Genomic DNA, 203,023 nt, shown 5'->3' with positions numbered 1-203,023 from the left:
TTCCCGGAACGTTCGGTTTATTGAATTATTAATAACGACGCGTCATAATATGTAGTACAGGCTTCGCGGAACGAGTTATATAACGTGACGATTGTTCTTCCCGATGCATGCAATTCAAATTTCGTTAGTACTGCTGGAAAATTATTTTCAGTTATATCGAAAACAATTATGATTCTCTTTGTATCTCGCGACCGAATAACCACCGAAACTCGGTCGGATTTTGTTCAATAGCTCGACAAAAGGATCGATCCAAAAGCGACTAATCGAAAACAAACGAAACTCGAATATTGTGTCGTATACGAAACAATAAAAAGGTGACGTTATTGCAAATTGCGACCACGATCTCATCATGCGTTGCTTTGATCTATTATTCATCGATTCAGAAGATTGATAAATAATTCGATTCGTAATTTAACACTTAGGAACTGAGTCTATTCAAACCCACGTTTCCAAAAAAAAGACCCTACATCTAAGCTAAATTAATTATAAAATAATCTTGCTTCAATTACCCATTCTTCTCACAGAATAAGATCTAACGAAGCTAATAACGTATCCTTTTTGTATCGGAAGAAATCAGAGAAACTTAATCTTTGTCTTCCCTTTGTTACCTTTCCTCTTCTATCGGGCCAATGAAGCACTGAAAAAGTCCTGTCACGTAACTAATTTGGCCCAAGTGCTCCTCAGTGTACTCGTTAATTCAAATCGAACCTTTAATTAACCAGCTATTCGTCTCACGCTACTGATAACTCTGCTATACCAACAAAGTTATCGTTAATTTCTCAATTATGACTCACAATTTGGATTAATAATTACAGTCATAACTCTACCATTTGTAAAAATATTTTAATTTTGAGTTGGTTTTACACGGTATCTCTGAAGTTGATAAATTTTTCACATTATTTACTGGAATAATATAGCACAGCTGTTATAGCAGACAAATTATGGATAACAGTCATCCATAATAAAGAGGAGACCAATGGTGACGAAGAATAATGAGAGTATTAGAGACACAGGGAGCCGGTTCGATAAAATTATTGTCCCGTGTTTAACGAAGGAAATCAGAGGGAAGAAACGATTCTCCGGGCGGATGCTTCCTCTTGCACCCATTCGAATGGATATCATTTCCGTTTTCTCATCCGTTTTTCCCCGGCTGCACGCGACGAGTGTCGCAGCTTCGCTTGAAAGGCAACTTTGCACCCTGTTCCGCGTTTATTTAATCGAGACTCGACGTTTAAATCCTTCTAAAACGTCTCGTTCGCTCTCGTGTTCCATACGTGTCTCACGTCGAGTTTCGTAAATTCGATCTGCGTAAGATTTATGTAAACGAAAGGAAAAAAAGAAACGCGATTGAACTCGTTCGATGAATTTACCGGATTCGTTTGCTTCTCTTTCCGAAGCGATTGCCATTTCGGAACAAACACGAGAGATTTTTTCTGTAACTTACCTTTGATATAATTTAAGGCGTTACCTGGTACAGTAAATATAGGCACTTGATAATTAACACGTTGATAATCACAGTGAAAACGGTCGTAAATGGTATGGCATACTTTTGATCAAAATCATGAAGGATTCGATTATTTCTTTTTTTCACTTCTGCTGTTAATCAAATGTTAACACGTTAGCTACATGGTTGCCATCGATGGTTACTTACTATTAATATAAAATAAGGAGTCATGATTTTCTAGTATTCCTTTGGAACATCAACATTTCATTAATATTCGAGTTAGCCTCGTGTCATTGATGTCAGTGAGTCATTTAACCCTGGAAAAGCTGACAACAATTTTATCAAAACATGTATAGTTAAAAAACCATGAATTAGTAAACAAGGTCATGAATTAGAATTTAGAACAATTTAAGTTGCTCGACTTACGGTTGCGACGTTCTAGCAAGAATCGTGGGTCGATGACGATATCTACGCTGGATGAATTACGTGTCTGATACGGGACTGATAAGGATGCGTAATCATGAGCGGAGAATTTCGTTTCGACCCGGTGTATCAACCGGCAGCGTTCTCGCGAATACCGGATTTTACTGGTGCAATCGCTAAATAAATAATATTCGAACGTGCGTAAGCATTAGAATTTCACATACAGTTTGCGATAGTTTCACCTGTAGGTAATATCGATTCGCATCGTGTGTTTCCTTGACAATTTACTAAATACACACATTACAGATACACTTTTAGTTTATCTGTAAAAAGTTGAAATGCACCATTTTATTTTCAGATAAACTGCAATAATGTTTTATCGTTTTAATAAAAATTTCGGTTTATAAATGTACCCTTCTATGACAAATTTATTTCTTAAAATCATTACGTTCGTTTTCTTTTTTTTAAGGAACTCTATATTAATACATCGTTGATTATTCAGTTACAGAGCGAATTTTTCTTTTGTTCCTTAAAGTGCTGTATTTAATGATAACGTGTTGAAGAGGTAATGATAGATACCTACAATTAATCAATATATCAACGTTGAATGAAGAAAAGAACAGATAAATATTATGTAATATATCGCGCGTATATATGAGGCAGCGTGGAAAATTTTTGAATAGTTGACCCTATTTCTTCACTTTTATGTAACCGACCTTATCACAAATATATATATATATACTTATATGAACTCTTATCAGTGACGCCCGTATATTTAAACGAGAAAAACGAGCAATCGCGTTCTAGAATTAAAGCTACGACTATCGTATACAATTCGCGATGTTTAATTAAAAATTCTACGAGAAATAATACTAATCGCGCGACAATAAAACCGGCTAATAAATTTACGAATAAAAAGTTTTCATAAAAACGTCGAATACGTACAAAAAATATAATTCACATAATCGTGATCGTAAATTATAAAAGATAGCATCTTTTTTTTTTTATTTGACTAATAAGCAGTAGCAAACTCTTATCATTCGTAGCATTAAAGAACGAAAGTAAAGCTATCACAGAAGTCTCCCAGGATCTATGTATGTGTGAGCAATTGATAGATTTGTAAATTATATAGAACTTCCAAACAAAACGTATCGATGAATAATTAGACTAATTTCGAAAATTATTTAAAACGTGTCCATGTATATGGTGTCCCTGCTGGAATAAACATTTGACACATTGTTGCTGCTACCCTGTGTGTTAATTGACCCATCGCTCTCGTTGTCTATCTCCTCTGAGAAATTAACGAGTACCTGCAAAATTGAACACAGAGGACAAATTTTATAATTTTACCAGAAATTTGGTTAATCTGAAAAAATTGTACGAATCATCGCAGAAGTCTTTTGATTTTTGTTGAAAATTTATCGCCGATCCGTTGCCAGCAGCCAACCAAATAAATTGACAATTATTGCAAATAAGGGGGGCATAAAAATTGCACGAAATTCGTTCGAGCAAAGGCGCGTAAACTTTGGGTCGTTGCATCGGATACGATGGTCGTTTATCGCGTCCATCGCGATGGAATACGCTCCTCAGGGTGAAGAGGAATAAAGCAGGAAGAGGGAACCACTTTTCCAACGAGGAGGAACCATAAAAATCTGGCAACTTGCAACGGGAAGAATTTACGAGCTCGAAAACCACGTTTCGACGAACTTGATTTAAGGCAATTTCGAGGGTAACCGATTATTTTTCCGAAATCAAACGTGAAAAATTGGAAGACCATCCCGCAGAATAACTAAATTTGTCGACTGTTTTGAAAACGCAACAATCACCAACGATGCTTACCCTTAATTAATGAACACCTCTGAAGACACATGGTTTGAATCATCACGAAGTGCCAAGTTACGTACCCCGACCTGAATTCAGTTAGTTTCGCGAAGACACCGACCGTATTAAAGGGCGTTCGCTCTCCGTGACAATGGCGCGAACAATTTCGCGAATGAAATTATGCGGGTGGTGCACAGGATCGAAACAATCATGGTTCCTGATCTTGGCACACAATGAACACATTCGACGGTTAGTTCCCTCGCTGTCAGTAATTAAATTAGTTTCGATCGCTTTTGATTGCGCGACTCTTTGACAAATGAATTTGCTCTTCTCCAAAGGACATGTAAGGACTGTTCTATTACAGAGAATGTGTGAAAAAAATAGAATGTTCATGAGTTAATTAATCAGTTCAAGAATTTTCCAATCGACAAAGATTTTTTTGATGAAAACTGCTTTCATACGTTAATCTAGAACCGACTGATTGTTTAAATAACCCATAAGCAACAACGAAACTGTACAAAAGAATAGCCAATTTGAAATTATACAGTGAATAGCAGATGAATGAATAACAGAGTATCCGCGTGGAACAGGGTAGAGAATAATGCACAAGCTGCCTGATTATTCAGCTGTTTTCATAATTTTCCAACGATACCGAATTATTATTCGGCCAATCGTATCGTAGCCCGGTTAATTAACATTCCCGCGTCGCCGCGGTTAAATTGTTCTCCGGTTAATGCTCGATCAACTTCGACGAAACTCTTCATTTCTATTTTCCTTTAATTATCTCGTCCATCATCGACGCGTTATCTCTCGCCTACCATCGAGAAAGGACCAAAGCATTCGGCCTTTTCCTCTTCGCAATTACAACAGTTAATTAAGTCTATCTAATTGGAAGGAAAAATTGAAAGAAATCGATCGAGCTAAATGTTCGCGCGAATCGATGATAATCAATTAAGCAGCAAGGTGTTTGAAATTAATTATTAAGGGTGAAACGTGACAGGACTGGAGAGTCGGTGCGAAGAAACGGCATCCCTCGTAACGGAGTCTAATCTCCGAGGATGAGCTTTGTGTACAGGCAAACATAATTGGATCAAGAAAATCCTAAGACAGTGCCGTATATATACGGTCTGGAATCTTATCTCCATTAAAGAGACGGGACAAGCTTCGCACGAGACGCGAACAAACGATGCGAACGTGATTCCATTGAATCCCAAGCTCGGTCCAATGCCAGACTCGTAATCGCTCAGCTATAAATTATTTAGTTGTCCGACCGGCAATCGTTCAAGAAAAATTCAGCGGATCGCTTATTTAGGGAAATTACGAAACGAGAAAATTTCGCTATACTACTTGGTTCCTAATGGGTTAGGTACTGCTTACAAGAATACCTAATTTACTAGCTTGTCAAGTACCTTGCCAAACCTGTCAAGTAATAAACTTTCGAGATGTAACTTTGTTAATTAGCGCTCGAATCGTGATCTCTTTATTAACAATTTCGTGCAAATTCTGGTTGGCGCCTTGCGCGCATCTGCTAGAGTTTCGCGTGCAATCACCGTCAGGCGTGGAAAATTCGACGAGAAGAAGATACATGACTGGCATGCAAATCTCCTTTTTTTTCTTCTCGAAGACACGCGTTCCAACGGCTTAATTACGTTTCACGTGACACACTATTCAACTTACGTAATCTCCTGGAAGATAGAGGATCTTCGAAGGACGAAACATCTTTTTTCGCAACGACAATGGAAAGCGTCTATCGACAGATAGCAACGTTGCCTGCTTACCATCTCGACCATAAATTTCATTTGAAATTCATTTCCACGATGAATTGAGAATCTCTTATTTGAAAATTTAAGTGCAAGACTAGCTCACGAATGACCCAATCATCGTTATTTAAATATTTAATGAAAAAATTCTTCCAACAGCGAGTTATGCTCGCAACGAGAACAGAGGGTCGTGAGCGAATAAAGGGCTCGGTAAAAGCTGCATCAGCTTGCCAGCATTAGGAATTCTTCCGGCTCGCGAAGAAGATTAAACGGCTGGAAAGTTACTTCGTTACGTGAAAATTAAATTGTTCCCGGGAAGTAATTAATTACGAACGATTTTCCAGCTGCAACAGGATTTCGGTCGCCTAATACGGCGAATCAGAAAAGCGTTTAGACCAGCTTAGAAGCAGACGGTACGCTGGATTTCGTTTCCCCTCGCTACGTTGCGCCGGGTTGTAAACCATGCAGAGAATAATACAGAAGTGCGAACCGTAAGACGACAGATTCATTAATATTCCTCAGACTAGGTGAGACGTAAACGAGGATCGTCTTTGGTTGTGCATCATCCGCCGGAGACAGGACCGGTGGTCTATTCGCCTAGAATTTCATCGATTCGGTTAGAATCGACAATTTTCTATTAAGAATATCGACGGGGCATTTATGTAGTAATCTTCGTCAATTTCTAAGCTTTAAATTGTTATACCATAGGTGCCACTTTGCGACAATTTTATGTCATGAAATCCTAACAGAATCCGACAGAGGTAGCACGGGTTCGTAATAGGATTTTGTATACCGAACTTTCTACCGGTATTCATTTACTCGGGGTATCGTTTCGCGACAAATCAGACAACTTTGTCGGAGGGAAATTGATCGGATTTTCAGCGTTTCGTGCGAAACGATAAAGTAGAAAATTCGTGTCGATGCGAGCACGGTTGAAACTCTTACGATACGAACCTGATCCAACGAACTTTGAGTCAACGTGTAATCCGTGGCTTTCAGTTCTTCGGCTAGAAGCTTTAGTTTATTAAAGCTGCTGCTCACTACCATGTTCTGGCTTCGTGGTATCAACAGACGAGCAGCGTTCGCTTGTCTCGACGAGACCGTTGCCTGAGGAAAGTATTTCACCAAAACTTTCCTTAGATCTGCGGATGTAATTGGTTGCCTGAATCTCAAGAACGCCACGTAACCCTCTCCAAATCTGCGAAGAAAAATATAAACAAATTGAACGATATTCGTTTATCCTTTTTATAAAGGCGCAACGAAGATACTTTTAATAAGAGATATTTATCGCGAGTCGCACGTTTAAAAACGGATTCTTCTATTTATATTCATTTACACCGGGATACGCGTGTCAGCGTCGATAAATTATTCCGTGGGAAAAAGAACAGCTTGCGTTGCTAACAACTGCACCGTAAATTTACATGAATGTTTATGGGAAAGAGAGAATGATAGCGAATACCGCCGAGTTTGCTCTAACAGAATATCAATTGGCTGCGAGCCGCAAGACGTTTCGTAAAAGGATATTTTATATATAAAAAACACGTAACTATAGATGAGAGAGATAAGGAAGTGTAATGAAAAGTTGTTCCATTAAATGGAAAAATATCGCGATTAAACGGCAATTGGAGGAGGAAAAATTTCTGTGGAAACAAATATCGAATTTCAGCAACTGTAATTCGTGTTGAGTTATGAAGGGATGTTTACGAGGTCCTTTGGTAGCTGGATATTACGCTCGGTATTTCATACGTGAAAATATCGTACTGTTTATCCTTCGACTAAAGAAAATCCAACGAGACAGGCCGGTTTCTTGCCGAGCCACCATACTCTCGAGGATGTGGATGGATTACAGGATGGTATCCTGGTTTGCACGTGCTCGAGATATCGTAAATTTTCTCCTGCTCGATGGCCAGGCGCGAAGGGAACAGGCTAAGAGGATGGGGACAAGAACATTTTATCCAAGTTACTTTCAGAGACAAAAGGTATGCACCGGCTAAATATTTATGGCCAGGAGCGGTTCTAGAAGCCTTGCTTTAAAAGGGGATGAAATACATAAAAGTGCAATAGACCTTCGATTATTCGAGGTAATATTGAAGTTACTTTAAAAAATATATATGTATATAAAAGATATTAAAATTTAATAAAATTTTTAATTAACACACTCACCGTATTCATGGCTCGTTCTATTATTCCGAAGAGAAGGCTTTAAACGTTACGATATTAAAAAGATCCGAACACAGTAGGTATCGTTGTAATCTTCTACCCGTTGATCGAATATATCCGGTTGAAATTTGATGAAATTCCCGGTGGATGATAGGGAACGATAGCCAGGAGAATGATGGACGAAATTAAAAATCAATCGGGAACACGAGTGAATCCGGGAGGAGAGCGATGGTGAACGGCAAATAAATTGTCGTGTTACGAATTTTGTCAGAAAGCCGTTCGAGAGATCAAACCGACACGAACGATCCATCAGTTGAAACAACATCATTAAAATGCACCGGGTGAAAATTAATCCTGGTCGGATATATCGGCGCCTGCATATTCGTCCGGAATAATTGAACGTTTTTGTTGCGATCGTTAATGGTTATATTTAGTATCAAATGAAATTTCTGAAGCTTACCAATAGAAATTCATACATTTCTAGATTATTTTCCGATAATTTGCAATTATTTTATATTACAAAATATTAATACCAAGTTAAGCAAGTCATTGGCATTCAATATTTCCATCGGGTTAAATATTATCTCGTGCAAATTTCTGAAAGAAGCGAAACTTACTTGTGTTTTAGATGATGCGGTGTTCCTATACACCTGAGACCAGCTTTGGCAAGAATACCAACCCTGTTGCACAAGTTCTCGCACTCTGCGACGCTGTGCGAGGTCAGAATTACGCAACTCTGATTCTTCGTCATTCGTGTTATCGTTTTGGCGACCAACTCCTTCGTGGCAGGATCCATACCACTGCAGAGGAAAAATGAATCTCATGAAATGAAAACATGAATCTCATATTTGGAAAGAGTGAACGTTTCATCGAAATACCTCGTTGGTTCGTCCATGAGAATCACAGGCAGTGGTGACATCACGCTCAAAGCAGTGCATAGTTTCCTTTTATTACCTCCACTTAGATTATTTACCCTTTTATGAGCGTACTTTAAGAGATCTAGTCTCTTCAGGGTTGATTCGACCACCTGGAAGAAAATTATTTTACTAAATATTATTGGAATTTTTATTTTAATTTAAAAAAGAAATAGGAAAATTGTGTAATAAAATTTTTAAAGTGTTAATATGAAATTCACCTTGGGAACGTTACTCAAACCGCAAACTTCCCCATGAATGGTGAGACACTGATGGGGGCTAAGGAAACCGTCCAGAGCATCGCTCTGAGGGCAATAACCCACTTCGCCATTGCAAAGTGGCCCGGAATCGATCTCTTTACCCTTCAGAATGATCCTGCCAGCCGTCGGTATGATCTCGGTAGTCAACATCCGGAAGGTGGTACTCTTTCCGGCTCCGTTCGTTCCCAAAAGCCCGAAACACTTTCCGGCTTGTACTCCGATGCTTAAATTTTGCACGGCTACATTCGTACCGTAAACGCTTCTGTATTCCTTCCTCAACTTCACCGTTTGCAAGATATCATCTGACATACCACCTTCCACCCTCATTCTCTCCTTTGATACGTCGTCGTCCTCTTGGGCGACTTCGTAAGGGCATCTTTGTGTGTTCCACGTTGGAAGAAGTTGACATTCTATCATCAGATTTAAGGAAAATAGAATGGTACCAATTATTGCTAGATACACGTAATGGAGACCTAGAAGTTCCCAGCCTAAGGGTGACTGATAGGTGTCCATATGGAATTTTTCTAATAATTGAGCTGTGATATCGTTCCTGGATATCTGTACCAAGGCATCGCCTAGAGCGTATTGAGGAAATATAAGGAGAATATTGTGGAGAATGTTTCTAGTATTCTCTGCTGTCTTTGTTTTGCCCAAAATGTCGAGGACCAAGATGGTGGCTAAAGAAGCTACCCCTATGAAGGTGTTCACACAAAAGAGAACCATGTTCGACATGCTCGAATCGTCGAATACCTTTTCTGTTAGGTGTGAAAACGGTATCGCTGCCCATCTATGGAAATGATTAATATTTCAATTGTAATTAACAGAATGGTCTAACGATCAAAAATAATTAGTAGAATAATTGAAACTCACGCGAAGAGGAATAGTAAGAGACAGATACCAGGTAGATTATCTCTCGCTATGTAAGCAGAAAGGCCGAATATCTCAAAAACTATCACAGCCAAAACAATAGAGCAACCAAATATCTGAAATTCAAGTCAAAGTTGATCTTCCTTAACGTTATTCTCCTTTCAACTTCACTACTCACGAAGAAATCCCAGATTAACATGGTCGTCCAGTAGGTGACAGGATGGACCCCTGCCAAGTAGAGTATCCTCTTTTCCTCTGACAGTCTCTCACGTACCAATTCCTTGGAACCTTGTGCGGCCACCAAATTGAACGCGATCAGAAGAACCAATGCCACACCGACGTCCGCCACGTGTTGCAATCTAAATCGAGCGAAATTTCGCATTAATATTTAAAGGGTGAAACGGTAAATGGACACGAAACCGTCGAGCAGATTAACTGAGAAATAGGATTCGAATAATGAAATTCCGGAAATCCGGCTGAAGTTCATACAAGCATAGCGAGTTAATTAAAAGTAAATTTTATTATGCACATTTTCCGCTGCATTTGCCTTCAGCTGATAAGATCAACTCGAAATGATAATTGGATTTACGAAAATCTATATTTCTGCTGCAAAATATTAACCAATTTAGGATTATCATTTATCGTTGCTGATACATTGTTTCTTTGTGAAAATTGTAACCTACAGTGTGGTTCGGTTTAGTTGATCGCTGGATAATCTCAGGGGATGATTTAGGGTAATTAAGTGACCATGAACACCGGATGCCCTCATAATTGCCTCGTTCAGAGCGTTCAAGTAAGACGGCAATGCGTGATGACCCTTGTTGTTGAACCAGACAACAAATAGCGGCTCGTTGTTCGCGTGAGACAGTGACCATCCCCCGTACCTATAAATTCATAGTAACTCCAATTATTCAAGATACCAAGATTTTCTTTTTTAATCCAACTCTTTCCACTTGTTATCCTACAAAATTTTTCCAATGGATTATATTAAACAGAAGGTGACTGGTGACTCTCGCAACAATTAAGGTGTAAATATTTTCCTCTTTTAAAGGGTACCTTTTTTCTATGTATTCTTGATGAGTGGATACTATCCAGTCGAGTGTTGGTCTCGCAGGTAGAACCTGTAAGAGACCCTCGACAGCTTGAGAAACACCATGGCAAACTTGTTGACCGTCCAAACACCCGCACGTTCCAGTGTCCTAATAAAATAATAACGATCGCGTTAAAGAAACCATAAAACATTCTTCAAACTTAACTCTCAATTACAATAATCGTACATTGGGTAAGGTTTGCCATGCACCCGCATAGTCATCCCCAAATCTATCGTGAAGTTGAACTGACACGTGCTGTAGAAACGAATCTTCGCTACCATCGATGCTATGAAAAATAATAAATATTAGTAATTGCAGTTATTTGTTTGATAGATCGATATACCTGTAGAAATATGTTGGATGGGTATCGTATAACTTCGGAGTGAGTACCAGTGCGGGTTCATCTGCGGATGGTGGTCTGATCAAAGAGAATCCCATAGCAACCGCGACGAATATCGTCGGCAAGAAAAGACTGATTAAAAGTGTCAGCCAATCTTTCCTAAAATGCCAGACTCTTTTCTTCAGTAAGGCTTTCGCCTGTCTAACAGGGGAAGGATTTAAAGTAGATTCAACGTCGATCAGATCGACGTCGTCTTTGGGCATCGTTAGACCTGTGGTATATTAAATTCCATGCATTAAACTGATATCAAAATTTTTCATAGAATATCTCATAGAACATTAATTGACGTACCAACGTGATCCACGGTGGCTACGCTATCCTGACTGGCTCTGATAATAGATGATCCATTTTCTGCTCGGGAACAAAGGTCCAAGAAGACTCTTTCCAATGTATCGCATTCCAGGGAGAAATGGGAATAGCCCAGAATTTTTCGACTGTCTTCTAAGACTTTAGCAGCTAACGCAATGCTGGAATATTTATTTTATTATGCCAGCTTTCGAGAGAAAAATAAGACTTAATTTTGAAATAAAATTTGGGGAATAAAATCCCACTATTTCAAAATAATAGATGCCAAAAATCTAAATCAACATAATTAATAAGAAATCTAAATTAACCTACTTGTTATTCATCCCATTCTTCCCCTGGAAAGGCAACGTAACTACAACCTCGGTGCTGGAGACCTCATTGGTCGCCACATTGGGCACCACCTCTTCGATCACGTTCTTCAGGGTCTCCAGCCTCTTTCTATCGATAGAATCCTTGCTCGTCTCATGATCGCTGGGAAACGATACCAGAAGTCTGTAACCGCGACCGTGCATCATCTTCAAGGACAAAGGCGAACCGGTGCACAATATTTTCCCTTTGTGCATCACTACCACCGTGTCGCTCAACATGTCAGCCTCGTCCAGATGATGAGTGGACAGAATGACAGTCCTGCCGATTCTGTGCTGATCGATCAAACGCCATATCCTTCTTCTCGCGGCCGGATCGACACCTGCGCCTGGTTCGTCAAGGATCACCAGCTTTGGGGATCCTAGAAACGCTAGAGCCACGCAAAGCCTTCTCTTTGTACCACCCGACAGACGGTACACTGGCTCGTGTTCCTGTTTGCCTAGTTCAAGGGACGTTAACATCCTGCCAAAAGGATTTTACAGGAAAATGTTAAGCTTCCTCATATTTGGAATTAGAAGGTTTCTTATTGGAAGAATAATTTCTTCGTAGGCTTACTCGTTCACGTTTCGTTCCATGCTGACGTTCTCCTTAGGACGTTTCAGTTTCGCGTAAAATAACAGATGTTCCCTGGGCGTCAAAGAAGCGATGAGCACGTTTTCCTGAGGGCAGACCCCTATGTCGGGTTTGCAGCCCTCTTCGCCGTTCAAACAAATCTCACCACTGGTCGGAGCCTGCATCCCTGTCAGCATCTTGCTGAAACGAAAGTACATACTCGAAAAGATGAAAATGAATCCTGATTTCCTCCCCTTATTGATGGAAATCAGAGATCTTTTGACCGACGTTAAAAGGAATAACTTACAACGATCAGCAAAATGAATCTAATTTTAGAATACCACCTGCTAATTTAATATCTCGTGCTTTAATTAATTTTTAACCAGACACGTACATGATGGTCGTTTTTCCAGCTCCGTTTCTCCCAAGAAGGCTGGTCACTTCACCCTCGCATAATTTCAAGGTAAAATCATCCACAGCTACAACTTCTCCTTGATCGGTGTTGTAAACCTTTCTGACACCTTCGAATCTGACTCCTGCCTGTTTCTCGCTGACCGTCAAGTTGCTGATATCACTGTCTTCGTCTGTACTCGTTAATTAAAAAAAGGAAAACATGCATCTTTAACTAAGAATAATAATTGCATCGAAAGAAGCAAGCTCTTACCCTTTGTACACCTTTATCAAATCCTCGAGTAAGCGTGTTAAAAAAAAAATAATTTTCAGATAAAGAAAGCGGATGCTCCGAATGAAATTTTCTACCTTACTCGAATCCTTCCTATTGTAGGGAAAATGGAATTTCGTAATTCATGCGAAGCATGCAATGTCAGAGACTGCATTCGTTCGTAAAACATAAGGGAGCTGTAATGAGTGCACGATATAAATATCTAAAACAACCCAACACCTTTCCCGGATTCACGTCGAATTCGAACAAACAGTAGCGCGAAGAATTTTCCTCGAGAGCAGCCATTTCGTAATGCATTCGGACTGCAACATTGAATAAATTAAGCGTCCCCCTCACGAAGTAGCAACAGACATTTGCATATTCGGTGCAATTCAAATATTCGAATAGCTTCCGCTCTGGAAACATTTATGAAACAAACGAACGAATCACGTTCATGCAGATCGAACTATGTTTCGATCCTCTGTTGGCTCTACGTTATTTTAGGAGCACTTTTGGACGCGAATTCTTGCAATACAAATTTTCAGTTTAGAATTTTGGAATTTTTGCGATCTCAAGTTACTGATACTTTGGGATTTTGGAATCCTTAGGACTATGGAGTCTAGAATTTGAAAATTTGGGAATTTTTCAGTTCCCAGGACTATGGAGCTTTGAAGTGTTTGGAATATTAGGATTCTGGTATTTAAATTTTCATTGATCTATAGATTAAAATATCTGAATATTTAAATAGCAAGCAAACAACACTCATGAAAGATACCAAAAGCAGAAGAAAGGAAAGAATTAAAAACAACGTGCAATAGCGGAAGAGATGGCAAGTGCGATACCTTGGTAAGTGGCTGAAGGGTGGAGAACGTCGTTAGTGAAATAGAGGTTGTTGACGAAGGCGAGGTAGCTCGGCCTGCCATAGAGAGAACGTGTGTCGGCCCACCATAAGCTACGGGACCTCAAATCGTGAAAGCCCCTGCCTGGAAAATTATTGGCCAATGCTCGTCCATTTTTCCATTAACTCACCGGGTTCATCGAACTTCTGTCGTTTCACGGTCTAAGATTTCCTGCTGATTTCTCCTTACGTTTCAAGGCTTTCGTGGAAATTTGTGCACACATTTGCCACCAGGTGCTCGTGAACATTTAAATAACCTTTTCCTTCACGGTTATCAACAAGAACGACAATAGAAAAAGTACACAAACACTTAATTAATCCCTGATTATCACCTGCACCAAAGAGCACACATGTAGGCTCTTACGATCTCAAAAAAGCAAAACACTATTTGTTAAAAGATAATCATAAAAAATACTGTCCTGTGAGTATTTGTAAATAACAGATACCCTTGCAGGAATCTTTGTTTTTGATTAAAACGTAGAAACATAAAATTTGAAGAAAAAAAACGTGAGAGAATAGAAGAAATTCTGCGGCCTCCACCAAACGTTGAAAGATTGATTCTACAGAGTTCTAAGTGTTTAGTCGAAGTTTCTGTTGACAAGCGGTAATAGTTCAGCAAGTTTCTACCTGAATTCGTGTATCTGGCGACCAGATAACCAATAACAGCGTAAAGGCAACCATCGAAGGCAATCATTAGAAGCACCAGACCCAAAGACATCGAATCACCGGGACTGGATTCCTGCCATATCTCGTTCCACGTCAGTCCCACACCTTGAACTTCCTTTCTGGCAGCGTACAAACAACCGTAACAGAAACTTGTCGACATGCTAAGACACTGGAAGTTTCAACCATAGAAATTTCATTACATATAAATTGTGTTAATGCTGTTGCCAAGTTAGATAACGATAACTTACTATTAGAAGCTTATAGCCGAGACCTATAACAGCCTCCATAGCAATGACAATGACGTACGGCATGAATGTCAACAAGAACATTACCACTGTACTGATAGCAGCCAAACTTGCCGAGCTACACAAGGTCGAGATCATGTAACTGGAAATTAATTCATGAATTCTTCGTTAACGCAACATTTTTTAGAAACGAAAATGATTTGATCAGGACATCTTACCAGAAGGTTACTATAGAAAATGAATAATCAATCATCATGATTAAGATCAACGTAGGATCGGATCTTGGTAGAATTTTTCCAGCCAGAAGCACCAGACTGATGGAGAACATTATGATTAATAATTCTATGAAGGTTGCGATGAACCAAGCCATGGTATTTCTCCATGGTTTCAAACCCATCACGCTCATCACCTGGAAATCGAAGTTAGGTGGTGTTAGCCTTGGATAGTGGACCATTGAAACAGTAATAATTTAAATTTTATTTTAATAAAATTAAATGAAAAATATTTTACCATAGCATTGTGAGATTCCCTCTCCCAAACAATGTGTCTGACAGCAGCTCCAACGCACATAATCAAAGCGAAGAAGAAACAGACTTGAATACCCTGAGACTCGTACAACGTAGTTTGAAATCTAAAATTTTTCATTTTTTAAAATCATTCAAATAACAGGAGATTGAAATGAAGAATACTCACGGAACGTCCTTCCAGCAAGGATAAGGCATCTGTTGAGTCATCGTCCTCCAATCCTGATCTCTCTGACTCTTTGTTTTAATAATCGCTCGATCGATAGAGTCCTGCAGTTGTACAAAACCCCGAAGGTATCTCAGGTGTTCTATGAAACTGCTCTCCGGACCAGGTGTCCAAAATTGATTCTTCAATCTCTTCGTGGATTGAACGTAATCAACGTCCATTCGAATTTTGTATATTACGTTCTCGGGTAATTCGTGTTCCAACGATCTCTTCGACCTCGTCGAGCTTTTATCCAAAAAGACAACACCAGCTAAAAACTGTCGCGTCTCCATCAGTAACCGTGCCTCTGCCTCCATTTCTTCCTCGCTCCGGAATCCTTTTATTCGATCAACGAGCACGCACTCCAATAAATCATTCAACATACCGACCATCGTGATCAAACGCTTCGATCTCTTAAGTCGCCAGGAAATCTCACTGAGATTCATATCCGTGAAATCTCCTGAAACGAATGAAGCCGTTATAAAAGAAAAAGAAAACAGAATAATATCTTTGGTCCTTTTTCGAAAGTTTTTTAAATCGACTTACCACCCTCGAAATTTCCACTCCCGTAAGATTTGATGGCGATTTTTATTACATCCGAAGACATTATATCCTGCAGCTCTCTTAGACTATCACTCATTTCGGATAGGTTCGCCAACGAGGTCAAAGTTTTCTCCAAACTATCCATCAATATCCCGAAATGTTCCATTTCTACGAACGTTCTATTCGCCAGTGTCATCACTTTGTTCACTATAGTAGTATTAGGAGCGTAGAGAATGTAACCTCGTAGCAAGGGTTTAACGTAAGACCATATGATCTTCCCACCGCCCATCGCGACTACGCCCTTGTAAGTGTTTCTGCAGAAATCAGCTGAAAAATAAGAAGAATCATATTGAATTCAATATATATAAAAAAAAAATAAAGAATTACTAAATAATTGTTTATACAAACTGGGTAAAGAATCCAGTTCTCCTTTGTCGAACTCTTTGCTGTTATCCTCGATTTTAGAAATAAGTTTATACAAATCCCCGTTGTCAGAAACCATCGGTTGTCCGCACAGCATTTCGCTGGAATCCTGAAGGAACTTGGAGGCTGCAAAGGAGTTTGAATATTTATCGAGTTCTTAAAGCATTCTAATTTAATTTCTGAATTTTGCATATCTCACTCGAGACTGTTTGATCTCCTGTTTCCTCCACGTTCGATTCTAAAGCTTTCGCCAGCGGCATTTTAGAGGAAAGTTTGTCCCGGAAAAATGGTAATAACTCGGCAGCCACTCCGAGATTATTCAGCACCATCTTTCCTTCAGTTTCTGTTAAGTTCGCGTTTGATAAAATACTTTTCACGTTGGCGTTCTTCAGCTACGATAATGAATTTTATTTATGATTAAAAAATAAACTACTTTCCTTCGGATAATTATTATTACACTCACTGTGTTAAAAATATAATCGAAATTTAAATTTTTTATCAACGTTATCGTCACGTTTTGAGTCTGCGAATCTTCGAATTGACAAATCGCAGAGCTGACTTCCTCGGCAGTGATACGACCGCTGTTGAAATTTAACATATCATTGAGTTTCTTCGGCGAGCAAATGATCTCCTTCAAACTGAGCGCTCTTCTTTCTTTCATGAAAACGGAAATCATATCTATCTTCGCCTGGCTCAGCATCAGCGCGACATCATTTGAAATTCCCATCCTGTCCACCAAATACGATCTCACCACGTCCCAGTTGTCGAACATGTCCCTGATAACGTCTGAAAAATACGAATCGTTTCTCTCGTACAAGAGCAAAGAGGAGATGTAGAAGTAACTATAGCTGCGAATATCATTCTCTCTTACATTTCATGTCTAGGAGACCCAAATTCTTGAAAATGTCCATGGATTCCAGTGCCACGATTATACTGTAAATGTCGTCCAGCACCTTTTGGTCGGTGACGAAAGGTTTCACGTCCTCCACTATTTCTCTCATTCTATAAAATTTTCAAAAATCAACAAATTTCAGAATTCCACAATCTTAAAATCCTCCTAAATGGAGGACCATCGAACGGTTAACAGAGGAATATTATTCGTAGATCGAAGGAATCATCCTTACCCGTCGAAAAGCTTGTCCACGGTTTTATCCTTCAGGATATTAACCACACCATCGACCACATCCGGAACCCCGAGGACGTTCGAGACGTCCTCAAAGTCTATTTTACTAGCGACATCGAGGAGATTGCCGCTCTCCTCGATAACGACGGACAAGTGGCCGAGGATCTCTTTCAGCCACGTTAAATCCCACGTGGCATCCATGCGCCATTGCTTCCGTTCGCGATCTATACGATCCAGATCCAAACTTTGCGACAACCGATCGGAGATTTCCACGATGGAATGATATCCCGAAGCTTTCGGGTCGTAACGGAACACCTTCCCAGCCTTCTTGGAGCTCAGATAATTATACAGAACCGTCGAGTTACGACACTCCGCTTTCGTTCGACACAGAGTGCCATTTCGCTCGTTCATGATCGCGTTAACGTTGATCGTCGCGCCAGGTAGATACGCGTCGATGTCGGCCACGTCTGACGTCTTCGCCACGTCGCGGACTGGTTTCCAGATCGGTACATATTTCTCCGCTAATTTTGATAAATTCTCGATGTTCTCGTGATTTCTGGCAGTGTCCAGGATAATTACGTTCTTCTGGAGAGACTCCAGGATAGCCAGAGCCAAGGACACGTACCTTGAAATTAAATTTTCCTTTGAAATTGATTCCACTACGCGTATCATTGAAAAATTTTAATTAAAACGCTTACAATCCTGGTCTGGAATAAGCAGGTTGTCCAACAAATTTATGATAACACTGGTCGATTTTGTCTCTATAAGTTTCATTTTGAAAATTCACTATGATGTCGGCCACAGAATGCATAGTGCTCTCTAAAGTAGTCACAAATTCATTCCTGCTTCGTTTCACGCTCAGGTACTTGTAATTCTTTACCTGAAATGGGTTCAAAATTGTATAGAGAGAGAGGAAATGGTTTGTAGATCACGAGGGTAACTAATTCTCACCATGCTGGCGGTTTTGTTCCAGTAGAAATCGCGCATCAAAATGTCATGAATCTCCGACACCTTCGATCGATTCAACTGACACAGCAGCTTCGAGTACAGTTGATGGTTCACTAGCTGAGAATTTAAAATCTCGAGCGGTAACGTAACGCACCAGGAGCACTCTCTGAAAGGAAATCTCTCTCGATAAATAAATCTATCATATATTGAATTGTTCAGAAATATTTTATAAACAAAATAACACGAGTTTACTTGGTACTCTCAGCAGAATTCAGGATATTCCTTAGAATCGTGAAGACCTTTTTAACCACCAGATGGGCCAGTGCTCTAGGATCCTAAATTAATTTTTAATTAATCATTGAATCGTATTTTCTATAGCGAACTCTCGCTATATTGCAACTCGAGCGTGTTTCTCTTTCGAAGCTCACCTCCTTTTTATAATGGGACAAGAAATCTTCAAAAGTACCCTCTTTGAAGGACGACCACCATAAGGGTACCTTTACATCTTTGAAACCTTCTGTTGCCACTCGAATGACGGTCGATTGAACATGGTCCCATTTCTCCAACAGATACGTTTCGTTGAGTTCTCCTCCGGTACCTGACACTCGACTTTCCTACAAGATCCGTGCAAATGTTGTAAAAATAATTCGAAGCCCTTTCTGTAAGTTGCAATAAGGGAAAGGTACCTCGTACTTCCCGTCAACGGGCAGTAGATCGATCAATGTCAACTGTCTATCGGCGTAAACGATCTTCTGGCAGAAGTTGGTGACGCTCGACAAGAGAACTTTCTTCCTGACGAAACTGGGTACGATCAAATATTTGTCGATGTCGCAGGGGTGTAGCTTGCCAAACGCGAGCTTCTCCACGAAATCGTTCAATCTCTCCGACTTCACGAAAGTGTCAACACAGCTCACGACGAGATTCGGTATGTCCTCTATCAGAGTCAAGATTGCTTTCACCCTCGAGTTCTCGTAGATGACTCGTAGCTTTTGCCAAACATCACCGCCAGCCAACAACTCGACCGTCGCGTCAAGAATCTGATACATTCTAAACACTTTCGAGAGAGGATCGGACGACGAACCGATCAGCTCGTTCACTTTTGGATATACTTTGCTTTTTGATTCGCCTATGTACTTGCGCGACCAACTTTGACCCATTTCACGAATAAGCGACAAGGTTTCGTTCGACAGACCTTTCCAGGTTGCCGAACTGAAGACTCTTGATTCCACCTTCAAATTCGGCTCTCTTGAGTGTAGATTTAAAACCTCGTCTAAGAGTTTCGTTAGAGACACGCTTAGAGGTGTTAATCTCGTCATGGTAGGCCTTTGTCCAATCAGTAGGAGCTGTTTAATTAAGAAATTAAAATTATCAAAGTATTTAATACCGAATTATCCGATTTCTTTTTTACTTACATAATATTCTTCACTGGTGACTGTCTTCAGCAATTGATAAGGATCAAAGGAACATATCTCTTTTATGAATCTTGTCCTGTTTGGAGCGGACCAGTAACTCGAATTGAAGTGGAAATTGCAGATGATCTTTCTTACATCTTCGTAATCCATCAATCCATGTAAGTTTAAACCGGTTGTGCCGAGACTGGCTATCAAAGCTATCGTTTCTTCAGGGTGTGTATCAAGGATCTTCAACAATCGTCTGACATCATTATTTTCAACAAAGTCCCAAATATTCACGCGATCATTTTCTACATTCATATTCTTCATCGCGTTAGATATATGAATTAGTGCCTCAGAAACTCCTTCAACGAAGAGTCTGTACTTCACCCATTCGTAATGACCCTCCATTTTCTGAAAAACAATTGTTGCAATGATAATGCATTCTTTGGGTCCTAAATTAATGATCATTTTACCTTAGGTGTTTCTCCATTATAATTCTTCAAAGAATCCCTCAATTTTTGGAAGGTGGATATCAGATAAGATTTTGAAAATGGTACATCGACTATGACACTTTTGTTCTGTATTTCCTTCGTGATTTTCCGCACTTGCGAAGCGAAATCGTACACGTCTCCTATAGCGTTCATAGGATAAGCTCTGTATTTGCTAGTTGGCTTTGTCCAAACATCAGACTCGGCCAAATATAAATCAGTGTAACCGTTGAAATTTTCAGGATCGAGATCGCAAGTGAAATTCTTCAGGATTCTGTAGTCGTCTGAAGGGAGACCAATTATCGAAGTTGACCACCATTCGAATAATTGTGAACAGGTGATATCGTTGCTGGTCATCAGTGATTGGACAATGCGATTGTCAACCTCTGGGTCTGATAATCCGTTCACCACGGTGGCCAAAATGTAGGGTAACTGGTTATAATAAATTCCAATAGGTGTTCTTTTATTGAATCCCAAAAGTGATAACAAATTTAGTTTCACAGATGTTTGAGAAGAACTTGATCCAATTGCTGAGAACAGAAAAATAGATTCTCATCATTTCTCTCTGTTTATGCGAACAAATGTTGATTAATATTTTAACACTCACCGTCGTGTAGAATTTCAGACACAGTCTTCGTGGTCTTGTGAACAAGATGGGAAAGGAATTTTGTTAGAACGAGAATGCGATCCTCGACGGCGATCGCTGGCTTCCAGATTCCATCTGCAGAGAGGTTGCTTTGGAAAGCTGATACCGTCTTGTCGAGCTCCATGTCGATGTAATCTAACGTATTCCTAAATTACAAACACGTTAATCATTAATTTAATTTGCGGTATTCTTGCGTCAGGAAATTGAACACCGGTGCTCCCACCTGGCATCGTTCTTCACGTCGGGCCATCTATCGTTCAATATACTTTTCACTTCCGGTATCAGCGATTCCAAATGCTCCCACAAATGCGGTTGTTCAGCCAAAATAACTTCTTTCGTGCTATCTCCCAAATCGTCCATTTTTTTGACCAGTCGACGGAACTTCCCGTAGCCCAAGGTCCAATTGAAAGGCGGCAATTGCACCGTGTCAACCCGTTGAAACTGATATTCATTTCCAATATTGAACACCAGCGGCAAATTTCTAATAGAGAATTTCTTTTTACGCTACTTACGATCTTACGCGATCTTGATAATATCGGTTGTTCCTTCCATTCTTGAATGAACAAAGCCGGATTGCAAGATATCCTCTCGATCTCGCGCACTATTTCGCGAGTGCCGTTTCGCAGCTCCATGGCGGATCCGACGCTCTCGTTTTGTATGCACGGCCATTGTTCTTCGCGGGATTTGTAATCGTCCAGAACGGATATCTGGCAAACAGGAAGGAAAATGATTTCATCAAATGTTTCGAGGTGATTTCACAGATCTGAGAGAAAAATTGGATAAGCGCTCGTTTTGTAATTTAATTACATCTACAGATCGAGAGGAGAAAATCTTGTGAAGATTTTTAAAATTAATTTTCAGTGGATCGACGCGTTAGGATCACTTACAAGGTGAATGGGCTTCATAGTGATAATGTCGACCACGTCAAGAATCAGAGGAGACAAATTTCGCAGGATAGCACTCAATAGAATTTCCGTTTGAGACATGTCCTGCAGTAGCTCGGACAGCTTTGCCACGTGATCGTTCCTTTGAATTTGATCGACGATCCTCTCCACGTGGTCGAAGATCACCGATGCCGCCCAACCCATCGCGTGCATCTCTTTCCATCCGTTTTTCGTCCGGAATAGAGGACTCTCCATCACGCTCAAGAACTTGCAGATCAAACCTACGCTGCAGAAAGATGTTACGTGTCAACGAAGGTAAACGTCTGCCCTTTAAAAAACTCCGACGAATGAATTATTTTCATTATTTGCGTACCTCAGTTCGAAAACATCCTTCACCGAGAGATCAACGCTCCAGGATCTTCGAAAGTCCTCCTTCAATTTCTCTAAATTAGCCTTGTCGTAATCGGAATCCTTCTGATGAATCAATGTATCGATGTACCGGTAAATCTCGATCGTTTTCGCATTGAAATCGGTGAAATTAAAGGATCCTTTCTTCCAGTAACGAGCATCCTCTCTCAAATCTATTTCCGTCATATTTAATTCCAGATCGGTTTGCACGGATTTCGATAAACGACAGACCAATGATTTTAATACCGTCTCGTTTGATCCCTTTGGAAAATTTAATAGACCAGGAGGATTCGGGTCTGTGCAGTAGGTCCTGGTGAAATTGTCGTATTCTAAAATTTTCAGAGCCTGTTGAAATTGGAAAATTTGAAAGGAAAATCACTTTGATCCTGTGAAGATTGCGAAATGTTTTCTAGAAGATCCTCGCTGTAGAAAGGAATTCAGATAACGAGTTAAGAAAAGAATTTAATTCGCAATTGTTCACCTTATCCTTATCGGTTACGGTTAAATAGAACGACTCGATTAGCTGTGCTTTGCGACGCCTGACTTCTCCGATCCAGCTCGTTGGATTCTCTCTTACATCCTGCAAAATGATCTCAGCGAGTATGTCCATGTTCTCTAAATCAGGACGAATGGTCGCGTAAGTCAAGCTACGCGAGCCGATCATTTTTGCGATGCTCAAGTGAATTCCCAAGCTGAAAGAAGACGATTGTTAGAAAATTTTTATCATAAATCGACGATCGTTCTAGACGCTCACAGGTCCAATCTTCCTTGGGCTTGAGTTTCTTCAAAGATTTCTGTCCAGCTTTGGTTGAATTTAAAAACAGACCAGTCAGGCTCTGCTGGCACTGGTGATTCCAAATACGACACTAATCCTTTTATGCTTTTCACGACAGACGTCAGGTTTGATTTTTCAATATCGATTACTTGCTTCAGCACCATGCTGACGACAGCCGATAAAGAGTCGCTCATCTGTATTATATTTCAATCATACGTTACGCTGCTTCTGTTCGCGGGAATTGAAAATAAAATGCTTACAATATTTTCGAACTTCTTCAACTCGAAAGCTTCGTACACATCGGCGATCAACTTTTTCCCTGAATCGCTGCACAATAGCTCCTTGATGTAACCCGACTCGTCTCTGGTGTCTTTGAAGTTCTCGAAAATCTCGTTCAGCGTTTCCTCCTGGCAGAAGAAATCCTCGGCTCTCGCGCGTCTCACTTTGTCTACGAATTTCTGAATGGACAGGTTTAAAATTATTTTAATACCTTCGCGATTCTAAAATCAACAAAAGGTGTGATATACCAGTAAAGAAAATGATATCAACCTCTACGAAATTCAATCTGGAGAACGATCGCACGAATGTTCGATAGACCTTTGGATCAACGTTGGTCAACAATTTCTGTACTGTATCCTTGTGGTTCAAAGATATATTGTAAATCCTGTATGGAACATCCTCGTGGATAATAGCTGCATGGTGTATCATCTCAACAATAGACTGGGTGAAAGATAAAATGTAACTCAGTGTGGCTAAAATATGTTCCGACAGAAAATCCCTCAATCCGTCCAAAATCTCAGCTGATCTGTAAAGAAAGAATTGCTTTATCGCTTTGATATTTACACTTCAAAGAAATAGGAAAACTCACAATTGAATTTGATCCACGTGACGTTCGAAAATCCTGTTGGTCAGCTTCGCTCCATCATGGAGAATTGCTATACTCAGATCCAAAATTTGTGTGAGATTTTCATTATTCCCGATATTTAATGACATAGCTTTCATGGAACCTTTCAATCGTTCTACGATCACGAAGAAATCATCCGAGGTTGGATCACTGCTTTGATCACCTTTCATCTTTTTCGCTAATACCAACAATTTTTGTAGCCTGAGGAAAATTCTTCGTGCGATTGGCCAATCGTGTTCCATTTCGAACACCGGTTCCAAAATTGCCAAGGATTTGTTCACACTAAAAATACATTACAAAGAATCTTTTTTTAATTCAATAGATTCAAGAAGAACTCTGTGGCGATTTGTTCACACTAAAAATACATTACAAAGAATCTTTTTGTAATTCAATAGATTCAAGAAGAACTCTGTTACTCACAAAGTAAGATCAATCTTCTTGAATGTGACGTTCTTGAAGACCATTATCATCTTTGGTAACCATTCGCGCAACCTTAAATACTGCGGAACGTTTGTCTTCACGGTTTGGAGATCTAAGATCGTTTCGACGGCTCGTTTCAAGTCATCGAAGAAATCGTAATCATGAAACTTCGCCATCACGCGATCCACCATTTCCATGAGACCAGAAAAATCCAAGTGTTTGGACAAATTTTCCAACATTTTCGGTATCATCTCCGAGTCAATGTCGCAGAGGACCTTCGATATTTCTGTGTAATCTTCCGGTTTTGGTAGGATCAGGTATTTCTTCAGATTCTCCGGAGAACAAATCACTCCGTCGATATTGGACGAACCGAACGCCTCGATGAGCTAAGAATTGGATGAATGAAATTATTTTATCCCTCGTCGGTGGATTTGAAAATTGATCAACTTTCCAAGGGTTAATTTATGATACCAACGTATAACAATTTTATGGAGGATTCGAATAGTTCATCGATCAATCCTTGGCGAGCGTAGGGCATCTGAAGCCTGAGGAGGTTCTTGATTTCCTCGTGGTTGTTGAACAGATCTCCCAATCGGATGCCACGATCTAGTCGACAAATTTGATAGCCGGTGTGAGTTCGCGTATAGCCAGGATAGTAAATGAGGTAGATCGTGCATGCGTACCGAACAACGCCTTGATTTCCGGTCTGGTGAGTATTTGCGCCATTGATTTTAGCAGCTGAATACTGTTCGGCAGTGTCCTAACCGCGGTAAGCACCGTCTCGTTACCGAGCATCGGTTGTAAATCTACCACCAATGAACCTAGACTACGATGAAAATATATTTTACAATAAGGTGGAATAATAATGAAATTCGCGATCTCGCAAATTTGATCGGAGAGCGTTAAAGTAAAAAAATGAACAGCTCCTGGACAATAACCATAAAAGTATGACATAACTATAAAAAATAAAGTTCGAGCTTCTGGCCTTTCGAATGGATTAACATTATTTCTATCGTTATTGCTTCTCCATTCACGGTCTCGCTTAAGAAACTTTAATCCGAACGCGATAAATCAGATGGTTCCACTTCGACGCAAGACCGTGAACGTATTAGAGGATAGAATTTTTCCATGGAAAAATCGTTCAAACTTTCCATACTAACGTGGCGTTTCTGTAAGAAGGAACTTCTTCGTATTCCGTGAGAGGATCACAAGGGTTGCCGAGACCGCAAATGAAACTCTGAACGAACGGGAGTAGCCCATTCTGCGGCATCGACCTCGCTGGGAATTGGCAAGTCGGATGGTACTTTGGATCCACGTTGTCGCGGATCGTGTAAAGGATCATGAAGACGACAACCGGCCATACGAATACCAGCGCCAATATACCCTAAACATCCAAGTTTATGCAACAGGCTTTAAACAATTGTCGCGATGGCTTTGAGACTTGTTTCGACAGGGCTATAATTACCGGTTGACGTTTTCGAACGATGTAATTTTTCCATAAGAGAAGTCCGATCTGGTCGACCCTCATTGTGAATGCACTCTAAATCTGTAAAATTAATCATTTTACTCGCAACGAGTTCCATTTAGAAAATGTTTAATGTGGAATTTTTTTTTTACTAAGAATTGCAACAATTGACCTCTGATACTAATAAATTTCTTTTTATCTTCGCGAAAAAGAAGATACACGTCTATTTTCGTTTTGAATCAGTATGCAATTTTTGCGCTGCATTGTTCTTTGTGAGATTAAAAAGGTGGAGCTTGGTAAAAGGATTTTTTGAAAAAATGACGAGACCGCAGGGAAAGCAAGCAGAGCGATCTATAAATCAAGATCGAACGATGAAAACCGCTGGCTGATACATCACGCAGGGCAGAACAAATATTTGAAGAGCGTAACAAGCGTGTCTGTCGATACACCGGCAACCGGAAATGCGCTTCGCTCTGTCGCGTGCTGCAGCAGGTTTCATTGCGAGGAAACAAAACAATGAACCGAACGGATTGCTTTCGTACAAGAACGAAGCCGATAGTTTGTACACATCAACGCGTATCCACTCGTTTCACGACGTATTTCCGGTTCAAGCAACGAGTTTCCAAGTGAACCGAAAGTGTACAGTTCAATTTAAAGGCGAGTTTAATTCGTACACCGGCGAAGACGAGTTAACTGCTCGTTGAAATATATCTGTTCGTGAAATTCAATTATTACATAAGTATTCAATTTCAGTACTTATCCTAAATTGGTATCTATTTTAAAATTGAATTTCTGCTATTATTTTTTAAAGTTAACTAAATTTCCGTTTTTTATTTTTATTAATGTTCCTAGTTTGCAACGTTAATCAATACCAAAGCTTCCAAAATTGATTTCTAATTATCTAAATTTTACAAACTACCATCGTAACTGATTTATTTGTTAATTTACTCGTGGTTTCCGTTTCCCGAGTTATTTCAATTACGAAATTGAAGCACGGATCGTCGGACACGCGTACACCATGTCCCATCAATTTCCCTCGGTTATGAATTATGAAATTAAAATGCAGTTCGAAGGTCGTTTATTACAAATCTACGATGGATCCTAAAATAGTTAAAATGATGGATAAAACATCTGGGACTGACTGTATATTTGCATTCTCAATGATCGACCTCCAAATTGAGTGGCATGTAGAAACACACACATTTGTCGATGTGCCTATTATTATTCGAATTCAAGATTACGGGAAGATGAGAAGTAATTATTGATTTCGAAAATCTACGCTCTGTCATTTGTATAATCGTAGACTTCGAAAGGTTGCAAAAACGTTTATCTACTGCAAAGAAACGAAGAATACATTATTTTATGTGGATAATAAAACGATGAAGAATACAATGAATAAGATATGAAAGCTTCTGGTTTGATTTTCGATGCAGAATTATCGGTGAACCTGTTTTCCCTACCGCCGAGGAATGCATAAAATTAATAAAACAGTGAATAAGTCGAAAGAAAAATCTTCATTATTATCAGTAAAATTGATGGATTTAGGCATTATCGGTTGTGTAGAAACCTATTTGAAGATGAAGAGTAATTAGCAGGATAGTCATTCATTAACGCGTCACAGATTATGGTGCACTTTCACTGCACTCGTAAACTATGCCAGTTATGCTGAAACTAAATAGGATTTCTACGGGGTGTTTCATTCGTCAGAAAAATGTTTCATTTATTTTTATTGCAAATTGCAACAACTGGTCGAGCAAGTTCCAATATACCAGAGCTTGCCGATCGACAAAAGAAGAGAAGTGTTTGCTTTTATCTAAAATTTCCTACAAATCAGAAGTTTAAAATTCCATCTTTATGCATATCGAACATCAGCAACAGACAGCGATTGAATTGCAAACTGGAAACCGCACGAATATACAAGGACGCGGTGAATTTCCATTTGGGAAATGCTTGCAAAAGGAGTAAACGTGTTTGAAACAAATTGCTGGACGAACGCCTCCTCGTTAAATGTCCTTCCGGTATTTTGCATTTTCGCCTTACCATTTAACACTAGAACAAGAATATAAAATTTACTTAAACTAAGGTAGGTTGTTGGGGATACAATTTCAAGTTCAAATTAAAATTCAAATAAAAACATTTGAAATCCGTCGTATCGATGGGTTTGATTCTCCTAGAATTAATTTTCTTATTACAGGTAGAGATTAAAATGAATCCTTACAATGATCGAGGGAAACGAATAAATAAATTGCAAGTAACAACCCTCTGGCATGCAACACGATGTCAACTTACGTCTGCTAGCTCAGTGAATTCCTTCAAACGAAGCGGATCGATGGATCAGCTTTCGCTTAGATCGGCGCACAAAGCCCAGCACCGGCTGTAATATCACTCGAATCTCATCGATCCGACGATTCGCGAACTCGTGAAATCGCGGTTGCTAAACCGCGAAAATAAAAATTGTCGAAAAAAACTTTTGCACCTATCACTGATCCCGTGATTGCTCAACAATGAACGAGCATCGAGAGGAGCAGATAGTCGCGAAGATGAGAGGACGAATTCGCGATATCCCGATTGCTCATCACGATCGAATTCACGCGAACTTGAACAAGTCTCTCTGATTTCGATCGATAATATTGCAAAATCAGACACGATCACTTCCTTCGGGCACGTTCTCCAGCGGAAAGGAAATTAAAAGAAAAAAGCAGCCGAAAGGGAACTCGTCCCGGCCTGTTCGTTCCAGACCTTGCTGGTTTCTTGCTTTTTCGCTTGGTAGACAAGAAACGCACCAGGTTCGAGTTTATGCACACTTGGACGACGGTCGGAGGCCGACTGTTGCCACCACCGTGATCCACGAGCACGTGGACCTTAGCAATGCCTCAACATCCGTTCGTGAATATGTATTTATAGGCCCGTACACAACCAAGAGTCAGCGGGCGCGTATTCGATGCTCCAACGATCCCTACGGACCGATTAATTGAACTTCTTTCGTTGTTTCGCTCGGCCTTCAGGAACGAAAGCGAGAACGATGTTCGGGCAATGGGAAATAAATCTCACGAGCGGAGGTGCGTGACTTGAAACTCCTTCTACACGATGTTTCCTGTTTCTCTAGTTTTCGGTTCCAACCCTGACCTTCGAATACGGTAAGCGGACCTGAAGAGGCAACGTAATCACTGAAATTATTATTCCGAGATTTTTTCATTTCAATCATCCTATCATGAATTTTTGCAAAATACTATTGAAGCAAATACCGTGCCCCCCTTCTCTCTCAGTTATTGACGTCAAGCATTTAATATAGGCACATAATTAAATAACCAAATGGTATAATTACTGTATCAATTTTGTAAGATGAGAAGTGGAGAAGCTTAAATAAAAAAATCGAGTGATTCTACCACGCACGGCTGTTTTCAATGTGTCAAACGAATAATCCCACACAATGTTCGAATATTAATTAACACACGTTGCCTACCGCACCTTGTAATAATATTAAAAGAAAGAATGTAAATGATGATCTTTTTACCTATTCAAGCAAACGGATTAACGCAATCGATTATCGTCGTTACTGTATCGAACTCGATGAAATACGTTTCACGGTTACGTACCAGATAACTGGTTATATTTGTACACAGGAAGAACGTTAACAGCGTCGAGCAGCTCGATTTGTTTAGCAAATAGAAGCGATCATGACTTGAGACAAGCAGGTCGATCGGCTGACCCCGTCGTAGTATCGAAACGTTCAACTGAAACTGATCACGTGTACAACATAGCCGTTCCGGCTCTATTCCTCTCCCATACGACTATTCGAAATATCAATTAACGCTGATTAACATGATACACGAATAAAACAAATAATCACATTATTCCGGTAATTGTTAGCTAAAAGTATGAGACGTGGTTGAAGATTTTTGCATTGTCACCGAACGAAGTAAACATGTTTTGCATTTTGCAACGTAGAAAATTACACATTTCTCCCTCCCTGAATGAAGACTCGATTTTTATTTACATTTAAACGGGATAACGAATCGAAGCAATTGGGATTGCACAAACGCCAAAGTATAATTTTAATAAACGATAAGCAAAGATTGGCAAGTATAAATTAGATTGTGGATTACTTCGAAATCGCTAGAATTTATCGCACGAAAATCCTGGTAAAAGAAAAAAGAATTAATTCTCCAAGGATATTTCATTTTCGAATGATTTAAATACCTGGTCTCCTTAAACTCCAAAGTATAATTTTAATAAACGATAAGCAAAGATTGGCAAGTAGAAATTAGATTGTGGATTACTTCGAAATCGCTAGAATTTTTCGCACGAAAATCCTGGTAAAAGAAAAAAGAATTAATTCTCCAAGGATATTTCATTTTCGAGTGATTTAAATGCCTGGTCTCCTTAATAACTCGCTAGGCTGGTGCATCATAAATATTTCCGCAGAAGATTGCTAATCCTTTCTTCAGCTAGTAACACCATCCTTCGCATAAAAATAGAATAACGTTCTTTTTACTTCGTTCGGCTGTTCATCAGCCGCAGGAGGTAATCCTATTAAATCCACTGCAGGACCAACCACTTGACAGAATTCCTCGTAACCGAATGGAGAAGAAATTGCTATCCGAGTAATTTTCTGCTACCCTCGTGGTCGGATCTAAAAAATACAAAGCCACGTGGTTAGATTCAAAAAACGAGCCAAAAAGCGAGAACCTGTCTGACCGGAGGTTAGCCTGCGAGCCTAGCCACCGCGTCTTGGTTCGTGGAAATCGAGAATGGCCGCTCTTTTGCCGCGCGTTGTATTACGCTGATCCGTCGCGTCGATCGTGAACGCGTCAGAAAAGAAAGAAATCATTGCGTCAAGAGATGGGAATCGAACGGATGCTGAAAGAAGGAGAGACCTGTTTTTCGTCGTCGCCAGTTACCTAACAGAAAATACAACACATCCACGGAGAGAGGAGAGAAACCGGAAAAGCGACTCCCGGTACGAGTGATACAACATACGAGTAAAGAGCTCGCTAATTAACCGACTTCTCGTGGCAACCAGCTCGTTTCCCATAATCATCTTGTTTTCCATACAATGTACACGTTGAACAATAACGTACACGCGCGGCAACCGCTTAAACGAATCGTCGATATTGCGAAATTCGCGTTCGTTTAGCGCCATTCGATACACCGCTTATGCTGAAGAGATCAATTTAGGTATGAAAGATAATTAAGACGGCGTAGCCATTAAAGAATTGAAGAATTAAAGAAAAAAAATCGAATAGCATTCTCCAAGATAGAAAATCGAGAGCTTGAATTTGAAATTAATAATCTAATTTAAAGAAGAACCATCTTGGTTATTTCGCATACGAAGCAAGTCTCGAATCAGTGAAAACGTATTAAGTAGCGCTAATCAAGAAAATCGCCGGAAGATAGAAGGTATTAATTTTTGTAAATTACGGTCAAATGACACGGTGACCAGGACACGAACCAGAGACGAAAGCAGTTATCGAGGAACGCGAAGGAAGAGGTGTTTCGACTGCTGCATCAGGTTCAATGCCAACGATTACGTACAGATTATGTACAGATTACGTCAACTCTTTCGAACTGTTCCGAACACCGTTTTAAACCGTTAACAATTACCACAAACTATAAATTTTCTCGATTAAACCGGTCTTCGGTATCTTCGGTCTGACAACTTGTATGTTGCAACGGAAGACATCTCTGAGATCTCTACGAAACTTGACAAAAATTCAATTCTAAAGAGCGTCCAGAACAAGGGCAATTTCCGTTCTCGTTTCATAATGATTCTGAAAGGACATCGCGTCCTCGATAATATTATCTGAGAACATAGAGAAAAAATGAACTATCTCTCGCGATCGTAAGTTCGTAGAAGCATGGATGCCAATCACGAGACTAGGTATCCACGATAACACGGCCGGACGAAACGCAAGAGAAACAAAAGAGAAGATGACACTAGAGAAAGCATATTAATCAGTCCACCAAGTTATCTGACCCTTCCGGGAAGCTTCGTGTCCGGCCAATGATATGCACAACTTTTGTTGACAAAAGGGCAACCGGAGTTGCGCACAACCATTGTGCATCAGAATAATATGTTTCTAAATATAGGATTTTTTCCGATTATTGCAATTGAAGTATACATAACAAATTCCGCGTATATTCCAAGAGAAATTATGATTATAAACAGACAGACGCGACTCGCGCGTCGATCCCACAATCTTAAAATTATAAACAATAAGGAAACAATACAAAACGAAGTAGTAATTTATTTTTTCGCAAGACAGACGCGAAGAGTCGCTTGCAATACGTTATTTCCCGGCGCATTGCACTCTTTGTAGCCCGGAAGTTCCTCCTCGCATCTCTCCATCCAAGCCTTCACGTTTGGATAGTTGTCCATGTTGACGACTACCTGCGGAAAGCATCGGAAAAATGATCATCAAAATTCTTGATGATTCAGTTTATCTTTCAATGGAAACTTACAGTAGCGGATGACGCTGTGGATACGCAGTTTATATCCGCAAGGGTGTAAGAATCCCCTGCAAGCCATTTCTTACCCTCCAGTAATTTGTTCAACTGTTCGTACGCTTCGTTCAGAAGCTTCATTTTCTCCTCGGGAATCTCTTTCGCCGCTTGCATGAATATGGGTTTCTGAAAACGTTTCGAAAGCGAAATTAAAAATGGATAACGAAAGATGTTACGTTCGTCCCTCTTTGCGTATAATCCCCTTGATGCTGGGAAATAAAAAAAAATCTTCTTCATAAAATTACTTCAAAGCGGCTTTTCAGTTTACAAGCGTACGACGCGTACGGGTTGAGGAACGAGTCTATCCTAGTTGGCCCATCACCGACAAAAATGTGCAGTTAGCCGAGTTTATTAGGTGCTATAAAAGGTGCATAGGATACTCAGGAACTTGGTGGCGGTATCGCATAATGCTTCTACGCGCAGAAAGGCGAATCGCATTAACCTCCTTTCGCGCGACTTAATCTGCCTACCCCGTGAACGTGCCTTAGCCCGTGGTAACTCCATCAACAACGGTATACCAACCGAGTACCGTGTAAATGCATAATAAGCGTTGCGTTGTTTTTTCACTGAATGAAGAAAAAATCTTACACCTCTCACAAAGAGGAATCGAACGTTTACATAGATCTCGATATAAAATCTTCAGTGATAAGTGGTGTATACTTAAATTGCTGCTAAAAGAGTAAACTGTGAAATGGAAAACTTTGATACGTGTATCCTCGATCCTCCTGATTAACAGTCACTTACAAATGCATTTTTCGCGGTGGCAAAGAGCACTCCTGTGTCATAGTAGAGGAACTGATTGATCAGGGCGCGTTTTTGTAGATCCGTTGGATACAAGGCATGATCCTTGGCGTATTTGTCTACCAGGTAGCAATTGATAGCGTGGCTGCAACGAAATTTATATTAATTAGTATGGAAAAAACGAAGTTCGTACGGACGCTCTTTATGTAAGAATACCTGTCTGTAAGAAAGAAGCCATCATCGTCCATCGCCGGAATGCTTTGTTGAGGGTTGATCTATTAAGATAACAGAAATGTTAGAAACCAGTTAGAACTTAATCCTAGGATTAACTATAGAGATCCGGCATTTTCCTACTTTCGCATACTCCTCCGACAAGTGATCCTTGTGCATCAAGTTAATCTCGTGGATGTTCAGCTTCAAACCTATCGCGTGTGCTGTCATCAGAACAGCGCGACATGGCGGGCTGAGATCATAAGAGTATAGAGTAATGTTCGACATCCTTCCGTGAATGAGTCTCTGCAAAAATCATCAAAATTGGACGATTAATAAAAATAATTATGACGAGGGTTTAAATGCAGAGGATGCACCTTCAACACGGTTGTTGCACCTCTGTTCTTAAGATACATTCTTTATTGTTATAATGTATAATTTTCTAAGAAAATATATTGTAAGAGCTGCTGTTTCTATTAAATATGCGTCTGTCAAAGTATTAATATTATTATGTCAGAACGGATGCTGATTAATCCGTCGCTTTAATGCGAAACAACAGTATGCAAATTAGCGAAATGCAGATGTTCATAATCTCTTAGATAGTCGTCCCTGTTTCTATGGTGTAACGTAATATACGTATATCTCGTGCAGCAAGTGCATATAGCCAACCCAGATAAAATCTCCCCACCTACACTATATTCTATAGTAAGCGACAAAAATCATTTAACCGCAGTAACCATAGTTGTGCAGTTGTTAAATAGAAGAAAATCAATATTGATTTCACTTGATTTTTTTCCTTCGCTCTCCTATCTTTCACAATTCCTATGAAATAATTGCACAGAAATTTTAATACTTCACTTTCAACGATAACATTGCTCTCTTTCTCTTCTGACTAAGACGTGGTAAAACAATCTACGCTTCTAACGATTTTAATTGTTGACAGCTGAATCATCTTATTGCAAACCTGTTTGAAAACTATAACTGACCAAGAGCGTCATCTAGTGATATCAAGTAAAGTGACTGCTAAATAATTATGTACTGCAGAAAATAGAATTTTTTAATAAAAGAAAAAAATACTGTGCACATTTCCCGCCATATTGTCTCTGTCGTTGTGAGCCAATTCTTATAGACGTTTGTGTTTATTATATTATTTGACCTACTCTTCAAGTACACATTTCTTTTATATTTGAAATAAGAAACAAAACAAAAGGAATATATAAATTAACAAATATATTGTTTATTACAAATAATAATATTTTGTCCATTAAAGTTTCCTACCGGAAGATACATTATTAAGTACTTAAATCAAACAATGATCTATAGGAAATATCTTTCATATGTAAAAATAAATCATGCGATAAAAATTGTTTAATTTTTACACTTTGAAACGTAAGTTACAGAATATTGCTAATAAGAAAGGCAATGATTACTGAAATATGACAAATTTGTATCCTTCGACGGATCGCCACTTACCAGAAATATATATTGTAAGAAGCTATTAACACTTTGCACTTCTTGTAACAAGCAACAGCTAAGAAAAGAAACAACCTCGATAGAACAGACTTGATCACCGGACAGACAGATCTGATTGCTTGTATGTAAAGTGAACAGCCGTTATACCGGTTGATTTGTATAGTGTTGGAGACACCGACATTGACTCAACGTATTCACATAATGTACTTACGTACATACACATACACCAGTAGCGTACTTCATTGTTCCTGTGTAATCGAACATCATTTGTCAGAGATATTGTATCAGTGCTTTGATACTGACGGTACTTCTCCTCGTTCGATTCAATATTAACAAAACTAAATAATAAATATATATATAATGAACACCAGTTTGGTAGTAATTACAAGGACATTAAAGGAATTACACAAAATATGATTCGCAGGTTCGAACGATCGTTTAGAAAGCCATTAAAAAGTTTGCCGATGAAAATTTCGCGGCCAGTCGTAACATAAATTTTACGTGAAAAACATATAGGGTGGAATACGCCAATGTGCACACCTGTTGCATTATTCTTGCTACGGCACTGTGTTGTGGTATCAGTGATAGATATAATCGAATGTAACTTTAGAAAAAGTTTACTAATCTCACGAAATAGCCTCTTCACTTATATGAGAGACATTCTTATATAATACGTATATATTTTTGTAGGTCCTAGAATCTTACAAGGTCACATATTGGAGATATTGGAGAGCAGCTCCATTTTATGGAACTCGGTTGTTCTGTAATCTATTCCCTCCTGTGTCTACCATTTTTGGAGCTCTTATCATTTTTAATAACGCGTCACGACGTGTGTTATTGATAAACAGATTATAAAAAAATCAGTTTCGTAAGTTCAATTGTTTGAACGTACCCTTTACGACATCTGTCACCTCGATCACGCAACTACGATAACCCGAAAGATATCAGTCGCGGCATCTATTGCAGATATAAAAAACTAATGATTTTAATACATAATATTGAAAGTCTATGACAGAGAATGATTTAAGTTCCCACAATTTTTGTTTTTGACATTGATACGATTAAATTTTTAATCAATCAATTCGAAGATGATCTAAAGATAAATTTTACAATTTATGCAGTCATTTATAATGATTCTAATTAATTTCAATTAATCGAAAGGAAACATCCATATCTGGAAAATAAAAATTTGTACTTCGATTGTACTTGATCGCACGACAATCGAGGAATTTTTATTTGAAATTTATACTATATAAGAATAAAATAATTGATTGGAAAACTCCATTGCTCTCGGTGTACACGATGCGATCGCGCGTCATTAGGAAAATTAAACATCAGTCAGCGGTTAAGCAAGATTGTTGAATAAAAAAAGTCTCCACAGATATTAGATATTTATAGATTGCTTTTGGCTTACAAAAACATTTAAAGAAGCCATGATCAGCAGTGGTACATTAGTATTCTGTCGCTGTTGGAAATATAAGAGGGATTGTTTCGCGTGCCGATGGCCATTCAGTTTTTAGTCGCGGCTCAACCACCTCGTCGGCAACATGTATTATCATCCTCCAAGTCCAAGTGGTGATCGCTGAAACTCAAAGAAATGTCAAGTTAAAGGAATTTCGTTCAAGTGAACCGTGATATCAATTTTAAATAATTAACCAATCTGCGAACAATAATTAATTTTTGTGAAGTGAAAAATTTCTCGCATATGTAATTGAAAGAAACTTCAATTACCCTTTGAAATTACGATTATCATTGTTAACAGCAGGAATACACATACGTAGCTGTTTGAAAAATGGCTTGTCCCTTATCGGACGGTCTTGCGTAAGTAATCGCTCGAAAATATCTTTTTATACAACCGAATCTATGTAATTTCCCGTTTAAATGCGACTTTTTTATTTAAATTATGAAATTTTCAATTCGAACGATTCGATGTTAAAAATTCATGACTTTCGTTATTAGAGGCATAAAGAAGAATTATAATAAAATAAATGACATTGATAAAATGAAATTGACTGATAATTTGTTTTCAGCGAAGATCAAGAACAAGATAACGATCAGTTGACCGAAGGACCGGGTATGCTTTATGGTGAATACTTGCGACTAGATAAAATCTTAACCGCACAAAGATTATTAAGCGCAGAGTACAACAAGGAAGTGCACGATGAGCATCTTTTTATCGTCACTCATCAAGGTAAATAATCTGTATAGAATCGCGATGACAAATTACAGATGTCCCAGGATCTCCTCTTATCACGGTTAACCTTTTACTTTACGATTTTTCAAACAATTGCATCAACTATAAATGTCATCCAAATTTTTCCTATCTAAACTGTAATTTGCGTCACGAATGCAATTAGATAAGACGAGGGGTTAAACGGAAAAATTATCTGAAAGAAAAAAATAATAATGATGTAATCTTAAATCTGAACATAACATCAGCAAATAACGCAGTTAATAAAAATCTGTCCAAGTACCAAGACGGCGACTGCGATCTGTAATAAGTACGATCGTTAAAACGAGCATGTTCTCTTTTTTTCTGTTTTCACTGCAGCGTACGAACTTTGGTTCAAGCAGATTATCTACGAATTGGACTCGGTCAGAGCACTCTTTAACTCGGAATCAAACGGCTACGACTTCTTGAATGGTACCTCCAACAATCGTCCGGCTATTCAGAAGAACCGGGTCCCGCAGATACTGAACGAGTCGAGGACCCTGGAAATCTTGAAGAGATTAAACCGCATCGTCCTCATTCTGAAAGTAAGCGATAGATAAAAAGATTTCCCGGTGATCCTGCCTTTAGAACGCTCCCGATCGTCCCGGTCGAGCGTAAAAGAGAAAAGGGAAATAATGGTAAATAGATTTCGTTCAACGTGTCGCGGAGTTAATCCTGTAGGTAAAAAAGAAGGCCAGTGGCCATACGTTGACAATGACAGTGATGGAAGGAATGTGAACGACCCTTAATCGCAAGCCAATTAGGCCAGCGAGATTTATGACAGGAGTGATGCTCCTCCACCGCAGGCACCCTCTAATCAGATTGTAAACTCACCCTTCAAGACTATTTCACTTAAACGCAACTGCTCGAATACCGGACACGATAGTTGTAAAAACATGGATCGTTGCATTTCTCACGGGTCATCAAGACGATCAAAATAAAGTAATATTAGTTTCATTGATTCTTCATGGAGGATTGATAAACGGGTCAAGGTTTCTTAGCAATGCGACACTTTTTCGTTAACGTTGCTTTCCTCTTCTGTTGCGTTGCAATAAGAACGATTGTGAGAACCGTAGAAATAACAGTGGGATCTAAGTAAAGTAATACCAGTAGATGACATGCGACACCCCACGCTAACACGCATAGATGCATTAGGTAACCAACTCGTTGACGCTCTTTCGATACCACAGAATGCAGGTGTGGTCGTCGCATTTTTCCTTCTGGTTCTACTGAAAAATCATAGGGTTAACTCGATAAAAATTCGAACGAAACATATTTATCAATTCCTGGAAGGATCGTTCCAAAAATTACATTCTACAATTATTTCGTCAAACATTGTAATTAACGTATAACGTTCGTTATCTTTTTTATTTTCATGACTTTGAGTTTTGTAATTTAATATCATATAAGGAAAAATTGTAAAGGTAATTTATTGTAACATTACACGTGTTGGTGATCGCTTCTTGAAGTAGAAGCATAAGCCTGGCAACCGTACAAATGCGGATGCGGTTATCTTAGACGTAGACTCGGTGAAATCGATTGGTCTGCGTGAAAAAAAAAAAAAAAACGCGAATACATTACAGAATTTGTTGAATGATAAAATTAGTAGAATATTTCACTGATGTTTATCGATGATCTTAACGTTCTGTTTTCTATGTTGTCCAGCTTCTGGTAGATCAAGTGACAATTTTAGAAACTATGACACCATTGGATTTCATGGCGTTTAGAGATTACCTGTGTCCAGCTTCCGGCTTCCAATCGCTGCAGTTTCGTTTATTGGAGAATAAGCTGGGCGTGAAACAAGAACACCGAGTCAAGTACAATCAGAGTTACACCAGAGTGTTTGGAAGGGATCCGAAAGCTATCGAGGCGATTAAACGTTCCGAGGAAGAACCTAGTCTCAGCTGTCTCGTTCAGAGATGGCTTGCGAGGACGCCAGGTCTCGAGACGCACGACTTTGATTTTTGGGGGAAATACAAAAGATCCGTGGAGAAATTGCTCGCCGAGCAGGAACAATTCGCTCGAGTAAATCATTTCTTTAATTACGCATATAGTACACTCTCGTTATATTGCCCTTCCATCATTATTAGCCTCCCTCTAAATGAGAGCTTGGAAGCTTCAAAAGTTTTCCACGGCGATATAACCAGAGTTCACTGTATTCTTCAATTTAGAATGATCTTAAATGCGTTATCGTTTCCACAGAAGCACGCGAAAGAACAGATTAGAAATTATCATCTGGCGAATGTGCATTCCCGAAAGGCGGTGTTCGAGTCAATTTTCAACGAATCCCTTCACAATGCGCTTGTGTCACGGGGAGAAAGAAAATTCGCTTACGCGGCTCTTCAAGGAGCAGTGATGATCACACTGTACCGCGACGAACCGAGATTTAGTCAGCCTCATCAAATTCTGACTGCATTGATGGACATCGATTCTCTTATCACTAAATGGAGGTGTAAGGCGAAACATTTACCGTTTAATTTAAATAATCCTCGAGTATATAAGATCATCGGTAAAATGTATTTTTCGTCCTTTAGATAATCACGTTTTGATGGTTCAAAGAATGATTGGATCTCAGCAACTTGGTACGGGAGGATCTTCAGGGTACCAGTACTTAAAATCTACTCTCAGGTAATGTATCAACACCTTTCTATTTAATTTTTTAATTATCTATCGCCATTGATAATTTTTATCTTTCGATAATAGCGACAGGTATAAGGTATTTCTGGACTTGTTCAATTTGTCCACGTTTTTAATACCTCGTCATATGATTCCACCGCTGACCAAACAGATGAAGACGAAATTGTCCATTGCGTGCAAAGGATGGAATCCAGATGATAATCAAAACAATTCTGAACGCACACTAGACGATACGTAAACTGTTACGCAATCCCTGGATAATGTATCGATAAGACGGAACCGATAAATGTTCAGAAAATATTTTTGCTAGAGTAACATTAGAAAGGGTAACGGAATTTCGGATTCATCATTTCGAGGTTGGAGAATCATTTTAATCTGCCGTTTAGAATATATTCTATCTGTAAAAAGTATACAAATGGTCGCGTAGGTAATCGTACAATATAATACTAACGTAAAAATTGTGTCAATTGTATAACAGGTATCGAAAATACAATCTAATTGACGTTATTGTTAATCTTATTGTCGTTGAATTTTATGTACAAACGTAGGATTAATATAAATATTTTATTTTATAAATCATCTTAAAGAACGTCCAACGACGAGACCTGATTCGCTATACCTATTAATAGAAAGATTATTTCTAAATTGAAGTTAGAAGAATAAATATGAAGAAGATAAATTCATACCGCATAAATTATTTCCTATGGCTATGTACATGAAGCCTTTGTCTCCGAAGCTTGTACCCCATGAATTTTTAATAATATAATGCGGTATGTTGCCGGACTTGTCGTATCCTATTATCTGCACTGCATGATTCAAGTTATCAAAGGAACCATCGCAGTGATACTGTATAACTCCACCTAAATAATTTTGCCAAGACAAAGCGTTCACCGCGGCCGCAACCGGACCATGAGTAGCCAGTGTCGTTAGCAGTTCATCCTCCGCATCTACGAAACTAAAGTCCATTAAACCTTTAATCGTCTTAACGCGCAAATACTGCATTGATGAATATTATTCCGTAGGCGAAATAAACGAGAGAACGAAAAGTCTTCGGACGAATCGCGATTCGATGACCAACAATACCAACCGGTCAGCTTATGTAAGAAAACTTTTTACAGTTAATTACACGCGAAGAAGTACGTGTTGATGCGACGATACGTTAGATTGAATGTCCGATACTTAAATATAATCCCTCGTTCGAAACTATTAATTGTAAATAGAAACACGTTTCCCTTGGAATTACGTGTTATGTAAACAGTCCTGGTTTCACCTGTACATTTTCTTACCTATCGCACGTAAAATCCTTTATCTTAACGCCAGATTTACCCTGTGCTCTGCAGAAATACAATTCAACGTTAATCACTGTCCATCGTCAGCGACGTATACGCGGGCCACTTACTTTTCGAGCTTACAACTGTCCGTCTTCCGCGTTAACGGGTAAGTGGGCTCTTGAAATATTTGAACCTTCGACACCAACAACCACGAGAGAAGACTGCATATGTCCCCTCCTTCGCATCCGAAGTTACTGTTTTTAGCGCAATCGATCATCTGTTAAAAGAAAGGAAATTCTTCTTCCAGATGAAAAAAAGAAAATATTGAAAATGACCTACTTCTTGCACGCTTAACGGATACAGAGTGCCATTTTTAATGGCAAACATCGATTCGGCGACTTCGACGGTGCTGAAGGCCCAACAAGCTCCGCATGTTCCCTGACTTCGGACAGGAGAAATTACCCCTTTGTCCCTCCAGTCGAATATTAAGGGTAAACCGGTCGCTCTTTTCACCCGATTATCCGAATGTCGCGAATGGTGCATCCGGTGATAGGGCGCAGTCACGTGTTTCCCGCCTAATATATTAAATTTTTTTTTTTTAAAGAAAGATTCTTCCCTTCCGTTAATTGCATTTCTTACCTCTGACGGGTAAATCGGGTAAAAGGGTTTGCGTCCGGAATTCATCCTCCGTCATGTCGGAGTATTCGGTGAGACCGTAATACGCGCTCTCCGGTGACGATCGAAGGCCGTTCATTTTTTCTATGTGCCGCAACGATCTCTGTAATAAGGACAGTCTTTACGTGCACAATACTGTTATGTAAAAGACTAATAGAATATTCTGCGTTCTCTAAAATGATCCATCTTTGTAGCTTTCAATTTTATTTAAATTGAAATTTATCGAATTTCATTTATTGATTACGCTAACCAGTTTCATATTACATTATCAAAATAATCTATTTGCACCTGAGCGAATAACATACTTATCGTCAGATAAAGAAACAATAAAGTACGCTCGAACGCGGGAAAAGTTTCAAAACTATCACTTGTTAGGAATGCTGATAAGTTTATCGCACGAAACGTTTGCATATAGTTATCTATTGTTTTCACGAGTAGCGATTTATTCCTTCACCTACCTGAAATCGCTGAAATCTTTCCTCATATTCCGTCGGTTTGTTTCTATAAGTTTTATTATAACGCGAGACATAATTCTTAAAAAGTTTGATGTCCTCGTTATTAGTATCAGGATCCACTCTGATCGGTATTGCGAAAAAACATAAACTCACTACCAACACTGTCAGCGCTACTGTTCTCCACTCCATGTCGTGGGTGAAACCCAAGAGGAAATGAGAGCGCTCTCGTTTGGGAATTCCCTGAGCAAGTGCTGCACCAAGCGGTCGATTCCTTCGAAGTTAGGGTTAGGGATCTACCATTTTCAATTCGATCACAGACAAAGCAGTGATTATAGATCCAACGAGACTGAATATGATTTCCGCCTCGAGAACGAGTGTCGTCTGCTCTATCCTAGTGTAAAAATGTCAAATACTTCGCACTGTAAGATTTTAACGCATGTTGATTGGATTTGTAGCTGCTGATTCGAATAAAGGTAGGCGGCTGAAGCTGTCCGGCGGTGAAGCGGGAATTCGCATCTATAAAGTAGTCGCCTCCGCGCTGAAGCGCATCAGTCTGTCCTCAGACGTCAAAAAAGAAGAAAGGTGTAATTTTTTTCTCGACCGTAGCACCATCTATACAAAAGTGTCGCAAACTATTCAACGACTTACCGATTGATTGTTTAAATGGTAGAACACCAGTGTCGTCTATCGAAAACCAGCGGAAGCTGCGCGGCGATTACCAACTCACCGACGAGATACTGTCGTCGGTGCCAACTTCCTGGAGAGTGATCGATAAGTCGACAACATATCGACTACTAAAGGATCGATCTTCATTTCCCAAATTTCTTTTCTCAATTATAGTTACAGAAATACAGGGATATAAAGGATACATGGATGCATAAAAAGGGATAATATAGTAATAAATAACTGGGTTAAATTATCCTCGACTCTTATAGGTAAAATAATAATCAATCGGTAAGTCGTTGAGTTGTTTGCGCTACATTTTTATAGATGGCGATATAATTAAACAATACTGACCATGCATTCATTATTATTAATTTTCTTTCCGTAACATTGCATTTGCAATGTGGTACACTTCCTGAAAAAAATATAACAGAGATTAAATAGAAAAAAAAGCATAAATTTCGCAGCCAATTCGCTCGTATTATTTGCTGCACAATTAATGAATGTACCATAGAAATAATGATACAGTTATTAATTAGTCATCAAATAATAACGATTGCCCAGGTCTCACCACGGGGAGGTTGCTGCGGGTGGAGACCCGCCCTACCTCATCCCATCCACCCTCCATTTATGCAAATTTTTATTTTTATTCAATACCATCATCCTCTTGATGCACATTTGCAAAACGTTTTTGACTGTAGTGCAAACGAACAACAAAAGGAGCATTATTTTTATTCACTACCTACCTATCTACTTATCTATACATATGTTTACGTAGATTTTTGCCTTTTATTCCTATCGCAACATTTTTTAATTTTGATTTTGATTACAGATCTGTAATTAATAAATATGCAATTGCATATTTATCCTACATACTTATACTACTAAGAATAGCTACCTATACCTGCGCTCGTAATTATATTAAAAATTCGCTTAAATCTAACGCTTCCTAATTAAACACTGCAGTGTTTGACGATTATATCTTAATGACCATATACATAAATAAGTCCAATGAATTTGTTGATTTTGTTGTCCTCACTAGAATACTTCCTGAAATAAAACTGAAAAGGATTAAACATAATTTAAGAAAATAATGAGGCTTATGTAGCCTTAATCATAAATTTACAACCTGCCTGAAACAAACAGAAAAGGATTAAATACAATTTTTGAAAATAGTACGGTTCAAATATTACCACTTATAAAAATCAGTTTTCCTTTTCAATCATTTTCACCTTGTTTTACTTAATTGGATACATTGAATTCCATTTATGGACGCTAGATTTTATATTACATTTCTTCCAGTCGATTATCCGATATTATTATTTCATACTTCCTATAAAGATATTTCTCTGTAACAGAAACTGATTAATTGAATCCAGATAACGACAAAGAAAAATTAATAGCTGGAAAGAAGATACATTAGTAACAATAAAATTTTATAAAAGTCAGAGTGGTTGTTAATAACTCAAAATCAATTTGATACGAAATATGAATTTAAAGCAAACTTCAGTACCAAAATAAAGAGAAAAAAATTCAGAAAAATATATATTTGAGTTAAGTGATTTGAGTTAAGAACATTAATTATTTCATTTTATTGTATTTAATATTCGTTCATTTCGCGACAAATAGCACACAATATTTAAATTAAACAACTGCCTTTTACTGCAATATATAGTACGTACAACCACGACTCTACTCGACTTTATTGCATCATATTATTCAATACACCTTTCAATGCAAATTTATTGTAAATGGAAAAACTGGAAAGAAAATCACGAGTGGACTTTGCTTTTGAGGAAAACAATTTAAAATTTATAAAAGTAATTTAATTAGCTTCTCCGTAAGCTTGAAACAAAACATCGCGTTTAAAAATTAAAACTGAACAACCTTAACAACGATCATCCACTACTTTTGTTTAAACAAAGTACAATTAAAATTAAGTAAGCAATTTCAAATGAACAAATATTGCTTGAAATAATTTATCACCAATCATCACAAAATAAAATGAACTTTCATTTTAAATAAAACTTCGAATAAAGTTCTCTTTAAAACTTTATCGTATCTAATAATATCCTGAAAACACTAAATTCATATATTATTTAACAGTATTTCCAATAACCGAATGCTCAAAATTTTCAAAATTAAAAAATGGGAAGAAAAAAGAATAGGGGCATGGCAGTGGGAGGGAGGGTACAGGGGAACTTGAAAAGAAAAGTTTGACTGCCCATAAGAGCAATCCCTAAGCAAACCCTATAAAACAAACCGAAATCACACGCAACACTAATTTTAAAATTGCAAACATTCTGAACTATGACAAAACATCGGCTGGCAACGAAGGGTCTCACGCCCCCTAGACTTACGCCAGACGCTACATACCACCCACCCCGCCTGGACGTCGTAACGCCAGGACAGAGTGCACCCCTTCGCTAAGAGCGCTACCCGCCCGTCCAACACGTTGCATCCAACGGTGTCAGATTGACGGACGCCCATAGTATAGACAAAAGGACTACAGTTTAGAATATGGTAACATATTTTCATATGTTCCGTATTCTAAAGCTGCGCCTGCAAAGGCCTAGTAATGCATGGGTATATCTCCCAGAGATGGTGTTCACGGTCTTAGGCCGCGGAATCCTTGACTAGCAATGGATTCCCACCGAATGTGAGTCATAGTTACTTCCACTAATTTAATAAATGCAAAAAAGTAAAAAATTTAATAACAATCGCGAATTCATTCACAACACTAATTTCATTAATTATATAATATGTACAAAAGCGTACGCGTGAAGGCTGCTCCATTATGCGCAACGTTAAGCTGAAAAAAAGAAAAAAAGAAAAAACGCGAACTGGAACGCAACACTACTCAAATCTACCGAATTTTGTAAGACGCAACACTAATCTAAAAAAGGGGTACAGCCAATCCAAGGCTGTATCACGGCAGCTGGTCCATAGCTGCCTTATGGACCATGGCAACTCCACTGGATCGTTTCTGGGCATTTCATCATATATCGCAACTCTAATGCAAAACGCGAATATTCATTAACGCAACACTAATTAGCAGGGAACTCTATAAACTAAGGCAAAGCAATCGCGTATTTATAAGTCGCAACACTGGGAAACAATCGCGCTAATGTCATTCGCAACACTATCTTTAACAGACATGCAATTAAAATGCAAAAAACGGGGATTCTCAAACCGTGAACCTTTTACTCGCAACACTAAAGCAATGAACATTAAAAAGCAAAACTTTATCTTAAAGCAATCAATATTACAAAGCAAAACTCAAATAATCTTAAAGCAATGTAAAAAGGAAACGCGATATTTAAAATTCGCAACACTAATATATGTATAAATGAAAATCGCGATAATCATGCACACGCAACACTAAATTGAACCGTAATAAATATTCATTCGCAACACTTAATTGAACCGTGGTCAATATTCGCAACACTAAATCGAAAACGCGATTTGCCCAAAATCATGGGGGTCACGGGCCCCCTCTTGTCCTGAAATTACAAAACTACAACTACAGGCGAGCACAGTGACAAAGTAGTAACGATAATGATTTCCCATCCTTTTTAGCAAAAGGATGCAAAATCATTAGTAGTTCCCCTCTTGAAAGACAGTTTGTCGGGGCGCTTCGGCATATAGCCTTTTCTTTCTTCGGGCGGTCCACCCACCTGAAACTTATATCTAAAGCTCGAGACTTGCAAATTCGCAAAACCAAAAAAAAAATAATCAACAAAAAAGAAGAATCGCGAAACTCTAATTGACACGTGGACGAAAAAGGACTTTATATAAGTCGTTGTTCGTGCACACGTGCCGTGCTCGAGCAGAACTTGTGCGTTTCGTGCCATCGCGATCGCGTATGACGACTTATGAAGTCGCCAAAAATTTGAAAAATTGTACAGACAGAATCGAAAGCGAACGGCATACTCCGTTCGTCGATTGTATCGTCAATTCTTCAAATATATTCCAGGTACAGGTTGATCACGCGAAATCGCGCCTACCCGACCAAGAGACTGTGACAACCTGCCCCGGTCCTACCTACTTACAATCTATCACACACACCAGAAGGTATACTACCTACCTACCTAACGCTATATTTAAAAAAGGCAAAATCACATTCTCACAAAAATTCATTCCACGACCCCCATACACTCCACCCGGGCGCAAGAGCCTAAACTAGGGAGAACGTCCCGGGACGCCTCCGTCACCCGAGTTTCATCTCACATCACACTCTACGGTACGTACCATTTTTCACTGAAATCGTCTGGCAAGGCTAGCAATCATTGCGTATAATGATAATTACAAAATTTAATTAACTACTTTGATATAGAATATTTCATAATAATGGTAATAATCATGGTAATAATAATGGCAATACATATAGTAATAGTAATGGTAATAATACTATTTGGTTTGTACGTTTGTTGTACATCTTGTTGAATAAAATATTATTTCAAATTAAAAGTTAAATGAAAAAGTTATTAAACCGACGCAATCCCACAGCCTAAAAACACACACACCATATGTGGAGGTTACGTCGTGCACGATATACTAACACAATGCCAGCCGCTAATAATTTTTATTCTTATGAACTACGTCATCGTGCCCATTGTCTCTACCCATCCAAGTAGCACCTGGGCACGTGAATGGGCTTTGACAATAAACACGGAAGGGGTTAAACCTGAAAATCCTGTTCTAGAAACATGATTAGTACACAAACATCTAACGGGCTAATATTTCACTATTTTAATAAAAGTGACTCGACTTTGTAAATATAAAGCTTTAATAACAAATACTGAAAAGCATAATAGAGCAACTATGACGCAAACATGGTGCACTGCTAATACCAGCTGGCAACGAAGGGTCTCACGCCCCCTAGACTTACGCCAGACGCTACATACCACCCACCCCGCCTGGACGTCGTAACGCCAGGACAGAGTGCACCCCTTCGCTAAGAGCGCTACCCGCCCGTCCAACACGTTGCATCCAACGGTGTCAGATTTGCGGACGCCCATAGTATAGACAAAAGGACTACAGTTTAGAATATGGTAACATATTTTCATATGTTCCGTATTCTAAAGCTGCGCCTGCAAAGGCCTAGTAATGCATGGGTGTATCTCCCAGAGGTGATGTTCACGGTCTTATGCCGCGGAATCCTTGTAACTAATTTGATTAATTAAATAATAAAAAGGATTGAGTTTAAAAACCAAAAGGATTCCCACCGAATACTAGTCAGTGCATCGTCATATTTACTCTCGCGCTGGAAATTTTTCGCAACACTAATCTAAGAAATGCAAAATTTTAATAAATAAAAAAGAATTGAATGTCTCTAATTAAGAATTCTTTGCAATGAAACAAGAATTTATTGTGAAAATTAATATAACATCCTCGGGCGACTTCCTCCTCAGAGTAAATTTTCAAGAATACGCAAAATGTGTTGAAATATATCACTCTGGCTTGGAAATCTACCCGTCACGAATTGTCTTCTTGCACATAAATTGTTCAATTTTGCATGAACGTGTAAATAAGTTAAAGTTTGCTATAGAAGGAATTGAACTTTACTACTCGGAAAAAATCCTCAAATTATATTTGAATTTACAATGTATAAAATGTAATTAAATTAATGTAAAAGCATAATTAATATGTATATCTAGTATACATATTATAAAACCAATATTATATCGATTTGAATCTTTATGATAACTAAATCAGATGGTATCTGACTTCTCCGTTAAAGAAAAACTAAATAAAATTGTTTCTGTATTTACTTAATTTGAAAATATTTCATATTCCACGTTTTATTATAAAATTGTATCATGAATATTTAAAAGCATTCAAATATTTCATAAATATTTATCGGAATATGTGGAATAGAAATAATATTTAAACGCGAAGTGCAAGAAGACCTAGCCTGAAATAAATGAAATGAAACACAATAAAAATGTCACTACACATGAGTATAATCATACCCATGGTCACTATGCTCACCAACCACGTATACAACTAGTAACCCGTGTCGATTCGGACCATTCGTCCTACGACATGATTGGGCACCAGAGGAATCATAAAACATGCGACTCACCGTTCGCAGATATACTCTTCTTCCGACAGTCAAACACCAGGTAGGAGGCTGCCTTGTAGGAGAAGACGGACGTCGTGAAGAAAGCCATCATCAGGATATCCAGGGACTCGGCAAAATCAAAAAATTCATCTGTAACAAAACAAAAAAGAATTACGGTTAATTTTGCAAATTATCAATTTTTATTCTAATAAAATTATATATGAAATTGAATTTTATAAAATATTAGCAATTAGCAATAGCAATTAAGAAGAACTCTCAATTATCAAGTATTGAAATTGTAAATTATTCTATTTTAATTAAAATTAATTATATAAAGTAATACGATACTTACACTCTTTCCTTGTGGAGCATCGCCCAAGACTCCTCTTCAGTGGTGCCGTGACTCTAATACCGGATATATTGAGCAAATAAAACAAAAAAAATTAAAAATAAAATTAAAGATATAAAGTACTGGTAACGCGCCCGTGAATAAATTCCGGCGAACAATTATAGAGACTCTACTTTCGCGATGGAAAAAGAAAAATCAGAGCCGCGATGCTCTAGAAAATATTTTATAATACGAAGCAAACACTGACTCTACTTTCGCGTGATTCCTATTTGTACAAACGCAACTCTATTCAGGGCCAGTTCACCCTTGACAAAATCAAAACATTAGAAGTATGTACGTGCAAACACTGACTCTACCGACCGCCTTGCGCGCGGCCACAACAATTCCTGGAAGAAAAGATTAATGAGGAGGGAGGTATGGGATGGATGGATACACACAAAGAAAAATAAACATTCTTCTTATTGAGCGTTCGTTAAGGAAATATTGTTAATATGTGTAAATGGAAATATCAGTGTTCATGAAATATTTTCAACGAACACGAATATTTCTGAAATTGAATATTGATCCTATATGATACCGTAATAATGAAACATTTTAAATAATTGTTGATAATTATTTCAATAAATATTACAACAATAGAAAATCATTGTTAAATAAATATAATAGACTATTTTATTAAAGTAGAGGATTTCTGTTGTTAAAATTGTAAGCATACTAAACATTGTTGTAAATGTTATTACGTCGTGATTTATAAATTGTCTAAATTCTTTTCAATAAACAAAGTTCAATAATTAATCATGCTTAAACAGCATGTAATTTAATAACGTGATTCTATTTTTATTTAAACTTGTACTGAAAGCTGTATATTATAATACATTTACTACGATTTAAGGAAAACAGATTGTTTAAAATAATCAAAATATAATTAAATAATTGCAGAAGAGAAGCAATTATCTGCAGTAAAATACAAACTGTTTCAATTTTTTTCTAATTTACAACAGATGCATGAAACTACTAGTTAAAATTATTCAATAAAATAAAAAATTAATTTTTCTTTTTCTATAAATTGATCAAAGAAAAAAACATTCTTCTTATCTTTCCTTCCTTGATTTTGGTACCAATAATTAATTATCAGAAATGCTTATAATTAACAACGACTCAACAAAAAAAGTAATGAATATTACTAATTGATTACAATAAATCAAAACGTTACCAATTCTTTACGAAATTGTGTTTGAAACCAATATCAAATGCCATGGTATCGTATCGCATGGCATCTTCTCAGTATCAAGGAGATATCTGTAACAAATAAGAAGTACAAATTTATGTAACTAAAATTTCACCTACAGCAATAAAATTATGATTAACGAATGATCGAGCTTTATAATTTATGCAAAATATTTGAATAGGTAAACTGCGCATACCTATGAACTACCCGTACAGGACGCCCTCGACACGTCTTATTACTTCGGCATTCGCGAAACAAATGGCTTGAGCTTCCATGCCGACGAAAACCTGTCGTCTCTATTCGGTACTATTCGGTTCCGCTGTCGCCCGGTACCGAAGCACGTACGCGAAGTCTCATAATACATATTACGATGCTCAAGAAGAAAGGTTATTAAATTAAAAACAACAAATTGTGTGAAACAGTACTAAAAACATTCAATAATATTTAGGAACTTAACGATATAAAAGAGAAAATAATTCAGATTCTACTATTCCACTCTTATTGGCGATAATAAATTGGTTATAAACATTCATGACGAGAGCAAAAATTGTCAACTCACGTATTTTTGAAGAGAACGCCGAATTAATATCAAAGATCAAGAATTCAGACTTCTCTTCGATGCTTCTTTCTGTTTTTTGTACTTTTAACACACGATCGGCAATTTAATTTAATATTTGAAGATAATTTAACCTTACCTGTTGCAGACACGTGAAAAACGGATGAAGCTTCGGAGAGGACTAATGCACTACGCCACACTCCGCACACCTCACCTTTCAACGATGAATCTGATTGGTCGGAATGGAAGGACGCCATAATAGAATGACCAATCACAGATATTGGTAGAAACTTCGAATTGCTTAGAAACTTTAACATTAAAAGAACGAAAAGATTCGTTGAAAATTATCAACGCCATATTGAAATAAGGTTAAGATTACTTATTTCAATTTATAGCACCGAAATATAGGAAAGAAGATCGAGAAAAACATAAAATATTAATGGTATTTAATAAATTATCGTTATAAAAGCAGAATAAATAAGGAATATATTATTTTAATTCGTATCTATATCGTCAGCATAGTCAAAAACGAGGAAATCAATTATCGCAATTTATATCAATAAATTATTCGCGAATACTCGAATTCTGTATTGTTCTATTCAAATTAGTTTATTTTGATATAGTTATTTTGCTATTATATAATAACTAAATTATTGTTGTTGTAACTATCGAAATTTGTATAATTTTGTTTAATTATTTAATTGCACTTTTTAAATTACAATAATTTATTGGGACATCTATTAAACTTCATTATTTTAGAACTTTTATGCGTAAATACCCTGCAAATTTGTATTAATTAATTATCCTTTGTACGATACTGAGAAATAATTACTGTGTTTTAATTTAAGTATGACTTTCACGATTTGTAAGTTTATAAAATAAATAATTTTTCATAAGACAGCCGTTTCCCAGGCTGGTCCTTGTTTCTTTTTCTGATGAATTCTCGCTTTCAGAATTGCTTCACCTAGCCTACCGATATTATCTTGATACTCTGATCGCCAAGGTGGTAATCGCGTTTCTTGAGAATCTTCTTCCTCTTTCTTTACTGTTTTTTTCTTCGCAGCTTTCTGACCTTTATCTATATCATGCTTACGTTGATCAGCAGATCGCTGAAGATCTTGTTTGTCAGGTCGTTCGATAGCAGCACAATGTCCGGTGGGTGTATCAGTCATACTTTTAGCTCCTACAAGTATACGAATCTGGATTTACTACACTATACTAAAACCTTTCAGAAGAGCCATCCCACGATGCTGAAGGGTTGAAATGTCTCGAACAATGTTATGGTCGTCAAAACTGTACCTGACTCCGAATAATCCACCTGATAGGTCGTCTTCAGTCGATCCTCATCCACGCGTTTAATTATCTCCTCCACGGGGGCTTTCTGTAGAATTCCATATAGATTAGGATATTTCTCTTCCAACTGAAAGGAACGTTTCCACGTAACAAAATTGATGTGTTTCGATCACGAACGATATACCTTCTTCATATAGGCGCTCGGTTGGTCAAATTTCGTCGCCTCGGATTCCGCAGACGGCCCAGTTTTCGCAGGATACAATTTCGCATCCAAAAGACGTCCCATGGGACCGATTCTACTCCAATCTTGAGCATCTCCGCAAAGATTAATCACTTTTAATTCACGGGAACTCGATTTACAGAGACAAGAGGAGTCGGCTTCGCGAAGCGAAGATGGGGCGTGCCTCAATCTGGTGGAAGGCCAGACGTAATCTTTTTTATACGTTGAAAGATATTGGTCCATCCTGGTGCCTTTTATTTTTAACTGCATGAAACGTGGTTTTGCAGTTACAGAATTTTTACACCGGTAATTTTTATTTCATTGATCTGGAATTTATTCAAGTTTCTGCACTTGCATTGCTGTGTACAATCCATTTTTAGTCTTCTGTGCTAATTGTAAGATTTATCTCGGAAAAATCAGAATATCGAAGAGTAAATTGGTGAACTACGTCATGTTTTCCTGTTTTTCTTTTTCCTTAATTTGTACTATTTTGTAAAAGACATTTTGATGGATCTTAATGACTGAAGGTTACAGAACACCACGGAATTTCGTCGATTAAACGAAAGAATCCAAATTGCTAAGAGTGCGGCCACGTTCAGGCGTTTCATGTCTTTTCAAATTATTCAGCGCGCTTGTTTCTTTCATATTCCATATAATGTACTATTTTGCTTCGAATATATAATTACTCTGGTATAACAAATGGTTGTAACAGCAACCCGTCAGTTTAGTAATTTCGTCAGCTGAAACAAGCTATAGGACGGTTTTACAAGTTCTGCCTGGAGAATGGTCAAAAGGTAGAACGATTTTAAGTTGCAACGTCGACTGTGCAAGCAAACATTGTCCAATAAATAGTCATAGACCGATACTGTTCACGCGTTTACAATTGCAAACAAAGATGCCACGTATTAACACAAGATGGCACCGTCCGCTTGAGATTATTGCTTTTGGCTCGCTGCCACTGTCAATAAAAGCTATCCATTTTCCAGGTCAATATTTCAGTTTGACGTAGTCAATCGTCCGGTTGAGAAAGAAAAATGTATCACTTTCTACTAATTATCATTTCCTCTATACGTAACCCTTCACTTTTATTCAAAAATATTGCTCCTCCGAGAACGTAAAGTATATATAAAATGTTTGCAGCTACGTTGTAAGATATTTGTACGAATTTTTCCTTCTTCTTTTTTCATTTTTGCGTTTTGCATATTAGCGGCGATTCGTGTCTAATGGTTTTCACGGCATCAATCTTATTCTCATTCCTACTTTTTCATCGGCGATTGGCCGTGTTCCAACACCAACAGATAGTTCAATGTAGGGACTAGACATCGGCTGCAATTTACAGCGAATTCGCGCTCGCTTTATTTTCAGATTGTACATCAATTCCAAAGTTCGGTCACTCTCTTTCCGGAATCCGTGCTGTCTTCGATCAGGGGACACGATCGAGCGAATTCCATTCAGATTTCGTGTTCGCTTTATAAATCGTCAGACAAAGATATTCGACGTTCTTTATACAAGTATCTTCGATGCTTTTTATTATATTCCGAATATTCCAAATTAAAAATCACGATGGAAATAGATAGGAACGTCTACGCTTCCTCGTAAAACTGTTTCGATACATCGATGGTGAGATATATCACATTTGTAAGCTTACGCTTCACTTTATAATTAATAGGAGCTAATAGAATTACGTTTAAGTTTCTGTAATAAATTGTGCCAAATTAACAGCTACAAAATTGTGATTAATATACGAAGCAGTAGATCAAATAGGGAGAAGGATGGCGAAGAGCCACGTATTACACTATTAACCTTTCCTCTTCTCATTCATTTCATTCAAATTATCTTTCCATAATCTCTAGATTAAAAATTAACATAAAATTTTATTTATTCAGCCTCGTGTTTGAAACTGAACAATGGACGAATATTGTACGGTATCGAGTATGAGTTATCCCTTAAGAAAATAGCGATCCGAGGGAAAAAGACTCCAGTAATCAATGAAACACCGGGTTTAACGATACGATAATCGATGAAAATGCATCATTTTTCTTGTCTTCCTTCAATCTCTGGCAAAGCTTCCGTCCTGTAGGATGGAAAGCTCGAAAACGGACTGTACCGATGGTTGCTCTAAAGATATCGCTGCGTCCACGTCGCCAGGAATAGAACCGTGACGTTGTTCGTCGACGAGCGAACACCAACTCTCTGCTTCGCTGTACATCGACAGACAGCCAATGGGATACGCTTCGAGGTCGATGCCGAAGACGATCCTGGTGACTGGCAGCCTGTGAATCTCCTTTTCTCGTTGCCACTTCCTCGTTTTTCCCTCCGATCAAACAAGGTGACTCGAACGTTTTTTTACGAAACACTCCGCTCGTTATCTCATCTTTGATTTTCGAGAAACTGAATTTTTTCGAGAGCCACGATGAACCACCATGATTTATTACTGGGCTTTATGGGTATTATTAGAAATTTTGTCTGAACCATTAAATCTAGAATTATATTTTTTCAGGATTCTTTGAACAAACTTATGACTTGGAAACGATGAAAAATTCTGCAGTATCAAATTCGTTTTCTTAAAAAATTGAACGTTAACTCGATGTTAACAAAATTATTCTATTTATAGTAAATGAAGAATTATACTTTCCAAAAATCAAGTTACAAAATTTCAGGATAACAAAGTGTATTCCTCAGAGGAAGGAAAATTTTTGTAATTTGGAACAATGGATCAAATTCACGAGACGGTCGTGAACGGTGACAATAATTTATCGCCGAACTGTATTTCTTCGTCGTTCGTGCCACGTTTCTATGGCTGCAAGCTCGAAAGACGAACTCGAAAAGGGAACGAAAGAAAAAAGCAGGGAGGAACAACTGTGACCCCGTACAGAGTCGATAAAAATCGTTGACAAGATGTGCACCGTAAATTTCGTCCGGGAAAGAATTATTGTTCCCGGTTAAAGACAAGACAACAACGGATCTGACCAAAAGCAGCACGTGTACCCACGGGGTTGCAGAGAAACGTGGCGTTACTGACATTAAGTTACTTGTCTTTGCCTCTTCTTTTTTTCGAACTTCTGCATTCTTCGCGCGTATGACTCAACCAGAAGAGAAAAAGGATTGAATGAACTTGCGCGAAAACGTCGACTGATAAAAGAACCCGCTGACAAAGAAAGTGCCGCAGCATGTTGCAAATTAATCCGTGTATTATTTTCTACTTACCGAGAGGCTTTTAACCCCGAGACCCATCTGCTTGCCGCTGAAACGTTTGATCGTGTTGCTGGTACTTTAGAAATGAATGCAGTAAACGCAATTACCAAATGTTATTCGCCCTGTTCATTTTAAATACATATATATTTAATTTTCTACCAGAGGGAGTTGATTTAATATTTCAGACGAACAAGATGATTCAAGAAAATCGACAGACTGCTCCACTTCGATCCACTTCTTAATAGAAATCGTATTCCGAGTATGAGAACATCGTTAATCAGGCATGACGCATCTTCCAGAAGTCTGTGCAATTGGAAAACTAAAATCGTATAGGTAGAAGACAGATAGTGTCGGTCGACTGTCGCCTACTCATTTCTTGAACAGGAAGCAGACAAGCTTCATCGAAATAGCAGCAGGCCCATTAGCATTCGTTAGTGCGAAATCCTAGAACGTCACCGAAAAGTGACTACACGGTGCATGTGTATAGAACTAGTTCTAAGTTTATTAGAAAAAGAAAATAATTTTTTCCTCCATGATTATATTATTTAAAAAAATGAAAAGATCATTAACAGAAAAAATGAATGCAATCGTAAAATTACCTTTTCACAGTTCTTGTACTCATAATCACCCTGCGCAGAGTAGTTTGTCGATTAAAAACGTCGGCGAATCAGTTTCTCAGGAGACAAATTGTTCGGTCCTGGCATTAAATTAAAAATCATTCGTTTCATGGCGAGATAATGTGCGCCCGAGAACTGAATGTCTTATTAAATTTATACCGGCATTCACATTCCCGTCGGACGACGTAGCACCCAATTAAACGTTTGATATAGGGTGCCAGCCCCACCCCTCCGTGTTTTGACTTTACAACGGCACACGTCCACGATCCGCATACCCGCCACCGCGAACGGCAAAAATAATCCTCTTCTCGAGGGGGGGTGGAAATGAGAATTCGCGGAACTAACACGGTTTCTTCGCTCAAGCTGCCGTACAAAGCGTAAAATTACTGGCGCGAGTTAAGCCGGATCGTCGAGGCCGCCCTTTTTTCTTCGCCATTTTAACGTCATCGAGAGTCGTCCTTCCTTCTGAACGCTTTATCGTCCTCCCGCGGACCTGCTACCCTCATTCGTTTTCACGGCAACTTTATGCTTGCTTTGCTTTACAAATTCTGGGTGAATTTTTAAAAAGAAAAATACCCCTATTAGATACTTGAAAAATAAGAAAAATACTTAATATTTTTAAATATAAATTCCTCTGTTTATTTCAATGAAATATTTATATTATTCGTGTTTTCGAATTTACGGTAGAATTTAAATACGTAACAAGAAAAGTTGATTTAAAGAAACGAGGGAGAATCAGGGATTTCAGCATAAAGTACAGAGGATCGTGGAGGTCTTTTCGCGGGACGTAAAGTGACTGTTCTGTATCGTTACGGACGTTTGTACCGTCAAATTAATTCCTCGTGATTCTTGTTTTTCCTTTCTCTTTCTTTCGTGTTTTTTACTGTCACGCGTGATTTTCCAGGGATTCATGTTTACGTATAAACATTAGCTAAACATTGCTCACCATTTATTTAATTTTTCCTATATATGATAATTATTAATGTTAACGATAAATCTACCAAGGGGATCAAAATAAAACATCAATACTGTTATTAATAGCGTTATTAATCAGCGTTAGTCATCGATGATTCCCACGTCAGCGAACGCATTATTTCTGAATTTATCTATGAATTATGGTACATCCTGACGTACACATGTATACTTATTTGCGCGAACATCAAAACATTGCCCAGAAACTACTTAATCGTTGTCAAAATATTTCCAGACTTCAAAGACGATTTTAGAACGTCCACCGTTTCACAAAACCTTTCGGTTTCCCACAACTACCGATTCATTCCATGGGACGAACTGATTCAGCAATCCTTTGTTCACCGAAAACTCTTTGGTAGATGTTAGGGCTACGGTTCAAAATCCCGAGAACACGAGTTTCGAAGTGGCTGTCACACCTCCGTTTTCGGATTTCCTCGAACTTCCAGCACTTTGAATAGGCGCGACGTTTATTAGCCTCCTTTCAAAATCTTCTCGCCTAACAGCGAAAAATATATGTATATATATTCGAAGAATAATAAATTCTTGCAAAACTAGGGTTATTGTCTGAACAACGATCAAAGTCACGGGCGAAGAAGAAACGCGTTTAGAGGAAACGAAGCTTTTCATTTTCGAACAGAGTTTCGAGGTAATTCGTAGATAATTATTTTCACGGGTAAATCAGATTAAGCAAACCGCTGGAAATTGTGACTCTGAAAACAAGATTTCGTCAATGTTAAAACTACAACTTGGCAGTGAACTTAACTAATCTAATGAAAAATTAATACAACCGAGCGTTCGCCTAATTAACGCGACCGCCGCGCGGCGCTCTGCACGATTTTTCAATTCAATTAGCCGTGAGTTGGTCGACAAACGAACCAAGATCCCGTTACACCGTACGAAAGCTGCCAAAATCCTCGTTAGTAATCTGCTAGTTAAAGCGAACGCGTTGACGAACGTTGAACGCGCGTCGATTTCACGCTTGCACCCTTGAGGGAGAGGCTCACCTGTAACCGCGGACCGGCTCATAATACCGGTGTTCGTTATTTATACAGTCGTGACATTTTCCGATCTCGAGAGCAGTCTCGAATTTGCCGACAAGTTGACGGTTCTCGTGTTATGTCGCGCGCCTCATCTGCCAAGAAGTCCGCAAACGCGGTGCCAGTTTGCACGAGATAACGCGTAGCGGGCGTACCAACCGACTGCTCGCTTATAGAACACTATTTCTATATTCCCATTATAATTAGACTGCCTCTAAATATGGACGTTCAAAAGCGAGTACCACGCGCGTAACACAGGTATTCGCGTGACTAGTGAAATTCGTTGGTTAAAACGTGCTCGTTAGGGCGACTGAACTTGATCATCGCTAGTACACGCGAATATTATCGTCTTTATCTTTTCATCGTATCTTATCTAGATATAATCGGGAACAAAAATAAGTGGACACTGTTTAAAACAGAATATCTCAATTAAAATTGGACCAAATAAAATTAATAGAAATTAATTTATCAAAATTATGCGCTTCTATCGTTTTAAAAAATTGCAATTTGTTGAAATCCTGAAAAAAAGTAGTGAAAGGTAATTTTTATGCGAGTCTATAATGAAAATTTAAAATATGTCTTTCGTAGATTCAAATATGTTATGTGTATGCTGAAAATTAAATCGCGACTTTTCACCAAAAATCATAACTAATCACGTTCTTAAATGAAAAGTCGCGATTTTTAATCCCCGACTGTATTTCTTATCCGATGGATTTCTATCGGTGTGTTTTGACGTGTACAATAGTTAGTAATTTTTCGAGTGTCCTTGTTAGAGTTCGTGGATCGAAGTTCTACTTTCACCTTTCTATTACGTTGCGGGCAAACGATCCTAAAAATTAGCCGCAATTTGTAGAATCACGCGGCCATCGTCAACTTGACACTCGTCACGTTTCGTCGCGTGAATCTGAGTGAGACCTGCCAAGAAACCCGATGACACAGTACCTATCGGTACAGCGTTCGACTAGCGAGACTCGTTGGTACGTAGCTACCATGTGGGTCATTATTTTTACCTTCGATCCACTACCGTGTCGATGAAACAACAGATGATTCTTTTAAAATTTTCTAACAAGAAATCCACCTACGTCCAGTTGTTCTACTATAATAAATCAAATTGTTCGAGCTCGAGAAAGCCCTTTCTCAACCGCATCACCCTTTCCCCGAGCGCGTAAATAGGGAAAAAATAAAGGTTCTGGGTAACCCTTGCTCCGGTGTTTCCATGGAAGCAAGGGGACGGTGTTCGGTTGACACTTGCCGTGGTTTGCCAAGAAGCCCGATTACACGGTACCGACTCTCGGCGTTAAACAACGAGCGTGTCGCAGGATGGTCGTACGTGTTGGAAGGACAGCGGTTTTAAAATAAACTCGCGAGAGTCCCAGCGCTCTGGCAATGGCTATCGGTCGCGAGCAGTCGGTGCGCGCTCTCCCTTTCAGCAGTCGTTGATCGTGCACCGTCCTCGCAACATAGCCGTTCTCCTGCTCGTGTGCTGGTGATGCTGGTGGTCGCGGTTCGCTGCCAGTAGACGGACGCATTAACGGAGGAGGCGTCGTAGTTACGATACGCGTCGCGGGGCCGTCCGCTGGTGCACCGATTGCAACCATCGTTCTCCGTTCTCCAATTCGCACCGGTCTAACGCGAACCGTGTGTTTGTGCCAGGTGACACGTGGGTGCCGGTCTTAAGGTCGCGCGTTATGCCCGCCGCCAGGACACCGATTGGATCCCCCCGTTGGATGATTTATTAAGCCAGTTCTGGAATAAGGTACGGCCACGGTGTGTCGCGTTTGACATAGCGTCGCGTTACGCGGCTTACTCGCTGTGCGTGCGATATACGGTTACAGAAGGTGATTTCCTTGAAAGGATACTCGTATCAGGTGTGGCCACGCGTGCGACACTAGTGTTCGCGTAAAAATAGAGGTAATCAGCGCCGGCTCGAACGGAACGCTAGGTCTCGAGCTTTTCCGATCCATGTCCCACCGTTCGATCTAGACAGTATGTCGCCGAACGGCGACTGTATTTCGTGCGAAATTCACTGGTACAACGGGGTAACCTGAGAACCAGACCCCCGATGTTTAGACTTTCACGATATTTCGATGCTGGTAGGGAAACGAGCGGCGCGAAAGACGAGAAGCTTGTAACGCAAGAGTAACAATGCATCGCCGTTATTATGCATCCTGTGTATTAATGCAGTATGATATTAGGGAGGCGTGAGTTTGTACACAAAGGCAGGGCTGGTAGAAACGTCCGATCAAAAGGGGCAATGTTTCCAGTAGCACTTCATTAAACGGTGCGCGCAAGCGTGTTTTTCTGTCGAAAACCATCCCTTCGCGTTTGCTTTGTCTCGACGTTATATTAACTCGTCCGAACAGCGGAATTCCCGCGTGTTTTCGCGTTAATGGGAACGCAGCAGGAGCATCGGCCAGAAAGATTTCGCGTAGTTTAAAGGATTCATTAATCGTTAGCCGACTGTTAGCCTTGATAAATTTCATGGAACTTCGCCGTGCGTGTTCCGACAATTGTATATTGTTCTATTCTCACCGTCTTCCTGCGCTCCGCTATTACTTTACCACTCTCTTATGCACTTTGTTTTTCTAATTTATATCGAACGGACCAACTTTAAACGCTGCCCTGCAAGAAAGTTGCAACAAATTGAATCGCGCATGGAGTATCCTGTTACACACGGTGTCTGACCGCAAATATTTAAATTACAGGAAACGGTGGTGAACGATAGTCGCTTTTCAGCGGCGGTACCGATCGACAGAGAAGTTGTGACTCGTGTCGAGAGTATCGACAAGTGCTTCGTTTCCGATACGGCGAGGCGCGGGATCGAAAGTGGTCGAGGTGATCTTTCATCAGTGAATCCCTGAAGCGAATGTAGTGGAGAAAGTGGTTGAAGCCAGTGCATGGTCAGACGGGGAGTGATCGATCGTCCAAGCGGTTTTAACTTTCCCTTAGACGGATAAAAGTGTATTCAAGTGGTTGAAAAAGAAAATTATTCGAGCCGATTGAAATAATGTGAGGATCGGTGCAGATGTCTGGTGTTAGCTGGATGGAAACGGAGCCACGATATTCCACAACCTGGTATTCGAACATCGACGTGGCACTAATGGGAATTCAAAGCACCGCTCAGTTCGTCGAGAAGTACCACCATATTATCGGTGAGATAGTACTTCTAATTTCTTCTTTGGATACAGTTCCGTGTTTCATCGCCTCCAAAATAGGACAATATTTGCATCTGAGCCTAGTCTCAGGTTGCGCAAATGGAAAAGGTCGAGAGAGGAAATGCGATTATGCCTTAACCTATACGCTACTGAACCGCTATTATAAATAGGAACTTTAAACTTCCTTTTAAGTAAAAAATACAAAAATTCAACCGATTATAACTTTCTCATTATTCGTTTGCGCAACCTGGGACTAGGCTCATTCGATAGGACTCGTCGAGATCTATCAGAGGACATAACTTAATTTTTGTTCTACGGCCGGTGAAACATGGAACTGCAGCCTCTTTTTTTTAATTATAATATCATTCACGAGGAGAAGGAGAAACTGTAAAAAAAAATATATATGTACATATATTATCGTGGTGTGCACGTGTTGTATCGTTACATATTTTCCAAGTGCAGAGGTTGCAAGATCTTGGTATAATTTCCACGGGCGCGATAAATCTGCCAAGTTGAATGTAGTTCCGCGTTGAAAACTTCGGTCACCGGCGCGCATGTACCAGTGAAATAAAACCGATCGTCTTGCATACGCAAGCGAGGCCCGTTTACACCAACAACGCGGATTTATTTATGAAAATGTTATAATTTCGTGCACTTTTCACCGGGCCGTTTTACACGCGTTTTACGCGTCGTCGTAAAGTTATATACGGAGCGGGGGTAATAAGAAAACTCCACTTAATTATTGCAACGCGATCATCGTTTTGCTCCTCCATGCTTCTTCGTGTTTAATTTTTATCTACATCGTTATTTATGTATTTTGACGTTTAACGCGTTGTACGACGCATGAGTTATTGATCGTTTACTCTGTTTATTGGCATCAGAATCGTAACGCGTCGACTGCCGCGAGTTTTAAAAAATCATAATCGGTTTTATATCACTATTATCGATATTACTTAAATAGCGATTTTAATTAAAAATCATTTGTAAAATCCTGTAGATGTTACATAGCAGCACAAATTTTTTTAAGAATTCTTTAAATCACTCGATGATTTGCCGTGAACGATTGAACTTTGAATTGTAATTATCTATAATTAGGCGTTGCCATGAAATTACATTAGTCATGTACCGTAAGTTTCACGCAGCATAAAACGTGTTAACGCTGGAACTACCGGATCTCGGCGTATACTTACTTTCAACTTAAAAATAAAGTAGACAAATAAATAAATAAAGAATGAAGCATATACTAGTATATACAATTCTTTATCTCAACAAAAGTGAACATACGTTTCAACAAAGCATCTCAATAAATTCAGCAATTTAAAATAAGAATTCTAAAGCCAGTCATTTTGGTGATATGCTAATTATAATGTCAAAGTATTTCACAGTTTCTTCTTCTTCATCTAAGTTTAATAATTATTATTAGGTTATCCTAAAAGTTCATGTCTTTTACATAACGAACTTTTAGAATGATCTAATAGTAGGTATCGTATGTTAGAAAGTAATTTTTATCGTAGAACTTATAGACTTGTATAATCTTGTATGCGCCCGGTTGTTGACCGGCGTTTGGAACCGTGTTACCATTTATCCCGAGACGATCTTTGATCATCCCTCTTTCCTTCTACAGAGTCATTTAGAAATGATGCGTAGCGATGAATGTAAGCACAAAGAGAGGATGTTCGCCAACGCGAGTTGTCCTTTTCCTTCTTACACTCTCTGTCTTTCAATTTCTCAAGCAGCTCGCCACTTTGACAGTGGTGAATCGTCGTTTTTGTAGTAGCCTCTTGTAAATTCGTAAATCAAACGTCAGCCCGATAAAAGCTCATTTTCGGTGGAACCGTTGAAACTAAAGCAATGTACTGCTTTTCGGATAAATGTTGAGACTCTGATCACCGAAGGTCTAATTGCGTCTTGAAAAAAAAATAATTAACACTTTATCTACCGGAAGCCTATTAATAAGCTTTTTGACGGTATCGGCTGTTGAAGAAAATGGTTTGATTATTATAAATTCATATATAACTCAGTTAGATATATACTTTAATTAAGAGGAAATTGAAAAGAAAGGTTACACCTTTTAATCTTTAGTTATTGTTAATTATAAAGTGGCAGCGCATATCTATTTTATTTATAGCCGCTGGGATAATGCGTTAATAATCTTTCATTGGAAATTGGCGAAAGATACAAATTTTCATCCCTGCTGAACAATTCAGAAGATTAGAAATCCCACGCTTTGTTAGTTAGCGGTTTCTGTAACCATTGACGAAAGGTGATCGACAGTTGGACAGCGATCGGGGTGGGGTCTCTCTGTATATATTTAAAACCGTTTCGTCAGTGATTTTCCCGGGCTGTCTGAAATACGTCGGCGGGAACTTACTCGCCGTTCGATAATTCATCGACCGTACGAATGGTCGTTTCCTTGGTGTAGATACTAGTTTGCTGTCGCTTCGCGTGCCACGCGATTTCGTCCTTGCCTTTTTCACGATGATGCACCGTGGCTAATGAGAAAAATCGATCGCGCTCGTAATTCGCCTGTTTATTGATAGCGTGAGGCTTCGTCCAACCAGCCACGACGTTATTTTTAGGAGAGCCTTTTTCAAATATACCTTTCGCTTCGTTTCGCGTGTTACGGAAACACACCCTTTCGTCTTGATACGCTTTACTTACGATCAAAACAATAGGGAGGGAACCGATTGAAGTCGAGCAAACAGGCGGCTATTACTTTCCAGGGATCGTTTGATAGTTGAGCTGATTTTAATTAAAAATAAGCAGGGGTCGTCAGTGTTTTCTTGTTAAATATTGAAACCTGATTCTTTTTCCTTTTTTTCTTCAGCTTTCCTGGCATCTTTCTATGGATAATAAGAATTTTATTAAAAAAAGAAATTTAGTTAGAAAAAGAGCCGAAGACCACAGCAAGGTTAATAGATAGTACACCGGTTTCGTGCATAGACCCTGAGCAATCGTTTTCATGGATTTTTGCCAGCTAACGTGGATTGAGCCCGTGTCTGTTCGTATATGTATTCATGCTCGCATGAAATGTCCGCGCGTGTATGAGCGGGTTACTCGTACGATACGTCAAGGAAAATTTCGTAGTTGACAGTTGCTTGCCTACGTCACTACTTTGAAATAATACGGCTGAGAAACGAGGGCCACCGCGAATAACTCGTTTCCGTGAATTTTCTTCGTTAATGCTTCAAACGATTGTCGGCTCGTATTCAGATGTTGGATTATCACGATAGACGATTCGACGAGAAGAAAGGGTTCTAACAGAGAAATAAGATTTACATTTCATAGCATGAAACAGACGTATAGCATAACGATTATACTACCTAATTAATTAAGTAAAAAATGAAAAAAGTTTCTAATGATTTGGGTGATGAATTTCTGTGGTCACCCACATATGGATGACGCGGCAGTCAAAGTATTAATTAAAATTTTATTCTATGTACATTCGCATGACTCACGAGTATTATTTGATTAATTTTCATTGTTAATTTTAGAAGATATTTAAAAATAAAAAGTAAAAGATTATTAGTAGGATCTAAAGAGAAGGCATCCATTTGTAGATGAAAGTAACTTTAATTTATCTTTTTCTCAATGATTGACATTACGAACCTAAATCACTTTCAAAAAATGACTCATACAGAACAAAATTCACCGAATCTACACGACGGTTCTTGAAAAAATCCTACACGTAACTCGGATGAAAAAGCACTCGGGGCGCAGAGCACGTGCAGCCTAAATTCAACAGCCTCTGAGCTGTTCGATTTGCGGACGAAAAGCAGATTTATCATCTCAGCGAGAGTTCGAACAGCTTTGGATTCGATCAGCGATGCACGCGGCAACGATAATGCTTAATAAAACCGGCCTTGACTATTTTCGAACGATCTAAATATTTTTCTGTCGTTATCCGTCATTTCTTCAACGCGCTAGCTCTTCGCGATCCATCCTTCTCTTAGCGCGTCTAGTAATTAGTTAACCGTATCGCGATACTCGATGAAATACAACGAGACCCGACGACCAGTTATTACAACTCCTTTTCGTCGTTTCCTGAACTTCTGCCAAATAATCGTAAATCGTAAATGCAACGACGGTACACGTGTCACAAGAATGCAGATCGCGTACGCGCAAACACGAATTCATCATATTCGTGTTTTCTTTTCTTTTCTCCAGACTCTTCGTCGATGTTTCAGTAGGATGAAAATATTTTTCTGATATTCGAAAGTGATATGATTTTTATTTGAAATATCAGAAAATATTTTTCTGATATCCGAAAGTGATATGATCTTTATTTGAAATATCAGAAAATATTTTTCAATCGTTGAATAAGTCCTGTTTTTATCGCTCCTCGAAGAGCTCGTATATGCATAATTACAGCATCCGTAATGATACAGCAATAATACAGCGTGTATCGTGAATTGAAAACATATTGCGTGACGGGGGACAAGGTAACACAGGTAAAAAAGCGAGTATCCGTCGACGGGTAGATTAGTTCGAGCGAATTATTGGCATCGTATCGGTGTCAATGAGTAACACGTTCGCGACGATGCTTCTCGTGATAAATCGAACAGGCTTTCTCATAATCCCGCGACAAACATGAGATCGATATACATATACTTGTAGCACGTAGTATTTGGCGCGGATCCTCGTTCCGCTTGCGTGTACCAACCAACTGGTTGGCATACGCCGAAACCACGCCGCATTATCCATAAATAAGTGGTATCCGCTTCGAATGAAGCGCGTAAACGCGACCACAGGTAGACGGGATTATTGCTTCAATGGTATCTGTTTCTCGTACGTTCGAGAAACGTATGCACTCGAGGAAAGGCTAAAGGCCTACCCGAGTCTTTAGGATCTCTTTCCACGTATTACATACCAAGTTGCGGAACGTGGGGAACAGAAGGAAGAACGGGGTCACGCACACGTGTCGTGACACGAACGTCGTTTCTTGAACGGCTTCATGGCTAGACGCGCGAACGAGACGGCCCGTAGCAACTATTAACGCGTACGGGGTCACCGATGACCGGTACCATCAGTTTCAATTATTTAATCAAGTGAAAAATGGAAAAAGCGATTTTTACAACAGCAATCAAAGTATCAACGTTCTGACTGCCGCGGGTATAAGCACTGACGAGTTTTACGGATTTAATGTGCCTAATTGAATAATTAACACGTTGAACGCCACAGTGAAATTGGGTATTTTTTGTGGGACGTATTAAAGCTCTAATTACTAAGAATAGTAATAATTAATTTTCAAATTTCAAGCTTTCTATTTGGCATTTCACATTATTTGTACCATAGCAATAGTACTTAAAATAATGTTTTTCTATTGTTTTCTTTTAATTATCCAGGCGTGTATAAGTGACTCCCATGGCGTTCAACGTGTTAACGCGTTAATTGCTGTAGATTTTTTATGGACTTTTCTAATTGAATATGCTTATTTGTTACAATGGGGGTTGAAATTAAAATTGTTGGTTATTTAATATTGCAAATGAGTCCACGTGTTATTTGATATAATAGAAGAAAAATTCCGGCTATTATCTCGGTCTCGAATGGGTTAATCTTGCACGAGACACCATGCATTTAATGGGACAGAACCTTGAGGCTTAATTAGCCGCGTGCTCGTTGCTTGGTATTAATCATTCGTTCGGTAAATCACTCGTATCAATGTTGGAAATGGCCAGTGTTTCGGCTATTTTCGACGGACAGTCTGCCGGATCGGTTTTATTTCACCTTCTCGGAAGAAATTTTCATCGTAATCCCGAGCTTTTCCCCGTCAATCTAGCCTGGTAAAACCGCGCTGCCATGATCGAAGAGTTTCACAGGTTTCCTAGAAGGAGACGCGTGTTTCTACTCGGTTTTGTTAGGATAGAGATTCCGTGAATTTCACGGGCAATTTTTATTTATGACAAAGAAGAAAGGTAGCAATCGTGACAAGTGAAATAAGCCGTTACTTATTGTTAGTCTAGATCTGACTGCGCTTTGATCGACGAGAATAAAGATCCTTTCAAATTTATCAAACGGTATACATATAACGCATATCACACTTTTCTGAACATTAAAATTTGATTGATTCAATTTATAAGAAATAACGTTAGAAAATGAATGTTAATGCAGTCGGTACAGTTCCTATTCTAAATTCGTGCATGACATAGCACCGATGTTACTGCATGACATAATACCGAAGCTAATGGCACGAAACGTTACCATTGCTTGCAGCGCTCTTTAAGATCTAGCTCAGGATGTAGTTGATTGAACAAGTATATGTTAGATGATCATAGATTCTTGTTTTTTTTCTAAATTATAATTTTTCTTAATTTTTCAAAATATACCATCGATAAATCGGCGATGATTGATCAAGTCTTCTTTTAAATTTAAATCTCCATTCGGTAAATGAGAAAACTTTTCTATCGGTACAAAGAAAATTCCTTTATACAATTACTCGTATATTTTCTCTAATTATGCAATTAAATTACCCCCGTGGAAGTACGACCCGTTAGTCACCGATGACCGATACGGCAGCAGCCCGGTAAAGGGTTAACATCTCGCGGACGAGGAGCAGTATCGATGCCGGGAAAACTAGTGATTTCCCTTAGCTTGCAAGCATAGCTGCCACCTGACGAGCTTTCGGTAAAATAGACCGTTGTCCGTATAGTGGCGACTCCCGTCGGTTTCGTTCGAAACGATGAAAAGCTCGAAGCTTTTCAGCCAGCAAAGCTCCGCGAAGTCGCACGCGACGAACGAACGGGCAAAATTACCGGCGCGGCGCGTGCGACGACCTTGCGATATTCTTGCGTACCGCTAAAAATAATTTGCACATTTTATAATACGACCGGCAAGGACTGACCGACCAGCCGATCGTCGATCGTTTTCTCCACGGCATATTTCGAAAAATTCGTACCACCCGATCGCTCGTTAAACAACGACGAGACTTTTCGTCGTCGATCCGACGGGGATTTTCACGATTAATCGCGATCGATCCTTGTTGAAATAAGAAATAAATAATCGAGAGTACAAATAAGCAGGAACCGATCGTTGGGTCTGCAGAGATTCTAAATATTGACGGAGGAGATGAATCGCTATACTGGCAAACGATTGTTCGACGATGTTATATAATATCGATATATTGCCGTATTTTGGGGGAAAATTGATTTTCATTGGTATTCGAAAACGGGATAATTATCGATACGATCGCCAGGTGACATTCGAAGTTGCGACTAAATATCTCGCGCAGCTACTCGACTCCCATCTAATTGTATTGCCATTAATCTAAGAGACGTTTTATTTTTGGCTTATGCTCTCATCCAGACGATTCGATATACGATCCCCGCTGTTGCAAAGCATTAATTTAATTATTTTATTTCGCAGTCACGCTTATTTTAGCCGTCGATTTCGCTTGTCTAAATTTCAATCTTATATAGACACTTTCATATACATTTATATCATTCCCTATCGAAGGTTCGATACCTTTGAAAATGTCATCTTCCATTTTTCAGAACTCGAAATTACTCGATTTGATAGAGATTCAATGTTACAACAATTTTCAATAATTTCAATGATTTGAAATAACGAAATTGCTCTTCTGGCTAATTCTGATTGGCGATTAGATGCCAGTACCGTTCGTTTCTTTTGAGAGGACCAGTAGAATACCGGGATTCGCACGATGTATACGCGGCACAGACCAAGTGGTGGCGATCATGTGAGCACCAGAACAGAATTAACACGAAGGGGGGCCAATCCGGTATTTTTGGCGCGATTGTCCGGCGAAAAATAGATTCGTATGGCGGTTCGGATTAAAAGACGCCACTGGGACGATTATTCTGGCGCTGTTACGCTACCCGTGTCCTTCCGTAATTCTTTCTCTCTCGCACCTTCGTCTTTCTCACCTTAGTTTTGTCCATTTTAATTCACTTTTTATTCAATCATTTGAAAACGTACAGCAACGCTCTTCGCTACCGTCATTCTCATTTTCATATATTTTTAGCGATGGTTCATCGTGGTTATCAATCTCGAATGCCAGGATTCGAACGTGCTCATTAAAATCGTTGCGTAATTCCGAATCGCAATGTAACACACCTTCGTCGCTGGATAAGTATCAAGGTTTCCAAGGTAGCCGAATCTTTGGGTATCCAAGCCACTCGGTATTCAACTCTTGCCCGAGAAGTGTATATTTATTCTTGCCGCTTACTTTTTACGCTTGAAACTCTAAATATTATCGCGTTGGGATTTGCGTATATACACTTTTTCATTGGTTTGACGTTAGAAACACACTCCCTCCCCTTTAATTCTCGAAACGTAATTGATTAAAAATCCTTCGTAATGACCCGAAGCTCGCTAAACATTCTTTGTACCGATACCGGTGTATTCTTTCCATCGAGACATTTCGAAAAAAAAAAAAAAAAGGAAAAAGAAAAATGGTTTGATGGATTTATGATTCTTTCTCGTCTGAAAGAACAGATACTTTTACGATCAGTTGACTGACGGTGGAATGAATCGACGTGTCACGAGGTTGCGATCGCGCGACATTCCGCTGTTTGTTATGCCGGCGGAGACTCACGTGGCGATGCAAATGATTTTAAATAGGCCTGGCCGAGAGTTCGCTCGAAATAGCGACAATCAGTCGATGACATTACGCGTCGCTCTCTTCATGACGGCAGGTTCGACATCGGTCATCAGCCAACTCATCCCAGTGGATCGTCATCGATCGATGACGAGCAGAGAGCTTCTGCGTCTTGCGATCAACGACTCGTACTCTACTTTCATTCATGAACGTCCGCTATCTTGTACGAAACGTTCTTCCTATCGGAGCATTTCAGTTATGTAAACTGAATCGACAGACGAGGCTATTGATTTTCTCGAGCGCAATTGTTAAAACGAGAATACGCGATTTTTCCTGATGAATGGGAAATGAAATTTTCGTGAGTTACAGAGTAATTGGTATCACCGATCAAATACGAAACGTTATTTCATCAAACGTGACAGATAGATAGCCAGTTTTATTATAGGGGTGTTCAATATTGACGTTTTATCATGACAGTAGTAAATCTCACATACTGGTAGCTCAGCACGTTCTTTTTTCCTTTGCGAATTCACCCTCGGAGAATTACGAATAATCGGCAGGATTATATTCGCTTCGGAGGAGATTCAAGAGGATAGGTTTTATTTAAATTGCTATTCAAGACGACTTCTCAAGAGGAATACCTAAAAATTTGCAAAATCATTCGAACAATTTTTCCTATTCCGAAGGACACAAACAATCTTTTAGGAATATTTGCATAGAAATGGCCGCTTAGGTCCGCGAAACCCGCTTTCTTAACGATAAGAAACTTTCGAAACGCGCGGACAAGTACAGATAAGATTCCCCGGCAGACGCCTCGGCGTCTTGAGTAGAAATACGAACATAAACGCTGAAGATAGCGTTGTCGCGATAATTCGCACCTTTGTCGATTTTTTATCAAATTCCAACTCGATCAACCTATTTGATTAAAAAAATGTTCATAATTTTATCATTTCTTTTCGCGAAACGACGGATCGAATTTCACACAGAACACGGATTAATCATCGAACTCGCTATTGATTCTTCGTCAGCTTTCATATTTTTTTTTTGGAGCGAACCATTCACAGGTTAGAAATTCGGAGCGCAATCATCAATAAATCAGTCAGCAATTTTCCGGGCGAAAAAATAGTCTCGGCAGAGCTAGTCGGCCCCTGATTTACGATCGCCATATAGCAGAGACCAGGGTGTGGTCTGACTTGCATTAGAGAATGAGTCTCGAAATAGTCCCGGACGTGGAATATATCCCCCGGAATATTAGGCAATGCCCCCATAGCAATTTTTACGTCAATGGTTGCGCGCGGTACAAAGAAATGTCCCACATTTTCACTTCCGCCAACGTTGAGTAATCGATGCTCCCTTAACCTTCCTCTTGCATCTCTGAAATTCTTTTCTCAACTTTCGTATTTCTCTTCTTTGTTTGCCACTCCCCTCTCTCAACCATTTTTCTCTCCAACTTTTCCTTCCAAACGAAATTGTACGTCGTCGATCGGTTGGAAGGATCCTTTCGCAACGCGCACTGCTAGATTACTCTCGAAGCACGTAATTTCGAATGCAACGAGACAAAAGTTTGCGGCAGAGTTGCTTGAACCGACGAATTTAGACGTTGCACGTCCGCCAGGAATTTCTTCTTACCGTTTGGCAAAGAAAATTGATATTGCCGACAGAATCTCCTCGATTCGAAAGAGTTCGCCATCCTGAGCGTTGATATCGAACGAATTACACAACGAGACCGGATCTCTACATAACTTTCCCGTAAGATTATCATGACAACCCTTCGTTCCGCTCCGATATATCTTCAGACGTCGTCGACTTTCCCCGACGGCCAGTTCGTCTGGCAGCGATTCTTCATCACCGATCTCGAAGAAGAAACACACGCCTCGATACCGTCAGTTTTCCAAACCTTCCGATCTCTCTTCCTTCGCGGTCGTTATTCGCTAAAAGAACTACATATTTCCGACGCGTTCCGAAGCGACGTATCCGTTCCGTTCGGAAAATCTGGGAGGCTGTTACGAAGACACCGGGAGAACCGCGTCGCATTTTGTCGCGCCACTTCGCGCGTCGTTCGGCGAGGGTTAAAAAGCGTGCTCGCGTCGCGTTAGCGGTTGTCGATCGTTATAAACAAATGACGAAGGCGGGGAGGGGGGACTATCGTACTATGAGATACGCGACGGCTGGCTGCACGGAGACCTGGCTCGCCAGAAAGACGGCGTCGGTATTTGGCAAACGATGACAGCGTGGTCGAGACACCACCTCCGGCTGGTCTCTGCTCCCAGGAACCCTAGACCCAAGTCTCTGCGCCTCTTCCGTCCTATCTTCTCTCTATAATATCTTCCTCCTCCTCGTCTCTCTTCGTCTTCATCCTCGTATTCGCCTCTCGCTCCCCTTTTCTGTCTTTCGCATTCGCTGCTCTCTTCGCGTTAAGAGAGGCACGGAGAGAAGAGAAGGGGCAAAGACGCTTTTAGACACGGAGCGTCCACGAGCGTCGCGACGCCTTGAGAAGCAGTAGTCGCGTACCTTAGGCAGCTTCCACCTTGCCGGCTCGGCTCGCGGCCGTACGTAACGTGATTCTTCGCCACGTCTGCTCCGAAACATCCCCGCGATCGTGACGCGCTTCTTTGTCCACTCCAGGAACCCATATGTCGTATGGGAACAGAGATACGCGTGGTAGGATACCTTAAAGAAAGGGGAGCAAGGACGATCTCAGTGGTTCTCAATTGGAGAACAATCGGTGCTCGGTGGTAGCGATCTCTAACGTGAACCAGTTCACTTTGCCACAAGATTCGTGGATGCTTTTTCTGGATAAAATATAGACAATCGGTTACTGTTGTCTCGACAAAGTCGATCCTCGTGCTTGTCATGACGTAGAATGCGTGTCAATGAGAATCGCTCGAGAAGAGAGAGAGAGAGAGAGAGAGAGAGAAAGTGTGTCGCGCTGAGATTCGAGAGAAGGTGTAGAAAAAGGAGACAGTGGTCGGCTGAATTTCGCTGGCATCTGCGAAGTCTAAATTAATCTGGAGCCCGTTGTTGTTGAAATTACGAACGCGGGCCTGCTGTTGCTAGTCGGCGTAAAAACAGCGTACGCGGAATAAAACTTTCGTACGAGGAATAAAAATAAGCGTGATACTAAGAAGCAGGAGAGAATTGGATCGGTTTCTACTCGCGCATGGAAAGGACCGGTGATTTCCCAGTCTGGACGAACAAGTGGTCATTCGACACTTTGTATCTAGGAAAAACGCTAGATAACACTGGTCCGTTTGAATCTTTCTCTTCGTGCAGAAATAAGCGCGATTACGCTTTCTTCTAAATACACGCGTATCCTCGAGCTTGCATCCTTGATCGTTCTTCTTCGCTATCAGCCAGAAACTTCACAGTTATCGTTGCTGAAATAAAAAAAGAAAAAGAGTTCCTTCGAGGTGACAGGGTCAATAGTGCGAGAGTGAAGTGCCTGTTCTGTTAGATGAACGGTGGCTCGACAGCGAGCGCCGATGACATCGGTCGTGAGTGAATCTTCCGCAAGGTGTTCGGGAATGATATAAGTGTGTTCCGAGTGGACGACTGTTCGGGTCGTCGATCGTTGATCGTGTTCAGAGAGTAAAAACAATTCGACGAAAGTGGTTCGCGTGGCGAAGAAGGAAAAGGACGCGACGATGGCGGAGCGTCCTGGGGGTAGGAGACGTTCGCGTCGCGACAGCGTTGAAACGGGGGGTTCGATACGCGGCACGCCGCCTGCTTCTAGAGATCGAAGGACTAAACGATCGAGCAAACCGTCCAAGGAACGATGGTTGCTCACGAGAAAAACGTGGCGTTACATGGCGGATGCCGGGAGACGTTTGATCCCCGATGGTACGCACAATCGGCCCGAGGATATCCCCAAGATAGAGCAATACTTCCAGGAAGTATGCCAAAAAGAGCCGAGATTTTTGCTCTGGCGCAAGGCTTCTTATCCCGGAACCTTGGGTTTCCGCTCGCAAAGGCGTCGTAGGCAAATAAAAGGTGGCAGTTGTCGAACGAAAGCCAGCTCGGCCGACGAGGCGGACGACGTTAGAAATCCGCCTCAAAGTTTTCTTCTTCGAACAACGACAGCCGGCAAGTTCGACCTGGCCAAAGCGAAAAGGGAATGGTTGCTGGCGTCGGAAGGAGGCAGCACACCCTCGAGTCCTCTGGAGCACAGAAAGTTCCAACAGGAGGACGCCGAGACCAAAGCGTTGGCCGATATGTTACAAAAGTACCTGAACATGCAAAGTGACGTCGCTGGTACGACGAAATCGAGCGGAAGGTCGGATGTCTCCGGTCAGCTGGAGGGAAAAGAACCTTTCGATTATCAGAGTTTAATAGATAAACTTCAACAACACCTAGACCTGATTATCGCCCAGGCAAAACTCGAGGAATTATCGGTTCAACGAGCTTCCTCGGATAAGGAGAAAGTACCCAAGTCCATGCAACCGTATCAAGGGGATTACGTTCATAAATCGCTTCTGGAAACTATCGGTCGTTACTACAGTAAATCTACGACCAGGGAACACGTAATCTCGGATATTCTGACCGATCGAAAGCTCCTCGAGAAGCTGTACTTTGATCTGAGGTGCACCAGAGGCTTCAGAGGACCACGTGCTACCGGTGCTTACACCTCGCCGTCGAGCCGTTGGTGGACCCATCAACGCACCAGATTGCCGACCAAAGATTCCGAAGATTGGCTATCGGTCAGAAGGGATCCCGTTTCCCTGCCACCTCTGATAGCCGTACAAGAGCCCAGCACCGATCGTGGCCCCGTCGACGATTCCGTCCAAACGGACCCTATCCCTCGCGAAGTCCTCGATGCTATCCTCTTAGAGAAAGAGAAGGAGGAAATGTCGAAAGACACGCCGGTGCAAAAAGCCGGCGGTCGTAGAAGAAGTAGCGTAGACAACGACGACGTGTCACCCTCTGTCAGCGATACCATCAAGAGGTACCTTCGTATGGCACGGAAAAAGTCGATGGACGCTGACAAAGTGGACAGGTTCAAACGGGTGAATTACGACAGAAACTTGAGGAATATAAAGGCAAAAGGGGAGACTACGAAAGTTAGCGACGACGAGGGGAACAACAAAGGATGTCAAACCGACGACAACTGGGCCGTTAATTACAGAGAAATGTCCTCTATGGAGAATCCTTGCGAAAATCTGTCGGACGCCGACACAACCACTTCGCCACCGAGTAGAAACGCGAGCTCGAGGAGCAGCATCGACGCTGGCCTCGGCTCGGAAGAACCACTAACCCCGAAACACCATCATCAATCCTTCCTTTCCCATCTCCTGCACGGTTCCAACGCACACAAGGATAAACCCCACTCGGCACCCGGTTCACCGGCACTCACGTCATCGTCCACCAATTCCGCAGGTGGCACAGCGATGCAGAAGAGCAAGTCCTCGAGCAGCGTGGTACATCACGGCAGCCGGTTGGTGGCCAAGAAAATCTGGAAGTCCAGGAGTAAGAGCACCTCGAGGGCGTCCAATCAACCCTCCGTATGGACACCTCAGGTGAGTTCTTTTGCACTTTCATCGTTGCTTTAGTTTTTCTTTCATTTTCTTTTTTCTTTTTTCTTTCTTTGCAAATTCTTCATAGACACGCATCGTGTGCTGTGAATTTTAATCATTCCCATGAAATTATTAAATGTTTGATTACTCTTTTTAAAAGTATTTTAATAGCTTCAGATATATTAGACTCAAGGAATTTTTTTTTTTTTTAAGTGATTTATAACTGATAGCTGTATGTAATTTCTTTTTTATATTCAGTGTATTTTATTTACGCATTGTAAACGAAGCGAAAACAAATATCACGTGCTATACATAGAGTTCTGCCTTGCCAAAACGCGTCTACGAATAATCTACTTAAACCACCTGTCACAGCATAGCTGAGAGTGTCCACCTCATTATAAGAAAGAAAACGAATTAATGATGTTACTATTAACATCTGGTGTGAAAATAGAGCGTTACTATAAATAACAATACTCGGCCACCTTGCTTTCTTAATAGCACTTGTAAATTAATTTTACTCACCACCAGAATGCGAACCATTTCGACCAGTTCAAATGTCTTCGACATTATCGTTTCGTCCACTTTCTTCCTGAACAGAGTTTAAGGAAGACAATTCTAAAACTTTGTAATTTCTGTTCGATTCTAATCTTCTTTCAGAGTCGACAGACACACTTCGTTTTTATTTCTTCTATATTAGATCGAAGAGAACAGCTTTTTCTTCTCTTCGATTCTTTTTTCCCTCGTGATTCCTTGTTGGCGCCAGTTATTCGGCTATCTTAGTTTTACCAACTGGTATATTTTTCTTCAGTCGGTGTTTACAAATTTTAGCCTCTTTTGAAACTTCAGGCACACTTTGTTTCTTATTTCAATCTTTTATGCTCTACGCTGGATGGCGAATTATCGGAAAGCGAGAAAAATTGAAATCAAAGCGTATCTACAGTTTCTTTTTTCTTCACAATTTCTTCGTTTCTCAAATTCCTCGGCGTCTCAGACTCGTATCTCTATCTCTTTCTCTATTTTCCACAAATTTATAAAAAAAGAAAAAGAAATCGGAATTAGAGCAGGTACTTAATTTCTGTCAACCTCCCAGTCACTTTTCTTTCAATTTCTTCATTTCTTCTTCTTCTTCTTCTTCTTCTTCTGTTTTTCCTGTTGCATGCCCTCTTTAGCGATCCCAGTTTCGACAGCTCGTCTATTTTTCTTTCCTGTCTCGTCGGTCACATTGTTTAATATCCGCGTGTGACCGAGTATTCGGAGGACGTGAAATAGAAAAAAAGGAGGCAAGTGCAAGAACAAGAACAAGAAAAAGAAGGTCGACCTTGTGGCAAGCGATCTCGTTAAGCGGTAAGGCGCGATAACCAATTTAGGGCCTCGGAATTTTGCCGGCGCCGCCAGAAATAGTCAGCCAACGGTGGTGTGTATAAACTATACTTAACCCCTGCTACTACTACTACGATTACTACTACTACTACTATTACTACTACGTACTCTAACACCAATGTCGTTTCTACTACCACTCGCATGCAGCTACACCAGAGAGTTACACTCGCCTTCGTCCACAATGCGCTCGCTATTCCAACGGGTATATGTATATGCACAGTCGCGTGCATGGATGACTTTTCTTGGTACAGGGAAAGAAATAGATGCGCATAGAAGCTAGATAAAACATAGGAATGTTGATGATTCTAAGCTTTGGTACTCCTAAGTTTCAGTACTCGAAACTCTAGTACTTCTAAGCTTTCGTGTTCCAAGCTTTTATATTTTTAAGCTCTAGTATTCTAAGCTTTGATACTCCTAAACTTTAGTATCCTAAGCTCTACTACTCCCAAGCTTTAATATTTCTAACCTCTACTACTCCTAAGCTTTAATATTCTAAGCTCTAGTATTCTAAGCTCTACTACTCCTAAGCTTTAATATTCTAAGCCCTAGTATTCTAAGCTCTACTACTCCTAAGCTTTAATATTTCTAAGCTCTAGTTTTCTAAGATTTGATACTCCTAAACTTTAGTATCCTAAGCTCTACTACTCCTAAGCTCTAGTATTCTAAGCTCTACTACTCCTAAGCTTTAATATCCTAAGCTCTACTACTCCTTAGCTTTAATATTTCTAAGCTCTAGTACTCCGTAGCTTTAGAGTTGCAAGCTTCGTTACTCCTGAAGTTTAATATTCTAACAAAATTTACACTTTCCTATTAACTATTGGAAGGCATTGATGCACGCCGCTGTACAGCCTCGAAAAACCTTCTATTCGTGAAAGTTTTTCGCCTTGGCCGTCAGGGATTAGAGAGCCGTTCTTGATCGTGCCACTTTGTCACGCGGTTTGTTACTCTGCGACAGAACGACGGAAAAATTTAAAAATATCACTGGCTCTTTCGTCGAGAGACACCGGCTACGATTTTCGATCGGAAATAAACGGATTCGATGTTCGCGATTCATTATGCCATCCGTTATACAGCGATTTGAGAAACAACGGGGGATTCGAAGGCGATGATTTATTATCACTGACAGTTAGTTTCAAAAGATGTATCTTTCATTTAGAAAATCGATTTTTAAATACTTTAAGTGTTCAACTGTCACGGTAAAAACAACTATGCCCAATATGAATTATTAACCCGCTGGCCATCGTAAGGGTTATCAGTGACACCTAAAACTCTTCTCTTCTCAAAACTAAAATTAATTTATCAATACTTTGGTCGGGACATTGTTTTGATAGAAACATTCTGGTTTTTGCCAAAAGAATTCAGCGCAATACTACAATTCTCTCTTACGAGGGATAAAGTTGGCTATTTTATGTATTCGTATATTTTTTAGGTGAAATCTCTTTTCTTGTATTCGAATTTTTTTCATTTCTTAAAATACCACGGAGGCGTTTCGAAGAACCGACGAACTCGATATAAATTTCGATACAAGTATTCCTAATTTAAAACGATGAAAATGTAAACTTATTGCAAATGTTTCTTCGTTTAAAATGTTTTACTCCAGACAAAAGGATTAATTCACGAGTTAAGCCCGAAAAATTTGGCGTACTCACGTCCCTTTGTGTGTTTATTGAAATGATGGAAAATCAACCGATGGTACTAGTTCTATCCCTTCTAAACCTTTATTGAAACCTTTATAGCACGACAAAACGTTCGATCAATCGACAGACCGGGGTTGGATTTTACCAGTGATTTTTTTACGGTCATTGCGTTCTTTTCTTCCTTTCACATTGATACACCCACGTGTCATGATTTTAACTACATCGGTAAACACATTCTGTGATCGAGCTAACGTCACCGAGTATCTTTAGCTGTGAATCGTGCACTTCGTATTTTATCGCCGAAAAACCCCATTTTCTATGATCAGTGCAATTTTATTCTCAAAAATCATACGTCTGCGCGCACTTTGCGAAAGAGACACTCCACTATTTTCGTCGAGAAAACATGAAAATGTGAAAGTGTGTTTCCCTTCTATGCTCGTTTTTTGGGGGTAAATTTGCACTGATGAATTTTAAATACCTGTACATCAGATAATATTAACAAAAACATGAGATTTATAAGACTTTCACGTGAATTATATTGAACTGCTTCATGTTTTATTGTTGTTGTGCAAACTGAGAATTAAATATGATGCAAAGTATGAAATAGTATCCTAGCTTTAATTAAAAGTACTTCCTTTTGTTTTCTTTTCACACCAGGGAGCGTCAATATTGTCCGTTTTCTTAAATTAAAAACAACCACTTCTATTACAGTTATTAAAACTTCATTCTATTACACGGCAGGTCTAGAGTAAAAACATAAAAAAATTTTAATTAAAAAAGATTGAAAGTGTGAAACGTGTCAGAAAGGTGGGCAAATTATTTATCAGCCACAAAATGATAGTCAGGCTAATTAAACTTTAATTAAGCATATTAATTATGGTTTAATTATAAATTACATCAAAATTGAATCTAGCTTCATTATTCCTCGCCTCTATTTAATATCCTGTATACGAAATGAATTTTGCTAATTAACACCCAACTCTGTTGTTAAACTCGTGTAAATTTTTGTACAACCAATTTGGAAATAACTAGCCAGAATCTAGGATGACCTGGTATCAGAATTTTTTAAAATTTCAACGCGATGAAAATTGAAGTTTCGTGGAAATTGAGAAGAACCTGTGAAAACGTGTTAATTTGATTACAGGGAAAATGCATGTGGGCGGGAACTGCAGGACGACGCGTCACCCTGCAGGATACTCCCCTTAGGTCACTGTCAGAAATCGAGAGGAAGGTCCTTTGCAAGGTGGCTGTCGCGAAGCTTCAAGCACTTAATTTAGGTGTTCATATCAGGCCACCAAGTGGTAAGTAATTTTCAATAACTATCATCTTAAAATCACAGGAAAATTTGGAGGATTTTATTCTTCATTTTTCTTTGATGAAGTTAGTACTCTGTCTGATATTTACGTTGAAATCTCATCTTAGACGTCTTAGACGATGATTGACGTGTTTACTAGTATAAAGTGTAACTTCAACATCGCAATACCCTCTTTCCAGAGGTATCACGTATACGTAGCTTTCAAAAGCTTTTAGAAAAAATCTATTACTAATTTTGAGCAATTTTTATTTTCATAAAAACTTGAAAGCACCTTTTCTTTAATCGATCAGTGCATAGAATATTTACGATGACCGTAGACTTATCGATTAATTAATTTGATCACATTAAAATCTCGGATATTCTGATTTCATTTTTCATGATCTGTTTTAATAAAATTTACAATTGAAATACACACTGGATGTATAGAACCAGCTTACGTATGTTTCGTAATATCGTAACGCGAATTTTTCTGCGGTGCCTCGATGTGGTCGTTGACGTTACTCAACAATCAAGAAGGGATCGCGTTTCATCGGGCTCTATTTCCTCGTGTTCATTCCGCGTCTCTTTGTTCCACTTCCGTATCTAGGCGGAAGCGAATCAATGAAACCACAGATAAATAGAATACCAGGATTTCTTATTCAAATTCGCTCTCCATAGAATTCATCTGTATTTTTTTCTCCTTTTTTTTACATTTCAGTATGTCTTGGTACCAGTGCCGTTGTCGCGAAACCCAAGAGAAGAGCGCCTTTGCTGAAGAGGAAGGCCCTAACGACGGGTTTCTTCGACAATAAAGGAAAAGACGACAAGGAAAAGGGTGAGTCACCAGTTTGACTTATGGTCAGTAATATTTTTTAATTAAAAGATAAGGTAAGCTACGTTAAGTATATGATGGCTCTCGCCTGTCGACAAGTTACGTTGCACTTGAAATTAATTTCATAAAGTCAACAATTAAACGCGGTAAATTAAGTGCGCAGTTTAATGTGCGGAAAGCGGCATAGTTCACGATCGAAGATTTATGGTGCGTTTATTTGTTTGGACGAATAACTGGTTCAGCTATTTTCAGGTGCGATTCTGTCTGCAAAGGTTCGCTTCAGCTAGTGCTCTATCATTTTATACGTTTACGACATTCCTACACATACACGTATTTTCATCAAACCGTAGCCGTAAGAAAGACAAATATTATCATTGGGATAAATACCCGACTGTTGTTCGGTTTCTCTGTGTCTCCTCCTTTTCAATTCCGTTAACAATAATTACGTAAATCGAGTATAAAGATTCCAAAAGGTTTCACCGCTTGAACGCATTCATTACTCGATATAATACAAAGAAATTATTCACCCTCCCCTTATTTTATATGCATAGGTCAGGCGTGAAATTTCCACTTGTTCAAAGGAACACAATGTTAAGCAGCTTCTATTTCTCTTTTTAACCATTATTCCCCGTTCGTTGTAACGGGTTCCAAAGCTAGCTTTGCGTTTCCCTGTTCTCTGCCTTATATTAGCAAGCTAATATTCACCCTGTGGGTGTTTCATTACTTTCCTCCATCACCGAGGTCCTGTTTGTAAAGCTCTCGTAACGCCGCGTATCGGATAAAATACTGCGCGTGTTATTTGAACGGAAGTCGAAGAGAGGAGTTTCCATCCTCGTGTTCCGACAATTTGCGATTTTTTATCATAGCCAAATTTTCAAGTTGGGGTCGAATAAAGATCCGATTATTACGAATGAAAACTCAAAGCATCGAATTCGCTTCTATCTTTGAAAGTTTGCTCACGAGATAATTCGTCCAGGTGATATCAGGCACGAAGAATAATTATAATACTAATTACCCACGGTTCTTATTCGCGGTGCGAAGTAACCGATGGAAAATAAAAAGCAGTCGGTTGCCCATGTGCGAGTACCAGGCTGCAACAACAGCATCGGCCAGCTTGGTATGAGACACAATTTCGCCGGTTAAAATTAGCCACGGGGTGCTTGGTGGCGGTGCATATTTCCGCATATACCAGGTTTATTTGCAGTTCGAGTCGGGTACCAGTGTCGTGGAGGATACCGGACGTCAATCGGATACTGGAGTGGCCCTGCCACGGGGTCGTCTACTCGAAAAACCACCCCTTTCAATTATTCTCTCGCTCGCTGGCAATCTGTACACGTGTATCGAATTGTTATACAAACTTTCAATTCATTGGAACAAAAATTGAGCGAAGAAGAAATCACGATTCACATATAGGTATTGGTTTCAAGGTAGAACCGCGTATTTCAATGAGAATTGCATTTCCTTTAAGTCGCAAATCTGACGAAAGCTGTTCTTAGAATAAATAAATGTTTCGAACAAAGTAGTTGGAAACTAGAAATACGGTATCGAATCCTCCTCGTTACCAAAATGATTTATATTCCCCTTGTAGCCACGTGCGATCGTTAAAGAAGACCGTAGAAAATTTTGATGAAACAATTTCCTGTACGTCGAACGTATTTGCTAATAACGTCTCTCTGTGCCAATCAGACCATCTTGGATCATTTCCTTCGTTTAACACCGCTGAATAACGAAAATGAATGGACTTTTCCTGGCCATGGACAATTATATTAACCCAATTTATCAAATAAATACACTTTATTTCGACGTCCACATTCAAAATATGAAAAAATATCTGGAACCCATTGTCGTTCGTTAAGAACAGTCGACCGTTCCACTATAGGAAAGGAGGGACAAGAGATGGTCTGGAGAGACTGGGATGGCCCAGATTGTGGTCTATAATCGGATCGGTATAGAGACACGGTTTGTTGCCTTTTGGCTTTTAGCTGGCTGCGGGACTACACTGCGAGACGAGCACCGCGAAACTCTGACATATTCGAATCATACGAGGGGCACGTCACTTAAATGACGTCCTCTTTTAGACCACTGTCACGTTTCGAACACGTGAGCCACGCACACGTGTCTTTTACAAAGTGGAAAGGCAATTTTACGTGAAACTTGCTTGCAGTCTGACGGAAAACAGATTGCTATCGCGAGTCTGCCATTCGACATCGATGAACGTAAATCGTTTGATCGGGTATCAATGATCCACTCCTTTCATGTGGCGAGTAGATCTTCGATTTGAAAATGTAATCCTAATTACAACCGACGTGAATTTTCAACGACGATGATATTCGTCTATTTCTAAATATCTCTATCGTTTAGAATCGTATTTCAAAGGTGCGAGAAGATTCGAGAATTGCAATCTGGTCGATTGTTATTCAGGAGTGTGCATTTGGCAAGCGGCGAGAAGCAATTAAGAAGTAATAAGATGAAATTCGAAAGGTGGCACGACACGTTTCCGCGAAACTTAAGCGAACAGCGCGAGCTTTAGTACCGAAAATAAAGCGGCCAAAGCAGTCATGGCCAACCGGAATATTATCAAATGTCCAAGCACGCCAGAGACGATTTCTAAAGTCGCGTCTGGTAGCAGGAATTTCGATCGTCCCCGTTTATTAAATGCAAATAATATTTTGACAAATGTTAAAACATATTTTTTTTATCGGCTTTCCTTTTGTCGGACGATTAAAACACCTCTCGATATCTGTCGATTTTTATTTCAGATTCGTCCGGTGGCCTGGTATTTGGCATACCGCTGTCGCAGTGTTTAGAGAACGATAGGATCGCTAGAATCGCTGCCGGTGAGGTCTCGGACGTTGGTTGTCTGTCGAGGAGTAGCAGACACGGCAGTAGAACAAGCTTCACGAGTCTCATCGAACCGACTGTGGCAGCTAAAACCGACGAGGTAAGTTGATCGATTTTTCCTGGCCAGGGACAATTTATTAACCCAATTTATCAAATAAATACACTTTATTTCGACGCAGTAGGCGATACAGTCTCTCGAATTCAATTTCGCGGGAAATAAAAGGTAGACTCACGCGGGGGTTGAATTTACAATGAAAAATTTAATTCATTTTTCTGGATGACTGTTTGCGAACGTTTGAAACACGAAGATGAAACGAACACGCCCACGCGTCCATGGAAATCCGAGTCACCTGTTCCAGATTGACGTGAACTAATCTGCACGCGAAACACTCAACTTATCCGATAGAAGTTTTAGTGTCTCTCGGTGTGAAAACTACTGTTACAGCTAAGATAGGTGGTGCTATTTTTTAAACGAGGTATTTTCAGCAGTTGCGTGGCAATGATGTCATAGAGAGTCTTTTCCTTAAAGAAACTTACCATAAAAATGGGGCAAATCTGTTTACATCTGAATGGTAAATTGATTGAAAACTAACAAATGCCAAAACAATGAGAAAGAAATTTGTTTTCTTTTTCAAAAATGAACTTGCCCCACTTTCATAATAATTATCTTAATTGTCGGATGTAGCTTTACTTAGAAATACGAACGACGAGCCGAGGGTTACAAGAGCGTAAGAAATGAAAGGCGTGTTGTAAAACAACTCGAGATCACGAATGCGATCAGAAACGGCGTCATCTATTGCGTCAGTGTCCGAGGATCGCGACGAGGGCGTTTATCGATGGCCACTTGCGCGATCTAGGGGCTTGGACGTTCGAGAAACGGGCCGCAAGTGGTTATTTTTTGACGGATACGTCAGTATGACGCCGCTCGAAACAGCACATTCTGTATTCTATCTCGCTAGACGGCAGACAACTCTATCCTTTGCCAAATTCTCTCACCGAATTTAACTAAAGTTTCGTGCAATTAAATGCCAATGGGTGCACCGAAGTCACCTAGACCTATGCATTACGCGATCGAGTGTTTTTCGTTCAATTCGTAGAGAATTTTTCTCCACTGCTACTAATTATAAAGATGACTATGATAATTGTCGCAACGAAGGGTATCAATCATAGTATCCGTTCGTCTAGTGTATTTTGTAATTTCAAATAAATTATTGAATATTCTAAAGCTTTTATCAGATGATTATGTTAATTATTTTAACGCTTTTATTAAATAATTAGATTTATGATATTTACTGCGGTTAAACTTGGACTCCTAAGTCAGTGTTTTTTCATTAGACGAACGGACACCATGATAGATAGATGGTCGTCAATAAATAGGTTCACTAATAAAAAGCCTGTCATTTTTTCCTAATAAAATCGTTTACAATTTTTACAACTTCTTAAATTTTTATTCGCCATCTGATCCTGAAAGAATCGATTTTAAGACTCTCTCAACTTTTTATCCATCTATTTCACCTTTTAACCGAATCTATTTTTTGGAAAGCTATCTCGACCGGAAGTAAATGTTTTGATTTGAGAAGCACCGGCGCCACCTGGCCGGGGAGCAGAAATTTTTTTTTTTTCTCTTCTTTTACGTTCTTCACCCGAGAACTCGGACGTTCGTTGCGTTATTTTAAGAAAGTCGAAGATTCGACCTGCGCCTCTTGATTTACACGATCCAATCTAATTTCCGACCGTTTACGTTTTTGCGTATTGATTTTTCGATTTATGAGCCGCGCCGGAAGATTTGTTCGCGGACCAGGATTTATCTTAGCCAGACGCAATTTTTCTATTGTTTATCCTTTCTCTATATAATAATTTCACTTTTACGGTTTTTTATTATAATTATTGTGGACCACAATCGTGGACTACAATCTGTTAGTAGAGGTGACAAGCAAAAGAAATAATTAATGCCCCCATTCATTGTTCGGAAGCCATTAAGTGTTCCTTTTATTGAAAGGACACTTACAAGGGTGTATACAAAGTAGCTCGATTTATTTTCCCCGGGAAACGTTCTATTCAGAATGTAAATAATTGAAAGGTCCCTTATGAGCCCGTGACGCATTCTTTCCGTGTGGGTGGAATTTTTCCAGCACCGAGAGAAATTCCACCGGTTACGAGTCAGAAACTAAAGCTACCCTCTTAATCTTCTTTCCCGTGAAAAGAAGATTGCATCTATTTTGTCGACCCAAATATCGTTTTAAATACATACTTTCAGAAGTTCTAATCTAATCGAGGAGAGAAAATTTTACGAAGAAGAAGCTGGATAAATTTCATGGATCCATCAGTGAGATTAATTTTCTCCTTGATTCATCGGCTGTCGCGTCACGCGATACGTGTTTCTTATTGATAAAAGTTTCACCGGTGACTCGATGAAATGGCACACGTTTAAATAGCTCGATTGATCGATTTAAAACAATCCCGACGTAGCGTTGTACTTCCCTCGTCGACGTCATGTATACCTGAGAGTCGACGACGAAGAAAACGTCATAGATCACAGACGTAAATAGAACCGAGATGAGAGAGCGTTAATTTTAGCCGGGAATTAATTAAGAGCTCCGAACTTTGCAAGATCTTCCGTCCGCATTGACGAACACAAGATTTCTATTCAAAATCGAACGAATTATAAATGACGGTTAAAAAAAGAACGTTAGTATACAAGCCATAAATTCCTGATGAAACGTTAGAGCCGTAAGAATTTTCTAGGAAAATTCACGGAAAAACGCTTTCCTGGATAATTCCTGTATTTCTTTCAACGACACGACACTCGACTGATCCTTTGTGCATCTGCAACGAAAGCTTTCATGCGATGCAATTCCAGAAACCCTTTACTCTCTGATGCAACAATTGAAAGGAATAAAAAATTGTTTCAGGGTGGATCTTGCGATTCTTTGTCGTCGAAAGGAGGAGCTCTAACCGGAAGCGATTCCGGAATGCTCGAGCTTAGCGATAGCGGCGGGGGAGGTCCTCCAGGAGAATGGGACGCCGTACCGTGTATAGTCAGGCAATGTATCAGGCACTTGGAAAACACGGGACTTCGAACCCTCGGCGTGTTCCGGGTGTCACCCTCGAAGAAGAGGGTGAGACAGGTGAGAAATTTTATATCGATCGATCAAAATTCCTTCCGCTTAAAATTGGGCTTAATTAAATGTAACGCGAACGCTAATCGTTCCGTTTTCAATTGTTGTGTTACAGTTACGAGAAGATTTCGATTGCGGTCGTGAAACGAAAATCGGACCTGATCAATGTCCCCACGACGTGGCGGCTCTGTTAAAGGAGTTTTTTCGGGATTTGCCTGACCCTCTGCTCTGCAGAGATTTGTATCAAGCCTTCGTTCATACGCAAAGTAAGGCCAAGCTGAAAATCACGATCGAGGGGGGGAATAAGCTGCTTAAGTTAAGATGGTTCTGAGCTTGATTAATATTCAAAACTTAAAACGGAATAAATGGGAGAATCAATGGTAAAAATAGCAGTAACAACGTCGCGATTGTTAAATTTGCCAGATTGTCAAATTAGATTTCATATAGAGACTAAAAGGACCCGAAAAAATGATTGAGGATACTTATTCTTGCTTCGTTACTTACCGTTCAGTTTCCCCTTCGTCGATGTACTTTATCTCAACATTGACGTACGAGTGTCTGTTCGCACTGAAAGAGTGCCGTTTCTCGTGCAGAGATCCGGAACAGGCGACTTCAGCAAGAGGCTCTTCAGCATCTCATTCAGCTGCTGCCCACGCCGAACCGTGAGACGCTCTGGGCACTTCTCAACTTCCTCAGCGTGGTGGCGGCGAACAGCGAAGATCGAAAGAGCAACACCGGAGAATGGATGCCGGGGAACAAAATGGACACCACCAACTTGGCAACGGTATCTTATTTTTTTTTCATTTCTATTCATTTGAATCGAAAGCTCGTGGTAACTTTTCCTGAAACAGTGACTTGTTATCGTTATTAAATATTCGTCTTCAAGGTATTCGCACCAAACATCCTTCACTGTGTGAAACCTGGACAAAGGTCAGAAGTGTCGGCGGAAAGGGCGGAGGAGAGGATAGACGTAATAAATGTGGTGAGAGCACTTTTGGAACACGCTTCGACATTATTTACGGTACCAGCCGCTCTTCTAGATGAAGTGTACCTGCACATGATGGACACCCATCCGGTCGATCTGGATCTCGCCCTTTCTCGACGCGCTGAAGAGTAAGTTGCTTTTCTGCTCTGAATCCTTGAGGGAAGTTTCCAAATAAAATAAGGAATTTTAGATATGCTCGCTGTGTTCGTTTCCTGCAAAACTTCTCGATACACTTTCATCCCCTTCGTATGGCAGGAAGCCAGGAAAATTCACGGATACGTCACTGCGATAATGAAAGATAAATTAACAGAAAATTCCGTGTGTGGTTTCTTGCAGACAATGCGGGGACGAGGCGGATCCGTGCAGCGAGGCTGAAACCTTCTCGGTCGAAGAGACGCTGACAACGTCGACGACGACCACCACTGGCACCACCACGTCTACGAGAAAGGTAACCGATCGAAATCCTCGACCGTGTCATTCCCACGCTTCGCGTTTCTGGAAAAAGAAAAGAAATTCTTAGTATCTTGTCTAAATTCGATTATTTAAGGTGTGGACCAGGGAGCAGTGTCTCCATCAGACAGCTGGCGTGGGTGGAGACATAGGTCCAAGGCCGAGACGGCCGAAAAGGCCAGGGAGTCGACGAAAAGAGGAGGGCAGGAGTAACAGCGTGGACAGCGGATCCAGCGAGGATCCAGCTGATCCTCGAAGAAAATCCTCGCCTATGGTAATCACCGCCAGTCTAACCATACCGATGTCCGGAGCGTTCACGTTGAACCTCGACGATCCGGACATACCTTACATCGAGGAGGCACCCAAGCAACCCAGTGCACCGCCCAGAAGGCAAAGGCAGCGATCGATTTCCGGTTGCAGCGAAGGTACGCGAAATTCCGCATTCCATTTCGCTTCTGATCCTGAAAGAAAATCGAACGTTCTTATGAAATATCTGTTCGAAATATTTGTTGACCAGGTGGAAGGCATGGAAGCGACAGTGCCGTCGGTTCCTCCGCCACTTTGTCCGGCGACCAGGCACCAAGTTCCCCACCGTCGTGGGCGTCGTCGCCACCAGCTAGTCCAGACAGTGCTGTTACCACCGTTTCATACATACCCGATCAGCAAGCGGTTCTTCAAAGGGTTTCCTTCACTACGTCGAGCGAAGTGCGCCAAGTGAACAGGTCGAACAACCAGGAGACGTCGAGGAGTATCGCGGCCCCTTACACGCCGAGCATCACAAGCATCGGTGGCGCGGTTCTGAGGTGAGAATCCTGAACCTCTCAACTATGCGAGCTTCCGTATTAAGACTGACAGGAATTGCATCGCTGATCTTGATTCGTGATACTGTTCTGGTATGCGTGTAGAGCATTTAGGACGATTCGTTGACCTTGTTCGATGCGGTGCAACGTATCGAACGTTCGTTCACCTTTCCAACGCGTTATGGAATTTCAAGCGTTTTTAATTGTAAAATAATATCGAGAAATTTTCAATTCTGTTTGAGAATTCAAATGCAAATATCTACTCTTCTTTTTTTTTTCAGGTCAAAGACCGCCGACATCGAGAGGATGTTACACATCTCTCGACCCGACACAGGCATCACCGTGTCGCCGCAAAGCAAGACCAGTTCCACGAACACCTCCTCCGACAGCAAGAAGTATACCAAGAGACGATACACGGACTCGAGGCATCAAACTCGCCACATCCCTGACTCGGAAACACTGGCGGGCAAGAGTGCGGTAACTGTCACATCCTCGTCCTCCGTTACGATCACCTCTTCGTCTTCGGCGACCAGCACACCAAATCAGCGAGCTGGAGCGCAACCGGTCTGGAAACGACGGGAGCTTATCTCCAGCGCGCCTAAGGAGAGGGACGGGTATTTCTGAACGACCATCCCCATGATCGAATCGAAACCACCTCCATTAGGCTACGTTTTTTAATGGATACAACAAAAGTGATATCGTAACGTGCCTTATTACGTACAGCCATTTTTTAAGGTCCGTTTATATCTACAGACTTTGAACGTGCCAGACACGAGAAATATTCTTTAATACATTTTTTTATATTTTTCTTATTAACGCTTCTCAGACGAGCGATAGCATCAATTATCAACATATAAAATCTCATTAAAATCTGAGGGAGATATTCAGTAAATCCAGCTTATAAGTCTCTCTGTCAATGCGAATATTTGGCACCTTCAGTGTCTAAAGATATAAAGAAGGAATCCTGAAGCTGTCCTACCATTGCCCAAAGGGCAACAACACTCTGGTAAAACTTTATCTGAAAAATGATCGAGATACCCGATTCGATCGTTAAAATGTCCCGAAGAAAAAGATGAATATAGTCACTGCCGTTCAGACGTGGCCTGGCAAAGTGTTCCTTCGACACTGATTTCTCAGCTGATGAGAAATCGTGTACTACTCGGTGTATCGTGGGGTGTCTATTGGTTCCTAGACTACCGTCCTCGCGCTCGCAAAGATCTCTATTGATGAAATATGCACGACTATCTATCTCATTCTCTATCGTTATCTCTCCTCTCAGACTCCTCGAGGATTCGTCTGATCTGGTATCAATCGGCCAGGATGTGACCGGATAGAGGATATTTCTACCTTACGGTTTATTTATACGGAAAACGATAGAACATCGATCTGTATCTACGGATGTAACATTCTAATGCAGTAGCGACTGGTTAGTAGCGATTTGTAAATTATTTTTATTACTTAAAGCGAAAGGGATTCGATGTGTCGCATCGTATCCTTCGACGAGCCAAAGCTAAGAAAAGAAAACTAGTCCTTGAAACTCGTATCGGGCCATTATAATCTCTCTCGATTCAATCGAATTCTATTTTCTAGTTTATGTTAGAGTACCTTAATGATCTGGTAGTTTTGTGATCTAGCGATAACGAACGAGATGAGGCGAACTGATTGAATTCTATCTCTTCTGACACTTTCTTTGTATCCGTTCATTTTTTCTCGTTTCTTTCTTCTTAACTTGAATTCTTCTTGAATGGCTGTTCGTGCACGTGAAAGGGTTTCGAAACGAATCCGTGTACTGACGTGAGGGACGCGTGGCCCGAAAGACGCTGTTGTTCGTCGTTTAAGTTTTCATTTTCATTCTGTAAGCCAATAAATGAAGGTTAATTTTTCTACCAAGCCGAGTACCTTCTTTTCCATTTACCGAGTTTCAAGGGAACCCTGGATGGCGTAGACGCGGAGCCGCAACGAGTATTTCAAAAAGTTGAGAATTTTTAACTGAAACCATTATTTTTCCAATTTTACAACTAAATTCTTGAAGTTTACATCTATTTTTATTCCTTCTTTTCCATTTCCCGAGTTTCAAGAAAACGCTGGATGGCGTAGACGTGGAACCGCAACAACTATTTCAAGAAGTTGAGAATTTTTAACTGAAATCCTTATTTTTGAAACTTTACAACTACATTCTTGAAGTCTGCATCTATTTTTATTCCTCCTTTTCCATTTCTCGTGTTTCAAGAGCCGCAACAAGTATTTAAAAAATTTGAAAATTTTTAATTAAAATACTTATTCTTCAAACTTTACAACTAAATCCTTGAAGTCTATCTTCTATTTTTATTCCTTTTCACGTAGCTCAGCTTTCATTCTGCATTTAGTATAATCGTAGAATATATGCTATAAAAGATATATTTTTCATAAACGTACAACAATTATTACATGATCGTAAAAATACTGACGGTGAAATGAATTACAAGAGAACGAGGTGTGCGGATGATCGTGGGTCATAAAAATTTCTTTATTATCAATCTCCTCGCATACAATCGTGCATTTAACGTTATACTGGTCGTTATAAAATTCATCGAGACGAATAGAAACATTAACATTTTTTTTAATAATCAATAGCAAAAGGGTGCAAAAGGTGGAACACAAATTTTATATAACGTGTGAATCTGTAATCTGATTTAGTAGGAGACAAGGCCGATGTGACAAGAGGTAAATTATTAAATGCACGTTGAAATAATCCTGGCACAGACCTTGTGTTAAAAACATTCATACAATTCGTTTCGTTTCGATAAGAATTATCAAGAGCCAACAATAAAATTCAACATAGGTGCACCGCAGCTGCTTCATTCCTTTACAATAATATCGAGGCAATCACATCATTTATTAATCATTTACACCTTACGAGATTTAACAGAAATTAGAAGAATTCAAAAGATTCAGAAATTCTGAAATTCTTTATCGTACCATCTCTATCAAAAGTTTCAGAAAAATCGTTTCAGCTAAAGCCAAACTTCCATTAAATAAATAAGTGTTCAATAAATATCTACGTGTAAGGATCAAGAAAAAAAAAAATAAAAGAAACAGAAGGTATCATCGGACTCTTATCAAGTTGGACCTTCGAGTAGAATCATAAATAATTTTAATACCATACGGTGGAAAAGTAGATGCATAAAAAGAAAAACAGTTTCTAAAAAAAAAAAATGTGCCACGATACCAACAGTAACAATAAAATGAAATAATAATAATAATGATAGATTCTAACGATTAAACGGGCATCGTTTCCTTCCTGACCAATGACACGAGCGAATAAAATTTCATCTCGGATACACGCAACATACATATACATATTTATATATTTATACATAAATTTCTTTCATATATATATATATATATTAAAACAATCACTAAAAAATATAAATATATATATATATAATTCTCACCGTTTCACGGCTAGCTGCCTATGCAGGGCTGGACGGATGCAACATAGTAAGTATTTATTTATAATTCATCCCTCAAACGAGGAAACGCTTAGTTAAACTTAATACGAACAAACAAGAAGTGTACAGAGAAAGGAGAAAGGTTAGATTTAAAAAAAAGAAAAAGGAAGTAAGGGAAAGGGAATAGGTAGGAAACGTATCACCTATCCTGCGACTTCTATGACGCACAGCAAAGTTATTACTGGAATTCGATTTTCAAGTTTTATTTTTATTTCTCTTAACTTTCATAAGTTTAGTTTTTACGTTAAGTATTAACGATACTTAACAGGTTTATCTATTTTTTTTTTTTTAAATAAATATAGGTCGTTAAAAAGATGGTGGACGGCAGAGTTTAAGTATATTATAAATAACATTCATTTAAATTTAAATATCAGATTCACCGAATCCCAGTAATAATATTTTGTCGTTTATTAAACGTCATTAATTATTCACAGTATCCTCGACTTAGCTTCGGCCATCGCGTTTCTACGCTTAAAAAAAAACGATAATTAACAATATCAGTTTCGATCTTCCTTCTTCGATTATTCAACAACGTAATACTCTTTAACGATGTGCTGTACCAACCGTGACGTCGAATCAGTGTAATTAAGCAATTACACTTGATACGATTCGTCGTTAGACCAGATATTAATTAACCATCAACCCTTTGCGGCCCAAGTTTAAACTAATCACCGTCGATCTTATTAACTTTCAATTAAACTCGTGCAGGTACAAGGGCAAATTCTTGGACAATACCGAGCTGATCGGTATTAAAAATATTGATTACCTCCTACCGAAGTCGATTTTCTTAATATAATAGCATATCGGCTTACATTCTCGATACTGTTCTAAAATAAGTCGAACTCGTTGACAGCCGATCGCGTGAGGCAAACAGACCGCAAAGGGTTAAATTCTTCTTGTTCACGGCTGGAACCGCTGGGAACTTAAAATGTAATCTCACCGAACACGGCTGGCTAATTCTCTTCACGGACGGCCAAGAAATCTCAATCCAACGACGTCGTTCTCGAGACACATGTTTCTTTTTTTCTTTCTTAACGACATTCCATTTTCTCTAAGTGCAATATTTATCACCTTATTGAGTGATATAAATAATATTTCTGTAAGTGGAATAGCGAAGGAAATAAAAAAATATAGAGTTTCATTAAAGGAAATTAATCTGACCTTAAAATTATTATTCCATCTACAGAAGAATTATTTATAAATTCTTTTTATGCCAAACAACTTTTGTAAAACCAATACTTTTTATTGCTTCGGTTTCTTATATCTCAGCGTTTCTAGTTAAAGGAAAATACTCTGTACGTACCGGTGCTGTGCGTCTGAGGAACGCCTTGAATCGAAGGTTACAATGTTCTCGAAGACGTCACGACGCCGTTGGAAATTGTAGTCAGAGCAATTTCCCTCGATTGCTTGATCAGTTTTAACAGCACTCATTTCCTACGTCTTCTTGCTCGTCCACCTACCACGCGATCAAACTTTTCGATCTAAGGTCATCCCATCAATTCCTCTAATAACGAACGATTCTCAATGCAAGCTTTCAGAGTAATCGTCGAACGATTGATTATTAGAAAACTTCCGTTTCGAATAATTGCCTACACGAGTTTTGCGTTCTGTCTTCGAACAAGAACCGCGTCGTTAATTGAATCGTTACGAAACTTTCGTTAAAATCTGTCGTCGATCGTTGAACACATATTTGCGGTTTTCGTCAGCTTTCAAAGCGAGTGAAAAAAAATTATTCCGACGACGAAACGTCAATATTCGATCCTAACGAATTATTCGTCGACGTTTACGATATGTCTTTTCAAGTCATATACGCGTACGAAGGAAAATCTTGAAAATTCTCGTTACACTTCCGTCGAGTGAGTCTGAATTCGCACCTTCTTTTGCGAACCGTTCCTCGAAAGGGTTGGACTGTGCGCCGAGAAACCGGGATTATGAATACCGAGAGGTTTCGGTTTCTTCAGGGAGCTTCGAAGAGGCGAGGCTGTACTAGCCACGCTACCGGAAGTCGCCACAGACGCCATCGAACCGTTTCCTGCACCGCCAACGTATGGCTTACCACTGGCGTCCGTCATAGAGATGCTGCCGCCTGGAAATTGAATAAACACAATTTTCTCTTTAAAAACGATACATTTTTTAATTGAGTTTGCGTTGCGATTCCAATAGCAGCGGAAGTAATTTAGATGTCCAAGTGTCAGACATTCTGTATATACAGGGTGTTAAAAAATATCCTGAAGACCTCTACACCGCTGGATAGATCACGAAAAATCGAAGCGATAAGTTCTGTAGCATTTTTCGATCGGATCAGTAGTTTAGTTATATTTCGTTGTTGAAAATTGAAAAATTGACCAATCAGCGCGCAGCTTGAATTTTTCACTTCGATTTTTCATGATCTATTTAACGATGCAGGGGTCTTCAGCGAATTTCTTAACACCCTGTATAAGTTTCTTCAGTTTATTTGTCGTTCCTTCCGATATTTGTCCGTTTCTTTGACGATTGCTCTACCAGACCTTATTTCCTGCTTTTAGTGTTTGTTTCCTCTATTCCATCCAATTTCGTCCCATATCATCCCCTATCTCCCAAAGTTTTTATTTCTCTTCTCCCTTATGTGTATCCTTTCTGTTATCCCTTCCGTTACCTTGACTCCCATCACCGTCACATCGGAATACACTCCTCGGGCATATTGAGTTTCCAGCAGCTGCCAAGTGAAGCTCCTTTGACGTCGCATCTTGAAACCTTCTTCCATGGACGCGAACTTAAAGGGTGACTACCGATCGAGACGCGTTTGATATTCGAAAGTGAAACAGGATAGTCGATACTGGTCGGTGAAATTTTATATACCCGATTGATTTTATCAAAATATGAAAAAATAGCAAGTCACAAAAGTATTATTCCATCCTTTAAAACAAAATAATCAACGATTCATAAATTTTAATAAAGGAAATTTGCCCTTCAATATTACGCTCGGTTTCTTGCAAACGGATAAGGTAATTATCAAACTCCTCCACGTATTGTTGCGACAAAATTGAATCAAAATTCAATGGACCTCGCTTTGCAATGCAAAGTGTGTTTTGAACGTTTCGTAATACCTGGTGCTTTACTACGAAATGCTGCTGTTGTTTCTCGTGAAACCTCTACACTGTGACCCAGTTATCGTGGAAAAACTTATTAATGCGCCTGCCCTTGAAACGTGAAATGATCACAGAGAATGTTGATTTAATTCAACACATCAAACTATTACTTATCACCTTTACTCGTTTACTTAAATGAAAATTAGATCGTCTATTACAAAATTTGCAGAAACTTCAATGAAACTCACCGTTCGTAGGTTGATGTTCCCGGTAGCCAGGATTATTTATGGTGGTTGCACGAGGATCACCGACAACCCTAATTTTCGTTGGATCTCCGCCTCGTCGAGCGTAAATACCCTCGTACACAGCGGCGACCAGCACGCTAAAGTTCAGAGCGATTGCAGCCAACTGCAACAACAAATTTTCAACCCTTCAATTGTAGTAATTACAAAGACTCCGTATCAAATCCAGGAAAATTTCCTCAAAACGTTGAACATAATATAACGGTATTGTTCTAAAATTTATAAGCAGCTTGGTTTTCCCATTGTTCCCCTTTGAGACACTTATTTCAGCCAGTTTATCACGGGAATCGACTCGGGCTCCGACTGTTTTGCGAAACAACGTTTGATCAGAGGTGAAAGAGGACGAAGTAGAAGAGGGATTTAATTAAGACGTACAAAGACGATGACCAGGAAGCCATTGTTTCACGGTAACAATTAATTCAACCGCTGTTTTTTTTTTCTACCATCGTCAGTTGATATCGCCGTGGAAAAGGGAAGAGCGAAACACGATAGTCGAGTTAACAGGTTGACGAGAATTTAATTAACAATGTCGCTTTCTAGCCAATTAGCATATTAACCAATATGCGATTTCTTTAAAGTAGCAAGTATTTTGTAGGAATACCTACAGTATAATAAAAACAGGAAAAAAAAAACACCTAAAGGGTGCCCTTTCTCTGAATACCCCTTTATTGCCTAATGTATTTGAAATTCTTTTCGTAATAATCAGTGGCTTGAAATAAAACAAATGAACGTGAAGTCAGAAAATATGAAGCAACCAATTTAGACTGTTAGAAAGTTTCTTTATCAGCAAATACAGATATGTCCTAACTTTATGCCATTGCGAGTAGCGGATGGATTTTACCTTGCCCTGTTTCTGTTTGTTCATTTTATCCAACTCGATCTCATCCTTGGCCTCCCGTAGAAGGCTACGTCTCTTCTTTTCCATCATCTCGGATTGCAGATTATGGTATGTCGGTACAGCTATTGTCGCGTAACAAGGATAAAGGGCATCCCATAAAATCTCCATACGTTTCAGTATCCATTGTACGCAGATATGTCGCGAGGTATGGCTTTTACGTGTTCGTTTAAATTCATAGATTTTTTTCAATGCTGAATTCCACTTTATTCCTTCCGTTACTTGGTAATGACACAGACCTCTAACAGCAATGTTTCCTTATGTCACACGTCTCTTACCACTTTCGTGGTCGTACTACCACGTCAATTAATACTAGGTACTTACGTCGCAGCGCTTTTATGTGGAACACTATTCAATTTATGATAAATTTGTGAGGGAATTTATAACAGTTGAGAATCAATCAAGTGCTTTCGCACTGAAATTTAAAAAAATTAAAAAAGTAGAGCTAATAGCTTTGTTGCCTTTTATCTTCACTTTATTTTGCTTTTCATTTTTTTAATATTACAAACTTCTATAGGACCAAATTCCTTGCTGTTTATTTAAAACAGATATTAGGTAGAATGTAGGATAGTTTCAAACACCGATCGATTACACTGTCCAACAAATTTCAACTTTTTTTTACGTGTTCCGATATCCACCATACCACTGACTGTTATTTAAGACTTGAAAATGAAGAACATAGGATGAATCACCAATGTTTATCCACTATATTTCAAGCTTACAAATGGAACGTAAACCAAAAACGACCAGGTGCGATAGATGTTACGAGGTAGCGGAGAATATGCTGCTTAATGATTCATACTAAAACGTTCATTAACTATATGAACATTACTTTTATCTCGTTAGATCACTGATTCACGTATGAAGCGTAATTTAAAAATGAAAAAAGAAATTGGAAAACTGAAACGACAGAAAAATGTCCACTGAAAAATCACTATTAATACGGTTTTACCATCTTTTTAAAACTGGGTCGCTAAAAACGTTCAATAATATCTTCACGTTAAAATGTTAATCAAAATTCATTGATCAGAAATCAAATTTCGTATGTTAATAAGAAGATGAATAAAACCCAGGATGGTAGATCACTATATATGGTTATATAAGAAAATTCAACGACGAAATGGAGAACGAGGACACGAAGGTGACGAACGAACCACGCCAAAACGTTCACTGAGGGCCCGGCGATGTCGTCCTATTGTTTTTAAAGTGTCCAATAGTCATGGGTGCTCTGACACATACTAAGCAATCCCCACAGAGGATCTTAACGAGACACCTGCGGACTGTTCCTGATCAGGTGGCCTTTAAGTATTTAATTCCCCGATCATGAGCGCTCGTGTATAAGTTTCACACCTCGTTTAGGATCTGCGTACGCCGTTGGAAAGAAAAACGACGTGGATCGTTCGTCGGATCAATTTTTAATGGTAGATCAAAATTAACCCTTATCAATGAAACTGGCGTACAGTAGGACATTTGCAATCGAGGAATTGTAAAAACTATCGCAATAATTCTTACTTATAAATATAATACCGAATAAGAGAAGCCTACCTGCATATAGAACGCCTCTCCCCTAGTAATAACGAAACTGCTGGCTCTGTCATCAGTCTGCAAGGCGAACAAACTCGCTGCTACGATTGCCAATGATGCTGTAAAATGAAAAATATTCAAATTTGAAAGACTTACCTTGCAGGGTATTGAAATTTTTTAATTTTCTGTATATTTAACCCCTTCGTTACTGTAAGTAGCTATAATCTGAAACCTAATTGATAAGCTTTTGATTGTCTACGATTTAATTGAAATAACAAACCCAGATGTGTTACAATTATTACGAGGATCTTGATAATATGAATTACTCGTTTAGTTACTATTAAGTTATAAAGTGATAGCGTTTATCTGTTTCATCTACCAGCGACAGGTAAAGCGTTAAGGATATGCTACGGATAGCATCAGGAACTGGGAATTCATTCATTCATTCAATGTAATCGAGTACGCGATCCTGTATGATTCTACGAGTTTAGCACGTATCGCTTTACGGCAACAAGATCCACCGCAGATATTCGATTCTTCGTCTAAAGGTAAGTAGGCCACTAAGTAGACAAGTCACTGGTAATCCTACCATGCTCGGACTATTACAAAACTTTCAGGTTATCCTGGATAAAGGACTTCTTCGCCTGAATTGCTTTCTGTGATTCTCACGACTTTCATAAGACTTTGGAATTTCTGTTCAAATATTCATTAGAAACAGAAATGATTATCCTCTCCCGCTGGTAAAATATCCATACGTTAATACAAAGTCATTGGGTGTGATCATTATTCGCATTTAAAGTATTAAAAAAAAACCATATCTAAATCTTTACCATAATTTTTGTTCAGTGTATAATTACAGGCTCGAAGGATTAATTAAAGAGTAATTTAACTAAAACGTATAGAATAAAAAACAAATTGCAACAGAAAATACCATTATTATATGATAAAAAGGAAGAATATATACATAACTAGAGAACGTGATTCAACTTCTCGAATTCATTTCCATTCCAATTTTTCAGCACTGCATAAAATTATCCCAGTAATAGCCACGTGCATTCATCAGCACGTGTCTTTGCATTTTATCACGGTGATACGAAATCATAATATTCAGTTGTAAAAGTAATCTATGCTATGCTCATCTTAATTTTAAATTCCTACTATTTCATCTTTTCTAGTTGCTCCTACGAGCACTTCGAAAAGTTAAGCTTTCAATTATGTACTTGGGGGAAAGAAAAATACTTACTGGCTAACGTAGCAAGGGCCACTTTTCCTATCAGAGCGGTGCTGTACGAGATAAGAACTCGTTTCGCCGAGGAGGCCATCGCTAATTGTAATATAGCAAGCCCTACCAAGATCGCCAAAAGGGCAGAGGCTGCTGCAGCTGCCAATCCTGCCACCCACACAGCCACTGTGGAAAAAAAAGAATTAAAACATTCATTTCATTATTTATTCGATATTCCCTAGGAAGAATCTAGAAAAATATTATGTACAAAATGAACTCACAGACTGGTTGAAACCTGGAAACGCCTTGGCCACATCTCTCTCTACCGTAGAGCAAGAGTTTGCACTGCCTCCAAGGGCCAAAGTATCCCTTCTCGGCTGCTGAACCAGCTGGAAAATTAAGAAAAAAAAGATTTTAAAGTTTTTATGAAATGAATCGAAGGTTAATTTGCCTGGAATCAAATAAATCTTAAATTTTCTTACAGATTGAAAATCATTCAAGCAGGAAACGAAATCCTTCGACCAGAAAATAACACATTCAATAAAATTCTAGGCAATCCTTTCACGAAGTTTTTCCTTGTTTCCTTGCCACCTAATCGAGATCTTCGAGCAACTTAATGAGGATCATTCGAGCGAACAAACGAGACGTCCAATTTATCGGCGAGAAACTTTCACGAAGCATCGCATCGAGATCAATTACGAGCGTAATTTCGCGCTAGAAGAATCCTCCAACTCGCATAATCATCCCGGTTTGGTATCGAACACGCATCACTCGGTATCAAGCATTTCGAACTGAAACTCGTAAGCTCAGAGCACAAGTAAAATGCAATTTATCGTGATATTAATTTATACGTACTATGTATAGGATCGAGTAACTAGAGCAAAGATACAAATAATGTATACTGCCTGCAATTTCGCGATTTTTATCATTTGCGATCATTGTTTCATTTATTCCGATTTATTAAGTAGCTATTCCACCATTCGCACCTAAATCAATTTCATTGAACTAAAAATTATATTTCCTAACTCTTTGCTCTCCTTCCATGATACCGTATCCATAAAAGAACAATTACTAATTGCATTTTCTCCATTATTTTCACGGCACCGTGGCTCTGAAAAATGAATTCCTAATCTCTATTCCTACATCCGTGTCTTTCATCCTATTGCTAAATAACCAACGATCGGATAATTGTTTCACGACTTCGAACTTCGTTTACGTGTATACTATTTGATCTCACGATTTCACCAGGATATCGTTCAAAATCATCTACTTCCTCCTGAATATGCATCGTGAAATTTAAGAATAATGTTTCGAATTCGTGTAAACGAAAGATAATTAAACTACTTAGAAATTGTTACACGAATAACACTTACCGTCCGTTTCCGAACGCGATTCTCATTGAACCATACGTCTCCTGATTAGAAACGCAACAGAAAATCGTAAACCCGGTTGTAACTGCGATTAGATTAATACGCTATCGTAACCGGTGTCATAAATTAAGTATAATTGAAAAATGAAACGTTAAATTAACACGTTGACTGTCACGCAGGTCAGGAAATCGATAGATTTAGTATAACGGGATGCCTCGTTTCCATTACGAACGACTTAATTAATAAAAATTTGAAAGCAACACGTTTTTCACCCAGTGTTACAGTACGTTTACAACTTCCTCTAACGACCAGGCTTATTCTATTTGGCATCGAAGTTTATCGTCGCCACGCGAATCCATTTATCTCCGCGTAAACGAGCTTTATTAGGCGTAACCAAATGTTACAGCAACCCTTTTTCGCGTATCCTGACAAACCAGTTGAACAGTGCCACGAGTTACAATGAAAAGTGAAACGTTTTACGCAAATTAACAGAGCTGAATCCCTAAAATCGACGAACAATACATCACCGATGTAAAAATCTCCAAATTGTACCAATTAAAGAGAGTATCGAAAAAGGATGAATATTTTCTAAATTTTTTGTCCGCTTTCCGTTATTTTCTCCGTTCTCCGCAAATATTAAATTACATACCGATATCTGTTTCAATTATTCCGCAGGTAAAATATAAATATTCGCGTCTGTTGACATTTCAGCTGACTAAATGTCGCAATCTCGCGTTCCACCGTATTGTTCATCGAATTGTGCAGGGAATCGCACGTTGCGACACACGTTTCCACGCATAAAAATGTATAAATAATAATGGCTGATTCTGGAAACTCACGCTGTGGACTCAGCCCCGTGCGCCGATAAATTACAGAAGCACCTGCGACGTTACACGTGCTGTTCTAAATTAAAAACATACTCTGTTACGAACGGAGATAGAATTTTATCGATGTGGAAAACTTGGAATGGTACCACATTTACTTTTCTAATTTCGACTACGAAACGTATCATATAATAACGAAACAGTATTATTTTTAGTACAACTGTGTTTCATTCGTACTTAGTGCTTTATATAAACTATTATAATAGGTATTCAAAAGTGTTGGACGATTCTCAATGGGAACCAGCCCTGCACCCCTGAAAACTGTGTTCTCTCGTTTGTTTGATTTTATTAGACCGAAATGTGTTACTTGACGCTCGTACATCGACAAAAGATGAAACGTTTATTGTCATTACTGTAATATTAAACTGCACATGGTTTTGTTCTTTCAAACAATGCAACGAATACGAGCGAACGCGTAGGAGGTGAACGATACGTAGGTTGCATAGAAAAGATCTGTGCTGCGGTAATTCGAATCCTGTAATGCAACGTGCATTTAATATCGTATATAGAATTGCAAGTTCATGTGAAAATTTTGCAACCAACATCGATTCAATCGCGCGTTACTTTTATTCCCATGAAAAATTATTTTTAAAAAAATTTACATACAATGTATATTTGGATTATCGATAATGTAAATCGACAAATTCTGACAAATTCTATTGAAAATTTAATAGGAATATTTAATTAAAGATATCGATCAAACAAGGATACCAACGTACATGGAAGTTTCTTACATCAATGGAATTTTTCTTTCCCCTATCGTTAATACTCTGGTAATCGTAGAAAACTGGTTTCCTGTTTAAACGAAGGTACGATAGCGTTCAATCGACCACAACCGTTAAGCCACCGAGCAGACAGAAAATGCTTTTCTTTTCCTCCCTAACGAGAAAAAGTATCCAACTCGTTTTGCTCCCATGAAATTTCATTTAGCGCGATCTTTCACGAGTAGCTTGAAAACAAGTTCCTTACCCTTTGAAGATTTCTATAGTAAAAAGACTGCGTCTGATGATTGGAGTATATAGATAATATTTGATCAATTTGCAAAGTCATTAATATATTCATTTATGAAAAAATTTCAATGCACTTTTTTATCATTTGTTATTTTCCAAGGGACAAAACGATCCTGCAATAAAAGGGACGAAATACAAAACATTTTATAGGAAAATCCATTTCATTGTTCCACGAAATCAGAATGGTGGATACATTTCACAGGTATTACTTTGTCTCGTTCGAGCGTTGGTATTTTTGAATAAATGTTTAAATACGCTTCCAATAAACTGCGCTTTTAAATTTTCCGTATTTTGCGCTTGGAAAAAGTATCCAGTTTCCGGCTCGTTACAGTAGAATAAGCGCCCTAAAACTGAGCAGGTGGAATAAAAATTCATTTGAAGTAAATGAAATGCTCGCTTCCCAGCTTACTAAAAACACGCACGGTTTTTATTGTATTTCTACACACATGTGTGCACGCGTCGAAAGTGGCACACGGTTCCTGTACCTACTGTACTGGAATGAAGTAACAGCACTAAACGGTAGCACAGTTAAACGTATAATACGATGGTGTTGCAGCGATAGCGATGGGTTATCGATGATTCCTAAGAGATACAGTTACGAAATTCTGAGCTCGTTATTACATACACACCGCTGGTTATAAAAGAGAACTGGTCATTATTCGAATAATCTTCGTTTATAATAATAATGCCCGAGTTTGCTACGATATAATAGACATTAGTGTGATTTGCTGGAGAAAGTGAAGGATAAGTGGCGTTCAATTTGAAAGTTAGACCATTAATCATTAGACAACTATGCTGTTCAAAGTAATTAGAAAATCAGCCAATATTAAATTATAGTCAGGATGAAATATGTACAATGTGTTGAAATAAAATAAAAGAAATGATGTCGACGGAAAAATTTAAGTGAAAAGTATCTAGTAAAACTTCGATTTACTTGAAGATGAATTTTCAGCTCGAATATTCGAGTAGTTCGATTTTTTCGAATAGCTCGCTTTTGTTTCAAACAGTTCATCGATTTCGAGTAATTCGGCAAATTCAAGAGCTCGACTCGACTCGACCGATCGATCATTGTTTCACTCGAAATTCGTGTATTCGAATAAATCGAGTACTCGCATACCTCTACAGCAAATGTTCTACATCCTATTAGAAAAAGGAATTCCAAAGCGGACAACTAGAAGCCAGGCACGCATAAAAGCGAGCGGAATAGCATGGAGAGGGCCGAGGCGAGTCGAGTCGAAAGGACTTCCGGCGTTTGCCACCCGGAACACGAAAGTCGCTCGAGCGAAAACGCGAGAGGTAACCGCTCTGAGAAGAAGAACAAACGAGTCGGTAAGATTCAAAACCGTCTATGTAGCAGCTTGAAACGATCAAGTGACCGTGCAATCTTCTAAGGAGTCGATCATCCTCTGGAACGTCTTTAAAATATGTCACGAATTTTTCCCTGAATGGTCTCCGCTCAATCGCTTGGATAGATTTTCTATTCGATACCGAGAAATTCAGCTGCGACAATTTTTGCACCATTATCCGACCTTCTATTCCTGAAACTCCCTCCAATCTACTTTTTCGTTCTACGTGGAACTAGAACCGAGGGAAAGTCGAGAATCGACCTTAATCGATCTCAGCAATTTCCTTTCGCGACAGATTTATTCTATTTCGAACGATTTACCATCCTAAAGGTCCAACAGAATCTTTGAAATCTGTCGAAGTTAATTATTCTACGTTATTACTTGTCTCCATCCCCTAGGATAGAGACGCCTACGTTGCACCCAAGTGTACACGATTACAATAATACAATGCCGCGATATAAAAATGAGAAAACGAAAGCCGTGATAGCGTTTCCTTCCATAGATTTCCCGTTGTACCTTCCCACTGGAGCGACGCGTTACGACGCCCACAAGTCTCCCCATAAGTTTCGCATTTTACGTCCTCCGCAAGAGTACGAGATCTAAGGGAAAAGTAATTTCGATACAGGTGCTCCTTTTCAACGTGTAATTTACACGATAATTTCTATAGAGGCCGGATGAACGGGATCCTCGTGTATACATAAGTGCATAGGTGAGAGAGTGGAAAAAATACAGCCACCGACACGATGTCCAATTCCAGCTGGCTTTCCAAGCCTCTTCTTCCTTCTACTCTTCTGCCCATCCACCGGCTTAAGTGGATTACACCGACGTAGAAAGATGATAGCGCTTCCTGGGATTATTCTAGCTCCGATGCCTTTTCCGGATTCGTTTCACATACTTCTTTTCCTGGATGTCCTCTCTCACGCTCGCATCACGCAACTTGTACACGTCGACGACTCGTCCTTTCTCGTCCACTTTTCTACCTTCTACCGTTTTCTAAGGATTTCACGGATTTCGTCCATCTTCGATAATCTTCTCGAGATTTCGTGTCATTATTGAGCGATGGGTGATTCTTCAAGAATGAATGGAACATTTTTTACATCTTATGAATTCCAATTGCATAGACCAACCTGTGTATTACATTGTAACAGATTGATCTTCCCAGCATCCAAATAAGCGACCCCGAATTATTTCGTGTAATTTATTCATCCAAACTCCTCTAAACCTTCCTATTTCCGTAATTCATCAGAGGCTAGGTAATTTCTTTGACCTTCGTTCAACTCGCGACCGTAAGTTGCGCCTTTTGAAGGAACGAGGCTAAACGTTTCCCGTTTCCCTTACCTTGCGTCTCGATGGTTGGGAAACGAAGAATAAAACGGTAACGGAAAAATTAACGGAATGAACATTCGGTTTTCCCTGTGTATCGTTCTAACGATTAACCATCCTAATGGCACTGATCCACGATAAACATGGCCTATCGTCCGCATGACATCCTGCAGACTCAAACCACCGTGAACGTGCGAACCGTGCATCCACCATTTTCAACCTGGTTATTGCAGTGCCTTCAGCATTTATGCAAATGTCAAACAGCCACCCTCCACTCCCTAAACTGTTAATTAAAATTGTATCGAAAAACATCGATGACGGTAATCCGATTTACTCGAAACACGTCAAACGTGAAAACAATGCTTTCTGAATTACGTAACGATCCCTCTTTACTGGTAAACAAGTCGCTCTCTTACCGTCGAACGAGTGCGATCACTTTTATGAAGTGGAAAACCTGTTGAATAGCTTTACACAATCGTCCATTCAAAGGAAGCAATTAAAAAAGAGAGAGAGAATGGACAATATTGAAGAGTGATTAAAGTTTGTTCTCGTGCAATAGCTGCAGCCAATTGTCGATCAACGAGGTTCGTAAACATCGAGTTTACGAGAACAGAGAAAGAGGAAAGGATATAAAAAGCAAGAGAAAATTGTTGCAAGATACGGCGTAAACAAAACGTTTCATTAAATGAATTTCTACGATGAAATGACTGTTTCAATGGGGAAAAGAAATTTAAGTTAATTACCTTCATTCGATCAAATAACGCGAAAATGAATGACGAATTAACTCGTTATTACCTGGTTAGTAGGTTAATGCTACCTGTACCTTGAAAATATCCATCGAAAGTGGAGACGTTTCGGGTTTCAAGGTCATCTTCACTTTTTTTAATCGAAACTGGATATTTTTCTTAAGCGAATTGAATCTTTGGAACGTTCTATGTAAAACTATATCCACGAGCAAGCACGAGTTGAAAACTCGTAAGACGTCCTATCAATAGTTAATGCTTTCCTTTCCCTCCATTAAGTCCCGAGGGTTATTACCATCGATGCAACTATCTGTAATTGGTACGAAAGCCCAGCGTGCGAGCGAATTACACGCGGCATGTATATCCGTAAAACGAGGCTAGACGATGCACTCCCGTTTCCGTTTTCATGCACCGGATGTTGAACTCGCAGAGAAATATCCTGCCTCGATTAAACGTCGACCCGTTAAATAGACGAAGACGTATATAATTTTTCGAAAATAACGTTTCAATTCAGAATTCAATTTCCAGAATATTTCCCCGGAGCATACAGGCAGGAAAATGCGTATCATTCGATTTAATAATAATCTATTCGTGTTTAAAATAAACCTTCGAGATAATTAAAATAACTCATTTGCATTTAAATTCCGCCGAATATCGATTAGTCGTTCCTCGATTTCTTGATGGACCATTTTCTGTTTGAAACGCGCTCGTTTGAATTACAACTTCCCGTGTTGAAATTAATTACACGTGTACGGTTAAGCGAAGTCAAATTAACGGAACACGTTAAATCAATTAGCTTGGAATGGTCACAGAGACTCGTACTTACGCACTACTTTCTAAGCGCATTATCCTCGTCAAAGTAGATCCTCTTTGCATAATTTTTTTATACTCGTTGCTTTGCATTCGCTGCACTGAATTATCAAGATACTCGTTCAAAGTATCCGCGAAAAAATCCGATTAACGTAGAGATGGCCGTAGCGAAAGGGTTAAGGCTTCAGGTAAATAAAGCATTAGACGCTCGCAAGCTCCGCACCGTACCGAATTCAGTAAAACTATTAAATCTTCGCGTTTATACAGAAATATCGCGAGATCGATTAATAACGCGACATCCCACGCGACATACGCGATTGAATCGTGAGAACAACCGCTTCGCTCAGGAAAGAATGTCATGGACGAAACGTACGTACTACGCGCGGATATCTGTTTACCTAATTCCGTTGCGCAAGAATGCTTTCAGTTATTTCTATCTATAGCTAAGAGCATAGTTACGCGTGCATATAAATAAAACTCGCGGCGGAAAATTGACTGAAACTAGGGAAAAAATGATGAACGCGAAAGTTCGCTGTATCGCGAACCGAGGAAAAATATTCGTAAAATTTTCGCGCTCGATACGAGAATGAAAGGTTATCCGGAAAATGGCCCTGGAAATTATGCAAATGTAACGTGCAACGTTGAAAGCATCGTTTACGAACTTGTACCCCACGCGCGAAATGGCAGAACATTTATGTTTACAGAATGGGCTTTAACGAATTTCAATACTACAGAAGATTAAAGAGTTGTTTCATCTGACGGTAACGAGGCGTTCGGAAAATAAACATTAAACTGTATAACGTAGATGGTATCGTAACAAGCCTATAATAGAGAAATTTAAAAAATAATAATGTAGGATGCCGGCGGAAAAATTATGAGGTTTCGTCTCGGGAACCGTCCACTGCCCGGGTTCTATATTCTCAGATCTTATATACAGAGTGTTAAAAAATTCCCCGAAGACCTCTGCACCGTTAAATAGATCACGAAAAATCGAAGCGAAAAGTTGTGTAGCATTTTTCGATGGGATCAGTAGTTTAGCCACATTTCGTTGTTGAAAATTGAAAAATTGACCAATCTACGCGCAACTTGGGTGGCAAGACCCGTGGAGTAGGGGACTAGCCTCCTCTGCCGCCGACGAGCTGTGCCGCTGAGCGTCGCACTTACGCATGCGCCAAGAGTCTCAAACTGCGCGTTGATTGGTCCAATTTTTCAATTTTCAACAACGAAATGTGGCTAAACTACTGATCCCATCGAAAAATACTACAGAACTTTTCGCTTCGATTTTTCGTGATCTATCCAACGGTGTAGAGATTATCAGGGAATTCTTTAACACCCTGTATATATCGGCAAGGCCCGTGATGGAGCACTTGCGAGAAAGGATGGAGTTACACGCGCGACACCTTGCGGCCATCACGGAAAAGAGGCCCAAAGCGCCTGGGACGCCACAATAACAAACAGCCAATACCAAGCGCCGTCGACAGTCGAGAAGGCATAGAAGTGAAATTTAAAAGAATACCGACATAAAGCCTCCTACACAATCAACATTGGAGAAAACATAGAGTGATAAGTTGAAAAGAGTAGAAGCTGTCGTCCAGGACATTCTATTCGAGAATTTCGAAAGTACGAACTGCCAAATTCGAATGAATAGGATCCGAGCAGTTGTCGCGGTCAATGTTGTAACACAAAGGCAACCACGTCGATGAAGAAATCCTGGCTTTATAATGATGTATCCTGTTCCGTAACGGACGAGCCTCTTTTCACACTGGTAAACGGGAGACTATAAACTTTTGAGAGGAAGATGGCATAGTCGAGCAACGGCGAGTGAGAGCCAGGTAAAGGCCGTTGCACTCACCAGCTCCAAGACTTTCCTGGGCCCAGCATAGCGGTACTTACACTCCTCTCTCTCTCGATGCACGTACGCGGCAACGTGCTCGTATGCGCGCGTACACGACAGGGTGGCATACTTGTTCCGTACAGGTAATAGTGTGTTAGCTTGCGACATATCGTGCCGCTTCAGAAATCGACAATGACACATCAATTTAGCTTGGCAGCAGAATGCGACGCACACGATACGCAGCTTTTCCCGGCCACCGTCGCCAGATGAAGTTGTCCGGGGGTTCGTTTCGCAGGAAACACTTGAGAACGTTACGAAAACAGGGTGACATAGACATTTTCAACCCTTTCGCTATGGACATCTCTAAAAAATGTCAACACTTTGCGCTGGACCGCTATAATAGCCACTCGATAATTGCTTGCTTTCACGGTTTCATAATTAACCACTTAAGTGGAGTGTAGACACGGGGGAATTTTTTATGTAAATTTCGTTATTGATGCACCATGTCAGAGAAAATTGCCAAATTACACCGAGATGTTTGTAATATAAGACATTATGGAATAAGATGATGGGCTCGTTTGTGTACAAACTCGGAGGAGATTATAGAGACACGATATCGTGGGTACTTTTAATCTCGTTTCATGAATAGACGTATACGATGATCTTCTTCATCAACGAAATATTCTCCAGAAATTTGTGGAATATACGTGACCAAAATAAATGACACAATCACGCGTTGAATAGATATAATATAAATAATCATAATAATTCACCGCTGTTCGCAATCAATTAAATTGGATCTTGTCTGCTCCTTAAGGTAATTTTTCAGAAACTTCACGGGACCATTCAACTCGTCAGCCTGCGACGAGCTCCTCCTTCTTGTTTTTCCACGCTTACGATCGTTTCACGTTATGCCCGTTCATCTTTTCCCAACCGGTCTTCCACGTTTACTACCACCGTTCTACACGATCTTTCATCGAATCCATTAACCTACTTCTTACACCAGTTCTGTCTGCTTCCCGCAAAGATCGAATAGCACCCTCCGTGTACGTAATCTCGATCACCTCGCCACGCTAACTAACCGAGACACGGTGTAAACGACCATCCTCATTGTATTTTCACTTTCCACGCTTCAACTTGTAATCACGAGACTTAAAATCCCTTCCTGGCAAACTCGTTATTTTTCGTCTCAAGGTCGAGGTGTATGAAGAAAAATGAAGTACAGTAAACTATTCGATAATTTGCTGCCATATAAATCTCTGTCGGAAACGCCCCTGCTCTTATTTTACTCTTTCCAGAAACAATTAAATTATGTTATGCCATAAATATAAATAAGCATAATTAACCGAGGTTTTTCTTCGCCCGAGCTGTACTGGGCTATTTCCGAATGACCCCACCAAAATTGAGAACTCAGGATCGAAATATAACCTAAATCGACTACAAGAAACCGATTAAAGTTGGTTTCAAAGCTGGATGTCTTACTGTTTTTGAGATATCGTGGTAAGAAGTTTTTGTACAATTTTGGGACTATGTATGCGCTATTCGATACTGCGCATGCGCTATTCGATACTGCGCATGCGCTTTTCAATACTGGGCATGCGCTATTCAACACTGCGCGTGCGCTTTTCAATACTGTAGTATATACTATTCGATACTGCGCATACATAGAACCTTAATCTAACCTATCCTAACCTTACCACGATATCTCAAAAACGGTAAAACATTCAGCTCTGAAACCAATTTTAATCGGTTTCTGGTTGTCAATTTAAGTTATATACCGAAGCTGAGTTCTCAATTTTGGTGAGGCCATTCAGAAACTTATCCTTGTACTGTACTTACATGGTTCCATTTTCTACATTTAAAAATCTGAAAGTATTACATATAACTCAAGTTTCCGACGAAAAATGTCGGAAAGTGTTCGTGCTAACGCGAACCTTATCACCCCCAATCGCGCACCCTTCCGGTAGCTCCTGTTTCTCAGGTGCTGATTATCATTTTTGTTACACACGCACATGAGAATTCTACGCTGCTGGATCCTCGTCACGTTACCTGATTCACTAATGTGTGAGTGCGTAATAGTATCCAAACACCTGCGAACCTGCTAGTCCCACCTGGCCAATGACTGCGTGTACCTGGTGTATGTACTTGCGCACCGTTGTGCTTCTTTAATAGGAATAACGTTTTCAGTGTGTTTTTCACGCTTGCTAATGAATAGGAAAAGATACCCTAATGGAAATCTCGTTCACTCGTTGCTTTCGATAATTATCGTTCGATCAAAGAATTTTGAAAGATCGATAAACTAATTTTTACTTCGACCCAAGTTACTTCCGTGTAATTAAACATTCTTTTTATTCGATGGCTAATCAACGTTCAACAATTATCTTCATTAGACAAGTAAGACCGTGCGCCAAGGTTTATTGCTCCGCATTGTAGCAAGTTTTAATTACAATCCAGAAGACCACGAACGAACGGTAGTTGGCTGCTTTTATTGTAACGCAACCGCATTATGCACGACGCGAATAACGCGAGTAACAGTATTCAAAACCACGGTTTTAGAATCGAGAATCACGATATACGGTGGAAAGTTTCTATGTTTCTACATATGTTAAGGAACAGGATCGATGAACAGGCATCGACAATCGTAACAGTCATAAAAGGATGCGAAATCAGCTAACCCATTTCTCTGGAAATCGTACGTTTTCTCTCATTGTTGCACAATTCCATTCTTGTCTAACGAGGCGGCTTTATCTTTTACTTTCCAGTTTTAATGAAACGATGATACGCGATTAGGCGCGGAATATCCGTGTTAATCTCGTGGATCCTTTCTCAGGATGCAATTAACATTTTAATGCTCGCGTAGCGTTAACCTGTGAACTTTGTTGCGAAAAGAGAGCGTGTAAGTGTAAAGCAACAATAGGATGAATGAAACGAAATAAATCAACTGAAATGTAGGTACTTAATTAATTGTATACAGAAATGAAATTAGGATTCGGAAAAGTTTCCATTTCAATGAAATATTTTCATTGTAGAAAGAAAAGGCTAATATCAGAGAATCACGAATGTTGTATTATTCCTTAATGAAAGAGGCCTTACGAGTAGCTACGCACCTGTGCCACTCATTCACACACGTATCCGTACACAAACACAGGTGTGTTCACAGACGTATTTATCACAGGTAGCGTATCGTAGTAACCACCTGCTAGGGTCACGCATACCGTTTTCATTCTTGCTGCATTCATCGGTCACAAGTGTGTACTATCGACACAAAGGATACTAAATCTATTTATTACCTAACTAACACATTATTTATGGAGAAATCCTGTTTTTTCAACATGTTGATAGTCGAGTAATATCCGTTATTTAAGACCCTCGTAACTTCTCGTTGTTAGAGGAAGCTTTGAGAAAGCATAGTAAATAGAATAGAAACTTTCGGTACAGTTTTAATACCGTAACGTGAGGAGAAGAATGTTATTTTATACAATACCTAATACCCTAGATATTTTTTCAAATATTCGGTTTCTTTTCTCTAATATGAAATTGATGTTCCAACTAGCTAACAGAATTAAAAAGTATATGAATCGTTCCGTTTGATCGCAAACCGCAATCCACGCCACTCTATAAACTGCATTCCGCTTTACGAAGGCTCTTTATGAAAGGAACGCATCAACATCGACCGATGCCAATGTACGATGCATCGCGTTAAACTGCATACGCGTATTGTATACGCCTGCAACCGTGTCGATGTGCTCGTGTACACTCTACTGGGTGTCTCGAATTTTTTTCAATAAAATTGAAGAAGGATATATAAGTAATTATTTCAATGGGCGAAAAGCTTATTCAGCGTCAAACTCGTGGATTGCATAATTAGAATGCACTTGCAATTGGATATTCGTGTTAACGGATGCAACGGTTATCGAGCAACGGAGGAAAAAACATAGCTGGAACAACGGAGCGTGAAAAGCGATTAACCGATAACATTTCTGAATCCGTTTTTGAGCAACCAACGAGCTTGTACACGTGAAAGTGCCGAAGGGTTATCGACATCCATTGTATTCTTTGCCGTAGTCCGATACAATGGAACCCTGTTTATCTAAGCATCGATCACCTAAATATATACCTTATTTACACGTTTATTCCATGATTCTTGACCGTCCAAAACAAACAGCTACATAGTACATACATATATGGACTTGTACTACACGTGTACCAAATACAAATTCTGACATTGAACAATTCTTCGCTGTTTCATAAAATGCATGGAAATAATGAACGAGGGGAATAACAATGAACTTTTTGCTTCGTTGTTTCAAGAACGTAAAAACCACAAGTAAGCAGACAATTGAATTCTTATTCCGGTTGAAAAGATATCCCGAACAAAATAATGTAAACGCGATATGAATTTATATGGCATTATTTCATATGAATAATGGTCTGCCTTCGAATCGTATCTAATTATACCTAGACTTGATATTTATCTCTTGTAATCCTACATTAATTAAAGGACACGTGTTCAGTTAGATAACAGTGTTGTTGAAAACGAAAACTGACGAGGTAATAAATAACGTGGGACGAAAAATACCCTGCCGTGTATGTAATCTATATAAATCTTTGAGTAATTTATCAATTTAAATAACGTTTCTCTAAACTAAGCACTTTTTAATGTTTGTTGATTTGAAAATTCTTGGAATTCTCTCTTATCTTATGAAATCGTTAATTTTCTTAAATTGCCCGAAGAAAACAATATTGTTAATACATTAAACAGCTATACGAATGTTTGATCAATTGGATAAATAAAAGAGTTAACCTATAACATTATTTAAGGAGAAACAAGTTGAAAACAAACAAACGATGAAAGATGGAACATGTAGCTACTGCAAAAACAACCTGACGGAATTAATTGACTCGATATACAGGAAGTCGTGTTCTGAATTACATAGGTCAAGCTAGACTCCTATCTGAAGAAAACAAAACATACGGTTTTGCTGCTACGAATTCTTGATGAATGAAATAAATTCTATCGACATTTTACCGATAAAGAAGTCTTTAAGTAACTTACAGTCTGTACACGAAGACTACACACAGCTGTTACGGTTGCCCTTGTAACGCTTAAATAAGAAACAGATGCAAAGGAGCGTTTCGATTTAACTATTATGAAAACCATGCACTATTATGATATATTTAAGGATTAAGAAACTTCGTAATGGTTTTAAATATACCATCGGTAATCACGGTGGCGAGTAACTGTTAAAAGTCACGTTGCTGACATTTCCATGTAAATTATGTAATAGGAACCACAAAGTAACCGCATTAGTTTACGCAACTCGTGTTTTACTCAGTTGCGCTTAAACAAGCAACAGTATTTAACTTCTACTGCTGTATTTGTGTACCCGACTTATTATCACCTTTTGTGCCAGACGTACGTAACAAGTTTATATCAATAACAATCGGACTGCGTCTGCCTTAAAATTATTCGATATTTGTCTATGGCAATTTGCTAATGTTCCACTGTTACTTAACATGTTTTTAGTTCATAAACATATAAATATGAAATTTAAATTGCAAGAGAAAATATTGTAAATAATAATCTAATAACTTAGATTAAGCTTTTTATTAACGCAAATATCGATGATATTTTAATCGTCGTTTCTAAAGTGTCATTATACCTGACACAGGTAATGAAAGAAATCAATAGGTAATCAATATCATAACCGTGAACTCGAGCTAGCCGCAATCTGGCCGCGAGAAAGTCGTGACACGCGCAATGTCGTCGAGCAATGCAGATCCGCGCATCATCGCGGTGGATCGAGGAAATACGCGGGCTGGATGAGAAGAATTTCAAAAGCATGACTCACCGTCAGGATTGGTGAAGTATCCCCAGGTGGGGGTCGCGGTGGCTGCCGATTGGAGGACCACGGCCAGAATACTTAGGGCCAGAGCACCGGCGGCGCCTCGCGCCGCGACGGCGCGCTTTTCGCTTCGTTGCGGATCGGTTGTCGTCGTGGCGACCGCCCTTACGCCTTGCCGGTTGCTCGAATCGGTTGCCATTCTTCATACCGTTCTCGTGTCTTCGTAGATCTTCTTACCGTGACACACGCAACAATTCGAGAAACACTATATGCTTTATTTCCTTTCGTTCTGTCCCTTTTCTTCGCTGTCACGCACGCACTATATGCCCGTACTTCGTTAGATAGAATGGAGAAACTGTTACAGTCTGCCGGTATCTGGGTACGTGCAACAAGAGTGGCTAATTACATCGGCGACGGACATAGCGTCGACGACGCAACCGATAATCGAATCTCGTACACGCCCGATGTCACGTACAACTTCGAGTATGGATAGGCGCGTGCATACACGCAATCGATAGGTCGAAGTGGGAGAAGAAAGAAGTAGGGAGAGGTATATCGGCTTAGGCGAATTCCATGTTTCGTGTCACTCTTTCTTTCTTTCGTGGCCGATAGAGAGATATATGTATGCCTACACCTTTATATCGTGTGCCCTTCCCTCTCGCTTCCTACCTTTTCGACTAAAACCCTTCTCGCGAATATACGCACCTTACCTCGTGGCTCGGCTCGAGCTGAAACTCGGGAACCGGTTTTTGCGATGTACGAACCGGCTAAAAATAAAAGCGCCTCGGATTCTCTCTCCTTCGTTGCTCCATTCGACTCTTGTAATTTTCTGTCTCCTCATACGTTACAGTGTGCCAATCTTCCGGGGAGTACCGTGAACGTTACACGCGCGCCCGCACTACATTTAATCGAACGTTAGATCACGACCGATCGAATCGGCCGCGGTCCTCGATCAACGATCACCTTCACCACCTGTCATCACGATTTACGAACGAATTAAGATGGCGCACTGGGAAATGTTACTTCCTGAACGATTCGAAGCTTTTCATTCTTCGGCTCTGGATGTTTCTACGTCGCTACGAGCGTAGAGAAAATATTGTACTTTCACGACATCCTCGTCGAACGGGTCGAAGAAACAGTGGACAACTTCGATCGTGTTAACGAAGGTACGAGGCTCGAGCACAGGTAGTTCGGTAGGTTAGGTTCGGTGCGCGGTGGAAATACGAACCGCTTGATATTTACCAAGGTGCTATAGTTATCGATCGTACGGGGATACGCTCGCTTCATTTCGTGCCACGTCTCCTTCCACGCGTTTCGTAACCGTTTCTTGCCACTCACTGCGTCTTGTCAGCTTACAGTATCCACATTAGGTCTTCGTTAAGACCGTCCTTCGCTGTACGTTCGACGTGTGTAAAACTCTTTCAAAATCCATGGAACACGTCGAATTTTCCCGCTCTGTCACGCCACCTTTTTCTGCTGTACTGCACTCTTGTTCACTATTAACCTTACGCACCGTGTCAGTGTGTCACAACGTTACGCGTGTATGCACTTCGTCGATAACAGATTGTCGATCAACCGTGAGTCTACCGGCGCATTCACTTAGTAACACAGAAACGTAACACAACGAAACCGGAATTTTCCCTCGAATTTTCCTGCTACGCGAAGGTTCGCACAAGGAAAAAAATGTTGATAGAACAACGATGACACGTAAACGCGAAAACAGCGAGCCACGAGATGTTTGTACTTGCGTATTCTAACCGCGCTGCCTACGTAGGAAACAGTGGGAGAAAGAGCGAGAAGGAAAACAGGGGAAGAGAAGAGAGCAAGAGAGAGCAGAACAAAGAGAAACAATACGCATACGCGAGCCTGCGCGTTGCGCGGCATACTGAGGCGACCGGCATCGTCAAGCTGACTCGAATGCTTCTCGCCGCCGCGGCTTCCCCTCCTTTCACTCGTACGCGCTCTCTCTTTCTTCCTTCCTACCTCAATCACTTTCTTTGTTTATCTTTCTTCTTCTCTTACTCCCTCTACGCCTGAATTTGCATTTACTGTCGTACGCTTTCATGCCACCGTAGTATGTCCGTTACAATTGCATTCTTGGAATGTGATGCTTTTGATGCATTGAATTAATTAATGATTTATATTTTTTTCTTTTTAAATTATCATTAATTTGGTAATGTAAAAAATAATTATAAGGACAAGCGAACAATATGAAATAATTTTCCATACCTTTTAAGCGCATGAAACGTAAGAAATATAAGTGACCATTTAGTATTGCGGTATTTACATAATGACGACTGCAGATGACGCAAAATGTTTCGTGATGTTAGCTTGAGAAGTTTAGAGGATAATAAAGGCTTGACATCGCAAATTTATATCGTCCTTCGCGAATGAAAGAAGGATGCACCAGGTAAAAGAACGAGGAAGCTAAGATATATGTACATGTCATATTTTATGAATGTGCTTTACATACCACTGAAGTTGTCATTCGATAAATCAATGTAAGTACACCCTTATAATACATCAGAAAATAGTATTACAAAAATTTCCAATAGATAACTAGATCAAGAGCAGCCGAGTTACTTGACACTCTTTCGTTAATGAAGCTAGGGAACCCTAGACAATATCCCTAGTTACGCCAATGCTAACACCTGTTACGTGTTGAAAGCCATTAGCTAGACGTTTAAAATATTTTCATCTATTTCAAGATTCCTTCGACCTTTAGAAACTGGTTTTGTCGCGTAAACTTTAACAGACACAAAAATAACGTGACGCGTGAATATATAATCACGGAAGTGTAACGATGTTCACATATTTTGCACACAATAAAAAGGAAACGCACTGATACGCGCGCGTAATGCAAAATACTTGAAAAGTTAACGTGAGCAAAATACTCGGTGGTATCGTTATTAATATCAGATACATTAGTCGAGCACCTCCTTAAACACTTCTGCCTTAATGCGCCAACCGTAATCTCTATCCTCTTTCTCTGCCTATTTGCACCGTGAGGAATTTCCGTTCGACTTTAGCTCTAATTAAAATTATCATATAATGTACCAATAAAACGGTACAACTCGGCTAATAAGGTATCCGCTGTTTCATATTACATTACCTACCGTTTCGAAAACTTGAAACTAAATTTAAATTATTACTATATTTATCAAAAATTCATTACCGTCAGAAATGTAATGTAAATGTTAAATACTATTTGGAGACCGATGTATGATTTTAATAGCAACCTAGGACATACATACGCGTTACGGATAAATTAATTAATATTCTCGCATAAATAAACGTGTAACACAATTCCTATGTAGATGCCTACAGATTACGCTTCGTGTACTAAATTAACTAATGATAACGTTCATTCATCGGCACGACAAAGGCGTGGTGGAATGCGGTATAGTATCTTACTGAAATTATGGTTTCCCTGGTAACAACGATATTTCAGAGTACTGTACTTAGAATTCCTGATAAGGAATATCAGGTATTGCTTCGAAAAAAAATTCTGTCCAAATATTTGCACAGTCGCATAAGTCATTCTCCTTGTCACCAATAATGACTGTAAAATTCTGATTAATTAAAAACGCCAGTAATTCAAAATCGTAATTTTAAGTACCAAGCTAAAATTAAAATCCAACCGACCTCGTTGAACACAATTGATTCCGGACTTATCTGGAATTTATTCTAACTTTCCCCTTTCGCAACACCGTAAGAAGGTTTCGACGATCTCTCACGCCTCCGCGCTCATTTTATATTCAACGGGTCCATGGGTGAAAAATGTTAGGCGACTTCGGTATTCTCAACAGCTACTCAAACAGAGAGATGTCTGTTTAGTTTGCTACTCGACTTTCTTCCTTCTTCTTTGGATCAGTTTAGAAAATTTCCTAAAAAGTTCCGTGGCTACTTTATATTCTTTTTAAACCGAACAATAATATTTATAAAAGTATTCTTAATATTAATCCGGGAACTTGATCGTCGGTCTGTATTATGGAGGGACGGTGGTACTGGAGTATTCGTAGGAAACGACACGACGCGGAGGCGTAAGCTAACTCGAGGCTCTTCAAGGTTACCCGTTGCACTCTCGTATAGTGATCTTACGCAACAATACGGCAAGACAAGGGGAATTCAAGCACCGCTGGATTCAGGGGTATCACAAAGACGACCTCGAACCAGTTGAAGCTTCTCGTATTCGCAACCCCCGTCGAAAATCGATTTAGCAAAGCTGCGACTTTATGGCCGCCTACGATGCCACACGTTCGAAAGCGAATCACCGTTAACTCGTGCCGTACAGTTTTGCAGCACGTGTTCGATCGAACGATAACGGTCGAATGGATTCATGGAAGATAAATCCCATGGATCTGGCCAAAGAGAGAGAGTCGGTTACTCGTAACTTTAAGAGAGGGATACTCGTGAAACGCGAAGGTACACGCGGTTACGTAAGAGAAACCCTGTTATTTCGAGCCAGTAGTTCTGGATTATCCGTACTGTTCCTGGCCAATGGATATTCTGACCTTTGATTGGTATTAAACCTTCAGGAACAAATGCGAAACCCCATAAAAGCGATCCTTTGAAAATCTATCAAATTGTTATGAATCATTGTGACAAAAGTTTATCCTTTCTTTATCCTTCACCTAAGCTTCTTTCACACTTGAGATTAAACCGACTGAATATTCCTACAAAATGAAAGATATAACCTTGATGTCAGGTTCATACTGGAAGAGGTGTTACCACGCTCAATAGCGAATACAAACCACCTTTGATTTATGGTTCACCGTCGGGTCACTGAACTTGAAAGGTCGAGATTATCCGTGCGGATAAGAGGAAATGCCTGGGAGAACAAAGGGATGTAATTAAACCGTTTACGACAAAGCATGACCATGTCCGACTGACTTTCACAAAAATACCACTGTTACCTAGCTCTCTACTGAAAGTGTAGTACTTTGAAATAATTAATTGCTACTCATTAATTACTCTCGTAAAGCGTCCCTACAGCGTTACATAGATTGTACTCCTTTTCTTTTTAAAATTCAACAATTTTTTCAAGTTAAATATTAAAACGCAATGGAAAAAGGATATCGACACTTCTTCACAAGACGAAAGTCGATCGAGGATCACTTGGGGGCAAAGTAAATCGGTTAGCAAACAATAAGTCTGTCCCTTTGGCAGGGTTATCTTCTGTCACAACCCTTCTGACCTTTCGCTGCCTTCAGAATGGAACACCGAAACAGATAGACGCCGTAGGAGATCGAAGCATGGTTCGTTGAACTCGAACTTCGTGCAAAACGTGATCCACAGATTGTAGTTCGTTCTATGTCGGTGTCATCGAACCTTCTGACAGTGATTCTGACCTTTATCCCCTCATTTTTATTGTAAAACATCATGTAATTGGCAAAAATTGTCTGGTAACTAACTGGCAGAATTGAATAGGAGAAAGTAGGGTACAACCAGGTAGGTGGGATGATATATTATAGTGATAAATGTTCCTATTGTTACTCTTTTTTATAGAATTTTATGCTTATCATAATGATCGTCACGTTTCAATTATTCGATAATATTGGTCACCAGTATAGGTACCTCATAGTAATCATCAATAATATGGTATTAACCATGCTGTCGGAATTTATTATTCGTTACATAAACGCTAATCCAATTTTCGGGTGACTACGAATTGCAAATATAGCATTCAGCCAATGACGTCAGTTTCTAATTAACGAACCCCTGATAATATAACGTAGGTGGAGCATTGTATCTCAACATCAGATATATACCTCTTTTCAAAAAGAGTCTACAATTTCATTGAAATCCCATTCGTCGCTGATGTATTAACTAACAATTTACATTCGCATGGTTTTCGACTTTATAAATGCTCGAAATAAGCATTGAGCAAATAATGTATCAGCACACGTAAAGCAGATCATATTAAGACTTAGGATTTCGTCACCACGAAGAGTATTTTATTTTTCCTAACTAGATCACACTAGCTTCTTAATTGCACGAGGCGACACGACCTGGAAAACCAATTGACCCGTGTCTAATAAAACGTTGAAACTTACGCGATGAAAAATGTTACTCGCCCTGTGTCAACGGCGTTGCTAATTAATTTGTATGAAATTATTTAGATGTATTTAATTCTTGCTAAGGGTAAAGAATTTCTTCGGAAATAAAACTGAAAGTTCTACGAGTTTTCCTGTCCGACCCAACAATATTCCTCCCCCGAAGGCATTTAGAACAACTGAGAATTCAGTTAACTCTCGAGTAAAGTTTCGCTCGTTATGGCAACAGCCAGCAGAGATTCCCGAATAATCCCGGACACCCGAGGTGGTCACACGTTTCATTACCACGAAGAGAGATTATTTACGAGCCAGAGTCGACCATAGATTCGTCGAGGTTAACTCGTTTAACCTTCTTCTACCGCGGCCGTAAGATCGGGATCTGGCTGGATACATCTTCGTTCGATCGCGATTCGACTTCCTACTTTCGTGGACACGGATCCTACCAACGATGTCCTGCGAGCATACACATTGAGATAGAAGTGAAACGTTACGATCCAGTTACTCGACCCACTCGATCCATGGTATGTACCATCGCTGGGTCGTTCTGAGAGGTCGCGAGCAGATTTAAGGCAAACCTCTTCTTCTCGTGTTCTGCTCGAGTTTAAACTCGTGACTGATCAGATTCTCTTGTTCATTCGCCTTCCTATTCGTGTTCCACCAATTGTCTCATTTTTTTTCTCGATTAAAAATTCGAAGAAAACAAAAGTGTCGCAAAGAAAAACAGAAATTGGATGAGAAAATTAACTTGTCGTCACATATATAATATATATTATATTTCCATATAATATATCGGTACATGTACATCCACCTTCCAATACGATACGATAACATACATTATTGTAATGCATACACTTAGGTGCGTTTAAAATTTAATAAGAGACATTTTCCTAATATCTGAGACCGCGTGTCCCAAGAGACGATTCAGCAAATTTCAATGATTTTACGGGACGAACCGTGATCATTCTCGATAGCGATTGAGTCGAGGAAACACCGACGTCTGATTGAGAAAAAGTGGCTAGGAGAAATCCCAATCAAAGGACGGTATATCCATAAATTTTTTTCATATTTTCCTTCCGATAAATCACCAATTTTTCATCGCTTGATCGTAGAAGATGACGGTTTAAATCACCAGTAAGAATCGAGCTTGACCAAGAGATTAATGTTCGTACGAGTAATTTCTCCACGCTTTCTCTACGCTAATTTTATACAATTTTATCCCTGACGATCAAGTCCAATCCGTGACAGACACGATTCACGATTACACAAATGTTTCACGAAAAGAAATTTCCAGGTGAATAAATAAATCAATCGCAAAGCTTCAATTACCGCTAAAACACTCGCCAACATCGAACTCGGGTTAAATAATCGCTGAATAGCTGAACAAAAGGAGAAATTGAATTTTCAATTAGAAACTCTTATTTCTTCGCGTTAGGCATTCATTCGAGTAACTTTTATACTTTATCGTTGCGCTGTTCGTTTGAACTTATGTACGTTATTAGTATTACGTGAAAGAAAAATCGGGTTCTTTAACGTGCGCCGCTGTATATTTCATTTTTCGATTCGCTTTCGCAGTTCGGCTGGTGTTTCTTACAAAAAATCAAGCGAACATCGAGAAAGGTAACTAGCGTTCTTTCGGCTTTATTCTTATCGTGCACCGCATCGATGGGGTTTATATCTGTTCACAAATGACAGATTGCGCAAGGCCTCGAAGTATACTATAATTGATAGGAGTAAAAATATAATTAAATACTTAAACTAAAACTGCAAAAGAATGTTATAAACGAAGGAGGTAGATTCCTTAAACATCCCCGAAAATAATGGGAAGAAGAAAGTGAAATGAAATCATAGTTCTATAATATATATTCTGATGCTGATGATTTTACAAACAAAATATCCCGCTCGATGATTACAGCTTTCACTAGTTTACAAATGAAATCCACTTACAATTAGATCTAGTCGTGTCGTGTAGAATTTCAGTGAAAGTGTTAGATATTTGTACGGAAGATCATTGATCGGTTTTGAAAATATTTGTTTAAATAATCGAAGGATAAGAAAATCATATCGAATCGTGCAAGACAAGTTGTCGCGTGCTAAGGGAAACATTGTTGACGAAATAAAGGAGAAATCGGAGGACACGTTTAGCCCCACTTCTGGAAGAGACCCATCCGTTGGCATTGACAATTCGAGCCCCACAAATTGCATCTGCAACTGGAACTGTAACAGCAATCCTTCGGCCGGTGGTCGCAATTCCCACCCCGTCTTATGCAGGCCCTCCTAAACAGGTAAATCAACGAGGTACGTCTACTCGAGATTAAGAGTGTCAGAATAATGCTTTCCGAAGACATCGAGACATCAAGATGGATATGAGGGAGGTAAAATTATTTTTGTGACAGAAAAAAGTTACTACAATTTCTAACGAATAACTTTCGAATCATTTTTAATATTGTCCATCGACTTTGGAATAAAAAAGCTGCAAGTTTAATAAAAATCTTCTGGAGGGGATGGGAAGAGACATGAATTTAATATAATAAGGCAATAAATACTCACTTTTGTTGAGCAGCTCGCATTAAATTTTCCAATGCATTGTCTGTATAATCGGAATCGGCAAGTTGTAAGGAGTCCTCCTCTGTAACACCAAAAACATCAATTGATTAAATTTTTTAACGTGGATCGAGATGATTAAAAATGACTATGAATCATCTGTGCAAGGGTAAATTCGCGAGAAAATTCCTGTATAATTTTACATCCTGCGAAAGAAGCACGCAGTGATAATTCGTTATCCGACTTTCTTCATTTTCTTCGTTGTTATATTCGTCAACCACCTTCGGGATTAAGGTAATCTAACGTGCCGGCTTTTCCCTGTGCTTCTCGTTCCACGTTCCTGTTATTCCGCCCCAGGGATTTTGTCAATGTTTCAATATTCTTAGAACCCCCATAAACGCGAATGAACGAAATTTTCCTTAGTTTTAAACGCCAGGTCCAATTATTAAATTTTTCTTCCTTCCCAAGGATCGTGCTTTAAACATTCTTGAATGCACGCGAATTTAATTGTTTTAATATTCAAGAACACTTTTATTAAATTTATATCATTTTAATATCTTCGATATGCTGTCAAATATTTAAATAAAGGATCGTATGCCAAAAAGAAAGAGCTGTCAGCATATCGGCTCGAGAAATGTTATAGTAAGTGACAGTGATTGCTCTTTCGATTGGACGTACGAAGGCAACAAATCCGATTGCCGTCTGATCACATACGGGTTATACTACTGGACATGAGAGTGGTACGAAATTCTTTTCGGTCTTTTATCGACGATTTAACACTTTAACTATCGCGAAGGCCACTTCTGATTGACATTTCCAAAATTAAAAGTGTAATAAAAATAAGTTGTATATTTTATATTGAAAAAAAAGACACTGTTTCACTTCTTTATTTTTTAATGCAGAAATATGAATTGATTAATATAAATGTAATATTTGTTGCAATAATTAAAAAGTATCTCTGATAGCATGAACAGGTACATTAAAGTATGCTTCACACATATGCAGAGTAGAATTGCATCGAATCGTTTAACGTCCGCACTTTCGTCCAATTTACGCGAAACGATCGTTATCATTGCGATCGTATTGATCCCAACAAATAATCATTAATTAATTAACGCGATTGAACGCGATCGAAACAACCGACTAAACGCGCTCGTCGATTCCGATATGAAAATCACTAAATAAGAATGGAAAATCGAACGCTCGGCTAAAAATACATTACGATATTTTCTGTTTCCATTTAACCATTCACATATAACTGAATTACGTTCCACCTTCGATAATAATAGAAGCTTGGATAAACAGGCAGCTGTATTCTTAAACTGTTCTATGAATTTAGTATGTGCCATTTATTAAACATGCAGTGAATGTACATATTTAACATTTAAATATTTAAAATTTGATTTATGAAAAATTCAATATTTACACAGATAACATTCAAGCAGGCTTCATTAATCACTTTGGAAAATAAGCAAACGTAAGAGACCTTCAGAACCCACAGGTATAAATTCTCATTAACCCCATGAATTTTAATTTTCTCAGCTGGAACTAATTATTCAAAGTTGCAATGTTAAGGGAAATAAAGAAGGTTGAAATATTACGTATATCCTTATTTTTAATAATTTTTGATTATACAAGTCTGTCATATTTGAATTGGAAACCAACAGATTAATACCAAAATATTCTCAAGTAAGAGGATTCAAAAAAATACTTCAAACATTCTATCACCGTCAAAGAAACTTAAGTGACCTACGTCCTTCTTCGTCCATCCCTCAACCTTAATTCGCACAGAGCATAAAAGGAACAGTAAATGAATCACTTACCATCGTCGATATAGGGGCTACCTAGGGTCCTATCAGCAAGGACGACCAGGAAAACGAACAACCACAATAAACAGAACTTCATGACTTCCTCGAATCGTGCTGCTTGTTAACGATTGATCCTTGGTCGGTGTTCCGGGGTCGAGGCTAGTGGAACCGTTCCCGTGGATATTGTGTACCTTTTCCTGGCCGTGGCCGGGGTGCAAGTGAGGTTTCCACACCGGAGTGGTAGCTTATATAGACGCAGGAGGCGTGGCGACTCGCCCCCACGAGGATCTCGTTGCGGAGGGTGAGACTTCAGCAGGATAAGACTCGGTTCCACGCTCGTTCGTGGTGTCTGGACACTGTTCCAGTGGTTGTACGCGGCCACCTGAAGGGGTGTAGAAGAAACGAGAGAGGGATTCTTCGAGGACCGATCCGAATGCGCCGCGTACACCGCCTCGGCAAGGCTGGCTACCACCCTTGCCACGAGCAACTGGTTGCGGAGCAACTGGTACCCTCGCTGTGCCTACCCTGATTATGTGATCCTTAATGCGATTTACGTTTTTCCTTGCGCTTCTATCTACTTATTTTCAATCACTCCAGAAGCTGATGTCTGCAGAAGATATGTGACATTTTCAAGCATTTCTATGAGAATTGAGACGGTTGAAGGGTTTCAAGGAAAGAACTGAACTGTGTGCTTTCTTAAGCAGTTAAGAATGAATGTGTGGTATCTGAGGTATTCAGACGGGGATTGAGAAGTCCTAAAACCTTTAAGGGAAAAACTGACTGAAATTGTGTTCTTTTTTCAGATATTGGGGTCGATTTCGATATTTTTAATGGAGAAATTAAATTGTATATAAATGCAATTAAAAATGATGTTCGCACAAATACCGAGGACTTTAATCCTTTTACTGCATACAGTGTGCATAATGAGTTTTTGAGAATTGACAATTAATGACAGAACAGGTGCAACCAGAATAGAATAGTTTATCAAATTTTGACAATAAATGATAGATGAATTATTTATCATTATTTACCAAATAACTGAAATTTCATGGAACATTGTTTGAAAACCAAACGATTCGAAAGAAAATTGCTTGGATTCATTCAAACGACGCACCCTGTATGTTTAGTGTAGTGGATATATGTATCCGATTGAAGGCCTTTGTTATAATTGACGAACAATGCGTAATAATCACTTACGACTGAACGATTTCGCTCTATGGATCATCCAAAGCATTGTTCGCCATTTAACTTACGCAATATCAGCGACATACTGCTTCTCCAAGGCAGTTAATATATTTTATGCAAAGTATTCGGTACGCGAACACGGTGCACCGAAAATTTTAAATAAAAACGAACCAACCCTTTAAGCTAAGTACATATTTGTACATGCAAGTAGGAAAATACTAAAACTCAAGAGGAAATTCGTAGCAGTGCCAATAAACGAGTTCCCGTGAACGAAGGAAGAAAGCAAAGAATAGGAACATAGAAGCAAGAACAAAAGCAAGGGGAAGAAGAAACATTTGTCTTCCGAGAAAGGTTCAAAAGCAGCGCGTGTGGGTGAACAACAAGAGGGTGAAGAAGTAAAAGGATAGGGTACAAATTGCTTCTTCTGGCTGATGAACTATGACACAGAGGTATTGTTAGGATGCGAGGGGCAATTTTGTGGCTTGATAAAGGCAAACTAATTCTGAGTAAAAGTGATCAGGTAAAGGTAGGTTGCAGTAAAATATATTAATTAGTTGATCTCATCATCTTCAGTCTTTTGGTCTGCAATTAGAAAATAATTACTTCTTTCATCAATATATTTACTCACACCACTAACTTAGATAAACATTAAAGATCATAAAAATTTATGAAATAATTTTCCTATTATTTCAACCTGAATTAATTTTAACATTTTTAAACTGGATTCTTATGGAAATTTTGGTGCATTAATTATCCTTTTCTGTCACATACAAAGAAAAAAGAAATGGTCAATTAATAGGGATGCAGATTGAAAATACTAGTATCGAAAAGCTACAGAATTCGATTGATCCATTGGTGCCTATTTTTCCAATCCTCTTTAAGCCGGGAGGATAAAAAAAGCGAGAAAGAGAGAACGAAAAAGGAAGAAAGCGTAGGCGAGTCGCATAAACAAGGACACACCTATCGCAGGGAAATTTGATGTCATGTCCTAATTGGCATTTATAGTACACAAGGGTGCCGTGCCTCTTGTTATATCGTTTCCATAATGAGCCACGAGAAATCGGAGGATCATTAGACTTCTTCTTTCGACTTTCTATACGCTTTTCTACGTCATTAATTTTTTTCTTTTTTTTTGGCAATTAATTTTCATTTCATCATTATCCTCAATTTTCACATACATTTTTCTGGGATGCGTTTCTTAACTTTAAACCATTTTCTTTTCCAGACAAATTCAATCATTAACGTCAAAATTTTGTTTAACCTCCAATAAATTTTTTCAGGTGCATGTATATTACGGGGAAATGAAGAGATGCTCTTAGAACTGGAAGATGAGACTCGGGATTTCCTTACGATTTATAGAAAGGATTTTCCAGCGAAACAAACCGAGAAACGAAAAGCATATGTACAAGAAACCAGCTACCCTCCACCCTTGACCATTTTAAATGGTCCTTTCAAGAAATGTTTAAACACTCGTCGAAAGAATGCGACTTTACCTTTGGATGAGCAGACCGAAGATCCCCAAGAAGTTTTAAACAGAGTAAAGAAGCAACAATTTAATGTTAACTTTTTTATTGTCTCTTGCACCCTTGCATAGAATCTGTAAGTTTAAAAGTTAATTAATTATCAATCGTGACTGCAAAGTGTCACGTATTAAATAACAACCAGACTTATTATTTCAACCTTATATCTTCAAGCACCTCAAACATATTATATTACACTAGAAATTGATATACAAATGTGTGTATCGTATTGCAATAGTTTCACTTGTATATATATCTTGATAAAATTCCTATATTTCTGATAATATTTAGATTCGCGATAGTCACCCCCGTATGAAAGACTTTCTTCCGGAAACCACCCCAAACGAAGAGTTGATCGAGAGAAAAGAGAACGAAGTTACGCAAACTCTCTATCAGTTGGATTATTCGAAAGGTTAATTTCGTTGAAAATTTTATTTAAATAAAAAAACAAAATTATCAAAGTGATGAAAATTATTAAAAATAGGCGATTATTCGCCACGTGTGAAGATCTACGGTAGAAGAAAAGATATAAAGTTACCAGAGGATTGGGTCATATCGGAAACGATTCAAAATAAATCCTATAGAAATCCGTGGAAGATTGCCACTGAAAATTTATTACGCGTTGAGAGAGTTCAGAAACCTCTGGATAACTTAAAGCCGAGCCAAAAGGAACGAGAAATTCTTCGTATACGGTAAGAAAGAAACGAGCAGGTATTTTTCTATTTTTTTATTATTATTATTTATTTCAGAACCGGGGATACAGAATACGATGCCACGATCGAAACTATAGGAAATCGCATAATAAAGGAGCGTCCGTTTGGACCACCCCTGCCAGTAGAGCCACAAATATATTCTAAAGGACCCAACAGTACACCATCCGAATGCTCTCTGGTTCTTGCGAAAAAGAAGCTAGCACTTCCATCCAATGTACTTTGATTTCTTAAGATAAATCAATATAATACTTTTGTCTTATCATTTTTATATATACGCGCTCTTGGAAAACGGTACCTCCATTGCCATCTAGTAAAGAATGGCAGAACTAGCGAAGCAAGGCAACTCGAATAATAACTACACAGCACTTTACTTAAAAATAATAAATTTTGTTTATTTTATTACTAAACTTTACCATCTTACGAGACTTGGTGTTTAATATTGTACTGAAATACCGACCGTAGATAAAGTCGAAGATGGGATTTGAACTAGAAAGGGATTTGAAATTACAGAAATGCATTGAATACATTGATCTATCCTGTAGTTTGTTTATGACAATTCTCAAGTTACCTGAAGTTATTTAAACAAGTCAGTTACCTCGTTCGCGGTATAAATGGACAAATCATGAAAAAGTAAAGTGATCTAGCACAACAAATCCTGGGTAATGATGCATAAAATGTTACTCAGCTCGATACAGCGTATGTTACGGGGGATAAATTAAAATGACGACCTTATCTCCGACTCGGGTTCGCGGCAAAGTATCAGACGAGTAAATCACCCTTAATCTTTATCATATTACACACCAATTTATTTTCGTGGAAATTTCAACATTACTATGCATTACGAAAGGTGGCCATCGAGACCAATGGACAGTCGAAGGAAATCCTCGCCGCACACAGCCACCGCTTCTGGAAACAATTGGCCCAGAGAGGTGCACCCTAACCCGTCGCGATACACAAAACCGAACGTATATCAGCAGGATTGTCCCGGAGAACCCCACAGCAAATTTCCGGAAGCGAAATCTTCCGAGGAAACTGTCGTCGAAGAAGAAGAGGGCAATAGGAACACCGTATCAGTAGCTGCTTTTTTTTCTTCAGCCTTTAATTTGGAAGAAAAATGTTTAAATCGCAAAATCTAATTTTCTTTCAGTTACATAATTATCCGGATGAAACGATTTACGTGAACGTGGTTCCGAAACATAACAACCCTACTATTCGCGAGAAGGTTCAGCGACCGAATGGCCACTCAGAGTTCAATATGCCCGAGGCAGTAATAGCGATGCAAAAGTTGCAAAAATTAAAGGAACTGCAAATGAAACGAGACATAAGCGAGAGATACTACTCGCAGGAGATTAAACGATTAATAGGAGAATATTATCTCGGGGCTAAAATAGGTACATCGCCGTTGAAGACGGCCGGAAAATTACAGAGTACCAGCTTTCAACCTTATTCCGAAAATCGTTCTAAAATCGTGCCCAAAGTATTACAAGAAAGAGTAAATACGATATGATTCTAGATACAATTATACTCTGAAAGGTCCATTTATATAACCAACTAGCTGACCCTACAGACGTTGTCCTCTCCAAATTTTCCGACTTTCCTTTGTAATTGTCTCAAATTTTTTTTCCTGAAAACTTTTCCAGGTCCATAACGAACAAAACAAAAAAAGAATTACGCATATCCATCGTTCGAATAGTGAGTTATGGTCTTCAGTTCATACAAAAGTCCCATAGAAAAAAAGCTCTTTCATTTTTTCGGGCAGCTTTTCCAGTTTTTCTTTCCCTAAAGACCTTATTCGGACTATTACGAACATTTCGAAAAAAAATTAGCCAAATCGGTCCAGCCGTTCTCAAGTAATACGCTTACCAACGAACAGCATTTAATTTTTATTTATATAGATAATATTTCGATAAAGGGAAATTACATCGACGAATATAAATGGACCTTCGTTCGGCAAACTTCTGAACAAATGTATTCTCCAGAATTTAGAGCCCTGCGGCACAATGACCACGATCACACGATTGAACTGCGGATGCGTACAAGAGACGACAAGGCCAATTTTCACGACACCGAGAGGACGCGTTCAGAGGAAAGATTGCAGTCAATCTCAGGACGAGGTACTATTGAAGTTAACCTCGGCGAATCCTCAGGAGCGTTTCTTTTCATCGTTAGAAGAATCGCACAAGGACAGGTACCGCGTGAAACCGAAGAAACGAATGGACCCTCGTATTTACATGAAAGTCCCGCTCGTCGGTGACCAAGAATTCGAAGCAGAACACGAGAAGAGAAACGAGCCGGAAGAACCGGAAACGATCGATCGTATGTCGAGGCCCGCCTCCCCGCGCCGGAAATTCAGCGACACCTCGGCAACCTCCGCTTAAAAATCAAATTTATCGTCCGTTTATTGTACTTTTGTTACCCACGACAATAAATCGTCCTTGTATAATGATTACATCTCTACAATCTGATACGCGCGAAATTATCTGTCGAAGGGGTAGAACAAAACGTGAACTTCAAATTGAACATCGACCATCAAACTGAGGTCCGAAGGGTATGATTCGATAAATCATTAGTGAATGATAGCAAAATGAGCGATTTAACGGCAACAACCGAATCGGTGGTCGCGAACATTGGTATTTTCTGTTTGAACGCTGTACTGCATTACGTTCTTTATAGAGCTGTCGTTGCCGCAATCACGATGGCGAAAGAAAGCGTATTTTGGTTTTTCCGAAAGGTGTTGAGACTCGATTGCACGACCAGCACCAACGAATCAGCTCGGCCTTCTTTGTCATGTAACGCTTAGTGGCTGTTTTTTCCACGATGAAATTCTAGGTAAACGAAGTTTCCACAAAAAAAGAGGTTAAATTCGATTTAAGAAGGTAATTTGAAAATTCTGAAAATTCTGAAAATTCTTTTTACAGGAACCTCGAAAAATTTCAATCCTTGCGCTTTTATTATTCTTTAATTTTGTATAGAAAGAAAATGTTTCTGTTCACAGGAGCCAATGTAAATTTCGGTAGTTTATTTTAAAATTCACAATCAAATTACTGGTACACGATGACTACCGCGTTGGAAAACTTCATCTCGAACACTCAAAATGAGTTTAAATGGCCTTACCCGATACCTCTTATCGCGAAACCTGCACAACCGCCCATGAACACGGGGACTCGATTGTATATGCCCAGAACCGACCCTGAAGATTGCAAATGCGACGTGCATGGCCATCAAATCAACAAGAATAAGTAAATTAATATTTGTCTAATTGGAACACTTTGAAAAAGGAATTCCGAAAGATCGTTAAAAACATCTTTTCAGTTACAAGTATTTAGCAGAGAAGGAACGGCAAATTTATGATCAATTAATGAAAGTTAATCGCAAGATGACGAAACTAACAACAGCGCTGTTGGACAGCAACTGCGAGTCGATGGAAGAGACAATGAAAAGCGTTTATCGAACAGACTACTCGAGAAGAGGTACGAAAGAATGCTGAAAAAAACAAGGATTTTCCTAAATAATTAGTTTAAATACATTTAGGATTGCCGATTAGCGGGTACAGAAAACTGATGGCTGCAGTCGATTCCCCATACTGTTCGCCAATACCAACGGAAGTTACAGAATTAAAAGAAGGCTATAGAGATCCTACAAGGTTCCGGTACACCGCCATCGAGAGACCACATATTCAACCAGCAAAGACCATCAATCTTTTGCAAGGTATCAAATATTTTCTTATACGTTATGATCTTCAAATTAATACTAAATAAAAATATAAAAGCTAGATATGCAATATTGTGGAAATGTACCTTTAGTTCCAGAATGTTTCTCTTTATGGAATACACCTATGTCTGAACGTTCAGAATACATGGACAATATTAGTAAAATGGGTCTAAGTAACATGAAAAATCGACAACAGTATTTGGAACCATTACCGTCGTCTAGAAAAAGATTTGGTGACTGTAGATTATAAATTCGAAACCATAAATTATTTCCCTTACTGATCAGAGTATCCATTTTTCGAAAAAAATCAGTTAGAACGAGCAGAAGACCGAAGAATTATTAAAATAATTGTTTTACAAGGTTGTACTCAATTTGTGTGCCATGGTAAATAAATTATTTTAAAAAAGCAGTAGATAAATTTAAAAATCTAAGAGTAAACTGTATAAGTTGTAACTTTTATTACTGTATGTTTAATATTTAATGATTGTTTGATCTTTAATAAATTATAAAAATCAAACTTATATTAAAACACAGTAATTACTTCTCAATATTGTATAAAGGTAAATATTTACGCATAAAAGTTATAAAAAAAATAAATTTCAATAGAAATACGTCACTAGCAGTTTCACTAGTCACTGCTATAAATTAGCCGCCTCGCGCAGAAGCGTATCAGTCTGTCTTCGAACGACAAGGAAGGCGAGGTTGTGCTCACCTACATGAAGCTAGCCGGAAGGAATAATAAAATATGATTATTTTTCATTTTTCTTAGTGTATTTCATTTGTAAATCGTTTGTGATTGATTGTGAGTCTATTTTTAACATTTGTAACAAATTAGTTCTTTTGTAATTAGCAATTTTATTTCAGTCATGATGTGAGCTGAAATTTTTTATAATAAACAGATTTTGCGATAATTGGTAACTGTAATTGATTGGAAATCGTTTGTGATTTACAAATATATAATTTTCATTGTTTGTGAGTGAATAATTTCTTAATTATTTATAAGTTTGTTTTATAATAAATAAATGTAGTGCGCATGCGCTACAGATCCGGTCGTACCCATCACTACGTCGAACAAGTGAGTTTCACGATTTGTTCGTTTTTCGTTCTTATATTTCGCTACATCCCGTCAAACCCATCACTATTCCGAACAAGTGTGTTTCACGATTTGTTCGTTTTTAGGTCTTATATTTCGCTATTTGCTTCGGGGTCCCTGACACCCCGGTGGCATAATATTAGTATGCATCGTCACCGGTACCTCGGGGTCTCAGATACCCCGAATGCCGTAGTGTCGATAAGCAAAGAGTGTCATCGGTGCTTAGGGGTCCCTGACACCCCGCATACCCAAATGTCGATATGCAAACGGTATCGCCCGTGCATCGGGATTCCTGACACCCCACGATGATATGTCGGTATGCAGAGACACTCACTATGCTTTGGGGTCCCCGGCACCCCGCATGCTATATTATTGGTATGCAAAGATAGTCACGGGCGTTTAGGGGTCCTTACTACCCCAATATGATATCAGGTCGGTACGTTGAGGGCATCATTGGCGCAGCGGGGTCCCTAACACCCCTGGATAATATCAGGTCCGTATGAAGAGGACACAACCAGTATAATTTTTTTCTAGAGTTTATTTAATTTACTTCATTTATTTTCTTTGCTTATTAAATAAACTCATCGAAGGGGAATAACATTTATGATTGCATCCCTCTTCATGGGCTTCGGCTCACACTTTCCAATTATTTATTATTTTTTCTGTCTTTCCGGGTCCCACGGGGCTCAGCCCTATATCTCTTATATTCTTGCATCCCTTACATGTAGACATCCTTTAAATCCCAGCATCCCTTACATCTAGGCAGCTCTTACATTCCTATATCACTTACATCCCTGTACCGCTTACACCCCTTCATCCTTTACATCCTTGAATTCCTTAGATCTCCGCATCCTTTATATCTCTCCATCCCTTATGTCCTTGAATTCTTTGAATCCTTGCACCCATTATATCACTGCATCCCTTACATGCCTGCAATCCTCATATCCCTACATTTCTTGTACCCTTGCAACCCTTATAATAAATACATTACAAAAAATAGTTCAAGCAAAGGTAAGTAAAGGTAAGTAAAGTTTTGTACGAATTTAGTTCCTTTTTTTTGCCACCAGAGGGCGCTGATTCGACGTCGAAATTTTAGTTAGCATTTTTCCCGCTAGGGGGCCAAAATGTCGGCATGCTTTAATTCCTTTTTTGCCGCCAGGGGGCGCTGATTCGGGGCCGAAATTTTAGTTCACATTTTTCCCGCTAGAGGGCCAAAATTTCGGCGTGATTTAGTTCCTTTTTTTGCCGCCAGGGGGTGCTGATTCGAGGTCGAATTTTAGTTCGCATTTTTCCCGCTCGAGGGCCAAAATTTCGGCAAAAGTTAATTCCCTTTTATTTATAAAGGGATACAGAAATATAAGGGATGCAGAGATGTAAGAGACGCAGGGATATAAGGGAAACAGAGATGTAAGTGATACAGGGATGTGAAGGATACAGGGGTATAAAGAAAGCAGGGATGAGAGGAATGCTGGAATGTAAGGGGTGCAGAGATGTAAAGGAATCAGGGATGTAAAGGTTGCACACACGTTCTTCTTCCTAGAAGAATTTATTCAGTGAGCTAAGTAGATAAACACAGCAAATTAAATGAACGCAGAAAATGAAATAAAGGTATATGTACGTTTAGCAGGTAAATCTGCACCCCTTGACGGTCGCTGTAAGACTGAGATGATGGTCTAGGTCGAACGGTTGATAACGGTGCCGCAGTTAGCTACTTTTACTCGAATCAGTGGCTGTAAATATTTTTTTTTTTTATTTAACGTGGGGAAATCTTGCATAAACCCTCCGCCGAGCCCTATGGGAGGGCGGCGGGGGAGTGTCAGATTCCCACTGACTAAAACCCCACGGTGACCGTCCCTGGTGCTAAAGGAGGGCTCCGGGACCTTATGTATTACTCCGGACACCTACATGAAGCTAGCCAGAAGGAATAATAAAATATGATCATTTTTAATTTTTCTTGGTTGTGATTGATTGTGAGTGATTGATGGAGATTGATTTATTGAAATTAACATTGATCTTTATAAATGTTAACAAGACTTCTCGGTTTGAAGATTGAGGACCGAATGAAAGTACAAAAAAGTTATTTGAATTTGTTTAATAAAAATAAATAATAAGTGATAATGACAAATTTATGCGGCGTTGAAAATTTATTCGGCATCGACGACGGCCGCCACAAACAGGGGAACATTAGTGGCGCCTTTCGGCAAACAGCGAAAGCTCTGCGACCTTTTACCGATTATCGTGAGGTCGATCGATAAATCAGTAAGCGATTAAGTAGTTTCCGCCGTTCTTGTATAGATAGCACTAGGATCGAATTTTAAAAATAATTTATGGCGGTCTGTTTAAGATACAAATTTGTCAAACAATTATTTTAATAACTTTTTAATCTTGTATTGATTGTAACTGGTTTCCAAACAAATAAAATCAAAGAAAGTCAAAATTGTGGCTTTCTAATTATAATTACGGGGTGTGGTATAAGAGGGACTAGTAAAACAGACACAACTGTCAACAATTGTATTCTGTACATACATATGTAATGAATTTAAAATAATTTATTTGTATATTCTATAGTAGTTAATTGTTGATCTGTGTACTATATGCAGTCTTTTCCTCAACTAGGGGTGTCAAGGATCCCCTAAATTTTAGTCATTGATGGTGGTATGGTACTTCTGTTGATGAACGTAGTCAAAATTCGTTTTGAATTGAATATGCTTTAGAAACCTCGTGCTTTTATGTGAATCAACTATCACCAACTCAATGTATAAAATAATTTACAAATATATCTCGAAACATTTATAATACAATCATTATCATAACTGATATAATCAAGGAAAGGTAACTAAATATTCCATGTTTTTTTTTACTTTAAGTTTGTTTAAACAAAATCACTCAAAGTTAAAAGGAATACAATATTTTTATGATAATAAATGTATTATAGAATATTTTGTTTATATATTAGTAATTATATTTAGGTTACAAATATCATAGCTGAACAGTTTCAATATTGTATGCGGTTATTTTATTGTAGTTTTATACAAACTATTTGTTGTAGAGGAATAATGGTTGAAAGTGCTTGTGATCCTACAATAGAAAAACATTTTAAAGGTCATGAAAACACTATTACAAGTTTATATTTTCATCCTGAGACTACTCAACTTGTATCAAGTAGCCTAGATAAAACTTTAATACTATGGAATCTAAAAGAATCCGTAAGGGCTTACAGATTTCAGGGACATAAAGATGCTATATTTGATGTTGCTTATGCTCCATCAGGAGAAGTTATAGCTAGTGCTTCTAGAGATAGATCTGTTAGAATTTGGGTTCCTAAAGTAACAGGTCAATGTTTAGATTTTAAAGCTCATTTAGGGGCTGTTAGATCGATACAGTTTAGTCCAGATGGAAAGAAGGTATTTGTATTTTACATTATATCATTCATTACATTTATTATATATTTAAAATTATATTATTTTAATGTACAGTTGATCACTGCATCAGATGATAAAAGTATCAAATTATGGACAGTATGTCAAAGAAGATTTCTCATGTCATTTGTAAGCCATACAAGCTGGGTCAGATGTGCTAGATTTTCCTTGGATGGTAGACTTGTAATCTCCTGTAGCGATGACAAAACAATAAAATTATGGGACATTATTAGTGGACGCTGTATTCAAACTTTTAATGATATAAAAGGTATACTTGCACTTGAAACCTTTATACTTTGTACATTCTGTAAATAAATTTCAAAATATTGTAACTGTTACTATATAAAGTACATTATTTCATCAGCTCATTCTACACATGTGGAATTTCATCCAAGTGGGTCTGTTATTGGATCTGCAAATACAGCTGGTTGTGTAAAATTATATGATTTACGTACTACTTCTTTATATCAACACTATGCAACTCACACAGGTCCTGTAAACATGGTAAAATTTCATCCAAAGGGAAATTTCATGTTAACTGCTTCTAGTGATTCTACAATGAAGGTAGATTAAGCTTTTTCTATTTATTTATTTTCTCTATAACAAATGTATTAAAACATGTAGAACAGGTTTTAGACTTGTTAGAGGGTCGGCCGATTTATACACTTAAAGGACATGTTGCTGGTACCAGTGTAACGTCAATAACATTCTCTTCTAATGGAGAATTTTTTGCTTCTGGTGGAGGTGATCGACAATTACTAATGTGGAAGACTAATTTTGATAAAGATGATATTGCTCGTAAAATTCCGCGACAATTAGTTTCACCTATTACAGAATCAAGTTTCAGTATCAATGATGAAATATCTCAAAAAATTGATATATTTGAAGGAAGAGAGGAAACAATGGAGATAGTAATTATGATATTTTATATAATAATATAAAATTGTTTATACTTATTTATAACTGTATTGCATTATTTTAGCCATTACATGAAAAGTATGATAATATAAATGTACAACCCGAGAAAAGTCAGTGTGAAGCACCTGACCCTGAAGCTTTGACAAAAAATATGAAACCTGAAATAATTAATATGAGAAACCAAAAACCAGTTGAAGAAGGTCGTATTGTAAATATATCATATTTATCTAAACAATTTTCTGAAATGCATGCAAGTAATGCAGTGGATGCCCTTAGTGAAGAAGTACAGTCATTACATGATGCTGTTATGAGCTTGGAACAACGTTTAACAATATTAGAAGAAGAATTAAAAAAGTAAGGATTATATTTTATGTATAAAGTTATATTATTTTTTATATGACTGAGTGGTACATATTTAAAAATACAATAATAATCTTATATAAAACAACTTTTAATTAATCCTTAAATTTAATATTCACATTCATTTCATTACCAATTTGAAAAATAACAGAATTTTAACAACCAGAATACCTTGTAAATTAGTAATCATACATATTAATTTTGATAAATTGCTGATCAAAATTAAATCAACATTATTTTTTTATTCCTAAATATTGGCATGCTTTTCCAGTTTTCTTAATAGTTTGTAATATTTCATCAGAAGGAAGCCTAGAGGTTACAAATACCTTTTTTCCTTCTAAATCTATCTGTATATCATTGACACCTACAAATGAATACATAGAATGACTACCTTCAGAATTAATATTTATTACATTTGACCTCTTATAATAAAACTTTATAACTTTAAATTAATATTATATCTCATATTGTAAATTATTAACATCATTTGATGGAAGTAATTAAAATCAGAAACAAAATTTTAATAATAAAATGAAAACCTCATAAATTCATACAATAAACATTAGTTCTTACCTTCTTTCTTATTAAGCACATTTGTTACAGCATTAGCGCATCCTTCGCATGTCATTTCTACGCCAAATTCATATACCTTAAATTTAATTAATATTTTATTAATATTTTAGTACTATCATTACATTAAGAATTCGTTACCTGAGATGCCATGCTGATAGCCGTGTATATTTATCTATATAGTTGACGTGGCACCTTGTAATTATTCTGTATTCTGTGATAAATGCGGAAGAGTACTTTTAATTTAACCAGAAATAACTCTTATCTGGTTGCTAAAATGATAATACACGTTTACTGGATGATAAACAATGATTCTTATACAGGTCTACCCGTTTTCAGTAACATATTTGTATATTTATATACTTATATGCACTGATAGTATATGATATCTCGTATTATTTTTTATCCATGTCATTGACACTAAATGTTATAATAAAGCATTCCCGATATTTTAAATAATACTGCCGTAACTTAAAAGTTATATGGGGATAAAATTATAGTCCCTGTCGCGAGAGAACGTATTACTTTGCATTTGTAAAGAAGGAGGTTAATTTAAAGGCGATACTGTTCGTACTATATACATATAGCGCAGTTCACCAGAGTCCATAACTGCGAAAAGACCAGTTTTCGTTCTTCACGCATCTCTAGTACGCATCTTCGCCCTGATTGGCGATATTCCCAACGAAGTGGAAAGCGATTAGCAGAGAGCTCGCTGCGTTCCCCCACCATCTTCCAACCTGCGCGTCACAGTTATGGACTCTGGTGAACTGCGGTATATATAAACCGGTCGAAGTATAAACCTTTCTCCTAGATATTTATTACACTCAAACAAAAGCTAACAAAATTTGAAAGTATATATTTTCAAAGGAATGTAATAGTTCAATAGTTGGATTATGGTATATATCTTATATGAGTTTTATTAAAAATTTGTTATATTTTTATACATATATTTTCTAATGATAATTTTAATTTTCAGTTATTAACTAGCTTTCCAATTTAAGCACGATATTCCGACAATTTTTTTGTGTTTTTACATTCATTATACTTCAGATCTTATTTAAAAATAATTTTTTACTCTTTTTACAATATCAAATTCAGTTAGATATATGTATGATGGATAAACATGATTTTCACAAATTATTTAACATTTTATATGAAATTAAAAATAACAATTAAATAAAAATTAATATTTAGGTCAACAGTTTCTGTTAACAAAGATTCTTTTAGAACAAAAAAAATGTATGCAAGAAAGGAAAAATAATAATAATAAAGTTTATCTTTTATAACAAAAATAGTCATATGCTTTTTTATGAATTTCATGCATTTTTAACTATCCAAAGGATTTGAATAGTTATACATTCCTTTATAATCTAATTTTGCACATTCAGCCATACTGCTCTACAATATGAATAATTCTTATATACTAGGCAGTTTAATAATATGTTTTACCACTTAACTTATTATAAAACTTATTAACTGTACTTCAAAATAATACAAAATTATATTTGATGTTTTAATTTTGCTCGGATTTAATATTACAATTCGATTTTTTGCTTAAAAATTGAGGATTATAATTACATGTATTATTAAGACTAGTTGTTGAATTTTTAAAATAAAGTTCAACAAAAGTACTATCTATCAGTTGTATGTTCTGCAATTTATAAGAAAAGAACAGAATAGAAAAGAGGTTTTCTGTAATTACATTACATATACAAGAGAACTAACTTGCACTTACATTTGCATATAATTTCTTTACACGTTTATATGTATAAGTACACATATCTAACAATAAGTAAATTAATTGGCATGATGGATAATTTTCTATGATTTTAGAATATTCCCTTTATTCTTGTAATAGAATAACGACAAGCAGGCCGCAATGTTTTTAATATTATGAAACTTTGAGCTGATATATCTGAACGTGCAAAAGAGTACAGCTCATAAATTCTATTTACATCAATAAACAATTACATTTCAAACTTTATGTTTTCATTAAAAGATAAAAAAAAAACGTTTTAACAAATAAAACCTTTTGTTACAAAATAAAATTGTAAAAATTATATTTTTTTCTAGTAATTGTTTAAAACAATGGCAATGAGGTCCTGGTTTTGTTTATAAAATAAGTTGATGTGGAAAATATTTAATCTAAAGAACTAACTGGATTATAGCCTGATGGTAAAGTATTGTGAATCCATCGTCAAAGAAAACTGTAAGTGTTTTGAATTGCTCTACCACTAGATGATGATGAACTTTGTTGTTCTGTAATGTTATTTTGTTGTTCCAGTCTCTCCAGTGATTCTGTACGTGTTCGTATAGAACCTCCATATGTGCGTACCTATATATTAACAAATAGGTAATTATTTGTTTTAAATTTGATTTAAAGGAGGTAATTAAAATGTTTCTTAAATTTTCTGGATTTAAAGAATAATATGAAACAAAAGTGAAAGAGCTATATTTCTTTTTAATTATAAAGCAAAGGCAACCAGAAATTTTAAGAACAGTTTATGTATAAAAGCGAGCTCCTTGCCCCACGGTCATACTTATTCAGCACCATTGTTTCTCATAATATTCATAAAATTCTTTAATATTAAGAGTTGTCACACATTTGACATGAGGCGTATTAATTTTGACAACTGTTTCTACTTTGATTATACTTCAGTAATTTTAGTAATTTCCCACATTCGGATTAAAAATTTTTAAATGTCTAAATCCGATGTTAAAATAATAGGAAATTGTATAATAAATGCAACAATAAGATTAGGTACTTTACATAAAATAACAGTATTGCAAATATACAACAATAATATAAATTTATTAGAGTATAAACAAATTTTTTTTAATAATATAAATAAAAATATACATACCACTCATTATCAAAAAGATATAATTTATTAAGACCATAATGTAACTATTCGACAAATAAGAAAATATGTACATAATTGAACCATTGACAATACATAATCAATGTGTTAATAGTAAAAAATGATCCCAAAAATTTGTTATTGTTTAAATGTTTAAAAATAATCCGAATATGGACCTAGATGGAATTATAAAAGAAAAAACTGATAAAATCTCCATAAGTATATGTATATATCACCAGCCGCACGAAAAATGGGTGCATCACTTTATTTATTTACTCACTGTCTGTAGATTAGACTTCAGACTGTGGGTGCTGGCCACTCGCGTTCACTCAAGAGGAGTTAGACTTCCACTGCTGACTCTTACTTCTCTTGGCTCTGGAGCTGCTGGAGGTCTTCTTTCTTGTAACTGTTGTTGGTTCACTCCAGCTACATTATGGTGTCCTGGTCGTATGGCATGATTTGCTACGACAAATTCCGTTAAAGTTACATCGGCTGTCCCACCTGATTCAAGAGGTATAGCATTTTTACGAAAATGTTCAAGCATGTCATATATTGCAGGAAAGCAAAGATGTTGAACTCTACACTGCCCTTGATCGTTCAATGTCATACGTAAATGCTGTAATAAAAATTACAATAATAATTATCATAAGACTTTAATTGTTTATTAAAAACTACTGAATTAATAAAGGCTACCTTTGCTCTGCCTTGGAAATTGAAAGTTAATACAAATTCTCCTTTTCTGGTTTCACTTTGCCTAACGAGAAACACACCATGACCATTAGCAGCACTATGTAAAACAAGCTGTGCTGCATCTGATCTAGGAAGAGTTCCATGAAACCATGGATACTCTCTTAAACTATGCGATAAATCCAATTCACCATCATCTATAATAAAGTTTCGTTGCTTGTAATGTACAAACTATACAATTTTGAACACCTACTTATTACTTGTAAAAACAAATCGAAAACAAATCTTACTTTGATCAATATCTTGTGATGAACATAATTCTAAATTACTATTACTTCTCATACGAAGTCTTGGAGGTATTTCTGGTGGGTTACTTGGTGCTTCATCCCCGTGTTCGTGGGCTGTAGATCGAGAACTTTTACTTGCAGAGTTAGTTCTTAATCTATCTCCTTCATTACCAATAGCTAATGAACCATGACCTAAAGAATCTTCAGTAGCATCTGTTCCACAACTAGGATTAAAAAAACTTTGTTGTACTGTGCGCATACAATATTTAATAGTAGCTAACCATGATCTCATATCATTTGAATCATGAGCTTCTATTACAAATTCCATATTTTGTGTCTTTAATACAAATGTATTTTCATGATCTGGCATCTCTAATGCAGTTGTTTCTCTGGCTTCGGTTATCGCAGAACAAAACACACCACTACGTGGTTTTACTGCTTTTGGAGGAGAATAAAATTCTAACATGTATCCACCAATTGCTTTTATTAAGGCAAGTCTTGATTTTTCCCATTTCTGAGTTCCATCAATATTTTCTCCCATCAAGGAATTAACAATGCCTTCTTTTCTACATTCCACCACAATCTTTGAAAGCTTAGCTTTTGAATGTTTATCTCTGCGATGTTCGCTATGAGATAATTCCACCTCGTCGCTTTGCTGCTTGTGAAAGAAGCTTTTACCTTTTTTAAGCCCTTTAAAAGATAAACGACGGAAAAAGGGTTTATGTATTGGTTTTGGTGATATTGCATCCCCATCGTGCTCAGAATAATCACTGAATTCCTCATGAGATGAGATACGTACAGGAGCATTATTATTTTGACTTGCAACATTAATATCCCTATCATTAGTTATCGTATGTCTGGTGTCATATAAAGATGGTGATCTGTAAAATATTGTAAAAGCACAAATATATATTTTTCTAATACGTGCATGCATACATATATGTACAGATGTGTTTTCAGTAAAGTAATATCTTACAAACAACAATAATTTTATTAATAGGTTCTTATGTTATCATGTGACATACAATTCAATAAACTGTAGATGCTTAGATAAACAAAAATTTACGTGTAAGAACATATTTTTAAGATTGGAACAGACCTAATTGTACGACGCAGATATTCGCTTTCAAAGTGCTCGCAAAAGCTTTCAACGAATTTCCTTAAAAAATCACGGTGAGAAAGATTTGATCTAGCGCTTTCGGGTAAATTTAAACTGACGTAAGTACAAAAAGCCTTGGCGAAATCAGAAGCTGAAGCGCGGGCGTGTCTCTCACAAAATTCTATCCAACCAGGTGCAGCTTCAGGCGACACGGCAACCGCCGGCGCCGCTATTGTTGTCGACGTAGCCGTCGTCGTCACTGTTACCCCCGTCGTCGTCGTTGTCGTTGTTGTTGATACTGTTGCACTTGTTATTGGTGTCGCCGTAGTTATAGTATAAACACTCATTACCGGCGTGTGCCTCACGAAGGGGGCTAAAGACCTCCCCCTGCCAACTATACAACCACCACAAAAGTCTTAACACAGCCGTAAAATTCTATGTATAGAAAGCACAGGCGCGTACGCATACAAACATATATCGAATTTCCTCGTATATATGAACTATATACAATAGAACATTATACAGCAGATAGAACTACTTTGTTTATTAACTACCGCTCTTAACAACTGAACAGAGTACACTTGTTTTCTGAGGAAAAACTAAATAGCTATTAGCCCGTCAAAGTAATTGAACTTTGCTTTTTATCACCCTTTTCTCTTCGTTTGTAGTGACTCAACGGGAAACAATCTATAATTATTTTAACAGATTTCATATAACTTATGCATTTTAGCTTTGGTCTGTTATCAATATAACAAGTATTTAATTCTCATATCTGATTTTCTTAAATTTCGCGTAATAGGATCTTTCTTTTGCAAAAATATTTTTACCGACATTATGAGATATGAAAACGTTGAAACTACTAGCGCAATCTGTCTTGCATATACTGTAAATTCGCGTAGAAAATTATAGTGGAAAAATGACAACAAAGATGGCACTTTCATAGAACTGTAAGTCAGGCCTTCCAACTCTCGTATTTACTTCGTCACAGCCGACTCTAATATGTATGTATACTTGATGTCACGAGAGTCCATAACTGCGAAAAGACTAGTTTTCGTTCTTTTCTGCGCATTGTCGCTCTGATTGGCGATACTTCCAGCGGAAGTGGAAAGCGATTGGCGGATCGCTTTCCCCCACCATCGCTGCGTTCCCCTACCATCTTTCAACCTGCGCGCTTAGTTATGGACTCTCGTGACATCAAGTATATGTAGTACATATATGAATACATAAGTATTCATTGTATTGTGGAACCAATAGCAATTATATATTTTGTTAATTTTACTCTTTGCTATCTATTGATAACGATAATTGACAATTTTAGGCTTAATATGAAAGCCGTAATACAAAGGGTAACGAAGGCTAGCGTTTCAGGTAATCATTTGGTTATATATTTAAATATCACCATATGTTTCATTTCATTGTGGTAGATAGTAAGAATTTACATTGCAAAATTAACCTCCACTTAACATTGAGAAAATTATAGAATGATTTTTCAGTTGATGGTGAAGTAATTAGTAACATTGGAAATGGTCTCTGTGTATTAATTGGTATAAAAAGAGATGACACGATGGAAGACATGAAATATATGTAATAAATAATGCTTTAAAGAGACTGTTTGATTTTACAAAATGAAAAGCAAATTTTTTTTTATTTTCCTCAGAGTGAAAAAGGTACTGAATACTAAGATTTTTGATGGTGATAATGAAAAGAAATGGTGTGCCAGTATTGTGGATAAACAATATGAAATACTATGTATCAGTCAGTTTACATTGTATCATACTTTGAAAGGAAATAGATTAGACTTTCATAAGGCTATGTCTGCGCAAGAATCTGAACCATTTTATAATAAGTTTCTTGCTGAGCTTGGTAAAAGTTATAAACCAGAATTAATTAAAGGTAACAGTTCTAAGAAATAAGTACTGTTATCAAATTATTGTAATATATGGTCATTTCTTTAAATACTTTCTACAGATGGTAAATTTGGAGCAATGATGGAAGTTAATATACAAAACAGTGGGCCTGTAACATTAGAAATAGAATCTCCAATTAAGCCTAATGAATCTAATAATTGTCAATGATTATCAATGTAAATTCAAAGACAACTGTGTAGAAATTAATTTGGTGCCTTCCTTTATTTTGCAAAAGTCACAGTAATTCCAATTACTAAAACTATATTCTCGCGCCACTTTTTAAATCCACTTAAGCGCGGGAAAATATTCATATTTAAAATAGTAGTTGAAGGCACCGAATTATTTGCCATAATTGATAAATTAAAAAAATTCTTAAAAATCCTTTTCATTAATCATTAAAAATAAATGATTAAACTTGTAATTGTACGATACTTTTCACGTTTTAATTATGTAATAACAGTATAAGTTTATGTAACTTGCGACATTTTTATAAATATAATGATTAAATCTTTAAAGGCATTAATTATTTAATAGCATTCGGTACCTTTTAATAGCAGAAAAAGAAAATGAAAGAATGTAGCTTTTAATATAAATTCTTCTGCAATTAAAATAAATTCATTAATTTTTATATTCTTATTTCAGGCGGAAATATTATTCTTAATAAATATATACAAATATATTAAATAAAGAATACGTGGTATTAATTTTTAATTGATTTCTAAGTTTGAAACTATTGAAACAAAATGGAAGACGAAACTGATAAACAAGAAGCGGGGAATTCAAATGTAGATGGTACATACATTGTAATTTTTAGCGCTAATAAATATTACAATTAACGATTTCTGAATAATAATAAATTATAAATATTTTAGATAAATTAAACAATTCTTCTGAAATAAGGAATGCAGAAAATGTGGAATTAAAGCAATCTAAAGCTACAAACACAGATGATGAATTATTTAATTCACGCCAAGTATACAAATTAAAAAATTAGAGATTCTTATAATTTTATATTAATCTTAGCCATATAGTTCTAGTATACATTTTTATAATCCTAATTTTCAGTCGTTAAAAATAAAATCATATGTTTTTATAATATTTTATTAATCTTAAATATCTATTTCCAGTCGCGAGAAATTCAAACGGATACCAACGACCTAGAATCAGTAGACAAATTAAAAAACCGGTTGGACACTTTGATGAATTCTTTGGCTACTCTTTCAGCAGAAAAATCGAAAATGGAAGCAAATTTTCAAATAGATAAAAAACAATTAAGAAATGAACGCGATGAAGTGAGTTCATTCTATTTATATTAATTTTAAATAACATTAAATTTCAACCTTTTGCAGTGTGAGAAGGTAATAAAAGATTTAAAAGACAAATTAAAAAAAGCACAGAATTCAAATCACTCAGAAATTGAACACGTAAAATGTAAATTAATTATGGAACGTCACGAGAGAGAAAAGGAACAGGCAGATCATGCTAAAATGATAAAGTAAGTATTTTTGAAATTACATAAAGGGAATAATAAATTACATGATATTTCTTTTCAGAGAGCTTCAAAAATTATTATACGATGAACGTAAGAATAAAGAACAATTAGAAGCACAGCTGAAGAGTCAGTTTGCAAATAAAACACAATGCAAAATACTTGAAGCAGAATTAGAGATAACTAGGAATAAATTAAGGCAAGCTGAAGAAGCAGCAAAAGAAACTCCTCCAATTTTATTATCTCTGCAGTCTGAAATGGCTCTAATGAAGAAGCAGCATTTGAATGCGATACATGAAGTAATTCGATAAATATTAATACGTTCAATACCTATTCATAGTAACTCCAATTATTGAAGTCGTATTTTTGCGCCAGTTTTGAAATCTATAGAAGCGCGGGGAATTCAAATTTAAAAAGTGTGATGCTATGAAATTCTTAATAATTAGTCAATCGACGTGTTAATTTATGCAATTTTTATCTATAACTCTACTAAAAATCATTTATTTATTCTACAGGAGCAAAAGAGAGCTGCAACCGCGGAGCAACAGGCCAGAGCTTTGGCAATGACCCATGAAGCAAGAGTGGCTGGCTTAGAAGCAAGATTGGCTGAACTCTCAGAAATTGTCGGAGGATACGACAAAATGAGACAACAAGATCAGCAAGCAATTCAAAAACTAAAAGACCAATTAATCAGTTTACAAGATTCTGAGCATGATTATATTAATTTAAATAATGAGCCTGAAGAGATTATCTCTAAGATAAAGAATCTTTATACCAAATTGTTGGATTTGGACAATAAGAAGAATGAATCAACACATGTTAAATGTGAGTTGATTAAAAATGTTCATAAGAATCACTAATAACAAATTTTATTTTTTAGTGTTATTACACAATCTAGAATTGTGTGACAAGCAACACGTTGTTGATTACAAAGAAAAATATGAAATTTTGTTGCAAGAATTTGAAGATTACAAACAACAATGGAAATATAGTAATACAAATAGGTCCTATAATATTCAGAACCAAAATATAGCGTTGTCTCATGATAAAAATAATAAGACGCAACTACATCTTTTGAAGGCACATAGTAATAATTTAGAAGAAAGAATACGTGTTTTGAATAATGAAATTATAAACAAGGAAAGGGAATTACACTTGAAATTGGAGCATCAGCAAAAGGTATTCAAATTCTCGCACCATTTTTCGATTCTTTTTCTTATAAATATCTACTATAATTAATATCACTGTTTTTAGTCATTTCAAGAGGATCGAGATAAATTGGAGCACATGTTAATACAAAAAGACAATGAATATCGAAGTAAAATATCTACATTAGAACAACAGTTACTGCGTCAAAGAGAAAGGTCAATGGCTCTCATAGAAGAAAAAGACAAAGAAATCATGAGTCTAAAATCATCTTTCCATGCAGTTCTGCCTAAAAAAGAAAATATTCAGAATAAATCAGATGACAATAAGAGAGAACCTGTTACTGATTTAATGACAGGGTTATTAACAAGTGACAGTCCTCCAATTCTACATTACAGTCAAGAATTAGCTAGAAAAGAAGTTCAGGTATCAACTTCTCGAAGGAAAGTTTTAGAATTGGAAGCTACACTACGTGAGAGGCAAAGAGAGATGGTTCATATAAAGGAGAAACAGAAGGAAGAGATAAAAACTTTACAGGCACAGATTGCGAGGTAATATATTCATATCAATATTTATTAAGCGTATAAATTTATTTGGTACCTTTTGAATTTGAATTTCCTGCACTTCAGAAGATCTGAAAAGTAGCGCGAGATTTTGAATGACGATGATCGTCATTAAAGTTACTACGACTTCAGTTAAAAAAGGCATTACTGTAATTACTATTCTTTTTAAATTGTAGAAACTATAAAGTACTTATAATATTTCGTAAAAAATTATAGTAGCATTAATTTTTGTTACTGCCGAGAACCGACACTTATTTTCCTGGCCCGGGAAGATATTGAAGTTAAAAATTCAAATTGATAAAAGGCACCAAATTAATGTCTACGCCTACTATAATATGTATACATTAAAAATAATCAATTCTTTTAGACTAGAAGCATGCAAATCTCGAGAAGGCGCTAATTTGGAATATTTAAAAAACGTTTTCATTAACTATTTAACTACCAGTGATGCTTCTAGTAAACGTCATATGTTGAATGCAATTTCTACAGTGTTGCGTTTCACTCAAGAGGAATTAAGTAAGGTAAAACACTAATTTTGAATGGGAATTGAGTAATGTGTTCGTAGAATTTAAAAATAGGCAAAATTATTGTTACTAACATTCCTTATTTAGATAGTTCTAAGACCTGAAACTTGTAATTCAATGGTTTTTACCATAATATAAATTTTACTTTTTCAATGAGTATATATTATTTCGTAATATCTCCACAGCTTTAAAACATTAACAAAAGAAACTACATATCAATTCGGTGCCTTTTCTTTATTTTAATTGAAATCGAATTTTCGCGCCACTTATCATATACATCAAAGCGCGGGAAAGTTCAAAATAATAATGCTAGTGGGACCGAATTAATTTATACGCTAATATATTAAAGATAGAAGGAAATATAACATAATTCTTCCAATAGTAGATAATAATAATTATAAATGCACGTGAAAATTCTGAAATCAATAACAAAATGAGTTTAATACGCATCTCTTATTTATTTGTATTTCATTTTATGCTACGTGAATTATGTACAAAAAAAAATGACTAAATGACTAAAAGAATGACGACGTTTGGCATGTAATCATGAAATAAGAAAGGAAAATTAGAGAATGATTGTACGCATTTATCAAGATCCTCAAAGCAGCTAAATATTCTGTTTTTTTTTTTACAAGGTCCTCGAAGCAAATAACTGAACTATATACAGGTTAAAATTCCATGCTCTTTTAATCCGTGAACACGTCTAATGTTGTGATAATAAAATACAAGCAAACGGTCGATAGCCATTTTGTTTTACACTGTTTGAAAAAATGAATTACACGCACCCATGATCTTCCGTGTCGCATTCTTTAATTCAAGGCATGATGTACACCTGTTCAGGCTGAGAACGTCGGCGATTGTCAACATAGAGTACAACATTTTATTTGATAACACTTGTTCAATAATTTATAATTAGACATTGGTATATAATATATATATGATTCTTTAATATATATATATTCATATATATCTGCTTTCTGAAAATTCGTAATCCACTATTTTCTTCACATACAGTGATAGTAATACTAATGTACAGAGGCCCTTAAATAACGTTTCCCCGAGAAAAGTACATCCTCTTTGTGCACTTCGTCGAAAAATGAAAAAAATCAATGTAAATTTATCCACCATAATGGACTGTAACTTGGTTTTATCTGCAAGTACTTTTATACCAATTAAAATGCTGCCTCGTTCAATTCGGAGATCCTAGAACACAGTAATGTACAGTACTGAGCACGGAGACTTCTCTAAGGTGAATGGCAATAGAGGGGAGGTGGCCCATTATACATATGTACTTATATATATAGATGTTAGGGCCCTATCACTTGTATGTATGTTTGCGCGGGAAATTTGGATTGATTATATTTCTTAGTTATATACTAAATTTGCTCATGTTTAATAATTAAAAATTATATTGTAAAGTACTCTTAATATTAATATCCCTCAAAATTAAGATTTAGAGAATTTCTACCGTACTCGGTACTGTACATAGATGCAACGTAACTTCTCTTGGTTAAGTGTAAGTGTATATCGGTTTCTTTCCGGAAACAAATAGGCGTAAAACACTGTTTACAAGTATAATAATCCCTCGAGTGTTGATTTTAATTTTTTTTCAATATATTGTGTGTACAAATTAATTCGGTGCTAGTTATTCAAATAATCATTTATATTCTCGCGTTACTTTTCAAATCCATCAAAACGTGAAAAATTCGAAATTAAACATCGAATTGATTTGTACACCAATATAATATCACCATTAATTACAACAGGCATTTGTTTCCGTACAGTGATGAGAAATTTATTATCGTTGGACAAAATGAGATTCACTCTTGCTGTTGAACAGCAGACAACCATAACCTCTTGTACGAGCAATGTGACATTGTACGGTGTTTAAATATCCCTTAATCTTAAACGTCATGGATAGAATAAATAAATAACTGTAACTTTGAGCATTATAAAAAAGTCTGCAGGCATTTATTAAATATTGCAAAATAATGAATGAAAAGTAATCAATGCATGTATTCATTTTATTCAATGTTACATATATGTATTAGCTGTACAAATGAATTCGGTGTCCTTTCAAATTTTCACACCATTTTTTAAACCCACCGAAGTGCGGGAAATTTAAATTGAAGAAGGCGTAATGCTAAAGGCACCGAATTAATTTGTACATCTTTTTCTTCTAAGCTCGCCACAGTGTTAAAATACACGTCCTCCGTAAATGTCACAGTGCCTTCGAGCAAATTCCGTGATTACTTTTGTTACACTAATGCTTTAGAAAAAAAGTAACGCATTTGTAAGTCAAAATGGTCACACGGCAATTTGGTCCAACAACTGGTTCTCGTATAAAGGGCGTCGGTGTTAAAATCTGCCAATCCCAACAAATTTTTATATTTACAGTTCATGTATATGCAGAAGTAATACATTATACAATTTTGCTGATCTGTCACAGTTAAAAATTAAAAGTATTAGGTATAAGAATTAATTCAGCGCCTTTTCATATTTTCGCGCCACTTTTCAAGTCCACCAAAGCGCGGGAAATTCAAATTTAAAACACGTAATGCTAAAGGCATTGAATCAATAGGTACACCTAATTTTAAATATGTTAAGATAATTATATGTAAAGTTTAAAATGAATTTTGTTAGAAAAATAATTTTATGAACTTTTAGCAGACTGGCACAGATTTTAACGCCACAGCCATATTTTCCATCTATAAATTGTGTAATATATATCTATATATATATATATGTATGCATATTGTGTAAGTATATGTATATGCATCACAAGATGTTAAACATTTCACTTGTAATTTTTCATACAATTACACTTTATTACCTACGCATGTACAATGCATGATATTTTCATGCATTTAATGCTGTATATAACAAAGATTCACTGTATGCTTTTTATTTCGCCATAATATGATATTACTTCTCCTATATTTCTATAACATTATTCGTGACTGATATATAATCGTATAACAATTTTAAAAATATTTGTAGAATTAAACAAGAAAAAATAGCAACTTAGAATGTAATAAAAATACATTGTTGCGAATAATAATAAAAAAAAGAAATTAATTAAGAAATAGAAGTGCATAGGTTTCGATCAAGTGCGTAAGGATTCAGGGGAGAGAATATGGTGAAGAAAATGCCAGTTAAGTAGCCGCCATTTTACTTTACTTCTGTTTTCCTAGATCACAGTCACATGGATGGCTGCTAAATCACTAAACATATTTCATCACCAGTTTGTAACAAAAAAAAACCAAAAAAGGAGGGAAATATGAAAGTATTTTTCAAAATCTTATCAATACTGGAAAATAGTTTATACAAGTACAAAATATAAATTCTTTGAAGGGCAATGAGAGACGCTTGATCCCTGGTGTGATCTATTTCCTGTAAAAGGAAGTTAGTACATATTAAAATTACGCAGTTAATATAAAATATTGCTGAAACTCTAAAATGAGGAACTACATTATTATCTAAAATGTTTTTATAATAAAAATAGAATTCAAAACAATCTGAACTTTGGCGGGAAATTAACAAAAATTCCTTTGCAAGATTCAAAGTAATTTATACTTGGACGGGAAATTAAAAAAATCTCTGCAATATTCAAAACAATCTATAAATTATGGTGGGAAATTAAAAAAATTTCTGATAAAAACAATGTGATTTAAAAAGAAAATTACTATAATATTATTTGAATAATAATAATATGAATTTCTTAAACAATATTAAAAAAAAGTTTACAAGATTGAATCACTGCAGATTTCAAGTGTCTCTGTTTTGCCGCCGGTGCGTTAAACGCTCCATGAAAAATAATAAATGAAAAAATGTAATAATATTTACAAATAATAATATCCTAAGAATTTTAGGAAAGGGTTAACTTTGGAGGAGGGTTGGGGGGACCGTCCCGTGCGCAAGAAGGCCCGCAATCTGTAATGATCCTTTCATAACCTAATCCTGCCTGCGCTCTCATTATTCTACAAATTACAATGCTATACTCTACCATTTCGTATCCTAAATCTTTTAATAATATATACTCAATTAGTATATTGTATTTTCTTCCTATTTACAAAATATGTAGAATAGACATTGTTCCTATCCTAACTACAATATGCGTGCCGTGGCGCAAAATTTGAATTTTTTCAAAGTGCGCTTTTCCATTTTATAAACATTATCGCTAATTACATAATCTATTTTACAGCCAAATTCAACAAATCTCCGCTGAAATTCAACGTGTTGATAAAATGCGCTAAAATAATATATAATTCGTTAAAAAAAATGGAATCACAAATTTCATCAAATAATACGCATTTAAAAACAAATAGATTGTCCATGGCCAAAAAAAAAAACAAAAAAAAATAAGAAAAAAAGACGGCCTGTATAAAAACCGTCGCAAAAAAAATTTAAAATATTTTATAAAATAATGGAACGCGTTGAATTTAAGCAGAGCTTTAAAAACAGTAGATAAGTACTTTCGAGAATATTAGAAACATATATCAAGTGGTGTCTAACAATTAATTAAGGGACTTATTTACGCATGCATTCCCTTCTTTGTCGCCGCACAATGGCACGATTTATCTGAATGCTTCTTAAAATCTTTTATAGATACTTCTTTTTAAACTCTCCCACTCCAACTCATGCCATATAATATTTACAGATAAAATAAACATATTTGCTGACTGCGTTACATAAATTTTGTGCAATGTTTCATATCGCAGTTCTATAGTTTCATCTTTCTATATATATAAAGTATAACTAAAGTATATAAACTCTGATTTTCATTTTAATTCTAATACTCTGATTAAGATTTCTTTCTCTCTCTCTCTCATTCACACACGCATACAATGTTTAACAACGGCTTAGGCCTTCCGTAATTCCTTGCAAGGTGCTTCGATGTACAGATATCACTTTCACCTGTAGTAAAATAATTTCTATATTTTTTTTATAAATCATCTTTGGATTTAGAATGCAGAAGAGTATTGTCTTTTCTTCTGAGACAAGAAAGCTCGTCATTTTTTATTGAGCCTCTAATTTGCTAATTAGTGGAATTCTTGATCACTCGTTTCCAATAAAACACAGATACTCGAACACACATAAACTTTCTTATATACATTTACTGATATGTGTACATCAACTCACCTTGATATGCCTGTATTAAGTTTACCTGCCTCAATGTTCAAATTGCACTAAAGCCTTGCATCACTTTACAACAAACGTTCCTTTCTTTTCAATGAATAATGATGTACTCATGCTGTGGAGTAGGGGGATGCATAGTATCACAGTTGGCACGTGGGCGCTAGCTACCACTACTGCTTACGGGCAGTGAATGGGGAGCTCCCATCGATGTAGGAGGAGCAGTCAATGGTCCTATAAAAATATTAAAATTGAGAATTAAAAATTACAACAAATTACTAAAAAACTCTTTAGGAATTAAACCGATTTTAAGTATTTGTAAGTTACTGATATTAAAAATTTACGTCTTTCAAGATATCTATGCACCTGCACATTTCGGCTATCATACGCGCAATAAACTCGGGAAAATTTTAAATGAAAATGAAGTTTATAAATACCAGTCACGTTAGGCGAAGGTTCAGAAACAGGTAACGGGCTAACGAGACTGTTAGCACTCATGGGCGTCGAATTGGCTTTCAATTTCTGTCTCACTTCCCTGATTTTCAATTGCAAACTCGTCTTGTTAGGAAATATATCCGAATGTTTTGCTTGAAACGTTGTAGTAGCCTGAGTAGAAGGAAAATACCCGTGTTCTTGAAACAATTGCATCACAAGATGCCGACGCTGTTCCAAGACTTTTCTGTGGCCTCTTTCATTTTCGTTTCTACCGCCGATTCCTACTGAATTACCACCGCCTCCAGGGGTCTTCGGCGTCCTAGGGGAACTGGCATCGACGTCTACAAGATCTGTATTAGTTCTGTATGCGTCAACGTTAAAGTCTGGACCAAAGAATGTATTCCCTGTCAATTTCACACTGGAAGTTGATTTTGGAGTGGCGGACACTGGTGTGTCCGATTCAATCTCGTCCTCATTTACTGTTAAACAAATATATTTTTACTAAAATGAAAATTTGAAAAGCGAATAATATTTGTTGAGAATTATTTACTTGTTGGCCTATGAGGTCCTTGTGTAGACTTCTTGCGGTAACTTTGCATTTGAATCGATGATTGTAAATTTGATGGATGTAAACCTGATGTTACTACTGAACTATGACCAGATGAACCCGCTGTATTAATTGTGATTGCACTTGGACTTTGGATGTCTTCTGGCTTGAATTCAGGCAAAGACGAGAACTTTTCTTGAAAATTCACTTGCTCAAGAACTCTGGAAATGTATATATGTTAAACGTTGAAATAATTAAATATAAACATCAGGGTAACTAAAATTCTTAGTCCGTATTTTTGGCACTGTTCAAACACGAACACTGTACAGTACCGTACACAGAGGTTTTCCCGAGGGAAATGGCAATGTAAGGGAGGTGGTTCCATATATGTATACCTATAGACGTCTAGGGCCCTATCACTTACGTGTAAATGTTTACGAGGGAAAATTTAAATTGATATTTATTTTATTACCTATATTTCTTAGTTACATACTAAATTCTACATCTAATAATTAAAAATTATATTCTAAATTATTCTTAATATTTTCAAAATTAAAATACCTGTCCATTCCATCCTCAACATTCTTTTTAAAGAAAGATCCTTTCTTGGTAGAAGGTGAAGGCGAAGCATGAGATTCTGAGAAATTTTGTTCCGCGGATTGAGATGTGCTTGTTTGTGAACGATTGTCACAGTGTTGAGACGTCAGAGGCCCATGGTCTCCTGCATTTGATGTGGGAGGCATTGCTAAGAACCATAATATCCATAAACATATACTCACAGCTAATTTCAATAACAAAACTATCATAAAATACCCATTGATTGTCTCCTTTGTAATGGTGCACGACCAAGTTGTGCTGGGGTAGGCGCGAGCATAAAAGGACCTTTACTTGGCCCTACATCATTCTGAACATCATCCATGGAATACGATTTATTAGATGGAACTTCACTAGCGTGATTACTGAGAGGCGTATGAGGAGTGTGCGGCGTGGATGGTTGCTTGTGTTTATCGTTCGCAACAGGTAGAAGAATATTAACAGTATCCTTCCTGTCTTGTTCAGATTTCACATTGGTCACTAAAATACGAATCATGTAACTCCCAATCTCTAATTTACTTTAACTGATTTTTGAGAACTTACCATAAAATTGAGCATGGTTGTTTCCTACTTGATTTTCATTCTTTTCAGGCTCTGCCAGTCGCGCTATTGGATGACCAATTCCTCTGTAATTCGACGTAGTGGATGTCGTTGAGACTGGATAAGATTTGCTCACAATCACGCTTTGCGTTTCCATCTTATTACTAGAAACTAAACCTTGTGAAGATATGTTGCGATTGCCAGCATCTATAATTAATTATAGGATTTTTAAAAATAGATGTTTGTGTATTTTTAATTTGGCGTACAGTAATGAACACGGTAGGCTTCCCTAAGGAAAATTTTATTAAGCGAATATCTTCAACTTTTTCAATTTATACACCTAAAATAATATTTCAACTTTTTCTAAATTAATATCTTTAAGATTAGGACTTTGAAAATTCTTTCTTCCCGTCAATTTTCTTTAGGTGCACCTACCTTATTTTGTACCGTACAAACTTACCGGAAATAGGTATATGGAATCCACAGTACATCCGGGGGTGGGGAGGTGTCGGACCAAGATACTGGGATCCCTGCTGCGGTTTGGAAACAGCCACCAAATCGTTATCGAGCAATGTTAGAGTGAACGATGGTTGATAAGGGACAGCTGAAGTAAGGGGACGAAGAATAGTGCCTAAAGACTGCAACGGCTGCTGTTGTTTAAACAGAGCCATCATAGGTTTTGATCCAATCTGTCAGTATTATTAAGCTTTTGAGTTTATTCGCATGTGTTTACACGTGAACCATTTAAGAGTCTATTGCTCCCTCATTTCAGATTATTATGTTAATCCTTTGTTGCACAAAATTAAAAAACTTTCAACATTATACAATTATTTATTATTTAAAACTAAATTTCTTTTTGAAATCATGCAACAAAGAATTAAATTGATTATTTTCAGGCAAGTAGGCACGTGCGAATAGCACTCAACTATCCTAATATTATAGTAACTATTCATACCTTATTCTCAGACAAAAGTATTCACACATGCCTGGGGTCTTTAAAAAATGGGACTTAGGTGTCTGGGTAATTTTAGGTATGTATGTTACTATCCAATCGTTCTACTATATACTCACAGAATGCAATACAGGAGCAGCTGTGAATTTAGTCATGTTCCTTCCATTTTCATGAATGCTTGCCACCAGATTACTCATGCTGTACTGCGTACTATATTGCTGCTCGTTCTTCACTGGCTCAGGCTTGATGACTTTCGGTGATATAGGCATGGTTATGAACGCTCCACCAGTGGGCTGGAAACCTGACACTCCGGTAGGATTCACAGGACTGTGGTAAGGATACGTGCTGGATAAAACAGACACGGTTCCCCCCTTGTCCATGGAAGTGTGATGGTACTTTGTTGTAGTCTCAATACCTGTTGAAGGTATTCGTGCTAGACAAAGGAGAGACGCCTTTACCACACTATGCTACATAATTATGTATTATAATTAAATAAAATGTACCTTTGATGGGCTTAGGCCTGCAGGTGATTTCTTGCTTGACACTCATCTTTTGACCACTCATAGGAGAGAATCTTGACTGAGAATAGCACTTCTTTTCACCGTCTTCATCCTGAATATCATTGTCGCTGTCCGTCAACTTATCCTTACATTTCAAATCAATTTCAGGCTGAGGATCTTCACAAATAACCATCTGATCTTCATCCGATGCATTTCCATCCTCGTCTTGTTTTATATCGGATTCCGCAGTCTCCACTTGCAGAGGCATTTCCATTATCCGATGAGTATGCGACTGATTGACAACCTGAAGAAAATACACAAATAGAAAATTGTATATTAAATGATGTAAGTAAAATTTACCTCGATGGTAGGGACTTCATTATACACGGTGGTGACTGGTACAGTGATTTCATCACTGGCTCTTGGAGTCAGTGGTATGTCATCCGTTGGTGGTCCCATGTCAGTTTCCTCTCCAGTGCTGTTTAATTTCCCTCTGGATTCACTTCCTTTAAAACTTGTACTCGAAGTTTTTCTTCTATCCTTGCTACACCATTTCCAATCCGGATGCGCCTTGAAATGAGCCTCCTTTACCTCTGATGCAAGGTCATGGTATTTCTGCTTCTCTTCCGAACCCAAAGCATACCACCACTCTCCCAGTATTTTAGATACCGTGCGGTTGTCTTGATTCGGATGTCTCTGGTGCACAACAGCGCGATGGCGTTTAGAGAAGATCATAAATGCGTTCATTGGCCGGCGTATTCTGTCTTTAGTCTGTAAAAAATTGCATGTATTATTCAGAAATAATTGTATTTTTCAATTAAACTTACTTTCAGAGGACTCTGGGGCTCTTTGGAATGCAACGCACTAAGAGATTGGCTGCGTCTTTTGTTAGCATTGGTCTCAACCTCCGCAGGAGTTGTGGGTTCTGCTTCAAATACATCATCATCCTCCTCTTCCGCGGGAGTGATGGGGTCTGGGCCTGGAGCTGATCCGTCCTCACCAGGCGTACTCATGCTGATTGGAATTGGAGGTGCACTCAGTGGTGGGCTCAATGCTGATGGTGGAGGACTCACTTCTGCTTGATCCAGAACCGTAGTCTGCCAGGGAAAAGCTGCAATGAAATTGCTGTGTTAATCACAATGGCCACTGTTAGTAGGATGGAATAGCAATAGAACCTTTCCCAACATTAAAGCAGAAAGTTGATTAGTTTGTATTAATGGTACATTTAAAATTAGATACATTTGGAAACATAGTAACTACAATTGAAATAATCGTTATCGGTGTTTATATTTTCGCAACATAGAAGCATAGGAAATTTTGCAACATTAAAAGCACCGAATCGGAGAGAAGCAATTTGCTGGAATCGTTCCCCAACATTAAAGTTAATTAGAAGCAGAAAGTTAGTTTGCATTGGTTGTAAAATATATAATGGTACGTTTAAAATTAGGTGCTTTTAAAATCATATTAACTTTAATTATCGAAATAACTCTTACCGCTATTCAAATTTTCGCGTCATAGAGGCGTAATGTAATGTACCATTAACAATATATATTCTACAACACATATAATAACAATCATACATTTTGTTTGGCAGTGAGAAATCAAACCTTTTTTCCAGTTGCGCACTGCATTGTTCAGTAATGATGGAGGATGGGCCTGGTATGCAGGGACATCGTGGCTGCCATCTGTGAAAGCCTTACCGTTTAGTCAAATTCTCTAACATCACAATAATTAATGCAAAATGTATCCCTATAATAACAATCCTAACACCAAACTACGCAGGCTAAAATCATCATTATAAAATCCGGACTTACACAGAACTCCATTATTTTTAGAATTCTCTTCTCTAGATGCTTGAGTCTTTGGAATCTGCACCAAATGCCCGGGTTGTACAATCACGTGTTGGAAGACGCTAGTTGGAGTGGGTGGATTCGAAGCCTCAGTAGTTGTCATAACAACACTGGTAGGAGGAGGTTGGGTCCTCTGCATGTCCATATGCGTAGATGCATGGGTAGCAATTTTACTTGCCTACAAACAGTATACATATAATATTGGGCTTATGATTTTTACACTAGGATACTTACTTGCTGAAGAACAGATAATTTATCAACATGGACGGACGAAACAGCAGGCGACTGGGGTGGCTGACACTGCGCCTGATGCAGCGATGGGAGCTGACCTAGGTGATTCATCAACCCAGGCCTGTATTTATCATCCTGATTGGTGATATGCCCTGCCGCGAACACGTCCATGGTGTTCTTTATCACAAGATACTTCTTCTCATGCTGATGTTGCATCACATAAATAGGCTGACTCTGAGGTTGGGGCTGAGCGTAGTCCACTGGTTGCTCCAGAGGCTTATGTAGAAGAGTGAGATTTTGCGGCGTCGGCGCGGATAGAGGCGGTATGTGAGGCGAGTGAGACGGTTTCAGTATCTGTGGACTCTGCTCTGAAATCTCAGAATGACTCGGGAAACCATTGTTGGTGAGAGCGTGCTGGAGGATGATCCCTTGTTGCTGTTGGGCTATGGTCGTCACAACCGAAGGATGTCGGGGTGGAGGACTTTGCTCGGACCATGAAGACGTTAAGTTAGGTCCGGATATACCGCGGCTCACTGGAGAGATTCTTATCACACTTGCTCCTATGCTGGCAGGATTTGGGGCAGTCGGAGCTGGGCGGTTTGACCTGACCACGCGGTTGGGCTCTGGTTTTATGACTTGCTGCTGATACTGCGTGTGAAAGGTGGACTGAGTCGGCGAGTTTTTCCATTTAGTTCCAGGGGAAATTAAAGGAGCCGCATGATGAGCGGGACTTGATATTGGCATGAAGACGTTGTTCTGATTGAGACCCAATGGTGGGACTGGAGACTGATTAATGCAGGGGGATATGGAGGACTGTCCTGTAGGCGACGAAAAAGCTGGCGTTGCTGATCTAGAACTTCCCAGGGACACTGTAACAACAAACATACATCAGAATCGTTCTTTTACTCTCAGACTGCGACGTGTTTTAAATGGAAACTAAATTAACAAATGACCCGTTTGCCTTACGGAAAAAACACTCACCAAGCATATTCGCTGCTTCAGTCTCATCTTGATCAAATCGCCCAGCAATTCTCCTGTCTCCGTAATTTGGAGACGTATCGGAATCCCTGGATGTTTCTTCGCCATCCATTCTACTACTGAAATTAAAAATATAGAAGAGAATTTCAGAATGAATATAGTCAACCCTCCTATAACACGCGTAATTCATCCTGAAGTCATCTTGAGCAAACCATGTTCTAGGGTTGTTGCAATTTTTGTATTGTGTTTTAAGATGATTAAGTGTATTTATTTTTCTCACCCAGGAAAGGTGTTCGTTGGACCCCTGAGACCAGATCCCTTCAAACTGAGGTGGCGAGAGCAGTATCCTCTTCGTTGGCTTTCTTTGGAACATCCCTCTTTGCTACAAAGTCTACGCCATTGTTTACCGTTGAATTTCTTCCTGACTCCACTTGGCGTAGTCACTACATCACCTTTTTTATATCTATGTGGCGTCGCCGCCTGAGATCTGTACAATAATTAATTAATTTAATATTTCACGGGAGTTGCCAAAAACAAAAAACTTTCATGCGCCAGGCGCGTGAGCCGCAACAAACATGTTAAATGATTAAGTGTTACTTATTACCTGGGTGTGGCTGCTTGAGAGCGAGGAGTTATACTGCGCTGTTCAACTAGACTACTGGTACTCCCTCGACTCTGCATACTGCTTCTCTTACTACTCCCTGATAATTTTGCATCTGTCAGTTAAATACAATTATATATTACTTTTATTAAATGTTAGATCTATGTACAGTATAAAGTACGAGAGGGTTCCCTAGGGTAAATGGCGATACAGAAATTTCATATATAGGCAGAATATATGACGCGCCTAGTACATCATTCAAACATCAATTGAAAGTACTACATGACGCACCTGATGCGTGATCCAAACTTGCGTCGTTCAATATAAATGGGGATTTTAGTAGTACCTTCCCCTATACCGTTATTTTTCCTAGAACATCCTCCATAACCGACACTGTACAAGTAACTATATTACCTGCGTCCGAAGGGAACGTAATATCTTCCCTATCCAAGTCATCTTCGCTCTCCAAATCATCATACGGTCTGCTCCCATTGCTTAACGCAGTAGTAGCCGAGTGCGCCGAAGTTCCTAGAGTCATCAATGGACTAGTACCAGTAGTCCTATAATAACCACTCGTATCACTATGGGTTGATATATGAGAGGTATGATGCGTGGTATGATGTAGCTGTAAAATTGGCACTGCTGGAGCTTCTGAAGAATTTCGGTAGCCATGTTCTGAAAACAAGATCAAGATCCATAAAATGAATAACATGCTAAGATATCCTACGTACCAATTCCTTCGACCCTCGAAGAATCACAGTCTTCCAGTCCTTCTTCCAGTTCGTCCCACCATGGAGGTTGGACCAATCTCAGATCGGCGCGTTTCACGACGTAACGATCACTCTGATCGTCCTCCCTTGGTATTTTAACGACAAAACGTTTAGGGTTCGTTAGAATCTTGCACACCGTCCCCTTAACGAACACTTTAGCCGTGTCTATATGATTGTTCGACGTCGGACATTTGATACAAACTTTCGCGTCTAAAGTCACCTGCCCTACAGACGGGCTAGCGTCACCTATCACATCGTACTTTCCCGCCCCCAAAACGTCCGTGTAACGCATCTGTTTCCTGTCACCATCAAACTCTATATAAATCTCGCCTTGGACAACGTTACGAATAACACCCGGATAATAATATGAATCCCTTAAAGCTAACACTCTGTGGTCGCGCCACTCACTGAGATCAATAGCAACAGTGGCAGGCCGAGGACGAGAACGTAGAGGTTCCTCTCGGACTGAATAATCCACTGCTGTACTTTGGGGTGGTAGAACTACCACCGAATGTGCCGAGGATACCTGAAAAAATAATCAATAACATTAGTATTAATGTATCAATTATTATTTATATTAGTCAACTAAGATTTCAAATTTTCCCGCGCTTTTGTGCATTTGAAATATCAATGGCGCTGGCAGTATCATACCTCATAAATTTTTAAAGCTATATTTACACAAAATAACACTAGAGTTATTTAAAACATTCATTAATGTTCTTTTTGAAACATACTTGATAACAATCGGATTCTTGTTGCTGCGGAGATTGCCTAGTCGCAATGGTAGACTGTTGAACTAAACCTGATTGACTGATTGGCATATTTGGTGCCCTAATGTTCACCATATTGTTGATGTTGCTCGTTACATTGCTAGTTTTATCCATCTCCTCGAGTTCCGATAGATCAAACTTTCGTTTCTTTGGAAGTTTCTTAGCACTGATCGTTGGATCCGATGGATCCCTCTGTGGAGGCGCCGGGGGCGGAGGTGGTTGTTCTGGAATAGATTTCTCTTCAATCGAACTGCCCCCACCACCCCCGCCTGTTCCATATTGTCCGCCTCCAAGGGGATCCTCCCGTTTCTCCTGCATCTCTGAATGAGCAGTCAGCATTTTGGCCACCTCACGCTGCTCTGAAAATTAATTAACAATTTATTAGTATATTTTCATAATTTCTTCGTTATTTGTCAATAACTTAGATACCGAATGATGATATTCAAATGGAAGAAATAAACAAATTAATTCCCACAATTAGGATTCATTGATTCTAATATTCAACCTTTATGTTCAATCATTCTGGTTCTCAGGATGAACTTTGTTTCCAAAAGTGAAAGTGTTATTGTATTTGCACTCCTAGACACCCACCATCTCTCGCATCTAATACCAGATAGAAGGCTAGAGAATTCATATGGCTAAATATGTATCATTTCTTCTCTTTCAAAGCAAATTTCCCCGCGTTTTTATGATTTTAAAATTGTGAATGAAAGAAGCTTTGATTTTTCAGTTTCGAAGTGGCGCAATTTCTTAATATAATGGATATCCAGCAATTTTACGGGCCAAAGTACTATTCCGTTACTGTCTATCCATTTTTTATTTGGGGGAGGGGGGGTTTGGTCGAGAGACAGTTCAGGGAGAGTCCAGTGAAAGTCTGATCTAGAATTCCCTAAAAATCATGGACAATGTTTAATTTATGACCTTACTACATATTGGCTGCCACTACTATATACGGTTTGATTATTGAAAATTCATCTTAAGGATAAAATATATAATACTTACAATCCGTACAGTCGAGAGGAGGCTGTGTGCTGAAATGTGGTGTCGTGAAGTTGGGAGGGTGGTGACACCGGCTGGGTGCATACCTTAGCACCCGGCTGTCGGGGACAGGATGCGTCGAGTCTGGGCTTTCTCGTCTTTGTCTATCTTGCGACGGGGTTGTTATTCCCTCTCCCAACTCCAATTCTTCTTCCCAGCCCCAACTGCCGAGCATCCTCCTCCGAAAATTCTCCTCTTAGGCGAACACTTTTACTCTCTCCTTTTGTAATTGTCTTGTACCTCTAGTCAATGTCCTGTAACAACAGAGGAAAACGTGTTTCGAAAATGGTTACCACGGTACAGGGTTCTGGCTCAACGGTCGTTTCTTAATCTTGACATACCCAAAATCAGTTTTTACTTATTATATTATTACAATTAGATACTTTAAAATATTTTATAAAGATTCATTTAAACTTTGTAAAAGAAAACGCACCATAAATTTAAAAAAAAAATTTTAAAAAAATGATTTTAAAGGTTAAACTTATTTTAGATTTTATAACATATTGCACGTACATATACGTCCTATGGATATATTAATAGACACGCAAGAGTGTATATTAACGTCTTGTATGTGTATCAATAGGTATTATGAAAGCGGATATACACGTCATGTGTACATACTAATAAGGAAAGAGGACGTATATATACGTTCGTCAAATAAGTTGCCCCTTATTATTGAAAACGCATATATACGTCTTCCGCATATAATAATAGGCTATAATAGCATACATATGCATATATACGCCTGCCATATATTATATTAATGGACGTATCAAAGCACATACATTGCCGTCCATAAGATACCGGACACTCTTTAAAACAGAATACTCTTTTTAAAATTGGACCACATGACTTTAGATGTCTCGAGGAACTATACAAATTAATTTACTAAGATATGTGCTTTTGTCGTTTTAAGAAAGTACAATTTATTGATAAAATAATAGTGAAGGGTAATTTTTTAATTCTTTTATGTGAGTCTTTAATGAAAATTTAAGATACGCCTTTCGTAGATTCAAATAAGTTATGTATATACAGAAAATTTCATCGAGATCAGTCAACGCGTTTACATAATTAGACACGTTCTTAGATGAAAAATCGCGATTTTCGGAAATTTTAATTACTTGTAACTTTTAAGCGCGTTGACCGATCTCGATGAAATTTTCAGCATACACATAACTTATTTGAATCTACGAAAGACATATTTTAAATTTGCATTACAGGCTCAAATAAAAAAGTTAAAAAATTACCTTTTACTATTTGTTTCCTGATTTCGACAAATTGTAATTTTTTAAAACAACAAAAGCACATATCTTATTAAATAAATTTGTATAGCTTCTCGACAAACCTCAAGTCATTTGGTCCAATTTTAAAAAGAGTATTCTGTTTTAAAGAGTGTCCGGTGACTTATGGACGGCAGTGTTTGTACGTAATCGATATATACCGATAAATGTGCGAAAGCGTGAACGTTTACATCATTCATGTATATTAATACAATTAAGAGCGCTTATATATACATATACGTCTTATGCAGTTAAAGATTTAAGCAATCACCGTCATAGAAATCCACCTTTAATCAAATAGATTCAACTTAAATAAAATGAAAACACTCTCTATCTAACACAAAAAAGGAATCTAATTTTCAAACTTTCGTTCTAAAATAAAATATTTACAGTAACATATATTGTCTACATGTACATACTAATTTACCATTAAAAAACTAAATTTATTCTTGTTTTAATGACAACACTGCAAGTAAGCGGTGCAATCAAGTAGCAAGTGTGAGATAACAGAGGAGATTAATGTTTAAACGATAGCTTGACCGTTCAAATGTAAAGATTTCACAGCTAAACACCAAACAAATTACAGGAATTGCTTTCGAATTACGAGACGCGTCCCGATAATCTTTCGCGGTAGAAACATGCATTGGAAAAAAAAAGAACGAATTGCTCCGCAGAAACGGATTTAAATAAGGCCGCGTGACGGAAAGTATTCAATTTTACGCATGCTGTTACAAAATGACCGCTTGTGAAACGACTGTTGATTGCGTTCCCCGAAACAACTCCTTTTTGTCACGCGTAAACATAAAATCAACGATGCTCGCAATTCAATAATTGATGCAATAACGCCGACACGATAAAATCCAACGAACCTTCGGTATATTGCCGTTCTATCGATACGCTAGTATTTTTAACGAAGCGACACGAAAACGTTGAACATCACCTCGACCTTCATGCTGACAGGATCGTCTTAAAAAACACAGAGACGCGACCGTGTATACACATAAGTCGATTCACATGTGCGCTACATAACCTATTCAAGAAATTACGAGCACGCTTCTTTTCCTCAAAGCCGGCTACTTCCAAGGGCCAACTAACGAGCACTCTTTTTTTTTGACACAAAAATTGATCCGCATCGATCGGAAATCGTGCGCAGCACAGTACGTCTACCCCGAGAGGAAACAACGGGAGGAATGATGGAGAGGGTGCGACGCAGCAGTCGGACAAGGATAACGCTCGCGTATGCGTGACGTTCTTATCTCACGTCCAAGGGAGCGAGACGACGGAGGGGAGGGGATCGAGCGAAAGAGATAGAGTCACGACTCCTCCGTGCTACCACTTTCGAAGCGATCGCTGCACTGACACTGAGCCGGAGCTCGCCCCGTGAGCCGGAGGAAAACAACGCTTCTCTAAGTGTGGGTAAAAGGACTAAGGGGGAATGCACTAACTTCACTCCCTACCACCACGGCTGACTCACGTTGCTCTCCGAAACTCTCCGCCATTGTGTCGACTCGCTATGCTATATTGTACACAGTGTGCAGCGTTTTACAGGTACGAGGGTGGCCGAACGACTACGAAATTCAAAACCTGTTACACGAAGATGCCGAGATGTATCTATGCTCGGATCTTCCGTCAGGAAAATCACCTCTGATCGATCGGATGCTGTATTTTTATCAAGTGTATCTCATTCGAACACGTGTGGCAAACTACGACTGTACCATAATTATTAATTGTTTGGGTAATGAAGTTACGCATAAATTCGTGATACTTGATACACGAGCGTATTGTTAAGATTAACTTGCTACCATCAAGGTAGTAATGAGTCATCGCGTGTGAGTAACGTGATAAAACTAGGTTTCTAATTGTTGTAACAGTCATACTACACGATGGGAACGTGTAACTTCTTCTTTAAGGTTAAATAAATATATTGTATACACTATGATATACGATACCTTTTTTTCTACCTAATTGACAGTACTTTCGATGGGAATGAATACGAAAGAAAACACGTTGAAAGCAGTATCTTAAGGAATCGTTCCTTCAAAGGCATCCTATCTCTACTTGTTTACGCCAGCATCGGCGGACGTGTCGCGTTACTAGTCATTCGATATTGTCAAAACAGGAGACTTCTTTAGTAAAGAACAACCGAGGGACGATGTTTATCCTCCCCGATGAAAAGACTCTAACGAATATACACCGTTCTAATTCAATTAGACAACGGGGTATCGTTTCACTCCGAAGAAGAAGAAAGGTATATCCTGTTTGAATTACGCGGGCATGTCACCTACTAGGGTACGTTTTCACGTCAGGTAAAATATCGTAAAATGGCTTTTGTCGCAATTTAAAAACTTAGTATTATGGGATCATGACTTTAGATTCTGCTTTTAAATTATATGGTCAAAGTCATAATTATTGTCGCGACTATATTTATAAGTTAGAAAATAAAAATGTACCTTGAAACTTTGAACTATAATAAATTTTAAACTATACCTTTAAATAATTATTTTTCAAATACCTGATACGAAAGATTTTTGTTTCAAAATTTTAATCTCACTCGATATCGCGTAAATGGAGATTTAACAATAACAATCAAACAGGCGATATCGCGTAAATGATAGTGAACGTGTTAAAAATCTTTCAATCAACAACTGTTCCAGATTACAATACTTTAAATTTCATTAATATAAATCATGAAAAAAAAAAGAAAAAAGAAAAACAATTATAGTATGGCGAAATGTTGACGCACAATGGAAACGCGGTACGTTTGAAATTTTTCAGCGAGATGTTCCGTTAAGATAAGGGAAATTCGAAAAGCAGTGTGTGCACACGTATTACGAAAGATCGTACTAGAAACACGTGGAAATACGAATGCCCACGCGATATCGTATTATGCAAAAAGTTTGCGCAATGTCTTTATTAGCGATCCAGCTTTCCCACTGTGCAACGCTACTTGATGAACAAAAAAAAAAAAAATGGTATATTTACCATCCGACAAGAGTTAATCAATTTCTAACCAGCTTTCTAATTCGTGCATTGCGTTTCCCAACGATTACAGAACGTTCTAAGCAAAGGAATCATCTGAAAAAGCAGGTGTTTCGGAAGACACCGATAGGGATGCTCAACAATGAGCTTAAGACGGACAATTGTGACGGGAGGATATACCTGGCACACTACTAGAGTACCGTCGTATATCTGATTTATGTCCAACCCCTCGTCATTGTGGTTAAGGTGCCTCGTGGGTTGTCCTGGCCGCGTATACAATATTCGCGCGACGATTTACCTCCTTTCATTCAGACCTTACGCAGACAGAGAGAAAAAAGAAGGGGGCACAGGTATCGGTTACAAGTTGTTAAGGCCCGTCAAAAGGAAAGCTCCTCGGGGGCCTTGCGAATGAACGAAGGATCCGCGGGTGGTATACTCGACCCGTAGGTATCATCCACTGTTTTCTTTTACACGTGTAATTCGTGTAGCCGATACGGTGCCTTTTCTGAAGTCAGGAAACTAAATACCAAGGAGGGGGTCCATAATACTGGCTTACGACGATACCCGTAGAGACCGTACTTGAACTCTGAATGGCACCTGTACAGTATCCCTGGGAAGTATCGGTTGTAGGACCGACAATTTTTCTGGCGACATCGTAATATCCATTGTGATACATTTAGGATTCTGGGGGAATGTCATTTTTTTTTCCTTTTTTGCAAAAGTCGGAATATAAAGGGTTAATATGATATTCGTGTATGGACGACTACGAATCTCGTTACAAACTTCACTACACTCGCGTATGGTGCGACTTCCTGTGCGTTCTAGAGATAATAGTATCGCCGGAATGTACGGCTGGTTGAAGAAAAGAAAAACAAAGAAAAATACAAAATATAGATACCACTTCATATTTTACAATATCATTGTAATTTTGTTTTAGTTTTGTTTTTGACGCACCGGGTGCGTCTTGGCTATGCATACTGGAATAGCGTACGACGCACTTGTTGCGTCATTTCTATATTTATTGAAAATCCTACACGATACTCCAGGTGTCCTGAAAAGAAATTAAAAATATTTTCTTATATTTTTATTTCTAATTGTAAGTAATAAAATTATCAATTTTCGTTTTTTAAATATTATTTAGTTTCATTATTATTTTATAATTATTTATTGCAATTCTTCAAGTAGGTGTATAAGATCAGTACGTTTTCCTTTCTACCCTTTGCAATCAATTGTTCGTTTTTATCCAGCACGAAAATACCCCGATGAATAAAAAAAGAAAGAACGTGAACTTTTTAACGGGATATCAATAAATTTCCGGGCTCATAACAGCATGACATTACCCTTTAAAGTTTCATAGGCACACACATGCCCACACTAAAAACAAACGCATACGCTTTATAACCAGGTAACAAGCCCACACGCGTTTAATTCTACGTTATTATATCGTTTCTCCTTCGTTTAATATAGCAAGTAGAGATTCACTAGAAATAGTGTATGACGCATCACGTGCGTCGTCCAATATTAATTAAAACTATTTTTTAACATTCGTTCTGGAAAAATATCACAAAGTAAATGGAAAATCTGTTATGTACATTTCATTGTGCACGTCTTAAATTATATAAAAATATTTTTCTATTTTATTTTAATAAAAAAATGGAGAAGCTACAGCCGGCTCACTTTTTTCAAAAGTGGTTATCATGAGAAAAGTATAATTTCGTCATTTTATTGAATAAATAAAATCTTAACATAATTTTTTCGTAGCTTAAATATAACAAATTTTTTATTTACTTCATGATTCAAGAGGAAAAAAAAGTAAAAATAGTAATGGGAAAATAGAATATGACGCACCAGGTGCGTCGTCTAATCAGTTCCTACTAAGTTTTCTGTAAGTTGTCAATGTAGTCAATTACAATCTCAGCGCATCAATTAATACAAAATGGGAAAGATAAAGATATCAAAACGAGACTGTAAATCGATTTGCAGCGGTGTCTCGTTTAGCTGGCACTTCAAAAATTCAAGTGCCCACCCCCTCCCCCTCCTCCTCTTCCTGGTTTTAACTAAAATCAATATCCTCAGCTTAGCAGGAGTAAAAATACGTTAACCCAATAACGACTATTTCGCGTCCCAAGTATTCACTCACCTGCATTAATCTAATTACAAACGTCCAGCTATTCGTGTGTCTGAATTATATCGTCTATTCACCGTTCCTGTCTATCCAACACGCGAACAATGAATTTTGATATCATCGATCGATTTACACCTCAACTATGTTGCATAGTGATGGAAAAGAAGTTTAAAAATAGGACAGAAAAATCAAGGCATGATCACTTTGTAATGTTTTTTTAATGTATTCAAAGTTGTAAGATATCAACGTAATTTCATCACTGAAAAGTATCATTAAATGACACTTGTGATACATCGATTTAAAGCTTAAAATTTGAGAAACATTTTTATACAAACGCCCCCTTAAGATTTTTAATACAAAAAGGGTAGCCGCCAATTGCAATAAACAATACTGTTACCAAATGGCTGATTCTGAAAAATGAAACTTTCAATACAATTTCATGACAGAAAAGTATCTCAAAATGACACTTACGGTATATCAAATTAATGCTTAAACTTTCCCGAAAATGACTATATAAATGCCTCTTAGATATTCTCAATACAAGATGATTAATTGTGGATTCCAACGAACAATGTTTTTACCAAACGACTAATTTCTAATATCAAAGTTTTGATAGTTCCTCCCAGATATCATAAACTGCACCAACAACAAACTGAATCATCCTATCGCAAAAATACTATCATAATGATCAACTTTCAAAGTTTCTTTATCTAATACTATTTTTAAATAAACCGGATGGGAAACGAGCGATCCGATTCACACGGATACGCAAATAAAGGCGCGTGCTTGACGAAGCGTAGGGCAGGTCCTCAACGATGTCAGTAGAGGTCGTGGACGGTTAAACTAGAAAAGGCAACAGGGTCAACAGCAGCAGTTTTGATAAAAGGAATATGACATAAGTTGGGGTTCGCTTATCGATATTGCTTGGAAATATGCAACGCGAGAAGAAGTCTTAACACGAGTCTCGAGGAATGATAAGGTATCACTGAGTTTCATCGACAACTAAGAAATCCCTGCATCGAATTTAAAAAGAGAATTATGTGCATAGTGCACGTATTACATGCAATAGTACAATAATATTAGGTTTTTTCCATGAGAGATTTGAAGAGGTTGAATCTGACAGGATTTCATGACATAAAAGTATCACAAAATACCACTTGTGGTACATCGATGTAAAGCTTAACACTTGACAAAAATTACTATATAAACATTCTGTTAGGAATTTCAATATAAAATGTCTGGTTGTTAATTATAACAAACAATGATCAAATTTTAAATGCATAAATGTAAGATAGCTGTAACTTTGCCATTTTGCTAAATAAATAAAATCCAAAAATATATTTATATATGTACCTTGAAATATGTATTCATTTCATGATCCCTTCTCAATCGCCAAAGTGGTGTAACCCCTCGATGAACGATACTATCGTGAGATTCATTGAAGAACTATTTTATATTAAAAATATTCATGAAGCATTTATACCACAATTTTCCTTAAAATTTTTAATTTGAATATGGCATACCACAGTTGTTAGTTCACCAAACTTTTCTGTCATGAAATCGTTAAAAAATCCAACAATTTAAAATCCCCATTTCAATCTAACTCCTTATGAGTCATATTAAAATCGTATATGATTCACCTGGGCCGTCACGGAAAAAATACGAATATTTAAGATGAAAAGTATTAAAATATTAAATAATAAATAAATATTTCCCACCCAATATTGATCATTGTATTCGCCTAGTCAAAAGGCAAGTTTATAACGATCTTTGATCTTATTAATTACTAATCTAGCCCGTTACGTAAGCAAGCATGATAATTATTCCGACTAATTGAATAATTGATTACAGATACTTAGGATTCACAAGTCCGGAAGGAATAACATCTATTTCGTGCGTTTATCAAGCACTGATAACCAGTGGAACCGATAAGAAATTCTACACCGTGAACCTTCGTGAACCGTGATATCCTTCTTTTCTTTTTTCTAAATCAATACAAATATTTACAAAATGAAAAAAAAAGAACAACAACCGCCTTCCAGCTGCGTATTATTATAAATAATCTAGCAGATGTTCTAGATGCTGTCAGTTCAAAAGACGAAGATAACATAATAAACATATAAATGTATCGCGAAGATGGCTTCGAAAATCATTAAACACCGAGGTCTTATCGTGACCCACGCAACGATGATACAGATTTCTTTTTCTTCTTATCAACAGTACATCGAGACACAGTTTCTCTTTCCTTTTCTATCCTTTTTGCATAATGCTTGTTTTCTTCGCGATTAGAATAAAGCATTCTTGTAACATGATAATATGGATGCACACCGTATTGAAAAATGTATTTTAAGACGGAACACGGTTGACCACTTCCACCGGAAGTGCTCAGGTAATCCTTTAATAAAATTTCCAAAAATCATAAGAGCATGTGCACCTAACACAACAGTGTTTCAAACGATTCGCTGACCAGATCTGAGGAGATCGTTCGCTGTGTGCCATAACATTCAAACATCGACGAATCAGCACGCGGTATCGCGTGGACAGGCTTTTAAGTGTGGGCCATGCGATATCACGAGAATGAATCTTTGTGAATGAATCGAGAGTGAAAATCTAGCACGCAATATCGCTTGAGCGGAATGCAGGGTCGTTTTGACCCAGTACGCAATCAGTTATAAATAACCTAATCTAACCTTAATTGTTATTAATTTAACTCTTCGTCGCATAATTGTTCTAATTTTCAAAAGAAAAACTTTACAATGAAATATTAATCATTCCTCTTTATACACATATAATACAAACCGATAAGGCAACTCGCGTAATTGTATTAAAATTTCAATTGATTGTTACCGCTCGTGTGTCAATACTAATCGTAAAAATGATGCAACACGATTACCGTGTACGTTATCAACAAAGCCTCGAAAGATAACATTTATTTTGCAGCGAATCTTCAGCAATGATGCATATAATACATTTAAAAATTCTCAACAATAATCATTTATCTTGGATATCGATACTACTCTCGCATCAACGAACTCGATCGATCGCGATCATTTTTATTAACAAAACCGATGCACGTGCGCATATTATTGTAATCTTATCAACGATTGTATGAATCAACTTTGAACTTTCAAATGAAAATATAGGTTAGGAATATCATAAAGAAATTTCTATGAGTTATTTTAGTGCGATCTATTAACCTAACCTCTAAATTGAATGGAAAAAAATAATAGAAAGGTAGAATACATAATTAATCGTAAATTGGAGGCAATGGAATTGCCGCCTGTCAAATGTTCAATATAAATAGAATGAAAATGCAGGGACTTACTGGGCTTACACAGAACTGATAATCCTTGGCTGGGTGAGAATCATCTTAATAATAATCCCGAGAGAGTTACTTTCCATTCAAGTACCGCATTACGTTAACAATATCACTATACACTTGATTGAAAGCACACAGGTCGTACACGTAACGGAGTATCCTAAAAAAATTGCATTACAGAAAGGCACAAAACCGAGTACACAATGGTCCGAGAATTCTCACTAAAAATCGCGAAATTCCCATACCGCGTCTACTAGCTCCATCTTGACTGGTGAAGTTAAGCCGGACGCGCACGTTCTTTCGTCTTCCTGATCGTTGTTGTCGTCGCGGCGTACGTTTCTGGTGGTCAGTGTCTTGAGCGGTGCGCACGTCGCCTCTGCCAGTTACTCACTAACACAATAAATCCATTGTGATGGAGAGAAGAAAATTCCAGCCGAGCACATTCCGCGTGTACGGGAATACGAGTCGCGCGGCAGCTCTCTCGGCTTGCTCGTTCGCGGATGTCGTCACGCGGCCAAGAGGGAAGAAGAAGAGAAAGAGAGAGGCGGGAGAAAGGGAGGCCCGATACGAAAGGGGAGAGAGCCTGGTGGGGGACGCGGCGGACGAGCGGGGAGTGAAAAGGTGAGGGAGGAGAGGTAAGTACGAGTCGTGTATGGTCGTCGTATAAATAGACGAGGAGACGTATAGTAAGACTCCTAGGGCAGGTAGTGGATGCTCGTGACAGCGATCAAACTACCACGGGAGAGTCACTGACACACAATGCGAGATCGTTCGCGCACGTGCACATACGTACGCTCGGTTCCCGCAAGCCACGCACACTGACGGAGCATTCTCACGCGCACGCGTATATATGTATACACCGTCTTGTCGTGCTCTCGTAGACCGCCACTCCGCCGTGTAAGAATCCACACGAATTCCCGGGAACCGCGAACGACCCGGGCTGCCCTTGCCAGTAGCCGTAATGCGCGTGCACTCGCGTCACAGGGAGGAGATGGCCACTACGCTAGATTCTTATTTAACACCATTATTGACATCTTTCCAGACACGGTTTTTCACGTATGGACTCGGCCTCAGTTGCTCAACTGAACTGCTTGCGACTCGTCCAGCCATATAACCAACCAGACAACACGCACACCACTGCTACCACCACCACTGTGTCACTGCTGCTACTACTACTACCTTCTCCTCCTCCTCCGCCGCCTTTACTTCATATCTTGTCGTACCACGGACACACGCACAGTTCGACGCGCGCGCACTCACTGACAGCTACACACAGAGGGCACGAGTAGAAGCCTCTAACCCGGAGCACACACCTACGCACACCAGCAAGCTACACCGCCGACGGACTGTAGCCTCAGGAGCGTCTCCATGGCCCGCGCTCGCCCCGGCTTCGCATTCTTCCGAGCGCCTTGCGGTTTTTCAGGGGATCCCTCCTACGGCACATTATATTTTTCAGAAATTAGCTGAAATTTCATTTAGTTTTATTTTGGCCATGTCCTTTCTGTGCGAAGATTGCAGAATTTTCCTAGAATTTTTCTAAAATAACTTCTAAACTACAAAAAGTACAAAGAAATGCTCTTGTAATATTATAAAAGTTTGGTAGGAAACATTTTTTTATAGATTTTGTAGTTTAAGGGTTATACTCAAAAAAGTGGAACGTCCTTTTGAGATTACATTTCATACCCCACTGGGCACAGATTCTTATGGATTTTTTTTTATAAAATTCTATTATTAGTATTGGTATTCATTTCTACGTTTAATGATTCATTTGGATCGTATTGACAATGTTTGTTTCGTTACGATTAAAATGATCACGAACGCGATAATAATAATTCTACCGGCTGCATTTGCATACTATTTGTAAACTACAAATATTTGCTGAAGATACTCGAACCGCTTGTGAGAGATGATCATCCGCTTGCCTAGACGTAGCAACTTCTAAGTCAACATCATTATTCATCGTTCAAAGCCTTCGAATAATACTCGTGCCAATTTTAGAATTTACACGTGCGTGCATAGTAGCATTACTGTGTGTGTTAAAATAAGCTCAATTAAATAGAATTTCTTAATTCTTTGCATAGAGTTCGATTTAGGAAATTTTTAAAAAAGTGGCCCCTAGCTACGTCCCTGGCAACAATCCATACATAAGCATGCAACTACAGCGTAAGAAACGGAAAGAGAGAAAGAGAGATTCGGTGCATGCGTACACACACACATATATGTGAATCCCATTGGCGTAGAAACATTTTCTCCCAAAAAATTAAAATCATTTTTCACCATTTTTTGTTTTAAATCATGAAGTAAACAAAAAATCTGTTATGTACATTTTATTATACCTTAAAATATATGTATAAAGTAACAAAATGTTTCTAACAACTTTTTTAATTACTTTATAATTTCACCTAAATCCTTCCGAGTTGTATTATCACTATCATTGAATTAAAATTTCATTATTTTCAGTCATTTAATATACGAATTCTCTGTTAGAAGTGAAATATGTTCCATGGAGAGTTCATCAATGAGGTACTGGGGAGTACCTTGTAGTGACTCGACTCCCCTTCTGCATTTCCCTTCATAGACTTTCGTGCCGTCGATGAATGGCGTAACCTCGTTATGGGACTTCACGTGGATAGCTATATTCCCGCCTCGATACCGTAGAAAGGTTTCTCAAAAATTCCACCTATGTAGCTGGGTCAATGATGACCCAGGACTACGTTCAAAACACCTCCACACCCATTTTCATGAATTTTAATATGGTAGATACGACACTGCAATGGAAGCACTGTTGAATGGATCACGGCTACCATTTTATTCTTTTTAATAAAATAAATTTTCTTAAAAATTCCACAAACAACGATTCTGTATATCAATAAGCGTTTTTACATTTATGGCTGGGTACCCGTGCCCCTAGCTACACCTTTGAGATTTTATAAGCATCGTCTCTATGAAGATTAGATGACAAAAAGTGTCACCTATAAGAGGAAAAAAGAATTTTGCAATTTGCTTAAGTAGTTTAGGAGATATGGGAATCTTAATGATGAAGATTCGGAAAGTGATGTGTCAGGATCTCCCTCGCAACTTCCGGCTCTCCCATTCTTCTTCCGCTGCAATTTTTCAAAATGCTGTATCTCAGATACTAATTAATAGAAGGTATATGTGTAATAGATCGTTGAATTCGTTTTGAAACGCTCTATCCAATGCGATAAAGAAAAATATTGTATGATTGTATTTAAAAAAATTAAGTTAACCTTGAAATAATACAAACAAAAATTTGTCTCTGCCTATATATTTCTTCTTTCTTGCCATAGAAAGTTTATCTGAATAATTTCGTTATTTTTTCAATATTTACCACCTTAGTTATTTAAAAAATTGTAGTAGAGATTTAGCCAGGCTAATAATGATAATACTTTCGAATGAGTAATCGTCGTCGACGACCTACGTTCATTGAATACTGACCACGCATATGACGTGCGTTCATTTACTCGCAATAAATCAGTAGGTTTTGCAGTTTCTGGTTGCCATTACGGATTCGACTGCATTTAAAACAACGTCTGGCGCAGTGACACAATCAAGGCTGGATCGTCGTCGATAAGAAATCGGTTTCCAAGAACGAATTACATAATAAATCTCTTCTTACCGCCACGTAATGTTTCTTCTTTTTTTTTTGTAATAGCTAATCAATAAACTGGTCTCTGTAGTAGCGTTACGAAGGACGTCAATAAGTTACAGTTACTTTGCTAGACTGAATGGAAATCTGCAAATAAACGCGTCAAGCGTTTCCGATGCATCATTTCACCTAACGAGATCTATAGATCTTTCGTAACCAATGAATGTTCTAGGAAAGTTATTGGAGTCGTACTGGAGAAATGAATGATTGATACTTTTTCAAAATGATTTCCATTCAAGATGTTGACTATTTTCTGGAGTAATTAATTGTTTAAATTTGATATTTTAGGTGACATAATTACTGAATGATGTATTGAATTATTGATAGAGTTTGTATTTAATTTTAGTATAATTCATTGTTTACGATAATTGATAATTAATCATTCTGTACTGAGAGTATTGATGAGCCATTTATGTATACGGTTATTTTCGTTATATTTTAAGCTTTGAATTAGTGTGCCACAAATGCCACTTTGAAATACTTTTATGCGGTGTCATGAATTTGTCTTAGAACTTTTGCATTTAGAAATTGAAACAACATTGTGCGTTGCAATCCACAACTGGTCATATTATATTAAGAATATTCGAAGATTATTTATATAGTTGTGTTTGTCAAAGTTTAAGCTTTGAACTGAGATTTCACAAGTGCGAGTTTGAAAAACTTTTATGTCATGAATTTGTTTCTGAACTTCTAACTTTCATGAATTTATCTTACAAGGAGATGCTACGAAGTGCTAACTCGACTTTCGAATGAGCTCTAGTGCATTCGAAAGGGGAGGTCAATAGTACAAATCGTGTTAAGGGTTTTGGGTGTATGGGCCTTACTTTTTGAGAAAATTGCATAAATATTTATGCATTTTTTCAGCTGTACTATAAATACAATGAATAGTTGAATATCAGTATGAAGCAAATTAGCCGAGCAGGTTAAGTGCCCGTGCAGCTATTATTTTGTAATCCATGCAAGCTCGGTTCAAGACAGCATTCTGATAATTTTTTTTTTTTTTCTTTTAAGATTATTCTATTTATGAATTGATTTTTTTCATTCTTTGCAGCAATAAAAAACGATTTATTACTTGGTATTATATCTGTATGTAGTTATTATGTTATGTGTTATAAAATTCTGTCATAAAACTACATACAGATATAATACCAAGTAATAAATCGTTTTTTATTGTTGCAAAGAATGAAAAAAATCAATTCATAAATAGAATAATCTTAAAAGAAAAAAAAAAAAAATTATCAGAATGCTGTCTTGAACCGAGCTTGCATGGATTACAAAACAATAGCTGCACGGGCACTTAACCTGCTCGGCTAATTTGCTTCATACTGATATTCAACTATTCATTGTATTTATAGTACAGCTGAAAAAATGCATAAATATTTATGCAATTTTCTCAAAAAGTAAGGCCCATACACCCAAAACCCTTAACACGATTTGTACTATTGACCTCCCCTTTCGAATGCACTAGAGCTCATTCGAAAGTCGAGTTAGCACCTCGTAGCATCTCCTTGTTAGACTTGCATCAAAGTGACTGAATAACTCAATGACGTAATGAGAGAAAAATTGAATTCTAAGATAATCATCATCGAGCATGCTACTGATATTTACCAGCATATCACGTATCGCGTGTTATCGAAGACAAACCATGGGAGTCTGATATGCAGATTATTTCTTATCGATCTCACTCTAATAATAAGTTTTCTTCGATTGATTTATTTGAGTCGTTTCACCTTTCATATTTAACCTAAAAGAATTACTTTTCAAGCAATTTAAATGGAGCTTTTAATAGTTTATTGGATCATTCATATGTTTTAGCCTTTTTTCCCTAGGAAAGCCTACTATGCTCGTTACTGTACACAAAGTTCCCATTGGCTAAGAGTAAGAATGATAGGAGGAGCTTTCTGCCCTTTCCTAGAACACCATTTTCTTTAGATAAGCCTACTATGCTCTCATTGGGTAGCGGGATGTAGTTGGCGGAGCCTCGTTGTCTACAATGATTATGGAAAAACACTCCTAAGTGCACGTGACCGTACAGTACCGAGTATGGAAGGTTCACTAGGGAAAATGGCGCACTAGGGGAAAAAGGCGCCACCACTCATTTATAAGCGTTTACATATCAGGGAAAGTTTTAATATATTTTTTGAAACTTAAACATTTGGATTTTTGAATTAGAAATTAGAATTTTGCAACTTTCAAATTTGCAAATTCAAATTTAAAAATTCTGCGTTCTGAACTTTTTAAATCAAAAAATTAGAATTTTGAAACTCTGCCCTTTTTCCCCTAGGGAAGTCCTCCATGCTCAATACTGTACGTGCTTCTGTTTCCATCATTCTCAAAGTACTTATAACACCAACGTAGAAATCATCACAAGTCATCCTGAGGCTAAAATTGAGGTGCGTCGCCGTTATACTCTAGTGATCAAACAAATTACATTATGTGGAATTACAAGCTCAAAGGCCTGTCTATTAACCACTGTCTGTGGGTTGTATTAAACGTACGAGATACGCGTGACGCAAATACATAGAGACTTTCGATTGATTCTGCGTGTAATAATAGCACAACGGGGTGGTGCTGCCGGGCAGTCTGCTAGTGCGCAACTGATTACGGGAGTGACAAGAATTCTCTGTGTCCTCCACCTTCAGATTTTAATAAAAGGTGGACAAAATTTTAAAATACCTATGCTAAGGTAACTGAGCTAAACCACAGCTCTAGTAAAAAGAATGTCACTAGGAAAAATGACTAGAAAATTGCTACAAAAAAGTATTAAGAAACTTGGATCGAAAATTCACTAATTAAAAAGATATTCTAGGGAGGACGGTATACAGTGCTGGGCATGGAGATCATCCTAAGGTAAATGGCACCATAGGAAAATAAATCCCCACCACTTACACATAAACTCATAAAAATGAATATTTTTTAAATTAGAATTTTTTCCTACGAAATATCAATTATTCTAATATTAATACTAAAATTCATTTAAGTTATTGTTTTTAATGTTAATTTTGTACACGTATAAAGTATGCCTTTTATTTCTCCGAATAGATAGCATCACTAAAAACGAATGATTTATCTCAATCCGATACCGTGGAAGAATTCTCGGATTTTTTTTCTTTTTTTCTCATCATGTATTATTCAAAGACAACTGACATTGCGAATGAAATGGAAAACACATACGTTAAATTTGAACACCATATTTAAATGTGTATTGCTCTAGTTACAATTATATCGAGCCATATATCCTTTTCTGTATAGATTAGATAAATTATTTCTTCAATTCGTTCAAAGAATCAACAATTTCGCACCATTTATGAATACCATTCAAAATCCCCATAAGCGCGGGAAAATTCAAAATTCAAAATATTAAATGTATCTCATACATTAAAAATCTAATTGATTTCAAATAGAACCACATAATTATTAAAAAAAATATATTACACGTGCGTGCGAACGCAACCGGATACGCTTCCGAAAATATTTCATTCAACGTTTGGTCGCCATGTGCCAAGCATTGACCGTGGACGACGTCTAGCGTGTGTCTATAGACCTATTCCGTCTATTAAAAGAGTAGTAGGTCTCGCGATTACATATACCTGAGACACAAGCGTATACATATAGCAGTAGATGTACCGTCACGAACGACGACTATTGTATATACGGGCGTCTCGACGCGATTCGCCGTGGCCCTGGTAAGAGCGTCGGTTAGCAACAGATTTCACCAGGATCGGATTAATCAGAAGGGTGCCTTAACCTTATCCAATAAACGAATGAAATTCATATAACGCCATAAATTTTATTTTATGATGATTGGATGAAAGGTTATAATAGCGCGAATTTTGAAAATGTTTCATAATTTTTGGTGAGATGCTCAATTCCATTGATTGGCAATACTGGAAACAGTAGACGAATTCCTAAGCTATTTGGCATAACTACTAATAAACTAGTAAACTATTTATAGAAAAATTCAATACTCATTGAGAAAGGAGATTCGTACTGCTTTCAACATACACCTTCTTAATTACCATTTTAAATTTTCCCGCGCTTCCATGGATTTCAAATGTTCCCCATAAATGGCGCGAAACTATTGATTATTGAGTGGTTGTTTGAAAAATGAGTCTTAAATCAAAAATGTTTTCACAAAATATACACAACAGTAAATACTTCATATAAAAGATGTTCTCATAAAGGCATAACGTCATCAGTGACCTGAGACAGCGAAAGTTCTTTTGTTTACTTGAGAACTCATTTTACGAAATCATATTTCGCATAAACACACGTACGAATGGGCAGACAATGAAAACCTAACCTCTGTTTGATGCAGAACGTTGATTACGCATAATCAATACCATAGTAATGTGCAATAATGCGAATGAATTCGGATCGATGGCACGCTGCACTTACGTATAGTTGGGTCACGCCTAAGCATCGCGTCAAGATAAGCATAACGTATCTTTGATTCATATAGAATATCGTCACGAACGCGTTCGATCCCGTGGAGCTCACGTGCCGTAAATTATTCGGTGAGAATAGCAGAGCAGTCCGTGTCGCGACGCATGCGCAGTAACATACTCGGCAGAAATAAAACCGTGATGGAAATAACAGGTTTCCACGTTGCTCCAAAACCAGAGAGAGTCATCTACCTCTCTCAGGTCACATTACTAATGATTGGAACGAAAATTAATTCCTAATCTCTGCTCTTCTCACTGACTCCCTCCTAAACATATTCTTTCTCGTTGGCCCTGAATCGGTCTTTACCTGAGGCCTCCCTGGTGTCCGTGGCAACGAGTGAACAAAGGCGACGAAGCGGCTGCGTAGTGATAGTAGAAGGGGGGAAGGAGGAGATAACAGGCGACGTATTCCTCGTACAGACGGCGTTGCTGTCGCGGAACTCTCCTCGCTTGGAAACCACTATCGTAGCACCGATGCACCTTCTTCCATGTTGCACGAAATCAAGTACCACTAACATTTGACGATCACTTACGAAATTACGAAAAGACACCAGAAACCGTGCATTCGCGACGACACAAATTATAATCGAAGACTGAGGATGCACCACGCGAAGGGAGACTGGTAACGGCTACCACGAGAAAGAGAAAGAGAGAACCGTGACGCGCGACGCTCTACCAGGCGCCATTTACAGAAACGCACGCATCGGCGCTGTATACGCTTGTCTCCTTCTCGCCACGTCCCTCCCACCACTACTACCACTCCCCTCCTTTACTTTCTCACTTGGACGTATCTATCCGACCTATCCCAATTACAGCGAACGTCCTTGAGGTGACTAACACCTTGTGTGAGAAACAGGGATGTATGAGTGGTGGAAAAAAGATGGCGGAGGAGGTGAGTGGAGACACGAAACACTCGTGAAAAGAACAAAGATAGAATGCGGCGAATGGCCGCGCGTAGAACGCTTATAGGCTTTCTTGAAGAGGGAGGTGGATAACCATGGTGAGAACGAGATGATTATTCACTGTTCCACGAAAACGGCTCAGAACGATTGTGGCGTACTTTCTTTGTTTAAATTGGGAAACTGAGAATTTCATTTTCTTATCGTATTTACATTATTATTCTACAATAATTGACTCATTGAAGATTGGGAAGCAGCGTGTATAAGTACAGGCGTGGGTAAAGTGGTTTTCTTTAGTTACTAGGAAGTGTATGTATGAAAGGAGTGGAGATACGTTTACTTAACTAAAAGAAGACTACATTACGCAAGAGTGTACATCGAAAAAAAGCGGTGAACAGCGTGGAGCATGGGAGGTTGTTTTAGGGAAAGTGGTTTTTTAGGTTTTTTCCTAAAGGAAAGGCCTCACCACTAGAGCGGAAATATTTTTTTGGAGAATTTTGTATTCTAAAACTTAATGAAATTTTTGAATTTTGGTGGGATCTTTTTCTCTTATACTGCCAATTCCTTAGGGAAGTCTACCGTACTCGACACATTATATTATAATACTAACTGATAATTGTTACAAAAAAAAATCATAAACTCTATTGCTTCTAATTTCCACTTTCAAAGAAAATCATTTTACGCACAACATCCGAATGAGTCAGCGGGGCGCGCTGAACCGAATATGCACGGTAATAAAAAGAATAATTCACACGTGGAAAAAAAGCATGACCTATAACGTTGCTCTTACAATGAACAAGTGGTATCGCAGATTACAATATGGTACTTACTCGTTTTGTGAGAACGGACAAAGGAAGATAAGCCTTTAAACTAATTGCACTCTGACAATATTTCAAATTAACCCCTTGTTATAAATCATATAATTATAGGATTTTTAAATATCAATATAGGGGTTAAATATTATACTTCCATTTGTGTTTTTATTTTGTTAATTTCTCATATAATACTAACAAAACATTTAATTACAAAACATGGGTGTGTGGGTGTATCCTCCCTTTCATTCTCACTCTCTCACTCTTTCTCTCTCTCTTTCTGTGTAGTGTGTGTAATGAAAGCGGTTACGTGTATCTTTCTATGTGGTATGCATATCATCTGGTTAATGTAAACATTACTCGATTACTTCAATAAGTTGTCTACAATAAGTAGATGGATTTTTATAACGACAATTTTTACATATCCCATTTTGTTCGCAGCATCTCTTCGTGTTTCTCTTCTAATTAATATTTGAACGCAAAAAAGAGATTAGAAACGCTACTAATTAGTATGCAATATTATATATATATATATATTATATATTATAAATTATTTGTCCAAACACTGAATATTTTACAACAGCCATCGATCTCAACTATTCATAATTCTATAATTTTTTTGTCCTTTTTTTTTAATTTTTAATAATTATTATGCGTAGCGTGTTTCTGATTTCCAATATCATATCAATAATAGGGGTATATCATAAATTTTGTAATTTGCTAAAAAATATCTTCTAAAAAATATGTCGACCTAAAGATTATTATGACTGATAATCACAGACAATTCTTTTTTTCAATTTCCATTTTTAATAGTATTACTTATCTCTTTTTTACTTCTTCCGAAGAGATCAGGGGCGGATCCATGGGGCGTCAAGGGAACACCTCAAAACACGCCCTTGGAGAACCCTATACGCAACGCTGCGATTATTTTGGAAATTGTCGTAACAAAAATAAACTTAACCACTCAACACTTCTCAAGATTACACATATATGTCGAATTTAATTTTTTTTTTTTTTAAAGGTGCTGACTGGTGTAAACAAACTGTTGGTGCACAATATGATGAGTGGTGATGTATTATGCTTTTCTATCTCTGTGTAAGTTATAATTAATCGTAATAATAATAATGATGCGTAATACTAAACAAGCCTTGTACACGTTCCACGAATCATTTAAAAAAAAATTCATTTTCTTTTTTTAAATGATTCATTATGGAGCATAAAGTATTTCGATGGATTTATAAATAAAATAGAAAACAATGCTCTTAATTCGTCTATCTCTATTAGGTGTACAAATTAATTTGGTTGAAGAATCTGAAAATTTCCGCGCCTACAAAAGCGCGCGGAAAATTTGAATTTGAAATGGTGAAAGGCACCGAAATAATTTGTACACCTTTATAATTCTTGCTATGGGAATATCCCCATAAAAAATGATTTACGGTGATGTGTTATAACAATTAAAAAAGAAGCTGGCGTGTTTATATTATCTCAACAATATTTAGACCATCGTGCGGCACCATGCTCTCTAAAAATCATTAGTTTTGTTTTAACCCTAGAACCGTCATCCGTAATAATAAATATCAATAAAATATCTAACATTGCTATTATATTCTCCAAGTAAAAATTACTGTTTTATACGTCCGCATGATTTTTCCATTTCCTTCATCTTTACAAATAATTATATTAACAATATTCATTTTTCCATGTTTAAAAAAAAAAAAGAAAAGAAAAATGGCAATTTCTTGTGACCAGAACTAGTTTCTTTTTTTTTCTTTTTTCTTTTTACAAATTATCATACGCATTTTGTACCAAACCAGGCCGATTAAAAAAAGATTGTTGCACGACCGACAAAAGCGCGCGCGCTTCGAATAATGTTCCTGCCATCATTTCACTCTCTCTCATATACAATTATTTTATTAAATAAAATTCGCTTTTCTTAATTTATTAAAATCCACCCCTACCCTAGGCCATTTCTTTTTTTCTATTTTCTTCATTTTTCATCCTCTTAAAGTGCACTTAACGGTGTCCATGGAGCACCAAATAATTTCAAGGGACCAACCACCTCGGCAGAAATTGATTGACCGCACTAAAAATACTTCTTTTTATATCATATAGCTTAATATGGATGCGATAGACACAATTAGCTTGTTTTTTGAATGGGTACATCTAAAAATCTATCACCGGGTTTTCAAGCGTAGGTACATTAAAGGTAAGGCAAAACTGCATTTCACAGAAAGGTGCTTTCATCTCTCTACGGATACACCATATCGATCCGTAGTCCCCAGCGTGGGAATATATCACAAACGTTTTCTAGAAATATCCTAGAAAAGTTTCACTTCCAATCATATCTTATCATTAATTATTATTAGTATCTCCTTTTATACACATCTTGTCCCAAACGTAAGCTTAATGTGGTTCTTGTCGAATAAAAATAATAATATATTGGCAAGGCGGAAGCACAAACGCATGGGTGCATTCTTGAAAAAGATCTATAAAAAAAAACACATATCAAAATAATATATTGCGCATTCTTCAAATGAATATAATTCATTTTTTATCGGGAACTCTCCCCCATTTCCTTTTTTCTTTTTTTTTGGTTTTTTAGTTTTCTTCACTACGATAAGACTTAAATTATCATCAATGTCTGCCAAAGTAGGTATGCCTTCGAAACGGTTATAATCTGTTCCTTTCTTTTCTTTCTTACTGGTACTTACATCAAGGACAATGTATCTAATCTAACAATTACATAATTTACAAAGAACGTTTGAAATTCTGGCCCTACAAAGTTCATCGTACACTGTACACTAAATAATGTATATATATATATATAATATATATTATTTTCATGTTAACCCTTTCAAATGACCATGCTCGTTTTTCAAATTCTCGCGCCAATTTTCGAATTCACCGAAGCGCGGGAAAATTTAAAATAGTAATTCAGCGAAGTATGGTCAGTGACCTAGAAAGGGTCAAGAAAGTAAGTGACCTGGGAGAACATTTTTTTTTGTTTTCCCTTCTAAGTACAGAATTTTGGTCCAATTCGAATTCTAACTTAAGAGCGTTTTGGATTTAGTGTAAAGTGACGATAACTTGTACACTTAAAGTAGAGTCTAAAAGTGCATGTGTATTGTGTGTGTACGTGTATGTATATGTGGATAACTTTCATGAACCTCCAATGGAGGATTCATTTCAGAATAGAGAAAGCAGGACGCGTTTATTGCTATAAGTAGACTCCTTAAAATCAACTACCGATCGTAGCCGTTTGAAGTAACATTGTCATAACGCGAATTCTGGCCTTCTAATATATCTATTTTCCATTATAGTAATAAAAAGCTGCGATCTCTGAAAATAGTTTGACGATTAAAATGAATAACGTTCGATAAAATGAATCCTATCCCCAAAAGCGCTCGTCGTTAGCAGTCTCAGTTGAGGTATTTACGACATCTGCGCGAACCGCAGGTACATGGAATCTTGATATCTTCGAAGGGAAACTTGTAGTCGTACGTTAATTCTTCGCCTTGATTTATTCGACGAAGAGCGAAGATTAGTATGTGCTTCTTACCTAGGATGTCTACCACTCGCGAATAACAGTTTGGCTGAAACATATTATTTTAAAAATTAATAACTTTCTTCTTATAGTTAATAACTGGCATTTAAATAAGAAATTTTACCTCGCAGGAGTGGTTAATGAATCTAGCCGCATTCCCTTTCATCGTGGCATCAACAACGAAATGATCGTCGATTTTGAACATATAACATCCTATATTTTTACTGTCATAATATTTCTCCCTTTTGTCAGTTAGAGAAGCTCGAATCACCTGTAATTTTATAAACAAATGAATAATGCATAAATAGGAGCGCCATCTTTTAAATTTGTGCGCGTATGAAAATGGAGCAAAATTTAAATCTCAATTACTTATAAGCACTTAAAATCAATATTATTTCTTGTAATTTTTACGTACCTCACCAGCGTATTCAATAACCATTTCTCCAGCTTCTATGTCTCTCAGACAAAACAAACCTCTGCCATGAATATGAGAATGATAGACTCCAACTGATTCTTTTGATGTTTCTTTAAGGATTCTGAAACGCATAGCCATTGGCAAGTTTGTGCTTGCCACTCGTCTGCAATATAATAAATTACTATATAGTACTATTCAATCAATGCAATAAAACTTTTGATTAATTATTCATACCTAGATTCAGCTTCTGATATAGCAATTAATTTAGGCTGCTGCCTGTGCCTGGACGCTAACCAACTGAACATATCATGAACCTTCCTCCCTTTAAAAGGCTCTGCACGAGCAGCACCGTTATCACAAGCCGTTGGCAGATCATTTTCTCCCTCTCCAGCTTTAGGAGGTGTTAGACTATGAAACCTAGGTTTATACTTGGTACATTTATTTACATCAGGCAGCTGCTCCACCAAATATACTGTAGCATTATTCTCCAAGCCCAGATTCTCGGTTAGAGGATTATGAGGTAACGGGGGCAAATTGTGAGCTTTTCGAGCACTCTGCACGGCCTGAAACACTGTCTCCCATACTTCAGCCATCGATGAAGCTGTATGAATGAATCCATCCTGTGATTTGATCTCGTACATCAGCATTGGTCCTTTCGAAGAGGCTTTCTGTGTATGTGTGTTTGATTTAATTACTCTTGGCTTTTTCACAGCAACGGGAGGAGCCTTTGTTTTTAATATATTGATAGGTTTCTTCTCATCAATTTTGTTCGCCTTCAAGGTGAATGTTTTAATTGGTAATAATTGTAGAGAAGCTATCTGAGGTACCTGCTTTGTTGGTAAAATTTCCACAGAAGTTACCTGCGGAGATTTCTTATTCTGAGTTACCGCTTTCATGTTATGAGTGATTTTGTAAGAACCATCTTGAAGTTGTTTCTGTAATACTATCTTGAGTGATGCATTTTGCAGTTTTTCCTTGTCTAGTTCCAACTTCAGATTCTCTTTCACCTTCTCTATGGTCTCTGTATTTAATTTCATATCATTTATGTCGCTTATCGTTGTCTCAGGTTTTTTCACTGGCGCCACAGCCTCCATCTTCTTCGACTCGGGTTCCGCAGGCTTTATCTCAGGCTTCGTTGGTTCCTCTATAATCATCTCTGTCTTCGTGGTATCTTGCTTAGGGGTTACCGCTTGCATTGGCAATACTCTGTTCATGGGTCTGCTCGTTGGTACACTACTTGTCTTACTCTGCATACACGAGCTGCTGATTACTGTATTACTACTCGTACTTACATTAACATTGTTCGAACTAGTACTACTATAATTATGCACATTATTTACATCATGGCTCAATTTATTTACAATTATGTCCCTCTGCGTGATGCAATGATTAGGTAGCGGGGGTATCTTAGACGATATGCTGGATTTTATCATACTAGTATTTTCTGATACATGTTTTGAATCGAAATAAGGTCTCACGTTGTTGTTCATCTGCTCTGAACCAAACAGAGGCTCCGTGATCTTCCACGGTCCGTTATTCATTTGCGTAACTGGACTGGGACGCACAGCCACTCTTGGTATTGAATTCTGAAGTAATTTTGGCGACGATGTTACTCTGGTTACCTGGGGCTCTGATGGACACATATCTTGACAAGATACAGGCAATATAGGATTGAAACTCTCAGTCACTGGCATATTTATCTGTGGAGTTACTATGGGCTCTGCTATGGGTGGTGTCTGATTCACTACAACGTAGCTGGGCACTGCAGGGATGTTTCCAACGCTGGATACACTGGGTACATTGGGTATGTTAGGAGCACTAGGCGCAGCGGGTATATTGGATACATTAGGTATATTTGGAGCACCAAGTACGTTTGGTATGCTGGATGCACCGGGCACGCTGGGTATATTTGTTACGTTAGGTACATTAGGTACAGTTGGAATGGGTATGCTAGCTATATTGGACACGCTGGGTACAGCAGTTACAGTGGGCACAGCCTGAACATCGACAATAGGCTCCATAAGCTTTGATGCTTGGAACACCTGCGTTGTGGTTTGGTAGCTGCTTGCCAGCACCTGTGGAACTGTGCCAGCCATGAACTGGCTGGAAGACATCACTGTGTTGCTTACGATGGTCTCCAGACCGTAATACATTGGTTGATTAGAAAGAAACATGCTGCCAGTTGAATCTGTGAACATTTCCAACGTAGGCGTTGAACTTAGTAATAATTGTTCTGATGAAATAACCCCACACTGAATCGCATTGGGCTGTTGTTGGATAATTGTTCCGAGGACTGTGGGCTGCGTCTGAGCAATCTGCACACCAGGCAATATCGATATACCTCCATTTTGCAATGCCAATAAATTATCAGATGCCTGTATGTAAGCGCCAGGAACTAGGTGATTGGTTGTTATGAACTGAGGTTTAAACGCAGTCTCGTGCTGACCTCCAATTGTCGTTACATACTGGAGATTCTGTCCTGATTGCTGTTGCAATGTTTCAACGTACGCAGACATAATTCCTGGGGACGCAACCTGTTGGAGTATCACGGTTGGCCCGCTGGGTCTCTGAGTTTGCTGCAACTGGATAACTGGAGTATTATTCTGCACTGGTTGGAATCTATTGTGTCCGTTATGAGGCTGAATAGTATTTTTTACAATCTGTGCTTTGATTCCCTTTGCCCTGGACTTGGGGGCTCTTGGAGACTTTGATTTCAATTTAGTCATTTGGCAGTTCGTCTGCTCATTGCTTGCTGTTTGCACACCAGTCGATGAGAATGTTGGAGATACTTGAGGGCTTGGGATTGTCTGTGAAACATCTGGAGAATTCTGCGATGAACTGGAATCACTTGCGACAGATGGAGGATCTGTTATCTCTGTTATCTGAACAGTACTTTCCTGGGGTAATACTGTAGCATTTGGTAGTGTGGTGGTTGTTCTGGTATACTGCGTTTGCACAATCATGTCGTTGGATGTTAATACTGTTTGATGGACGGTCTCCACTGTGGCGTGGGTGTGAATCTGAGGTGTTATAATTGCCTGTGCTATAGGTTCGATTTGAATTGCTGGATGGGGTGAAGGTACAGAAGCTTCCAAAGGAGATGTTGCCTGCATATCTGGGTAATCAGAAGACAGAGTATGTCCCTCGGATGGAGACAGAGTTATAAACTGTGGAGAGACTGAGCCGATGCTTGGAGAGAATCTAGAATCAGGTGATGTCAATTTGTTATCCATAGTCTCTGAGTCGCTGTCACTTGTTACCATAATGTCACAGTTCGCGAGGTGTCTGTTATAACTATCCTGCGTTCTGTAGGTACAGCGACATCTTTTACAGGTCACAGGGCGGTCTATGTGGTCAAAGGGTGCTCCGCACTGCGCAGTGACACTGATTCTTTCATTCTCAATATGTTTAGGTGAGATACACTCATCGTCGCTGGAAATGTCATCTGCACCATCCAATTGTGGGATCTCTAAATTCAATTTCAAATTATTGTGCGATTTGAGGAATCCGTATATTCTTTTTGGGCGCACGACATTTGTAGTTTTTGTACAAGGATTAAAATCTTTTTCACTGTCACAGGAGGATTCATCGTTAATTCCATCTAATTGGGGGATTGATAAGTGCTCTGTTAGAGTGTTTTTCTCTTCTGTATTGTACTCTGGAGAACTGCACTCACTGGCACTGCTTGGATCCGCAGGGCCATCCACCTGTAGGATTCTTGGCTGCTGCCTTGCATGCCAAAAGAGTCTCTTGTGCTCTTTTCCCTCCTCACGGCTGGTCGATATGACCCTGCGATTAATGCCATTCGCATCCTCGATGCAATATTTTAACTCTCGCACAGAGTCAGATAGAATATTAGGGGTGTTAGCTCTGCCCACAGTGACCATTATACTGTCCGGAATTCTTAATTCATGTAAAGTAGGTGGACGCTCAGTTTGAGAATCTAATACGTTGGATTCACTCGACTTTGTCATGCTTGAATTTCTAGATAGCTTCCTTCGTTTTATGCTGGGACCGTAAGTGCTATCCAATTTGCAGCTCCAAGTTAAACTACACGATCTTTGATGGTGCCTCTGTCCTCCGACAATTAATGGACTGTTTGACATAACTTCTGATTTGGATCTCTTCAATTCCCTGCCCCCTCGTTTTTTGGAGCTAAATAAATCGTCCATTAGATCTTGTACCGATGTTTTCGTCTCAAGATGAACCCAGAGATCATTATGAGGTCCTAATTCTAACAAAGAAGGATCTATCTTTGAGATTTTGTTCTCTGATGGTTTTATAATCTCATCAACCTCAGACGATAACATATCATCTTTAAACAGATCAGTTGCAAAGGGTCCATCATTCTTCAAATCCATTGCCAAGAAATCTTCATATGTTATCTTTGGAAATATATCCTGCATGGAAATTCCATCCAACAAATCATGTGGAAGATCTTCAAATATGGCTTCTTTTAATTCTGGAGGTAAAAGATCAGTGTTATTCTGCTCTGCTAGGTTTTCATCTACTTCTTTATTGCAGACTGCATCAACTAAAGCATCTAATGTCTGTTTCGCAGCCAAAAATTCATTATTCTGTACATTTACTGTATTCTCCTTTTCTTGCTCCTTCGAATGATCAATTGTTACGTTATTCTCTAAATCTGGAGATACTTCCGGTACATACACTTGTACGTATGTTCTAATGTAATACCGTACAATTTTAAACGGATTCACTGTGGACCAGTACAGTCGGGAGCATTTGTAATCACAAGGTATAATTTTCTCCACCGTGTCAGAGTATTCAGGAATAACTGTACCCAAACAATCGATCATTAATGAACCTATCATTACTTTCACCTTATTTGGTTCCGCATACTTCTTTTTTTTGCGATCTAACTCAACGTATACTGGTCTCCGAAGACTAAATTCACTCTCATTCTGCAGCGTCTTATGCGTGCAGTTATTTAAATGCAAAGAACAGAATACTGTTTTGTCATCATTGAAGGCGAGTCCTATACTCCTTGCACAGGGATAGTGAAAAGTACTGTTACAATTTTTTGCACAGCAACCAACGCTTGCCCCTTTTTTCCCACACTCTGAACAGCGAATCAGCCTCCCTCTGGAAATAGCGCTGTGAACGTTCTGCAAAGAACCATCTATCTCTTCAAACACTTCGTTGGACCAAAGCGCACAATTTGAATGAACCCACTCATTTTGTCCGCAGTATAATAAACGACCTTCTTTTGTTTCCGAACCATCGCCCAATCCTTTGCACAAACAACATGATCTACTATCTTCGATGTGAACATTATACAAGTTTGCCGTTTTGGCCGCGATTGCCTTTGGCGCTCTCATCACTTCTTCTTTCCATATTTCTAGAATTGAATCGTCAAGCTTTCCAACAAAATTATCATCCTTAATATCTTTCGCTGGTAACGTATCACTCTTTTCAGTATTTTTAGTACTTTTCGGGCTGAACCATGGAAATACCTCGCGTAAAGTTTCATGGTAAGCGTCGATGAGTTCCTTTGTTCCTATTCGGTTAATTACGCGCTCCATGTCGTAATGGAATTGTGATAATGTTTTGTATTCATTATTATTCACTTTCTGTTTTACAGACATTAAGGTGGGGGAGGGTCTGACAATGATTTGTTGATCCGAACAATGACACTCCGTGTCATTAGAATTTTCTTGGATCGGTGAATCCTTTTTATCGCTTTCTTGAGAATCTTTTAGTGCACAATTTTTTACTCTAACAGAACATTCTTTCAAATGAAACTTTTGTCGAAGGCGCCTTAGTCCTCTTCTATTAGAATCGCTTGGTTGATCCTCATCTGTTTTATTTGTATCGGATTTAGAACATTCTTCAGACTCATCTGTGTTAACTTCTTTAGTATTTGATTCAACCTTGTCATCTGAGAAATCTAACTTTTTTGTAGATCTACACGAACATTCCTTCTGTGGACTCCACTTCAGTGCGGCGCAAGCTTTTCTATTTTTACTCAAGGATTTTATAACGCCTATGAAACCAGCCTTCAGTTCAGCTTCTATAGCGTTCCTCCAAATGGAATTGGGGTTCGATGAACACTGACTGCAGGTGAATTCGATTGAATCAGGAAGATAACTGAGGATCTGATAACGCTCATCGGAAAGTCCCTCACAGCGAGCATGAACCCAATAAGAACACTCGCTGCACTCCATCATCTGAAATTTAAATGCGTATAAAGATACTCTTAATTTAATCAGATTAATGTATACTCACTTTTGTATCAAAATCATTCTCGTTGTAACATCTTTGACAAAGGGGACAATAATTTCCTTGTTGACGCAATTTAAAACACATGGAGCATAATGGTAAGTTGCCCACATGAACATTGACCCCTTCGCTACCACAGCTCTTACATTTCACACAACTTTGACACACATAAGGTCTCTCAGGACTGTATAGTCGCGCGCTGACACCGGACTTCGACAAACACGAGTGATGAAACGATTGACGACAACGAATGCATGACAGTTTTGGACCAGATCTTTGATGGCAGGATTGGCATATTGTACATCGGGGACAGCACCAATTTGGTTGGGCACAAGCATTCCATTCACTGGGTTCCAGACAAAACGCATGATATGGCTCACAACAGCATTGACAATGGATCAGCTGGAAAGATCGTTACCATGTACAACTGTATATAATAATATTTATAGGGTAAATCTATATAAACAAAATAAATAAAAAGTGTAGAGGCATGTTTTTGTAGGACGCTTTATTTTTAAATAAATCAACATTGAAAATGCAACGATTTGAAAAGCCCGCTAAGACACTTTTGGCAGATATAGACAGAGGCTCCATATTTATGGCGTTTTTTTTTGAATCGATGAACTTTCAACATTGATTTATTCGAAAACGAAGATCCCTTATGAAAAAATTTCACTCAACATTGTTTACTTATTTTTTCATGTAGATTCAGCCTATTTATACTATCGGGTTGGAAACTTCCTGGATAATTACTTACTGGTTCTTTTCCAGCGCTTCCACAGAGATAGCAAATAGCAGAAATATGGAAGAGTTCTGAACCAATCAAAGCAAAACCTTTTGCACCAACTTCTGCGGGATCGTACTGTTCCCAGAAGTCTATAGATACTGCGTGTAACGTCTCGTTATTTGTTTTAGGTACCTGTGTAAAATTGAAAACATTAATAATCATATAAATAAAAAAATATAATAATATGTACTTACCATTTGTAGATTTTGTTGCTGTTTCCCTCTTTTCGGATGAGGCTGTTGTATTACATTTGTAGTATCTTCATCGTTATGTTTTTGTTGCTCTTTTTCTTTAATATCACTCTTTTTTTCCAGCCTATCATTTTCCTTCAGTGTTTTCGGAATGTGCTTATTGCTTTCAGTGTCTTCTTTTCCATCCACGGAGGGAAAAGTAGCAATTGGTTGACCAAGAGCAACACTTGCGCTTCGACAAACGTGTTTAACCCTTGGTCCTTTTAATTCGAGTCTCTGTCTCAGGGGCTGCGGACACTGATTCAAAGACGGCGGCGAAAACATTGGATTCTTTAATTTCTTTCGCACTTTTATCCTGTTATTTTTTCTTCTCTTTTTACTGGGCGATATATTCAGCGTTGAATCAACTATAACATTTGTAAATATTTGTAAAGTGCTTTTAGCGTTACTATTTTAAATTTGAATTTGTCACGTTTTGACGGATTTGAAAAGTAGCGCGAGAATATGAATTCGATAATTGCAGATAGCCTAAAATTTACGATACCTAAAACTTACATTTATCTAATTTTGTATACAGAAAACCTCCACTGCCTTGGTAACTAGTTTTCTGACCCATTTCCATGTTTCTCCAGCTCATAGCCGATTTAAACAAGTTCTTCTCTGAACTATCCTCTGCAGGCCACCCCAATTTACAAGATATCAATTTCTGACCTTGACTATCATCTTCTTGATTCAATGACAATGGAACGCTTAAAGGATCTCTCATCATTGGCGGCAATAGTGCATTCAAGCCTGTTCTTAACGAAGAAGGAATGTTGTAACATTTCAGACACATCTTCAACCAACAAGCCGGACACCTGGCTTTGTAAACGCATCGCATGAGATTCCACTGCTGACTCCTCACAACAGGCGGCACCAAACATAAACCGTCGCCCTTATGGCATTGCAGGATCGGGAGAGTACTATTCGTAGATTTTGCACAAGCCTGTCGCTTGATCATTTTACTGATGAATTTTCTACAAGATTCACAACTGTGGATGCCAAATTTTCTGGCCTGTTTTACAAATCTGTAAAATCGCACTGCTCCACAGACTCCACATTTGATAGTACCTGTCAATCCTAAAAAAATCGAATTAATAAAATGATTTCACTGTCTTTATAAAATATTAAATTAGATATGTACCTAAATTAGTGTTTCCAGTTGTAACACTATTGTTATTTGTTGTTGAAAATGGCCCTTCTGTTCCTCCAACACATTTATTATCTAATTTTAATCTTGCTTTCCTTAAAATTACTTTCCCACCACTTAGTTTCATTCCAGTCCATTCTGATTGCTCATCTTCTGTGTGATTACTGTGCTCGCTTTCACTTTCTGACAATGTGCTTTCCGTGTCAAAATTGTCTGAATTTCCCTCTGCAGTTTTATCAGAACTGCCTTCAACATTCAAATCAACGGCTTCACTGTGCATTCCTGACCTTGTCTGAATCCTGGAAGACTCTGAACTTGGAACATCGGAATCAGGAAGAACTTTTGTAGGAACAGAGAATGGCTTCTGATTCTTTGCAATTTTGCTCTTACTCTTTACACCTTGTGCGTCTTGTGCTTTGTTCCTTAGTTTTGTACACAATTTACTAATATTCTCCTCTCGATCGCAAAGTTTATTCATTGCAAACTTGGCCTTCTTCACTTGAGTGCTGACTTCATTCTCACTGTGCTCAGAAATCTCCTCCAACTCTTCTATGAATCTCTTATTTGGTTTAATCACTCTTGATGAATGGGCACTTCGCACTGGCAGAATAAACTTCCTCACAGCATTCTGTTTGTCTCCACACTGAGCAGTCATGCTGTTAGACTTCGCCCTCTGCAGTAATCTCTTTGCAGTACTATTACGTAGTTGTCTTGTTCGTTGGTGCTGGTCCAAAATATTGTTCACTGACTTTAATACTGGTGTTTTCATGAAATTTGAGAACTTGATATTCTTGCGGTTCTTGGGTCTATGGAACTTTGCAGCTTGCTTGATATCCTCCTTATCATTATTCTCAGAAGAATTCTTAGTTTCAGTGACACTTTCATTGGTAGGTTTGACGGATGGGGTTTTTGTGTCATGTTGCTGTGTTTTGATATAAGACACGGACAGATTAGCCTCTTTAGTGCTAAAACCATGGAACGGTGGGTGTTCCTATAAAGAAAAAAAATATCTTCATATAGGTTAACTTTCATATATTTCAGTTTCTGTGGTCATTGGGCGCCGTATGCGTCCCTATGACGCTTCCATGGTAAATATATTTATTTACAAATGAAAGTGTTATTAGATGTGTATTAGTAGATAGCTGTGAATGTAAATGGTGGATTACCTTCTCGTTGTCACCAAATGTTTCGTTGAACAGGGAAAGTCCGTAATAGATGTTCTCGGCGACGGTTACCGAATCGCTTTGGGCTGTCTCGGGTTGGCCGAGAACTTTGATACGTTTCCTGGTGACCGTCTTTGGCGGCTTCCCGGGAAACTTGGACCTTCCCATGTTCACTGATTTCAACGGGCAACCTCAACCTCGCTACGAAATTCTGTTTCCATTTTACGCGATTTTTGCCCAGCCGAGGCGCACCAACTGAACACTTAACACACACCGATATATATGTTACGCTGGCGTTCGTTTAACATCGGTTAACGTCGGCTAAATTCGATCATTGCCGCGAAATACGCGCGTATTGTCAAATCACTGAATCACTGGTAGTAAGGTGGGTACATGTGTTTACCGAATACATATGTAAGCGTTCGTCTAGTGATTTTCAATTGAAGCGGAGTTTAAATTACGCGCGCTTTTAGCATTGCATCATTCAAGTGTTTTATTACATTTACGATTATTTATATTGACGTTTTCTTATTGTTTATAAATAATTAAGGCGCGTCATTATTTAAATTAATAGGTGTATAAATGAATTTAATGTCTTTAGTATTATACCTTTTTAATTACTATTTGACATTTTAATATTTTCCCGCGCTTCGGTAAACTTCAAAAGTGGCGCGAAAATATGGTAATAATTGGAATTACCATGACCTTTTAAAAATAAATCTTCAATTAAAGAAGAAAAAGTCACTAAATTAATTTGTACATTTAATAACGAAAAATTATACGTAGTGTATAATAAACGGTTTGCTTTTTTAATTTTATTACACATTTAGAATTATAATAAATAACAATGATTATAACAAATCAATTGATTCGATATATCGAGTATCGATTTATTTTAAATTTAAATTCAAGTTCAAATAGTAGTTAACATAATTAACATAGCATATAGAAATGAAGAATTAGAATTTATTAATCTTTAAATATGATAATAATCATTATCTGCATTATGACATGAAATTAAATAAAAGACTGTGAAATATATATATGATTATTTATAATTACATTTGTAATACAAAAATTTGATAAAGACCATATCGACGTCCATCTTCATGGCAACACAAATTGAGTTGCATTATATTGAGTTGAAGTTATCGGGGCTACCAATACCGCATCCCATTTTATCGATCTCCCTGTATCATAAATATTTATGTACATACGAATACACGCGTACTGATAAACTTTATATTTTTAATAAGGTACATCAATAGCTTATTACCTTTCTTCCCATTTGTACGAATCCAACCGGGTCAAAAAGTAAATTACAACCGATGCAGAAACATTCGAACCGTGCTTTTATTTCAGTTGAATTTGTTAATAAATTGCTTTTTATTATTCACGATAAAAGTATTTTGTAAAAACGTTGAAGGAATAATTGTTTTATGGAAGTGCGATTTTTCAATACAATAACTCCATATTTTTTATTATGTATTTATTTAAAAAATTGTTACGTATATCATTTGAAAATTATTTTATATGACAAAACATTAAAATAAATACAAGTTTTTATTACAGTATGAAAATACACATTATATAAATGCATTAAAATTATAATTACAATCATTTTTATGCCCATTTATATTGTGTAAGAGGAAGATTACTGTTGTAATTTGCATAAAAGCTTGTCATTTGTAATTCGAGTATAACTGCAATCAACTCCATTTTGTGTGACAAGAAAAAAAAAATGAAGGATAAAACAGTAAATTAAATTCAAATTGAAAATAGATTAACTCGTCTATACATTAGAAAATTTTAAATCTATTTTCATTATCGACTCAGAGCTTACGTAATTTTATTCTTTTTTCAGATACAATTTCATAACAGAAAAGCGTTGCAAAATGGCACTTATGGTACACCAAAATAAAGCTTGAAACTTCACAAAAATGACCATATAAAGCTTTTATTGATATTTTTAATACAACATGAGTAGTTGTGGATCGTAACTAACACTATTGTTGCACTATGTCAAATATCTGATTTCAATAATCATCGAAGCAAGCAATGAATAAGACAAAATTCTCTTTACTATATAAAGAAATACGTGTTTGCAGACTGCATTCTCCAAAACAAAAAGTAAAAAATAAAAAAAAGAAGAAGAGGACCGGTTGAAACAGCAAACGCAAAGTTGTCGCGTTCAATCAAATTCAAATTGGAGACGATCTAACGCGATAGTTTAGCTGTACGCAAAGAAACCTGAGACTCTCGTTACAACGAGGCGTATATTCGTTTTAAAGCGGCGAAGCGAACGAGTTTATCTCGTCCTGATCATTCCGCTCGAAATGCCCGAGCGGGTGTGGTACCCGGTCGTATTCTCGTTGGGATCGGTCAGCTAGCCGGTTGTAACGGAGCTATAAGATCTGCTTGTTCCGTTTCGTTGCTTTGCATTGCGTACTCTGCACTGTATCCACGGACTTCAACCTCACACAACACGGACAAGTGTGTGATCCTAGAAAGGATAACGCGAACGTGTATACGCCCAGATTTTCCTGGACCATTCTGTAGTTATTTTTTAGAGATTTTAAGCTTCAATTTCATGAATCATATGCGATATTTCGGAATTCTTTTATCTCATGAATTTTTCTTACAATATTTGGCTTTCGAAATTTCATTTGTACCAACAGTGTTCGTTGCGATCTACAACTACTCATTCCGTATTAAGAATATTTATGAAAGCTTTATATGGTAATTTTCGTGGTACTCTAAGCTTTATTTTGATATGCTATAAGTATCATTTGATAATGCTTTTCTGTTATGATTTTTCCAAATACTCAAATTAATCATTCGAGACCATTTATCATAGCAAAAAGTAGTTCACGATAAAAACGAATAAAATCAGATTACTTTAGCGACAGACCACGTAATTATAAGACATGTACATCACGTTTATGAACCGGTGAATTCATTTCCCTGTTCCTTTTGTTTGCAACGCGGCTCGCGTGCTAGAGGCTTAGAAAGTTGGAAGTTGGTTCATTGTACCTCGAACGTGAGAAATACGCAGAATATTCCGAGTGACATTCCGGGGTGGAGACTATAACTGAAAAAAAAGAGAAAAGGAAAATAGCATGCAAGTTAAGCGAATACTTTTCACGCTCATTAAATGAGAGTCAGTACGTGACGCAGTATCTGTGAAACGCGTTTTCCCGTTCGTTCAAATAAAAAGAATTAACCACGCCTCTCTGATCTTCTCGATTTGACGAATTACTTTAACGGATCGAACAACTTTCAATATATCTTTTTTTTTTGCAATCGTTGACATATGGATAAAACAATCGTGCAGGCGGATTTCTATTACCGATTGTAGCAATGTCAATAATGGGTTTTACTTTAAAATAAATTTTGGGGATTCGGTACGATTTTTATATTTCTAAATTTGTGAATTTTCAAATTTCCAAATTTCCATTTTCCAACTTTCCAAAAATTTTTTAATTGTTAAATTTTCGTTGGAAGCTATTCACTTTAATATCAGATTCCAAACGAAGGGGGCACAGAAAAATTCCATATCAGGGTAGTTGTGTCGTAAGAAAAATTGCCACGATCCAAGGATTGGGGACGTATTAGAGCTCTCCCCCAAAAATCGTTGTCTCGTAGCGAATTGCACGGTCCTTACGTATCTTGGAGGTTTGTTGGATGCGCCTACCGGAGCACCCTCCTCGTTTCCCCGTAATTACCGTGGCTCGCATACCAGCGTACGGCGTTTCTGGGGCGCGCACCAATGCGACACCGGAGACAAGAGAGGAACAATCGTGGAAAGAGATGGCGGGGCTAATCGATAAGTACGGTCCCACAACCGAAACTGACAATGAGAAGAATGCTGATGTCAACGATTCTACTCTGTATCGCGTGCATTCGTTTCAGACCTTTTTCAACGAATTACCACTGACAGTAATACCAAGCCATTCGATGCAACGCTGCCCTAACTGCAAAACAGTAATTTTCGAGTAATTGCCATTTACATTGCGTTGCAAGAATTTCAGAATCTCGGAAATTATAATTTTGGATCTTATAATTTTATAATTTAAGAATCTTGATTAAGAATTAATAAACTCTCAAAATAGAATAAACTCTCCCTGAATTTTATAAAAAACATTTTTTATTGCATAAAAGATTAAAATGGGTCATTCTGTACCCTATCAAAGATAAAACAAGGTCATATTGTTCTATAGTATTTTTTGATCAAGTATCGTACAATAAGTAATTAAAAAAAAAAAAAAAAAAAAAAGAAAGAAAGAATAGAGATGCTTGAAAGCGATGCATACGTATCATTCATGAATAAAAAAAAAAAAGGAAGAATGAAGTACTATTCGTGTCTGTGTAGAGATTGCATTCATCGGTTTATCACGATATGGGAAATGCATAAAACGAATATTCACGATACACTGCAATAGTGAATATTGATGTTCTCCTTATATACGTTACGATATTTCTTTCATTTCCAATCATAAATATCATTCAACGTACAAGAAATGTTAAATATTTATTCGATGATCCATAAAAGAATTCCACATGTATAGAATAGTCTAGTATAAGTTTATTGCAATCTGGAGTCTACTTTTATTCCAATTACAGAATTTTTATTAATGTTATAATAAATCTTTGGCACTTAGTTAGTAAATCTACGGGACAACCGATCAAAAAATTCTATTTATACACAACAGACAGGACTCGATCCAGTTTAGACATCCACGTGTCCATTATCCATATCTCGTGTTCTCTTCCCGTCGAAGAAAAGAATTCTATTTTATTATCCTCTCCAGTATACTCATATTCTCCGCTGAAATCATTGCTCAGACACCTATTTCTGTCCGGCGAAGGTAGATATACGTATCAATGGATATATTGGTACAAGCTAAGAGACCGGTTTACGCTTTACGACAATGTAACCCGTATACATACTAGATAGAATCTATAGGTTCGTAGAAGTGAACGAGATGCAAACGCCCACATGGTCTATGTTTAGTTTTTTTTTTAGCAAACATTATACTTCAGGAAGGCGTTCGATAATTCCCTGTTAGGGACACGTAGATAAGCCAAAGAGTGTATGAAGAATGCACGCATGCCATTGACGCTTGATAATTCACCGTTTCGTAAAAAAATCCAAAATGCATTCCATACATAGATGTGTATTGATTGCACGCAACTCCTTTTGAAGATTTTTTCTCCCTGGAAAACCACTGGTAGCGGTGCTTTTGTTTTTATCCAACGACTACCTGTTTAATAGGGGCGGGAGAAGTACAGCGTTGTTTTTTTTATTTTTCGTACACGCGAGTTTAGTATATACATTCGAAGAGGGGAGAAAAAAGAATAATGTAGAATGGTGTGTAAGTATTTCTCACGTTCTCCGTGCGATGAACCGTCTTCTAGCTTTCTACAGCTCGCTGCACTCGTATGCTCTGTTATACATCTTAAGATACAAAATGGTGCGCCATATAAGTGCCATTTTATGCTACTTTACTAAGGAACATTTCACTTTTGGTCATTGTTTGTTCCGATAGTTAATTAATTAATTGGTATTAAAAATATCGATGAATGATTTATATAGCCATTTTCGTTAAAGTGTAAGCTTTAATTTAATGTATCATAAGTGTCATTTCATTGTACTTTTTTGTCATCAAATTCTGTGCACAATTACCCCTCATCGTACACCACAATTTCTACTCATATCTCTAATTTCAGATGCGTAAACCCCTTTAAACTTATCTTAATTTCATTGGCTACCACATGTTACTGCTTCGGGGTTCACAGGTGTCCCATCACGGATTCGTTAACGACTTCATAACGACTTACCTGCATAATTCACACAAAAATAAAAGAATCCTTATAAAACTATTAAAGTAAAATATTAAAAAATAAATTAATATTCGCAATTATTTAATTGTCCCAACAAATGAGAAGTAATCAAAATTAATGACATCCTCTCAACCTTCATTT

The 203,023-nt window shown here is 38.0% G+C and overlaps 17 protein-coding genes across 44 annotated transcripts; 7 read left to right on the top strand and 10 right to left on the bottom strand.

Moving 5' to 3' along the window:
* Positions 1-821: 821 nt before the first annotated feature.
* On the bottom strand, positions 822-31,961 carry ldd (lipid droplet defective). Of its 2 annotated transcripts, XM_076692628.1 has the most exons (51): positions 29,499-31,961; positions 28,274-29,131; positions 25,985-26,065; positions 25,680-25,903; positions 25,203-25,345; positions 24,995-25,125; positions 24,520-24,905; positions 24,064-24,381; positions 23,745-24,000; positions 23,456-23,653; positions 23,175-23,389; positions 22,902-23,112; positions 22,386-22,765; positions 22,016-22,298; positions 21,641-21,835; positions 21,352-21,569; positions 21,090-21,274; positions 20,468-21,012; positions 20,013-20,405; positions 19,287-19,943; positions 19,029-19,214; positions 18,853-18,935; positions 18,604-18,766; positions 18,351-18,532; positions 17,654-18,277; positions 17,401-17,531; positions 16,993-17,315; positions 16,729-16,921; positions 16,515-16,655; positions 16,110-16,433; positions 15,528-16,023; positions 15,345-15,465; positions 15,053-15,243; positions 14,838-14,976; positions 14,551-14,758; positions 13,868-14,008; positions 12,759-12,948; positions 12,368-12,565; positions 11,759-12,274; positions 11,432-11,607; positions 11,084-11,351; positions 10,927-11,026; positions 10,706-10,848; positions 10,333-10,533; positions 9,828-10,008; positions 9,653-9,765; positions 8,744-9,569; positions 8,487-8,635; positions 8,226-8,408; positions 6,403-6,646; positions 822-3,177 (listed from the first exon to the last, which is right to left on the bottom strand). In XM_076692628.1, the coding sequence occupies exons 3-51, from the start codon at positions 26,045-26,047 to the stop codon at positions 3,052-3,054; spliced, it is 12,261 nt and encodes a 4,086-aa protein (XP_076548743.1). In that variant the 5' UTR covers positions 26,048-26,065; positions 28,274-29,131; positions 29,499-31,961; the 3' UTR covers positions 822-3,051. The 2 variants fall into 2 exon arrangements, with proteins under 2 accessions (XP_076548743.1, XP_076548744.1); XM_076692629.1 differs by lacking the exons at positions 22,902-23,112; positions 23,175-23,389; positions 23,456-23,653; ... (7 more) ...; positions 28,274-29,131; positions 29,499-31,961 and having other exon boundaries at positions 22,016-22,293; positions 22,386-22,525.
* Positions 31,962-32,101: 140 nt separating this feature from the next.
* On the bottom strand, positions 32,102-35,088 carry LOC117600062 (glutathione S-transferase 1-like). 3 transcript variants are annotated; one of them, XM_034315016.2, is made up of 6 exons: positions 34,913-35,088; positions 33,584-33,745; positions 33,446-33,504; positions 33,233-33,374; positions 32,447-32,614; positions 32,102-32,375 (listed from the first exon to the last, which is right to left on the bottom strand). In XM_034315016.2, the coding sequence occupies exons 2-6, from the start codon at positions 33,725-33,727 to the stop codon at positions 32,232-32,234; spliced, it is 657 nt and encodes a 218-aa protein (XP_034170907.1). In that variant the 5' UTR covers positions 33,728-33,745; positions 34,913-35,088; the 3' UTR covers positions 32,102-32,231. The 3 variants fall into 3 exon arrangements, with proteins under 3 accessions (XP_034170907.1, XP_034170906.1, XP_034170905.1); XM_034315015.2 differs by lacking the exon at positions 34,913-35,088 and adding an exon at positions 34,298-34,440; XM_034315014.2 differs by lacking the exon at positions 34,913-35,088 and adding an exon at positions 33,817-34,210.
* Positions 35,089-36,330: 1,242 nt separating this feature from the next.
* On the top strand, positions 36,331-39,999 carry vermilion (Tryptophan 2,3-dioxygenase vermilion). Of its 2 annotated transcripts, XM_034315011.2 has the most exons (7): positions 36,331-36,733; positions 36,943-37,103; positions 37,464-37,669; positions 38,790-39,149; positions 39,327-39,576; positions 39,659-39,752; positions 39,828-39,999. In XM_034315011.2, the coding sequence occupies exons 1-7, from the start codon at positions 36,705-36,707 to the stop codon at positions 39,997-39,999; spliced, it is 1,272 nt and encodes a 423-aa protein (XP_034170902.1). In that variant the 5' UTR covers positions 36,331-36,704. The 2 variants fall into 2 exon arrangements, with proteins under 2 accessions (XP_034170902.1, XP_034170903.1); XM_034315012.2 differs by lacking the exon at positions 36,331-36,733 and having other exon boundaries at positions 36,948-37,103; positions 37,487-37,669.
* Positions 38,676-42,389, bottom strand: LOC117600061 (cathepsin O). The gene is made up of 7 exons (XM_034315013.2): positions 42,166-42,389; positions 41,672-41,810; positions 41,372-41,607; positions 41,161-41,309; positions 41,048-41,095; positions 40,448-40,716; positions 38,676-40,380 (listed from the first exon to the last, which is right to left on the bottom strand). Exons 1-7 carry the CDS (start codon positions 42,349-42,351, stop codon positions 40,343-40,345), a joined length of 1,065 nt encoding a protein of 354 aa, XP_034170904.2. The 5' UTR covers positions 42,352-42,389; the 3' UTR covers positions 38,676-40,342.
* Positions 42,390-51,718: 9,329 nt separating this feature from the next.
* Positions 51,719-53,152, bottom strand: LOC117600192 (uncharacterized). 2 transcript variants are annotated; one of them, XM_034315259.2, is made up of 3 exons: positions 52,503-53,152; positions 52,325-52,445; positions 51,719-52,208 (listed from the first exon to the last, which is right to left on the bottom strand). In XM_034315259.2, exons 1-3 carry the CDS (start codon positions 52,806-52,808, stop codon positions 51,916-51,918), a joined length of 720 nt encoding a protein of 239 aa, XP_034171150.1. In that variant the 5' UTR covers positions 52,809-53,152; the 3' UTR covers positions 51,719-51,915. The 2 variants fall into 2 exon arrangements, with proteins under 2 accessions (XP_034171150.1, XP_034171151.1); XM_034315260.2 differs by having other exon boundaries at positions 52,325-52,406; positions 52,503-53,150.
* A 12,575-nt stretch (positions 53,153-65,727) lies between these two features.
* On the top strand, positions 65,728-92,692 carry RhoGAP102A (Rho GTPase activating protein at 102A). The gene is made up of 12 exons (XM_034316070.2): positions 65,728-75,581; positions 79,740-79,896; positions 80,608-80,724; positions 83,481-83,662; positions 86,475-86,690; positions 86,797-86,947; positions 87,275-87,465; positions 87,568-87,794; positions 88,003-88,114; positions 88,214-88,541; positions 88,634-88,919; positions 89,198-92,692. Exons 1-12 carry the CDS (start codon positions 73,713-73,715, stop codon positions 89,538-89,540), a joined length of 4,179 nt encoding a protein of 1,392 aa, XP_034171961.2. The 5' UTR covers positions 65,728-73,712; the 3' UTR covers positions 89,541-92,692.
* LOC117600518 (uncharacterized) lies at positions 91,969-116,489 on the bottom strand. Its single transcript, XM_034316071.2, has 6 exons — positions 114,591-116,489; positions 99,700-99,807; positions 99,440-99,604; positions 98,218-98,315; positions 95,724-95,883; positions 91,969-94,493 (listed from the first exon to the last, which is right to left on the bottom strand). The coding sequence occupies exons 1-6, from the start codon at positions 114,781-114,783 to the stop codon at positions 94,249-94,251; spliced, it is 969 nt and encodes a 322-aa protein (XP_034171962.1). The 5' UTR covers positions 114,784-116,489; the 3' UTR covers positions 91,969-94,248.
* A 4,931-nt stretch (positions 116,490-121,420) lies between these two features.
* Positions 121,421-125,347, bottom strand: LOC117600179 (xibalbin-1). Of its 2 annotated transcripts, none has more exons than XM_034315242.2 (3): positions 125,005-125,347; positions 123,188-123,266; positions 121,421-122,914 (listed from the first exon to the last, which is right to left on the bottom strand). In XM_034315242.2, exons 1-3 carry the CDS (start codon positions 125,084-125,086, stop codon positions 122,779-122,781), a joined length of 297 nt encoding a protein of 98 aa, XP_034171133.1. In that variant the 5' UTR covers positions 125,087-125,347; the 3' UTR covers positions 121,421-122,778. The 2 variants fall into 2 exon arrangements, with proteins under 2 accessions (XP_034171133.1, XP_034171132.1); XM_034315241.2 differs by having other exon boundaries at positions 121,421-122,941; positions 125,005-125,340.
* A 616-nt stretch (positions 125,348-125,963) lies between these two features.
* LOC117600180 (uncharacterized) lies at positions 125,964-128,659 on the top strand. 2 transcript variants are annotated; one of them, XM_034315244.2, is made up of 5 exons: positions 125,964-126,700; positions 127,455-127,711; positions 127,986-128,106; positions 128,179-128,386; positions 128,444-128,659. In XM_034315244.2, exons 2-5 carry the CDS (start codon positions 127,484-127,486, stop codon positions 128,628-128,630), a joined length of 744 nt encoding a protein of 247 aa, XP_034171135.1. In that variant the 5' UTR covers positions 125,964-126,700; positions 127,455-127,483; the 3' UTR covers positions 128,631-128,659. The 2 variants fall into 2 exon arrangements, with proteins under 2 accessions (XP_034171135.1, XP_034171134.1); XM_034315243.2 differs by lacking the exon at positions 125,964-126,700 and having other exon boundaries at positions 127,133-127,711.
* A 322-nt stretch (positions 128,660-128,981) lies between these two features.
* Positions 128,982-130,860, top strand: LOC117600181 (uncharacterized). 2 transcript variants are annotated; one of them, XM_034315246.2, is made up of 4 exons: positions 128,982-129,174; positions 129,255-129,474; positions 129,555-129,899; positions 130,387-130,860. In XM_034315246.2, exons 1-4 carry the CDS (start codon positions 129,128-129,130, stop codon positions 130,783-130,785), a joined length of 1,011 nt encoding a protein of 336 aa, XP_034171137.1. In that variant the 5' UTR covers positions 128,982-129,127; the 3' UTR covers positions 130,786-130,860. The 2 variants fall into 2 exon arrangements, with proteins under 2 accessions (XP_034171137.1, XP_034171136.1); XM_034315245.2 differs by having other exon boundaries at positions 129,255-129,480.
* Positions 130,861-130,925: 65 nt separating this feature from the next.
* On the top strand, positions 130,926-132,541 carry LOC117600184 (uncharacterized). 2 transcript variants are annotated; one of them, XM_034315248.2, is made up of 5 exons: positions 130,926-131,236; positions 131,403-131,646; positions 131,720-131,877; positions 131,939-132,115; positions 132,211-132,541. In XM_034315248.2, exons 2-5 carry the CDS (start codon positions 131,462-131,464, stop codon positions 132,366-132,368), a joined length of 678 nt encoding a protein of 225 aa, XP_034171139.1. In that variant the 5' UTR covers positions 130,926-131,236; positions 131,403-131,461; the 3' UTR covers positions 132,369-132,541. The 2 variants fall into 2 exon arrangements, with proteins under 2 accessions (XP_034171139.1, XP_034171138.1); XM_034315247.2 differs by having other exon boundaries at positions 130,926-131,283.
* Positions 132,542-135,777: 3,236 nt separating this feature from the next.
* On the top strand, positions 135,778-140,687 carry Poc1 (Proteome of centrioles 1). 2 transcript variants are annotated; one of them, XM_034315398.2, is made up of 7 exons: positions 135,778-136,043; positions 136,261-136,615; positions 136,688-136,898; positions 136,995-137,194; positions 137,260-137,541; positions 137,613-137,902; positions 140,552-140,687. In XM_034315398.2, the coding sequence occupies exons 2-7, from the start codon at positions 136,268-136,270 to the stop codon at positions 140,574-140,576; spliced, it is 1,356 nt and encodes a 451-aa protein (XP_034171289.2). In that variant the 5' UTR covers positions 135,778-136,043; positions 136,261-136,267; the 3' UTR covers positions 140,577-140,687. The 2 variants fall into 2 exon arrangements, with proteins under 2 accessions (XP_034171289.2, XP_034171290.2); XM_034315399.2 differs by lacking the exon at positions 140,552-140,687 and having other exon boundaries at positions 135,779-136,043; positions 137,613-137,906.
* Positions 138,114-139,031, bottom strand: Atox1 (Antioxidant 1 copper chaperone). Its single transcript, XM_034315400.2, has 3 exons — positions 138,620-139,031; positions 138,482-138,557; positions 138,114-138,272 (listed from the first exon to the last, which is right to left on the bottom strand). Exons 1-3 carry the CDS (start codon positions 138,629-138,631, stop codon positions 138,142-138,144), a joined length of 219 nt encoding a protein of 72 aa, XP_034171291.1. The 5' UTR covers positions 138,632-139,031; the 3' UTR covers positions 138,114-138,141.
* Lnk (SH2B adapter-like protein Lnk) lies at positions 138,701-144,349 on the bottom strand. 5 transcript variants are annotated; one of them, XR_013063529.1, is made up of 6 exons: positions 143,413-144,349; positions 142,317-143,194; positions 142,033-142,223; positions 141,620-141,955; positions 141,343-141,540; positions 140,694-140,813 (listed from the first exon to the last, which is right to left on the bottom strand). XR_013063529.1 is itself a non-coding variant. In XM_034315395.2 (5 exons), exons 1-5 carry the CDS (start codon positions 143,757-143,759, stop codon positions 140,676-140,678), a joined length of 1,806 nt encoding a protein of 601 aa, XP_034171286.1. In that variant the 5' UTR covers positions 143,760-144,349; the 3' UTR covers positions 138,701-140,675. The 5 variants fall into 5 exon arrangements, 2 of the variants coding, with proteins under 2 accessions (XP_034171286.1, XP_034171287.1); XR_013063528.1 differs by having other exon boundaries at positions 141,343-141,515; XM_034315395.2 differs by lacking the exon at positions 141,343-141,540 and having other exon boundaries at positions 138,701-140,813; positions 141,704-141,955.
* Positions 144,350-144,505: 156 nt separating this feature from the next.
* Positions 144,506-153,375, top strand: LOC117600245 (D-aminoacyl-tRNA deacylase 1-like). Of its 6 annotated transcripts, XM_034315392.2 has the most exons (12): positions 144,624-144,780; positions 145,070-145,305; positions 145,962-146,111; positions 146,192-146,292; positions 146,447-146,611; positions 146,669-146,814; positions 146,873-147,107; positions 147,324-147,633; positions 147,689-147,987; positions 148,063-148,505; positions 148,885-149,038; positions 149,677-153,375. In XM_034315392.2, exons 3-12 carry the CDS (start codon positions 146,063-146,065, stop codon positions 149,695-149,697), a joined length of 1,923 nt encoding a protein of 640 aa, XP_034171283.1. In that variant the 5' UTR covers positions 144,624-144,780; positions 145,070-145,305; positions 145,962-146,062; the 3' UTR covers positions 149,698-153,375. The 6 variants fall into 6 exon arrangements, with proteins under 6 accessions (XP_034171285.1, XP_034171281.1, XP_076548675.1 ...); XM_034315390.2 differs by lacking the exon at positions 145,070-145,305 and having other exon boundaries at positions 144,622-144,780; XM_034315393.2 differs by lacking the exons at positions 144,624-144,780; positions 145,070-145,305 and adding an exon at positions 144,900-144,996.
* Positions 149,653-173,967, bottom strand: cic (Putative transcription factor capicua). Of its 9 annotated transcripts, none has more exons than XM_034315381.2 (22): positions 173,693-173,967; positions 163,948-164,237; positions 162,910-163,304; positions 162,137-162,701; positions 161,820-162,080; positions 161,409-161,520; positions 161,085-161,291; positions 160,808-160,923; positions 159,830-160,695; positions 159,560-159,773; positions 159,353-159,430; positions 158,573-158,856; positions 158,106-158,516; positions 157,749-158,049; positions 157,365-157,678; positions 156,754-156,982; positions 156,297-156,500; positions 155,973-156,233; positions 155,721-155,904; positions 155,163-155,380; positions 154,615-155,091; positions 149,653-154,411 (listed from the first exon to the last, which is right to left on the bottom strand). In XM_034315381.2, exons 3-22 carry the CDS (start codon positions 163,282-163,284, stop codon positions 154,341-154,343), a joined length of 5,748 nt encoding a protein of 1,915 aa, XP_034171272.1. In that variant the 5' UTR covers positions 163,285-163,304; positions 163,948-164,237; positions 173,693-173,967; the 3' UTR covers positions 149,653-154,340. The 9 variants fall into 9 exon arrangements, with proteins under 9 accessions (XP_034171272.1, XP_034171277.1, XP_034171278.1 ...); XM_034315386.2 differs by having other exon boundaries at positions 156,754-156,943; XM_034315387.2 differs by having other exon boundaries at positions 156,754-156,940.
* Positions 173,968-184,507: 10,540 nt separating this feature from the next.
* On the bottom strand, positions 184,508-197,349 carry trx (histone lysine N-methyltransferase trithorax). The gene is made up of 10 exons (XM_034315379.2): positions 197,042-197,349; positions 195,870-196,866; positions 195,242-195,805; positions 194,690-195,093; positions 194,466-194,627; positions 193,715-194,110; positions 187,703-193,656; positions 187,469-187,631; positions 187,178-187,324; positions 184,508-187,102 (listed from the first exon to the last, which is right to left on the bottom strand). Exons 1-10 carry the CDS (start codon positions 197,204-197,206, stop codon positions 186,929-186,931), a joined length of 9,126 nt encoding a protein of 3,041 aa, XP_034171270.2. The 5' UTR covers positions 197,207-197,349; the 3' UTR covers positions 184,508-186,928.
* Positions 197,350-203,023: the final 5,674 nt, after the last annotated feature.

The sequence above is a fragment of the Osmia lignaria genome, chromosome 15 (genome assembly GCF_051020975.1).
Source record: "Osmia lignaria lignaria isolate PbOS001 chromosome 15, iyOsmLign1, whole genome shotgun sequence".
In the NCBI taxonomy this organism is placed as follows: domain Eukaryota; kingdom Metazoa; phylum Arthropoda; class Insecta; order Hymenoptera; family Megachilidae; genus Osmia; species Osmia lignaria.
This window is presented reverse-complemented; position numbering and strand designations above follow the sequence as displayed.

Excerpts from the sequence above, each read along its gene's own strand:
- ldd (XM_076692628.1), bottom strand. The coding sequence starts at position 26,047 with ATGAGGGTCGACCAGATCGGACTTCTCTTATGGAAAAATTACATCGTT. Across the intron at positions 16,434-16,514 it reads AGAACTGGATTCTTTACCCA|CTGATTTCTGCAGAAACACT; the intron begins GTTTGTATAAAC and ends CTTATTTTTCAG. Across the intron at positions 6,647-8,225 it reads CCGCATCATCTAAAACACAA|ATTTGGAGAGGGTTACGTGG; the intron begins GTAAGTTTCGCT and ends TTTTCTTCGCAG.
- LOC117600062 (XM_034315014.2), bottom strand. The coding sequence starts at position 33,855 with ATGTATCTTAAGAACAGAGGTGCAACAACCGTGTTGAAG. Across the intron at positions 33,375-33,445 it reads GGCTTCTTTCTTACAGACAG|CCACGCTATCAATTGCTACC; the intron begins GTATTCTTACAT and ends ATTTCGTTGCAG. Across the intron at positions 32,615-33,232 it reads CCACCGCGAAAAATGCATTT|AAACCCATATTCATGCAAGC; the intron begins GTAAGTGACTGT and ends AAACGTTTTCAG.
- vermilion (XM_034315011.2), top strand. The coding sequence starts at position 36,705 with ATGGCTTGTCCCTTATCGGACGGTCTTGC. Across the intron at positions 37,670-38,789 it reads GCATCGTCCTCATTCTGAAA|CTTCTGGTAGATCAAGTGAC; the intron begins GTAAGCGATAGA and ends TATGTTGTCCAG. Across the intron at positions 39,577-39,658 it reads TCTTATCACTAAATGGAGGT|ATAATCACGTTTTGATGGTT; the intron begins GTAAGGCGAAAC and ends TTCGTCCTTTAG.
- LOC117600061 (XM_034315013.2), bottom strand. The coding sequence starts at position 42,351 with ATGGAGTGGAGAACAGTAGCGCTGACAGTGTTGGTAGTGAGTTTATGT. Across the intron at positions 41,811-42,165 it reads AAAGATTTCAGCGATTTCAG|AGATCGTTGCGGCACATAGA; the intron begins GTAGGTGAAGGA and ends TCCTTATTACAG. Across the intron at positions 41,310-41,371 it reads ATCCGTTAAGCGTGCAAGAA|ATGATCGATTGCGCTAAAAA; the intron begins GTAGGTCATTTT and ends TTCTTTTAACAG.
- LOC117600192 (XM_034315259.2), bottom strand. The coding sequence starts at position 52,808 with ATGCAGTTAAAAATAAAAGGCACCAGGATGGACCAATATCTTTCAACG. Across the intron at positions 52,446-52,502 it reads CGAGCGCCTATATGAAGAAG|TTGGAAGAGAAATATCCTAA; the intron begins GTATATCGTTCG and ends CGTTCCTTTCAG. Across the intron at positions 52,209-52,324 it reads GGTGGATTATTCGGAGTCAG|GAGCTAAAAGTATGACTGAT; the intron begins GTACAGTTTTGA and ends GTATACTTGTAG.
- RhoGAP102A (XM_034316070.2), top strand. The coding sequence starts at position 73,713 with ATGGCGGAGCGTCCTGGGGGTAGGAGACGTTCGCGTCGCGACAGCGTT. Across the intron at positions 87,466-87,567 it reads ACACCACCAACTTGGCAACG|GTATTCGCACCAAACATCCT; the intron begins GTATCTTATTTT and ends TTCGTCTTCAAG. Across the intron at positions 88,920-89,197 it reads ATCGGTGGCGCGGTTCTGAG|GTCAAAGACCGCCGACATCG; the intron begins GTGAGAATCCTG and ends TTTTTTTTTCAG.
- LOC117600518 (XM_034316071.2), bottom strand. The coding sequence starts at position 114,783 with ATGGCAACCGATTCGAGCAACCGGCAAGGCGTAAGGGCGGTCGCCACG. Across the intron at positions 98,316-99,439 it reads GGCCCTTGCTACGTTAGCCA|CATCATTGGCAATCGTAGCA; the intron begins GTAAGTATTTTT and ends TTCATTTTACAG. Across the intron at positions 94,494-95,723 it reads GGAACATCAACCTACGAACG|GCGGCAGCATCTCTATGACG; the intron begins GTGAGTTTCATT and ends TTCAATTTCCAG.
- LOC117600179 (XM_034315241.2), bottom strand. The coding sequence starts at position 125,086 with ATGAAGTTCTGTTTATTGTGGTTGTTCGTTTTCCTGGTCGTCCTTGCT. Across the intron at positions 123,267-125,004 it reads TAGCCCCTATATCGACGATG|AGGAGGACTCCTTACAACTT; the intron begins GTAAGTGATTCA and ends TTGGTGTTACAG. Across the intron at positions 122,942-123,187 it reads ATGCGAGCTGCTCAACAAAA|ACGTACCTCGTTGATTTACC; the intron begins GTGAGTATTTAT and ends AATCTCGAGTAG.
- LOC117600180 (XM_034315244.2), top strand. The coding sequence starts at position 127,484 with ATGCTCTTAGAACTGGAAGATGAGACTCGGGATTTCCTTACGATTTAT. Across the intron at positions 127,712-127,985 it reads CCCAAGAAGTTTTAAACAGA|ATTCGCGATAGTCACCCCCG; the intron begins GTAAAGAAGCAA and ends GATAATATTTAG. Across the intron at positions 128,387-128,443 it reads CGAGAAATTCTTCGTATACG|AACCGGGGATACAGAATACG; the intron begins GTAAGAAAGAAA and ends TATTTATTTCAG.
- LOC117600181 (XM_034315245.2), top strand. The coding sequence starts at position 129,128 with ATGACGACCTTATCTCCGACTCGGGTTCGCGGCAAAGTATCAGACGA. Across the intron at positions 129,175-129,254 it reads CGCGGCAAAGTATCAGACGA|GTGGCCATCGAGACCAATGG; the intron begins GTAAATCACCCT and ends GCATTACGAAAG. Across the intron at positions 129,900-130,386 it reads CCAAAGTATTACAAGAAAGA|AATTTAGAGCCCTGCGGCAC; the intron begins GTAAATACGATA and ends TGTATTCTCCAG.
- LOC117600184 (XM_034315248.2), top strand. The coding sequence starts at position 131,462 with ATGACTACCGCGTTGGAAAACTTCATCTCGAACACTCAAAATGAGTTT. Across the intron at positions 131,647-131,719 it reads CATCAAATCAACAAGAATAA|TTACAAGTATTTAGCAGAGA; the intron begins GTAAATTAATAT and ends ACATCTTTTCAG. Across the intron at positions 132,116-132,210 it reads GACCATCAATCTTTTGCAAG|TTCCAGAATGTTTCTCTTTA; the intron begins GTATCAAATATT and ends ATGTACCTTTAG.
- Poc1 (XM_034315398.2), top strand. The coding sequence starts at position 136,268 with ATGGTTGAAAGTGCTTGTGATCCTACAATAGAAAAACATTTTAAAGGT. Across the intron at positions 136,899-136,994 it reads AACTTTTAATGATATAAAAG|CTCATTCTACACATGTGGAA; the intron begins GTATACTTGCAC and ends TTATTTCATCAG. Across the intron at positions 137,903-140,551 it reads TTAGAAGAAGAATTAAAAAA|TAATTGTTTAAAACAATGGC; the intron begins GTAAGGATTATA and ends ATTTTTTTCTAG.
- Atox1 (XM_034315400.2), bottom strand. Across the intron at positions 138,273-138,481 it reads TGTGCTTAATAAGAAAGAAG|GTGTCAATGATATACAGATA; the intron begins GTAAGAACTAAT and ends ATTCATTTGTAG.
- Lnk (XM_034315395.2), bottom strand. The coding sequence starts at position 143,759 with ATGAGTGTTTATACTATAACTACGGCGACACCAATAACAAGTGCAACA. Across the intron at positions 142,224-142,316 it reads ATCACAAGATATTGATCAAA|ATGATGGTGAATTGGATTTA; the intron begins GTAAGATTTGTT and ends ACTTTATTATAG. Across the intron at positions 141,956-142,032 it reads ATTTCCAAGGCAGAGCAAAG|CATTTACGTATGACATTGAA; the intron begins GTAGCCTTTATT and ends TTTTTATTACAG.
- LOC117600245 (XM_034315390.2), top strand. The coding sequence starts at position 146,063 with ATGGAAGACGAAACTGATAAACAAGAAGCGGGGAATTCAAATGTAGAT. Across the intron at positions 146,612-146,668 it reads TAAGAAATGAACGCGATGAA|TGTGAGAAGGTAATAAAAGA; the intron begins GTGAGTTCATTC and ends AACCTTTTGCAG. Across the intron at positions 149,039-149,676 it reads CTCAAGAGGAATTAAGTAAG|GTCCTCGAAGCAAATAACTG; the intron begins GTAAAACACTAA and ends TTTTTTTACAAG.
- cic (XM_034315381.2), bottom strand. The coding sequence starts at position 163,284 with ATGCTGACTGCTCATTCAGAGATGCAGGAGAAACGGGAGGATCCCCTT. Across the intron at positions 162,081-162,136 it reads TTCGAGGGTCGAAGGAATTG|AACATGGCTACCGAAATTCT; the intron begins GTACGTAGGATA and ends TCTTGTTTTCAG. Across the intron at positions 154,412-154,614 it reads ACCTTCGCCTAACGTGACTG|GACCATTGACTGCTCCTCCT; the intron begins GTATTTATAAAC and ends ATATTTTTATAG.
- trx (XM_034315379.2), bottom strand. The coding sequence starts at position 197,206 with ATGGGAAGGTCCAAGTTTCCCGGGAAGCCGCCAAAGACGGTCACCAGG. Across the intron at positions 193,657-193,714 it reads AGAATGATTTTGATACAAAA|ATGATGGAGTGCAGCGAGTG; the intron begins GTGAGTATACAT and ends TTTAAATTTCAG. Across the intron at positions 187,325-187,468 it reads TTATTGAATACGCTGGTGAG|GTGATTCGAGCTTCTCTAAC; the intron begins GTACGTAAAAAT and ends ATAAAATTACAG.